Source organism: Natator depressus, chromosome 6, assembly GCF_965152275.1.
Source record: "Natator depressus isolate rNatDep1 chromosome 6, rNatDep2.hap1, whole genome shotgun sequence".
Classification (NCBI taxonomy): Eukaryota; Metazoa; Chordata; order Testudines; family Cheloniidae; genus Natator; species Natator depressus.
The window spans coordinates 9,515,375-9,755,718 of NC_134239.1; the positions used below are offsets into that span (position 1 = coordinate 9,515,375).

General features: G+C 49.1%; 1 protein-coding gene and 1 long non-coding RNA gene across 2 annotated transcripts; one reads left to right on the forward strand and one right to left on the reverse strand.

The window, feature by feature from the left end:
• Positions 1-28,823: 28,823 nt before the first annotated feature.
• On the reverse strand, positions 28,824-215,216 carry LOC141988580 (uncharacterized). The gene is made up of 27 exons (XM_074954423.1): positions 215,111-215,216; positions 214,414-214,614; positions 213,025-213,189; positions 202,546-202,707; positions 161,744-161,774; positions 161,124-161,150; positions 148,535-148,555; positions 147,694-147,714; positions 146,876-146,896; positions 146,036-146,057; positions 129,068-129,096; positions 128,451-128,471; positions 127,827-127,853; positions 127,224-127,244; positions 126,608-126,628; positions 107,457-107,483; positions 93,524-93,550; positions 92,900-92,926; positions 92,276-92,302; positions 91,649-91,675; positions 91,032-91,052; positions 71,881-71,907; positions 57,893-57,922; positions 55,728-55,760; positions 39,394-39,453; positions 29,347-29,421; positions 28,824-29,046 (listed from the first exon to the last, which is right to left on the reverse strand). The coding sequence occupies exons 6-27, from the start codon at positions 161,133-161,135 to the stop codon at positions 28,825-28,827; spliced, it is 819 nt and encodes a 272-aa protein (XP_074810524.1). The 5' UTR covers positions 161,136-161,150; positions 161,744-161,774; positions 202,546-202,707; positions 213,025-213,189; positions 214,414-214,614; positions 215,111-215,216; the 3' UTR covers position 28,824.
• LOC141988617 (uncharacterized) lies at positions 210,649-211,479 on the forward strand. The gene is made up of 2 exons (XR_012639788.1): positions 210,649-210,780; positions 211,405-211,479. It is a non-coding gene; the product is annotated as an uncharacterized LOC141988617 (long non-coding RNA).
• Positions 215,217-240,344: the final 25,128 nt, after the last annotated feature.

The window sequence follows — 240,344 nt, forward strand, 5'->3', positions numbered from 1 at the left end:
TGTTCTTCTATGTGTCTGACAATTTTATTCTTTACTATTGTTTCAACTAATTTGCCCAGTACTGACATTAGACTTACTTGTCTGTAATTGCCAGGATCACCTCTGGAGCCCTTTTTAAATATTGGCATAACATTAGCTATCTATAGCCAGGGCCAGCTCTAGGCACCAGCTAAGGAAGCAGGTGCCTGGGGCGGCCAATCTGAAGGGGAGGCACTCTGGCCCCTTTTTTTTCTTCTTTCCCTCGGCGGCACTTCGGCGGCAGCTTCTTCGGCAGCACTTCAGCGGCAGCTTCTTGATTTTTTTCTCTGCTACCCCGCTTGAGACGGCAAAAAAGGTAGAGCCGGCCCTGTCTGTAGCTATGTAGATATTGATGTTGTCCATAGTACAGGAATCTTGGCATTTACCTGTGAAAGCAGTATGGTAGCATGCCTTCGTTTCCCTTTTCATATAGCACATTAGTTTGGAATGTCTTTTCTCCTGTGCAAAGTGCCAAGCCTGTTTACAGTCATTAACTGTGAAACATCAGTATTACAAAGCCTTTTAACATAAAGTGTGTTCTTATGTATCACTCTTAACATGTTCAAGGGATTTTCCAAAAGATTAGGCACATTGTACATTTTTACAGTTCTTGGTAATAGCAACACATTCGTTACAAAAATTACCATTAGCAATAACAACAAATTCATTGCAAGTGTCCATCTACAATCATGTTTGTTATTCCACACCTTTGGCTCAATACCAGTGGGGTTTTGGCATTTTTGGGTTATCCTGTAGTTTCCCTTTGCTAAATTAAAGTCTCTCTTTCCTCCTTGTCCTGAGAAATCAAACCCTGATTTCTCTTGCTTAACAGAATTCACTGGCTGACTGGGTGTGCTTTCTCCGCTAATATCTATTAGCAAGTGTCATAAATATAAAGGGAAGGGAAAACACCTTTAAAATCCCTCCTGGCCAGAGGAAAAACCCTTTCACCTGTAAAGGGTTAAGAAGCTAGGATAACCTCGCTGGCACCTGACCACAATGACGAATGAGGAGATGAAGGATTCATGCAAGGTTCATGCACTTGGCAACATTCAGGGCACACCCTGAGTGTTGTGTAGGAGCAGTGCACACACGGCCCCTCCCAAGGGCATGAGCCTTGGAATCTCGCCTGAAGGACATGAACTGTGGGAAGCCTCCCAGGACTGGGCTCAAGGCCCGAAAGCAAGGAATGCGGTAGATAGAAATTGGTAAATAAGTATATTAAACAAAGCCAGTGTATTCCTTTTATCTGTTGGAGTATGTAATGCGCGGGGGGGGGGGGGGCAGAATAAAAGGAGTGTGTGGAAAAGCTGACAGGCAGACCAGCCGTTGGCAGACCAGCTCGCTTGCTTGCTAAAAGTTTTGTCTGTCTTGTATTTGAACCACAACAGCTGGCACCCAATGTGGGGCCCTCAGCACTCACCTCGCCCGGCAAGGGTTTCAGACGCGTCACTCATCCGCTGCGCGGATCCCGGTGAGTATTTTTCATCGTGGTAAGTATGGGAAGCTCCCTCTCTGCTTTGCAAGTGCAACACCGCAATAAGCTACAGTATTTGCTGCGTAAGGCTCAGCATGATTGCCCCACTCGAGAACTCACTCTCCTGCTACAGGAGGTGAATGCCCAATGCCCGTGGTACCCTGATGCCGGGACCCTTAAGCTAGCGGACTGGGAGCGGTTGGGCCAGACATGGCACAAAGAGCCTCGGGCGCCCGTGCAGGCTTTACATGCCTGGCACCTCTGCCGCAACGCGATACAGCGTGTCGCCTCAGAAGGGCCCTCTCCCGCGCCAATAGAGGGGCTGCCGATCGCACCACTCCCGTCCGCTCCTGCAGCCATCCCTTCTCCTGGCGACGCGATACAGCGTGTCGCCTTGGAAAGGCCCTCCCTCACGCCAATAGAGAGGCTGCTGATCTCGCCACTCCCGTCCGCTCCTGCAGCCATCCCTCCTCCTGGCGACGCAATACAGCGTGTCGCCTCGGAAAGGCCCTCTCCCGCGCCAATAGAGGGGCTGCCGGTCTCGCCACCCCCGTCCGCTCCTGCAGCCATCCCCCCTCCTGCTTTGCCCCCAGGGCCTCTGTTACTGCCGCCTCCCTTGTCTTCCCCTCTGGAGCCAGTGTGTGATCACCGTCCCGCCATGGGGCCCCATGCTCCGGGGCCCCCCGGGGGGTCGTCCGCATCTGCTCAGGGGCTTTCGCTGGTGCAACAAATGGTTCACGCAGCGAAGACTCGCTCAGATATTACAGCAGAGGAGCTGGCTGATCTGGTCTCAGTTTGTCCGGTGACCTGGCAGGACGATGGCCGGGGCAACCAGCTTGCAAACTGGGTCAGCTTGCCTTACTCGGTGATCCGAGAGGTAAAGAAAGCGATTCGTGAGTTCGGCCTGACTAGCACGTATGTACGTGGTCTCCTTGAAGGGCTAGGTACTGGGTACACCCTGGTCCCTGAAGACTGGAAAGCGCTATTGCGCATGATGCTGACGCCCAGTCAGTATGTTATTTGGCTTAGTGAGTATCGGCAGATGGCGGAACGCCAAGCCCAGGTATATAGAGAGCAAGGTATCATTTATGAGCAGTTGGCAGGGGAGGGCCAGTTTGCTACCGTTCAGATGCAGTCTCAACTCCCTCAGGCCATCTTCCCCATTATTTCCACCTGCGCCCAGCATGTCTTCCGGAAGGTCCCGGATTCAGGCAAGCCTACCAAAAGCTTTGCCAGTATCCGTCAGGCTGCATCAGAGTCCTTTATGGATTTTACCAACAGATTGCAGGAGGCTATCCTCCGACAGGTGGATAGCCCTGCAGCAGCTTAGGAGATCCTGCAAAAAATGGCGGTTGAAAATGCGAACGAGGATTGCCTCTGTGCTCTCCAGGCGGCACAAGCCTCTGGAGTTCTAGAGCTGTCGGACATGCTGCGGGCGTGCCAAAACATCGGAACCCAAGCACATAAAGCTGGAGTTCTGGCTGCCGCCCTGCGGAAAAGTGGAAAGGAGGGGAAGCGTTGTTACCGCTGTGGTAAGGAGGGTCACTTTCAGCGGGAGTGCCGCTCATCGACGGTGCCCGCCCGCCCCTCAAAGAAGTGCCCCAAGTGTCGGAAGGGCTATCACTGGGCTAATCAGTGTCGTAGCGGGTCGGGAAACCACACAACGGGTCCCCCCCGAGCCCAGGCCCAAACGGGGGTGTTTCCCACTCAGACAACTGTTCCTCTGCCTTAAAATCCATAGATTCCATGAGGGCGGCGACTGCCGGAAGTGCACGGCTTGATTTGATTATGCAGGAGGACGCTGATTTTCAGTTGCCGGGGGAGGTTTGCGCCATACCTACACAGGTGACAGGACCTCTCCCTGCTGGGTTTGTGGGTCTGGTTCTCCCTCGCTCACACGCTGGGAAACAGGGTTTTTTTGTCATCCCAGGGGTCATTGACGCCGATTACACCGGCGTTATTAAGGTTCAGGTGTGGACCCATCTTCCGCAGTCGCTCCCGCGTGGACAGTCAATTGCACAGCTGATTTTAGTCCCCTATCAGGTGCCAGCCGCAGAGGAACGGACCCGGGGCGGGGGCGGCTTTGGATCGACGTTGTCTCAATTGCTGTCTCACAACACGTCCTCTCCACTTGTTGCTCTAACAATGTCGATCCGCCCCTCGAAACCTCAGTTAAGACTTCTTTTAAATAATTTTCCTTTTACAGGGCTGGTGGACACTGGAGCTGACGTTACAGTGATTCGTGATCAGGACTGGCCGGTCAATTGGCCAACAGTTCCTTCTACAGAGTTGTGGGGGATCGGGGGTAGCAAACCCGGGCGCCAAAGTTTGTCTTGGGTCACGGTCTCTAAACCAGGAGGCCGTGCCCTTGCTACAATCTGCCCTTTTGTGCTCCCTGTCCACCTCAATATTTGGGGCCGTGACTTACTTGTAAAGCTGGATACCACCCTCGATATTAATATACAATGGCCCAAAACCCTCCCCCACCCACCTTGCCATCCGCATTACCATTGGTATGGCAATCCTTAGAGCCCATATGGATTGACCAGTGGCCCCTCCCCCTAGAAAAGCTGAAAGCGCTTCATTCACTTGTATAACAATATTTGCATGCACAGCGCTTGGAGAGCTCCACTAGTCCTTGGAATTAGCTGCTGCTATTTTGGCCTTTCAATTTTTTGCTGTTTGTTCCTTTAATTTGATCGTGGACACACATTATGTTTATCAGGTAATCGATCATTTACCCCTAGCCCTCATTACCCCTCATGTCGAGGCGGACCTCCTTTGCCTGTTTTTGTCCTTACATATCTTCTCACCACTTGTAATTTCCCTTATTTTGTTGCTCATATTCGCAGTCATACCCCTCTGCCTGGGCTGCTCACTGAAGGCAATGCGTGCGCCGATCGCGCATTACGTGGTCAGGTAAATTCCCTTTTTTCTGACCCCATTGAAAGCCATTCCTTTTTTCATCAGTCTGCCTCTGTTTTGGCCCGACAGTTTCACATTCCTGCTGATCATGCACGTTCCATTGTTCGTTCCTGCCCCCACTGTGCCGCTGCTGCCCCTACCTTTTCTTATGCCGTTAACCCCAGAGGTAGCGCAGCGAATCAGCTGTGGCAAATGGATGTCACTCACGTGCCACAACTCCGCCCCTATTCATTTCTTCATGTCTCCATTGATACCTATTCAGGCTTTCTCTGGGCGACCCCACAGCGTGGGGAAGCCACTCCCAAAGTTATTCACCATTTGCTAGCCTGTTTTGCTGTTATGGGTCGCCCGAGCCAGATAAAAACGGATAATGCCCCAGCCTATTGCTCCACAGCCCTCTCCACCTTTTGTGCCCAATGGGACGTCCGTCTCAAACACGGGATCCCTTATAATTCCACAGGCCAAGCTTTTGTTGAACGTGCAAATCGCGTTCAACAAAAAGGTTTTAGCAAAAGGCTAAAAACCTTGCTTGACAAACAATTAAAACAAGGGGAGCTGTGTCTCCGAACCTTAGGAGACATTCAGCAACAATTGCATGTCCTTTTGTTTACTTTAAATAATTTAACACTGAATACAGATCAGCAGACCCCCGCGGATCGGCATTTTCATAAGTCCGAGGTACTGGAAAGACTGCGTGTCTATTACCGTCAGCTGCCCGATCCGCAATGGTTGGGCCCAGTACCTTTAATTACTTGGGGTCGGGGATATGCCGCTGTGTTTCTCCCTGCAGGACCGTTGTGGGTTCCGGCCCGGTGTGTGCGACCGGCACTGAAACAGCATGGCGTGGCACCAGGGGCTGTCGAACCCCATACTGGAGTTTCAGCTGACCTTGGAGGAGAATGCGGTGCCTCCCGGGTCGACAATGGCGGGACGGAGATGGAGGAGACGTAGCGTCTCAAGCCAGCCCGTGACATGGGGAGCAGTAAAAGCATTGGTCGCCGCGGCTCAACGAAGACTGACAGCAGATCAACAGCCAGAGACTCCTGAGACTTTGTTTGTGGCAATTCTCGCCCAGATCACTGCTAATTCTGTAATTACGGGCCCGAATGACATATAACCTGTGGGAAAGATTGGCTTCAATAGCAAATGTTACCCACTTTTGTTTATTTGATTTTGTAGCAGCTGAAGAATTGTTAGGTACGTGCCTCATTCCAGTATGTCATCACCCTGAGGAAATAGGGAATGAAACAATGCTCGCTGCTTACGCGAACCTCTCTTCCCAGTACTCTAGCATGGCTAATTGGGGCCCGGCCAACTACACTTTACATTTTGGGGCTTATTTTTTGCTGTTGCTGTGTACAATGTATTCCCTCTTGTTAAGGCTTTGTCGAGACCCGCTCTGGCAGGCTCCACGAGTTATGACCTTGTCTGTCTGGGAGTTAATTGGCTTGCAAAAGCAAATTGATGGCTACCATGAGTTGGCCGAGCACAAATAAACAAAAAAGGAGGGGATGAAGGATTCATGCAAGGTTCATGCACTTGGCAACATTCAGGGCACACCCTGAGTGTTGTGTAGGAGCAGTGCACACACGGCCCCTCCCAAGGGCATGAGCCTTGGAATCTCGCCTGAAGGACATGAACTGTGGGAAGCCTCCCAGGACTGGGCTCAAGGCCCGAAAGCAAGGAATGCGGTAGATAGAAATTGGTAAATAAGTATATTAAACAAAGCCAGTGTATTCCTTTTATCTGTTGGAGTATGTAATGCGCAGGAGCGGGGGCAGAATAAAAGGAGAGTGTGGAAAAGCTGACAGGCAGACCAGCCGTTGGCAGACCAGCTCGCTTGCTTGCTAAAAGTTTTGTCTGTCTTGTATTTGAACCACAACAAGGAGACAAGATACTTTCAAAGCTGGATGGGGGGAGAAACAAAGTGTCTGTGTCTGTCTGTGTGATGCTTTTGCCGGGGACAGAACAGGAATGGAGTCTTAGAACTTAGTAAGTAATCTAGCTAGATATGCGTTAGATTATGATTTCTTTAAATGGCTGAGAACATAAGCTGTGCTGAATGGAATGGATATTCCTGTTTTGTGTCTTTTTGTATCTTAAGGTTTTGCCTAGAGGGATTCTCTATGTTTTGAATCTAATTACCCTGTAAGGTATTTACCATCCTGATTTTACAGAGGTGATTCTTTTTACTTTTTCTTCTATTAAAATTCTTCTTTTAAGAAACTGAATGCTTTTTCATTGTTCTTAAGATCCAAGGGTTTGGGTCTGTGTTCACCTATGCAAATTGGTGAGGATTTTTATCAAACCTTCCCCAGGAAGGGGGGTGCAAGGTTTTGGTGAGGATTTTGGGGGGGAAGATGTTTCCAAACGGGCTCTTTCCTGATAAAATAAAACTGGTTAGACATTTGGTGGTGGCAGCAAAAGTCCAAGGGCAAAAGGTAAAATAGTTTGTACCTTGGGGAGTTTTTAACCTAAGCTGGTAAAAGTAAGCTTAGGAGGTTTTCACGAAGGTCCCCACATCTGTACCCTAGAGTTTAGAGTGGGGAAGGAACCTTGACAGATGCGATTAATGGCCCTGAAAACTACCATCAACACGAGTCCACTCGTCAACTTGCCCACTCCGAACTGGTTAGTGATCTATCGGTAGCTATCTGGAGTAGAGAGCTTCCAGACTGCAATTGCCATACGCTTCTCCACCATCTGGACAGCTCTCAGTCTTGTGTCCTTGCGCCGCAGGGTGGGGGCGAGCTCAGCACACAGTCTCATGAAAGTTCGTATCCTCATATGAAAGTTCTGCAGCCACTGCTCATCATTCCAGACCTGCATGATGATGTGATCCCGCCACTCAGTGCTTGTTTCCCTAGCCCAAAAGTGGCGTTACATGGTGGTCAGCATATCTGTGAATGCCACAAGGAATCTCGTGTCATCTGTACTACACGTTTTGACATCATCGTCAGACTCCTCATCCTCACTTTGTAGTTTAAGGAATAACTGTATTGCCATTCGTGACGTGCTGGTGAGACCCATTAACGTATTCCTCAACAGTTCGGGATCCGTTCCCGCAGACCGGGAAGACAGAGCGCACAGTACAAAAACTGTTAAAAGATGGCACCAAATGCAGAAGGATGCGAATGGACTGCTGGGATGCAAAGAGATGAATGACGGGGCATTGGGACTGGACCCAGGATGACCCGCGCCCCCCTCCTCCTTCCCACAAGCCTCAGCAGCAGAAGGGGAAGAGGTGCTTTGTGGGATAGCTGCCCAGAGTGCACCTCTCTGAATGCCGCTGCAAGTGTCGCAAGTGTGGCCATGCCGTTGCACTGGCAGCCGACAGTGTGAACACGCAGCAGTGCTCTGCCTACTGCTGTCTCTGAGGGGCGCTTTTACTCCCGGCGCTTTACATCTGCTAGTGTAGACAAGGACTCAGGCAGCTGGCCTTGCTGGATCCAGAGATTTGAGTGATTCGGGGTGGCTCTGATGTAATAGAAACAACAGACGAACCTCTGGTAATAAATGCCCTTGTGTTAGCATGCTACTGCTCCTGCTGCTGCGATCCCATGTGCCCCACCCCTCACGGATGTGGAAAATAAAAACAATACACCAAAGTGAAAAAGGCTTTTGATGCCCATGTGAAAGGCAGCCAGAATATTATATATGAAAGGACCAAATTTAATAAGAGGTGCCAGGAACAAGGAACACAGCTGAGACTCCTATTACTGCAGGTCATAGTCTTGCTGAACATTGCAAATAAGGACCATTTAGAAAATAGAACTAATAAGAGACAGGATCGTTGTTGCCATAAGAGGCACCAGTTTACCAGCCCAACTTCAGTTCAACCCTGATCTCACACAGGCAAATGTGAGACAGCAAGAAACCATATAAAAATATTGTTGCCGGCACCCAGTGCCCAGAGGCAAAATAACAGCAGGGGTTCGTTACCCGGTGTGCGTCACCCAATAATCACAACGGGGTGGAGAAGCAGAAAAGTTCATTTGCAGCTGCAAACAAGGTACAGGGAGAATAGAATCTCAAATCCTGCACACAGAGCAGGTCATTACACACACTTTTATATTCCTTAATGCTACTGCACTACACATTAGCCAATCAAAACTTTGCACAAATACTCTGCCTTCCTTATATGGGTTACAACAATGTTTATTTCCTGCAACCTCTAACAACCATTCCTAGCAACTTAAACAACCAGCACATCCTGTCTGGCCTTGTAGCTGTCTCTCCTGTTATCTTTAACTTGGCGTCAGCAAACCTTACACTATGAGGCATTATCTGCGGCTGCAACATTGTTTTAAGAGCAAAAGAGCTTACTCAAACCAGCCAGGCCTGAATTCTATTAAGGGGGGTTGAGAAGAAGCCCTTAGGCCTTCAGCAGGGAGACCTCCTTGACCCTTATGGCCTTCCATCCCCTCAGCTTAACTAGTGTCCATGCCCTGGGGTCTCCAACAATTCCCTCCTTTGAGAATACTCATTTCTATTGTTTGAGTCTTCTCATCTTTATTTGCTCTCTAGCGGGCTATGCATAAAATTAAAATTTTCAAAACTATGCAAAATAAGCATTTTTACACAGGACCACATACAACACAGTAAACATAACATGATTAATACAGGAAAAAAAAACTTAAATAATAGGCTAAACAACCCACTTTGTCATGGGGAAAGGCCCCAACCAGAAAATAGAGAGCCTAGCCAATCCTCCCCAGTTTGCTGATGAATCCCTTTACCAGCTGCTTTAGGCGTTGTAAATCAGCTTCTATGGATGGCCCTGCATCTGTTATATTAAAGCAACACATGCCTGCAAACTCCTGGCATAGGTGACCATGGCGTAGAAGCAAATAGTCCACAGCCAGCCTGTTCTGTAGCATACCCTGAGGTACTTCCCCTAACTCATGTGAGAGTTGGGCCAGGACAGTTGAGGTTAAGTTAATGGCCTTTGCCACCATGCAGGCAAGGTGCTCTACTGCGTGATAATTATGCACCACAAGCCCAGGGATACCAACTAAAGAAAAGGCCAGAGCTGCTGTCTCAGTCTCTGAGAATAAGGTTCTCTGAGAATGACGTTGCGTTCACTGCACTCTGGGCCAGTGCCAGCCAGGTATTTACGGGTACAATGCCTGAAACAGCAGTACCGGTTAGGCACATGGCCAAGAGGGGGAATAAAATATACCCTCCCATCTATTTTCCTGCCTTCCCGGCGGGTTGCCATTTAAATAGTAATTTTAGTCCAAGATCCTCAGTGGAGGGGGCTGAATGCACGGTCCACCTTTCAGCCGGGGGTTGACACCGCTTTCAGCCGGGTATAATGAATCCAATTCTTGTGTCCCTTAACCTTTGCTGCCGTGTGGGAGACCAGCAGGACGGTATAGGGTCCCTTCCACTTTTCCTGGAGGGGCTCGTCTTTCCAGGTACGTACGAGCACTGAATCACCAGGCTGCAGGGAATGGATGGGCGAATCCAAGGGTAGAGGCTGGGAATCCTTAGTATACCTGTGAAGAGACAAAAGAACAGCAGACAGGGAACACATATACTGAAATAGAAACCCATTCCCCAGTTCCCACTCTCCCCCTGACACAACCGGTGTACCATTCATAGGCCATGCCCTTCCAAACATAATTTCAAAGGGACTGAGCCCTAATCTACCCTTTGGGAGAGCACGGATGCGGAGCAGAACTAGGGGCAGGGCATCAGGCCACCGTAGGGAGGCCTCCTGGCATACTTTCGAGAGATGTCGCTTAAGGGTCTGATTGGTCCGCTCCACTACCCCACTGGCTTGCGGTCTCCAGGGAATCTGTAAGGCGTCTGCGATGCTTTGGACAATTTTTGACGTGAAGTGTGTTCCATTGTCAGATTCCATCCACGGGGGAGTCCAAAGCGAGGAATAATCTCCTTAACAAATGAGAGCCACTGTCCTGGCAGTGCAATTGCAACATGGAAAGGCTTCCGGCCACCCGCTGAATCTATCCACTATAACAAGGAGATACTTGAACACTTGGGTCCGGGGAAACTCAGTAAAGTCCATTTGCCACACCCGTCCGGGGCCTGGAGTGGGTTCAAGGGCCGCTGGTGGTACTGGGTGTCCTGGTCGGGGGTTATTCTTTTGACAGACTAGGCATTCTGCCTGTACCTGGGCAGCCAGGGGTCTGAGTCTGGAGGTTATAAAGTACTTTCCCATTAGTTGGATAAGTGCCTCCCTGCCAGCATGAGTGGTTTGATGTAATTTCTGTAATACTGGCAGAATTAGGCCCTTTGGTAAGAGGACTTTCCCTTCCGGGGAATGAAGCCATCCCTCCTTTTCCTGGAGACCAAGTTTGTCAGCTAGCTGTTTCTCCTCCCCAGAATACTGAGGGGTCGGGAGCTCCCCCACTGATGGGATAAGGGCATGCATAGAGGTGTTCTCAGTCTGAGGGGATGTCAGGGTGGCAACATGGTTCGCCTCTCTATCTGCCCTGGCATTACCCCTGGTCACATCTTGATCGTCCCTCTGATGGGCCTTACAGTGTACCACCGCCACTTCCAAAGGGAGTTGCACGGCCTCTAGGAGCCGGAGAATTTGGGGCCCGTACTTGACTGGGGAGCCTTGGGCTGTCAGCGTTCTCCTCTGCTTCCACAGGCCAGCAGGAGCATGCGGCACACCAAAAGCATATTTGGAATCAGTGAAAATATTGACCCGTTTTCCTTTGGACAGTTCGAGTGCACAGGTCAGGGCCACTAGCTCAGCCAACTGGGCAGAGGTCCCAGTGGGCAAACTTTCAGCTTCCACGGTGTCATGGAGGGTCACAATGGCATAACCTGCCCTTCTTTGCCCATTTATCACCATGCTGCTACCATCAGTGTACCACTCATAATCTGCATTTGGGAGGGGCACATCCTTCAAGTCTGGGCGGCTAGAATATTGGGCATCTATGATCTCCAAACAGTCATGTTCCTGTTTCTCAGCTTCTGGTAAGAGGGTGGCAGGGTTAAGGCTGGATGGACAAGGCTGCAGCGTGACCTCAAGGTTCTCTAAGAGCTTTGCTTGGTATCTTGCCATATGCGCTTGTGTGAGCCAGAGGCCGCCCTTAACATCCAGTAAAGCGCGTACCATGTGTGGTGTAAAAACCTGTATTTTTCCCCCTAGTGTCAGTTTCTCTGCTTCTGCCAGGGTCAGGGCGGTGGCTGCCACTGCCTGCAGGCACGCTGGCCAGCCCTTGGCTGCTTGGTCCAGTTGTTTAGAAAAATATGCCACCGGACGTTTCCATGCTCCTAGCAGCTGTGTGAGTACTCCCAGGGCCACCCCCTTTCATTCATGTACATACAACTGAAATGGCTTGGAGAGATCTGGCAGACCTAGAGCCGGGGCTTCCATCAGCTTTCTTTTCAGGATTTTAAATGCCCTGTCAGCCTCTGGGGTCCAATGAAAGGGGTCATGGTCTGCTCCTTTTACACAAAAAGAAAAGGAGTACTTGTGGCACCTTAGAGATTAACCAATTTATTTGAGCATGAGCTTTCGTGAGCTACAGCTCACTTCATCGGATGCATCCGATGAAGTGAGCTGTAGCTCACGAAAGCTCATGCTCAAATAAATTGGTTAGTCTCTAAGGTGCCACAAGTACTCCTTTTCTTTTTGCGAATAAAGACTAACACGGCTGTTACTCTGAAACCTGTCCTTTTACACAGTCGTACAGGGGTCTAGCCCATAGTCCAAACTCTGGAATCCATATCCTACAGAGGCCTGCCATCCCCAGAAATGCTCTGAGCCGCTTGCGATTACTCAGGATAGGAACTTGGCATATGGCTTCCTTCCTCTCATTTGAAAGCTGGCGTTCCCCCTGCCGTATGTAGAACCCGAGGTACTGTACCTGCGGGAGAGCAATCTGAGCCTTACTTCGTGCTACCCGATATCCTCGGAGTCCCACAAAATTCAGGAGACTCACGGTGGCTTTAAGGCAGGGAGTTAAGCCCACAGTGGCAATTAACAGATCATCTACGTATTGCAAAAGGAGGGCTTCCTCATTATCCCACTCCTCTAGGTCTCTGGCCAGAGCCTGACCAAAGAGGGTGGGGGCATTGTTAAACCCCTGGGCTAACACTGTCCAGCAAAGTTGTTTTTTAACTCTGTTCTGGTCCTCCCATTCGAAGGAGAAAATCTCCTGTGCTGAGGTGTCAACTGGGATGGCAAAAAAAGCGTCTTTTAAATCAAGAACTGAAAAATGGGTATACTGTCCCCCTATAGAAGCCAATAGGGTATACGGGTTAGGGACAAGAGGGTGCAGAGTCTTAACCTGTTCATTAACTGCCCTTAGGTCTTGTACCAGCCGGTACGTGCCATCAGGTTTCTGTATGGGTAAAATGGGAGTGTTCCAGGCTGACTGACATTCCCGGAGAATACCGTACGTTAGAAATCGACCTATGGTTTCCTGTAACCCCTCTCTGGCTTCCTTCTTGATTGGATATTGCTTTACTCGCACCGGGCCTTTCCCGGGTATGAGCTGGACATGAATGGGGGTTTGGTGAGTAGCTTTTCCTGGGATCCCTGATGCCCACACAAGGGGATACACTTGAACTTCCCACTGGTCCCATTCTGGGGCTTGCATAGCCGAGGGTTCAACTGCAAGGGTCATAATCCATGCATTTTCAGGGGGTAAGGTAAGGGTTATTTCATCTTGAGTAAAATGCAGGGTGGCACCTAGGCGACAAAGCAGGTCCCGTCCCAGCAATTGTGTTGGGCATTCAGGGAGGTATACCAGCTTGTGGGATATGGTTCTGTTTCCCAAAGCACATTCTGCTGGGGCATACACTAGGCACTTGGTATCTTTGCCTGTGGCTCCTGTCACAGTGAGGGAGTCTGCTACTGGCAACTGAAGGGGTTGATTTACAGCAGTTCGCACCGCTCCAGAGTCCACTAAAAAATCTGTTTCTTCATTTCCCACCCGCATTTTTACTCGGGGTTCCGGGGGTAGGATGATCCGTCTCCCCTGACACCCCTATTCCTGTTCTTCTATCGCCATCATAGAGGTACCCCCCCCTTTCCTTCTTGTTTGGGCACTCATTCTTCCAATGTCCCTCTTGCCGACACAGGGCACACTGATTGCGCCCCAGTCGTCTCTCCCACAGGCCTGGACATCCGCGTCCACGGCCCCTTCCTTTTCGTTCACTTCCCTTCATGCCTGCCTGCACCGCCGCTACCATCAATCTCACTTGCTTCTTCTCCTTCTCCACTTCTCTTAAACTATACACTCGATTTGCTGCTTCTAAAATCTGTGCCATGGTCATACCCATCAAATCCTCCTTTTTCTGTAGCTTTCTCTTAATGTTGGGGGCTGCCCTGCTTGTAAATACTCCTTTAATAATTGCCTCAGTTTGCGGATCATTAGGATCTGCATTGGTGTACTGTCGGATCGTGTCTCGAATGCGCTGTAAAAAGGCTCCAGGGCTTTCCTTTGGATCCTGCACTACCTCATATGGTTTAGTCCAATTATTCTGTCTGACAGCTGCGTGACGGAGTCCATACAGTAGCAGCTCCTTATAGGAGGTGAGGTGGGTCATAGCCTGATTGTCATTTGGGTCCCACCTAGGATCCTTTATAGGAACCTGATCATCTGGGGTCGGGATATTGTTACGGTCCTGGTCATATCGCCTCTTTGCTTCCTCCCTTGCTTTAGCTATGACCTGTTTTCGTTCAACCTCAGTCAATAATGTTCGCAGAAGGACATTACAGTCATCCCAGTCTGGCTTGTAACTGCTAAGATATCCCTCAAAAACCAATACAAACTTGCTGGGGTTGATAGAAAATTCTCCAGCCTGTGCTTTGAAAGCGGCCAGGTCCATAGGATTAAAAGGTGCATGAGTATAGACCTGCATGGTTAGGGCTGGTCTACCCTCAGCTGCATTCCAAGCAATTTTAGTCTCGGTAAGTAACGGGTATAATCCAGCAGATGGAGCCCGAACCTCACTATGAGCTTCACTAGGAATCTTACTCTGAGCCTCGCTCTATGTGGGTGTAGGGGCCGAAGTAGCCTCACTCTGTGTGGGTGTAGGGGCCGAAGGAGACACTGGATCTGCCATTACATTTGGGGTGGGGGTCTGGGGACTGACATTAATTGCTACCGGGCCAATCGGGGTTAGATTACAGCATTGTAAAATATCAGTACGAGACCACAAAGTCATAAACAAGTAAGCATACGAATGCTCATTCCACTTCCCTGTTCGCTGACAGAACAGGAGTAACTGGAGGATTGTATTATGATTTAGTGATCCTCCGGGAGGCCACTGTTCCTGGTCCTCTAATTGGTACTGAGGCCAGTCAACCGTACAAAATCGCTTCAATTTACCCTTAGTCATTGGATCTGATCCAAATACCTTCCAATTTACTAAAATGCACTCTAGGGGTGTGCACCGTACCCTACCTCCTGTGCTCTGTCCCTGTCCCGTACCTACAGGGTAACTCTGGGCATCCCCAGGTTCCAACAGAGCATATAATCCGGATTTCAAAAGGTTCCTACCTTATCCAAGGGACCAGTTCCTCACCATTGCCCACAGCTGCTTCTCCACTATGTGAGTGCGCTGCACCGTCGTGCCCTCCGGGGTCGATCAAATCGCGTCTCCTCCGAGGCCCCCAATGAACTCACCGGTGCACACTGGGTGTCGGTTGTTGCTGCAATCCTCGACCACCAGAAGGGATCCGGGCAAGGCTAAATTGCAGCCTCGTGTCTTACATGCTAGCAGCATAGGGGAGAGTGCATCAGGCAATATTAACACAGTAAAGAGAAAAGACACAATTGTGAAAGTATCATTTGGATCAAATTTACAATGTGAGAACAGTGCATAACTAGAGACTGGGAGACCAAAGAACTTTAATAGGAGGGAACTTGGAAAAGCAGTGGTAGATGTGGCAAGATACCAAGCCACAACTGGCAACAAAAGAGAGACCATGTAGGAGATGCCACAAAATAGGGTATTTTACAAGAGCAGATCACCAAGAGCACTGGAAACACTCCAAGATGGAATGTAATCATCAGATGACAATGAGTCCATACTTCTTGGGACTATATCCTGAGTAGAACAGACAACACCTTGGTACACAAATATGAATCTCAATGGTCAAAACCTTAAATTGAAAATTGAGACGGGGGAAGCAGTCTCTGCAATTCCAAAAGGAAGACTGTGATTGATCCCGGGATGGAGATCTAAAAGGCCAAACAAGATTCTTTGTGGGGCTAGTAACACTGCATTGCATGTTTGTGGCCAGTTCCTTGGGAAACTGGAGAAAAGACGGGAAACTCTTCAGCAAATGATAGATGTAACACTAGAACGGACAGCTCTCCTAAGAGGGTTGCTAGCAATACAAGGACTTCACCTAGCAGACAAGCAGCAATGCATTAATGGCAGAAAGCAAACTAAAAAGGAACTGCATCTGTCAGGACTCGGAGACTGTAGCTAAGCTAGTCTCCGGGCAACCCATGAGTACAGCTGGCCTGTAGCAGGCTGCAGGGGACAGCAGACTGGCTCTTAAGCCAGCAGCAGCTCACTGGCTGTGCAATACTCACGCCCACCACTGTGACTGCTCCTCTGTTGCCGTGTTCCTACTGCCCCTGCCTTGCCTCAGCCCTGTCCCTGTGTGAGTCCTGACCTTGCTGCTACCCCGCTTGTGATTCTGACTCTGGTCTCAGGTTCTTGCCTCCGGCTCTGACTTTTGGCTCTGGTATGCAGAGCCTAACCTCCAGCTTGACTCTTGGCTCTAGCTTCAGACTATTGCTTCTGGCTCTGACTGCTAGGCCTGACACCTGCTCTGGCCACTAGGCCAGACTTCCCTAGTCCTGTTTGCCTGACACAACTTCACTGGTCTAGGAAAGCTGTCAGAGGAGTACAAAATAAAACTGGTGCCATCAGAGACTCCCTTTGTTCTCGCAGCCCCACACCCCATCCCCATCCCTATGCCCTTGCTGAGGCAAATCCAAAGAAGAATTATAGAAAATGAAAGAGAGGGAGGTTATTTCTTTGTTGTTCCTCTCCGGACGGCGAGAGAGACCAGGCAGCTGAAACATCTCTTGAAAATATACCTGAATGATCCATCTAAGTTTACAAAAATTGTAAGTAAGGGCAAGGAAATGCATTAGATTATCTTTTATTTTAGCTTGTGAATTTTCCCTGTGCTAGAAGGTTGTTTTATTCCTGTTTTTTGTAACTTTGAAGCTAAGCCTAGAGGGGAAGATTCCCTCCCCACTCTGAACTCTGGGGTACAGATGTGAGGACCTGCATGAAAGACCCCCTAAGCTTATTTCTAACAGCTTAGGTTAAAACTTCCCCAAGGTACAATTTCTTTCCTTGTCCTTGGATGGTATTGCTGCCACCACCAAGTGATTTACCCAAAAATTCAGGAAAAGGGTCACTTGGGGTCCCTATTCCACCAAAATATTCCCCCAAGCCCCTTCACCTCCTTTCTTGGGGAGGCTTGAGTATAATGTGAATACCGACCAGACCTCTTGTCTCTAGGACACTGAAAATAGATCAGGTTCTTAAAGGAAGAACTTTGTTTAAAGAAAAAGTAAAAGAATCCCACCTGCAAAATCAGGATGGAAGGTAACTTTAGAGGATAATAAAAAGATTTAAAACACAGAGGATTTCCGTCTAGGCTTAGCTTCAAAGTTCGTGGAGAAGGTGTAAACCCCTCCCATTGCTGCTTCACCAACTGTAATGGCCCCCTAACTTCGTATCCATAAACGAGTTCAAAGGGTGAAAAGCCCAAACTGGGATGTGGTACAGCCCTGTAGGCAAAGAGCAACTGCTGCAACACTAGGTCCCAATCATTGGTGTGCTCGTTCACGAAGTTACATATCATGGCCCCCATTAAACTTTTCCAGTAAGCCATTTGTTTGATGGTGGTAAGGGGTGGCAACCAAGTGGTTCACCCCATGAGCTTCCCAAAGACATTTCATTGTCCCTGCCAGGAAATTAGTTCCCGAATCCGTAAGGATGTCTAAGGGCCAACCTACCCTGGCAAAAATGTCTGTTAATGCTTGGCTCACGCTTTTAGCCCTGGTGTTGCTTAGAGCTACTCCTTCCGGCCATTGGATGGCAAAATCCATGAAAGTCAGTGTGACGTTGCACCCCATAATGCTTTATAGAAATATACTTATGAGTGTAAATATGACATAACTCGAATGTGTTTTATGTTAGATATGTCATGTAACATACCTCTGCAAAGGTTATGATCTACTCGATATATTCATCTTATTTGTATGCATGTATCCTTTTTGTATTTGAAGTTATGAATATTGGCTATGAACTTATTTTATTTTAAGTAGCCTCAGTGAAGGAGTTGGTCAGCTTCTGGAGAAAAGACTATTTTCATTAAGTGCCCAATCAAGAAACACTTAAGCTAACAATGAATTTTGAGAGACGCCAATCCACATCTGAGCTTTCCTGGGAATGTGGTGTCTGCCTGTAAGGAACTTAGTCATGCATGGACATGTGACTTGCGCATGTGACTCCAAAACTCCATCTTGGAGATGGATTCTGCATAGGAGAGGGGAAGGGGTTTCCACCCACAAGAGAGAGACTATATAAGCCCGTGGGGAAACCCCTCCATTTTGTCTTCAGCTTTCTCAAGAGATAGCCTCTCCACCCCAAAGGATGCCTGAAAGAAACTGGAACAAAGGACAGATAGTAACTACAGGGGTGTGAGTGATTGCTGGACCCAGACTCGAAGGAGGTTAGTCTGTCAAAGAAGCTTATTCGAACATCTCTGAGGGTGAGATTTGCCTGCATTTAGTTTCTTGCTGTATTAGGTTTAGACTTGCATGTTTTATTTTATTTTGCTTGGTAATTCACTTTGTTTTGTCTGTTATTACTTGGAACCATTTAAATCCTACTTTTTGTATTTAATAAAATCACTTTTTACTTATTAATTAACCCAGAGTATGTATTAATACCTGGGGGGGGGGGCGAACAGCTGTGCATATCTCTCTATCAGTGTTATAGAGGGTGAACAATTGATGAGTTTACCCTGTATAAGCTTTATACAGGGTAAAACGGATTTATTTGGGGTTTGGACCCCATTGGGAACTGGGTATCTGGGTGTTGGAGACAGGAGCACTTCTTAAGCTGTTTTCAGTGAAGCCTGCAGTTTTTAGGGGACGTGGTTCAGACCTGGGTCTGTGTTTGTAGCAGGCTGGCATGTCTGGCACAACCAGGCAAGGAATTGAAGTCCCAAGCTGGCAGAGAAAACAAGCTCAGAGGTAGTCCCAGCACATCAAGTGGCAGTTCCCAAGGGGGTTTCTGTGACCCAACCTGTCACAGTCAGTATGTACAGCTTTAACTCTGGGTGTCTTCTTAGGGAAAGGACCCAGAATATCCACCGCTACTCACTGAAATGGCACCTCAATGATGGGGAGTGGCTGGAGAGGGGCCTTGACCTGGTCTTGGAGCTTTCCCACCCTCTGGCACACCTCACAAGATCAGATATAGGTAGAAACATCCTTGCCCATTCCCTCCCAGTGGAATGACTTCCCCAAACGGTCTTTGGTCCTGTTCACCCCAGCATGGCCACCAGGATGATCGTGGGCTAAGCGCAAGAGCTTTACCCGGTACTTAGTTGGAACTACCAACTGTCTCTGAGGATGCCAGTCCTCCTTGTGCCCACCAGAAAGAGTTTCCTTGTGTAAAAGTCCTCCTGCTATAACAAACCTGGATCGATTAGAAGAGCTGAGAGGCGGTGGGTTGCTCCGTGCCGCCGTCCAAGCTCTCTGGAGGCTCTCATCTGCTTCCTGCTCGGCCTGGAACTGCTCCCTTGATGCTGGAGGCATTAGTTCCTCGCTGGGTTGTGGACTCTGGCTTGATCTTTCTGGAAGCAGTGCAAGTGATGGGAGTGTCTCCGCTGACTGTGAACCGCTCTCCGCTGGTGCACTGGGTTGTGTTTCAGGCTCCGGTTGAGCCTCTTGTGCCGGTTTAGCTACTGCTGCAAGTGCAGGTTCTGTGGCATCCTCTGGTGCTGGCTCCCCTGACTCAGATGGGATTGCAAGCACGGGCTCTGGTGCTGACTGCTCCGCCAGTTCCTATCCTTGGCTGGTTCTGGCTGGGTCCCAGGAACTGGATCTCCAACCGCTGTCGTAGACTCTGGTCTGAGGTCTTGTTCCACCAGCTCTGGCTGGGTCCCTGGGCTGTGGTATCTGAGGACACAGACTGGGCCCTTGTAGAAGGCTCAGGAATGGGGTTAGGTGTGGAGGTCTGCTTAGCCTGGCTGTGGGTGACCATCCCCACCCTTCTGGTTAGCTTCACATGGTTGGCTAAGTCTTCTCGCCGCAGCATGGGAATGAGATAATTGTCATAGACTGCAGAAGTCCATATTCCTGACCAGCCCTTGCACTGGACAGGCCACTTGGCTGTAGGCAGGTTAAAAGAGTTTGCTTTAAAGGGTTGCACCTTCACTTGGGATTGGTGGATAGCTGACACCTGAGCTCCAGTGTCTCTCCACGCAGTAATTTTCCGCCCGCCCACACTCACCATTTCCCTTTGCTCGGGGGGTATTTGTGAGGCATCCAGGCCTGAAGGCTCCTGGTGGGACTCTGGGGTGCTGAGTTGCAGTCAGCTGGTGCTCTTGGGGCAGTTGGCCTTCACATGCCCCAGCTCATGACATTTGAAGCATTGCCCAGCTGACTTGTCACTAGGGCGAGGTGGGTGGTTGGAGAGTGGAATGGTGGGCCGAGAGGGCATCTGGGGTCTCCCTTGCTGTGTGGAGGGCTCCTCCTTGCAAGGTGGGGCCTTGGGCTGACCCCGATGGTGGGGTGTTATCTTGGGTGGCCCCTTCTGGTATCCCCCGATACTAGCTTTCTTCTTTTCCGCCACCTCCACCCATTTGGCTCTGATCTCCCCTGCCTCGATTATGGTTTGGGGCTTCCCATCTAAAATGTAACTTTCCTTTTCTTCAGGAACACCCTCTAAGAACGGCTTCATTTGCATTTGGAGAGACAGATCTTTTAGAGTTTTAACATTTGCTCCTGATATCCAGGCATCCCAATTTTTTACAATGTGGTAGGTGTGTTGGTTAAAGGCCACGACTGGTTTCCACCTTAGGGCTCTGAACCACCAACAGGCATGCTCGGGGGTTAGCGCCCTCCTAATCCTGGCCTTTTGTTTAAAAAGTCCCTACTCGTTCACGTGTCCTTTAGGCATTTCAGCTGCTACCTTTGCTAAGGGTCCACTGAGTTGTTGCCTCAGCTCCACCATATACTGGTCTGTAGGGATGTTGTACCCAAGGCAGGCCCTTTCAAAATTTTCTAAGAAGGCCCCTGTATCATTGCCTACTTTGTAGGTGGGGAATTTCTTGGAATGGGGCACGGTACCTGGAGTAGGGCTGTTAGGGCTATCTGCTTGACCCAGCTTAGCCCTTTCCAGCTCTAAGTGCCTCTTCTGTCTCCATTTCCAAGCACTTCGCCTCCCGCTCCACCTCTGTGCATGCCGTCTGTAGGAAGAAATTCCTGTCTTCCGCAGTTAGAGCTCGGCCTGGGTTAAAGGCGTCCCTCCAGCTCGCTACCAGGCCCCCACTTGGGGAAGGGCTGCCATCACCCTCCTGGGCAATCTGCTGTCTCTCAACCTCCTCCAGCATTTCTGCCATGTGGTTGGATGTCTGTGCCTGATCTGGGGCTGTCTTCTCCTTGGCATGTTGCTGTGGGAAGACTAGTTGCTCTAGGGTTTTTGTTCCTGACCGCAACCTCATGTACTGGCTGGTGAATCTTGCCCATATGCTCAGGGTTTAGCTGATCGCCATATTTGGGGTCGGGAAGGAATTTTCCTCCAGGGCAGATTGGAGGAGGCCCTGGAGGTTTTTCGCCTTCCTCTGTAGCATGGGGCATGGGTCACTTGCTGGAGGATTCTCTGCTCCTTGAAGTCTTTAAACCACAATTTGAGGACTTCAGTAGCTCAGACATAGGTGAGGTTTTTCGCAGGAGTGGGTGGGTGAGATTCTGTGGCCTGTGTTGTGCAGGAGGTCGGACTAGATGATCATAATGGTCCCTTCTGACCTTAGTATCTATGAATCTATACTGGGCTGCTTCCTGCCCTACTCTAGCCTAGCTATCCCATTGCCACAGAAACTAGAGAGAAAAAAATAAACTGCTTGCTGGACTCCCTGGCTTTGCAGGCTGAACCCTTTGAGTGCCTGTTCCCCCTCAGGCAGAAAAGAAAAGAAAAGAAAACTCCCAAAACTTCCAAGCAGCCAAAAGGAAAAATGTGTCCTTTTAAAATCCTGAGATCTGTGCTTCTGGTTCAAAATGATGCCCCTGCTCTGCCACCATGTCAAGGCTGATTCACCACTTTGGCACTTCGAGTGCAGAAGGTGGGGGCCCGCAAGGACTCTAAAAATTAATCCTTGCCACTCCAGCCTTTTATTAAACTCCCAAGGTTACAGATCCCCCTGACCCTGGGTTGGTAAATGCTGCCACCACCCAAGTGCAGAACCTCTTTGAGAGCCCAGGAAGGTGCACTGGGGAATTCCTTCCTGTGGGGCACCCCCAAACTCTTTCACCCCTCCTCCGGGGAAGAGCTGAGAAAAAGAAAAGAAATCAGCTGTTGCCACCAGCTAACTGAAAAAACATATGCATAGACCTTTTAAGACACAAAAATCCAATCAGGTTCTTTAAAAAGGTAAATTTTATTTTAAAAAAAAGAAAGAAAGGAAACACATCTGGAAAATCAGGCTATTGTTAGATTTTGCAGAGCAACTGAAAAGGGTTAAACACCAGGAATGGCTCCCTGGGGTCCAGCTTAAAGTTACACAAGGAAACAAAAATACCTGAGCTTAGCACAGAGAACTCCTGAAATCCAAAATAAAGGAATAAACCTAATCGCGTCTATCTAAACATTCCCTGTCTAAATGAATTATTCTAAGTATGGAAGATAATTTTTCATACCTGGCACAAACTTTACAACATACCTGCTGCTCCCTGTCCCTCCAGCTGAGAGAGCAACAACACAGACAAAGGGGAAGGTTTTTTTCCAATTGTAAAAGTTTCTAGCCTTCCCATTGGCTCTTTTGGCCAGGTGCCATATCACTTCCTTTTACCTAAGCATTTCAGTGAGACTTCTTAACCCTTTACAGGTAAGGCAAGTAGAGAACAGCTACTAAGAAGGATTTTTATAGCAAACTGACTGGCTGAGTGTCCATAGAAGTGAGCTTCCTCCTCCCCTCATTTACCACAGTATGACATCAATGAGACGAAATTCCACAAAGACAAGGGCCAAGTGCTGCACTTAGGAAGGAAAAATCAAATATAGGGCTACAAACTAGGGAATAACTGGCTAGGGGGTCATACATCTGGAAAGGATCTGGGGGGGTCCAGTGGATCACAAACTGAGTATGAGTAAAGAGTGTGATGCAGTTGCAAAAAAACCCTGATGTCATTCTGGGTCGTACTAACACGAGAGTCGTATGTAAGATATGGGAGGTAATTGTCCTGCTCTACTTGGCAGTGGGGAGGCCTCAGCTGGGAGTATTGTGTCCCATTCTGGGTGCCCCACTTTAAGAAAAGTGGACAAATTGGAGAGAGTCCAAAGGCAAGCAACAAAAATTATCAGAGGTTCAGAAAATCTGACCTATGAGGAGAGGTTGAAAGAACCTAGAGACAAGGAGGCTGAGGTGGGACCTGATAACAGTCTTCATATATGTGCTAGGTTGTTGTAAAGAGGATGGAGATGGAACAGTCTCCATGGGCAGCACAAGAAGGCATCGGCTTAGCTTGAAGATGGGAGATTTAGGTTGAATGTTAAGAAAGATTTCCTAGCTCCAAGGCTCTTCCCTCCACCCATTCTCACCCTCTCCGGACCGGTTGTCAACAGGCACCCACTGACCCCTGCATCCTCCGAGAGTCCATCCCCGATCCACTGGACACGCACAGAACTACCAGGTATGCTGCCCCATAGAGACGCTATGCAGAAGCTGAAATGATTTTACTTAATAGCACAGCACAGAGCTACAGCTGTAGTGAAAGCAAGTCTATGGCCATGTCTACACTACAAAATTAAGTCAACCTAAGTTATCAACGTAAAGCTGCCACAGTAGTTACATCACTTGTGCATGGCTAGTGTCGGTGTCAGTGGTGCACATCCTCACCTGCAGCGCTTGAATCGGTTGTAGTGTCAGTGCAGAGCATTGTGGGACGGCTCCCAACAGCCAGTAACAGTCAACATAAGCAGTGCATTGTCTGCATTGACACTGTATTCACCTAACTACATTGACTTTGACTCTATGCCTCTCACGGAGGTGGAGTTATTAAGTCGGCACAGCAGCGCAGTTACATGGGCAGCAGCAAAATGGAAGGGTATACACTTCCAGAGTTATGTCGACGTGAGTGGCCTTGTGTCACTGTAACTCTCAGAAAGCAGAGACTCAAAAGCTCAGGCAAGTAGTGAGCCAGGGTCATGGAAACTGAACGGTTACACATGTGAGCCCTGTGGCCTGAACCCTACAAGAGAAGGGGGTAACTGAGCAGCCGCTCTGATGGCATCTACTGGAGAGCAAGGGCAGTCAATTGAACATGTCCGTACTTCATTTGCATATTAACCATAAATTGTTTGGGGGTATAATTGGACTAAGGCTTGTACTTGGGGCCCGTATTTTTGAGCCAACCCTTTTGTGAATCCACCTGGGCCGAACTTGGACAATAACCGGGCGTGAGGTCACCCTGATGACACTAAAGTTTCCCAAAGTGGAGTGAGAGGCCCTGAACAGAGCTTGAGGGCAAGGAGAGAGAGACTTCACTTTCATGGTGGTGGACATGCACTTTTGGTGGTGGACAAGCGGCTGGTACTTAAAGCCACCGGTGTCTTAATGTCTTAAAGAGCTGAGCTAAGAGCTGGAATTGCCTGGGGTAGGCAGAACTCACCAGTGGGGCCAGTTGTCCAGCCTGGGATGAGCAGATGTTAAAGCCCAGTGTCAGTCTGGGTAACTGAGCAGCAGCAGAGCAAAGCAGCAGCTGGATCTATCCATAGGCCGCAGAGTCTGGGGAGGAGCAGTCACTTGAGAGCAGTTGCATGTACTACAGTGGGAGCAGAGGAATTCACAGTAGCCATCTACAGCAGCCTAGTGAGTCCACCTGCTCCAAGCTGCTGGAACCACTATTGCTGAGCAGGCTCCAGCACCCTCGAGCTGCCTACAGACCAAGGACCCTGGTTTTCTGGACTCCTAGAACCACAAACTGAGAATGAGGAAGTTCGGGAGCCACAAGCTGAGGATGGGGCTCAGAACAAACTGCATTCAGAGACCCATTTGTTAGGGACTTTGACTGATGCACCCTGAGGTACGTGGTGGTGAAAGGTGTTAAACTGCAAATATACGTTCCAGTTTAACCCAGACTTTCCCTTTTTTTTCCTGCCCCCTACAAAGTTCATTTATTCAATCCTCTGCGCTTCTGAGTGGGTACAGATTTGCCTGGCAAAGGTGCCCAACATGGTTACAGGTGTGATGGGTTGTCAGTCTGGGAGTTGTGGAAACCGCTTTGCCCCATAACCACTCAGCTGGGCTGGTCTATCTCACGCTGCTCTTCTGATGATTCAGCCAGCCTCTCCAGGCCCTGTTATCACTCAACAGAACAACAGGTGGTGCTGGACACCCAACTGAAGTACCTGAGTGCTTTACCTAAGCCACTCAAGGACAGACAGAAGACAACAGCCAATTTCCCAGCTCTCCAGCCTTGCACCCTTGCTGTAAGCCCAGTATTATACCGTCTTGCACTGCACAGGGTTCTGTACAATGCAAGCTCTTTAATATAGTTCGCTTTCCCCTCAATGTGCACAACAAGCCTGTGTTAAAGAATCTGAGATTTTTCTAGACACTTCACTCAAAACACTTTGGTTAATATAAAACAAGTTTATTAACGATAGAAAAAGACTTTAAGTGGTTATAAATGATAGCAAGCAGATCAAAGCAGATTACCTATCAAATAAACAAAACCACAAACTAAGCCTCATATACTAGATAGATAGGATTAGAATTGCCAGTTTCTCACCCTGACTGATGATACAAGCAGGCTTGCAGATTCTTAAGGCACAGACTGCAATTGCAGTGCAGCCGAGGGTCCCCTCCTCTGTTCCAAGTCCTTTGTCTTTCAGAGCTTTTTCAGGTGCTGAGTTGTTGGGGGCAGTGAAGACAAATCATGATGTCACGCCCCACCTTATATAGTCTCTTCATGTGGCAGGCACCCTTTGTTCCAAGCTGAGTTCCCAGGCCAGTTTGTGGAAAGTACAGGTACCAAAATGGAGTTCAGTATTGTGGGGTCTGGTCACATGCCCTGGCTGAGTCCTAGCAGCCATTACTTACAGGCTGGCTGAAATATTTACAGGAAGGGTAAGATCTTGCATCAATACTGTCTAGCTTCTTCATTGTTGTGCCTGAAATGCTAGTTGTGGGGGTTATCCAGAGTAAGCACATTTGAAATATAGATAGTCAATATTCATAAATCCAGATACAAAAATGATACATACACACAAATATGATAATCATATTCAGCAATCATAACTTTTCCAATGACACCTCACATGACACACCTTGTACAAAATGCATAATAATCATCTCATAATCATCTCATAATCATACCACTATGATGAATATGGGGTGCAGTGTCACAACAGGTTCCCAGACAACTGGGGGCTAGCAAGGGAGCTAAAGCCAAAAGTAAAGAAATTGTAGATAATCCCCCTTGTTGCCGCTGATGCTGCTGGCAGAAGGGTGGCACCTAAACAGCAAAAGTGTAACGTGCTTCCTGGAGTCTAAACTTATCAGGCTAAAGTAGGTTCTCTCACCTAAACCAAGCTCCTTGCATTGCCAACCAACACGGCTGGGTCCCCTCTTAACAAACTGCTGCCCTTTTGCTCTGGTGGCAAAATCAGGATGACACCGCCCTCACCATGATTTATTCTCCAGCGAGATGTGTGACGTGGCATTTCATATGCTTTATGAAAATATGCTTATGGTGTAAATATGTCATAACTTAGATATGCTACATGCAAGATGCCTCATGTACCATATCATTGGAAAAGTTATGATTTACTGAATATAATTATCATATTTGTATGCACGTATCATTTCTGTATCTGGAGTTAGGAAGGTGGACTGTAGATTTATATTACCAAGGTGCTCATGCTGGGTGGAGCCTACTAATGGCCCTTCAGGTACAACAATGAAAAAGCCTGACGATGCTGATGGCCCATCAGCAAGAGACAATGAACTATAAAAGAGCTTAATCGTCTTGTGAACATGTGGGTCAGCCTGAAGAGTGGCTGTAGGGGCCCTACAGAGACATGTGACCATGTCTCCAGATACTGGAACCCATCTTGAATTCTGTACTTTTCCACAAGAAGCTTTGTGTGTGTGTCAAACTAGGAAACAAAAAACTCCCACCTTATGCAAATCCTATTTAAGGGTGGGGAGTGAGGTAATCCAGGTCATCAGTTCTCCCTGGCTACCCCATCCAGGTTGACTGCTGGAAACAACTAAGACTGAATGGGGGGAAGGGACTGGACCCAGGCTGGAAGAGTGTCTGGCCTGTGAAGAAGATTATTAGAACCACATTAGGGCGAGAACGTACATGTAACTAGTTCCTTTAATGTATCTAGCTTAGATTGCGTGCTTTGCATTATTTTCTCAGTAACCTGCTTTTGTTCTGTTTGCTTCCTCTTTGACCACTTAAAATACACCTTTTCATAGTTATTCAGTTAATAAACTTATTTCTGGTTTATAATATAACCTAGTTTATATAATTTCTAACCTCTGCAGCTAGGTGTGGCCTTGCCTGTGAGCTTTGCTGGAGGAGTCTGGAGAGCCTGACTTCGCAGCACCAGGGAAAGGGGGATCCAGGCTGGCAGAGAAGGGGGGCTCAGTGATGTCTAAGCACCTCAGGTCCTGACCCATCACAAGCAGATTCAAAGACACCAGAAAGCACTGAAAAAATTGTGTCAGTTTTGCCGACTACTTTATTCTGGGAACAAATGAACAGCTGAAATTCCAAAGAATCCACATAGACATTTTCAAAATGGAACATTCCAATGATTCCAATTTGAATTGGTGTTTCATTTTGAAATTTACTCCCACATTTTAAAAAGAAAAATTGAAGGAAATATTGCATATTTTAAAAAAACCTGCTTAAAATTGAAAAAATATTACATTTCCGGTCGAACAAAAAGTTTCATTTGACCCTAAATGGCATGTTTTCAACTCTTTGATCTGCTAATTTTTCAGAACTGCCAGAGAACAAGAAAAAACCCTGGTACACCCAGCTCGAATTAGCTCTGACGTGCTTGTTGACTGATGTCTGTCTTGAGCCTTTCCTTCCTAGCTGTATGCCAGGCATTAAATTAACCCCATATGTTCATACAGAAAACATCCCAATAGCCCAGCCAGCAGACAATAATCATAAATTATTACAGAGCAGCTCCAAAGCCATCAAACCATGGTAAAAAATAATCTGACAACTGTTTCATTGACAAGCAATAGTGCCCTCAGGCTTGGGTCAGGGAGATTCTTTCTTATGCCTGTGAAAAGCCACCCAAAATTGACCAAGTTACCAAGCTTTCAAAATTGCATTTTGCACGTGCTCAGCAGAGAACTGTTAGAATGTTCTCTGAAGAATCTGGCTGCATTGATTGTGCTCCATCCCATCGCAGTGCCTGGTGCGGACGGGCCACCTCCCCGGAGTGAAGGAGCATGGCCCCCCAGACCAGGGCTGCTAGTGGCCGTGCTGAAGAGGAGAGCCGGGAGACTCTGTCCTGGGCTGTCAGTACTCCTGAGGGAAGAAGGCTGGAGGCCACGCACTGCACAATGAGGAGAACACAATCTCAGGCAGCTGAGGACTGACTCCTTGGGAAAACACCAGTAGGTGATCATGGGATTAAAACTTTATCTTCCTGCACACGCACAAGGGGGCAGCATTAAGGTTGTGTGGATAACCTTGATACTGCCACTGCCTGTTTTTGAAGCGCTTTGATTTGCAATTGTCACATGCCTTCAGCGCGGGAGGAAGGCAGAGCGGGAACAAATGGCTGGAAGTTAAAGACAGATGAATCCAATAAGAAATGAAGCATCAATTTTTCACGGTGCAGGAGAATAACTTTTGGGACTAACTCCCAAAGACACACAGATTCTCTGTGCCTGGATTGGCCTCCCTGGAAGGTATTTTAGTCACAATCACCTAGCAGGGGCTCACAGTGTGACTACTGTGCCGACGGTGAAGCCCTTTCTTTGTGGGCAGCTGCAGCTCACATGGGTTCCTGCTGCCGGATGTCACCACCCATCTCCCCGCCCCTATACACCCCAGCAGTAGTGCCCACCCCACTCCCACCCCAACTGCCGCTTCTGAGCTCTGCGGGCACGGCAACGGAATACCAGACCCCACAGACGCAGCCCTCGCTCCTATCTGCCCCACTTAGGAAAAGGGAAACCAACGGCCCCTTCTGTAGGTCTCCAGGAAGGTCTCGGCCTCCCGAGTCAGCTCTTCCTCTAGCGCCCTCAGTCGGGTCTCCTTCTCCTGCCCCGTCATCTCTTTTTGGCACTGCCCCAGCAACGACCTGCGCTGCTCCGCTAACTGCTCCGCCATTGCACTCGGTGTCACCATCAGACAGTCGTTCATTCGCTGGGACAGGCCATCCTGCATTGAGGGGCAGAGGACGGAGAGAGGAGAGGGGCCCAAGTCTGTTAGAAGGGGTGGGTTTGCAACCCTGTCTCACCAATGGACCCTCTGGCTACAGCCCAGCAACTCCCACTAACCCCTGTGACTGAGATCGGGACCCCCATTGTGCCTGGGTTGGAGTCTCCCATCTCTGCAGCCACCCTGGGAGCCGGAGATATGAGCTCCCCTCTCCTGCCCCAAAGCCCACTGCCTGTGGGGCTGGCTGGGATGGTTCCTAGGGGTCCCTTGGCTGGGGGCATCTCCGCACCCTGGACTCACCTTCTCCTTCAGAAAGGCTGCGTGGTCTGTGCGGGCGCTGGCCCTGACTCTCTGGTTGTGGAGGTTGATTTCCATCTGTTCAGGTAGGACAAGGCCAGGGTGAGCAACAATTTATGGGGCCCTGTCTCCACCTAGTGCTGTTAGCCCGTGTGGCAGCCGCTTGGGGCTTTTGGTGCCACTGGTCTCCAGTTTGTCCTTCACGGCAGCCCAGCCTTGGCTCCGTTCCCCGCCCCAACCTGCACTTTGCGCTTGCTGCACTTTCCTGCAGCCAAGGATAGCGCGTCACCGATGCCAGCTCTCGTGTGTCTGGTGGTATTTGGGGGATTTTATCTGTCTCCAGGAGGCAGGTGGTTTGGATGGGACTCTCAGCTCTCTTTTTGGTGGGGGGAGGGAATTGTTCTGTGCTGGGTTAAATCTTGTTGTGGGGGAGCAATTGTTGGCCTGAGACTTGATCAACCCCCTCAAATTAAACCAACCTGGGGTGAAACTCAGGGGTCTCACCACTTAAAAAAGAAAGTTCTGGTGCTGATCAAGCACCCCCCTCCTCGGGAAGGTCTCTCACCAGAATTATAACCACCGGTTTGTACATTTCAGACACCCAGGGTCTGGGAAATTAGTGAGGATACAGAAGGAGACTCAACAAATGGTAAAATAAGCTCTGAGCAGTGTTTTTATGCTGAGCATCTGCACAAACAGAGAAGGTCACAACTAATTTACCATTTGGGCATGAAAGATAAAATGTAGAAAACTTGGTCAGGAAGGACGCAGAGGTGCCAGAGTGTAATTGGTTAACATTTCTGTTATTTAGGGGTGTGGGATAGTGTGACAGGTTTAGTAAATTTGAAGGAGGGAGCTAATTTTACCTATATAATGTAAATGACAATGTTCTTTGGGAATCAGTCTGGAGTGCAGAACATCAAGCTGCAAAACACCATACCCCCTGCATGATCGTGACATGTACGGATGCCCGGAACCCCCCGATGAGTGGATCCTGACTGGCCATTGGGTGAAATTTGTCTGTATATTGGGAGTGTTCAGCATTCAAGATTTTCTCGATATATGTATTCTGTGTACGTTGCTAATAAATAAATGTTTAGAGCACAGCTGCGTAAGGCTCTTTCACTGGGGAAAGGTTCTGTAGACCCTTAGAGCCTTGAGCCCGGAGGGAAATGGCGGGTACTTAAATTGACCAGGTTTCTTCCTGAGCCCCATCGGTAAGGATTGGGTTGCCAGAAGCTGGGAATGAACGGCAGGCGATGGATCACTTGATGATTGCCTGTTCTGTTCATTCCCTCTGGGGCACCTGGCATTGGCTGTTGTCGGAAGACAGGGTACTGGGCTACACGGACCTTTGGTCTGACCAAGTAGGGCCTTTCTTTTGCACTTATGGCTCTTACAGTAGGGAACCAACAGTAGGGAAAGGATGAGGGTGCCTTAATTGACTGGGTCACACCTTGAGCCCTAGGTAGGGTATAGGTGGGGTGCCCTAAATTGACCAGGTAACTCAATGACTCGGCTGGAGCATCTACACTAATGTGTAACCCCAGCTTAGGACTGGTTGAACCGTGGATTCCAGCCTGGGGCTCCAGCATATACACTGCATTATGCAGGCCTGAGTGCAACCGCCCGTATCCCAGACTTCCTAGCCCCCTCCCCAGCTGCAGCTGCCCGTTCCCCTTTTGTTGGAGGCACAGCCTGGGAAAACTGGACTGTTCACCAAACTTGACTGGACAGAGGAGAAAGAAAGTTGGTTTGCGGGATACTTTGGTCAGCCTCCCAGAGCACGAGTCCAGCAGGACTGCATCTACACTGCAAAGCAACAGGGCTTGAGCCCTAGACCTCCACTGGATCGATCGCTACCCTGTCGATACAGCCCATAGTGAAGACATGCCCTTAACATACACTTTAACATCTTTCTCTAAAGCCTTTTCTTCTTTCGTTGGTGGTGGCTTAATCAGAGCTCTAGAAAGAGTTTCTGCTGCTATGCATGTGTAACCCTTCTGCCCATCAGAGTTGGCAGCAACAAGGGCCGGGTTCAGTATCTAGGGGTTACTTCTCAATAACACAACGCAAAACCGGCTCGAGCCCCCACCCAGTGACCTGGGACAATTACACACCACCCACCCTGGGTGCCTCTAAGAGGCAAAACTTTGCCTCTCGCAAGCACAAATTCTGAGTGTAGCAAAAAACCTTTTAATAAAGGAGGGAAACAATGCGGCATTAGCTTGGGGAAACAGCACCAACAGGATGCATAAACATACATCATGAGCAAAGAAGTCCAGCAACCCAAAAGTCCCATTAATGTGCCTGTCCTCTCCCCTCACCTCACTCACAGCTGCTGTCCTGTGGACCATGTATTCATGAGTTCAGAAGTGCATACACAGAGTTCTCCTCCCAGCCTGGATGGAAGGGGTGGAGAATAAGGAGACACCTTACACCAGGGGTCTCAAACTCAATTTACCTTAGGGCCAGTGCCAATTCTAAAGTCCTCCCAGTGGGCCAATAATTTCACTCATGCCGCCCAGAACCCACCCCCCAAAAACTCTGCCCCCCCAAAACTCCGCCTCCCACCTGCCTAAGGCTCTGGGATGGAGTATGGGTGGGGGAGGAGGTCTGGGGGAGGAGATTGGGGTGCAGGCTCTGGGAGGGAGTTTGGGTGCAGAAGAGGTGAGAGGTTGGATTCTGGGAGGGAGTTTGGGTGCGGAAGGGGTTCTGGGGTGCAGGCTCTGGGATGGAGTTTGGGGGGTGAGGTGTGTGTGGGGAGGGGGTGCAGGCTGCGGGAGAGAATTTAGGGGCTGGGGGTGTGGGAATGGGGTGCAGGCTCTGGGAGGGAGTTTGGGGACAGGAGGGGGTATGTGGGGAGGGGGTGGTGGTGTAGGCTCTGGGAGGGGGTCGGGAGTGAGGCGCTTACCTGGGTCTCCAAGGCGGGGTGGGTTGGGGGCCTCCGCACGCTTCTGACCCCAGGCACTGCCCCCCTCAGAGTCCCATTGGCCGCAGGGCCGCTCGGAGCAGGGCAGCGCGGAGGCACAGCCCTGCCCCTGGGCTGCAGGGAGGGGCCGGCAGCCACTGGAGTGAGCAGGCAGATGCCGCTCAGATCCGCTGCACTGCTGGGGCCCCTGAGGGGGGAAGCGCCCGGGGGTGGCAGGTGCGGCCAAGGGAGAGACCCGGCCCCAAAACTGCTGGAGCCCCGTGGGCCGCATTGGGTAAGCTCGCGGGCCACAGATGCCTGCAGGGCAGGAGTTTGAGACCCCTGCCTTATACACTCCACTGCCTGGGCACTCACTCGCTGCACCAATGCCTGGTTGACAGATCTCCCTGCCAGTCTCCTTGCTGGCCACACCAAGATGTCTTCCAGGCCCTGCCTTTATCATAGCTCTCAGTGATGTCAGCTGATAGTGGGGGAGCCTCACTGTTCATGCACAGTGGGAAGTCTCTTGCATCAGAGATACTGTCCCAAAGCAGGTCTAATACTTAGATGTAAGCATCAGTGGTTGCCACACCGCAGCATGTAACAAGACTCCCAATTAAGTCTGAATTAGATCTGTTATTACACAGTGGGGAGAAAGCTGGTCAAACAGTGTCTGGGGCCTTTGGACAGAGCACCCACCAGGAACAAGTACCTATCCCCACACTCTCTGAACTCACTGGGCTTTGGAACCCACGTCCCATGCCTAATGAGTGCTGTTCAGTTGAGGGTGAGTATCTCAATTGGAAAATGTCAAATACAGTTCTGAAGTCAATCATTCATACAACCAATATGATGACCCTTCATTACCCCTGCCCCAATAACAAGGAGACTGAGGATCCAACACCAGCCAAAAGAGACCATTTAGGCCAGCAATCGCACCATGCTGAGCACCTAGGCAGGGTGGGTGTCACTCCAATACAGTGACAAGGGTCAAACAAGCTCTCAAGAAATAAAACAAAACGACCTCCTCCTCCTCCTTCAAATCCCTCCTCAAAACTCTCCTTTGCTGCAATGCCTAAAAACCCCTGTTTGTACAGCGCCTAGCACAATGGAGTCCTGGTCCATGACTGGGGTGCCTAGGTACTACCATAATACACCTAATATGATTCTTCCCAGAGGGACCTAGGGTTGTGAGGCAGCTCCTTACCACCTGCCCTTAGTGTGAGGAAGCTTTTTCTATGCCTGTAGTGGGTCAGCTCCCCAGCTTGGCCAAGGGTAACACAAGCCCTCCCCTCACGGCCTTACAGGCCCCGCTGTCACTCTACAGGTTAGCGATAGGCACATTCCAACCCTTGATCCCTTGAGTGTCTCCCTGGCATGTCCAGCCTCTGGTCACTGGACATTCTCAGTATGCACAGATCTGCTGCTTCCAAAGAAATAGGAAACCCCAGCTACCAGTTACACCTCAGATCACCGCTCTCCTCAGCTCACAGCACTTAGAGATGTTCAGAGTGAGATCCAATATCAGTTCATTTACCAAAGACCAGAGATTCAAGTAGTAGCAAGTAGAAGTATTGGCAACAAATGCTTACATATCAAATAAAATCCTCACATGCATTCTAGAATCTAGACTTAATTAACAAGCTGCTCTCATGTCTAATAAAGAATTGCTCGCCCCAAATCATTCCAGTGCTTTTCTGTGACCTTATTTCATGAGACAAACATGCTGTCACTTTATTCCTTGGTAAAGGACCCAGGGTGTCCCTGGGCACCCCTAGGTCTATCCGAACAATCCTATGGCTTTATGCATAAACAGGACACCCCCTTCCTGACTGGTTCTTCCTGTAGATTTCCTGTCTTGTAGATTTTAAAATTTTTTCATCAGCAATTGGCTCAGAATGCTAACAGGCACACAGGGTGAGGTATACAATGCAACATACACAAAGAACCAGACAGGGAGAGAGGTGTCTGTTACCTCTTACCTGGGAGGTACAGTGCTGAGGATTGTTACCTCTGGCTACCTGCCTGAATCCCAAATCCTTAAGAACATAATTTTCAGTACAGATACGTAACTCCCTAAATATTCTCTGTACATACATTTTGCAGTGATCATGATGGCTAATGGACTACGGGCTCTCAGGAGAGACCTCACATGCCACCCTTTGGTATTATGCAGAGATCTGATCCAGAGGATCCCTGTAAAACCCTCTGCACCCCCTGTGCCCTCTGTCGTTTGGCACCAAAAGGTCCCTGGGTTTGTTAGTCTCTAAGGTGCCACAAGTACTCCTCGTTCTCCATACTTAGGGCACTGTTTCTTCATGTGTTCAAGGGATGTGAGAAAGAAACACAATTTTGGGCCGTCCCTTGGGGCTGGGGTCTGATAATTAGGGTCACTGGGAGGTTCTGACCCACAGCCTGTCTCCAGACCCTGGTATCAGCGCTGCTTTCAGCCCAATCCCAACCCTACATGCAACTTTGACCACCGTGCCACACATTACCATTTATCTTGGCCTGTTTAATGAGCTCTTGGTCTACCTCCAGGAGCTCAGAGCTGATAACATTAACTAGCACCCCCTCTGGTACCACTGAAGTCTCTGACTCGAGGGTCGGTATGTTAACCTGGATGGATCAGGGATTGTATTTGGATTCGCCATACTTAGGGCATTGTTTCTTCATGTGTTCAAGGGATGTGTATAAGAAACATTATTTGGGGCCGTCCCTTTGGCCTGGGGTCTGATAATTAGTATTACCAGGAGGTGACTGGTACTGGGCTGCTGGGTGCTTAGTCCCCCCACCTCCTCTTTCCAAGGAACAAACCGGGGGACCCCTTTCCATGCCAGGCTTTTGCCCTTCCCTTTCGGACCAGTGCACTATAAATGGTCTCTCTTGCATGTATCAGTCAGTGGCATTGGCTGCTTTTGCACAGTTTGTTGGACAAGTCCAAGAGTGGACTTCTCAAGTTTTTTGAGGTTTCTAAACTTTAGGTGAGATGCCTCTGCAATAATTTGAAACCTTTTAAACACAGGTCCCTTAGACCACGTGTCTCTGTCTACCAGAAGCAAAGGACGACACCATCTCCTCTAAGGCAGCCTGGCTTTGCTGCCTGCGAACAGTGAGAGATGAAGGCCTTTTTGGAAGAGGGCAATTCTTTCTGAGATTCTGTTTGTCTCACGACAGAGGTTCAGTTACAAAAATCATTGCAAAAAATTCAACGCATTAATCCTAGAAACAGTGTGAGGTCACCTGAACAGGCAGGGCAGGACGAAGGAGACATGGGGATGGGGTGAGGAGCGAGGGGGAAATTGCATCTCTCGATATTGAAATAAGAGTTCTCCCACTATTCCTGCCTCATTTTCCAACCCTGCTTTGGATGTTATGTTGAACATTGTACATAATGCAAGACAAAAATACAAGTTAATCATATAATTATTGAGGACAGTGCAACTCCTGAATCCCCTCCTCCCCTGCTGCATCCGTGGCCTATGAGAGCTGTGGAGTCAGCACTCAGGACAGGGGCAGAGCGCAGAGATCCCCTGTCTCCCGCCCCCAGGGACTGCAAGGACGTGCCGGCGGCTTCTGGGAGCGGCGCGGGGCCAGGGCAGGGCAGCCTGCCTTAGCCCCACTTCGCCACAGGACTTTTAGCACCTAAAATCTCCCAGTTTGGCTTCAGTAGCCTCCGGGAGATAGAACCTGATTCCAGGAGACCCGGCAGCCCCTACTAGTGGCACCAGCCTCTTCCTACTGGGGGGCTGAGATACGCCTCAGCCCTTCCTCACCCCGGGGCCCCACCCTCTACTCCTCCTCTTCCCCCAAGGGCCCGCCCTCTGGCCCGGGAAGGCGCAGCCGGGCCGTGGGAAGGGCCGCTCAGGGAGCTCGGGCTGCTGTGGAAAGCCTTGGACCCTCCACCTGCCCTGGGTGGCAGGGGCAGAGACATGGGCTGGGGGCTGCTCTCAGGCCCCCTAACCCCACACCCAGGGCAGGTGGAGGGTCCAGGGCACCCCTCAGTGGCCCCGGCTCCCTGGGCAGCTCTAACCACAGCCCAGCTCTGACTTCTGTCCTGGCCTGGGGCCCCAGGGGGAAGAGGAGGAGCGAGGAGTGGGGCCACTGTTCTGGTGCTGGTGCCCCACCCCACACTTCTACACAGGGGCCAGGGCTCATGCTGGGGAACCCAAATTGGCCAGGGGCTTGGGCCTGGGCCTGGGCTCTGTTTGAATCCACCACTGTCCCCATCAAATTTACCTCCCTTCCCTTCTCCCCGACTCTGCCCCTCCCGTCCCATTATTCCCTCCTCTCCATCCTGGCTTCCCCATCCCTCCTCCTATTCCCTCCTCCCCCTCCTATGCTCCCTCCCCGACTCTATCCTCTTCTCCCACTCCCTGTGCAAACACTGATTAAAATCCAACAAGGGCGTCTCCCTTCACCCCTCCCCAGTCTGTCTTGTGGGCACCAAGTCCTTGGTGGGGTGGGGGTGCTGGAAGGAGGAGGAGCCTGGGCTCTGGCAAGGCAGGGGAAAGCACCGTGGGGAAAGGGTCTGTCTATCACAAAAGCAGGCTTCCCCGGGTGGGAAGCTAGACCGGAACGGTCAAGGCGACGGCCAGTGACTCCATGTCAAGGCTGTTACAGCGCCTGAGGAGTTCACACTTGTTCCTTGGTTGGTGAAATGTAAGGATCGAGCTCACAACCAGTTCGGTGCCTGCCCTGCTTCTGAACAGCCTGCCCTGAGGCTAGCATGACAAACCGCATGACAAGCTCTTTCCTCATGTGGTGCTTTCATGGGAGGCGGGCGGGGGGAGGCCTGGGCTACTGGGACCAGGGGATGGGTTGGGAAGGGGAGGGCAGCCCAGCCCAGCCGTTTCTGCCTCCCCCCCCGCTCCCTCCCCGCCGCACACAGAGCGGCTCCGGCAGCTCCCAGGCCTTCCCTGTGCAGCGTGTGGTGCTGCTGCTGCTTTGGCGCGGGCAGGGCCCCGTGTGGGGGATTTTGGCCCTGCCGACATTTCCCTGAGGGACACCGGGGAGAGACGGGGGAGGGTGATTCTGGACACTTCCCAACTCAGCTGTATCTGAAGGGAATTCCACAGGGCAGAGGAAAGGGCCCTTCGTTAGTTCAAGGCAGGGCCACTGTTGAATATCCCAGGCTGTTGCAAACTCAGGTGTGAGAGCGTATCTGATTGTTTTGATCATTTAACAACTCTCTTCTCTTTCATTTCTTTTCTTTTTTAATAAATCTTTAGCTTTAGATACTAGAGGATTGGCTGGCAGTGTGGTATTTTGGGTAAAATCCAAACTAATATTAATATGGCTGGCCCTTTGGGATCAGAAGAATATTTTATATAGTGAACAGAGCTGTAAATAACTCCTCACTTTACTGGACCTAGGTGCTGACTGGGAGCCAGAGAACTGGACTGCAATAAATGGGGCTGTGTGATTTCTTTTTTGCTTCTTGATAACCAGTGGGGGGCGGGGTAGGGGGAATCAGGAGCACAATTTGTAACTGGTCGGTGAATCTAACTGCAGTGTTAACCACCAGGTTTGAGAGAATCTGCTCTCCTTTTTCTGCCTGCCCTGACCTTGGCATTTCAGTGTGGGCTTTACTGGGCACCACGGGTCACAACATCCACTTTGTACCAGTCTGTCTGTCTCCAATTTTTCCTTATTTCCTACAGAATTTTATATTATAGGCTGAGGAGGACTTTTACCTGCTTTAGACAATTTAGGTCCAGGATACACTTCTCTACACAACCTGCTCCACTCGGGTTGCTTGCATGATACATCACCACTGTGCTGTCCATTAGAAAATGTACCCTGTGGTCTTTGATCTCAGGCAGGAATGGGTTCAAGGCCCAGATGATGGCTAATTCATTTATGTTCAGTTTTTATTCCCATTCCTTCCACCCACACCCAGATCCAGGCTCATCTTCACAATCTTCTGGGATGGCGAGGAGCCCAACTGTCCAGCTCCACGGGCACCTCAGCACCACACTCACCAAGAGTGTGTTTGACGTCCTCTGTGCCGTGGCCATAGTGGAAGTATGTCCTTTCACTTTCCATGTCCAGGCTCCTGTCCTTTCACTTTCCTTCCACAGGAGGACTCGGGTGCCAAAACAGGTCCTTTATAGCCCTGCACGGATCCCAGACCTCCTGCTTTGGACAGATCCAAGGGTTTGGCTTTGAAAGCCTTCTTCAAGAGAAAGGCTTGATGCTAGCTCTGTCTGTGTTTCCAGGCCCAGGCTGTGCAGGATCGGGCAAGCGGCCTTTGCCAAGAGAGGGCAGACAGAGAGCCTGTGGATCAGATTTCAGGAACATAGAAGGGCACGAGGAACACCTCTTGGGGCCCTGGGCACGGCATTATGCCTAGCATAGAGGTGAAGCTGCTCCAGGAAGAGAACTGTGCTACAGTGCAGACAAATTAATGAAATCTACAATAATAAACTAGCCAATATTAAGACCAACAGAGTTTGTACAAGGATACTCTACAACAGGCTTGGTGTGAGATGAAGCCTGGCACTGAAGATCCTGCTGTCACACCTAACCATGGCAGAGAAGGAACTGAGGGGCTCAAGGACAGCAGATTCTTCATTTCACCTTGACTCAGAGTTTGCTTGTGGCATCCAGCCAGCTAAAGGTCCCAATCCTTTGCATTGCCCAAGGCCTCATTTCCCCCGTCTCAGCGTGCACAGCCCACCTCAAAGCACTTTCTCTGCACAGTGACTGACCCCAGCTGGCCCTGGGAATGGCCATAAAGGAGGCCAGAGTCAGCACAACTACAGTTACTGGGAGGGGAAGGTTCCTCCCATTTGAGGTCACACACAGGATCTGGTTTGTCCCTGGTGAGATGACCCGGATTGTTATGGATAGAAAAGGTTGTTTGTTTACTGCTTTGTTCAAGGATAGAGTTAAAATAGCATGGTAGACCCCGACCTCTCATTTCTGTCCTTTCCTGGTTAGGATTACACTGAAAAGAAACCCATGGGAATTGTCTGGAAATTGTGCACTGCGTGGATTTCCCCACGATCAATGAGTATACATTGTCATTTCATGGGGAAAGGTGAATCAGAGAGTTACAGCGCTGTGAACTACTTCAGCTCCAGGCTCTCATTCTAGTCTCTTGTTAACCCCAGTTTATAGGAATGCACACTAACCTCTTCCAAACTTTCCTTCTCCTCTTTATTTATATTCTCTTGCTCCGGAGCTTCTCTGATCTGTGAGAATGAAAGAGATGCACATGATTCAATTATTAGAGCAGTGAGGATAAGCCTTCATGTGAGTATGTGTGAGTTGCTGAGGAGAGCGGTATCTGCCATCAAAATATAATCAGAGCTGCTCCACTCTCAGTTCTTGTGGCAGGAGGATTTTCAAAGGAGGGGCGACAGGCCATGCAGCTCAGGCCTTGTGTGGGGAGGCTGGGTCCCGTAGGGGGCAGGTCAGATTCTCAGACGCTGGGATGGGTGGGGAAACAGCACTGAAAATGCTTCTGAAAACCTGCCCCTCCGGATGCTGGGCCACGACCTCAGGGCTGAGAATTGTCAGAGGTGAGAGGGAAGAAGTGCAGGATACAAACAGTCATGTGACCCCTCACAGCTTATGGGATCTCTGAGAAGGTCCATGTCGGGTCGCTAGGGACTAGTGGGGGAGACACAGAAGAAGATGGAAACAGGGAAATCCCACATAATTTGGGTTTCAAGGGACTGGGAGGCAGTTGCAGGTGCCAGACACCCTGAAGGAATTCCTGAGCACCAAGACAGAGGAGTATTTCATGGGATGCAGGGGAGCCAGTGGAGAAATCTCAAGGGCCATCGGCCACTTCCTGAGGCAGTTACCCAGTGATTCCATGGCAGGACCTGACGTCTCTCACCGCTACACTGATTTACTTCATTTTTTATATTGGGCCAATAGAAACTTTTCTTTAGCCTGTCATGGACCCTCTGTTCCCAGGTGACCAGCAAAACGACAATCGTGGTAGTAACATTAACTCTGCATGCTGCTGTGAGGGCACAACCAACTGTTTGTAAGACTCCCCAGGACTTCTGCTTTTTCCAACTGGGGATCCCCTGTAAATCCTTCCCTCGTCTATAAAAAGCGTCCCCCTGTTCTCTCTCTCTGGGGCACAACTGTGGCTGGCCTCCCTTCTGCTTTCCAGTGAGGGGTCGCACTTTCCTCTGCAGCAAACTCCATTTGGCTTTTCCTTGCACTGAGAGCTCTCTCAGGTAAGAGGCGCGACTCCCCCTCCCGCTCCCCTGGAGACACATCGCTACTTTCTGGTGATAAGGGTGCAGGGGTCTCTTCTCCCCTCTCAGCTGCCTCTCCCTGCTCTGCGTTTATCTCTGGGAACTTTGGAACATATTCCCTCTTGCCATGGGTCACAATGCTCACAGCTCTGGGAAGTAATATTATGGCCTTTCCCACCAATACATCAGCTGGTAAATTCACAAGAATCCGGACATTTAAGGTATCCCCTAAACCTTCCCCTCTAATTCAATGCAGGCTAAAGGAACCTTGGTTCTATATTTTCCCAAGGCCAGGAGTGTTACCTCTTCCCCTAGGATTACATCACCCTCCTTAACCACAGCCCTCCTGATTAGAGAAATCCCTGCTCCAGTGTCTCTCCACCCCAGTACATGTTACCATTTCCCTTGGCCTGTTTCATAAACTCTTTGTGTCCCTCCAGGAGGTCAGAGCTGACAAAATTAACTGGATTTTTCTCTGGCACCAGTGAAGGCTCTGATTTGACTATATTTACTATATTACTATACATGTTACTATATTAACATGGATGGATCAGGAATTGTACTGGCACTTCTTATACTTATTACACTGTTTCTTCATGTGAACAAGGGATGCACATAAGAAACATTATTTTGGGCCGTCCCTTTTGGCTGGGGTTAATTAGGGTTATCAGGAGGTGACTGGTCCTGGGGTGGTGGGTGCTTAGTCCCCCCCGTCCTTCCCCAGGAACCAACTGGGGGGCCCCTTTCACGCCAGGCTTTTGCTGTTCCCTTTGGGACCTGCACACTGTAGATGGTCTCACTTGCATGTATAAATCAGTGGCAGCAGCTGCCTTTTCCACAGTTTCTGGGACTTTTCCCACATCACTGCCCTCAGCTCACCAGAGCAGACATCAGAGAACTGCTCCTGAGCAATTCGATCTACCAACTGATCATAAGGCCCCTTTCCTTTTGATCCATTTTCTCAAGTGGTCCCCCAGTTTATGAACATATTCCCTGTGACTTATCAAGTTTTTTGAGGTTTCTAAACTTTAGATGAGATGCTTCTGGAATAATTTGAAACCTTTTAAGCACAGGTCCCTTAGACCAGGTGTCTCTGTCTACCAGAAGCAAAGGACACCACCATCTCCTCCAAGGCAGCCTGGCTTCACTCTCTTTGCAAACAGTGAGAGATGACGGCCATTTTGGAACTGGGCAGTTCTTTGTGAGATTCTATGCTCATCTCACAGACAGACTTTCAGTCATGTAAATAATCGCAGCAACCGCCATCCTCCCCCCCCCCCCCGGCCCAATATATTTATCCTAGCAATGGTATGAGGTCAACTCAACAGCCAGGGCAGGACAGAGAAGACATGGGGGTGTCGGGGGAGCGGGGGATTGAGGAGTAAATTGCATCACTCAGAATTCAAATAATAGTTTCCCACTCGAAGTTTCCAACTCTCCTTTGGCTGTAATGTTGAACATTGTATATAATTAAAGACAAAAATACAAGTTAACCATATAATCTCTATTGATGACACTGCAACTACTGAATCCCCTCTCCTCCGGCTGTATCCCCACTCCTCCTCCGGTATCACCTCAGTCCCTGACGGACAGTGACTCCCCCTGCTGTATCAGAGCGCCCCCGCCGCATCTCACAGGCTCCCCTCCCACTCAACAAATGTAGAATTTATACTTTTTCATCTCACTCCCTTTCCGTTTGATTGTGTTTGTTCTCATCAGGCCATCTCCTCTGTCTGAGTTTCCCTTTCCCCATTCATTCATCATCAGACTATGCCATTAGTGCAGTGGATATTGGCAGATAGGAAGTTATAACACTCATGTTTACACAGCAGTGGGCTGCTTTCGAAATCAACTGAACTGCTCAGCTATGGAGGGAAAATCAGTTGAGATGAGGTGTATATTAAGGAAGCAGGTTTCATGCAGAGTGAGAGACTGGCCTCCCAGCTCTGTGCTATGGACCATCACAGCACTGTCAGTATTAGTTCCCTGCGTCCTTTGGATCTTGAACCTTCACATTGATGGGACCTCGTGATTTTTTCAAAAGGGGCTTAATAGAAAGAAGCAAGAGAGAAGGAGAGACAGCAAAGGCCATTTCCCTCCTGTGCCCGCCCAAGCGCGCGCACACACACTCTCTCTCTCCTCTCTCCCTCTCTCTCAGGCTCTGCTGCTTTCATCTGTTCTGCACACCCTGGCTATGCATTGCCAGACTTTACCGTGTCTGGGTTGTGCTCTGCGTACCACCCTGGACTCTTTTCATGGGTTTTTAACACTTGGCTTTGGGCTCCTTTTCACACCCTGGTAATGTAATTTACTCAGAATTAGCTATGTCCCCTCAGCCATAACGCCACAGACACAACGTTTTTACTCTGGGAAGTGCCTTGGTTGCTGAACTAAACATCTTATCCATGCTCACTAAACCAGACACCTAATGAGACTGTGACCATGTGACGTTCGTAATGATATGAAGATTGTAATTGCGACCAATGGAGATGTGGCCCTTCCTAATAGTAATAAAGACCTCTATACCTTGCCTCACCATATAATATTGACAGATTGTAATACTCCCTTTTTGGTTTATGTCCTTCCCTCCACTCTCATTTTTGGACCGTGCACTTTAGGTCTGATGGCCATTCTGAATGAATTTTATATTTTTATGGGGAACATTAGGACTGCTTGTGTGCGTGTGTCTCTCACATCGAGAGCCATTGTAAAGGTTAGAAGAAAAAAGGCTTTTTACACATTTTAAATGAGATTGGGGAAGAGGAATACAGTGGTAAGCTGGAAATATGTTAACAGGTCTTTTTAGACAAAAATTGTGTTTATGCATTTAGGTTTAGTTTCAACTAATGACTGAAAAATTATTATGTTTTTTTGAATATTAAATATTTAGTAACAGAATGTGATTGTAGAGAAAATAAAGCGGGGGTGGGGCGGCGGGGAGTTAAACAAGAACAAAGCGAGAGAGGCTGTAGAACAGCTGAGAAAACAAAAGCCTTTCAGCCTGTTACAGACAGAGAGAGAATAAACTCAGAGAGGCTGCAGAGAAAGTTTTAAAACACCTGGAAAGGAAGGAGGAAAGGAAGCAAGAGGGTATCTTGATGTCCTATTCCTGCACTTGTACATATTAACGGAAAGGAAAAGGTTGTGGCAGATGCACTGTCCAAGCAAGAGCGTCGTGAGCCGAGTAAAAAGGGAAAGGACACGTCTTCTTCTGCCCCAGGTGTGGCTAGGACAGAAACAGGGCTGCAAAGTGTCATAATGAAGAAAATCCTTCCTTCGTGCAGTGGTTCCCAGCCACGGCTCACCTTGAGCTCCCGGGGCTCTTCCCCCGGCTCCCGGCTGGCAGCTGCCGGAGGGAAGGGGAGGGGCAGAGGAGCCGACCCATTGCTCACACAGGCAGGGATGGGGGGAGAAAGGGAGATTGAGCTCTGATTGGTTGCTCCACCCCCAGAGGAGGAGGGGCAGTGAGGCAGATAGCCAATCAGAAGGTGACTTTCCTCACCTTGCTCTCACATGTACCTTTTCTAAAAATTCTGCAGCACACCTGTTCGGGCCTGACGGCACACCAGGGTGACATGGCACACGAGTTGGGAAACGCTGCCTTAGTGTGTGAAAAGTGAACGACCAGTTCGGAGGAGTTGAGGAACTGCCAAAATGAACCAGGCAGAGAAACTGGATTAATCTAAACTAGGGCCGTCAAACACTTAAAAAAATTGTGATTATTCATCATATTAAAAAATGTAGCCACGATTAATCAGTTTTAATCACATTGTAAAACAATAATAGAATACCGTTTAAATATTTCTGGATGTTGGCGGGAAGTGTGTGTGTGTTGGGGGAGTGTGTGTGACAGAGTGTGTAAGAGAGACTGTGAGTGTGAGAGAGACTGTGTGTGGGGGAGTGTGTGATGGGGACAGACTGTTTCTGTGTTGGGGGAGTGTGACGGAGCCAGTATGTGTGATGGGGAGTGTGAGAGAGGGACTCTGTGTGCGTTGGGGACTGTGTGAGACAGTGTGTGTGTTGGGGGAGTGAGGGTGTCAGCGAACTGTCTCTGAGCAGAGCACTCACCAGCCTGAACGCTTGTTCCGACAGTAGCAGCTGCTGGCAGCTCCCATCCCGGACCCAGAGGTAGCTGCACAGACAGGCTCCCCCTGTTCCCCGACCCCAGCTCAGCGGTGACCAGGTACATGGGAGGGGCTGAAGCCGGGAACAGCAGGGCTGAATTCCAGAGCCCCGAGCCCGGTGCTCCCCGGGGGCAGAAGCCCTGAGCCCAAGGTCAGAGTTGGGGGGACACAAGGGTGTTGTCCCCCCAAAAAGACTACAGTGCAAAAGCAGGGCAGTCCCAGGGCAGCTCCACACCCCTGCCCTTCCACTCCAGCCCCCTGGCTAGGTCGGAGGTAGGAAGCTAGAGCTGGGCAGTGCGGAACAGCTGCTGCTCTGGCTGGTGCCATGGAGCAGGCAGCCATGGAGTTCCCTCATCTTCTGCTGAGGCTCGAGCAGGGGGCTGAATCTGCTTCTCAGCTCCCAGTTCCCTTTGCTCATACAGCCAGTAAGAGCCAGCTGGGTGGGGGGACACAGCTCCGTGGCTGGCAGAGCCCTCAAGGAACAGAGATGGCAGGGGAGCCCTCTGGGCACACAGCCTCTAGCTCCCCCTTTCCTGCGCCCTGAGCTACCCTGTCCCAGCACCCTGAGCAACCCCCTCTCTGCACCCTGAGCTACGCCCCTGCCCACACAAAGTCCCTGGTTACCCCTCTCCCCCCGCACCCTGAGCTGTCTGCAAACTTTTGGAGCTGAGTCCCCGCCCCCTCCCCTTGAGGTATAATTTTTTGGTAGCGCCCCCACACACAACCCAGGCAGGCGGTTGGCCTGCTGAGATGAGTCAGAGGGTGGAGGTGGTTGTCCGTCCCCAGTCACCACCCTACGGAGCTTGCTTGAGCCCCGCTGGCCCCTACCCACCCAAAATAGAAGTCAAACTACACCTATGCCTGATCCCCCCCGGCTGCATTCCCCCTCCCCGACTGGGACTTCACCCCCCTAACATATCCCCACTATCCTCTGGTGGGCATTCCCTCCCCAATGTATCCCTCCCGTCACATTATTGACTTGAACTGGTAACATATAGAACATGGTTGCAACTAAGATCCTGTAGTGGCACCAAATCTTATACAAAGGGGGTCAAATAAGTTGTCTAAAATAAGGTTATGGTTTGCTGGTTATGATTATGCTGTCTATACGTGTGTATCATTTTTGTACTTAAAGTTATGAACATTGGCTCTATACTGTCTGTATTTCAAACTTATCCTATGCTTCTGGGTGACACCCCAGACAAGTTGGTGTCAGCTCTGCCTAGCCTGCTTGATGGCCATTAAGGACCATCAGCGATACAGCTGACCCATTGAGAGAAGGCAGACACACCTTGTGACTCAGCAAAGTATGCAGGGACTTGGCCATGTGACTCCAAACTCCATTTTGCTGTAATTTTCCACAGTAAGAACAAAGAGGTGTTCTTACCCCTGGAAAAGACGATAAAAGGCTGATGCCTCTTCTCCTTCTTGTCTTCAGTCCTACTCCATACCTCTGGAGGGACTTTGCTACACTGAAGCTTTGAACCAAGGACTGAAAGATGCATCCCAGCTGTGGATGTTCTCCAGAGACTTGATTTGAACCTGCAGTTTATTCCATCACTGCTGCAAGCCTGAACCAAGAACTTTGCCTTCACTGTATGTAATCGATTCCATTTAACCAATTCTTGCTCTCATCTATATCTTTTTCCTTTTGTGAATAAACTTTTAGATTTTAGATTCTAAAGGATTGGCAACAGCGTGATTTGTGGGTAAGATCTGATTTGTATATTGACCTGGGTTTGGGGCTTGGTCCTCTGGGAGCGAGAGAACCTCTTTTCTTTTACTGGGGTATTGATTTTCATAACCATTCGTCCACATAACGACTGGCACTGGTGGTGATACTGGGAAACTGGAGTGTCTAAGGGAATTGCTTGTGCGACTTGTGGTTAGCCAGTGGGGTAAAACCAAAGTCCTCTCTGTCTGGCTGGTTTGGTTTGCCTTAGAGGTGGAAAAACCCCAGCCTTGGACTGTAACTGCCCTGCTTGAAGCAATTTGTCCTGAATTGGCACTCTCAGTTGGGTCCTGCCAGAACCAGCATCGTTACACCCCCACTGGCCATTATAAACAATGCATTACTTCACCATGTCAGGGTGAGCAGGGCCCTGTCTCTCCTCAGTGGTCCCCTGCCCCTCATGCAAAGAGCCCATGGGCACCCACTCTGGCTACTAATCCATGGTTATTGGTGCAGGCTCTCAGTCAACAGATGTATCTGTCTCTGTCCCTCACCAGGAGGCCCCAGAGCCTCTTCCTAATACTTCAGCGTGTGCTTCCAATCTAGGGACTCCTACTTCTCGCCTGGGCCTGCAGGCAGCTGCCCCCACGCAGCTCTCAACAGATACACCCCTTTCTAGGGGTTCCCTGTACACTAACTGCTGAGTGACATGGACAAACACAGTCATCAACTCAGCCTGACCAACCAGTGGAAGGGCAAGGAATTTTGTATGCCCCTGTGATGTTATTGATTAAAAGTTAGTCTTCAGGGAATGTTTGTCTTTGTTGCTACCTCTGCTATAGAATTGCAACCAATCTTATCCAAAGTATGTCATGTACCGTTTCACTGGAAAAGTTATGATTTGCTGAATATGATTACCCTCCCTGTAGGCCTGAAGTATTGTTGTAGCTGAAGTTATGAATATTGACTATGCACCTGTATTTCAAATGTGTTTACTCCTGTGGTAACACCCACAAGGTAGTTTACATCCAGTCTAGCCAGCACATTGTGAGTGGACCATTTAAGCAGATAGTCCATTAAGAAACACAATGGGCCATAGAAGCAGCTTATCCCCACCTGATAGACTTTCCTGTGGACGTTTTAGCGAGAATAAGGGTAATGGCTTCTGCTATGACTCATGGAAGCATGCAGGGTCATGTGGCCAGCTTATGTGACTCTGAACTCCATCTTGTGCCTGTACTTTCCCACAAACTAAGGCTGAGAGCACCGCCATATGAGGGAAAGTAGAAAAGGCCCTGGAAGCATCTCCATTTTGCTTCTTTCCTGCTCTGACCTTGTGACTACGGACTTATAATAAAAGGAGTGTGACAACCAATGGATTGAGGACCTTCCAAGCTTTTGGAAGTCATAAAAGCCAGCAGTTTATTCCATTGCTGCTTCAAACCTGATAACAGAACTTTACAATGAGTGTATGTGTGATGGGATGTACACACCCCACACCATGCAACAAGGGTTAACGGATTATTTTGGTATCAGCCAGCCCCGCCCTGCCACACCCACATCAAATGTTCCATCTGCTGGAGGAATTAAAAGGCAGGGAATTTGCTCATTTGGGTGGCAGAGCTGGAGGTGAGCAGACCTGTAGCTCAGAGCCCCAGCCGTGCAGCAAGAAGCCTTAAAGCTCTGACACCGCTGCCCAAAGGGGCCCTGACTGAGGGAAGGGAGGACCTACCCCAGAGAGGGAAGTATCCTGTGGACCCTGGTGGAAACCCCCTCTTATTAGTGTGGTTTGGGTTTCCCCACCAGGGGAAAGCCTTGGACTAAGCTGACCTGAGGCAGTTGGATGAGAGGAAGAGGCCCAGGGAGGACAGCTTTAAGCAGCCTTGGTTGCCAGGCTACAGGTAGCCCAAAAGGCCCTGGGTCAGAGCCTGGTGGAGTAGGAGGGCCTGGGATCCCCTCCCCACAGCCCCCTTGGCACTCAGGGATTGCAGCTGTGACCACTAGGCCACTGTCCCCAAGTGAGGACTGTTACAGCATGTATTGGATTCCTTTCACCATTTTAAATCTCTCCTTATTCTTTTCTCTCATAAATAAACCTTTAGATGTTAGATACTACAGGATTGGCAACAGTGTGATTATTGAGTAAGATCTGAATTATACATTGACCTGGGCACGTGGGTGGTCCTTGGGGATCAGAAGAACCCTTTTTTTGATGAAACTGGTTTTAAATAACTACTCATCATAAAGCTGGTGTCTGGGTGGTGAAACAAGGACTGGAATACCCAAGGAGGCTGCATTTCTGACTTCTTGTTAGCCCGTGTGGTGAGACCGAAGTTTACTTATGTTACTGTTTTGGAATATCTTACAGAAGAATAACCACCAGTTCGTGGTGAGTCTGTCCCATTTCTCAGCAGTTTGTCCAGAAGCTGGTATTCTCAGTTGTGACCCACTGAGGCTCTCTGACAGCCCCTCAATAAGGGAGAAACAAACAGAGAGGGGAAAGGGGAGCCCAGCTGTGATATTCTGGGTAAACATAAAGCCTATGGGGATAGGTCTCTTTGAAGGGAACACAATGGTTACTATCGGCATCCCCATTATGAGAGAGGAAGGACACCTCCGAAACAGTGGGGCCACGGTCCAGATAATAACTCAAAGAGCAATTTTCCCAGAGAGCGCACAAGAGGTGGCTGATGTACCAAACCCCCACACTGAGGGGAACTCAGCACAGCAATAAAACAATGTTTGGGAACCAGGCTTCTTGGATCAGCAGGGCCACATGAAGAGACTACTCCAGGGCAGCCCTCTCTTCTCAAGACCTAAGTTGGTGTAAGCCTTCTTTTCCCTTGTCAATGCTCAGCAACACTCCCCCAGGTGACTGGCAAGTCACAGCTGCCCAAACTGCTGAGCCCTCATCCTGTGAGTAAATGAAATAACATCTCCAGGCACAGACAAGGCCTCACTGGGAAAACAAAACCTGATCCGATGCCCAGTGGGGACGTCAGGAGACATAGAATGGAATTGCCTTTCCTGGGTACAGGCCAGGATCACCCAGACAACCTGCACCTCCAGAAGAGGAAAGAGAGGCAAGGTGACGAGGATACAGCTGGGATCCTAGTATTCCCCCTGTTGAACGTGTAGGAAGATTCCGTCTACACTAACCTGGGGGAGTTCACCCAATCAGGCCTCCCTTCCCATCAGCAAGAAACCAGATCTGCAGTCCCAGCCCTGAGAACGGCCTAAGCGAAGGGAAACAGACTGCCAGGAATGGGACACGTTTCCTTCAGTACCAGATAGGAACGGATCACAGAAGCCCTTGATGACCAGTGTTGCCCTCATGAGGAGGAGAGGGGGTGGGAAATCACAGAATAACTACATCATCTCTCTCCAACTCCCACGCTTCCAACACTCCCACCCCCTCAAACTCTCTCTCATGACCCCATCACACCCCTCTAAACACAAGCACTCCCCACCATGCCACCCATCCTCAGACCCCCTTTCCCCCAATCAAGAACAAAGGTGCTCCATTCCCCTCCCTTCCCACTCCCGTCCCCCTTACATCCCTCAAACACGGACTCCTCTCCCACTGATGCCCCATGTGCTCCCTCCACCCTCCATGCCCTCACACACACGATCCCCTCCCCAGTACAAATATCCTCCCCTCCCCCTTCACCTCCCTTCACACACAGGCTTCCCTCCCACTTCTACCTGTCTTTCTGTCCCTCCTCCCCTGCTGTAGCCCCACCCGCTCCCCCTGTTCACCACTCACTAGTCATTGAACAATACTCTTCCTCTCTCCAGCCTCACAGAAATGTAAGGCAAGAACTTAACTGGGGCAAGACATGCGTATATGGACAATCCAGGCGCTAGCGAAGTCTGTACTAGGACAGAAATAGCAGTGTCGGAAAAAATACCGATCATCTGGATAATGCCTCCTCCTCCTCCCCCGTCCTCCCTCTCACACACGTCGCCCCCCCCCCCTTCCATCTGTTCTGCAGGCCCTGGCTGTGCATTCCAGACCTTACCGTGTTCTGGTTGTGCTAAGTGCAACCTGGACTGTGAATTTATTGGGTTTAGCTACATCTACACTTAAACCAGCAGAGGCACCGTTGTAATGCTTCAGTGTAGACACTCACTACAGGGGCTCTCCTGTCACTGTGGTTAATCCACCTCTCTGAGAGGCAGTCGGGGGTGTGTCGGTTTAACGACATCACCGAGGGGTGAGGATTTTTCATGCCCCTGATCTATGTAACAGGCTCAACTTTATTGTTTAGAATAGATCTGGCCTAAAACTTGACTTTGGGATCATTTCTACATCCTGGTCATGTAGTTCAGTGGTTCTCAACGAGCGGCACCTCAACCAGAGGTCTTCCACGGGGTACAACAACTCCTCTGGATATTTGCCTCGTCTTACAACAGGCTACATAAGAAGCACTAGCAAAGTCAGTACAAATTAAAATTTCATACAGACAATGACTTCTTTATACTGCTCTATATCCTATTCACTGAAATGTAAGTACAATATTTATATTCCAATCAATTTATTTTATAATTATTGGTAACAATGAGAAAGTCAACAATTTGTCAGTAATCGTGTGCTCTGACACTTTTGTATGTTTGTCTGATTGTGTAAGCAAGTAGGTTTTAAGTGCAGTAAACCTGGAGGTACGCAAGACAAATCAGACTCCTGAAAGGGGTATAGTAGTCTGGCAAGGTTGAGAGCCACTGCTGTAGTCTACTCGGAATTATTGCTATGTCCCCTCAGGCTTAATTCCACAATAAGGGGTGTGTGTTTGTTTGCCCGTCTGTCTGGGAATTGTCCGGTTGAATTAAAAAATCTCATATATGGTCACTAAACCAGAAACCTAAAGAGAATATGACCCTGTGACATTCCTAATGATTGGAAAATTGGTTCTTGTCACCGATGCAGATGTGGCTCTAATCATTGGACTGCCTTTTGTATTAATTGCATGTAGTGATGTGTAGTCCGTACCTGATTGTGTAAATCTTGTATATACATTTAGCTGGGGATACAGGGGTGATGGCCGCCCTCTTCCCTGCGGAAGGAAATGGGCAGGGGTAAAATCTGATAGGGAGCCATGACAAATGCAAACTGTAGTGTGCCTAGGCCAGACAGCAGGAAGGAGAGTGACCCCAGATAAAACCTGACAAAGCTGATAAGGGGGGAGGGATTGGTCCCCCTTTCAGGGAATATGGGCATTGAGTGGACACTCAAAGGAAGTGATGGCGTATTTAAAACCAGCTTCCGACACAGTGCCAGAGAACTTCTGTTTTTCCCAATTGGGGATCCCCTATAAATCCTTCCTCCTTCTGTCAAGAGCCTCCCCCTGTTCTCTTTCTCTGGGGCATTACTGTGGCTGGCGTCCCTTCTGCTTTCCAGTGACGGGTCGCACTTTGCTCTGCAGGAAATTCCATTTGGCTTTTGCTTGCACGGAGAGCTCTCTCAGGTAAGGGGAGTGACTCCTCATCCCCCTCCCCTGGAAACATATCGCTACTTTTTGCTGATAAGGGTGAAGGGGTCTCTTCTCCCCTCTTACGTGCCTCTCCCTCCTCTGGGTTTATCTCTGGGAGCTCTGAGACATATTCCCTCTTGCCATGGGTCATAATACTCACAGCTTTGGACAGTGATATTATGGCATTTCCCACTAATACATCAGCTGGTCAATTCTTCAGAGCCCCCACATTTAAGGTATGCCCCAAAACCTTCCCCTGAAATTCAAGGCAGGCTAAAGAAGTCGTGTTTCTAAATTGCCCAACGCTAGGAGTGTTACCTTCTCCCCTGGGATTATATCACCCTCTTTAATCACATCCCTCCTGACTAGAGAAATCCATGCTCCAGTGTCTCTCCATCCCAGCACTTGTTACCATTTACCTTGGCCTGTTTAATAAACTCTTTGTTTCCCTCTAGCTGACAAAATTAACTAGCACCCCTCCCACACCACTGAAATCTCTGACTCAAGGGTAGCTACATTCACCTGGACGGATCATAGAAGCATAGAATCATAGAATCATAGAATATCAGGGTTGGAAGGGACCTCAGGAGGTCATCTAGTCCAACCCCCTGCTCCAAGCAGGACCAATCCCCAATTAAATCATCCCAGCCAGGGCTTTGTCAAGCCTGACCTGAAAAACTTCTAAGGAAGGAGATTCTACCACCTCCCTAGGTAACCCCTTCCAGTGTTTCACCACCCTCTTGGTGAAAAAGTTTTTCCTAATATCCAACCTAAACCTCCCCCACTGCAACTTGAGACCATTACTCCTTGTCCTGTCCTCTTCTACTACTGAGAATAGTCTAGAACCATCCTCTCTGGAACCACCTTTCAGGTAGTTGAAAGTAGCTATCAAATCCCCCCTCATTCTTCTCTTCCGCAGACTTAACAATCCCAGTTCCCTCAGCCTCTCCTCATAAGTCATGTGTTCCAGACCCCTAATCATTTTTGTTGCCCTTCGCTGGACTCTCTCCAATTTATCCACATCCTTCTTGTAGTGTGGGGCCCAAAACTGGACACAGTACTCCAGATGAGGCCTCACCAATGTCGAATAGAGGGGAACGATCACGTCCCTCGATCTGCTCGCTATGCCCCTACTTATACATCCCAAAATGCCATTGGCCTTCTTGGCAACAAGGGCACACTGCTGACTTATATCCAGCTTCTCGTCCACTGTCACCCCTAGGTCCTTTTCCGCAGAACTGCTGCCTAGCCATTCGGTCCCTAGTCTGTAGCGGTGCATTGGGTTCTTCCGTCCTAAGTGCAGGACCCTGCACTTATCCTTATTGAACCGCATCAGATTTCTTTTGGCCCAATCCTCCAATTTGTCTAGGTCCCTCTGTATCCTATCCCTACCCTCCAGCGTATCTACCACTCCTCCTAGTCTAGTATCATCCGCAAATTTGCTGAGGGTGCAATCCACACCATCCTCCAGATCATTTATGAAGATATTGAACAAAACCGGCCCCAGGACCGACCCCTGGGGCACTCCACTTGACACCGGCTGCCAACTAGACATGGAGCCATTGATCACTACTCGTTGAGCCCGACAATCTAGCCAACTTTCTACCCACCTTATAGTGCATTCATCCAGCCCATACTTCTTTAACTTGCTGACAAGAATACTGTGGGAGACCGTGTCAAAAGCTTTGCTAAAGTCAAGAAACAATACATCCACTGCTTTCCCTTCATCCACAGAACCAGTAATCTCATCATAGAAGGCGATTAGATTAGTCAGGCATGACCTTCCCTTGGTGAATCCATGCTGACTGTTCCTGATCACTTTCCTCTCATGTAAGTACTTCAGGATTGATTCTTTGAGGACCTGCTCCATGATTTTTCTGGGGACTGAGGTGAGGCTGACTGGCCTGTAGTTCCCAGGATCCTCCTTCTTCCCTTTTTTAAAGATTGGCACTACATTAGCCTTTTTCCAGTCATCTGGGACTTCCCCCGTTCACCACGAGTTTTCAAAGATAATGGCCAATGGCTCTGCAATCACAGCCGCCAATTCCTTTAGCACTCTCGGATGCAACTCGTCCGGCCCCATGGACTTGTGCACGTTCAGCTTTTCTAAATAGTCCCTAACCACCTCCTTCTCCACAGAGGGCTGGCCATCTACTCCCCATGCTCTGATGCCCAGCGCAGCAGTCTGGGAGCTGACCTTGTTCGTGAAGACAGAGGCAAAAAAAGCATTGAGTACATTAGCTTTTTCCACATCCTCTGTCACTAGGTTGCCTCCCTCATTCAGTAAGGGGCCCACACTTTCCTTGGCTTTCTTCTTGTTGCCAACATACCTGAAGAAACCCTTCTTGTTACTCTTGACATCTCTTGCTAGCTGCAGCTCCAGGTGCGATTTGGCCCTCCTGATTTCATTCCTACATGCCCGAGCAATATTTTTATACTCTTCCCTGGTCATATGTCCAACCTTCCACTTCTTGTAAGCTTCTTTTTTATGTTTAAGATCCGCTAGGATTTCACCGTTAAGCCAAGCTGGTCGCCTGCCATATTTACTATTCTTTCGACTCATCGGGATGGTTTGTCCCTGTAACCTCAACAGGGCTTCCTTGAAATACAGCCAGCTCTCCTGGAGTCCTTTCCCCTTCATGTTAGTCCCCCAGGGGATCCTACCCATTCGTTCCCTGAGGGAGTCGAAGTCTGCTTTCCTGAAGTCCAGGGTCCGTATCCTGCTGCTTACCTTTCTTCCCTGCGTCAGGATCCTGAACTCAACCAACTCATGGTCACTGCCCCCCAGATTCCCATCCACTTTTGCTTCCCCCACTAATTCTTCCCGGTTTGTGAGCTGCAGGTCAAGAAAAGCTCCCCCCCTAGTTGGCTCCTCTAGCACTTGCACCAGGAAGTTGTCCCCTACGCTTTCCAAAAACTTCCTGGATTGTCTATGCACCGCTGTATTGCTCTCCCAGCAGATATCAGGAAAATTAAAGTCACCCATGAGAACCAGGGCGTGCGATCTAATAGCTTCTGCGAGTTGCCGGAAGAAAGACTCATCCACCTCATCCCCCTGGTCCGGTGGTCTATAGCAGACTCCCACCACTACATCACTCTTGTTGCTCACACTTCTAAACTGAATCCATAGACACTCAGGTTTTTCTGCAGTTTCGTACCGGAGCTCTGAGCAGTCATACTGCTCCCTTACATACAGTGCTACTCCCCCACCTTTTCTGCCCTGCCTGTCCTTCCTGAACAGTTTATAACCATCCATGACAGTACTCCAGTCATGTGAGTTATCCCACCAAGTCTCTGTTATTCCAATCACATCATAATTCCTTGACATCACCAGGACCTCCAGTTCTCCCTGCTTGTTTCCAAGGCTTTGTGCATTCATATATAAGCACTTGAGATAACCTGCTGATCGCCCCTCATTCTAAGTGTTAGGCAGGAGCCCTCCCCTCACAGACGTTCCTGCCTGTGTTTCCTCCCGGTATCCCGCTTTCCCACTTACCTCAGGGACTCGCCATACCTAGGATATTGTTTCTTCATGTGTTCACAGGATGCATGTAAGAAACACTCTTTTGGGCTGTCCCTTGGGCTTGGGCCTGATAATTAGGGTTACCAGGAGGTGACTGGTACTGGGGTGGTGGGTGCTTCGTCCCCCACCCTTTCCCAGGAACAAACTGGGCCCCCCCTTTCATGCCAGGCTTTTGCCCTCCCCTTTGGGACCTGCACACTATAAATGGTCTCGCTTGCATGTGTAAGTCAGCAGCATCCGCTGCCTTTTCCACAGTTTCTCAGCTTATGCCCAAATAAACCTGTTAGTCTTTAAGATGCCACCGGACTCCTCGTTGTTTTTTTTAGGAGGTAGAGAGGGGAGCCAGCCTGGGGCTGGAGGCAATGAGCAGGGCCCCAGCGTGTACCCGGCCCTCTCCTAATTCTGCCTGTGCATCCCCCTGCTAACGACACACTCCCAGTCCAGGTCCAGCTACTTACCATTGTTATGGCAGTGTCAAGTCCTGATGTTTCCTACAAGGCAAAAGAAGGGACACAGGACACAATCATACCCACAGTAACAACTGAAACAACACAGCAGCCTCCAAATGCACCCCCTCATCTCTATTCATTGTAATTGTTCTCCCCAGTCTCCCCATGAGCCTTCCCTCTATTCCCTCCTCCCCCTCCCCATGCCCCCTCCTCCACCCTAATCCTTCCTCGCCCTTCCCGTGTCCCCTCCCCTCCCTCTATTCCCTCCTGCCCCATCCCAGGCTACACTTCCTTCTATTCCCTGCTCCCACTCCCTGTGCCCCCCACCTGTATTCCCTCCTCCCCACTCTATGCTTCCTCCTCCCCTTCTGTTTCCTCTTTCCTTTCCCTGTGTCCCCTCCCTTCCCTGTAATCCCTCTTCCACAGGCAGCTCTGGGGAATGGTTGGTGGGATGCTTATAGAGGAGATCCCCTCTGCTCAGATGACGAGTAAGGACAGAGAGACAGGAAGGTCCATACGGGAGCCAGCCTGAGGCTAGAGGCAATGAGCAGGGCCCCAGCGTGTACCAGGCCTTCTCCTAATTCTGCCTTCGCATCCCCCTGCTAATGACACAATCCCAGCCCAGGGTACCCCCTAAACCTTCCCTTCTAATTCAATGCGGAGTAAAGGAACCGTTGCTCTAAATTTGCCCAAGGCCAAGAGTTTTACCTCCTCCCCTGGGATTACATCACCCTCCTTAATCACATCCCTCCTGACTAGGGAAATCCGTGCTCCAGGGCCTCTCCACCCCAGCACACGTTACCATTTACCTTGGCCTGTTTAATCAACTCTTTGTGTTCCTGCAGGAGGTCAGAGCTGACAAAATTGACGAGATCCCCCTCTGGCTACATTGACTGGACGGATCAGGGATTGTATTTGGACTCACCATACTTAGGGCATTGTTTCTTCATGCGTTCAAGGGAGGCACATAAGAACCACTAGTTTGGGAGGTCCCTTTGGGCCGGGGTCCAATAATGAGGGTTCCTAGTGGGGGGCTGTGATATGCCTTAGCCCCTCCTCACCATGGGGCCCCACCTTCTACTCCTCCTCTTCCCCCAAGCCCCTGCCCCCAGCCCCGGAAGGCGCAGCTGAGCCGTGGGAAGGGCCACTCAGGGAGCTTGGGCTGCTGTGGGAAGCCCTGGACCCTCCACCTGCCCTGGGTGGCATGACCTGGAGGGCAAGGACATGGGCTGCTCTTGGGCCTCCTGGCCCCCCACCCAGGGCAGCTGGATGGTCCGGGGCACCCCACAGCAGCCGGGGCTCCCTGGGCAGCTCTTACCACAGCCCAGCTCTGACTTCTGTCCTGGCCTGGGGCCCCAGGGGGAAGAGGAGGAGCGAGGAGTGGGGCCACTCATCTGGTGCTGGTGCCCCACCCCACACTTCTACACAGGTGCCAGGGCTCCTGCAGGGGCCCCCAAATTGGCCAGAGGCCTGGGCCTGTGGCCTGTGGACCCGTGCGTGAATCCACCACTGTCCCCATCAAATTGACCTCCATTCCCTTCTCCCCCATCCTTCCCTTCCCCTCCCATTATTCCCTCCTCCCCCTTCTGGCTTCCCCACCTCTCCCCATATCACCTCCTCCCTACTTCTATGCCCCCTCCCCACCCTCTGTCCCCTTCTCCCACTCCCTGTGCAAACACTGATAGCATTACAATACAACAAGTGCGTCTCCCTTCACCCCTCCCCAGGCTGTTTTGTGGGCACCAAGTCCAGGTGGGGTGGGGGTGCTGGAAGGTGGAGGGGTCTGGGCTCTGGCAGGGCAGGGGAAAGCACCACGGGCAAAGAGTCTTTCTGAGACTGTAACAATGTGTTTAGTACCAGGGCTGTAAGCTCCTACGAGGCTGACTGCAGCCCAAGTTTCTCCAGCTGGGGGTCACGACCCCCAGTCCTACCACGGTTATCAGTGGGAGCGGGGTGCCAGCTGGCTGATCTGAGGAAGGGTCAATGGCATGGTTATAGGGGAGATCCCCTCTGCTGGGGTGATGAGTAGGAACAGAGACAGGAAGGTAGATACGGGAGCCAGCCTGGGGCTGGAGGCAATGAGCAGGGCCCCAGCGTGTACTGGGCCCTCTCCTAAATCTGCCTGCGCACCCCCCTGCTCATGACACAATCCCAGCCCAGGCCCAGCTATGTACCTCTGATGTCCCTTGAGATGATGCTTCTCCCTACAAGGCAAAAGAAGAGACAAAGGACACAGTTATACCCACAGTAACAACAGCAGCCTCTGGATCACCTCCTGCTTCTATTCATTGCACCCCTTCATAGAATATCAGCATTGGAAGGGACCTCAGGAGACCATTTAGTCCAACCCCCTGTTCAAAGCAGGACCAATCCCCAATTTTTACCCCAGATCGCTAAATGGCCCCCTCAAGGATTGAACTCTCAACCCTGAGTTTAGCGGTCCAATGCTCAAACCACTGAGCTATCCCTCCCCCTTCTCCCCAGCATCCCCATCGACCCTCACTCCATTCCCTCCACCCTCTCCGGATGTACCTTCAGTTCCTGTATCCCTCCCGCCCCCTCCGTGATGCCTCCTCTCCCTCTATTTCTTCAGACCTAACCTCATACTCTCTTTTGTAGTTAATAAACTTGCTTTTGTTTCATTCTAACCCAGTGAGCTTTGCCTGCAGTGCTTGAGGAGAATCTCTAGTTGGTTACCACAAGTGTGATTGTTCTCTTCACATTCAGGGTGAGACGGACCGGGTATTAAACCCATATACTGGCCAGAACAGACCAGGGCAGGACAGTACTGCTCTTGGGTCCCAGGCTGGGAAGCTGGTGGTTAGAGAGCCTGCATGTAACTGCAGCTGGGTGTGTCCCCACCGATATGAATGCTGGTGAAAGTGCAGCCTGGAGGGCTTTGCAGCTTGTCACAGCAGTACAGTGTGAGCGGGAGCCCAGGCTGGTGGGTCAAGGGGCTCAGTGGTACCCCAGTTCCAGGGGGCACCCTGAGGGGAACCCGCCACAGTCCCCTCTTAGTCTTCTCTTCTCTAGACAAAACAAACCCATTTTTTTCAATCTTCCCTCATAGGTCATGTTTTCTAGACATTTAATCATTTTTGTTGCTCTTCTCTGGACCTTCTCCAATTTCTCCACATCTTTCCTGAAATGTGCCATTCAGAACTGGACACAATACTCCAGTTAAAGCCTAATCAGGGTGGAGTAGAGCGGAAGAATTACTTCTTGTGTCTTGCCTACAACACTCCTGCTAATCTATCCCAGAATTATGTTTACTTTTTTTTGCAACTGTGTTACACTGTTTTAATGATAACAATAAGGAAATAAAAAGATTTCAGAGTCCGTTCAAAACTGTCTCTTGGTCTGGATTTGGCCCACAATCCACCTATTGACTACCCCTGCCCTACACGCTCTCGACTCATCCAAGCCATGCCTCCTGACTCCCCTGTTAGTTTTTGCAGTGTACTGTCCCACGCTGCCTCCCTGCTGCTGTCGTCTTCCTCTCTCACAGGGAAAGGCTCCGGCAGTGGGGAAAGCCTCTGGCACAGGGCGGGGGGAGCAGGGAAAAGCTCTGGCAGCTCTTCGCTGCCGCAGTCTTTCCACGACACAGAACTCGGGTTATGAGCCCACGCTGAAGCCTGTGCCAGCATTGTCCACACTGATAGTGCTACCCGTGCTGGCTAGATTAGAGCTAGCATGGGTGTGCTAATCCATGCTACAAATACACTTTAACTTGCAGCCTCCTGACACGTTCTTTCTTTTTCTCCAGCTTGGGGCATTGCCCTGCTTCCCTGCAGAGAGGTGTGGGGAAGTCATTCTCTTTGCAAGTTAGCTTCAGTCATTGAGGCTTCCATTCGAATGTGGTGATTCTAGCCCAGACACTCCTAGTGGTGCTATGTCTGGAATACCTAGCCCTGATCTCCCATGTCCCAGGGAGAAAATCAGTTCTTTTCCCCAACAGGCAGTGATATCCCAAGGATTGGCACAGACTCAAACAGATAGTTCATAAAAATAGTACAGAAAATTACCACTTCCATCACCCTCATCAATCACACACTCCCCTCCCCATAACCCCCCCCCCCACACACACACACACATGTGCTCCCCTACTCCTCACCCCCTCACAACACAGTCAGGACCCCCTCACCGCTACCTCTCTCTCCACACAAACTCTTCATCCCCCCATCCTCCCTCTGACATCTCCCTTCCCCTTACCTTCTCTAAAACAACCAATTCTACCTCCGCAGATCCGAGTGGAAGAATTTAAGTCTAAATTATTTAAATCACCAATTTTCATCACGTATTAAATAACTAATTTTAACTTTGCTTTGCCTTTCTACTTTCTTTTTTCCCCCTAAAGAAAGATTGGTTCTCATTGGCTGGTAACAATTAACACATGTTGACTTGCATGTAAATATAGCCTCCACCCTAAATTTGGTATTTCTTTTTCATAAACCAGGAAGATACACTATATCGACACACATTTGTTTAACCTATAATATAGCTTAATTTACATTTAATAAAGCTTAATTTACATTTATCCAGATTCTTAATTTTTACATTTTGTATATGTTAGTTAATATTTTTTTACTTGTGATTTGTGTCAAGCTCTACTTGGATTGAAATTAAAATTCAAGTAAAAATGCACAAAAGCAGCATTTTAATGTTTTATTCCTTAAATCAAACTACCTTAAATGTACTGGATACAGAAGAAAAAATATCTAAGTATATCAAAGCCAGGGCTTTTGAATGTAAAATTACCTGATCTATTAAACAAAGGCAGTATTATCTGTAATTAGGAATTGAATTGATGTTTCTGGTCACCGCAGCCTTAAAAATTTTAGAACTAGTAGATCTCATCCTCTCAAACCACTTTTACTCAAAGATTGGAAGAAGAAGAAGAAGAAGAAGAAGACAAGCTTTTCCAACTTCCTATTGGTCTTTCAACTTTAAATAAACTAATCATTGAAGTGAACTAACGCGGCTCATATAGCCACCTCCACGAGGGGCGCAGCTCCCTGCGCTCCTGTACTATTTACACTGGAGCTTTACAGCCCTGAACCTTGCTGCGCTCAGGGGGTGTTTTTTCACATGTGGGTTTGAGACCCCTGAATTAGGGTAAATATTGGATTCTCTGTAACTTGAAGTCTTTTAAACAGTGCTGCAAAGTGTCATAATGAAGAAAATCCATCCTTAGTGCAGTGGTTCCCAACCTTTTCTATGCCACAGCACACCCCAAGCTCCCGAGGCTCTTCCCCCTGCCCCTGGCCAGCAGCCGGGAGGGAAGGGGAGATGCAGAAGAGCTGATCCATTGTTCACACAGGAAAGGAGGGGGCCAGAAAGGGAGATTGAGCGCTGATTGGTTGCTCCACACCCGGAGGAGGTGGGGCAGTGAGGCAGATGACCAATCAAAATGTGGCTTTCCTCACCTTGCTCTCACATGTACCTTTTCTAAAAATTCTGCAGCACTCCTCTTCCAGCCTGGTGGCACACGAGTTGGGAAACACTGCCGGAGTGTATGAAAAGCTAAGGAGCAGTTCGGAGGAGTTGAGGAACTGCCAAAATGGCTCTGTAAATCCATGACAAAAATCTCTCCCCCTGCAGCTTCCCCTCAGCCCGCTGGTCATTCCCTCTTCCTGCCATGTGCCCACACTCCCCCCGCGGGGTGCTGTTGTGAGAACAGGGCCCACACATCTACCCCAAGATGAGTTTAACTCTAAGCAAAAGAACGAGACAGAGAAACTTGATTAGTCCAAACTAGGGCTGTCAAACAATTAAAATAATCAATTGTGATTAATCATGATATTAAAAATAGTCACAATTAATCACAGTTTTAATCGCATTGTTAAAGAATAATAGAATACCGTTTATTTAAATCCTCTTGGATGTTGGAGGGAAGTGTGTGTGTATGAGAAAAGGACTGTGTGTGTTGGTGGAGTGTGTGTTGAGGGAACGTGTGATGGGGAGTGTGTGTGAGAGAGGGACTGTGTGTGTGTTGGGGGAGTGAGTGTGTCAGCGTGCTGTCTCTGTGAGCAGAGCACTCACCAGCCTGAACGCTTGTTCAGACAGCGGCACCCATCCCTGACCCAGAGGCAGCTGCAGAGACAGGCTCCCCCTGTTCCCCGACCACAGCTCAGAGGCGACCAGGTACACGGGAGGGGGACACCCTGACATCAGCACCCTCCCCCCCGCTCTGTGCAGCAGACAGGAGGCAGACTCCCAATCCGGAGCAGCTGGGGCAGCTCCATGGGAGACAGAGGGGAGGCAGTGGGAGCAGCAGTGGAGCAGAGCGATGGGAGGAAGAGATCAGTGAAACCCGCCCCCCACCCAAAAATAAGAAAAAGAAGAGCAGAGGGGAGGAACAGATGGAGGATCCTGCACAGCGGCGCCGGAACGGGGGGGCAGGCGGCCATGGCCCCATCACTTGCAAACGTCAGAGGGCTGTGCCCTGGCAATATTTCCTGGACATAAGGGCAAGTGATGGGGAGGAATGCATGGAGAAGAGCGAGTTGGGGGTGGGGTTTTGGGGGGAAGAGGGGATGTGGGGGCGGGGCCCCAGGGGAACCCACACCTCCAGAAGAGGAAGGAGAGGCGGGCGGAGGAGGATGCAGCCGGGATCCTAGTTTTCCCACTGCCAGATCCCGCTGTCTAATGTGAAGAAAGGTGCCATCTACACTAACCTGGGGGAGTTCACCCAAACAGGCCTCCCTTCCCACCAGCAAGAAACTAGATCTGGATTTCCAGACCAGACAACAGCCGAGCAGAAGGGAAATAGATTGCCAGGAATAGGACACGCTTACTTCAGTACCAGATAGAAACAGATCTGAGAAGCCCTTTGACAACAACCAGTGTTTGTGTGTGTGTGTGTGTGTCGGGGGATGGGGCAGGGGAATCACAGAATATCTACAATATCTCACTCTTGCACACACAAAGGCTTCCAACAAAACTCCCCTCCCAACCTCTCCCTCATGCATGGTCCCATCCCCCATCACACCCCTCTAAAACACAAGCACTCCCCATCCCGCCAGCCATCCTTGTGTCCTCGTCCCCCCATCAAGAACAAATGTGCTTCATTCCCCAAATCCCCTCCCCTACACATCCCTCAAACACACACACGCCCCTCCCATTCACACCCCATGTGCTCCCTGCCCTCTGCATGCCTTCACACCAAGGATCCCCTCCCCCTCACAAACATCTTCCCCTACCCCTTCATCTCCTTCAACACACATGCTCCCCTCTCACTTCTCCCTGTCCTTTTACCCCCCCTCCCCACTGCTGGCGTTGCCTCCCCCTGCTGTGTCCCGCCTCCCCCTGCTGCAGCCCCACTCGCTCCCCCTGCTCAGCTCTCACCCCCAGTCCAGCCGAACAGAAAGGTGAAGGAAGAACTTAACTGGGGTAAGACATGAATACATGGAAAATCCAGGCGTTAGCCATGTCTGTACGAAGACAGGAATAGCAGTGTCGGAAAAAATACGGATTATCTGGATAATGCCTCCTCCTCCTCTCCCCTCCCTCACACACATGTCGTCCCCCCTCTTCCCTCCCCCTCAGGCCTTGCTGCTTCCATCTATTCTGCAGGCCCTGCCTGGGCATTTCCAGACCTTACCATCTTTTGGTTGTGCTAAGGGCAACCTAGACTGTGAATGGGCTGGGGTTAGCCATGGTTACACTTAAACCACTCTAGGGGCACAGCTGCCGTGGTGCAGCTACAGGACGGTAGCACTTCAGTGCAGCCACTCACGACAGGCGTTCTCCCCCTGGAGTTAATCCACCTACCCGAGAGGCGGTATGCAGGGTGACAGAAGAATTCTTCCATCAGCCTAGCGCTGTCCACACCAGGGGTTAGGCTGGTTTGACTCCGTCACGCAGGGGTGTGGATTTTTCATGCCCCTCAGCCAGGGGGCGGAGAAGAGCAAGCAGTGGGGGCGGGGGCTCAGGGGAAGTGGCAGAGTGAGGGCAGGAGCTCGGGAAGAAGGGGAGGAGCAGGGGGCAGGACATTGTTTGGGTGCTGGTGCCCCCCCCCATCTAGGGAGCTTCTCACGCTTCTGCCCTGAGCTACGTAACAGGCTCAACTTAACTTTTTAGAAGAGAACTGGCCGACCACTTGGATTTGGGATCATTTCTACATCCTGGTACTATAGTTTACTCTAAATTACTGCTATGTCCCCTCAGCCTTAACTCCACAGTAAGGTTTTTGTCTGGGAATGGCCCTGCTTCAATTAAAAATCTCATACAGGGTCACTAAACCAAAAACCTAAAGTGAATGTGACCGTGTGATGTTCTTAATGATTTGAAAATTGGTACTTCTGACCCATGCAGATGTGGCCCTTACTAATCACTGGATGCTTTTGTACTAATTGCATGTAGTGATTGCGCTTGGTTCAAGAAAAAAGCCGTGAACAACAGGCCCCTCTCTATATCGCATTCGTTAACCTCCGAAAGGCCTTCAACACGCTTGGCAGGAACGGCATCTATAAGATCCTGTTGAAAATTGGCTGTGCAGAAAAGGGGCTCTCCCTATTCAAAGAGTTCCACTTGGGAATGAAGGCAACTATCCAGTTTGAAAATGAAACATCATCCGAGTTTACTGTTGATACTGGCATGAAGCAGGCTGCATCTTGGCACCCACTGGCTTTGGCATCTTCTTCTCGAGTCTTCTTAAGTACGACTTGGAAATGATCCATCTGGTGTACTAACTGACTCAAGGATGAACGGCAGCTTGTTTAACATCAGATGATTTCAGAGCAGAAGGCATGTCACCCAGATTACTATTCAGGATCTGCTTTTTGCAGATGACACTGCATTCGTCTCTAATTCACCTGATGAATTGCAGATCATGATGAACAAGTTTTCTGATGCGTGCAACAAGTTCGGCCTGGTAATCAGTATCAAGAAAACAGTTGTCATATCACAAGGTACCAACATCCCATCTAAAAGCTATGTCAGTAGTGAAGCTCTGGATAACGTGGACCCCTTCTGCTATCATGGCTCAATTCTTACCAGCTCACATAACCTTGAGAGGAGACTTGATGCTGTCATTGGCAAAGCTTCGGTCACCTTCGTGACACCTGTCACGTGTTTGGAACAACAAGCTGCTAAACCCAGAGGCACCGACTTTCTAATGTGCTGGGGGCGGGGGGTGCTTGACTCCGCTCTGCCCCAGGCTCTACCCCACTCCACCCCTTCCCCCAAGGCCCCACCCAGGTCCTGCCTCTTCCTCCTCCCACTCCGCCCCTGCCCTGACTCTTCCTGCCCCCACCCCACCTCTTCCTGCCCTCTCCCACAAGCGCACACCGCTTTCACTCATCCCCCTTCCCCCGCCAGCGCCTCCTCCCTGCTGCCGAACAGCTGATCACCAGCTGGGGGACGGGGGAGGTGCTGATCAGGAGGGCTGCCAGCAGGTAGGAGGTGCTGGGGCGAGGGGGAAGAGCTGATTAAGGTGGGGGGCTGACAGTGGACGCTGAGCACCCACCATTTTTTTTCCTGTGGGTGCTCCAGCCCTGGAGCACCTATACAGTCGGCACCTGTGGCTAACCCCAAACACGCAGGGATCTGTTTATCAGCCTTGTGTCCTTAGTACCCTCCTTTACGGCTGTGAAAGCCGGGTCACATCCTCCAAGCAGGAGTGGAGATTGAACAGTTCCCACCTCCGCTGTCTTAGAAAAATCCTTGGAGTCACTTGAGACCAAGGGATCACCAGTAACGAGACCCTTGAGAGAACCAGCCTACAGTCTATGCAGACGATGATGGACGCTCGCAGGCTTCACTGTCTGGGACACATGACGCGCATGCCCCAAGATCGTCTGCCGAAGGCCGTGCTCTGTGGCCAACGTAAGAACTGCCCATGACACAAAGAAAGGCCAATGCTCCAATCCAGTGACAAGGGTCAAACAAGCTCTCAAGAAATAAAACAAAAGCACCTCATCCTCCTCCTTCAAATCCCTCCTCAAAACTCTCCTTTGCTGCAATGCCTAAAAACCCCTGTTTGTACAGTGCCTAGCACAATGGAGTACTGCTGCATGACTGGGGTGCCAAGGTACTACCATAATACACCTAATATGATTCTTCCCAGACGGATCTAGGGTTGTGAGGCAGCTCCTTACTACCTGCCCTTAGTGTGAGGAAGCTTTTTCTATGCCTGTAGTGGGTCAGCTCCCCAGCATGGACAAGGGTAACACAAGCCCTCCCCTCATGGACTCACAGGCCCCGCTGTCACTCTACAGGTTAGCGATAGGCACATTCCAACCCTTGATCCCTTGAGTGTCTCCCTGGCGTCTCCTGTCTCTGATCACTGGACACTCTCAGTTTGCACAGATCTGCTGCTTCCAAAGAAATAGTGAACCCCAGCTACCAGTTACACCTCAGATCACCGCTCTACTCAGCTCACAGCACTTAGAGATGTTCATAGTGAGATCCAGTATCCGTTCATTTACCAAAGCCCAGAGATTCAAGTAGTAGCAAGTAGAAGTATTGGCGACAAATGCTTACATATCAAATAAAATCATCACAGGCATTCTAGAATCTAGACTTAATTAACAAGCTGCTCTCATGTCTAATAAAGAATTGCTCGCCCCAAATCATTCCAACGCTTTTCAGCCAGGCAATCTGTGACCTTATTTCATGAGACAAACATGCTGTCACTTTGTTCCTTGGTAAAGGACCCAGCGTGTCCCTGGGCACCCCTAGGTCTATCCGAACAATCCTATGGCTTTATGCATAAACAGGACACCCCCTTCCTGACTGGTTCTTCCTGTAGATTTCCTGTCTTGTAGATTTTAAAATTTTTTCATCAGCAATTGGCTCAGAATGCTAACAGGCACACAGGGTGAGGTATACAATGCAACATACACAAATAAGCAGACAGGGAGATAGGTGTCTGTTACCTCTTACCTGGGAGGCACAGTACTGAGGATTTTTACCTCTGGCTACCTGCCTGAACCCCAAATCCTTAAGAACATAATTTTCAGTATAGATACGTAACTCCCTAAATATTCTCTGTACATACATTTTGCAGTGATCATATGGCTAATGGACTACTGGCTCTCAGGAGAGACCTCACATGCCACCCTTTGGTATTCTGCAGAGATCTGATCCAGACGATCCCTGTAAAACCCTTTGCACCCCCTGTGCCCTCTGCCATTTGACACCAAAAGGTCCCTGGGTCACAGCTCACCCCCTACATTGATCCATATGAGTCAGCTCAGACCCTCTTGCCTGTAGAGTGTATCTGCCACTACCTTTTCAATGCCCTTAATATGGATTATTTCTGTACCATATTCTTGAAGCTCTCTACTGCAACGTAGCAGTCTGGAGTTGGTACCTTTTGTTCTGGAAAGTGGTCCATTAGAACCCTGAATTTTTGGCTGAACAGGGTTTTTTTAGCTGCTGGACTGCCCACACAATCATATAACAGTCTTTTTCTATGACAGAGTAATTTTATTCACTGGGTATCAGTTTTTTATTTAAAAAAGCAACAGCATGTTTCTTATTGATTTCACCGGCTTGCGTTAGCAAGGCCCCTAGACCTGTGTTACCGGCATCAGTGAACAGTGCATGCATCGGATGGTAGTGGGTTTTAGCCCAGGAAAGTTTATCCTCAAATAAATTTGTTCGTCTCTAAGGTGCCACAAGTACTCCTCGTTCTTCATACTTAGGGCACTGTTTCTTCATGTGTTCAAAGGATGTGAGAAAGAAACACCAATTTGGGCCATTCCTTGGGGCTGGGGTCTGATAATTAGGGTCACTGGGAGGTTCTGACCCACAGCCTGTCTCCAGACCCTGGTATCAGCGCTGCTTTCAGCCCAATCCCAACCCTACATGCAACTTTGACCACCGTGCCACACATTACCATTTATCTTGGCCTGTTTAATGAGCTCTTGGTCTCCCTCCAGGAGGTCAGAGCTGATAGCATTAACTAGCACCCCCTCTGGTACCACTGAAGTCTCTGACTCGAGGGTAGGTACGTTAACCTGGACAGATCAGGGATTGGATTTGGATTTGCCATACTTAGGACATTGTTTCTTCATGTGTTCAAGGCATGTGTATAAGAAACACTATTTTGGGCCGTCCCTTTGGCCTGGGGTCTGATAATTAGTGTTAGCAGGAGGTGACTGGTACTGGGCTGCTGGGTGCTTATTCCCCTCCTCCTCTTTCCAAGGAACAAACCGTGGGACCCCTTTCCATGCCAGGCTTTTGCCCTTCCCTTTCGGACCAGCGCACTATAAATGGTCTCTCTTGCATGTATCAGTCAGTGGCATTGGCTGCTTTTCCACAGTTTGTTGGACTGGAGAGTGGAGTGGAGTCCACTCCACTCTCCACCTGCCCTGGGTGGCAGGGGCAGAGACATGGGCTGGGGGCTGCTCTCAGGCCCCCTGGCCCCCCACCCAGGGCAGGTGAAGGGTCCAGGGCACCCCACAGTGGCCCCGGCTCCCTGGGTGGCTCTAACCACAGCCCAGCTCTGACTTCTGTCCTGGCCTGGGGCCCCAGGGGGAAGAGGAGGAGCAAGGAGTGGGGCCACTCTTTTGGTGCTGGTGCCCCACCCCACACTTCTACACAGGGGCCAGGGCTCCTGCCGGGGAACCCAAATTGGCCAGGGGCTTGGGCCTGGGCCTGGGCCTGGGCCCTGTGTGAATCCACCACTGTCCCCATCAAATTTACCTCCATTCCCTTCTCCCCCACCCTGCCACTCCCTTTCCCTCCCATTATTCCCTCCTCTCCATCCTGGCTTCCCCAACCCTCCTCCTATAACCTCCTCCCCCTTCCTATGCTCCCTCCCCGCCTCTATCCTCTTCTCCCACTCCCTGTGCAAACACTGATTAAAATCCAACAAGGGCATCTCCCTTCACCCCTCCCCAGTCTGTCTTGTGGGCACCAAGTCCTTGGTGGGGTGGGGGTGCTGGAAGGTGGAGAGGCCTGGGCTCTGGCAAGGCAGGGGAAAGCACCCCGGGCAAAGGGTCTGTCTATCACAAAAGCAGGCTTGCCCGGGTGGCAAGCTAGACCCGAACGTCCAAGGCGACGGCCAGTGACTCCATGTCAAGGCTGTTACAGCGCCTGAGGAGTTCACACTTGTGACTTGGTTGGTGAAATGGAAGGATCGAGCTCACAACCAGTTCGGTGCCTGCCCTGCTTCTGAACAGCCTGCCCTGCGGCGAGCATGACAAACCGCATGACAAGCTCTTTCCTCAAGTGGTGCTTTCATGGGAGGCGGGGGGGGCCTGGGCTACTGGGACCAGGGGATGGGTTGGGAAGGGGGGGGCAGCCCAGCCCAGCCGTTTCTGCCTCCCCCTGCCCTCCCCCGCCGCACACAGAGCGGCTCCGGCAGCTCCCAGGCCTTCCCTGCGCAGCGTGTGGTGCTGCTGCTGCTTTGGCGCGGGCCGGGCCCCGTGTGGGGGATTTTGGCCCTGCCGACATTTCCCTGAGGGACACCGGGGAGAGACGGGGGAGGGTGATTCTGGACACTTCCCAACTCAGCTGTATCTGAAGGGAATTCCACAGGGCAGAGGAAAGGGGCCTTCGTTAGTTCAAGGCAGGGCCACTGTTGAATATCCCAGGCTGTTGCAAACTGAGGGGTGAGAGCGTCTCACAGGAAAGGTCCCAGGGATCCTTTATCAGTAAGCTATGAATAGGTGTGATCTGTCTGTATTTGAAGGGCCATCAGCTGTACAATGGATCCACTGAAAGAAGCCAGGGGCTACACCTTATGAGTCAGCAAGACATGTAGGGACATGCCTAGGGACAGAACCCTCAGGCTTTTCCATGCCATGTGCTGTGAGCCTGTGTTTAGGACAAAGGAAGTACAAGCCCCATGGCAAAAAGAATATAAAAGTTAGCTACATCTTCTCCATTTTGTCTTCAGTCCTGCTTCTTACCTCTGGAGTAACTTCTCCACAAACGAAGCTCTGAACAAAGGACTGAATGACCCACCCGAGCTGTGGATGTGTCCAGAGGGACTTCTGAGCCAGTAAACTCACCAAGACTGCCAAGAACTGGCTGCTGGGTGCTTAGTCCCCTCCTCCTCTTTCCCAGGAACAAACCGGGGGCCCCTTTCCATGCCAGGCTTTTGCCCTTCCCTTTGGGACCTGTGCACTATAAATGGTCTCTCTCCCATATGTCAGTCAGTGGCATCGGGTGCCCTTTCCAGTTTGTTTGACTTTTCCCACACCGCTGCCCTCACCTTGTCAGAGCAGACATTAAAGAACTCCTCACCAATTCGATCTACAAACGGATCATAAGTTTCTGCCCCTTTCCTTATGATCCATTTTCTCAAATCAAATAACCCCCCATTTTATGAACATATTCCCTGTGATTTATCCATTTTTTTGAGGTTTCTAAACTTTAGGTGAGATGCCTCTGGAATAATTTGAATTCTTTTAAACACAGATCCCTTCAACCATGTGTCTTTGTCTACCAGAGGCCAACGTCTCCATTAATGAAGCTTAGCTTCGCTCTCATCGGGAACCATGGGAGATGATGGCCATTTGGGAAGAGGGCAATTCTTTGTGAGATTCTATGCTCGTCTCACAGATAAACTTTCAGTTATAAAAATAATGGCAACCCCCCCCCCCCACATATTAATCCTAGAAATGGCATGAAGCCAACTGAATAGGCAGGGCAGGAGGGAGGACACACGGTGGTGTGAGGGAAGGAGTGAGGGGGAAATTGTATCACTCAAAATTCAAATAATAGTTTTCCCATTATTCCACCCTAAGTTTCCAGCCTTGCTTTGGACCTTATGTTAAATATTGTATGTAATTAAAGAAAAAAATACTTGTGGCAGGGCCCAGTACGTGTGATTTTTGAACTGCCGACATTTCCCTGAGGAACACAGGTGAGAGAAGGGGAAGGGTGATTCTCAGCACTTTGCAACTCAGCTACATCTGAAGGGAATTCCACAGGGCAGAGGAAAGGCACCTTCCTTAGCTCAAGGCAGGGCCCACTGTTGAATAGCCCAGGCTGTTGCAAACTGAGATGTGAGAACTTCTCACAGAAAAGGTCCCAGGGATCCCTTATAATTTAGAATGGAAAGTGTTTGAAGCGCAAACCTAGAGACTCTCCTGCAATGCAAAACAGGTTCTTGCACTCACACACACTCCCCCCCCCCCCCCCCCGCGATACACTTGGGGTCGTGTTGCTGTCTGGAAAAGAGCTTTACAAATGTATTTCCTGCTGTTCTACCCTGGCTGCCAACTAAGCCTTTTTACACAAAGAGAAAAGGGGAAACAGGCACTGAGAGGATGAAAACAAGAAAAAACCTGATTCCTTCCCCGCTCCCTCCAGCTTCCCTCCCCCCACCACATCTATTCCCTGGGATCCCTCGTCCCCGCCCTCCAGTCCCCGCCCCCACACTCCACCCTTTGCAGTTTCTGCAGGGAGTGGCTAAGGGTTGAGAGGCTGCAGAGGGGCATTTGGGGTGGGGGAGCAGTGCTAATGAGGGGGGGGATTTCTCAAGCTCCTGCTCCCATCAGTAACTGCCCAGGGTCGCTGAGCAGAGCAGCCGAGGGGCCTGTCCCCACCCTTCCCCAGCAGCCAGAGCAGCCTCCCCTTGCAGCCAGGTCAGAGTCCAGCTCCATGTGCCCCTCCCCTCTGCACATACGGCCAGCTGGGCTGGGGGACATGAATGTGACTCCAATCCTGAGCCCTCTGCACCTGCTGCTCCCATTAACCTGAGCGGATGTTTTGCTGCTGCGGCTGTTTGGGGAGGGAGTTAAACTGTGTGTTGGGAGGAGACAAATACCCCTCTGTGTCCCTGACAGGCATGGGAGGGTCCCTGTGCCCGTCACTGAGCCTGACCCTCCTCGGCCCCAGGGGAAGAGGGGACAGTGGGAGATTGGGGAGGAGAGGCAGAGGGAATAATCCCCTTTCCATGTCCCACAAATCACCCACCCCAGAAATATGTCCCCCCATAAGCCTCAATGCCCTGTAGGTCCCTTGTGGGAGTGCGGGGGCATGTGTGATGACTGTGGGAATTTATGAACTATCTGTATCAAGCCTCTTGGCACTGAAAATTCATTTCCTCCCTAGGCCACGGGAGATCAGGGCTAGGTATTCAAGACATAGCACCACTAGAACTGTCTGGGCTGGAATCTACCCATATCGATGGAGAATCTGGAAAAGGCAACAGGAGTGGTCAGTGACTGGACATCAACCCTTAGAGCAAGTGACTTACACTTTCCGGAAGTCTCCTCGGTGAAGGCTATGGAGGAGAATAAAGAGAGAAGGTGTCAGGTGTCGGTGTGGAGATGAGCAGGATGCACAGACAGGCAGGGCACTGGGACTGGGAGACACGGGGACAGAGGCAGCAGGGATGGAGGGCAGGGCAGCAGGGCACAATGAACCCTGGCTTCCCCCTCTCTCACACTAACCCCGGGACTTTCAGATTTTGTGCTTCAGGAGATAATCGATTGTTACCTGTTTTGGAAAAGGCTGCCTGCTGGCCCTGCACATTCTGAGTGGGAGCCTTGTGCCCTGATGGGGTAGAAAAACTCTCCCACAGGTGTCTGGCTTGGCTGGACTCACTGCAGGGAGCTACAGAGAGAGACAGGGATCGCTGGTGCCGAAGGGCCAGTTTCCAAGTTGTGGCGGCCTGGGCCTGCCCCTGTGGAACTGTGTGAGTCCTTGGGGACCTGGACACTGATGGGGTCACTCCCAAGGGTCTGGCTAAAGGCCAGGCCGAGACCAGACACTGTGAATACGGGACAGGGTGTTGGAGGGTGAAGGGGGCTGGGCTCTGGTGCGGCCAGGGGGCGAAGGGCCGATAAGAGCGGCTGACAAGGTTAGTTCCAGGCAAGCTCTGCCCAGAGTCTTAGGTGGAAGCAGGAGATCAGCAAGGCAGCGTGGGACAGAGTCTGGAGAGCAGCTGGCAGACAAAAGACAGAGCCAGCCCTGGGGATCAGTGCGGGAGGGGATCCCTGCTGGCTGCTCTGGGGAAGGGTCAGTGGGAGGGTTATAGGGGAGACCCCCTCTGGTGGGGTGATGAATAAGAGAGACAGGAGGTAGATAGGGGAGCCAGCCTGGAGTCGCAAGGTTATTTTAGGGGGATGCGGTTTTGCCACCCTCACTTCTGCGCTGCTGCCTTCAGAGCTGGGCGGCCAGAGCGCGGCGGCTGCTGACTCAGGGCCCGGCTCTGCAGGCAGCAGCGCAGACGGAAGGGCGGCAACACCAGACCAGGCCACCCTGACTTCTGGGCTGCTGCTGGGGGTGGCTCTGCCTTCAGAGCTGGGCTCCCGGCCAGCAGCTGCCTCTCTCCACTCGCCCAGCTCTGAAGGCAGGGCCGCCACCAGCAGCAGCGCTGAGGGAAGGGTGGCAATACCACAACCCCCACCACAACCCCTTCTGGGGTCAGGAACCCTGATAATTACACCACCAGGAAATTTCAGATTGAAATGTCTGACATTATGACATTTACGATTCGTAAAACCCTAGGACCGTGAAAGTGACAAAAATGGATGGTGAATTTGGTAGGGCCCTACATATAGTGGTTCTCCCAACAAGGCAAAAGAAGGGACACAGGACACAATCACACACACAGTAACAACTGCAACAGCAGCTTCCAAACCACCTCCTGCCTCTATTCATTGCACCCCTTCTCCCCAGCCTCCGCATCCATCCTCCCTCCATTCCCTCCACCCTCTCCCGCTGCACCCTTCCATTCCGGTATCCCTCCTGCCCCCTCCATGACGCCTCCTCTCCCTCTATTTCTTCAGACCTAACTCATGCCCCCTCCCATCCTTCTATTTGCTCTGCCCCCAATACATCTCTCTTCCCTCTCTGTAGCCTCTCTCCACCCTCTAGTCCATTCTACCCGTCACTTCCCTCAGTTCCCTCGTGTCACCTCCCATCCCTCTATGGCCTCATCTATCTACCCCTTAACCTTCCCCTCCCTCTATTCCCTCCTCCTGAGCCACATGTCCCTCCCATTCCTATCTTACCCCCTCACTCCCACTCTGCTACTTCCCTGCACTCTATTCCCTCTGCCCTCTCCCTGTGCCCCCTCCCTTACCTCTATTCCCTCCCGCCCCTCCCTTCCCCCTCCCCTCCCTCCTCTCCCTTCCCATCTTCTCTCCCCTCCCTCTGCTCCCTCTATTCCAGGGGTACGCAAACTGAGGGTTGGACCGTGTGATGTTCCTAATGATTGGAAAACTGGTCGTTCTGACCCATGCAGATGTGGCCCTTACTAATCACTGGATGCTTTTGTACTAATTGCATGTAGTGATTGCGCTTGGTTCAAGAAAAAAGCCGTGAACAACAGGCCTCTCTCTATATCGCATTCGTTAACCTCCGAAAGGCCTTCAACACGCTTGGCAGGAACGGCACTGATAAGATCCTGTTGAAAATTGGCTGTGCACAAAAGGGGCTCTCCCTATTCAAAGAGTTCCACTTGGGAATGAAGGCAACTATCCAGTATGAAAATCAAACATCATCTGAGTTTACTGTTGATACTGGCATGCAGCAGGCTGCATCTTGGCACCCACTGGCTTTGGCATCTTCTTCTCGAGTCTTCTTAAGTACGACTTGGAAATGATCCATCTGGTGTACTAACTGACTCAAAGATGGACGGCAGCTTGTTTAACATCAGAGGATTACAGAGCAGAAGGCATGTCTCCCAGATTACTATTCAGGATCTGCTTTTTGCAGATGACACTGCATTAGTCTCTAAGTCACCTGATGAATTGCAGATCATGATGAACAAGTTTTCTGATGCGTGCAACAAGTTCGGCCTGGTAATCAGTATCAAGAAAACCGTTGTCATATCACAAGGTACCAACATCCCACCTAAAATCTCTGTCAGTAATGAAGCTCTGGATAATGTGGACCCCTTCTGCTATCATGGGTCAATTCTTACCAGCTCACATAACCTTGATAGGAGACTTGATGCTGTCATTGGCAAAGCTTCGGTCACCTTCGTGACACCTGTCACGTGTTTGGAACAACAAGCTGCTAAACCCAGAGGCACCGACTTTCTAATGTGCCGGGGGGGTGCTTGACTCCGCTCTGCCCCAGGCTCCACCCCACTCCACCCCTTCCCCCAAGGCCCCACCCAGGTCCTGCCTCTTCCTCCCCCCACTCCGCCCCCGCCCTGCCTCTTCTTGCCCCCACCCCACCTCTTCCCGCCCTCTCCCACAAGCGCACACCGCTTTCACTCATCCTCCTTCCCCCGCCAGCGCCTCCTCCCTGCTGCCGAACAGCTGATCACCAGCATGCAGGAGGCGCTGGGGGGCGGGGGAGGTGCTGATCAGCAGGGCTGCCAGCAGGCAGGAGGTGCTGGGGCAAGGGGGAAGAGCTGATTAGGGTGTGGGGCTGACAGTGGATGCTGAGCACCCACCATTTTGTTTCTGTGGGTGCTCCAGCCCTGGAGCACGTACACAGTCGGCGCCTGTGGCTAACCCTGAACACACAGGGATCTGTTTATCAGCCTTGTGTCCTTAGTACCCTCCTTTACGGCTGTGAAAGCCGGGTCACATCCTCCAAGCAGGAGTGGAGATTGAACAGTTCCCACCTCCGCTGTCTTAGAAAAATCCTTGGAGTCACTTGAGACCAAGGGATCACCAGTAACGAGACCCTTGAGAGAACCAGCCTACAGTCTATGCAGACCATGCTGGACGCTCGCAGGCTCACTGTCTGGGACAAATGACGCGCGTGCCCCAAGATCGTCTGCTGAAGGCCGTGCTCTGTGGCCAGTGTAAGAACTGCCCGTGACGCAAAGAAAGGCCAATGCTCCAATCCAGTGACAAGGGTCAAACAAGCTCTCAAGAAATAAAACAAAACCACCTCATCCTCCTTCTTCAAATCAATCCTCAAAACTCTCCTTTGCTGCAATGCCTAAAAACCCCTGTTTGTACAGTGCCTAGCACAATGGAGTCCTGGTCCATGACTGGGGCGCCAAGGTACTACCATAATACACCTAATATGATTCTTCCCAGAGGGACCTAGGGTTGTGAGGTAGCTCCTTACCACCTGCCCTTAGTGTGAGGAAGCTTTTTCTATGCCTGTAGTGGGTCAGCTCCCCAGCTTGGCCAAGGGTTACACAAGCCCTCCCCTCACGGCCTCACAGGCCCTGCTGTCACTCTAGAGGTTAGCGATAGGCACATTCCAAACCTTGATCCCTTGAGTGTCTCCCTGGCGTGTCCAGTCTCTGATCACTGGACACTCTCAGTTTGCACAGATCTGCTGCTTCCAAAGAAATAGTGAACCCCAGCTACCAATTACACCTCAATTACCGCTCTCCTCAGCTCACAGGACTTAGAGATGTTCATAGTGAGATCCAGTATCCGTTCATTTACCAAGGCCCAGAGATTCAAGTAGTAGCAAGTAGAAGTATTGGCGACAAATGCTTACATATCAAATAAAAACATCACAGGCATTGTAGAATCTAGACTTAATTAACAAGCTGCTCTCATGTCCAATAAAGAATTGCTCGCCCCAAATCATTCCAGTGCTTTTCAGCCAGGCAATCTGTGACCTTATCTCATGAGACAAACCTGCTGTCACTTTATTCCTTAGTAAAGGACCCAGGGTGTCCCAGGGCACCCCTAGGTCTATCCGAACAATCCTATGGCTTTATGCATAAACAGGACACCCCCCTCCTGACTGGTTCTTCCTGTAGATTTCCTGTCTTGTAGATTTTAAAATTTCTTCATCAGAGACTGGCTCAGAATGCTAACAGGCACACAGGGTGAGGTATACAATGCAACATACACAAATAAGCAGACAGGGAGATAGGTGTCTGTTACCTCTTACCCGGGAGGTACAGTGCTGAGGATTGTTACCTCTGGCTACTTGCCTGAATCCCAAATCCTTAAGAACATAATTTTCAGTATAGATATGTAACTCCCTTAATATTCTCTGTACATACATTTTGCAGTGCTCATGATGGCTAATGGACTACGGGCTCTCAGGAGAGACCTCACATGCCACCCTTTGGTATTCTGCAGAGATCTGATCCAGACGATCCCTGTAAAACCCTCTGCACCCCCTGTGCCCTCTGCCGTTTGGCACCAAAAGGTCCCTGGGTCACAGCTAACCCCCTACATTGATCCATATGAGTCAGCTCAGACCCTCTTGCCTTTAGAGTGTATCTGCCACTACCTTTTCTTTGCCCTTAATATGGACTATTTCTGTATCATATTCTTGAAGATCTCTACTGCAATGTAGCAGTCTGGAGTTGGTACCTTTACTTCTGGAGAGTGGTCTGTCAGAACCCTGAATTTTTGGCTGAACAGGGAAGGCCTTAGCTGCTGGACTGCCCACACAATCACATAACAGTCTTTTTCTATGACAGAGTAATTTTATTCACTGGGTGTCAGTTTTTTCTTTAAAAAAGCAACAGGATGTTTCCTATAGCTTTCACCAGCCACTCAGCTGCAAACCAGCTGAGCAGCGAACAACCCAAATAAATTTGTTCTTCTCTAAGGTACCACAAGTACTCCTCGTTCTTCATACTTAGGGCACTGTTTCTTCATGTGTTCAAGGGATGTGAGTAAGAAACACAATTTTGGGCCGTCCCTTGGGGCTGGGGTCTGATAATTGGGGTCACTGGGAGGTTCTGACCCACAGCCTCTGACTCGAGGGTAGGTATGTTAATCTGGACGGATCAGGGATTGTATTTGGATTCGCCATATTTAGGGCATTGTTTCTTCATGTGTTCAAGGGATGTGTATTTGAAACACTATTTGGGGCCGTCCCTTTGGCCTGGGGTCTGATAATTAGTGTTACCAGGAGGTGACTGGTACTCGGCTGCTGGGTGCTTAGTCCCCCCACCTCCTCTTTCCAAGGAACAAACCGGGGGACCCCTTTCCATGCCAGGCTTTTGCCCTTCCCTTTCGGACGAGCGCACTACAAATGATCTCTCTTGCATGTATCAGTCAGTGGCATTGGCTGCTTTTCCACAGTTTGTTGGACAAGTCCAAGAGTGGACTTCTCAAGTTTTTTGAGGTTTCTAATCTTTAGGTGAGATGCCTCTGCAATAATTTGAAACCTTTTAAACACAGGTCTCTTAGACCAGGTGTCTCTGTCTACCAGAAGCAAAGGACCACACCATCTTCTCGAAGGCAGCCTGGCTTTGTTGCCTGTGAACAGTGAGAGATGAAGTCCTTTTTGGAAGAGGGCAATTCTTTCTGAGATTCTATGCTTGTCTCACAACAGAGGTTCAGTTACAAAAATCATTGCAAAAAATGCAACACATTAATCCTAGAAACAGTGTGAGGTCACCTGAACAGGCAGGGGAGGACGAAGGAGACATGGGGATGGGGTGAGGAGTGAGGGGAAAATTGCATCTCTCGATATTGAAATAAGAGTTCTCCCACTATTCTGTCCTAATTTTCCAACCCTCCTTTGGATGTTATGTTGAACATCGTACATAATGCAAGACAAAAATACAAGTTAATCATATAATTGTTGAGGACACTGCAACTCCTGAATCCCCTCCTCCCCTGCTGCATCCCTGGCCAAAGGCAGCTGTGGAGTCGGCACTCAGGACAGTGGCAGAGCGCAGAGACCCCCTGTGTCCCACCCCCAGGGACTGCAAGATCGTACCAGGGGCTTCTGGGAGCGGCGCGGGGCCAGGGCAGGTAGGCAGCCTCCCTTAGCCCCACTGCGCCGCAGGACTTTTAGCACCTAAAATCTCCCAGTTTGGCTTCAGTAGCCTCCGGGAGATAGAGCCTGATTCCAGGAGACCCAGCAGCCCCTACTAGTGGCACCAGCCTCTTCCTACTGGGGGGCTGAGATATGCCTCAGCCCTTCCTCACCGCGGGGCCCCACCCTGTACTCCTCCTGTTCCCCCAAGGCCCTGCCCACTGGCCCCGGAAGGCGCAGCTGGGCCGTGGGAAGGGCCGCTCAGGGAGCTCGGGCTGCTGTGGGAAGCCCTGAACCATCCACCTGCTCTGGGTGGCAGGGGCAGAGACATGGGCTGGGGGAAGGTCCAAGGCACCCCACAGTGGCCCTGGCTTCCTGGGGAGCTCTAACCACAGCCCAGCTCTGACTTCTGTCCTGGCCTGGGGCCCCAAGGGGAAGAGGAGGAGCGAGGAGTGGGGCCACTGTTCTGGTGCTGGTGCCCCACCCTGCACTTCTACACAGGTGCCAGGGCTCGTGCTGGGGAACCCAAATTGGCCAGGGGCTTGGGCCTGGGCCCTGTGTGAATCCACCACTGTCCCCATCCAATTTACCTCCCTTCCCTTCTCCCCGACCCTGCCCCTCCCTTCCTCTCCCATTATTCCCTCCTCTCCATCCTATGCTCCCTCCCCACCTCTATCCTCTTCTCCCACTCCCTGTGCAAACACTGATTAAAATCCAACAAGGGCGTCTCCCTTTACCCCTCCCCAGTCTGTCTTGTGGGCACCAGGTCCTTGGTGGGGTGGGGGTGCTGGAAGGTGGAGAGGCCTGGGCTCTGGCAAGGCAGGGGAAAGCACCGTGGGGAAAGGGTCTGTCTATCACAAAAGCAGGCTTCCCCGGGTGGCAAGCTAGACCGGAACGTCCAAGGCGACGGCCAGTGACTCCATGTCAAGGCTGTTACAGCGCCTGAGGAGTTCACACTTGGGACTTGGTTGGTGCAATGTAAGGATCGAGCTCACAACCAGTTCGGTGCCTGCCCTGCTTCTGAACAGCCTGCCCTGCGGCGAGCATGACAAACCGCATGACAAGCTCTTTCCTCAAGTGGTGCTTTCATGGGAGGCGGGCGGGGGGAGGCCTGGGATACTGGGACCAGGGGAAGGGTTGGGAAGGGGAGGGCAGCCCAGCCCAGCCGTTTCTGCCTCCCCCTGCCCCCCCCGCCGTACACAGAGCGGCTCCGGCAGCTCCCAGGCCTTCCCTGCGCAGCGTGTGGTGCTGCTGCTGCTTTGGCGCGGGCAGGGCCCCGTGTGGGGGATTTTGGCCCTGCCGACATTTCCCTGAGGGACACCGGGGAGAGACGGGGGAGGGTGATTCTGGACACTTCGCAACTCAGCTGTATCTGAAGGGAATTCCACAGGGCAGAGGAAAGGGGCCTTCGTTAGTTCAAGGCAGGGCCACTGTTGAATATCCAAGGCTGTTGCAAACTGAGGTGTGAGAGCGTCTGACAGGAAAGGTCCCAGGGATCCTTTATAAGTAAGCTATGAATAGGTGCCATCGATCTGTATTTGAAGGGCCATCAGCTGTACAATGGATCCACTGACAGAAGCCAGGGGCTACACCTTATGAGTCAGCAAGACATGTAGGGACATGCCTAGGGACAGAACCCTCAGGCTTTTCCATGCCATGTGCTGTGAGCTTTTTCATCTCACTCCCTTTTTTCATTTGATTGTGTTTGTTCTCATCAGGCCATCTCCTCTGTCTGAGTTTCCCTTTCCCCATTCATTCATCATCAGACTATGCCATTAGTAGAGTGGATATTGGCAGATAGGAAGTTATAACACTCATGTTTTACACAGCAGTGGGCTGCTTTCCAAATCAACTAGGTTTAGTTTTAACTAATGACTGAAAAATTATTATGTTTTTCTGAATATTAAATATTTAGTAACAGAATGTGATTGTAGAGAAAATAAAGCGGGGGTGGGGCGGCGGGGAGTTAAACAAGAACAAAGCGAGAGAGGCTGTAGAACAGCTGAGAAAACAAAAGCCTTTCAGCCTGTTACAGACAGAGAGAGAATAAACTCAGAGAGGCTGCAGAGAAAGTTTTAAAACACCTGGAAAGGAAGGAGGAAAGGAAGCAAGAGGGTATCTTGATGTCCTATTCCTGCACTTGTACATATTAACGGAAAGGAAAAGGTTGTGGCAGATGCACTGTCCAAGCAAGAGCGTCGTGAGCCGAGTAAAAAGGGAAAGGACACGTCTTCTTCTGCCCCAGGTGTGGCTAGGACAGAAACAGGGCTGCAAAGTGTCATAATGAAGAAAATCCTTCCTTCGTGCAGTGGTTCCCAGCCACGGCTCACCTTGAGCTCCCGGGGCTCTTCCCCCGGCTCCCGGCTGGCAGCTGCCGGAGGGAAGGGGAGGGGCAGAGGAGCCGACCCATTGCTCACACAGGCAGGGATGGGGGGAGAAAGGGAGATTGAGCTCTGATTGGTTGCTCCACCCCCAGAGGAGGAGGGGCAGTGAGGCAGATAGCCAATCAGAAGGTGACTTTCCTCACCTTGCTCTCACATGTACCTTTTCTAAAAATTCTGCAGCACACCTGTTCGGGCCTGACGGCACACCAGGGTGACATGGCACACGAGTTGGGAAACGCTGCCTTAGTGTGTGAAAAGTGAACGACCAGTTCGGAGGAGTTGAGGAACTGCCAAAATGAACCAGACAGAGACACTGGATTAATCTAAACTAGGGCCGTCAAACACTTAAAAAAATTAATTGCGATTAATCATGATATTAAAAAATGTAGTTGCGATTAATCACAGTTTTAATCACATTGTTAAACAATAACAGAATACCATTTATTTAAATATTTCTGGATGTTGGTGGGAAGTGTGTGTGTGTTGGGGGAGTGTGTGTGACAGAGTGTGTAAGAGAGACTGTGAGTGTGAGAGAGACTGTGTGTGGGGGAGTGTGTGACGGGGAGAGACTGTTTCTGTGTTGGGGGAGTGTGACGGAGCCAGTATGTGTGATGGGGAGTGTGAGAGAGGGACTCTGTGTGCGTTGGGGACTGTGTGAGACAGTGTGTGTGTTGGGGGAGTGAGGGTGTCAGCGAACTGTCTCTGAGCAGAGCACTCACCAGCCTGAACGCTTGTTCCGACAGTAGCAGCTGCTGGCAGCTCCCATCCCGGACCCAGAGGTAGCTGCACAGACAGGCTCCCCCTGTTCCCTGACCCCAGCTCAGTGGTGACCCGGTACATGGGAGGGGCTGAAGCCGGGAACAGCAGGGCTGAATTCCAGAGCCCCAAGCCCGGTGCTCCCCCGGGGGCAGAAGCCCTGAGCCGTGGGCAGAGTTGGCTGGCAGAGCCCTCAAGGAACAGAGACCGCAGGGAGCCCTCTGGGCAAACTGCCCCTAGCTCCCCCCTTCCCTGAGCCCTGAGCTACCCTGTCCCGGCACCCTGTGCAACCCCCTCCCTGCACCCTGAGCTACGCCCCTGCCCACACAAAGTCCCTGGTTACCCCTCTCCCCCTGCACCCTGAGCTGCCTGCAAACTTTTGGAGCTGAGCCCCCGCCCCCTCCCCTTGAGTTATACTTTTTTGGTAGCGCCCCCACACAGAACCCAGGCAGGCGGGTGGCCTGATGAAGTGAGTCAGGGGGTGGAGGTGGTTGTGCCTCCCCAGGCCCCACCCTACGGAGCTGGCTTGAGCCCCACTGGCCCCTGCCCACCCAATATAGAAGTCAAACTACACCTATGCCTGATCCCCCTTGGCTGCATTCCCCCTCCTCGACTGGGAATTCACCCACCTAACATATCCCCGCTACCCTCTGGTGGGCATTCCCTCCCCTGATGTATCCCCCCGTCACATTATTGGCTTGAACTGGTAACATATAGAACATGGTTGCAACTAAGGTCCTGTAGTGGCACCAAATCTTGTATAAAGGGGGTCAAATCAGGTGTCTAAAACAAGCTTATGGTTTGCTGGTTACGATTATGCTGTCTATACGTGTGGATCATTTTTGTAGTTAAAGTTATGAATATTGGCTCTACGCTGTCTGTATTTCAAACTTGTGCTATGCTTCTGGGTGACACCCCAGACAAGTTGGTGTCAGCTCCGCCTAGCCTGCTTGATGGCCCATTAAGGACCATCAGCGATACAGCTGACCCACTGAGAGAAGGCAGATACACCTTGTGACTCAGCAAAGTATGCAGGGACTTGCCCATGTGACTCCAAACTCCATTTTGCTGTAATTTTCCACAGTAAGAACAAAGAGGTGTTCTTACCCCTGAAAAAGACGATAAAAGGCTGATGCCTCATCTCCATCTTGTCTTCAATCCTGCTTCATTCTCTAGAGGGACTTTGCTACAGTGAAGCTTTGAACCAAGGACTGAAAGACGCATCCCAGCTGTGGATGTTCTCCAGAGACTTGATTTGAACCTGCAGTTTATTCTATCACTGCTGCAAGCCTGAACCAAGAACTTTGCCTTTACTGTATGTAATTGATTCCATTTAACCAATTCTTGCCCTCATCTATATCTTTTTCCTTTTATGAATAAACCTTTAGATTTTAGATTCTAAAGGATTGGCAACAGCGTGATTTGTGGGTAAGATCTGATTTGTATATTGACCTGGGTCTGGGGCTTGGTCCTTTGGGATCAGGAGAACCTCTTTTCTTTTACTGGGGTATTGGTTTTCATAACCATTCGTCCACATAACGACTGGCACTGGTGGTGATACTGGGAAACTGGAGTGTCTAAGGGAATTGCTTGTGTGACTTGCGGTTAGCCAGTGGAGTAAAACCAAAGTCCTCTCTGTCTCGCTGGTTTGGTTTGCCTTAGAGGTGGAAAAACCCCAGCCTTGGGCTGTAACTACCCTGCTTGAAGCAATTTGTCCTGAATTGGCACTCTCAGTTGGGTCCTGCCAGAACCAGAATCGTTACACCCCCACTGGCCATTATAAACAATGCATTACTTCACCATGTCAGGGAGAGCAGGGCCCTGTCTCTCCTCAGTGGTCCCCTGCTCCTCAAGCAAAGAGCCCATGGACACCCACTCTGGCTACTAATCCATGGTTATTGGTGCAGGCTCTCAGTCAACAGATGTATCTGTCTCTGTCCCTCACCAGGAGGCCGCAGCGCCTCTTCCTAATCCGTCAGCCTGTGCTTCCAACCTAGGGACTCTTACTTCTCTCCTGGGCCTGCAGGCAACTGCCCCCACGCAGATCTCAGCAGATACACCCCTTTCTAGGGATTCCCTGTACACTAACTGCTGAGTGACATGGACAAACACAATCATCAACTCAGCCTGACCAACCAGTGGAAGGGCAAGGAATTTTGTATGCCCCTGTGATGTTATTGATTAAAAGTCAGTCTTCAGGGAATGTATGTCTTTGTTGCTACCTCTGCTATAGAATTGCAACCGATCTTATACAAAGTATGTCATGTACCATTTCACTGGAAAAGTTATGATTTGCTGAATATGATTACCCTCCCTGTAGGCCTGAAGTATTGTTGTAGCTGAAGTTATGAATATTGACTATGCACCTGTATTTCAAATGTGTTTACTCCTGTGGTAACACCCACAAGGTAGTTTACATCCAGTCTAGCCAGCACATTGTGGGTGGACCATTTAAGCAGATAGTCCATTAAGAAACACAATGGGCCATAGAAGCAGCTTATCCCCACCTGATAGACTTTCCTGTGGACGTTTTAGCGAGAATAAGGGTAATGGCTTCTGCTATGACTCACGGAAGCATGCAGGGGCATGTGGCTAGCTTATGTGACTCTGAACTCCATCTTGTGCCTGTACTTTCCCACAAACTAACGCTGAGAGCACCGCCACATGAGGGAAAGTAGAAAAGGCCCTGGAAGCATCTCCATTTTGCTTCTTTCCTGCTCTGACCTTGTGACTACGGACTTATAATAAAAGGAGCGTTACAACCAATGGATTGAGGACCTTCCAAGCTTTTGGAAGTCATAAAAGCCAGCAGTTTATTCCATTGCTGCTTCAAACCTGATAACAGAACTTTACAGTGAGTGTATGTGTGATGGGATGTACACACCCCACTCTGTGCAACAAGGGTTAAGAGATTATTTTGATATCAGCCAGCCCCACCCTGCCACCCCCACAGCAAATGTTCCATCTGCTGGAGGAATTAAAAGGCAGGAATTCGCTCATTTGGGTGGCAGAGCTGGAGGTGAGCAGACCTGTAGCTCAGAGCTCCAGCCATGGAACAAGAAGCCTTAAAGCTCTGACACCGCTGCCCAAAGGGGCCCTGACTGAGGGAAGGGAGGACCTACCCCAGAGAGGGAAGTATCCTGTGGACCCTGGTGGAAACCCCCTCTTATTAGTGTGGTTTGGGTTTCCCCACCAGGGGAAAGCCTTGGACTAAGCTGACCTTAGACAGTTGGATGAGAGGAAGAGGCCCAGGGAGGACAGCAGCCTGGTTGCCAGGCTATTGGTAGCCCAAAGGGCCCTGGGTCAGAGCCTGGTGGAGTGGGAGGGTCTGGGATCCCCTCCCCACAGCCCCCTTGGCACTCAGGGATTGCAGCTGTGACCACTAGGCCACAGTCCCAAGTGAGGACTGTTTCAGCATGTATTGGATTCCTTTCACCATTTTAAATCTCTCCTTATTCTTTTCAGAACGGTGTGATTATTGGGTAAGATCTGTGTTATATATTGACCTGGGCACACGGCTGGTCCTTGGGGATGAGAAGAACCCTTTGTTTGATTAAACTACTTTTAAATAACTACTCATCATAAAGACAGGTTTCAGAGTAGCCACAAGTACTCCTTTTCTTTTTACTCATCATAAAGCTGGTGTCTGGGTGGTGAAACAAGGACTGGAATACCCAAGGAGGCTGCATTTCTGACTTCTTGTTAGCCCGTGTGGTGAGACCGAAGTTTACTTATGTTACCGCTTTACAATATCTTACAGAAGAATAACCACCAGTTCGTGGTGAGTCTGTCCCATTTCTCAGCAGTTTGTCCAGAAGCTGGTATTCTCAGTTGTGACCCACTGAGGCTCTATGACAGCCCCTCAATAAGGGAGAAACAAACAGAGAGGGGAAAGGGGAGCCCAGCTGTGATATTCTGGGTAAACATAAAGCCTATGGGGATAGGTCTCTTTGAAGGGAACACAATGGTTACTATCGGCATCCCCATTATGAGAGAGGAAGGACACCTCCGAAACAGTGGGGCCACGGTCCAGATAATAACTCAAAGAGCAATTTTCCCAGAGAGTGCACAAGAGGTGGCTGATGTACCAAACCCCCACACTGAGGGGAACTAAGCACAGCAATAAAACAATGTTTTGCGAACCAGGCTTCTTGGGTCAGCAGGGCCACATGAAGAGACTACTCCAGGGCAGCCCTCTCTTCTCAAGACCTAAGCTGGTGTGAGCCTTCTTTTCCCTTGTCAGTGCTCAGCAACACTCCCCCAGGTGACTGGCAAGTCACAGCTGCCCAAACTGCTGAGCCCTCGTCCTGTGAGTAAATGAAATAACATCTCCAGGCACGGACAAGGCCTCACTGGGAAAACAAAACCTGATCCTACGCCCAGTGGGGACGTCAGGAGACATAGAACGGAATTGTCTTCCCTGGGTACAGGCCAGGATCACCCAGCCAACCCGCACCTCCAGAAGAGGAAAGAGAGGCAAGGTGATGAGGATACAGCTGGGATCCTAGTCTTCCCCCTGTCGAACGTGTAGGAAGATTCCGTCTACACTAACCTGGGGGAGTTCACCCAATCAGGCCTCCCTTCCCATCAGCAAGAAACCAGATCTGCAGTCCCAGCCCTGAGAACGGCCTAAGCGAAGGGAAATAGACTGCCAGGAATGGGACACGTTTCCTTCAGTACCAGATAGGAACGGATCACAAAAGCCCTTGATGACCAGTGTTGCCCTCATGAGGAGAAGAGGAGGTGGGAAATCACAGAATAACTACATCATCTCTCTCCAACTCCCACGCTTCCAACACTCCCACCCCCACAAACTCTCGCTCATGACCCCATCACACCCCTCTAAACACAAGCACTCCCCACCATGCCACCCATCCTCAGACCCCCTTTCCCCCAATCAAGAACAAAGGTGCTCCATACCCCTCCCTTCCCACGCCCCTCCCCCTCACAACCCTCAAACACAGACTCCTCTCCCACTGATGCCCCATGTGCTCCCTCCACCCTCCATGCCCTCACACACACGATCCCCTCCCCAGTACAAATATCCTCCCCTCCCCCTTCACCTCCCTTCACACACAGGCTTCCCTCCCACTTCTACCTGTCTTTCTGTCCCTCCTCCCCTGCTGTAGCCCCACCCGCTCCCCCTGTTCACCACTCACTAGTCATTGAACAATACTCTTCCTCTCTCCAGCCTCACAGAAATGTAAGGCAAGAACTTAACTGGGGCAAGACATGCGTATATGGCCAATCCAGGCGTTAGCGATGTCTGTACTAGGACAGGAATAGCCGTGCAAGAAAAAATACCGATCATCTGGATAATGCCTCCTACTCCTCCTCCCCCGTCCTCCCTCTCACACACGTCGCCCCCCCCGCCTTCCCTCCCTTCCATCCGTTCTGCAGGCCCTGGCTGTGCATTCCAGACCTTACCGTGTTTTGGTTGTGCTAAGTGCAACCTGGACTATGAATTTATTGGGTTTAGCTACGTCTACACTTAAACCAGCAGCGGCACCGTTGTAGTGCTTCAGTGTAGTCACTCACTACAGGTTTCAGAGTAACAGCCGTGTTAGTCTGTATTCGCAAAAAGAAAAGGAGTACTTGTGGCACCTTAGAGACTAACCAATTTATTTGAGCATAAGCTTTCGTGATTTACAGCTCACTCCATCGGATGCATACTGTGGAAACTGCAGAAGACATTATATACACAGAGACCATGAAACAATACCTCCTCCCACCCCACTCTCCTGCTGGTAATAGCTTATCTAAAGTGATCATCAAGTTGGGCCATTTCCAGCACAAATCCAGGGAGAAACAAACAGAGAGGGTTTGTGTGTGGGGGGGGGCAGAGGGTGAGAAAACCTGGATTTGTGCTGGAAATGGCCCAACTTGATGATCACTTTAGATAAGCTATTACCAGCAGGAGAGTGGGGTGGGAGGACGTATTGTTTCATGGTCTCTTTGCATATAATGTCTTCTGCAGTTTCCACAGTATGCATCCGATGAAGTGAGCTGTAGCTCACAAAAGCTCATGCTCAAATAAATTGGTTAGTCTCTAAGGTGCCACAAGTCCTCTTTTTCTTTTTACTCACTACAGGGGTTCTCTTGTCACTGTGGTTTATCCACCTCTCTGAGAGGCAGTCGGGGGTGTGTCGGTTTAACGACATCACCGAGGGGTGAGGATTTTTCATGCCCCTGATCTATGTAACAGGCTCAACTTTATTGTTTAGAATAGATCTGGCCTAAAACTTGACTTTGGGATCATTTCTACATCCTGGTCATGTAGTTCAGTGGTTCTCAACCAGTGGTACGTGTACTCCTAGGGAACCAGAGGTCTTCCACGGGGTACAACAACTCCTCTGGATATTTGCCTCGTCTTACAAAAGGCTACATAAGAAGCACTAGCAAAGTCAGTACAAATTAAAATTTCATACAGACAATGACTTCTTTATACTGCTCTATATCCTATTCACTGAAATGTAAGTACAATATTTATATTCCAATCAATTTATTTTATAATTATTGGTAACAATGAGAAAGTCAACAATTTGTCAGTAATCGTGTGCTCTGACACTTTTGTATGTTTGTCTGATTGTGTAAGCAAGTAGGTTTTAAGTGCAGTAAACCTGGAGGTACGCAAGACAAATCAGACTCCTGAAAGGGGTATAGTAGTCTGGCAAGGTTGAGAGCCACTGCTGTAGTCTACTCGGAATTATTGCTATGTCCCCTCAGGCTTAATTCCACAATAAGGGGTGTGTGTTTGTTTGCCCGTCTGTCTGGGAATTGTCCGGTTGAATTAAAAAATCTCATATATGGTCACTAAACCAGAAACCTAAAGAGAATATGACCCTGTGACATTCCTAATGATTGGAAAATTGGTTCTTGTCACCGATGCAGATGTGGCCCTTACTAAACATTGGATTGCTTTTTGTATTAATTGCATGTAGTGATGTGTACTCCGTACCTGATTGTGTAAGTCTTGTATATACATTTAGCTGGGGATACAGGGGTGATGGCCGCCCTCTTCCCTGAAGAGGGAAATGGGCCGGGGTAAAATCTGATAGGGAGCCATCACAAATGCAAATTGTAGTGTGCCTAGGCCAGACAGCAGGAAGGAGAGTGACCCCAGATAAAACCTGGCAAAGCTGATAAGGGGGGAGGGATTGGTCCCCCTTTCAGGGAATATGGGCATTGAGTGGACACTCAAAGGAAGGGATGGCGTATTTAAAACTAGCTTCCGACACAGTGCCAGAGAACTTGTTTTTCCCAATTGGGGATCCCCTGTAACTCCTTCCTTCTTCTGTCAAAAGCCTCCCCCTGTTCTCTTTCTCTAGGGCATTACTGGGGCTGGCCTCCCTTCTGCTTTCCAGTGAGGGGTCGCACTTTGCTCAGCAGGAAATTCCATTTGGCTTTTGCTTCCACCGAGAGCTCTCTCAGGTAAAGGGAGTGACTCCTCATCCCCCTCCCCTGGAAACATATCGCTACTTTTGGGTGATAAGGGTGAAGGGGTCTCTTCTCCCCGCTTAGCTGCCTCTCCCTCCTCTGGGTTTATCTCTGGGAGCTGTGGGACATATTCCCTCTTGCCATGGCTCATAATACTCATAGCTTTGGATAGCGATATTATGGCATTTCCCACTAATACATGAGCTGGTCAATTCTTAAGAGCCCCCACATTTAAGGTACCCCCCCAAAACCTTCCCCTGAAATTCAAGGCAGGCTAAAGAAATCGTGTTTCTAAATTGTCCAACGCCAGGAGTGTTACCTTCTCCCCTGGGATTATATCACCCTCCTTAATCACATCCCTCCTGACTAGAGAAATACATGCTCAAGTGTCTCTCCATCCCAGCACAGGTTACCATTTACCTTGGCCTGTTTAATCAACTCTGCGCCTGTTTAATCAACTCTGTGTGTGGGGGCGCTACCAAAAACTGAAGTCTCTGACTCGAGGGAGCTACATTCACCTGGACGGATCAGGGACTGTATTTGGACTCACTGTACTTAGGATATTGTTTCTTCATGTGTTCACAGGATGCATGTAAGAAACACTCTTTTGGGCTGTCCCTTGGGGCTCGGGCCTGATAATTAAGGATACCAGGAGGTGACTGGTATTGGGGTGGTGGGTGCAAGAACAAACTGGGCCCGCTCTTCAATGCTAGGCTTTTGCCCTCCCCTTTGGGACCTGCACACTATCAATGGTCTCGCTTGTGTGTGTCAGTCAGCAGCATCTGCTGCCTTTTCCAGTTTCTGAAACTCTGTCCCCAGACCTACGAGGCCCCTTCCTTTGAGTGTCCTTCTCGGCACTTCTGAAAATCCTGCCAGGTGCAGAAATACCTTTGAACATCTGGCCTTTAGAATCATAGAAGATCAGGGTTGGAAGGGACCTCAGGAGGTCATCGAGTCCAACTTCCTGCTCAAAGCAGGACCAACCCCAACTAAATCATCCCAGCCAGGGCTCTGTCAAGCTAGGCCTCAAAAACCTCCAAGGATGGAGATTCCACCCCCTCCCTAGGTAACCCCTTCCAGTGCTTCACCACCCTCCTAGGGAAATAGCTTTTCCTACTATCCAACCTTGACCTCCCCCACTGCAACTTGAGACCATTGCTCCTTGTTCTGTTCTGTCCTTTAGTCTGTGTGTCCCTCAGTGCCCACTCTGTACAATGGCTATAACAGCCCTGCTCTACCTCATTGAGGGGCTGTGAAGAGAAATAGTTTAGACCCTGTGAAGCGCTAATATACTGTGGGGATGGGGCCACATACATATCACAGGTAGAGTGGGAACCTCACAGTACCACTGCTGCTATTCCTCCCCTTGGTTTTGGATCCTTCTTTTCACCTGAGCCCTCAAATCTCCCTCTGTTCTGACTGTAACCTTGGCTCAAAGGGCTTGGCTGTATTTCTTCTGAGTCCCCTGTGTTGTCCCTTCAACACTCCCCCGCCCCCCGACCTCCCTCCCTCCCACAACCCTTGCAGAGGGATTCCTGTTTTACAGGCTCATCTAAGGACATCCAGGTCCTTCATTTTATTACCAGCTCCTTCTCATCTTAATCACCCTGCCTCTGCTGTAAACCCAACACTGGCTCCCTGCCCCAGGGGCACAAGCTGGAAGCAGCACCTCTCCTCCCCACAATCCACACTCCACACGAATGCTGGGCTGCAGTTAAGAGCTCCACCTGAGAGAACACCTCCTGCACAAAAGTCAGAAGCGGGGGAGACAGCAGGAGCTCTCCCCACCCCCCAATGGCACCCTTGGGGTTAGAGAGACAGGAGGTAGATAGTCACCCTGACTGAATTGGCCTTCTGAGCACTGGTTCTCCACTTGTAAGGTAACTCCCTTCTCTTCATGTACCAGTATATTTATGCCTGTATCTGTAATTTTCACTCCATGCATCTGAAGAAGTGGGTCTGTTACCCACGAAAACTTATGCCCAAATAAACCTGTTAGTCTTTAAGATGCCACTGGACTCCTCGTTGGTTTTTTTAGGAGGTAGAGAGGGGAGCCAGCCTGGGTCTGGAGGCAATGAGCAGGGCCCCAGTGTGTACCCGGCCCTCTCCTAATTCTGCTTGTGAATCCCCCTGATAATGACACACTCCCAGCCCAGGTCCAGCTACTTACCACGACAAATAATGCTGTTCCCTACAAGGCAAAAAAGGGACACAGGACACAATCACACGCACAGTAACAACTGAAACAACACAGCAGCCTCCAAATGCACCCCCCCCATCTCTATTCATTGTAATTGTTCTCCCCAGTCTCCCCAAGAGCCTTCCCTCTATTCCCTGATCCCCCTCCCCATGCCGCCTCCTCCACCCTAATCCTTCCGCTGCCTTCCCGTGTCCCCTCCCGTCCCTCTATTCCCTCCTGCCCCGTCCCAGACCCCGCCTCCTTCTATTCCCTGCTCCCCCTCCCAGTGCCCCCCACCTGTATTCCCTCCTCCCCACTCTATGCTTCCTCCTCGCTTCTGTTTCCTCTTCCCTTTCCCTGTCTCCCTTCTCTTTCCCGTATTCCCTCTTCCACAGGCAGCTCTGGGGATTGGTTGGTAGGAGGGTTATAGGGGAGATTCTCTCTGCTGGGGTGACGAGTAAGTAAAGAGAGACAGGAAGGTCGATACGGGAGCCAGCCTGGGGCTGGAGGCAATGAGCAGAGCCCCAGTGTGTACCCGGCCCTCTCCTAATTCTGCCTTCGCATCCCCCTGCTAATGACACAATACCAGCCCAGATCCAACTTCTTACCGCTGCCACGGCAAGTACTGATATTACCTACAAGGCAAAAGAAAGGACACAGGACATAATCACACACACAGTAACAACTGAAAGAACACAGCAGCCTCCAAATGCACCCACCCCGCATCTCTGTTCATTGTAATCGTTCTCCCCAGTCACCCCATGAGCCTTCCCTCTATTCCCTCCTCCCCCTCCCCATGGCCCCTCCTCCACCCTAAGCCCTGTTCCCCCTTCCCGTGTCAGTTCCATGCCCTCTATTCCCTCCTGCCCCGTCCCAGGCCCCACCTCCTTCTATTCCCTGCTCCCCCTCCCTGTGCCCCCCACCTGTATTCCCTCCTCCCCACTCTATGCTTCCTCCTCTCCTTCTGTTTCCTTTTCCCTTTGCCTGTCTCCCCTCCCTTCCCTATAATCCCTCTTCCACAGGCAGCTCTGGGGAATGGTTGGTGGGATGGTTATAGAGGAGATCCCCTCTGCTGGGGTGACGAGTAAGGACACAGAGACAGGAAGGAAGATATGGGAGGCAGCCTGGGGCTGGAGGCAATGAGCAGGGCCCCAGCGTGTACCCAGCCCTCTCCTAATTCTGCCTTCGCATCCCCCTGCTAATGACACAATCCCAGCCCAGGCCCAGCTACTTACCGGTGATATGGCAAAAACTAATCTTGCCTACAACGCAAAAGAAGGGACACAGGACACAATCACACCCACAGTAACAACTGAAACAACACAGCAGCCTCCAAATGCTCCCCCAGCCATCTCTATTCATTGTAATCGTTCTCCCCAGTCACCCCATGAGCCTTCCCTCTATTCCCTCCTCCCCCTCCCCATGCCCCCTCCTCCACCCTAAGCCCTATTCCCCCTTCCCGTGTCAGTTCCCCGCCCTCTATTCCCTCCTGCCCCATCCCAGGCCCCACCTCCTTCTATTCCCTGCTCCCCCTCCATGCCCCAAACCTGTATTCCCTCCTCCCCACTCTATGCTTCCTCCTCTCCTTCTGTTTCCTCTTCCCTTTCCCTGTGTCCCTTCTCTTCCCTGTAATCCCTCTTCCACAGGCAGCTCTGGGGAATGGTTGGTGGGAGGGTTATAGGGGAGATTCCCTCTGCTGGGGTGAGGAGTAAGTACAGAGAGACAGGAAGGTCGATACGGGAGCCAGCCTGGGGCACGAGGGAATGAGCAGGGCCCCAGTGTGTACCCGGCCCTCTCCTAATTCTGCCTTCGCATCCCCCTGCTAATGACACAATCCCAGCCCAGATCCAGCTTCTTACCGCTGTCATGGCAAGTACTGATATTACCTACAAGGCAAAAGAAGGGACACAGGACACAATCACACCCACAGTAACAACTGAAACAACACAGCAGCCTCCAAATGCAGCCCCCCATCTCTATTCATTGTAATCGTTCTCCCCAGTCTCCCCATCAGCCTTCCCTCTATTCCCTCCTCCCCCTCCCCATGCCCCCTCCTGCACCCTAATCCTTCCTCCCCCTTCCCGTGTCCCCTCCCCTCCCTCTATTCCCACCTGCCCCATCCCAGGCCCCACCTCCTTCTATTCCCTGCTCCCCCTCCCTGTGCCCCCCAGCTGTATTCCCTCCTCCCCACTCTATGCTTCCTCCTCTCTTTCTCTTTCCTCTTCTCTTTCCCTGTGTCCCTTCTCTTCCCCGTATTCCCTCTTCCACAGGCAGCTCTGGGGAATGGTTGGTGGGATTGTTATAGAGGAGTTCCCCTCTGCTGGGGTGACGAGTAAGGACACAGAGACAGGAAGGTCGATATGGGAGCTAGCCTGGGGCTGGAGGCAATGAGCAGGTCCCCAGCGTGTACCCGGCCCTCTCCTAATTCTGCCTTCGCATCCCCCTGCTAATGACACAATCCGAACCCAGATCCAGCTACTTACCGCTGCCACCTCAAGTACTGATATTACCTGCAAGGCAAAAGAAGGGACACAGGACACAATCACACCCACAGTAACAACTGAAACAACACAGCAGCCTCCAAATGCAGCCCCCCATCTCTATTCATTGTAATCGTTCTCCCCAGTCTCCCCATCAGCCTTCCCTCTATTCTCTCCTCCCCCTCCCCATGCCCCCTCCTGCACCCTAATCCTTCCTCCCCCTTCCCGTGTCCCCTCCCCTCCCTCTATTCCCACCTGCCCCGTCCCAGGCCCCACCTCCTTCTATTCCCTGCTCCCCCTCCCTGTGCCCCCCACCTGTATTCCCTCCTCCCCACTCTATGCTTCCTCCTCTCCTTCTGTTTCCTCTTCCCTTTCCCTGTGTCCCTTCTCTTCCCTGTAATCCCGGCCAATGGGAGCCACGGGCAATGGGAGCCATGGAGCTCGTGCGTGTGGCGGGCGCAGCCCATGGAGAGTCTGGAGACACTCCTGCTAATCTATCCCAGAATTATGTTTACTTTTTTTTGCAACGGTGTTACACTGTTTTAATGATAATAATAAGGAAATAAAAAGATTTCAGAGTCCATTCAAAACTGTCTCTTGGTCTGGATTTGGCCCACAGTCGACCTATTGACTACCCCTGCCCTACACGCTCTCTACTCGTCCAAGCCATGCCTCCTGACTCCCCTGTTAGTTTTTGCAGTATACTGTCCCGCTGCCTCCCTGCTGCTGTCATCTTCCTCTCTCACAGGGAATGGCTCCGGCAGTGGGGAAAGCCTCTGGCACAGTTTGGGGGAGCAGGGAAAAGCTCTGGCAGCTCTTCGCCGCCGCAGTCTTTCAACGACAGAGAACTCGGGTTATGAGCCCACGCTGAAGCCTGTGCCAGCATTGTCCACACTGATAGTGCTACCAATGCTGGCTAGATTAGAGCTAGCATGGGTGTGTTAATCCATGCTACAAATGCACTTTAACTTGCAGCCTCCTGACACGTTCTTTCTTTTTCTCCAGCTTGGGGCATTGCCCTGCTTCCCTGCAGAGAGGTGTGGGGAAGTCATTCTCTTTGCGAGTTAGCTTCAGTCATTGAGGCTTCCATTCGAATGTGGTGGTTCTAGCCCAGACAGTCCTAGTGGTGCTATGTCTGGAATACCTAGCCCTGATCTCCCATGTCCCACGGAGAAAATCAATTCTTTTCCCCAACAGGCAGTGATAATGAGAGGGTTGGCACAGACTCATACAGATAGTTCATAAAAATATTACAGAAAATTGCCACTTCCATCACCCTCATCCATCACACACTCCCTGCCCCATCACCTCCTCTACACACACACATGTGTTCCCCTACTCCTCACCCCCTCACCACACAGTCAGGTCCCCCTCACCGCTACATCTCTCTCCACACAAACTCTTCATCCCCCCATCCTCCCTCTGACACCTCCCCTTCCCCTTCCCCTCTCTAAAACAACGAATTCTACCTCCCCAGATCAGAGTGGAAGAATTTAAGTCTAAGCTATTTAAATCACCAATTTTAATCTCGTATTAAACAACTAATTTTAACCTTGCTTTGCCTTTCTACTTTCCTTTTTTCCCCCTCAAGAAAGGTTGGTTATCATTGGTTGGTAACAATTAAAACATGTTGACTTGCATGTCAATATAGCCTCCACCCTAAGTTTGGTACTTCTTTTTCATAAACTAGGAACATACACTATATCTACACAGATTTCTTTAACCTATAATATAGCTTAATTTACTTTTATCCAGATTCTTAATTTTTACATTTTGTATATGTTAGAAAATGGTAATTTTTTATGGACTATATTAGTATTTTTTTACTTGTGATTTGTGTCAAGCTCTACTTGGATTGAAATTAAAATTCAAGTAAAAATGCACAAAAGCAGCATTTTAATTTTTTATTAGTTCAATCCAACTACCTTAAATGTACTGGATACATAAGAAAAAATATCTAAGTACATCAAACCCTGGGCTTTTGAATGTAAAATTACCTGATTTATTAAACAAAGGCAGTATTATCTCTAATTAGGAATTGAATTGATGTTTCTGGTCACCGCAGCCTTCAACATTTTAGAACCAGTAGATCTCATCCTCTCAAACCATTTTTATTCAAAGATTGGAAGAAGAAGAAGAGGAAGACAAGCTTTTCCAACTTCCTATCGGTCTTTCAACTTTAAATAAACTACTCATTGAAGTGAACTAACATGGCTCATGTAGTCACGGTGGAGTGCTGGGGGAGAGCTCTCCCAGCGCTCTAAAAACACCACCTCCACGTGGGCCGCGGCTCCTTGCGCTGCTGTACTGTTTACACTGGAGCTTGACAGCGCTGAACCTTGCTGCGCTCAGGGGGTGTTTTTTCACGTGCGTTTGAGACCCCTGAACTAGGGTAAATATTGGATTCTCTGTACCTTGAAGTCTTTTAAACAGTGCTGCAAAGTGTCATAATGAAGAAAATCCATCCTTAGCGCAGTGGTTCCCATCCTTTTCTGTGCCACGGCTCACCTCGAGCTCCCAGGGCTCTTCCCCCTTCCCCTGGCCAGCAGCCGGGAGGGAAGAGGAGATGCAGAAGAGGTGATCCATTGTTCACACAGGAAAGGAGGGGGGCAGAAAGGGAGATTGAGCTCTGATTGGTTGCTCCACCCCCGCAGGAGGTAGGGCAGTGAGACAGATGACCAATCAAAATGTGGCTTTCTTCATCTTGCTCTCACATGTACCTTTTCTAAAAATTCTGCGGCACACCTGTTCGGGCCTGATGGCACACTAGCTGGGAAACACTGCCGGAGGGTATGAAAAGCTAAGGAGCAGTACAGAGGAGTTGAGGAACTGATTAGGGGACTGGAACACTTGACTTATGAGGAGAGGCTGAGGGATCTGGGATTGTTTAGTCTACGTAAGAGAAGAATGAGGGGGGATTTGATAGCTGGTTTCAACTACCTGAAAGGGGGTTCCAAAGAGGATGGATCTAGACTGTTCTCAGTGGTAGCAGATGACAGAACGAGGAGAAATGGTCTCAAGTTGCAGTGCGGAAGGTTTAGGTTGGATATTAGGAAAAACTTTTTCACTAGGAGGGTGGTGAAACACTGGAATGCGTTACCTAGGGAGGTGGTGGAATCTCCTTCCTTAGAAGTTTTTAAGGTCAGGCTTGACAAAACCCTGGCTGGGATGATTTAGTTGGGGATTGGTCCTGCTTTGAGCAGGGGGTTGGACTAGATGACCTCCTGAGGTCCCTTCCAACCCTGATATTCTATGATTCTATGATTCTAACTGCCAAAATGGCTCTGTAAATCCATGACAAAAATCTCTCCCACTGCAGCTTCCCCTCAGCCCTGCTGGTCATTCCCTCTTCCTGCCGTGTGCCCACACTCTCCCTGCGGGGTGCTGTTGTGATAACGGGGCCTACACAGCTACCCTAATATGAGTGGTTTCAGAGAAGCAGCCGTGTTAGTCTGTAGTCACAAAAAGAAAAGGAGGACTTGTGGCACCTTAGAGACTAAACAATTTATTTGAGCATAAGCTTTCGTGAGCTACAGCTCACTTCATCGGATGCATTAATCATGATATTAAAAATAGTCGCAATTAATCACAGTTTTAATGGCATTGTTAAAGAATAATAGAATACCATTTATTTAAATATTTTTGGATGTTGGAGGGAAGTGTGTGTGTATGAGAGAGGGACTGTGTGTGTTGGTGGAGTGTGTGTTGAGGGAACGTGTGATGGGGAGTGTGTGTGAGAGAGGGACAGTGTGTGTGTTGGGGGAGTGAGTGTGTCAGCGTGCTGTCTCTGTGAGCAGAGCACTCACCAGCCTGAACGCTTGTTCAGACAGCAGCACCCAGACCTGACCCAGAGGCAGCTGCAGAGACAGGCTCCCCCTGTTCCCCGACCACAGCTCAGAGGAGACCAGGTACACGGGAGGGGGACACCCTGACATCAGCACCCTCCCCCCGGCTCTGTGCAGCAGACAGGAGGCAGAGTCCCAGTCCGGAGCAGCTGGGGCAGCTTCATGGGGGACAGCGGGGAGGCAGCGGGAGCAGCAGTGGAGCAGAGCGATGGGAGGAAGAGAAGAGTGAAACCCCCCCCCCAAAATAACAGAAAGAAGAGCAGGGGGAGGAACAGATGAAGGCTCCTGCACAGTGGCACCGGAACAGGGGGGGCCAGGTGGCCATGGCCCCATCACTTGCAAAAGTCAGAGGGCTGTGCCCTGGCAATATTTCCTGGACATAAGGGCAAGTGATGGGGAGGAATGCATGGAGAGGAGCGAGTTGGGGGTGGGGTTTGGGGGGGAAGAGGTGATGTGGGGGCGGGGCCCCATGGGAACCCACACCTCCAGAAGAGGAAGGAGAGGCGGGCGAAGGAGAATGCAGCCGGGATCCTAGTTTTCCCACTGCCAGATCCCGCTGTCTAATGTGAAGAAAGGTGCCATCTACACTAACCTGGGGGAGTTCACCCAAACAGGCCTCCCTTCCCACCAGCAAGAAACTAGATCTGGATTTCCAGACCAGACAACAGCCGAGCAGAAGGGAAATAGATTGCCAGGAATGGGACACACTTACTTCAGTACCAGATAGAAACAGATCTGAGAAGCCCTTTGACAACGACCAGTGTTTCGTGTGTGTGTGTGTGTGTGTGTGTGTGTCGGGGGATGGGGCAGGGGAATCACAGAATATCTACAACATCTCTCTCTTGCACACACAAAGGCTTCCAACAAAGCTCCCTGCCCAACCTCTCCCTCATGCATGGTCCCATCCCCCATCATACCCCTCTAAAACACAAGCACTCCCCATCCCGCCAGCCATCCTTGTGTCCTCTTCCCCCCATCAAGAACAAATGTGCTTCATTCCCCAAATCCCCTCCCCTACACATCCCTCAAACACACACACGCCCCTCCCATTCACACCCCATGTGCTCCCTGCCCTCTGCATGCCTTCACACCAAGGATCCCCTCCCCCTCACAAACATCTTCCCCTCCCCCTTCATCTCCTTCAACACACATGCTCCCCTCTCACTTCTACCGTCCTTTTACCCCCCCTCCCCACTGCTGGCGTTGCCTCCCCCTGCTGTGTCCCGCCTCCCCCTGCTGCAGCCCCACTCGCTCCCCCTGCTCAGCACTCACCCCCAGTCCAGCTGAACAGAAAGGTGAAGGAAGAACTTAACTGGGGTAAGACGTGAATACATAGAAAATCCAGGCGTTAGCCATGTCTGTACGAAGACAGGAATAGCAGTGTCGGAAAAAATACGGATTATCTGGATAATGCCTCCTCCTCCTCTCCCCTCCCTCACACACATGTCGTCCCCCCTCTTCCCTCCCCCTCAGGCCTTGCTGCTTCCATCTATTCTGCAGGCCCTGGCTGGGCATTTCCAGACCTTACCGTCTTTTGGTTGTGCTCAGGGCAACCTGGACTGTGAATGGGCTGGGTTCAGCCATGGTTACACTTAAACCACTCGAGAGGCACAGCTGCCGTGGTGCAGCTACAGGACGGTAGCACTTCAGTGCAGCCACTCACGACAGGCGTTCTCCCCCTGGAGTTAATCCACCTACCCGAGAGGCGGTATGCAGGGTGACAGAAGAATTCTTCCATCAGCCTAGCGCTGTCCACACCAGGGGTTAGGCTGGTTTGACTCCGTCACGCAGGGGTGTGGATTTTTCATGCCCCTCAGCCAGGGGGCGGAGAAGAGCAAGCAGTGGGGGCGGGGGCTCAGGGGAAGTGGCAGAGTGAGGGCAGGAGCTCGGGAAGAAGGGGAGGAGCAGGGGGCAGGACATTGTTTGGGTGCTGGTGCCCCCCCCCCCATCTAGGGAGCTTCTCACGCTTCTGCCCTGAGCTACGTAACAGGCTCAACTTAACTTTTTAGAAGAGAACTGGCCGACCACTTGGATTTGGGATCATTTCTACATCCTGGTACTATAGTTTACTCTAAATTACTGCTATGTCCCCTCAGCCTTAACTCCACAGTAAGGTTTTTGTCTGGGAATGGCCCTGCTTCAATTAAAAATCTCATACAGGGTCACTAAACCAAAAACCTAAAGTGAATGTGACCGTGTGATGTTCTTAATGATTTGAAAATTGGTACTTCTGACCCATGCAGATGTGGCCCTTACTAATCACTGGATGCTTTTGTACTAATTGCATGTAGTGATTGCGCTTGGTTCAAGAAAAAAGCCGTGAACAACAGGCCCCTCTCTATATCGCATTCGTTAACCTCCGAAAGGCCTTCAACACGCTTGGCAGGAACGGCATCTATAAGATCCTGTTGAAAATTGGCTGTGCAGAAAAGGGGCTCTCCCTATTCAAAGAGTTCCACTTGGGAATGAAGGCAACTATCCAGTTTGAAAATGAAACATCATCCGAGTTTACTGTTGATACTGGCATGAAGCAGGCTGCATCTTGGCACCCACTGGCTTTGGCATCTTCTTCTCGAGTCTTCTTAAGTACGACTTGGAAATGATCCATCTGGTGTACTAACTGACTCAAGGATGAACGGCAGCTTGTTTAACATCAGATGATTTCAGAGCAGAAGGCATGTCACCCAGATTACTATTCAGGATCTGCTTTTTGCAGATGACACTGCATTCGTCTCTAATTCACCTGATGAATTGCAGATCATGATGAACAAGTTTTCTGATGCGTGCAACAAGTTCGGCCTGGTAATCAGTATCAAGAAAACAGTTGTCATATCACAAGGTACCAACATCCCATCTAAAAGCTATGTCAGTAGTGAAGCTCTGGATAACGTGGACCCCTTCTGCTATCATGGCTCAATTCTTACCAGCTCACATAACCTTGAGAGGAGACTTGATGCTGTCATTGGCAAAGCTTCGGTCACCTTCGTGACACCTGTCACGTGTTTGGAACAACAAGCTGCTAAACCCAGAGGCACCGACTTTCTAATGTGCTGGGGGCGGGGGGTGCTTGACTCCGCTCTGCCCCAGGCTCTACCCCACTCCACCCCTTCCCCCAAGGCCCCACCCAGGTCCTGCCTCTTCCTCCTCCCACTCCGCCCCTGCCCTGACTCTTCCTGCCCCCACCCCACCTCTTCCTGCCCTCTCCCACAAGCGCACACCGCTTTCACTCATCCCCCTTCCCCCGCCAGCGCCTCCTCCCTGCTGCCGAACAGCTGATCACCAGCTGGGGGACGGGGGAGGTGCTGATCAGGAGGGCTGCCAGCAGGTAGGAGGTGCTGGGGCGAGGGGGAAGAGCTGATTAAGGTGGGGGGCTGACAGTGGACGCTGAGCACCCACCATTTTTTTTCCTGTGGGTGCTCCAGCCCTGGAGCACCTATACAGTCGGCACCTGTGGCTAACCCCAAACACGCAGGGATCTGTTTATCAGCCTTGTGTCCTTAGTACCCTCCTTTACGGCTGTGAAAGCCGGGTCACATCCTCCAAGCAGGAGTGGAGATTGAACAGTTCCCACCTCCGCTGTCTTAGAAAAATCCTTGGAGTCACTTGAGACCAAGGGATCACCAGTAACGAGACCCTTGAGAGAACCAGCCTACAGTCTATGCAGACGATGATGGACGCTCGCAGGCTTCACTGTCTGGGACACATGACGCGCATGCCCCAAGATCGTCTGCCGAAGGCCGTGCTCTGTGGCCAACGTAAGAACTGCCCATGACACAAAGAAAGGCCAATGCTCCAATCCAGTGACAAGGGTCAAACAAGCTCTCAAGAAATAAAACAAAAGCACCTCATCCTCCTCCTTCAAATCCCTCCTCAAAACTCTCCTTTGCTGCAATGCCTAAAAACCCCTGTTTGTACAGTGCCTAGCACAATGGAGTACTGCTGCATGACTGGGGTGCCAAGGTACTACCATAATACACCTAATATGATTCTTCCCAGACGGATCTAGGGTTGTGAGGCAGCTCCTTACTACCTGCCCTTAGTGTGAGGAAGCTTTTTCTATGCCTGTAGTGGGTCAGCTCCCCAGCATGGACAAGGGTAACACAAGCCCTCCCCTCATGGACTCACAGGCCCCGCTGTCACTCTACAGGTTAGCGATAGGCACATTCCAACCCTTGATCCCTTGAGTGTCTCCCTGGCGTCTCCTGTCTCTGATCACTGGACACTCTCAGTTTGCACAGATCTGCTGCTTCCAAAGAAATAGTGAACCCCAGCTACCAGTTACACCTCAGATCACCGCTCTACTCAGCTCACAGCACTTAGAGATGTTCATAGTGAGATCCAGTATCCGTTCATTTACCAAAGCCCAGAGATTCAAGTAGTAGCAAGTAGAAGTATTGGCGACAAATGCTTACATATCAAATAAAATCATCACAGGCATTCTAGAATCTAGACTTAATTAACAAGCTGCTCTCATGTCTAATAAAGAATTGCTCGCCCCAAATCATTCCAACGCTTTTCAGCCAGGCAATCTGTGACCTTATTTCATCAGACAAACATGCTGTCACTTTGTTCCTTGGTAAAGGACCCAGCGTGTCCCTGGGCACCCCTAGGTCTATCCGAACAATCCTATGGCTTTATGCATAAACAGGACACCCCCTTCCTGACTGGTTCTTCCTGTAGATTTCCTGTCTTGTAGATTTTAAAATTTTTTCATCAGCAATTGGCTCAGAATGCTAACAGGCACACAGGGTGAGGTATACAATGCAACATACACAAATAAGCAGACAGGGAGATAGGTGTCTGTTACCTCTTACCTGGGAGGCACAGTACTGAGGATTTTTACCTCTGGCTACCTGCCTGAACCCCAAATCCTTAAGAACATAATTTTCAGTATAGATACGTAACTCCCTAAATATTCTCTGTACATACATTTTGCAGTGATCATATGGCTAATGGACTACTGGCTCTCAGGAGAGACCTCACATGCCACCCTTTGGTATTCTGCAGAGATCTGATCCAGACGATCCCTGTAAAACCCTTTGCACCCCCTGTGCCCTCTGCCATTTGACACCAAAAGGTCCCTGGGTCACAGCTCACCCCCTACATTGATCCATATGAGTCAGCTCAGACCCTCTTGCCTGTAGAGTGTATCTGCCACTACCTTTTCAATGCCCTTAATATGGATTATTTCTGTACCATATTCTTGAAGCTCTCTACTGCAACGTAGCAGTCTGGAGTTGGTACCTTTTGTTCTGGAAAGTGGTCCATTAGAACCCTGAATTTTTGGCTGAACAGGGTTTTTTTAGCTGCTGGACTGCCCACACAATCATATAACAGTCTTTTTCTATGACAGAGTAATTTTATTCACTGGGTATCAGTTTTTTATTTAAAAAAGCAACAGCATGTTTCTTATTGATTTCACCGGCTTGCGTTAGCAAGGCCCCTAGACCTGTGTTACCGGCATCAGTGAACAGTGCATGCATCGGATGGTAGTGGGTTTTAGCCCAGGAAAGTTTATCCTCAAATAAATTTGTTCGTCTCTAAGGTGCCACAAGTACTCCTCGTTCTTCATACTTAGGGCACTGTTTCTTCATGTGTTCAAAGGATGTGAGAAAGAAACACCAATTTGGGCCATTCCTTGGGGCTGGGGTCTGATAATTAGGGTCACTGGGAGGTTCTGACCCACAGCCTGTCTCCAGACCCTGGTATCAGCGCTGCTTTCAGCCCAATCCCAACCCTACATGCAACTTTGACCACCGTGCCACATATTACCATTTATCTTGGCCTGTTTAATGAGCTCTTGGTCTCCCTCCAGGAGGTCAGAGCTGATAGCATTAACTAGCACCCCCTCTGGTACCACTGAAGTCTCTGACTCGAGGGTAGGTACGTTAACCTGGACAGATCAGGGATTGGATTTGGATTTGCCATACTTAGGACATTGTTTCTTCATGTGTTCAAGGCATGTGTATAAGAAACACTATTTTGGGCCGTCCCTTTGGCCTGGGGTCTGATAATTAGTGTTAGCAGGAGGTGACTGGTACTGGGCTGCTGGGTGCTTATTCCCCTCCTCCTCTTTCCAAGGAACAAACCGTGGGACCCCTTTCCATGCCAGGCTTTTGCCCTTCCCTTTCGGACCAGCGCACTATAAATGGTCTCTCTTGCATGTATCAGTCAGTGGCATTGGCTGCTTTTCCACAGTTTGTTGGACTGGAGAGTGGAGTGGAGTCCACTCCACTCTCCACCTGCCCTGGGTGGCAGGGGCAGAGACATGGGCTGGGGGCTGCTCTCAGGCCCCCTGGCCCCCCACCCAGGGCAGGTGAAGGGTCCAGGGCACCCCACAGTGGCCCCGGCTCCCTGGGTGGCTCTAACCACAGCCCAGCTCTGACTTCTGTCCTGGCCTGGGGCCCCAGGGGGAAGAGGAGGAGCAAGGAGTGGGGCCACTCTTTTGGTGCTGGTGCCCCACCCCACACTTCTACACAGGGGCCAGGGCTCCTGCCGGGGAACCCAAATTGGCCAGGGGCTTGGGCCTGGGCCTGGGCCTGGGCCCTGTGTGAATCCACCACTGTCCCCATCAAATTTACCTCCATTCCCTTCTCCCCCACCCTGCCACTCCCTTTCCCTCCCATTATTCCCTCCTCTCCATCCTGGCTTCCCCAACCCTCCTCCTATAACCTCCTCCCCCTTCCTATGCTCCCTCCCCGCCTCTATCCTCTTCTCCCACTCCCTGTGCAAACACTGATTAAAATCCAACAAGGGCATCTCCCTTCACCCCTCCCCAGTCTGTCTTGTGGGCACCAAGTCCTTGGTGGGGTGGGGGTGCTGGAAGGTGGAGAGGCCTGGGCTCTGGCAAGGCAGGGGAAAGCACCCCGGGCAAAGGGTCTGTCTATCACAAAAGCAGGCTTGCCCGGGTGGCAAGCTAGACCCGAACGTCCAAGGCGACGGCCAGTGACTCCATGTCAAGGCTGTTACAGCGCCTGAGGAGTTCACACTTGTGACTTGGTTGGTGAAATGGAAGGATCGAGCTCACAACCAGTTCGGTGCCTGCCCTGCTTCTGAACAGCCTGCCCTGCGGCGAGCATGACAAACCGCATGACAAGCTCTTTCCTCAAGTGGTGCTTTCATGGGAGGCGGGGGGGGGCCTGGGCTACTGGGACCAGGGGATGGGTTGGGAAGGGGGGGGCAGCCCAGCCCAGCCGTTTCTGCCTCCCCCTGCCCTCCCCCGCCGCACACAGAGCGGCTCCGGCAGCTCCCAGGCCTTCCCTGCGCAGCGTGTGGTGCTGCTGCTGCTTTGGCGCGGGCCGGGCCCCGTGTGGGGGATTTTGGCCCTGCCGACATTTCCCTGAGGGACACCGGGGAGAGACGGGGGAGGGTGATTCTGGACACTTCCCAACTCAGCTGTATCTGAAGGGAATTCCACAGGGCAGAGGAAAGGGGCCTTCGTTAGTTCAAGGCAGGGCCACTGTTGAATATCCCAGGCTGTTGCAAACTGAGGGGTGAGAGCGTCTCACAGGAAAGGTCCCAGGGATCCTTTATCAGTAAGCTATGAATAGGTGTGATCTGTCTGTATTTGAAGGGCCATCAGCTGTACAATGGATCCACTGAAAGAAGCCAGGGGCTACACCTTATGAGTCAGCAAGACATGTAGGGACATGCCTAGGGACAGAACCCTCAGGCTTTTCCATGCCATGTGCTGTGAGCCTGTGTTTAGGACAAAGGAAGTACAAGCCCCATGGCAAAAAGAATATAAAAGTTAGCTACATCTTCTCCATTTTGTCTTCAGTCCTGCTTCTTACCTCTGGAGTAACTTCTCCACAAACGAAGCTCTGAACAAAGGACTGAATGACCCACCCGAGCTGTGGATGTGTCCAGAGGGACTTCTGAGCCAGTAAACTCACCAAGACTGCCAAGAACTGGCTGCTGGGTGCTTAGTCCCCTCCTCCTCTTTCCCAGGAACAAACCGGGGGCCCCTTTCCATGCCAGGCTTTTGCCCTTCCCTTTGGGACCTGTGCACTATAAATGGTCTCTCTCCCATATGTCAGTCAGTGGCATCGGGTGCCCTTTCCAGTTTGTTTGACTTTTCCCACACCGCTGCCCTCACCTTGTCAGAGCAGACATTAAAGAACTCCTCACCAATTCGATCTACAAACGGATCATAAGTTTCTGCCCCTTTCCTTATGATCCATTTTCTCAAATCAAATAACCCCCCATTTTATGAACATATTCCCTGTGATTTATCCATTTTTTTGAGGTTTCTAAACTTTAGGTGAGATGCCTCTGGAATAATTTGAATTCTTTTAAACACAGATCCCTTCAACCATGTGTCTTTGTCTACCAGAGGCCAACGTCTCCATTAATGAAGCTTAGCTTCGCTCTCATCGGGAACCATGGGAGATGATGGCCATTTGGGAAGAGGGCAATTCTTTGTGAGATTCTATGCTCGTCTCACAGATAAACTTTCAGTTATAAAAATAATGGCAACCCCCCCCCCCACATATTAATCCTAGAAATGGCATGAAGCCAACTGAATAGGCAGGGCAGGAGGGAGGACACACGGTGGTGTGAGGGAAGGAGTGAGGGGGAAATTGTATCACTCAAAATTCAAATAATAGTTTTCCCATTATTCCACCCTAAGTTTCCAGCCTTGCTTTGGACCTTATGTTAAATATTGTATGTAATTAAAGAAAAAAATACTTGTGGCAGGGCCCAGTACGTGTGATTTTTGAACTGCCGACATTTCCCTGAGGAACACAGGTGAGAGAAGGGGAAGGGTGATTCTCAGCACTTTGCAACTCAGCTACATCTGAAGGGAATTCCACAGGGCAGAGGAAAGGCACCTTCCTTAGCTCAAGGCAGGGCCCACTGTTGAATAGCCCAGGCTGTTGCAAACTGAGATGTGAGAACTTCTCACAGAAAAGGTCCCAGGGATCCCTTATAATTTAGAATGGAAAGTGTTTGAAGCGCAAACCTAGAGACTCTCCTGCAATGCAAAACAGGTTCTTGCACTCACACACACTCCCCCCCCCCTCCCCCCCCGCGATACACTTGGGGTCGTGTTGCTGTCTGGAAAAGAGCTTTACAAATGTATTTCCTGCTGTTCTACCCTGGCTGCCAACTAAGCCTTTTTACACAAAGAGAAAAGGGGAAACAGGCACTGAGAGGATGAAAACAAGAAAAAACCTGATTCCTTCCCCGCTCCCTCCAGCTTCCCTCCCCCCACCACATCTATTCCCTGGGATCCCTCGTCCCCGCCCTCCAGTCCCCGCCCCCACACTCCACCCTTTGCAGTTTCTGCAGGGAGTGGCTAAGGGTTGAGAGGCTGCAGAGGGGCATTTGGGGTGGGGGAGCAGTGCTAATGAGGGGGGGGATTTCTCAAGCTCCTGCTCCCATCAGTAACTGCCCAGGGTCGCTGAGCAGAGCAGCCGAGGGGCCTGTCCCCACCCTTCCCCAGCAGCCAGAGCAGCCTCCCCTTGCAGCCAGGTCAGAGTCCAGCTCCATGTGCCCCTCCCCTCTGCACATACGGCCAGCTGGGCTGGGGGACATGAATGTGACTCCAATCCTGAGCCCTCTGCACCTGCTGCTCCCATTAACCTGAGCGGATGTTTTGCTGCTGCGGCTGTTTGGGGAGGGAGTTAAACTGTGTGTTGGGAGGAGACAAATACCCCTCTGTGTCCCTGACAGGCATGGGAGGGTCCCTGTGCCCGTCACTGAGCCTGACCCTCCTCGGCCCCAGGGGAAGAGGGGACAGTGGGAGATTGGGGAGGAGAGGCAGAGGGAATAATCCCCTTTCCATGTCCCACAAATCACCCACCCCAGAAATATGTCCCCCCATAAGCCTCAATGCCCTGTAGGTCCCTTGTGGGAGTGCGGGGGCATGTGTGATGACTGTGGGAATTTATGAACTATCTGTATCAAGCCTCTTGGCACTGAAAATTCATTTCCTCCCTAGGCCACGGGAGATCAGGGCTAGGTATTCAAGACATAGCACCACTAGAACTGTCTGGGCTGGAATCTACCCATATCGATGGAGAATCTGGAAAAGGCAACAGGAGTGGTCAGTGACTGGACATCAACCCTTAGAGCAAGTGACTTACACTTTCCGGAAGTCTCCTCGGTGAAGGCTATGGAGGAGAATAAAGAGAGAAGGTGTCAGGTGTCGGTGTGGAGATGAGCAGGATGCACAGACAGGCAGGGCACTGGGACTGGGAGACACGGGGACAGAGGCAGCAGGGATGGAGGGCAGGGCAGCAGGGCACAATGAACCCTGGCTTCCCCCTCTCTCACACTAACCCCGGGACTTTCAGATTTTGTGCTTCAGGAGATAATCGATTGTTACCTGTTTTGGAAAAGGCTGCCTGCTGGCCCTGCACATTCTGAGTGGGAGCCTTGTGCCCTGATGGGGTAGAAAAACTCTCCCACAGGTGTCTGGCTTGGCTGGACTCACTGCAGGGAGCTACAGAGAGAGACAGGGATCGCTGGTGCCGAAGGGCCAGTTTCCAAGTTGTGGCGGCCTGGGCCTGCCCCTGTGGAACTGTGTGAGTCCTTGGGGACCTGGACACTGATGGGGTCACTCCCAAGGGTCTGGCTAAAGGCCAGGCCGAGACCAGACACTGTGAATACGGGACAGGGTGTTGGAGGGTGAAGGGGGCTGGGCTCTGGTGCGGCCAGGGGGCGAAGGGCCGATAAGAGCGGCTGACAAGGTTAGTTCCAGGCAAGCTCTGCCCAGAGTCTTAGGTGGAAGCAGGAGATCAGCAAGGCAGCGTGGGACAGAGTCTGGAGAGCAGCTGGCAGACAAAAGACAGAGCCAGCCCTGGGGATCAGTGCGGGAGGGGATCCCTGCTGGCTGCTCTGGGGAAGGGTCAGTGGGAGGGTTATAGGGGAGACCCCCTCTGGTGGGGTGATGAATAAGAGAGACAGGAGGTAGATAGGGGAGCCAGCCTGGAGTCGCAAGGTTATTTTAGGGGGATGCGGTTTTGCCACCCTCACTTCTGCGCTGCTGCCTTCAGAGCTGGGCGGCCAGAGCGCGGCGGCTGCTGACTCAGGGCCCGGCTCTGCAGGCAGCAGCGCAGACGGAAGGGCGGCAACACCAGACCAGGCCACCCTGACTTCTGGGCTGCTGCTGGGGGTGGCTCTGCCTTCAGAGCTGGGCTCCCGGCCAGCAGCTGCCTCTCTCCACTCGCCCAGCTCTGAAGGCAGGGCCGCCACCAGCAGCAGCGCTGAGGGAAGGGTGGCAATACCACAACCCCCACCACAACCCCTTCTGGGGTCAGGAACCCTGATAATTACACCACCAGGAAATTTCAGATTGAAATGTCTGACATTATGACATTTACGATTCGTAAAACCCTAGGACCGTGAAAGTGACAAAAATGGATGGTGAATTTGGTAGGGCCCTACATATAGTGGTTCTCCCAACAAGGCAAAAGAAGGGACACAGGACACAATCACACACACAGTAACAACTGCAACAGCAGCTTCCAAACCACCTCCTGCCTCTATTCATTGCACCCCTTCTCCCCAGCCTCCGCATCCATCCTCCCTCCATTCCCTCCACCCTCTCCCGCTGCACCCTTCCATTCCGGTATCCCTCCTGCCCCCTCCATGACGCCTCCTCTCCCTCTATTTCTTCAGACCTAACTCATGCCCCCTCCCATCCTTCTATTTGCTCTGCCCCCAATACATCTCTCTTCCCTCTCTGTAGCCTCTCTCCACCCTCTAGTCCATTCTACCCGTCACTTCCCTCAGTTCCCTCGTGTCACCTCCCATCCCTCTATGGCCTCATCTATCTACCCCTTAACCTTCCCCTCCCTCTATTCCCTCCTCCTGAGCCACATGTCCCTCCCATTCCTATCTTACCCCCTCACTCCCACTCTGCTACTTCCCTGCACTCTATTCCCTCTGCCCTCTCCCTGTGCCCCCTCCCTTACCTCTATTCCCTCCCGCCCCTCCCTTCCCCCTCCCCTCCCTCCTCTCCCTTCCCATCTTCTCTCCCCTCCCTCTGCTCCCTCTATTCCAGGGGTACGCAAACTGAGGGTTGGACCGTGTGATGTTCCTAATGATTGGAAAACTGGTCGTTCTGACCCATGCAGATGTGGCCCTTACTAATCACTGGATGCTTTTGTACTAATTGCATGTAGTGATTGCGCTTGGTTCAAGAAAAAAGCCGTGAACAACAGGCCTCTCTCTATATCGCATTCGTTAACCTCCGAAAGGCCTTCAACACGCTTGGCAGGAACAGCACTGATAAGATCCTGTTGAAAATTGGCTGTGCACAAAAGGGGCTCTCCCTATTCAAAGAGTTCCACTTGGGAATGAAGGCAACTATCCAGTATGAAAATCAAACATCATCTGAGTTTACTGTTGATACTGGCATGCAGCAGGCTGCATCTTGGCACCCACTGGCTTTGGCATCTTCTTCTCGAGTCTTCTTAAGTACGACTTGGAAATGATCCATCTGGTGTACTAACTGACTCAAAGATGGACGGCAGCTTGTTTAACATCAGAGGATTACAGAGCAGAAGGCATGTCTCCCAGATTACTATTCAGGATCTGCTTTTTGCAGATGACACTGCATTAGTCTCTAAGTCACCTGATGAATTGCAGATCATGATGAACAAGTTTTCTGATGCGTGCAACAAGTTCGGCCTGGTAATCAGTATCAAGAAAACCGTTGTCATATCACAAGGTACCAACATCCCACCTAAAATCTCTGTCAGTAATGAAGCTCTGGATAATGTGGACCCCTTCTGCTATCATGGGTCAATTCTTACCAGCTCACATAACCTTGATAGGAGACTTGATGCTGTCATTGGCAAAGCTTCGGTCACCTTCGTGACACCTGTCACGTGTTTGGAACAACAAGCTGCTAAACCCAGAGGCACCGACTTTCTAATGTGCCGGGGGGGTGCTTGACTCCGCTCTGCCCCAGGCTCCACCCCACTCCACCCCTTCCCCCAAGGCCCCACCCAGGTCCTGCCTCTTCCTCCCCCCACTCCGCCCCCGCCCTGCCTCTTCTTGCCCCCACCCCACCTCTTCCCGCCCTCTCCCACAAGCGCACACCGCTTTCACTCATCCCCCTTCCCCCGCCAGCGCCTCCTCCCTGCTGCCGAACAGCTGATCACCAGCATGCAGGAGGCGCTGGGGGGCGGGGGAGGTGCTGATCAGCAGGGCTGCCAGCAGGCAGGAGGTGCTGGGGCAAGGGGGAAGAGCTGATTAGGGTGTGGGGCTGACAGTGGATGCTGAGCACCCACCATTTTGTTTCTGTGGGTGCTCCAGCCCTGGAGCACGTACACAGTCGGCGCCTGTGGCTAACCCTGAACACACAGGGATCTGTTTATCAGCCTTGTGTCCTTAGTACCCTCCTTTACGGCTGTGAAAGCCGGGTCACATCCTCCAAGCAGGAGTGGAGATTGAACAGTTCCCACCTCCGCTGTCTTAGAAAAATCCTTGGAGTCACTTGAGACCAAGGGATCACCAGTAACGAGACCCTTGAGAGAACCAGCCTACAGTCTATGCAGACCATGCTGGACGCTCGCAGGCTCACTGTCTGGGACAAATGACGCGCGTGCCCCAAGATCGTCTGCTGAAGGCCGTGCTCTGTGGCCAGTGTAAGAACTGCCCGTGACGCAAAGAAAGGCCAATGCTCCAATCCAGTGACAAGGGTCAAACAAGCTCTCAAGAAATAAAACAAAACCACCTCATCCTCCTTCTTCAAATCAATCCTCAAAACTCTCCTTTGCTGCAATGCCTAAAAACCCCTGTTTGTACAGTGCCTAGCACAATGGAGTCCTGGTCCATGACTGGGGCGCCAAGGTACTACCATAATACACCTAATATGATTCTTCCCAGAGGGACCTAGGGTTGTGAGGTAGCTCCTTACCACCTGCCCTTAGTGTGAGGAAGCTTTTTCTATGCCTGTAGTGGGTCAGCTCCCCAGCTTGGCCAAGGGTTACACAAGCCCTCCCCTCACGGCCTCACAGGCCCTGCTGTCACTCTACAGGTTAGCGATAGGCACATTCCAACCCTTGATCCCTTGAGTGTCTCCCTGGCGTGTCCAGTCTCTGATCACTGGACACTCTCAGTTTGCACAGATCTGCTGCTTCCAAAGAAATAGTGAACCCCAGCTACCAATTACACCTCAATTACCGCTCTCCTCAGCTCACAGGACTTAGAGATGTTCATAGTGAGATCCAGTATCCGTTCATTTACCAAGGCCCAGAGATTCAAGTAGTAGCAAGTAGAAGTATTGGCGACAAATGCTTACATATCAAATAAAAACATCACAGGCATTGTAGAATCTAGACTTAATTAACAAGCTGCTCTCATGTCCAATAAAGAATTGCTCGCCCCAAATCATTCCAGTGCTTTTCAGCCAGGCAATCTGTGACCTTATCTCATGAGACAAACCTGCTGTCACTTTATTCCTTAGTAAAGGACCCAGGGTGTCCCAGGGCACCCCTAGGTCTATCCGAACAATCCTATGGCTTTATGCATAAACAGGACACCCCCCTCCTGACTGGTTCTTCCTGTAGATTTCCTGTCTTGTAGATTTTAAAATTTCTTCATCAGAGACTGGCTCAGAATGCTAACAGGCACACAGGGTGAGGTATACAATGCAACATACACAAATAAGCAGACAGGGAGATAGGTGTCTGTTACCTCTTACCCGGGAGGTACAGTGCTGAGGATTGTTACCTCTGGCTACTTGCCTGAATCCCAAATCCTTAAGAACATAATTTTCAGTATAGATATGTAACTCCCTTAATATTCTCTGTACATACATTTTGCAGTGCTCATGATGGCTAATGGACTACGGGCTCTCAGGAGAGACCTCACATGCCACCCTTTGGTATTCTGCAGAGATCTGATCCAGACGATCCCTGTAAAACCCTCTGCACCCCCTGTGCCCTCTGCCGTTTGGCACCAAAAGGTCCCTGGGTCACAGCTAACCCCCTACATTGATCCATATGAGTCAGCTCAGACCCTCTTGCCTTTAGAGTGTATCTGCCACTACCTTTTCTTTGCCCTTAATATGGACTATTTCTGTATCATATTCTTGAAGATCTCTACTGCAATGTAGCAGTCTGGAGTTGGTACCTTTACTTCTGGAGAGTGGTCTGTCAGAACCCTGAATTTTTGGCTGAACAGGGAAGGCCTTAGCTGCTGGACTGCCCACACAATCACATAACAGTCTTTTTCTATGACAGAGTAATTTTATTCACTGGGTGTCAGTTTTTTCTTTAAAAAAGCAACAGGATGTTTCCTATAGCTTTCACCAGCCACTCAGCTGCAAACCAGCTGAGCAGCGAACAACCCAAATAAATTTGTTCTTCTCTAAGGTACCACAAGTACTCCTCGTTCTTCATACTTAGGGCACTGTTTCTTCATGTGTTCAAGGGATGTGAGTAAGAAACACAATTTTGGGCCGTCCCTTGGGGCTGGGGTCTGATAATTGGGGTCACTGGGAGGTTCTGACCCACAGCCTCTGACTCGAGGGTAGGTATGTTAATCTGGACGGATCAGGGATTGTATTTGGATTCGCCATATTTAGGGCATTGTTTCTTCATGTGTTCAAGGGATGTGTATTTGAAACACTATTTGGGGCCGTCCCTTTGGCCTGGGGTCTGATAATTAGTGTTACCAGGAGGTGACTGGTACTCGGCTGCTGGGTGCTTAGTCCCCCCACCTCCTCTTTCCAAGGAACAAACCGGGGGACCCCTTTCCATGCCAGGCTTTTGCCCTTCCCTTTCGGACGAGCGCACTACAAATGGTCTCTCTTGCATGTATCAGTCAGTGGCATTGGCTGCTTTTCCACAGTTTGTTGGACAAGTCCAAGAGTGGACTTCTCAAGTTTTTTGAGGTTTCTAATCTTTAGGTGAGATGCCTCTGCAATAATTTGAAACCTTTTAAACACAGGTCTCTTAGACCAGGTGTCTCTGTCTACCAGAAGCAAAGGACCACACCATCTTCTCGAAGGCAGCCTGGCTTTGTTGCCTGTGAACAGTGAGAGATGAAGGCCTTTTTGGAAGAGGGCAATTCTTTCTGAGATTCTATGCTTGTCTCACAACAGAGGTTCAGTTACAAAAATCATTGCAAAAAATGCAACACATTAATCCTAGAAACAGTGTGAGGTCACCTGAACAGGCAGGGGAGGACGAAGGAGACATGGGGATGGGGTGAGGAGTGAGGGGAAAATTGCATCTCTCGATATTGAAATAAGAGTTCTCCCACTATTCTGTCCTAATTTTCCAACCCTCCTTTGGATGTTATGTTGAACATCGTACATAATGCAAGACAAAAATACAAGTTAATCATATAATTGTTGAGGACACTGCAACTCCTGAATCCCCTCCTCCCCTGCTGCATCCCTGGCCAAAGGCAGCTGTGGAGTCGGCACTCAGGACAGTGGCAGAGCGCAGAGACCCCCTGTGTCCCACCCCCAGGGACTGCAAGATCGTACCAGGGGCTTCTGGGAGCGGCGCGGGGCCAGGGCAGGTAGGCAGCCTCCCTTAGCCCCACTGCGCCGCAGGACTTTTAGCACCTAAAATCTCCCAGTTTGGCTTCAGTAGCCTCCGGGAGATAGAGCCTGATTCCAGGAGACCCAGCAGCCCCTACTAGTGGCACCAGCCTCTTCCTACTGGGGGGCTGAGATATGCCTCAGCCCTTCCTCACCGCGGGGCCCCACCCTGTACTCCTCCTGTTCCCCCAAGGCCCTGCCCACTGGCCCCGGAAGGCGCAGCTGGGCCGTGGGAAGGGCCGCTCAGGGAGCTCGGGCTGCTGTGGGAAGCCCTGAACCATCCACCTGCTCTGGGTGGCAGGGGCAGAGACATGGGCTGGGGGAAGGTCCAAGGCACCCCACAGTGGCCCTGGCTTCCTGGGGAGCTCTAACCACAGCCCAGCTCTGACTTCTGTCCTGGCCTGGGGCCCCAAGGGGAAGAGGAGGAGCGAGGAGTGGGGCCACTGTTCTGGTGCTGGTGCCCCACCCTGCACTTCTACACAGGTGCCAGGGCTCGTGCTGGGGAACCCAAATTGGCCAGGGGCTTGGGCCTGGGCCCTGTGTGAATCCACCACTGTCCCCATCCAATTTACCTCCCTTCCCTTCTCCCCGACCCTGCCCCTCCCTTCCTCTCCCATTATTCCCTCCTCTCCATCCTATGCTCCCTCCCCACCTCTATCCTCTTCTCCCACTCCCTGTGCAAACACTGATTAAAATCCAACAAGGGCGTCTCCCTTTACCCCTCCCCAGTCTGTCTTGTGGGCACCAGGTCCTTGGTGGGGTGGGGGTGCTGGAAGGTGGAGAGGCCTGGGCTCTGGCAAGGCAGGGGAAAGCACCGTGGGGAAAGGGTCTGTCTATCACAAAAGCAGGCTTCCCCGGGTGGGAAGCTAGACCGGAACGTCCAAGGCGACGGCCAGTGACTCCATGTCAAGGCTGTTACAGCGCCTGAGGAGTTCACACTTGGGACTTGGTTGGTGCAATGTAAGGATCGAGCTCACAACCAGTTCGGTGCCTGCCCCGCTTCTGAACAGCCTGCCCTGCGGCGAGCATGACAAACCGCATGACAAGCTCTTTCCTCAAGTGGTGCTTTCATGGGAGGCGGGCGGGGGGAGGCCTGGGATACTGGGACCAGGGGAAGGGTTGGGAAGGGGAGGGCAGCCCAGCCCAGCCGTTTCTGCCTCCCCCTGCCCCCCCCGCCGTACACAGAGCGGCTCCGGCAGCTCCCAGGCCTTCCCTGCGCAGCGTGTGGTGCTGCTGCTGCTTTGGCGCGGGCAGGGCCCCGTGTGGGGGATTTTGGCCCTGCCGACATTTCCCTGAGGGACACCGGGGAGAGACGGGGGAGGGTGATTCTGGACACTTCGCAACTCAGCTGTATCTGAAGGGAATTCCACAGGGCAGAGGAAAGGGGCCTTCGTTAGTTCAAGGCAGGGCCACTGTTGAATATCCAAGGCTGTTGCAAACTGAGGTGTGAGAGCGTCTGACAGGAAAGGTCCCAGGGATCCTTTATAAGTAAGCTATGAATAGGTGCCATCGATCTGTATTTGAAGGGCCATCAGCTGTACAATGGATCCACTGACAGAAGCCAGGGGCTACACCTTATGAGTCAGCAAGACATGTAGGGATATGCCTAGGGACAGAACCCTCAGGCTTTTCCATGCCATGTGCTGTGAGCTTTTTCATCTCACTCCCTTTTTTCATTTGATTGTGTTTGTTCTCATCAGGCCATCTCCTCTGTCTGAGTTTCCCTTTCCCCATTCATTCATCATCAGACTATGCCATTAGTAGAGTGGATATTGGCAGATAGGAAGTTATAACACTCATGTTTTACACAGCAGTGGGCTGCTTTCCAAATCAACTAGGTTTAGTTTTAACTAATGACTGAAAAATTATTATGTTTTTCTGAATATTAAATATTTAGTAACAGAATGTGATTGTAGAGAAAATAAAGCGGGGGTGGGGCGGCGGGGAGTTAAACAAGAACAAAGCGAGAGAGGCTGTAGAACAGCTGAGAAAACAAAAGCCTTTCAGCCTGTTACAGACAGAGAGAGAATAAACTCAGAGAGGCTGCAGAGAAAGTTTTAAAACACCTGGAAAGGAAGGAGGAAAGGAAGCAAGAGGGTATCTTGATGTCCTATTCCTGCACTTGTACATATTAACGGAAAGGAAAAGGTTGTGGCAGATGCACTGTCCAAGCAAGAGCGTCGTGAGCCGAGTAAAAAGGGAAAGGACACGTCTTCTTCTGCCCCAGGTGTGGCTAGGACAGAAACAGGGCTGCAAAGTGTCATAATGAAGAAAATCCTTCCTTCGTGCAGTGGTTCCCAGCCACGGCTCACCTTGAGCTCCCGGGGCTCTTCCCCCCGCCCCCGGCTGGCAGCTGCCGGAGGGAAGGGGAGGGGCAGAGGAGCCGACCCATTGCTCACACAGGCAGGGATGGGGGGAGAAAGGGAGATTGAGCTCTGATTGGTTGCTCCACCCCCAGAGGAGGAGAGGCAGTGAGGCAGATAGCCAATCAGAAGGTGACTATCCTCATCTTGCTCTCACATGTACCTTTTCTAAAAATTCTGCAGCACACCTGTTCGGGCCTGACGGCACACCAGGGTGACATGGCACACGAGTTGGGAAACGCTGCCTTAGTGTGTGAAAAGTGAACGACCAGTTCGGAGGAGTTGAGGAACTGCCAAAATGAACCAGACAGAGACACTGGATTAATCTAAACTAGGGCCGTCAAACACTTAAAAAAATTAATTGCGATTAATCATGATATTAAAAAATGTAGTTGCGATTAATCACAGTTTTAATCACATTGTTAAACAATAACAGAATACCATTTATTTAAATATTTCTGGATGTTGGTGGGAAGTGTGTGTGTGTTGGGGGAGTGTGTGTGACAGAGTGTGTAAGAGAGACTGTGAGTGTGAGAGAGACTGTGTGTGGGGGAGTGTGGGACGGGGAGAGACTGTTTCTGTGTTGGGGGAGTGTGACGGAGCCAGTATGTGTGATGGGGAGTGTGAGAGAGGGACTCTGTGTGCGTTGGGGACTGTGTGAGACAGTGTGTGTGTTGGGGGAGTGAGGGTGTCAGCGAACTGTCTCTGAGCAGAGCACTCACCAGCCTGAACGCTTGTTCCGACAGTAGCAGCTGCTGGCAGCTCCCATCCCGGACCCAGAGGTAGCTGCACAGACAGGCTCCCCCTGTTCCCTGACCCCAGCTCAGTGGTGACCCGGTACATGGGAGGGGCTGAAGCCGGGAACAGCAGGGCTGAATTCCAGAGCCCCGAGCCCGGTGCTCCCCCGGGGACAGAAGCCCTGAGCCATGGGCAGAGTTGGCTGGCAGAGCCCTCAAGGAACAGAGACCGCAGGGAGCCCTCTGGGCAAACTGCCCCTAGCTCCCCCCTTCCCTGAGCCCTGAGCTACCCTGTCCCGGCACCCTGTGCAACCCCCTCCCTGCACCCTGAGCTACGCCCCTGCCCACACAAAGTCCCTGGTTACCCCTCTCCCCCTGCACCCTGAGCTGCCTGCAAACTTTTGGAGCTGAGCCCCCGCCCCCTCCCCTTGAGTTATACTTTTTTGGTAGCGCCCCCACACAGAACCCAGGCAGGCGGGTGGCCTGATGAAGTGAGTCAGGGGGTGGAGGTGGTTGTGCCTCCCCAGGCCCCACCCTACGGAGCTGGCTTGAGCCCCACTGGCCCCTGCCCACCCAATATAGAAGTCAAACTACACCTATGCCTGATCCCCCCTGGCTGCATTCCCCCTCCTCGACTGGGAATTCACCCACCTAACATATCCCCGCTACCCTCTGGTGGGCATTCCCTCCCCTGATGTATCCCCCCGTCACATTATTGGCTTGAACTGGTAACATATAGAACATGGTTGCAACTAAGGTCCTGTAGTGGCACCAAATCTTGTATAAAGGGGGTCAAATCAGGTGTCTAAAACAAGCTTATGGTTTGCTGGTTACGATTATGCTGTCTATACGTGTGGATCATTTTTGTAGTTAAAGTTATGAATATTGGCTCTACGCTGTCTGTATTTCAAACTTGTGCTATGCTTCTGGGTGACACCCCAGACAAGTTGGTGTCAGCTCCGCCTAGCCTGCTTGATGGCCCATTAAGGACCATCAGCGATACAGCTGACCCACTGAGAGAAGGCAGATACACCTTGTGACTCAGCAAAGTATGCAGGGACTTGCCCATGTGACTCCAAACTCCATTTTGCTGGAATTTTCCACAGTAAGAACAAAGAGGTGTTCTTACCCCTGAAAAAGACGATAAAAGGCTGATGCCTCATCTCCATCTTGTCTTCAATCCTGCTTCATTCTCTAGAGGGACTTTGCTACACTGAAGCTTTGAACCAAGGACTGAAAGACGCATCCCAGCTGTGGATGTTCTCCAGAGACTTGATTTGAACCTGCAGTTTATTCTATCACTGCTGCAAGCCTGAACCAAGAACTTTGCCTTTACTGTATGTAATTGATTCCATTTAACCAATTCTTGCCCTCATCTATATCTTTTTCCTTTTATGAATAAACCTTTAGATTTTAGATTCTAAAGGATTGGCAACAGCGTGATTTGTGGGTAAGATCTGATTTGTATATTGACCTGGGTCTGGGGCTTGGTCCTTTGGGATCAGGAGAACCTCTTTTCTTTTACTGGGGTATTGGTTTTCATAACCATTCGTCCACATAACGACTGGCACTGGTGGTGATACTGGGAAACTGGAGTGTCTAAGGGAATTGCTTGTGTGACTTGCGGTTAGCCAGTGGAGTAAAACCAAAGTCCTCTCTGTCTCGCTGGTTTGGTTTGCCTTAGAGGTGGAAAAACCCCAGCCTTGGGCTGTAACTACCCTGCTTGAAGCAATTTGTCCTGAATTGGCACTCTCAGTTGGGTCCTGCCAGAACCAGAATTGTTACACCCCCACTGGCCATTATAAACAATGCATTACTTCACCATGTCAGGGAGAGCAGGGCCCTGTCTCTCCTCAGTGGTCCCCTGCTCCTCAAGCAAAGAGCCCATGGACACCCACTCTGGCTACTAATCCATGGTTATTGGTGCAGGCTCTCAGTCAACAGATGTATCTGTCTCTGTCCCTCACCAGGAGGCCGCAGCGCCTCTTCCTAATCCGTCAGCCTGTGCTTCCAACCTAGGGACTCTTACTTCTCTCCTGGGCCTGCAGGCAACTGCCCCCACGCAGATCTCAGCAGACACACCCCTTTCTAGGGATTCCCTGTACACTAACTGCTGAGTGACATGGACAAACACAATCATCAACTCAGCCTGACCAACCAGTGGAAGGGCAAGGAATTTTGTATGCCCCTGTGATGTTATTGATTAAAAGTCAGTCTTCAGGGAATGTATGTCTTTGTTGCTACCTCTGCTATAGAATTGCAACCGATCTTATACAAAGTATGTCATGTACCATTTCACTGGAAAAGTTATGATTTGCTGAATATGATTACCCTCCCTGTAGGCCTGAAGTATTGTTGTAGCTGAAGTTATGAATATTGACTATGCACCTGTATTTCAAATGTGTTTACTCCTGTGGTAACACCCACAAGGTAGTTTACATCCAGTCTAGCCAGCACATTGTGGGTGGACCATTTAAGCAGATAGTCCATTAAGAAACACAATGGGCCATAGAAGCAGCTTATCCCCACCTGATAGACTTTCCTGTGGACGTTTTAGCGAGAATAAGGGTAATGGCTTCTGCTATGACTCACGGAAGCATGCAGGGGCATGTGGCTAGCTTATGTGACTCTGAACTCCATCTTGTGCCTGTACTTTCCCACAAACTAAGTCTGAGAGCACCGCCACATGAGGGAAAGTAGAAAAGGCCCTGGAAGCATCTCCATTTTGCTTCTTTCCTGCTCTGACCTTGTGACTACGGACTTATAATAAAAGGAGCGTTACAACCAATGGATTGAGGACCTTCCAAGCTTTTGGAAGTCATAAAAGCCAGCAGTTTATTCCATTGCTGCTTCAAACCTGATAACAGAACTTTACAGTGAGTGTATGTGTGATGGGATGTACACACCCCACTCTGTGCAACAAGGGTTAAGAGATTATTTTGATATCAGCCAGCCCCACCCTGCCACCCCCACAGCAAATGTTCCATCTGCTGGAGGAATTAAAAGGCAGGAATTCGCTCATTTGGGTGGCAGAGCTGGAGGTGAGCAGACCTGTAGCTCAGAGCTCCAGCCATGGAACAAGAAGCCTTAAAGCTCTGACACCGCTGCCCAAAGGGGCCCTGACTGAGGGAAGGGAGGACCTACCCCAGAGAGGGAAGTATCCTGTGGACCCTGGGGGAAACCCCCTCTTATTAGTGTGGTTTGGGTTTCCCCACCAGGGGAAAGCCTTGGACTAAGCTGACCTGAGACAGTTGGATGAGAGGAAGAGGCCCAGGGAGGACAGCAGCCTGGTTGCCAGGCTATTGGTAGCCCAAAGGGCCCTGGGTCAGAGCCTGGTGGAGTGGGAGGGTCTGGGATCCCCTCCCCACAGCCCCCTTGGCACTCAGGGATTGCAGCTGTGACCACTAGGCCACAGTCCCAAGTGAGGACTGTTTCAGCATGTATTGGATTCCTTTCACCATTTTAAATCTCTCCTTATTCTTTTCAGAACGGTGTGATTATTGGGTAAGATCTGTGTTATATATTGACCTGGGCACACGGCTGGTCCTTGGGGATGAGAAGAACCCTTTGTTTGATTAAACTACTTTTAAATAACTACTCATCATAAAGACAGGTTTCAGAGTAGCCACAAGTACTCCTTTTCTTTTTACTCATCATAAAGCTGGTGTCTGGGTGGTGAAACAAGGACTGGAATACCCAAGGAGGCTGCATTTCTGACTTCTTGTTAGCCCGTGTGGTGAGACCGAAGTTTACTTATGTTACCGCTTTACAATATCTTACAGAAGAATAACCACCAGTTCGTGGTGAGTCTGTCCCATTTCTCAGCAGTTTGTCCAGAAGCTGGTATTCTCAGTTGTGACCCACTGAGGCTCTATGACAGCCCCTCAATAAGGGAGAAACAAACAGAGAGGGGAAAGGGGAGCCCAGCTGTGATATTCTGGGTAAACATAAAGCCTATGGGGATAGGTCTCTTTGAAGGGAACACAATGGTTACTATCGGCATCCCCATTATGAGAGAGGAAGGACACCTCCGAAACAGTGGGGCCACGGTCCAGATAATAACTCAAAGAGCAATTTTCCCAGAGAGTGCACAAGAGGTGGCTGATGTACCAAACCCCCACACTGAGGGGAACTAAGCACAGCAATAAAACAATGTTTTGCGAACCAGGCTTCTTGGGTCAGGAGGGCCACATGAAGAGACTACTCCAGGGCAGCCCTCTCTTCTCAAGACCTAAGCTGGTGTGAGCCTTCTTTTCCCTTGTCAGTGCTCAGCAACACTCCCCCAGGTGGCTGGCAAGTCACAGCTGCCCAAACTGCTGAGCCCTCGTCCTGTGAGTAAATGAAATAACATCTCCAGGCACGGACAAGGCCTCACTGGGAAAACAAAACCTGATCCTACGCCCAGTGGGGACGTCAGGAGACATAGAACGGAATTGTCTTCCCTGGGTACAGGCCAGGATCACCCAGCCAACCCGCACCTCCAGAAGAGGAAAGAGAGGCAAGGTGATGAGGATACAGCTGGGATCCTAGTCTTCCCCCTGTCGAACGTGTAGGAAGATTCCGTCTACACTAACCTGGGGGAGTTCACCCAATCAGGCCTCCCTTCCCATCAGCAAGAAACCAGATCTGCAGTCCCAGCCCTGAGAACGGCCTAAGCGAAGGGAAATAGACTGCCAGGAATGGGACACGTTTCCTTCAGTACCAGATAGGAACGGATCACAGAAGCCCTTGATGACCAGTGTTGCCCTCATGAGGAGAAGAGGAGGTGGGAAATCACAGAATAACTACATCATCTCTCTCCAACTCCCACGCTTCCAACACTCCCACCCCCACAAACTCTCGCTCATGACCCCATCACACCCCTCTAAACACAAGCACTCCCCACCATGCCACCCATCCTCAGACCCCCTTTCCCCCAATCAAGAACAAAGGTGCTCCATACCCCTCCCTTCCCACGCCCCTCCCCCTCACAACCCTCAAACACAGACTCCTCTCCCACTGATGCCCCATGTGCTCCCTCCACCCTCCATGCCCTCACACACACGATCCCCTCCCCAGTACAAATATCCTCCCCTCCCCCTTCACCTCCCTTCACACACAGGCTTCCCTCCCACTTCTACCTGTCTTTCTGTCCCTCCTCCCCTGCTGTAGCCCCACCCGCTCCCCCTGTTCACCACTCACTAGTCATTGAACAATACTCTTCCTCTCTCCAGCCTCACAGAAATGTAAGGCAAGAACTTAACTGGGGCAAGACATGCGTATATGGCCAATCCAGGCGTTAGCGATGTCTGTACTAGGACAGGAATAGCCGTGCAAGAAAAAATACCGATCATCTGGATAATGCCTCCTACTCCTCCTCCCCCGTCCTCCCTCTCACACACGTCGCCCCCCCCGCCTTCCCTCCCTTCCATCCGTTCTGCAGGCCCTGGCTGTGCATTCCAGACCTTACCGTGTTTTGGTTGTGCTAAGTGCAACCTGGACTATGAATTTATTGGGTTTAGCTACGTCTACACTTAAACCAGCAGCGGCACCGTTGTAGTGCTTCAGTGTAGTCACTCACTACAGGTTTCAGAGTAACAGCCGTGTTAGTCTGTATTCGCAAAAAGAAAAAGAGTACTTGTGGCACCTTAGAGACTAACCAATTTATTTGAGCATGAGCTTTCGTGAGCTACAGCTCACTCCATCGGATGCATACTGTGGAAACTGCAGAAGACATTATATACACAGAGACCATGAAACAATACCTCCTCCCACCCCACTCTCCTGCTGGTAATAGCTTATCTAAAGTGATCATCAAGTTGGGCCATTTCCAGCACAAATCCAGGGAGAAACAAACAGAGAGGGTTTGTGTGTGGGGGGGGGCAGAGGGTGAGAAAACCTGGATTTGTGCTGGAAATGGCCCAACTTGATGATCACTTTAGATAAGCTATTACCAGCAGGAGAGTGGGGTGGGAGGACGTATTGTTTCATGGTCTCTGTGCATATAATGTCTTCTGCAGTTTCCACAGTATGCATCCGATGAAGTGAGCTGTAGCTCACAAAAGCTCATGCTCAAATAAATTGGTTAGTCTCTAAGGTGCCACAAGTCCTCTTTTTCTTTTTACTCACTACAGGGGTTCTCTTGTCACTGTGGTTAATCCACCTCTCTGAGAGGCAGTCGGGGGTGTGTCGGTTTAACGACATCACCGAGGGGTGAGGATTTTTCATGCCCCTGATCTATGTAACAGGCTCAACTTTATTGTTTAGAATAGATCTGGCCTAAAACTTGACTTTGGGATCATTTCTACATCCTGGTCATGTAGTTCAGTGGTTCTCAACCAGTGGTACGTGTACTCCTGGGGAACCAGAGGTCTTCCACGGGGTACAACAACTCCTCTGGATATTTGCCTCGTCTTACAACAGGCTACATAAGAAGCACTAGCAAAGTCAGTACAAATTAAAATTTCATACAGACAATGACTTCTTTATACTGCTCTATATCCTATTCACTGAAATGTAAGTACAATATTTATATTCCAATCAATTTATTTTATAATTATTGGTAACAATGAGAAAGTCAACAATTTGTCAGTAATCGTGTGCTCTGACACTTTTGTATGTTTGTCTGATTGTGTAAGCAAGTAGGTTTTAAGTGCAGTAAACCTGGAGGTACGCAAGACAAATCAGACTCCTGAAAGGGGTATAGTAGTCTGGCAAGGTTGAGAGCCACTGCTGTAGTCTACTCGGAATTATTGCTATGTCCCCTCAGGCTTAATTCCACAATAAGGGGTGTGTGTTTGTTTGCCCGTCTGTCTGGGAATTGTCCGGTTGAATTAAAAAATCTCATATATGGTCACTAAACCAGAAACCTAAAGAGAATATGACCCTGTGACATTCCTAATGATTGGAAAATTGGTTCTTGTCACCGATGCAGATGTGGCCCTTACTAAACATTGGATTGCTTTTTGTATTAATTGCATGTAGTGATGTGTACTCCATACCTGATTGTGTAAGTCTTGTATATACATTTAGCTGGGGATACAGGGGTGATGGCCGCCCTCTTCCCTGAAGAGGGAAATGGGCCGGGGTAAAATCTGATAGGGAGCCATCACAAATGCAAATTGTAGTGTGCCTAGGCCAGACAGCAGGAAGGAGAGTGACCCCAGATAAAACCTGGCAAAGCTGATAAGGGGGGAGGGATTGGTCCCCCTTTCAGGGAATATGGGCATTGAGTGGACACTCAAAGGAAGGGATGGCGTATTTAAAACTAGCTTCCGACACAGTGCCAGAGAACTTGTTTTTCCCAATTGGGGATCCCCTGTAACTCCTTCCTTCTTCTGTCAAAAGCCTCCCCCTGTTCTCTTTCTCTAGGGCATTACTGGGGCTGGCCTCCCTTCTGCTTTCCAGTGAGGGGTCGCACTTTGCTCAGCAGGAAATTCCATTTGGCTTTTGCTTGCACGGAGAGCTCTCTCAGGTAAAGGGAGTGACTCCTCATCCCCCTCCCCTGGAAACATATCGCTACTTTTGGGTGATAAGGGTGAAGGGGTCTCTTCTCCCCGCTTAGCTGCCTCTCCCTCCTCTGGGTTTATCTCTGGGAGCTGTGGGACATATTCCCTCTTGCCATGGCTCATAATACTCATAGCTTTGGATAGCGATATTATGGCATTTCCCACTAATACATGAGCTGGTCAATTCTTAAGAGCCCCCACATTTAAGGTACCCCCCCAAAACCTTCCCCTGAAATTCAAGGCAGGCTAAAGAAATCGTGTTTCTAAATTGTCCAACGCCAGGAGTGTTACCTTCTCCCCTGGGATTATATCACCCTCCTTAATCACATCCCTCCTGACTAGAGAAATACATGCTCAAGTGTCTCTCCATCCCAGCACAGGTTACCATTTACCTTGGCCTGTTTAATCAACTCTGCGCCTGTTTAATCAACTCTGTGTGTGGGGGCGCTACCAAAAACTGAAGTCTCTGACTCGAGGGAGCTACATTCACCTGGACGGATCAGGGACTGTATTTGGACTCACTGTACTTAGGATATTGTTTCTTCATGTGTTCACAGGATGCATGTAAGAAACACTCTTTTGGGCTGTCCCTTGGGGCTCGGGCCTGATAATTAAGGATACCAGGAGGTGACTGGTATTGGGGTGGTGGGTGCAAGAACAAACTGGGCCCGCTCTTCAATGCTAGGCTTTTGCCCTCCCCTTTGGGACCTGCACACTATCAATGGTCTCGCTTGTGTGTGTCAGTCAGCAGCATCTGCTGCCTTTTCCAGTTTCTGAAACTCTGTCCCCAGACCTACGAGGCCCCTTCCTTTGAGTGTCCTTCTCGGCACTTCTGAAAATCCTGCCAGGTGCAGAAATACCTTTGAACATCTGGCCTTTAGAATCATAGAAGATCAGGGTTGGAAGGGACCTCAGGAGGTCATCGAGTCCAACTTCCTGCTCAAAGCAGGACCAACCCCAACTAAATCATCCCAGCCAGGGCTCTGTCAAGCTAGGCCTCAAAAACCTCCAAGGATGGAGATTCCACCCCCTCCCTAGGTAACCCCTTCCAGTGCTTCACCACCCTCCTAGGGAAATAGCTTTTCCTACTATCCAACCTTGACCTCCCCCACTGCAACTTGAGACCATTGCTCCTTGTTCTGTTCTGTCCTTTAGTCTGTGTGTCCCTCAGTGCCCACTCTGTACAATGGCTATAACAGCCCTGCTCTACCTCATTGAGGGGCTGTGAAGAGAAATAGTTTAGACCCTGTGAAGCGCTAATATACTGTGGGGATGGGGCCACATACATATCACAGGTAGAGTGGGAACCTCACAGTACCACTGCTGCTATTCCTCCCCTTGGTTTTGGATCCTTCTTTTCACCTGAGCCCTCAAATCTCCCTCTGTTCTGACTGTAACCTTGGCTCAAAGGGCTTGGCTGTATTTCTTCTGAGTCCCCTGTGTTGTCCCTTCAACACTCCCCCGCCCCCCGACCTCCCTCCCTCCCACAACCCTTGCAGAGGGATTCCTGTTTTACAGGCTCATCTAAGGACATCCAGGTCCTTCATTTTATTACCAGCTCCTTCTCATCTTAATCACCCTGCCTCTGCTGTAAACCCAACACTGGCTCCCTGCCCCAGGGGCACAAGCTGGAAGCAGCACCTCTCCTCCCCACAATCCACACTCCACACGAATGCTGGGCTGCAGTTAAGAGCTCCACCTGAGAGAACACCTCCTGCACAAAAGTCAGAAGCGGGGGAGACAGCAGGAGCTCTCCCCACCCCCCAATGGCACCCTTGGGGTTAGAGAGACAGGAGGTAGATAGTCACCCTGACTGAATTGGCCTTCTGAGCACTGGTTCTCCACTTGTAAGGTAACTCCCTTCTCTTCATGTACCAGTATATTTATGCCTGTATCTGTAATTTTCACTCCATGCATCTGAAGAAGTGGGTCTGTTACCCACGAAAACTTATGCCCAAATAAACCTGTTAGTCTTTAAGATGCCACTGGACTCCTCGTTGGTTTTTTTAGGAGGTAGAGAGGGGAGCCAGCCTGGGTCTGGAGGCAATGAGCAGGGCCCCAGTGTGTACCCGGCCCTCTCCTAATTCTGCTTGTGAATCCCCCTGATAATGACACACTCCCAGCCCAGGTCCAGCTACTTACCACGACAAATAATGCTGTTCCCTACAAGGCAAAAAAGGGACACAGGACACAATCACACGCACAGTAACAACTGAAACAACACAGCAGCCTCCAAATGCACCCCCCCCATCTCTATTCATTGTAATTGTTCTCCCCAGTCTCCCCAAAAGCCTTCCCTCTATTCCCTGATCCCCCTCCCCATGCCGCCTCCTCCACCCTAATCCTTCCGCTGCCTTCCCGTGTCCCCTCCCGTCCCTCTATTCCCTCCTGCCCCGTCCCAGACCCCGCCTCCTTCTATTCCCTGCTCCCCCTCCCAGTGCCCCCGACCTGTATTCCCTCCTCCCCACTCTATGCTTCCTCCTCGCTTCTGTTTCCTCTTCCCTTTCCCTGTCTCCCCTCCCTTCCCTGTAATCCCTCTTCCACAGGCAGCTCTGGGGAATGGTTGGTGGGATGGTTATAGAGGAGATCCCCTCTGCTGGGGTGACGAGTAAGGACACAGAGACAGGAAGGTCGATACGGGAGCCAGCCTGGGCTGGAGGCAATGAGCAGGGCCCCAGCATGTACCCGGCCTTCTCCTAATTCTACCTGTGAATCCCCCTGCTAATGACACACTCCCAGCCTAGGTCCAGGTACTTACCAGGACAAATAATGCTGTTCCCTACAAGGCAAAAAAGGGACACAGGACACAATGACACGCACAGTAACAACTGAAACAACACAGCAGCCTCCAAATGCACCCCCCCATCTCTATTCATTGTAATCGTTCTCCCCAGTCTCCCCATGAGTCTTCCCTCTATTCCCTCCTCCCCCTCCCCATGCCGCCTCCTCCACCCTAATCCTTCCGCTGCCTTCCCGTGTCCCCTCCCCTCCCTCTATTCCCTCCTGCCCCGTCCCAGACCCCACCTCCTTCTATTCCCTGCTCCCCCTCCCTGTGCCCCCCACCTGTATTCCCTCCTCCCCACTCTATGTTTCCTCCTCTCTTTCTGTTTCCTCTTCCCTTTCCCTGTGTCCCTTCTCTTCCCCGTATTCCCTCTTCCACAGGCAGCTCTGGGGAATGGTTGGTGGGAGGGTTATAGGGGAGATTCCCTCTGCTGGGGTGACGAGTAAGTACAGAGAGACAGGAATGTCGATACGGGAGCCAGCAATGAGCAGGGCCCTGATGTGTACCTGGCCCTCTCCTAATTCTGCCTTCGCATCCCCCTGCTAATTACACAATCCCAGCCCAGATCCAGCTTCTTACCGCTGCCATGGCAAGTACTGATATTACCTACAAGGCAAAAGAAGGGACACAGGACACAATCACACCCACAGTAACAACTGAAACAACACAGCAGCCTCCAAATGCACCCCCCCATCTCTATTCATTGTAATTGTTCTCCCCAGTCTCCCCATGAGCCTTCCCTCTATTCCCTCCTCCCCCTCCCCATGCCCCCTCCTCCACCCTAAGCCCTATTCCCCCTTCCCGTGTCAGTTCCCCGCCCTCTATTCCCTCCTGCCCTGTCCCGGGCCCCGCCTCCTTCTATTCCCTCCTCCCCCTCCCTGTGCCCCCCACCTGTATTCCCTCCTCCCCACTCTATGCTTCCTCCTCTCCTTCTGTTTCCTCTTCCCTTTACCTGTCTCCCCTCCCTTCCCTATAATCCCTCTTCCACAGGCAGCTCTGGGGAATGGTTCATGGGATGGTTATAGAGGAGATCCCCTCTGCTGGGGTGACGAGTAAGGACACAGAGACAGGAAGGAAGATATGGGAGCCAGCCTGGGGCTGGAGGCAGTGAGCAGGGCCCCAGTGTGTACCCGGCCCTCTCCTAATTCTGCCTGTGAATCCCCCTGATCATGACACATTCCCAGCCCAGGTCCAGCTACTTACCACGACAAATGATGCTGTTCCCTACAAGGCAAAAAAGGGACACAGGACACAATCACACGCACAGTAACAACTGAAACAACACAGCAGCCTCCAAATGCACCCCCCCATCTCTATTCGTTGTCATCGTTCTCCCCAGTCTCCCCATGAGCCTTCCCTCTATTCCCTCCTGCCCCTCCCCATGCCCCCTCCTCCACCCTAATCCTTCCGGTGCCTTCCCGTGTCCCCTCCCCTCCTTCTATTCCCTCCTGCCCCGTCCCAGACCCCGCCTCCTTCTATTTCCTGCTCCCCCTCCCTGTGCCCCCGACCTGTATTCCCTCCTCCCCACTCTATGCTTCCTCCTCTCCTTCTGTTTCCTCTTCCCTTTCCCTGTGTCCCTTCTCTTCCCCGTATTCCCTCTTCCACAGGCAGCTCTGGGGAATGGTTGGTGGGAGGGTTATAGCGGAGATTCCCTCTGCTGGGGTGAGGAGTAAGTACAGAGAGACAGCAATGTCGATACGGGAGCCAGCCTGGGGCACGAGGGAATGAGCAGGGCCCTGATGTGTACCTGGCCCTCTCCTAATTCTGCCTTCGCATCCCCCTGCTAATGACACAATCCCAGCCCAGATCCAGCTTCTTACCGCTGCCACGGCAAGTACTGATATTACCTACAAGGCAAAAGAAGGGACACAGGACACAATCACACCCACAGTAACAACTGAAACAACACAGCAGCCTCCAAATGCAGCCCCCCATCTCTATTCATTGTAATCGTTCTCCCCAGTCTCCCCATCAGCCTTCCCTCTATTCCCTCCTCCCCCTCCCCATGCCCCCTCCTGCACCCTAATCCTTCCTCCCCCTTCCCGTGTCCCCTCCCCTCCCTCTATTCCCACCTGCCCCGTCCCAGGCCCCACCTCCTTCTATTCCCTGCTCCCCCTCCCTGTGCCCCCCACCTGTATTCCCTCCTCCCCACTCTATGCTTCCTCCTCTCCTTCTGTTTCCTCTTCCCTTTCCCTGTGTCCCTTCTCTTCCCTGTAATCCCGGCCAATGGGAGCCACGGGCAATGGGAGCCATGGAGCTCGCGCGTGTGGCGGGCGCAGCCCATGGAGAGTCTGGAGACACTCCTGCTAATCTATCCCAGAATTATGTTTACTTTTTTTTGCAACGGTGTTACACTGTTTTAATGATAATAATAAGGAAATAAAAAGATTTCAGAGTCCATTCAAAACTGTCTCTGGGTCTGGATTTGGCCCACAGTCGACCTATTGACTACCCCTGCCCTACACGCTCTCTACTCGTCCAAGCCATGCCTCCTGACTCCCCTGTTAGTTTTTGCAGTATACTGTCCCGCTGCCTCCCTGCTGCTGTCGTCTTCCTCTCTCACAGGGAATGGCTCCGGCAGTGGGGAAAGCCTCTGGCACAGTTTGGGGGAGCAGGGAAAAGCTCTGGCAGCTCTTTGCCGCCGCAGTCTTTCAACGACAGAGAACTCGGGTTATGAGCCCACGCTGAAGCCTGTGCCAGCATTGTCCACACTGATAGTGCTACCAATGCTGGCTAGATTAGAGCTAGCATGGGTGTGTTAATCCATGCTACAAATGCACTTTAACTTGCAGCCTCCTGACACGTTCTTTCTTTTTCTCCAGCTTGGGGCATTGCCCTGCTTCCCTGCAGAGAGGTGTGGGGAAGTCATTCTCTTTGCGAGTTAGCTTCAGTCATTGAGGCTTCCATTCGAATGTGGTGATTCTAGCCCCGACAGTCCTAGTGGTGCTATGTCTGGAATACCTAGCCCTGATCTCCCATGTCCCACGGAGAAAATCAATTCTTTTCCCCAACAGGCAGTGATAACGAGAGGGTTGGCACAGACTCATACAGATAGTTCATAAAAATAGTACAGAAAATTGCCACTTCCATCACCCTCATCCATCACACACTCCCCGCCCCATCACCTCCTCCACACACACACACGTGTTCCCCTACTCCTCACCCCCTCACCACACAGTCAGGTCCCCCTCACCGCTACATCTCTCTCCACACAAACTCTTCATCCCCCCATCCTCCCTCTGACACCTCCCCTTCCCCTTCCCCTCTCTAAAACAACCAATTCTACCTCCCCAGATCTGAGTGGAAGAATTTAAGTCTAAGCTATTCAAAACACCAATTTTAATCTCGTATTAAATAACTAATTTTAAACTTGCTTTGCCTTTCTACTTTCCTTTTTTCCCCCTCAAGAAAGGTTGGTTATCATTGGCTGGTAACAATTAAAACATGTTGACTTGCATGTAAATATAGCCTCCACCCTAAGTTTGGTACTTCTTTTTCATAAACCAGGAACATACACTATATCTACACACATTTCTTTAACCTATAATATAGCTTAATTTACTTTTATCCAGATTCTTAATTTTTACATTTTATATATGTTAGAAAATGGTGATTTTTTTATGGACTATATTAGTATTTTTTTACTTGTGATTTGTGTCAAGCTCTACTTGGATTGAAATTAAAATTCAAGTAAAAATGCACAAAAGCAGCATTTTAATTTTTTATTAGTTCAATCAAACTACCTTAAATGTACTGGATACATAAGAAAAAATATCTAAGTATATCAAACCCTGGGCTTTTGAATGTAAAATTACCTGATTTATTAAACAAAGGCAGTATTATCTGTAATTAGGAATTGAATTGATGTTTCTGGTCACTGCAGCCTTCAACATTTTAGAACCAGTAGATCTCATCCTCTCAAACCATTTTTATTCAAAGATTGGAAGAAGAAGAAGAGGAAGACAAGCTTTTCCAACTTCCTATCGGTCTTTCAACTTTAAATAAACTACTCATTGAAGTGAACTAACATGGCTTGTGTAGTCGCGGTGGAGTGCTGGGGGAGAGCTCTCCCAGCGCTCTAAAAACACCACCTCCATGTCGGGCGCAGCTCCCTGCGCTGCTGTACTGTTTACACTGGAGCTTGACAGCGCTGAACCTTGCTGCGCTCAGGGGGTGTTTTTTCACGTGTGTTTGAGACCCCTGAACTAGGGTAAATATTGGATTCTCTGTACCTTGAAGTCTTTTAAACAGTGCTGCAAAGTGTCATAATGAAGAAAATCCATCCTTAGCGCAGTGGTTCCCAACCTTTTCTGTGCCACGGCTCACCTCGAGCTCCCAGGGCTCTTCCCCCTTCCCCTGGCCAGCAGCCGGGAGGGAAGAGGAGATGCAGAAGAGGTGATCCATTGTTCACACAGGAAAGGAGGGGGGCAGAAAGGGAGATTGAGCTCTGATTGGTTGCTCCACCCCCGGAGGAGGTGGGGCAGTGAGGCAGATGACCAATCAAAATGTGGCTTTCTTCATCTTGCTCTCACATGTACCTTTTCTAAAAATTCTGCGGCACACCTGTTCGGGCCTGATGGCACACTAGCTGGGAAACACTGCCGGAGGGTATGAAAAGCTAAGGAGCAGTACAGAGGAGTTGAGGAACTGATTAGGGGACTGGAACACTTGACTTATGAGGAGAGGCTGAGGGATCTGGGATTGTTTAGTCTGCGTAAGAGAAGAATGAGGGGGGATTTGATAGCTGCTTTCAACTACCTGAAAGTGGGTTCCAAAGAGGATGGATCTAGACTGTTCTCAGTGATAGCAGATGACAGAACAAGGAGAAATGGTCTCAAGTTGCAGTGGGGGAGGTTTAGGTTGGTTATTAGGAAAAACTTTTTCACTAGGAGGGTGGTGAAACACTGGAATGCGTTACCTAGGGAGGTGGTGGAATCTCCTTCCTTAGAAGTTTTTAAGGTCAGGCTTGACAAAACCCTGGCTGGGATGATTTAGTTGGGGATTGGTCCTGCTTTGAGCAGGGGGTTGGACTAGATGACCTCCTGAGGTCCCTTCCAACCCTGATATTCTATGATTCTATGATTCTAACTGCCAAAATGGCTCTGTAAATCCATGACAAAAATCTCTCCCGCTGCAGCTTCCCCTCAGCCCTGCTGGTCATTCCCTCTTCCTGCCGTGTGCCCACACTCCCCCTGCGGGTTGCTGTTGTGATAACAGGGCCTACACATCTACCCTAAGATGAGTTTAACTCTAAGCTAAAGAACCAGACAGAGAAACTCGATTAGTCCAAACTAGGGCTGTCAAACAATTAAAATAATTAATTGTGATTAATCATGATATTAAAAATAGTCGCAATTAATCACAGTTTTAATCGCATTGTTAAACAATAATAGAATACCGTTTATTTAAATATTTTTGGATGTTGGAGGGAAGTGTGTGTGTATGAGAGAGGGACTGTGTGTGTTGGTGGAGTGTGTGTTGAGGGAACGTGTGATGGGGAGTGTGTGTGAGAGAGGGACTGTGTGTGTGTTGGGGGACTGCGTGAGACAGTGTGTGTGTTGGGGGAGTGTGTCAGCGTACTGTCTCTGTGAGCAGAGCGCTCACCAGCCTGAACGCTTGTTCAGACAGCAGCACCCAGACCTGACCCAGAGGCAGCTGCCGAGACAGGCTCCCCCTGTTCCCCGACCACAGCTCAGAGGCGACCAGGTACATGGGAGGGGGACGCCCTGACATCAGCACCCTCCCCCGCGCTCTGTGCAGCAGACAGGAGGCAGACTCCCAGTCTGGAGCAGCTGGGGCAGCTCCATGGGGGACAGAGGGGAGGCAGCGGGAGCAACAGTGGAGCAGAGCGATGGGAGGAAGAGAACAGTGAAACCCCGCCCCAAAAAATAACAGAAAGAAGAGCAGGGGGAGGAACAGACGGAGGCTCCTGCACAGTGGCACCGGAACAGGGGGGGCCAGGTGGCCATGGCCCCATCACTTGCAAAAGTCAGAGGGCTGTGCCCTGGCAATATTTCCTGGACAAAAGGGCAAGTGATGGGGAGGAATGCATGGAGAGGAGCGAGTTGGGGGTGGGGTTTTGGGGGGAAGAGGTGATGTGGGGGCGGGGCCCCAGGGGAACCCACACCTCCAGAAGAAGAAGGAGAGGCGGGCGGAGGAGGATGCAGCCGGGATCCTAGTTTTCCCACTGCCAGATCCCCCTGTCTAATGTGAAGAAAGGTGCCATCTACACTAACCTGGGGGAGTTCACCCAAACAGGCCTCCCTTCCCACCAGCAAGAAACTAGATCTGGATTTCCAGACCAGACAACAGCCGAGCAGAAGGGAAATAGATTGCCAGGAATGGGACACGCTTACTTCAGTACCAGATAGAAACAGATCTGAGAAGCCCTTTGACAACGACCAGTGTTTCGTGTGTGTGTGTGTGTCGGGGATGGGGCAGGGGAATCACAGAATATCTACAACATCTCTCTCTTGCACACACAAAGGCTTCCAACAAAGCTCCCTGCCCAACCTCTCCCTCATGCATGGTCCCATCCCCCATCACACCCCTCTAAAACACAAGCACTCCCCATCCTGCCAGCCATCCTTGTGTCCTCTTCCCCCCATCAAGAACAAATGTGCTTCATTCCCCCAATCCCCTCCCCTACACATCCCTCAAACACACACACGCCCCTCCCATTCACACCCCATGTGCTCCCTGCCCTCTGCCTGCCTTCACACAAAGGATCCCCTCCCCCTCACAAACATCTTCCCCTCCCCCTTCATCTCCTTCAACACACATGATCCCCTCTCACTTCTCCCTGTCCTTTTACCCCCCCTCCCCACTGCTGGCGTTGCCTCCCCCTGCTGTAGCCCCACTCGCTCCCCCTGCTCAGCACTCACCCCCAGTCCAGCCGAACAGAAATGTGAAGGAAGAACTTAACTGGGGTAAGACATGAATATATGGAAAATCCAGGCATGAGCCATGTCTGTACTAAGACAGGAATAGCAGTGTCGGAAAAAATATGGATCATCTGGATAATGCCTCCTCCTCCTCTCCCCTCCCTAACACAGATGTCATCCCCCCTCTTCCCTCCCCCTCAGGCCTTGCTGCTTCCGTCTATTCTGCAGGCCCTGGCTGGGCATTTCCAGACCTTACCGTCTTTTGGTTGTGCTAAGGGCAACCTGGACTGTGAATGGACTGGGGTTAGCCATGGTTACACTTACACCACTCGAGTGGCACAGCTGCCGTGGTGCAGCTACAGGACGGTAGCACTTCAGTGCAGCCACTCACGACAGGCGTTCTCCCCCTGGAGTTAATCCACCTGCCCGAGAGGCGGTATGCAGGGTGACAGAAGAATTCTTCCATCAGCCTAGCGCTGTCCACACCAGGGGTTAGGCTGGTTTGACTACGACACGCAGGGGTGTGGATTTTTCATGCCCCTCAGCCAGGGGGCGGAGAGGAGCAAGCAGTGGGGTGGGGCCTCAGGGGAAGTGGCAGAGTGAGGCCAGGACCTCGGGAAGAAGGGAAGGAGCAGGGGGTAGGACATTGTTTGGGTGCTGGTGCCCCCCTGTCTAGGGAGCTTCTCACGCTCCTGCCCTGAGCTACGTAACAGGTGCGACTTATCTTTTTAGAGGAGAACTTGACGACCATTTGGATTTGGGATCATTTCTACATCCTGGTACTATAGTTTACTCTAAATTACTGCTATGTCCCCTCAGCCTTAACTCCACAGTAAGGTTTTTGTCTGGGAATTGCCCTGCTTCAATTAAAAATCTCATACAGGGTCACTAAACCAAAAACCTAAAGTGAATGTGACCGTGTGATGTTCTTAATGATTTGAAAATTGGTACTTCTGACCCATGCAGATGTGGCCCTTACTAATCATTGGATGCTTTTGTACTAATTGCATGTAGTGATTGCGCTTGTTTCAAGAAAAAAGCTGTGAACAACAGGCCCCTCTCTATATCGCATTCGTTAAACTACAAAAGGCCTTCAACACGGTTGGCAGGAATGGCATCTATAAGATCCTGTTGAAAATTGGCTGTCCACAAAAGGGGCTCTCCCTATTCAAAGAGTTCCACTTGGGAATGAAGGCAACTATCCAGTTTGAAAATGAAACATCATCCGAGTTTACTATTGATACTGGCATGAAGCAGGCTGCATCTTAGCACCCACTGGCTTTGGCATCTTCTTCTCGAGTCTTCTTAAGTACGACTTGGAAATGATCCATCTGGTGCACTAACTGACTCAAGGATGGACGGCAGCTTGTTTAACATCAGATGATGACAGAGCAGAAGGCATGTCACCCAGCTTACTATTCAGGATCTGCTTTTTGCAGATGACACTGCATTAGTCTCTAATTCACTTGATGAATTGCAGAACATGATGAACAAATTTTCTATGTAACTGACACTCCGGACAAGAGGTGCAGTACCGCCAGACATCTTCATGTACTCCTGACCAGAAGAACCTCTGCAGGATCTGTGCCTGGGTTTTCTCTATCCCTAGGTGTCCTCCAAACAGGTAACTGTGGGCGAGACTGAACATGGTTTTTTGATGTTTTCATGGTGCCAGAAGTTGTTGTATCTCTTGCTCCTGCATTTTCACCACGCGGTACAGGAGATCTTTCTTCACTATAAAGTAAGGTCCGGGACCCCGGACCTTCCCATCAACGGGTATCCCATCGATCTCGGCCACCTCTTTCCTGGTGTTATCATATCTGGGGTCCTCCGCCTGGTCCCGCCCAAAAGTCTCTCTCCCGGGACTAACCTGCCCAAGCTCCCAGGGGCCGGCTTCTGCTTCTTCCAACAGCTCGCCGACGTCATGGCTGGGCGCAGCTTCTGGCTCACCTTCTGTGGTGGAAGTTTCTCTGTTGGCTGCTCGCGTCCATCTGCCAACTAGGGAGGTCTTCTGGCCCTGGGTCAGGATCCGGGTTCCCAAGGCCTTCGCAGCCTTCCTCTCTTTTTTTGTCTTCCGGGTCTTTCGGGGGGCTGAGAACAGATCCTGAGAAATCTCAGCGAACATCAGGGTTTGACATTCCCCCAGTGACGAGTCGCTGTCCTCAGGATCCCCACCTCCCTCCAGCCTCTCCAGGGGGAGTAAATTATCAAATCCTGGATAGTCCCTCCCTATGACTATAGGATATGGGAGTTTAGGAACTACGCCCACGGTCACCTCAATGGGATTTCCCTGAACCTCTATCTCCACCGGGATGGTGGGGTAATGGCTCACGGCCCCATGCACGCATGTCACTGCTACACATTTGGCTTGTAGCAGCTGACTACTTTTTACCAGCTTACCCGATATGAGGGTGATAGCACTCCCAGAGTCCACAAGCGCTGTAGTCTCTGCTCCATTTATCTTCACTGGCCTGGTATAATTATGCGGAGCTAATGTGACCCCCGCGAGGTGGATAAGGGAGCATGGGACCTCCCAATCCCCCAAGTTACATTGCATAGGCTCCTCGGTGCTGGGACACTGTGCTGCTATGTGTCCCCACTCTCCACATGCATAACATCTATAATTGCTTTTAATCACTCCCCTATCCCGGGGGTTAGGGGGTTTAGTCCCAGGGTTCTCCCCACTCAGGCCAATCCCTTCCTTCTGGGGTCCCCGCTGGTTTTCGGGCCCCCCGCTTCTTCCACCTAGGACTCCCCGGGGGTTTGGCTGCCCAAACTTCCAGGGTTGGGGTCGGGTGCTTGCTTTGAAAGGGGCCTTCCTTGGGTAGTCGGGTCAGTTCCCTGGCTGTCATCCGTCTTTCTACCAGTGTGATCATCTCGTCGTACGTGGACGGATCGTTCTGGCCTACCCATTTGCGGAGATCTGGCGGCAGTCCCCGCATGTAATGGTCTATGACCAGAGTCTCCAAAATCTCCTCCAGCCTGCACACCTTGGGCTGTAACCACTTCCACACGAGGTGTATGAGGTCGAATAGCTGGGACTTTGGGGTTTTGTTCTCCTGGTTTTTCCACTCATGGAACCTCTGGGCCCTTACCGCTGCCGTTACCCCGATCGTGCTAGGATCTCTGCCTTCAGACGGGTATAGTCAGTGGCATCTGTGGCAGGCAAGTCAAAGTAGGCCTTCTGGGCCTCTCCACACAAAAAAGGGGCAAGAATGCTGGCCCACTGCTCCTGGGGCCATGCCTCACGCTGAGCAGTCCTTTCGAATGAGAGGAGATATGCCTCTACGTCGTCTTCTGACGTCATCTTTGGCAGACAACCAGTGGCCCTCACGGTTCGCGTCCCATCAGACCCCCGGGCCTGGGTGGTGAGGATCTTCAGCTGGTCCACCACCTCTCTCAAGAGGGCACGCTCGTGGGTCACCTGGCTCATCAATAATTGATTGGTTTCCTGCTGTAGCCGCATAGACTCCTGTTGTGCCATTGCCTGAACCCGGGTGGCCTCCTGCTGGGCTGCCGTGGCTTGTACCAGAGCTCTTACCACCTCCTCCATTGTGGTACAAAGCAAACAAACAAACCAAAACAAAACAAAAAAAATCCAAAACCCCAGTGCACTTCTTTTTTAAAAAAAACTTCTTTCTTCCGCCACGCTGTGAACGAAGTCCCACTCCTGACACCAGTTGTGACAAAGCTCTGTCCTTGCCTCCGTGGGTCCCGCCTTTCCTGGTGGATTTTGCTAGCCTCAGAGGCTCACTGTAACCCTGCACGTAACCCTTCTCTCTCTAGAGACAAGGGTCACAGTCTACTGAGCCATTTTCATCATTTTCATTAAGCCAGCGAGGGAGGTGAGGAGAATTTATCCTTCCTTGCACAGTCTCTGTTGTCTCCCAGTCTCAGTGATTAATCAGGGGGCAAAGGTGGGGGGGGAGGAGCCCGGGCCCACCCTCTACTCCGGGCTTCAGCCCAGGGACCCTAATAATATCAGCTATGGTAGCTGATCTTTTAGAAACATGACATGTACAATTCCCTGGGCTACTTCCCTGACAGCAGCCCTCACTTCCTCAAGCTCCACTTCACCCTTACCTCAGGGCCTCCTTCTTTGTGCCTGATATGGTATGTACTACTCAGCCTCTCCAACAGCACAACTTCCTCCCATAGCTCCTGACATGCACACCCACCTGACTAACTGGGAGGCTTTTAACAAGTTTCAGCCAGCCCCTGATTGGCTTCAGGTGTCCCAATCAACCTAGCCTACTCCCTGCCTTCTGGAAAGTTCTTAATTGGCCCCAGGTGTCTTAATTGACCTGGAGCAGCTGCCATTTCACTTATCCTGGTATCAGGGATTTCTTTAGCCTGGAGTTAATATATCTATCTCCCACTACTTTTCTATAGCCATCTGGCCTTGCCCTGTCACAGTACCAACATCCCACCTAAAAGCTATGTCAGTAATGAAGCTCTGGATAACGTGGATCCCTTCTGCTATCAGGGCTCAATTCTTACCAACTCACATAACCTTGATAGGAGACTTGTTGCGGTCATTGGCAAAGCTTCTGTCACCTTCGTGACACCTGTCACGTGTTTGGAACAACAAGCTGCTAAACCCAGAGGCACCGACTTTCTAATGTGCCGAGGGGATGCTCGACCCCCGCTCCGCCCCAGGCTCCACCCCACTCCACCCCTTCCCCCAAGGTCCCAGCCAGGTCCTGCCTCTTCCTCCCCCCACTCCGCCCCCACCCTGCCTCTTCCTGCCCCCACCCCACCTCTTCCCGCCCTCTCCCACAAGCGCACACCACTTTCACTCATCCCCCTTCCCCTGCCAGTGCCTCCTCTCTGCTGCCGAACAGCTGATCACCAGCACGCAGGAGGTGCTGGGGGGCGGGGGAGGTGCTGATCAGCAGGGCTGCCAGCAGGTAGGAGGTGCCTGGGCGAGGGGGAAGAGCTGATTAGGGTGGGGGGCTGACAGTGGATGCTGAGCACCCACCATTTTGTTTCTGTGGGTGCTCCAGCCCTGGAGCACGTACACAGTCAGCGCCTGTGGCTAACCCTGAACACACAGGGGTCTGTTTATCAGCCTTGTGTCCTTAGTACTCTCCTTTACGGCTGTGAAAGCTGGGTCACATCCTCCAAGCAGGAGTGGAGATTGAACAGTTCCCACCTCCGCTGTCTTAGAAAAATCCATGGAGTCACTTGAGACCAAGGGATCATCAGTAACGAGATCCTTGAGGGAACCAGCCTATAATCTATGCAGACTATGCTGGACGCTCGCAGGCTTCACTGTCTGGGACACATGACGCACGTGCCCCAAGATCGTCTGCCGAAGGCCGTGCTCTGTGGCCAATGTAAGAACTGCCCGTGACGCAAAGAAAGGCCAATGCTCCAATCCAGTGACAAGGGTCAAACAAGCTCTCAAGAAATAAAACAAAACCACCTCATCTCCTCCTTCAAATCCCTCCTCAAAACTCTCCTTTGCTGCAATGCCTAAAAACCCGTTTGTACAGTGCCTAGCACAAGGGAGTGCTGCTCCATGACTGGGGCGCCAAGGTACTACCATAATACACCTAATATGATTCTTCCCAGAGGGACCTAGGGTTGTGAGGCAGCTCCTTACCACCTGCCCTTAGTGTGAGGAAGCTTTTTCTATGCCTGTAGTGGATCAGATCCCCAGCTTGGCCAAGGGTAACACAAGCCCTCCCCTCACGGCCTCACAGGCCCCGCTGTCACTCTACAGGTTAGCGATAGGCACATTCCAACTCTTGATCCCTTGAGTGTCTCCCTGGCGTGTCCACTCTCTGATCGCTGGACACTCTCAGTATACAAAGATCTGCTGCTTCCAAAGAAATAGTGAACCCCAGCTACCAATTACACCTCAGATCACCGCTCTCCTCAGCTCACAGCACTTAGAGATGTTCATAGTGAGATCCAGTATCCGTTCATTTACCAAAGCCCAGAGATTCAAGTCGTACCAAGTAGAAGTATTGGCAACAAATGCTTATATATCAAATAAAATCATCACATGCATTCTAGAATCTAGACTTAATTAACAAGCTGCTCTCATGTCTAATAAAGAATTGCTCGCCCCAAATCATTCCAACGCTTTTCAGCCAGGCAATCTGTGACCTTATTTCATGAGACAAACATGCTGTCACTTTATTCCTTGGTAAAGGACCCAGGGTGCCCCTGGGCACCCCTAGGTTTATCCGAACAATCCTATGGCTTTATGCATAAACAGGACACCCCCCTCCTGATGGGTTCTTCCTGTAGATTTCCTGTCTTGTAGATTTTAAAATTCTTCATCAGGAATTGGCTCAGAATGCTAACAGGCACACAGAGTGAGGTATACAAAGCAACATACACAAATAATCAGACAGAGAGATAGGTGTAAGAAGCTTACAAGAAGTGGAAGATTGGACAAATGACCGGGGATGAGGATAAAAATATTGCTCGGCTTGCAGGAGTGAAATCAGGAAGGCCAAATCACACCTGGAGTGGCAGCTAGCAAGAGATGTTAAGAGGAACAAGAAGGGTTTCTTCAGGTATGTGAGCAACAAGAAGAAAGTCAAGGAAAGTGTGGGCCCCTTACTGAATGAGGGAGGCAACCTAGTGACAGAGGATGTGGAAAAAGCTAATGTACTCAATGCTTTTTTTGCCTCTGTCTTCACGAACAAGGTCAGCTCCCAGACTACTGCACTGGGCAGCACAGCATGGGGAGAAGGTGACCAGCCCTCTGTGGAGAAAGAAGAGGTTCGGGACTATTTAGAAAAGCTGGACGAGCACAAGTCCATGGCGCCGGATGCGTTGCATCCGAGAGTGCTAAAGGAGTTGGCGGATGCGATTGCAGAGCCATTGGCCATTATCTTTGAAAACTCATGGTGATCAGGGGAGGTTCCAGATGACTGGAAAAAAGCTAATGTAATGCCCATCTTTAAAAAAGGGAAGAAGGAGGATCCTGGGAACTACAGGCCAGTCAGCCTCACCTCAGTCCCTGGAAAAATCATGGAGCAGGTCCTCAAGGAATCAATTCTGAAGCACTTAGAGGAGAGGAAAGTGATCAGGAACAGTTAGCATGGATTCACCAAGGGCAAGTCATGCCTGACTAATCTAATTGCCTTCTATGATGAGATAACTGACTCTGTGGATGAAGGGAAAGCAGTGGACGTGTTGTTCCTTGACTTTAGCAAAGCTTTTGACACGGTCTCCCACAGTATTCTTGCCAGCAAGTTCAAGAAGTATGGGCTGGATGAATGGACTATAAGGTGGATAGAAAGTTGGCTAGATTGTTGGGCTCAACGGGTAGTGATCAATGGCTCCATGTCTAGTTGGCAGCCGGTATCAAGTGGAGTGCCCCAGGGGTCGGTCCTGGGGCCGGTTTTATTCAATATCTTCATTAATGATCTGGAGGATGGTGTGGATTGCACCCTCAGCAAGTTTGCAGATGACACGAAACTGGGAGGAGAGGTAGATACGCTGGAGGGTAGGGATAGGATACAGAGGGACCTAGACAAATTGGAGGATTGGGCCAAAGGAAATCTGATGAGGTTCAACAAGGACAAGTGCAGAGTCCTGCACTTAGGACAGAAGAATCCAATGCACCGCTACAGACTAGGGACCGAATGGCTAGGCAGCAGTTCTGCAGAAAAGGACCTAGGGGTTACAGTGGACAAGAAGTTGGATAGGAGTCAACAGTGTGTCCTTGTTGCCAAGAAGGCCAATGGCATTTTGGGATGTATAAGTAGGGGCATTGCCAGCAGATCGAGGGACGTGATCGTTCCCCTCTATTCGACATTGGTGAGGCCTCATCTGGAGTACTGTGTCCAGTTTTGGGCCCCACACTACAAGAAAGATGTGCAAAAATTGGAAAATGTCCAGCGGAGGACAACAAAAATGATTTGGGGACTGGAACACATGAGTTATGAGGAGAGGCTGAGGGAACTGGGATTGTTTAGTCTACGGAAGAGAAGAATGAGGGGGGATTTGATAGCTGCTTTCAACTACCTGAAAGGGGGTTCCAAGGAGGATGACCCTAGACTGTTCTCAGTGGTAGCAGATGACAGAACAAGGAGTAATGGTCTCAAGTTGCAGTGGGGGAGGTTTAGGTTGGCTATTAGGAAAAACTTTTTCACTAGGAGGGTGGTGAAACACTGGAATGTGTTACCTAGGGAGGTGGTGGAATCTCCTTCCTTAGAAGTTTTTAAGGTCAGGCTTGACAAAGCCCTGGCTGGGATGATTTGATTGGGGATTGGTCCTGCTTTGAGCAGGGGGTTGGACTAGATGACCTCCTGAGGTCCCTTCCAACCCTGATATTCTATGATTCTATGATTCTATGTGTCTGTTACCTCTTATCTGGGAGGTACAGTCCTGAGGATTGTTACCTCTGGCTACTTGCCTGAATCCCAAATCCTTAAGAACATAATTTTCAGTATAGATACGTAACTCCCTAAATATTCTCTGTACATACATTTTGCAGTGATCATGATGGCTAATGGACTACGGGCTCTCAGGAGAGACCTCACATGCCACCCTTTGGTATTATGCAGAGATCTGATCCAGAGGATCCCTGTAAAACCCTTTGCACCCCCGTGCCCTCTGCCGTTTGGCACCAAAAGGTCCCTGGGTCACAGCTAACCCCCTACATTGATCCATATGAGTCAGCTCTGACCCTCTTGCCTTTAGACTGTATCTGCCACTACCTTTTCCTTGCTCTTAATATGGACTATTTCTGTATCATATTCTTGAAGATCTCTACTGCAATGTAGCAGTCTGGAGTTGGTACCTTTTGTTCTGGAGAGTGGTCTGTTAGAACCCTGAATTTCTGGCTGAACAGGGAAGGCCTTAGCTTCCGGACAGCCCGAACAATCACATAACAGTCTTTTTCTATGACAGAGAAATTTTATTCACTGGGTATCAGTTTTTTATTTAAAAAAGCAACAGGATATTTCTTATTGCTTTCAACAGCTTGCGTTAGCAAGACCCCTAGACCTGTGTTACCGGCATCAGTGAACAGTGCATGCATCGGATGAAGAGGGTTTTAGCCCAGGAAAGTTTATCCCCAAATAAATTTGTTCGTCTCTAAGGTGCCACAAGTACTCCTCGTTCTTCATACTTAGGGCGCAGTTTCTTCATGTGTTCAAGGGATGTGAGTAAGAAACACCATTTTGGGCCATCCCTTGGGGCTGGGGTCTGATAATTAGGGTCACTGGGAGGTTCTGACCCACAGCCTGCCTCCAGACCCCAGTATCAGCGCTGCTTTCAGCCCAATCCCAACCCTACATGCAACTTTGACCACCGTGCCACACATTACCATTTATCTTGGCCTGTTGAATGAGCTCTTGGTCTACCTCCAGGAGCTCAGAGCTGATAACATTAACTAGCACCCCCTCTGGTACCACTGAAGTCTCTGACTCGAGGGTAGGTACGTTAACCTGGACGGATCAGGGATTGGATTTGGATTTGCCATACTTAGGGCATTGTTTCTTCATGTGTTCAAGGGATGTGTATATGAAACACTATTTTGGGCCGTCCCTTTGGCCTGGGGTCTGATAATTAGTGTAACCAGGAGGTGACTGGTACTGGGCTGCTGGGTGCTTATTCCCCTCCTCCTCTTTCCAAGGAACAAACCGGGGGATGCCTTTCTATGCCAGGCTTTTGCCCTTCCCTTTCGGACCAGCGCACTGCAAATGGTCTCTCTTGCATGTATCAGTCAGTGGCATTGGCTGCTTTTCCACTGTTTGTTGGACAAGTCCAAGAGTGGACTTCTCAAGTTTTTTGAGGTTTCTAAACTTTAGGTGAGATGCATCTGCAATAATTTGAAACCGTTTAAACACAGGTCCCTTAGACCAGGTGTCTCTGTCTACCAGAAGCAAAGGGCCACACCATCTCCTCTAAGGCAGCCTGGTTTGCTGCCTGCGAATAGTGAGAGATGAAGGCCTTTTTGGAAGAGGGCAATTCTTTCTGAGATTCTATGCTTGTCTCACGACAGAGGTTCGGTTATAAAAATCATTGCAAAAAATGCAACACATTAATCCTAGAAACAGGATAAGGTCACCTGAACAAGTAGGGCAGGACGAAGGAGACATGGGGATGGGGTGAGGATTGAGGGGAAAATTGCATCTCTCGATATTGAAATGAGAGTTCTCCCATTATTCCAGCCTAATTTTCCAACCCTCCTTTGGATGTTATGTTGAACATCGTACATAATGCAAGACAAAAATACAAGTTAATCACATAATTATTGAGGACACTGCAACTCCTGAATCCCCTCCTCCCCTGCTGCATTCGTGGGCAATGGGAGCTGTGGAGTCGGTACTCAGGACAGGGGCAGAGCGCAGAGACTCCCTGTCTCCCGCCCCCAGGGACTGCAAGGACGTGCCAGCGGCTTCTGGGAGCAGCTAGGAGCCAGGGCAGGTAGGCAGCCTGCCTTAGCCCCACTGCGCCGCAGGAATTTTAGCACTCCGGGAGATAGAGCCTGATTCCAGGAGACCCAGCAGCCCCTACTAGTGGCACCAGCCTCTTCCCTGTCCTACCATAGTGATGCCCTTTCCCCCTCCCACCCCTCTATCTCCTCCTCCCCATCCCTCTGTAAACAATGAAAGCATTAAGATCCAACAGGTGCATCTCTCTTCACCCCTCCCCAGCCTGCAGGTGCATTGTGGGGTGGGGGTGCTGGAGGGGCCTGGGCTCTGGCAGGGCAGGGGAAGCACAGCGGGTGAAGGTTCATTCAGTGACGCTGACACTGTGTTTAGTACCAGGGTGTCAGCTCCCACCAGTCTCACTGCAGCCCAGGGCTTCTCCAGCTGGGGGTGACAACGACCCGCAGTCCTGCCATGGTGATTAGTGGGAGCAGGGTCCCGGCTGGCTGCTCTGGGGAAGGGTCAATGGGATGGTTATAGGGGAGATCCCCTCTGTTGGGGTGATGAATTGGGACAGAGAGACAGGAAGGTAGATAGGGGAGGCAGCCTGGGGCTGGAGGCAATGAGCAGGGCCCCAGCGTGTACCCGGCCCTCTCCTAATTCTGCCTTCGCATCCCCCCACTAATGACACAATCCCAGCCCAGGCCCAGATACATACACAGAACTGCCTCCTCACCTCCTACAAGGAAAAAGAAGGGACACAGGACACAGTTATGCACACAGTAATAACACAGCAGCCTCTGGATCACCCCCTGGCTCTATTCATTGCACCCCTTATCCCCAGCCTCCCCATCGCCCCTCCCTCTATCCGCTCTTCCCCAAATAACTTCCCCGCTCTCTATTGCTCCTCCTCCCCGTGCCTCCCACCTGTATTCCCTCCTCCCCCTCCATGCTTCCTCCTCTCCTTCTGTTTCGTCTTCCCTTTCCCTGTGTCCCCTCCCTTCCCTGTATTCCCTCTTCTACCTGCCCTTTCCCCCTCCCATCCCTCTATCTCCTCCTCCCCGTCCCTCTGTAAACATTGAAAGCATTAAGATCCAACAGGTGCGTCTCTCTTCACCCCTCCCCAGCCTGCAGGTGCATTGTGGGATGGGGCTGCTGGAGGGGCCTGGTTTCTGGCAGGGCAGGGGAAGCACAGCGGGTGAAGGTTCGTTCAGCGACACTGACAATGTGTTTAGTACCAGGGTGTCAGCTCCCACCAGTCTCACTGCAGCCCAGGGCTTCTCCAGCTGGGAGTGACAATGACCCGCAGTCCTGCCATGGTGATCAGTGGGAGCAGGGTCCCGGCTGGCTGCTCTGGGGAAGGGTCAATGGGAGGGTTACAGGGGAGATCCCCTCTGCTGGGGTGATGAATTGGGACAGAGAGACAGGAAGGTAGATAGGGGAGGCAGCCTGGGGCTGGAGGCAGTGAGCAGGGCTCCAGTGTATACCCGGCCCCTCCTAATTCTGCCTTCGCATCCCCCCACTAATGACACAATCCCAGCCCAGGCCCAGATACGTACCCGTGACAGCCTAAACACCATCTACAAGGAAAAAGAAGGGACACAGGACACAGTTATGCACACAGTAACAACACAGTAGCCTCCGGATCACCCCCTGGCTCTATTCATTGCACCCCTTATCCCCAGCCTCCGCATCGCCCCTCCCTCTATCCGCTATTCCCCAAATAACTTCCCCGCTCTCTATTGCTCCCCCTCCCCGTGCCCCCCACCTGTATTCCCTCCTCTCCCTCTATGCTTCCTCCTCTTCTTCTTTTTCCTCTTCCCTTTCCCTGTGTCCCCTCCCTTCCCTGTATTCCCTCTTCTACCTGCCCTTTCCCCCTCCCATCCCTCTATCTCGTCCCCCTCCCTCTGTAAACATTGAAAGCATTAAAATCCAACAGGTGCATCTCTCTTCACCCCTCCCCAGTCTGCAGGTCCATGGTGGGGTGGGGGTGCTGGAGGGGCCTGGGCTCTGGCAGGGCAGGGGAAGCCCAGCGGGTAAAGGTTCGTTCAGGGACACTGACACTGTGTTTAGTACCAGGGTGTCAGCTCCCACCAGTCTCACTGCAGCCCAGGGCTTCTCCAGCTGGGGGTGACAACGACCCGCAGTCCTGCCATGGTGATTAGTGGGAGCAGGGTCCCGGCTGGCTGCTCTGGGGAAGGGTCAATGGGATGGTTATAGGGGAGATCCCCTCTGTTGGGGTGATGAATTGGGACAGAGAGACAGGAAGGTAGATAGGGGAGGCAGCCTGGGGCTGGAGGCAATGAGCAGGGCCCCAGCGTGTACCCGGCCCTCTCCTAATTCTGCCTTCGCATCCCCCCACTAATGACACAATCCCAGCCCAGGCCCAGATACATACACAGAACTGCCTCCTCACCTCCTACAAGGAAAAAGAAGGGACACAGGACACAGTTATGCACACAGTAATAACACAGCAGCCTCTGGATCACCCCCTGGCTCTATTCATTGCACCCCTTATCCCCAGCCTCCCCATCGCCCCTCCCTCTATCCGCTCTTCCCCAAATAACTTCCCCGCTCTCTATTGCTCCTCCTCCCCGTGCCTCCCACCTGTATTCCCTCCTCACCCTCTATGCTTCCTCCTCTCCTTCTGTTTCCACCTTCCCTGTATTCCCTCTTCTACATGCCCTTTCCCCCTCCCATCCCTCTATCTGCTCCCCCCCGTCCCTCTGTAAACATTGAAAGCATTAAAATCCAACAGGTGCATCTCTCTTCACCCCTCCCCAGCCTGCAGGTGCATTGTGGGATGGGGCTGCTGGAGGGGTCTGGTTTCTGGCAGGGCAGGGGAAGCACAGCGGGTGAAGGTTCGTTCAGCGACACTGACACTGTGTTTAGTACCAGGGTGTCAGCTCCCACCAGTCTCACTGCAGCCCAGGGCTTCTCCAGCTGGGGGTGACAACGACCTGCAGTCCTGCCACGGTGATCAGTGGGAGCAGGGTCCCGGCTGGCTGCTCTGGGGAAGGGTCAATGGGAGGGTTACAGGGGAGATCCCCTCTGTTGGAGTGATGAATTGGGACAGAGAGACAGGAAGGTAGATAGGGGAGGCAGCCTGGGGCTGGCGGCAGTGAGCAGGGCCCCAGTGTGTACCCAGCCCCTCCTAATTCTGCCCTCGCATCCCCCCGCTAATGACACAATCCCAGTCCAGGCCCAGATACGTACCCGTGAGAGCCTAGACACCATCTACAAGGGAAAAGAAGGGACACAGGACACAGTTATGCGCACAGTAACAACGCAGTAGGCTCCAGATCACCCCCTGGCTCTATTCATTGCACCCCTTATCCCCAGCCGCCCCATTGCCCCTCCCTCTATCCGCTATTCACCAAATAACTTCCCCGCTCTCTATTGCTCCCCCTCCCCGTGCCCCACACCTGTATTCCCTCCTCCCCCTCCATGCTTCCTCCTCTCCTTCTGTTTCCTCTTCCCTTTCCCACTGTCCCCTCCCTTCCCTGTATTCCCTCTTCTACCTGCCCTTTCCCCCTCCCATCCCTCTATCTTCTCCTCCCCGTCCCTCTGTAAACATTGAAAGCATTAAAATCCAACAGGTGCATCTCTCTTCACTCCTCCCCAGCCTGCAGGTGCATTGTGGGATGGGGCTGCTGGAGGGGCCTGGTTTCTGGCAGGGCAGGGGAAGCACAGCGGGTGAAGGTTCGTTCAGCGATGCTGACACTGTGTTTAGTACCAGGGTGTCAGCTCCCACCAGTGTCACTGCAGCCCAGGGCTTCTCCAGCTGGGGGTGACAACGACCCGCAGTCCTGCCACGGTGATCAGTGCGAGCGGGGTCCTGGCTGGCTGCTCTGGGGAAGGGTCAATGGGATGGTTATAGGGGAGATCCCCTCTGCTGGGGTGATGAATTGGGACAGAGAGACAGGAAGGTAGATAGGGGAGGCAGCCTGGGGCTGGAGGCAGTGAGCAGGGCCCCAGTGTGTACCCGGCCCCTCCTAATTCTGCCTTTGTATCCCCCCGCTAATGACACAATCCCAGCCCAGGCCCAGATACGTACCCGTGAGAGCCTAGACACCATCTACAAGGAAAAAGAAGGGACACAGGACACAGTTATGTGCACAGTCACAACACAGCAGCCTCTGGATCACCCCCTGGCTCTATTCATTGCACCTCTTAACCCCAGCCTCCCCATCACCCCTCCCTCTATCCGCTCTTCCCTAAATAACTTCCCCGCTCTCTATTGCTCCCCCTCCCCGTGTCCCCCACCTGTATTCCCTCCTCCCCCTCTATGCTTCCTCCTCTCCTCTGTTTCCTCTTCCCTTTCCCTCTGTCCCCTCCCTTCCCTGTATTCCCTCTTCGATGTAAGCAGAGTCAGGATAAGCTCCACCCTCACATCTGGTGGTGAGGTGTGGCAAGTTGTAGAAAAGAACTTCAGGGGCTGATCTCATTTGCATAGGCACACCCACCCTGCCTAGCATGAGGCCATAGCTGCCCAAATATTCACTTTGGCTGCTGTGGCATCCCCAGTGTCTCTGTTATTGGGGCAGGAAGAATAAATTGTTATTACCCTGACTATGGGAACTGTGCTTGGAACTGTACTTGGCCTTTTGTTATGATGGAGGGACTCACCATCAACTAAGCAGCACTCGCTAGGCAAGGGACATGGGTTCCAAAACTTTGTGAATTGAGAGAGGTTGGGGACAAGTTTTAATGCTTGGTGGTATGGGCCCCCTGGTGAGGGCCTTACATGCTAATTGCACTTTCTCCTCTCTCCACTGTGGAATATCAGAGCTAAGTTTGATTTCATTAGAAGTCTAGTTACAGGCTGCTGAGTTCACTTTGGGCTAATAGTGCACCAGCACTGAGGCTCCCCTACTACAAGCTGAATTCACCTAAGAGCTGAAATCACTGAGTGTTGTGTTAAGTAGCGGGGGAGCCTGAAGGTATATTGTGGAGCAGTTTGTGGGACGGCTGGAGTGCCTTGTGGACAGGCTGGTGGAGCAGTTTGTAGGACGGCGGGAGCTGATGGTGGGATGCGCAGCAGTTCGTGGGACGGCAGGAGCTGCTTGTGGGATGCGGAGCTGAGCGAAGCAGTTTGTGGGGCGGCTGGTGGAGTGGAGTGGAGCAGAGCGGAGCGAAAGCCTATGGAGCTGTGGGGCGGTCAGCTTCAGATCATGTAAGGTGCCTCTTACCTCCGCCCCCATCTCCACCCAGGTTGGGAGGTAAAGCTCTGTAGTTAAACTTTTGAACTCTGGGGCTGCCCTGACCAGGGACAGAGACTTTTGGGTCATTGGACTTTTGGGACTTTGGGTCATTGGGCGTTGCTGGACTCAAGAACCAAAGGGAAAGGGCATGCCCCAATTTGCTTGGGGTGGGTTTTTTGCTCATGGGTTGTGTTATGAATCCTGTTGGTGGTGTTTCCCCAACATAATGCCACATTGTTTCTCTCTGTTATTAAAAGGCTTTTTTCTACACTCAGACTAGGTGCCTGGGAGAGGGGAAGTATTGCCTCTTGGAGGCGCCCAGCGGGGGTGGTATATATTTGTCCCAGGTCACTGGGTGGGGGCTCGAGCCGGTTTGCATTGTGTTATTGGAATGGATCCCCTAGATATTGAACCCGGCCCTTGTTGCTGCCAACTCTGATGGGCAGAAGGGTTACATCTACATGCCCTTTCCCCCTCCCATCCCTCTATCTCCTCATCCCCGTCCCTCTGCAAACATTGACAGCATTAAAATCCAGCAAGTGTGTCTCTCTTCACCCCTCCCCAGCCTGTCCTGCAGGTGGCAGGTCATAAGAACATAAGAACGGCCATACTGGGTGAGACCAAAGGTCCATCAAGCCCAGTATCCTCTCCTCTGACAGTGGCCAATGGGAGGTGCCCCAAAGGCAATGAACAGACAGGTTACCATCAAGTGATCCATGCCCTGTCACCCAATCCCAGCTTCTGGCAAACAGAGGCTAGGGACACCATTCCTGCCCATCCTGTCTAATAGCCATTGATGGACCTATCTTCCATGAATCTATCTAGCTCCCTTTTGAATCCCGTTGTAGTATTGGCCTTCACAACACCCTCTGGCAAGGAGTTCCAGAGGTTGACAGTGCATTGAGTGAAAAAATACTTTCTTGTGTTTGTTTTAAACCTGCTACCTATTAATTTCATTTGGGTGGCCCCTTGTTCTTGTATTATGAGAGGAGTAAATAACACTTCCTTATTTACTTTCTCTATACCACTCATGATTTGATAGACCTCTATCATATCCCCCCTTAGTCGCCTCTTTTCCAAGCTGAAAAGTCCCAGTCTTATTAATCTCTCCTCATACGGAAGCCGTTCTATACCCCTGATCATTTTTGTTGCCCTTTTTCTGAAGCTTTTCCAATTCCAATATATCTTTTCTGAGAAGGGGCGACGACGTCTGTACGCAGTATTCAAGGTGTGGGTGTACCATGGATTTATATAGAGGCAATATGATATTTTCAGTTTTATCTCTTTCTTGATGATTCCCAACGTTCTGTTCGCTTTTTTAACTGCTGCTGCACACTGAGTGGATGATTTCAGAGAACTATCCACAATGACTCCAAGATCTCTTTCTTGAGTGGTAACAGCTAATTTAGACCCCATCATTGTATATGTAGAGTTAGGATTATGTTTTCCAATGTGTATTACTTTGCATTTATCAACATTAAATTTCATCTGCCATTTTGTTGCCCAGTCACCCAGTTTTTTGAGATCCTTTTGTCGCTCTTCGCAGTCTGCCTGGGATTTAACTCTCTTGAGTAGTTTTGTATCATCTGCAAATTTTGCCACCTCACTGTTTACCCCTTTTTCCAGATCGTTTATGAACATGTTAAATAGGACTGGGCCAAGTACAGATCCCTAGGGGACACCACTATTTACCTCTCTCCATTCTGAAAACTGACCATTCATTCCTACCCTTTGTTTCAGATCTTTTAACAAGTTACCAATCCATAAGAGAACCTTCCCTCTTATCCCATGACTGCTTATTTTGCTTGAGAGTCTTTGGTGAGGGACCTTGTCAAAGACTTTCTGAAAATCTAAATACACTGTATCCACTGGATAGCCTTTGTCCGCGTGCTTGTTGTCCCCCTCAAAGAATTCTAGTAGATTGGTGAGGAATGATTTTCCTTTACAAAACCATGTTGAGTATTTCCCAACAAATTATGTTCATCTATGTGTCTGACAATTTTGTTCTTTACGATAGTTTCAACCAATTTGCCCAGTACTGAAGTGAGGTCCACTGAGGGCAAGCAAGTTCCCCAGCAGCCCGGCACCGAAGAGCAGCAAGCTGGGCAGTGCCCACTGGCTGCCCTCGATGGTGCAGTTGATCCAGCAGCAGTAGCCATCAGCTTCTATGGGAGGCTGCAGGGAGAGCCTGGCTCGGCGTGTGGACCTCAGGGAAGGAGGGATGGCGAGAGCGGGAGCATGGTTCTGCCTTAGTGCTGCCTGGAGGGCATGGAGAGGGCTCCACGGAGGTGTGGCAGCTCTGCATGGCATCGCCCACTCCCCACCTGGCTGGGCAGAGGCTCCCGCCCCAGGCCCGCCCACACTCACCCCCATTCTGGCAGCCCAGGCCTGCCAGCTAATGGCACTCGGACAGCGCCCCCTGACCACGTCACCCACCCCTACGGCCGGCCCTGATTGTTATGATCTGAGCAGGAATTGCTGAAGAGAGCAACGTCATCTACGTAAGCTCTAGCAAAGTCCTGTGACCCCACTAACAACTGGTTAACAAGCCTCTGAAATGTGGCTCCTGCATTAATTAACTCAAACGGCAACACTTCAAATTCATAAAGTCCCGAATCAGGTATGAAGGTGGATTTTTTTCTGTGCTTCCCTTTCTAAGGGGATTTTCCAATATCCCTTTGTGTGAGGGAAACCCGCAGTCAGACCAGGGCTGCTCACTCAGCTGCTGTGACTCACCCTCCAACCCTGACCCAGCCCTCAGCCCTCAGGTATTTCACTGACCCCGCCTGAGCTGCAAGTTAGTCTGTGCAACAGCATCACCTGGCGACAAACCCTCCTGCTGCCTCGCAATGTTGCCGCCTTGTTCCAGCCCACTCCAGCCTTGTCCGTGCCCTACTCTGGCCTTGCTCCAGCCCTGCTACTGACCCACTCCATCCCTGCATCTTCCTGCTTACCCCCAGAACCCCGGAATGACTCCAGTCCAGCTTTGACTTTTGGCCTGCGGCTGGACTCTGACTACGCTACTGATTTGGCTTCTCCTTGGACTCTGACCTCAGTTCTGACCCACAGTCTGTCCCCAGACCCCCGTTTCAGCTCTGCTCTCAGCCCGATCCTGACTACCACTCCAACCACCAGGCCTGACTGCCTGGAACCAGAGCCTGACACTTTGTTCAATCCAAGGTGCTTAGAAACTTTGCCCTGGCTAAAGTGTCTAGCACACCATCAATTCTAGGCACAGGGTATGTATCCAGAGCCGTGACAGTGTTAAGTTTTCTGTAACCAACACAAATCCTTATGGCTCCATCTTTCTTGGGATCCATAACAACTGGAGAAGCCCAGGGACAATTTGACTCTTTAATCCCTTGGGCAGCACGCTTGCCATCTCCTTATGAACTTGCTGCTGCATTTCATCCGTTGCCTGGTATGCTCTGCTGGGTGCAGCTTGTGATCCCCCAGTGTAAAACTTAGGGACCATCTTGTGAGTCAGGCCTGGGATGCCAGACAATACCTGCCAGTGACTTTGCAGCAGAGCTATAACCTCTGTCTTTTCAGTTCGGGTGAACTCTTCACACACCTCAGTGCTCCCTGGTGAGATATCACAATGGGATTCAGGCATCAGATCAGTAAGAGGGGCTGTCTTACAGTCCTCTGCACACCATAGCATCTTGATCATGGCTTCACTATTGTGATACACTTTTAACCTGTTTATAACAGCATGAACCCTCTCTACCACCGCAGAAGGTCCCTCCCATCAGTTCTGCATGTTGTACTTTTCCCCATGGAGTAACACTAGCAGCAGATCACCTGCATCAAATGATCACTCACAAGTACAGAAGAACCCCATTTATCTGATTTAATTGGGACTGGGCCAGAAGGGATCATCAAAATTACTGATAATCCGGAGAATGGGAAAGTGCGAGGCTGCAGCGTCGTCTCGTGGCCACAGGAGAGATTGCCCACATCTGCACCTGTGTGCGCTGGTTGTCTGGTTAACACTGGTCCTGCCAAACTGAAGTTTCCACTTCATGCATCTGACGAAGTGGGTTCCAGCCCACGAAAGCTAATGCCCAAATAAATTTGTTAGTCTTTAAGGTGCCACAGGACTCCTTGTGGTTCTTATTCCAGGCACTGGCTTTCTTGGTTGCATATGCACTCAGCCTAGATTTTAGGGTCCCACTGAACCACTCAACTAAATCATTGGTTTCTGGGTGGTAGGGGCAGATTTCAGCTGTTTTACCCCACACGTCCGCCATAATCACTCAATAGCTGGGACATGAAATTTGACCCCTGTTCTGATCAGTCTCATTTGGAAAGCCCACCCTGCTGAACATGGAGAAGAGCGCCTTAGAAACGCTTTCAGTTTCCCCGTTAGACAGAGCAATTGCCTCTGGATACCTGGTGGCACAATCCACCCCCACCAATACAAATCTTCTTCCTCTCTGAGTTGACCTAGGTAAGGGCCCCATGATACCTAGAGCGACCCTGAAAATGCTGCTTTGATCACCAGGAAAGGAAAGGAGACTTGTGGAGACTTGTGGAGCTCTACAGGCTTTTTCGGCTTTTCACACAGGTCACACGTCCTGCACGTTTCGCATATTAGGCCAATAAACATTTTTCTTTAGCCTGTCAAACATCCTCTCTCTTCCCAGGTGGCCAACAAAAAGGACAATCGTGGTGGTAACATAACTCTGCATGCTGCTGTGAGGGCACAATCAACTGTTTGCAGGAGTCCCCAGGATTTCTATTTTTTCCAACCAGGGATCCTGTGTAAAGCCTTCCCCCTTCTATAAAAAGCCTCCCCCACGCCCGTTCTCTCTCTCTGGGGCATTACTGTGGCTGGTCTCCCTTCTGCTTTCCGTGAGTGGTCCACACTTTGCTCTGCAGCAAACTCCATTTCGCTTTTACTTCCACTCAGAGCTCTCATAGGTAAGGGAAGCGACTCCTCATCCCCCTCCCCTGGAGACACATCCCTATTTTCTCCCCTCTCAGCTGCCTCTCCCTACTCTGCATTTCTCTGGGAACTTTGGGACATATTCCCTCTTGCCATGGGTCACAATATCCACAACTGTGGGCAGTGATATTATGGCATTTCACACCAATGCATCAGCTAGTAAATTTCTAAGAATCCCAACATTTAAGGTACCCCCTAAACCTTCCCTTCTAATTCAATGCAGGGTAAAGGAACCGTGGTTCTAAATTTTCTCAAGGCCAAGAGTTTTACCTCCTCCCCTGGGATTACATCACCCTCCTTAATCACATCCCTCCTGACTAGGGAAATCCCTGCTCCAGGGCCTCTCCACCCCAGCACACGTTACCATTTACCTTGGCCTGTTTAATCAACTCTTTGTGTTCCTGCAGAAGGTCAGAGCTGACAAAATTAACTAGATCCCCCTCTGGCTACATTGACTGGATGGATCAGGGATTGTATTTGGACTCACCATCCTTAGGGCATTGTTTCTTCATGCGTTCAAGGGATGCAAGAAACACTAGTTTGGGCCGTCCCTTTGGCCTGGGGTCTGATAATGAGGGTTACCAGGAGGTGACTGGTACTGGGCTGCTGGGTGCTTAGTCCCCCCTCCTTTTTTCCAGGAAAAATTGGGGGCCCCCTATCACGCCAGGCTTTTGCCCTTCCCTTTCAGACCAGCGCACTATAAATGGTCTTGTTGGCCTGTATCAGTCAGCAGCATCATCTGCCTTCTCCACAGTTACTGGGATTTTCCCACACCGATGCCCTCACCTCATCAGAGCAGACTTCAGAGAACTGCTTCTGAGCAACTGGATCTACCAACTGATTGTAAGTTTCTGCCCCTTTCCTTTTGATCCATTTTCTCAAAAATAATCCCCCATTTTATGAACAGATTCCCTGTGACTTATTAAGTTTTTTGAGGTTTCTAAACTTTAGGTGAGATGCCTCTGCAATAATTTGAAATCTTTTAAACACAGGTCCCTTAGGCCAGGTGTCTCTGTCTACCGGAAGCAAAGGACCACACCATCTCCTCGCAGGCAGCCTGGCTTCACTCTCTGCAAACAGTGAAAGATGAAGGCCTTTTTGGAAGAGGGCAATTCTTTCTGAGATTCTATGCTTGTCTCACGACAGAGGTTCAGTTATAAAAATCATTGCAAAAAATGCAACACATTAATCCTAGAAATAGTATGAGGTCACCTTAACAGGCAGGGCAGGGCGAAGGAGACATGGGGATGGAGTGAGGAGAAAATTGCATCTCTCGATATTGAAATAAGAGTTCTCCCACTATTCCGGCCTAATTTTCCAACCCTGCTTTGGATGTTATGTTAAACATCGTATATAATTCAAGACAAAAATACAAGTTAACCATATAATTATTGAGGACACTGCAACTCCTGAATCCCCTCTTACCCTGCTGCATCCCTGGCCAATGGGAGCTGTGGAGTTGGCACTCAGGGCAGGGGCAGAGACCCCCTGTCTCCCGTTCCCAGGGACTGCAAGGACGTGCTGGTGGCTGGCTGGGAGCGGAGCGGGGCCAGGGCAGGTAGGCAGCCTGCCTTAGCCCCACTGTGCCGCAGGACTTTTAGCACCTAAAATCTTCCAGTTTGGCTTCAGTAGCCTCCGGGAGACAGAGCCCGATTCCAGGAGAACCAGCAGCCCCTATGAGTGGCACCAGCCTCTTCCTAGTGGGGGGGCTGAGATACACCTGAGCCCCTCCTCACCACGGGGCCCCACCCTCTACTCCTCCTGTTCCCCCAAGGTCCCACCCGCTGGCCCTGGAAGGCACGGCTGGGCTGTGGGAAGGGCCTCTCAGGGAACTCGGGTTGCTGTGGGAAGCTCTGGACCCTCCACCTGCCCTGGGTGGCAGGGGAAGAGACATGGGCTGGGGGCTGCTCTCAGGCCCCCTGGCCCCCCACCCAGGCCAGGTGGAGGGTCCAGGGCACCCCACAGTGGTCCCGGCTCCCTGGGCAGCTCTAACCACAGCCCAGCTCTGACTTCTGTCCTGGCCTGGGGCCCCAGGGGGAAGAGGAGGAGCAAGGAGTGGGGCCACTGCTCTGGTGCTGGTGCCCCACCCCACACTTCTACACAGGTGCCAGGGCTCCTGCCGAGGAACCCAAATTGGACAGGGGCTTGGGCCTGGGCCTGGGCCCTGTTTGAATCCACCACTCTCCCCATCAAATTTACCTCCATTCCCTTCTCCCTGCCCCTCCCCTCCCATTACTTCCTCCTCTCCATCCTGGCTTCCCCATCCCTCCTCCTATTCCCTCCTCCCCCTCCTATGCTCCCTCCCCGCCTCTATCCTCTTCTCCCACTCCCTGTGCAAACACTGATTAAAATCCAACAAAGGCGTCTCCCTTCACCCCTCCCCAGTCTGTCTTGTGGGCACCAAGTCCTTGGTGGGGTGGGGGTGCTGGAAGGAGGAGGGGCCTGGGCTCTGGCAAGGCAGGGGAAAGCATCGTGGGGAAAGGGTCTGTCTATCACAAAAGCAGGCTTGCCCGGGTGGCAAGCTAGACCGGAACATCCAAGGCGACGGCCAGTGACTCCATGTCAAGGCTGTTACAGCGCCTGAGGAGTTCACACTTGGGACTTGGTTGGTGAAATGGAAGGATCGAGCTCACAACCAGTTCGGTGCCTGCCCTGCTTCTGAGCAGTCTGCCCTGAGGCTAGCACGACAAACCGCATGACAAGCTCTTTCCTCACGTGGTGCTTTCATGGGAGGCGGGGGGAGGCCTGGGCTACTGGCACCAGGGGATGGGTTGGGAAGGGGGGGGAAGCCGAGCCCAGCTGTTTCTGCCTCCCCCCCACATCCCCCGCCGCACACAGAGCGGCCCCGGCAGCTCCCAGGCCTTCCCTGTGCCGCGTGTGGTGCTGCTGCTGCTTTGGCGCGGGCAGGGCCCCGTGTGGGGGATTTTGGCCCTGCCGACATTTCCCTGAGGGACACCGGGGAGAGACGTGGGAGGGTGATTCTGGACACTTCCCAACTCAGCTGTATCTGAAGGGAATTCCACAGGGCAGAGGAAAGGGGCCTTCATTAGTTCAAGGCAGGGCCACTGTTGAATATCCCAGGCTGTTGCAAACTGAGGGGTGAGAGCGTCTGACAGGAAAGGTCCCAGGGATCCTTTATAAGTAAGCTATGAATAGGTGTGATCGATCTGTATTTGAAGGGCCATCAGCTGTACAATGGATCCACTGACAGAAGCCAGGGGCTCCACCTTATGAGTCAGCAAGACATGTAGGGACATGCCTAGGGACAGAACCCTCAGGCTTTTCCATGCCATGTGCTGTGAGCCTGTGTTTAGGACAAAGGAACTACAAGCCCCATGGCAAAAAGAATATAAAAGTTAGCTACATCTTCTCCATTTTGTCTTCAGTCCTGCTTCTTCCCTCTGGAGTAACTTCTCCACAAACGAAGCTCTGAACAAAGGACTGAATGTCCCATCCCAGCTGTGGATGTGTCCAGAAGGACTTTGAAGCCACTGAACTCACCAAGACTGCTAAGAACCTGAATATGGACTCTGAAGTCTCTGTATGTATCTGATTGTTTTAACCATTTAACAACTCTCTTCTCTTTCATTTCTTTTCTTTTCTAATAAATCTTTAGCTTTAGATACTAGAGGATTGGCTGGCAGTGTGCTATTTTGGGTAAAATCCAAACTAATATTAATCTGGTAATGTGGCTGGCCCTTTGGGATCAGAAGAATATTTTATATAGTGAGCAGAGCTGTAAATAACTCCTCACTTTATTGGACCTAGGTGCTGATTGGGAGCCAGAGAACAGGATTCAATAAAGGGGCTCTGTGATTTCTTTTTTGCTTCTTGATAACCAGTGGGGGGGATCAGAAGCACAATTTGTAACTGATGGGTGAATCTAACTGCAGTGTTAACCACCAGGTTTGAGAGAATCTGCTCTCCTTTTTCAGTCTGCCCTGACCTTGGCATTTCAGTGTAGGCTTTACTGGGCACCTGCATCCGATGAAGTGAGCTGCAGCACATGAAAGCTTGTGCTCAAATAAATTTGAGCATCTCTAAGGTGCCACAAGTCCTCCTTTTCTTTTTGCAAATACAGACTAACACGGCTGCTACTCTGAAACCTGTAATTATTACACAGTTATCTGCCTCAGCATCTATCAGGGTGGGCAAACTACGGCCTGGTGGCCGCATCCGGTCTATCAGACCTTTTAATCCGGCCCTCGAGCTCCTACTGGGGAGTGGGATCGGGGCCTTGCCCTGCTCGGCATGTGCCGTGGCTCCTGGAAGCAGTGGCATGTCCATCCTCCAGCTCCTACGCATAGGGGCAGCCAGGGGGCTCTGCACACTGCCCCCACTGCAAGTGCCGGCTCTGCAGCTCCCATTGGCTGGGAACTGCGGGCAATGGGAGCTGCAGAAGTGGCACCTGCGGACGGGGCAGCACGCAGAACCACCTGGCCAGCGCTGCATCTCCACATAGGAGCCAGAGGTCGGACATGCCACTGCTTCCGGGAGCTGCTTGAGATAAGCTCTGCCCAGACCTGACCCCAACCAGGGATCCCTTGAAATCCTTCCCTTTTCTGTAGAAAGCCTCCCCCTCTTCTCTCTCTCTTTGGGGCACTACTGTGGCTGGCCTCCCTTGTGCTTTCCAGTGAGGGGTCACACTTTGCTCTGCAGCAAACTCCATTTGGCTTTTACTTCCACTGAGGGCTCTCATAGGTAAGAGAAGTGACTCCTCATCTCCCTCCTCTGGAGACACATCCCTACTTTCTCCCCTCTCAGCTGCCTCTCCCTACTCTGCATTTATCTCTGGGAACTTTGAGACATATTCCCTCTTGCCATGGGTCACAATATCCACAGCTGTGGTCAATGATATTATGGCATTTCACACCAATGCATCAGCTGGTAAATTTCTAAGAATCCCAACATTTAAGGTACCCCCTAAACCTTCCCTTCTAATTCAATGCAGGGTAAAGGAACCGTGGTTCTAAATTTTCTCAAGGCCAGGAGTTTTACCTCCTCCCCTGGGATGATATCACCCTCCTTAATCACATCCCTCCTGACTAGGGAAATCCCTGCTCCAGGGCCTCTCCAACCCATCACAGGTTACCATTTACCTTGGACTGTTTAATAAACTCTTTGTGTTCCTGCAGGAGGTCAGAGCTGAAAAAATTAACTAGATCCCCCTCTGGCAACACTGAAGTCTCTGACTCGAGGGTAGCTACATTAACCTCGACGGATCAGGAATTGACTGGACAGATCACCATACTTAGGACACTGTTTCTTCATGCGTTCAAGGGATGCACATAAGAAACACTATTCGGGGCCATCCCTTTGGGCTGGGGTTCGATAACGAGGGTTACCAGGAGGTGACTGGTACTGGGCTGGTGGGAGCTTATTCCCCCCTCCTTTTTCCCAGGAATAAATCGGGGGCCTCCTTTTATGCCAGGCTTTTGCCCTTCCCTTTGGGACCAGCGCACTATAAATGGTCTTGTTGGCCTGTATCAGTCAGTGGCCTCATCTGCCTTTTCCACAGTTACTGGGATTTTCCCACACTGCTGCCCTCACCTCACCAGAGCAGACACCAAAGAACTGCTTCTGAGCAATTGGATCTACCAACTGATCGTACGTTTCTGCCCCTTTCCTTTTGATCCATTTTCTCAAAAATAATCCCCCATTTTATGAACAGATTCCCTGTGACTTATCAAGTTTTTTTGAAGTTTCAAACGTTAGGTGAGATGCTTCTGGAATAATTTTAAACCTTTTTAAACACAGGTCCCTTATAACAAGTGTCTCTGTCTACCAGAAGCAAAGGATGACACCATCTCCTCTAAGGCAGCCTGGCTTTGCTCTCTGTGAACAGTGGGAGATGAAGGCCTTTTTAGAAGAGGGCAATTCTTTCTGAGATTCTATTCTTGTCTCACAGACAGAGGTTTCAGTTATAAAAATCATTGCCAAAAATGCAACATATTAATCCTAGAAACAGTATGAGGTCACCTTAACAGGCAGGGCAGGATGAAGGAGACATGGGGATGGGGTGTGGATTGAGGGGAAAATTGCATCTCTCGATATTGAAATAATAGTTTACCCACTATTCCAGCCTTGCTTTGGATGTTATGTTGGGCTCTGGCAAGGCAGGGGAAAGCACCGTGAGCAAAGGGTCTTTCTGAGACTCTGACAGTCTGTTTAGTACCAGGGATGTAAGCTCCTACGAGGCTCACTGCAGCCCAGGGCTTCTCCTGTTGGGGGTCATGACCCCCAGTCCTACCATGGTAATCAGTGGGAAAGGGGTCCCAGCTGGCTGGTCTGGGGAAGGGTCAACAGGATGGTTATAGGGGAGATCCCCTCTGGTGGAGTGATAAGTAGGGACAGAGACAGGAGGTAGATAGGGGAGCCAGGCTGGGTCTGGAGGCAATGAGCAGGGCCCCAGCGTGTACCCGGACTCTCCTAATTCTGCCTGTGCATCCCCCTGCCAAGGACACAATCCCAGCCCAGGCCCAGATACGTACCCATGGATCCATATTTGATCGCACGTCCTACAAGGCAAAGGAAGGGACACAGGACACAGTTATATGCCCCGTAACAACTGCAACAACACAACAGCCTCTGGATCACCCCCTGCCTCCATTCATTGCACCCCTTCTCTCCAGCCTCCGCATCGACGCTCCCTCTATCCGCTCTTCCCCAAATAACTTCCCCACCTTCAATTTCCTCCTGTCCCTCTCTGTGACCTCTTCTATTCCTCCTTCTGCCCTCTCCCGCTGCCCCCTCAAGACACAATTATACCCACAGTAACAACTGCAAAACAGCGGCCTCCGGACCATCCCCTGCCTTGATTCATTGCACCCTTCTTCAGAGCTTCCCCATCAAACCTCCCTTTATTCCCTTCTCCCCCTGCCCCACCCTGTGCCCCTCCCTCCTTCTATTCCTTCTCCCTGTTTCGTCCACTCCCTCCTGTCTCTTCTCTCCCCGTGTTCTCTCCCCTCCTCTCCCTCCCCCTCCCTGTGTCCCCTCCCCTCGTCCCCTCTCTCCCCATCTCTTTTCTCCCTGTCCTGCTTCCAGTTTCCCTCTCTGCTCTGTTTGAGATAAAATCAAAACAGTGAAGTCCTGGATTAGTGTCTTCAGTTACCTGGACAGTTGGTGGAGAGGCGCTGGCCGTCCTAGGAGGGAACAGAGACGAGAGGGGAGGGTGTTACTCTTTGCCCATTTCTCTGTTCATTGACCTCTGAACACCTCTGGAGTTAGGTCTGTACCAGCTGGTGCAGTCACTGCCCACCCAGACAGCCAGAGCCTGGGGCACTGGACAGACTCACAGCCCCCCATATCCTGCTGGAATCGCCCACACCCAGCTGGGCTGGCATGTGTCAGCCATTGGACACAGCCCCCGTGTACTCCCCCAGCCCTGCTGCCATCTCGCACTTCCCACAGGGCTGCAGAGGGGCAGCAGAGACTGCCCAGTGACTCCTCCTTCCGGGGGGCCCAAGGGGCACTCACGTGGTGGGAGGGAAGGCAGGAGACCAGCTCCCTGCCCCCTCTCAGTGCCCCCTGGCTGGTGCCCAACTGCCATGGAGCCACCAGCTCCACCAGTGCCCTGCCCTAGAGCTGAAGAGGGGACAGACTGTGGCCAGGCTGGGGGGACAGGGGCAGAAGTGTGTGTGTGTGGAGGGGGGGTTACGGGAAGCCTAGTGGCGGCTGCCCTGGGCTCAGTGCCTGCAGGGCTGAGCTGAGGTCCTGGAGGGGCTTGGCCAGGCCTAGGCTCTCTTGGCCCCACAGCCTCCCCGAGCACAGGCAGAGCTGGTGATTTCTGGCTCCCCTCAGCAGCTGAGAGGCAGGGACCTTGCCGCTTTCCCGTCCCCTCCCTGGTGGGTGGGTCAGGGTGGTGGTTGCAGGAGCTGATGTGCCTGAGGCTGAGGAATTTGGATCCACAGCTCATTCTGCTCCCACCTTCCCCTTCTACCCCCCTTCCCTTCCCTGTTGCCCCCCTCAGCTGAGCAGGGAGGGAGGCCCCAGCTCCTCCAGCCCAGTCATGGCTCAGCCCAAGTGTGGAGGGAGGAGGCAGAGAGACTCCCCCATATAACAGGGAGAGAGAATAGGGCAGAGCCCCTGTGGGTGCAGACTGAGGGTGAAGGTGGGGTCTGGGCAGCACAGGGCACCCCAGGGGTGTGTGTGTGGATGGGGAGCAGGGAGGGGAAGATCGGTGGAGACCCAAGGGGCACAGGGAGCTGGGAGTGAAGATGACTTGCCAGGGGTGTGGAGGGGCAGAGACCCAGGCCATCATTAAAAAGGCTGATTAAATGATTCATGGATCTTACAAGCATGTTGCAGCCGTGAGCAGTAGGTGCTACAGAGGGTCATAAGCAACCCATTGCCTGTTGGACTGGGTAACAAACTATAACAGTAGATAAACATTTATTAAAACATCATTTGTTATCCCCTATTAGGCAAGTGTAGAAATGGAACCTTACTACAAAGGGTGACCATTCTGGGAGACCAGACATCTCTGCACCCTCGCCACCAAACACCTAAAACTGTCTGATTGGAACAGGAGACAGCAGCTCGGAACGTGCCATCCAGAATCATCCTGTATGTTACACACGGCTTTGGCTGGGCTGAGCTGAAATTTGCTTTTCCTGTTTCCACCCACACTCTGGCCCTCAGGAGTCCTTTTTCTCACGTTCTTATGGCACTGAACAGCCATCAAAGCCTAGTCTCCCCTTCACCTCTTCAGTTACTGGGCAAGCTCACAAACCCACAGCACAGCAGAGTAAGATACTTGAGGCCTTTACTGAAATTAAGGGCCCTATTTTTGTGTGTTCAGTGCCCAAAATTGGGACCAAATTTTCAAACTCCAGCCCAGATCCTCCAAGGTATTTAGGTTCCTAACTCCCACTGAACTCAATGAAAGTTCGAAGTCCAAATACCTTGGAGGATCTGGGCCTCAGCTTCCAAAATGCACCCAGCATTTTGAGCCCATTGGAAAATCTGGCCCCATATTTTTGTTCCTACGTGGGTGCTGAGATTTTGAAAATGTGGCTCTAACCGTGTGTAAGTTATAGACTAAAGTGTGTCACTCACTCACTCACAGTAACTGTCATTATCAGCATCTCAGCCCATGTCTACACTACCCCCAGTTCATTTGTCCAGGCTGTGGTCTTCATCAATCTCAGCGATAAGAAATTCTTAGACCAGATGTTAACAGCCATAATATACAATTCGTTCACACTTAGGATCTGATCCAAAGCCCATTTAAATCCCCTAGATCAATTCATGTCCAGGTAACGTATCTACAGTAAGGTTTGAAAATATGTAAATTAAAACTCAGTATTGCCAACCTCCAAAATGATGAGATTGATTTAAAAAGAACCCAAAACGGATTGTTTTCATCTCTTGATTTTTATTTGCTGTCTGGTGGTTGAGCCTGTAGGGGCCATGCTTCTCTCTGTAATCACAAAGACTCAGTACAAATTCCAGGAGCTGGGGCTTGATGAAAAAACACCATATATCAAGTGACTCAAGATAAAAATGGCAAAAGTTGGCAAAACTGCATATTAACAAACAGGTTTTAAAAGCTGATCATTTTCTGACTGTAGTTATGGCCCCAAGACACTGGGCTGAGGGAACACAAATAACCCGAGGGCTCTGAATATGGCAAATAGCATTTTACCAGATGAGCTCTTTAGGTCTGTATCCTAACCAGCACTTTGGCCCAGATCCTCAAAGGTATTTAGGCTCCTAACTTCCATTGATTTCACTCAGGCTGAGTCTACACACAGAGTTGCATCACTTTAACTAAAGTTGTTTTAAACCCAATTAAGTTAAACCAGTGCAAACCCCTGTGAAGACACATTTAATTTGCTGTAATCCTGGTTTATCTTGATTTGGCTAAAGTCAACTCCATACCAACTTGGGTAACTGCATAGAAGATGTGCAGGCCTTTAATAGCACATGGCAGATTGTAGTGGGGGTAGGGGGGAGCGACTGGTTTCATGTCCTGAAAAGGGGCTCAGCTCTCAAGTGTTTGTGAAACAAACAGCTCTGCCCACTGTACCCACAATGCCCAGTGCAATACAATGAGGGGTGTATCCACCTGAATCGACCATCATCACAGACTATACTGTGCAAACAAGACGTGCCTGGAAGTGAAAACTGCTGTCAGTGTGGGAATGCTAAGGTTTGAATCCCCCAGCTGTTGCATTTGAATTCTCTGTTAACATTGCCCCGTGGTTGTGTTTTTGCTTTTCACTTCTATGGTTTTAGAAAATGAGGCAGGATGAGGAACGAAATGGTGCCATTACATTCCAGTATTTACGGGCCTGCGCCACTCATACAAACCCGGAACTGCCATTAAAACAGAAACTGTCTCCATGCATCACATCATTTAAAATGGAGACTCAGCCACTAGCATCATTTCTCCTCCCCCCCCGGTCCCCACCTCCCCGCAAAACTGGTTATGAGATTTCTGGGCTTTTCCATGTCAAATGCACTAATCTCCTATTACCGTTTTTGAATTGAACAAGTGCAGCTGAACTCATGACGAGGTTCTCAGTGCAGCACAAGATCCCTTTAAATTGAGTGACTACTTTCATTTAAGTATGATTGTGAGAGAAGTTATTGGCGTGGACCAGAGAATCACCCAGTTCGGAGGAACAGGGCACAGAGCTGCAGTCTTTATATAGGCAAAACTCCTGTCTAAATTGGTGGAACTTTTAGCTGCGTCTGGGTTGGGCTCAAGGAAAGGAAAACTTAATAAACTTTGTCACCTTTGTTTATTACTGTTTCCCCAAAACTAGTTGTGCATTAAAGCCCTGTGCCAGGGTCATGGGCCCCTTTAAGATGGAAGGGGGGACTGGTCAGCTGCTGCCCAACTGGGCTTAAGGGAAGGCACCTGGGCCTTAAAAAGGGAGATACAGTGAGGTGGCGGGGGGAGGTGAGAGAAGAGAGCTGCTGGAAAGGCTCAGGAATGAATGAAGGAAGGAAGGAAGGAAGGAAGCAGCTGGTGAAGCTGCTGGAGGAGCGGTGGCCTGAGACTCCAGGAAACACAAGCCCAAGGAGGGGACATGGGTAACCCCCTGACCTCGAGGGCAGAGACTGAGCAGCGCCTGGGAAGGGCTGATAACGCTGCCTGGGAGAGAGGCTGGGAGCCAGCCAAACCTCAGGGAGCGGGGGCTGTGCCCAGGGCCAGACTGGGGTGGAAGAGACTTTACTTTGGGTTTATTGTACATTAACAAACCAGTCCCCAGAAAGGGGGTTTGTTACTGGACATAATCCTCTGTGGATTATTCCTGGGAACCTTTGAAAGGGAAATTGAGGCAGGGAACCCACAGTGCCACCCTGGGACAACAGGGAGTGCTACAGGGCAGGCACGACAATTTCAAGCCCCAGTTTAGCAGAGCACTCAAGCATGTGCTTAACTCTGAGAACATAAATAATCTCATTGACTTGAATAAGACACTGTGTGTGTGTGTCTCTGTGTGTGTGTGTGTTTACAGTTAAGGGCATGTTTACGTGTTTTGCTGAATCAGGGCCAAATTTTGGCTTTAAAATGTTGCACTTTGGCTTTAAAAGTGGCCGCAGATTTTGAGAACTGGCAGCTCAGTTTCACGTTTGGAGCAGAATTTGGTGACACTTAGTCGGTCGTTCTCAGTGTAACTGGTTTGGTCACAGAGTTGCAGACACCGTTGCCAAGTCATCCAGAAGCTCTCCTGGAGCTCTGTCTCTTCCCAGGACCTTCTTGTGATCTCACTCCACTCTCACAGCCAGATCACTGCTAAGCACACAGAGCCTTCTCCCAGCCCCAGCCTCTGGGCTTTACACTTGGGAACCCCCAAACCCAAATCTGCCCACCAAGCACCACATGGCCTGAAGGTGAGCCTGGGCCTCTACCCTCCTTTGTGCTGCTGCTTTGCAACTGGAAGCAAGCACTGAGCTGTCTCTGGCAGAGAAAGGGAAGTGGTTTCAGCCAAACAATTCCCTTAGCAAGGGGTCCGGGTGCTAACACACTAACTGCGCCTTTGCTGTCACACTGCTATAAAACATGGGTGTTGGCTGGTATTGTCAGGGAGTGAAGGGAGTTAGATACTCACCTCCCACTTGGCGACAGGTTTCAGAGAGGGAGCCGTGTTAGTCTGTATCAGCAACAAAATCGAGGAGTCCTTGTGGCACCTTAGAGACTAACACATTTATTTGGGCGTAAGCTTTCGTGAAGTGGGTTCTAGCCCAAGAAAGCTTGTGCCCAAATAAATGTGTTAGTCTCTAAGGTGCCACAAGGACTCCTCGGTTTTCTTCACCTCCCACTGACTCCCTTTGAAAACCCCAGATGTTATGGAGAATAATTGATCCCCATCTTTTTTATAGCAGCCCTTAACATATTTGAAGATTGTTATTAGGTCCCTCCCCCAAGTCTTCTTTTCTAAAGACTAAACAGGCCCAGGTTTTAATGTTTTCTCATAGTTCCGATTTTCTTAATCTCTTGACATTCTTGTGGCTCTTCTCTGAACTCTCTCCAGTCTGTGCCCATGTCTCTCCTAAAATGTGGCGCTGGAACCAGACACAATGCTCGATCTGATGCCTCACTAGTGCTGAGCACAGTAGGACAGTTACCGCCTGGGTCTTACACACAACACTCCTGTTAATGCACCCCAGAGTGATATTAGCCTTTTTCACAACAGCATCCCATTGTTAACTCGTGTTCAGTTTGTGATCCACTGTAACCCCCAGATCCTTTTCAGCAGTTTTACCGCCTAGCCAGTTATTCCCAAGTTATATTTGTGCATTTGATTTTTGCTTCCTAAGTGAAATACTTTGCACTCATCTTTATTGAATTTCATCTTGTTGATTTCAGACCAATTCTCTAATATATCAAGGTCACTTTATTTCTAATCCTGTCCTCCAAAGTGCTTGCAACCTCTCCCCGCTTGGTGTCATCTGCACATTTTACAATCATACTCCCCACTCCATTATCCAGTAATTAATGAAAATATTGAATAGCACTGGACATAGGACAGACCCCAGTGGGACCCTACTAGATACTTCCTCCTAGTTTGACAGTGAATCATTGATAACTAGCCTTTGAGTATGGTCTTTCAACAAGTTGTGCCTCCACTTTATAATAATTTAATCTAGACCACATTTCCCTGGCTTCTTTATGAGACTGGCATGTGAAAAAGGTTTACTAAAAATCAGTCTAAACAACAACTACTGCTTCACTCTGTCCACTAGCCCAGTAACCCTGCCATGGTAGGAAATTAGGTTGGGCGGGGATGATTTGTTCTTGACAAAACCATGCTGGCTATCTCTTAGAACCCCCTGTTGTCCTCTAGGTCAGTGGTTCTCAACCAGGGGTACTTGTAGCCCTGGGGGTACAAAGAGGTCTTCCAGGGAGTACATCAGCTCAGCTGGATATTTGCCTAGTTTTACAACAGGCTACATGAAAAAGCACTATCGAAGTCATACAAATTAAAATTACAGACAATGACTTTTTTATACTGCTCTATATACTATACACCGAACTGTAAGTACAATTCCAGTCCCCTCAACTCTCCCAGGCTGCAACCCTGATACTTCTGTCTCAGTTTCCTCCAACTGTTTAGCAGGTCCAGACAGGGTAAAAGACCTCTCGATCAGCTACAAGCCATCAAGGGAAGAGAGGGGAACGCGCCCCCACCCCTCTATGGTTTACTTGGGACTTATTAAACTCAGTGTAAAAACCGGTTTGGGGTGTTATTTCTTGTTGTTTCTGTGAAGGGATGCCTTCAGTTTCAGAGTAAAAGAACAGCAGAGTGTTCATTACATAGTTTACTACTTAGGCTAGTCAATAGTGAAGTGAAATTCTTTGTTTTAGAATTGAAATGAGTTCTATGTTACAGGTTAAGGTAAAGGGCAAATGTAGAGTCTGTAGGAGTTACCTGCAGTCCAGCTTTAGAAAACTTTGACAGGAAATACATTCTTCATAAATGATCTGGAGGATGGTGTGGATTGCACCCTCAGCTAGTTTGCAGATGACACTAAACTGGGAGGAGAGGTAGATACGCTGGAGGGTAGAGATAGGATACAGAGGGACCGAGACAAATTGGAGGATTGGGCCAAAAGAAATCTGATGAGATTCAACAAGGACAAGTGCAGAGTCCTGCACTTAGGACGGAAGAATCTAATGCACCGCTACAGACTAGGAAACGAATGGCTAGGCAGCAGTTCTGCAGAAAAGGACCTAGGGGTTACAGTGGACGAGAAGCTGGATAGGAGTCAACAGTGTGTGCTTGTTGCCAAGAAGGCCAATGGCATTTTGGGATGTATAAGTAGGGGCATTGCCAGCAGATCGAGGGACGTGATCGTTCCCCTCTATTCGACATTGGTGAGGCCTCATCTGGAGTACTGTGTCCAGTTTTGGGCCCCACACTACAAGAAGGATGTACAAAAATTGGAAAATGTCCAGCGGAGGACAACAAAAATGATTTGGGGACTGGAACACATGAGTTATGAGGAGAGGCTGAGGGAACTGGGATTGTTTAGTCTGCAGAAGAGAAGAATGAGGGGGGATTTGATAGCTGCTTTCAACTACCTGAAAGGGGGTTCCAAAGAGGATGGATCTAGACTGTTCTCAGTGGTAGCAGATGACAGAACAAGGAGTAATGGTCTCAAGTTGCAGTGGGGAAGGTTTAGGTTGGATATTAGGAAAAACTTTTTCACTAGGAGAGTGGTGAAACACTGGAATGCATTACCTAGGGAGGTGGTGGAATCTCCTTCCTTAGAAGTTTTTAAGGTCAGGCTTGACAAAGCCCTGGCTGGGATGATTTAATTGGGGATTGGTCCTGCTTTGAGCAGGGGGTTGGACTAGATGATCTCCTGAGGTCCCTTCCAACCCTGATATTCTATGATTCTATGAACATGGAGGAAGTTTAGTACAGGTGAGAAATAGCGAGATGATCGCTGACCATTGTAACCCATGAGGTTTTGTGAGTGAGGTGTTTGATGTAGAAACAGAGCCCAAAAAAAAAAAAAAAGGCTAAACTGGGGAAAGGAATAGCTGTCAAATGTCTGCTCGAGGCTTATAATTCACTGGGAAAGAAATTGAATAAGAAATTAGAGTTACTCAGGAAAGCCCAGCAAACTTTGTATGAGGGAGGAAAGGTTATTCAGGATTTAACAAATCAGCTACATGCCCTGGAGGTTTTTCGCCTTTCTCTGTAGCATGGGGCACGGGTCACTTGCTGGAGGATTCTCTGCTCCTTGAAGTCTTTAAACCACGATTTGAGTACTTCAATAGCTCAGACATAGGTGAGAGGTTTTGCGCAGGAGTGGGTGGGTGAAATTCTGTGGCCTGTATTGTGCGGGGGGTCGGACTGGATGATCATAATGGTCCCTTCTGACCTTAGTACCTCTGAATCTATTTATGGGCAGTTTTTTTTAATTAGTTAGGTAGTTTGCATTAACACAGATGTTTTTTGGCTTGCTTTTGGATTTAAAGCCATTAGCAGCTTACAGATTTTGTTTTAAAAGGGACACAATTAATTTTTACCAGCGTTTTGATTACTTTTTATTGTTAATTTTTGCTTTTAAAACACACAGCAATTTGGAAAAGAAAACACAACCTACTGTGGCTCCCTTTGGAGCCCTAATAGGATTTTAATTAAGTAGCATGGTATGTTGTTGCATTTTTTTATAATATATATTGGGGAAAATGCACATTTTTTCATAGTTTAATTTCTTTGACATTAGCCATATTAATTTTTACATAAGGTGTAACTGGGGTTTTTTTTGTGATTACAGAGTTTTCATGTACCCTTATTAAAGTGACAGTTTGATTACACAGAGCCATCTTAAGGCTCAGTGTGGGGCATTGTTGTTGTTTTTTATTTTAGTTTTTATTTGCTATTTTGTTACCAAAAAAATATTTAGAATTTTTTTTTTATTTTTTTGGTTTTGATTGCCCTGCTGCAGCCATGATTTTGGTTTTTATTTAAAAACAGTTTAAATTCTGTAAAGCATTGAGTTACCCCTTGACAAGGTTCCTTCCTCACTCTGAACTCTAGGGTACAGATATGGGGACCTGCATGAAAACCTCCTAAGCTTACTTTTACCAGCTTAGGTTAAAACTTCCCCAAGGTACAAATTAATTTTACCCTTTGCCCTTGGAATTTCCACTGCCACCACCAAACTTTAACTGGGTTTACTGGGAAACGTAGTTTGGACACGTCTTTCCCCCCAAAATCCTCCCAACCCTTGCACTCCACTTCCTGGGGAAGGTTTGGTAAAAATCTTCACCAATTTGCATAGGTGACCACAGACCCAAACCCTTGGATCTTAGAACAATGAAAAAGCATTCAGTTTTCTTACAAGAAGACTTTTAATAGAAGTAAAGGAATCACCTCTGTAAAATCAGGATGGTAGATACCTTACAGGGTAATTAGATTCAAAACATAGAGAATCCCTCTAGGCAAAACCTTAAGTTACAAAAAAGACACACAGACAAGAATAGTCATTCTATTCAGCACAGTTCTCTTCTCAACCATTTAAAGAAATCATAATCTAACACATACCTAGCTAGATTACTTACTAAAAGTTCTATGACTCCATTCCTGTTCTGAACCCGGCAAAAGCAGCATACAGACAGACACAGACCCTTTGTTTTTCTCCCTCCTCCCAGCTTTTGAAAGTATCTTGTCTCCTCATTGGTCATTTTGGTCAGGTGCCAGCGAGGTTACCTTTAGCCTCTTAACCTTTACAGGTGAGAGGAGATTTCCTCTAGCCAGGAGGGATTTTAAAGGGGTTTACCCTTCCCTTTATATTTATGACACGCCCCCCAAATCTCAGCTAGGGTGAAACGCTGCCTGGGATTTCTTCCTGGAGCTCTAGGAAAACAGAGTTAATAAGACACACGCACCTCTAAATATACTACCAAGTACATAAAGACTAACAATATTTTCCACATCTCAAGGACGATTTTAACCAGTTGATTCTGGGGAACTTTCATGGGAGAGTGCATCAGCCACTTTGTTAGAAGCTCCTGAGATGTGTTGGATGTCGAAATCAAAATCTTGGAGAGCTAAACTCCACCAAATAAGTTTTTTGTTATTTCCCATGGCCGTATGAAGCCACTGTAGCACAGCATGGTCGGTTTGCAGGTGGAAACGCTGTCCCCAAACATATGGGCGTAACTTTTCCAGAGCATAGACAATGGCGTAACATTCTTTTTCACTAACTGACCAGTTGCTTTCCCGCTCAGACAGTTTTTGCTGAGAAACACTACAGGGTGGAATTCTTGATCAGGTCCTTTCTGCATTAAAACTGCTCCCACACCACGCTCGGACGCATCTGTGGTTACTAGGAACCGTTTGTCAAAGTCTGGGGCCCTTAGTACAGGGTCAGACATGAGTGTCGCTTTAAGCTGGTTAAAGGCCTTCTGACACTTTTCGGTCCACTGAACGGCATTTGGCTGTTTCTTTTTGGTTAGGTCTGTCAGTAGGGCAGCGATTTGGCTGTATTGTGGTACAAATCGTCTGTAATAACCGGCCAAGCCAAAGAAGGATTGAACCTGTTTCTTTGACTTTGGGACAGGCCACTTTTGGATAGCATCCACTTTGGCCTGTAGGGGGCTGATAGTTCCTTGGCCCACCTGGTGTCCAAGGTAAGTCACTCTGTTTAGGCCTATTTGACACTTCTTAGTCTTAACAGTTAGTCCTGCCTCCCTTATGCGCTCAAGGACTTTTTGTAGATGTTCCAGGTGTTCTGCCCAGGAATCTGAAAATATGGCCACATCATCAAGGTAGGCAACTGCATAGTCTCCTAATCCCACTAGGAGACCATCTACAAGTCTTTGGAAGGTGGCAGGTGCATTTCACAGCCCGAAAGGGAGTACATTAAATTCATACAGCCCGAGATGTGTGGTGAAGGCTGACCTTTCCTTGGCGGATTCATCTAGCGGTACTTGCCAGTACCCCTTGGTTAAGTCCAAGGTAGAGATGAACTGGGCCCATCCCAGTTTCTCTAAGAGTTCATCTGTGCGTGGCATTGGATAGTTGTCTGGGCGAGTTACAGCATTTAGCTTATGGTAGTCCATGCAAAAACGTATCTCCCCATCTGGTTTGGGAACTAGAACCACTGGAGATGCCCATGCACTTCCAGAGGGGCAGATTACACCCATCTGTAACATATCCTGGATCTCCCGTTCTATAGCCGTTTTAGCTTGAGAAGACATCCGGTAAGGTTGGACTTTAATTGGGTGAGCATTACCTGTGTCAATGGAGTGGTATGGCCGTTCAGTCAGTCTTGGGGTGGCGGAGAACGTTGGCGCGTAGCTAGTGCACAGCTCCTTGATCTGCTGTCACTGCATATGCCCATGGGTCATGGAGAGGTTCACCTCTTCCACACCACCAGCACTTTTCCCTTCGTAGTAGACACTTTCAGGCCACTCAGCGTCCTCTCCTCCCTGGGCTGTAAACTGACAAACCTTTAATTCTCTGGAATAAAAGGGCTTTAGAGAATTAATATGGTACACCTTAGGCTTTCGGTTGGAGGTGGGGAATGCAATGAGATAATTAACAGCTCCCAGGCTCTCCTGGACCGTGAATGGCCCTTCCCACGATGCTTCCATTTTATGGGCCTGGAGCGCCTTTAAGACCATGACCTGGTCCCCTACTTTGAAGGAACGCTCTCTGGCATGTTTATCATACCAGGCTTTTTGCTCTTTTTGAACATCCTGTAAGTTTTCTTTAGCAAGGGCTAAAGAGGTTCAGAGGGTGTTTTGTAGGTTGGTTACAAAGTCCAGAATGTTAGTTCCTGGAGAAGGTGTAAATCCCTCCCATTGCTGCTTCACCAACTGTAATGGCCCCTTAACCTCACAGCCATATACAAGTTCAAATGGTGAAAACCCTAAACAGGGATGTGGTACAGCTCTGTAGGCAAAGAGCAAGTGCTGCAACACTAGGTCCCAATCATTGGAGTGCTCATTTACGAATTTACGTATCATGGCCCCCAAAGTTCCATTAAACTTCTCCACCATGCCATTTGTTTGATGGTGGTAAGGAGTGGCAACCAAGTGATTCACCCCATGAGCTTCCCAGAGGTTTTCCATAGTTCCTGCCAGGAAATTAGTCCCTGCATCTGTGAGGATGTCGGAGGGCCAACCTACCCTGGCAAAAATGTCTGCTAGTGCCTGGCACACACTTTTAGCCTTGGTGTTGCTTAGAGCTACTGCTTCCGGCCATCGGGTGGCAAAATCCATGAAAGTCAGTATGTACTGCTTTCCTCTGGGTGTCTTTTTCGGAAAAGGACCCAGAATATCCACAGCTACTCGCTGAAATGGAACTTCAATGATGGGGAGTGGCTGGAGAGGGGCTTTGACCTGGTCTTGGGGTTTTCCCACTCTTTGGCATACTTCACAAGACTGGACATAGGTAGAAACATCCTTGCCCATTCCCTCCCAGTGGAATGACCCCCCAAACGGTCTTTGGTCCTGTTCACCCCAGCATGGCCACTAGGGTGATCGTGGGCTAAGCTCAAGAGCTTGGCCCGATATTTAGTTGGAACTACCAGCTGTCTCTGAGGATGCCAGTCTTCCTGGTGTCCACCAGAAAGATTTTCCTTGTATAAAAGTCCTCTTTCTACAACAAACCTGGATCGATTAGAAGAGCTGAGAGGCAGTGGGTTGCTCCGTGCCGCCGTCCAAGCTCTCTGGAGGCTTTCATCTGCTTCCTGTTCGGTCTGGAACTGTTCCCTTGATGCTGGAGACATCAGTTCCTCATTGGATTGTGGACCTATGCTTGGTCCCTCTGGAAGCGATGTAGGGGATGGGGCTGTTTCCGTTGACTGTGAACCGCTCTCCGCTGGGACACTATGTTGGGGTTCAGGCTCTGGCTGAGCCTCTTGTGTAGGGTTATGGGCTGCTGCCGGTTCAGGTTCGGTGGGGCCCTCTGGTGTTGAGGTTGCAAGTACTGGATTCAGTGCTGGCAATGGGTCCTGTGCTGGTTGTTCCGCTGGTTCCAGTTCTGGGACTGGTTCCATCTGGGTCTCTGGGACTGGATCCATACTGCGGTTGCAGACATTGGCCTGGGGTCCGGGTCCATCACCTCTGACCGGGTCCTGATAGAAGTTTCTGGAACGGAGCTAGGCCTCACGGCTTGTTTAACCTGGCTGCGGGTGACCATTCCCAGCCTCTTGGCCTGCTTCACATGATTGGCCAAGTCTTCCCCCAACAGCATGGGGATGGGATAATCATCATAGACTGCAAAAGTCCACGTTCCTGACCAGCCCTGGTACTGGACAGGCAACTTGGCTGTAGGCAAATCGAAAGAGTTGGACTTGAAGGGTTGAATCGTCACTTGGATCTCTGGGTTGATTAAATTGGGGTCCACTAAGGAAGCATGGATAGCTGACACTTGTGCTCCAGTGTCCCTCCACGTGGTGACCTTCTTCCCGCCCACACTCACAGTTTCCCTCCGCTCCAAGGGTATCTGGGAGGTATCTGGGCCTGCGGATCTTTGGTGTGATTCCGGTGCAATGAACTGTAATCTGTTGGGGTTCTTGGGGCAGTTGGCCTTTACATGCCCCAGCTCGTTACATTTAAAACATCATCCAGCTGACGGGTCACTGGGGCGAGGAGGGTTGCTGGAGAAGGGGGTGGTGGGACGATAAGGTGTCTGGAGGGTTCTTTGGGAGGTAGATGGGGCCTTGGGCGGCCCCCGGTAATAGGATGTGGTCTGGGGTTGTCCCTTCTGGTCTCCGCTCCAACTGCAACCAGTTTTCTTCTTCTCTGCCACCTCCACCCATCTGGCTCCAATCTCTCCTGCCTCGATTACAGTTTTGGGCTTCCCATCTAGGATGTATCTTTCTATTTCCTCAGGAACACCCTCTAAGAATTGTTCCATTTGCATTAGGAAGGGCAAATTTACTGGAGATTCAACACTTGCTCCTGATATCCAGGCATCCCAATGTTTCACAATGTGGTAGGCATGTCGGGTAAATGACACGTCTGGTTTCCACCTTAGGGCTCTGAACCTCTGACGAGAATGCTGGGGTGTTATCCCCATTCTGAGTCTCGCCTTGGATTTAAACAGTTCATACTTGTTCATGTGTTCTTTAGGCATTTCAGCCACCACCTCAGCTAAGGGTCCACTGAGCTGCGGCCTCAGCTCTACCATGTATTGGTCGGTAGAGATGCTTTACCCAAGGCAGGCCCTTTCGAAGTTTTCTAAGAAGGCCTCCGTATCATCGCCTGCCTTGTAGGTGGGGAACTTTCTGGGATGGGAAGTAGTACCTGGAGAAGGATTGCTAGGGTTTGTTGGTATATTCTGCTGAGCCTTTACCTTCTCCATCTCCAGTTCATGCTTCCTCTCTTTTTCCTTCTCCTCCTTCACATGCTTCCTCTCTTTTTCCTTCTCCTCCTCCACATGCTTCCTTGCCTCCATTTCCCTTCTGTGGGCAGCCCATCTACCTCCCAAAGAACCCTCCAGACACCTTATCGTCCCACCACCCCCTTCTCCAGCCGCATGAGTTCTATCTGTCTTTCATGTTCCTTTTGTTTTTCCTCAGCCTGAAATCTGGCTAATTCCAGCTTTTGTTGAGCCATGGATTCTGTCATCCTAACCTCTCTGTTTTTAACTAACTTTACACCCGAGGTTTAGAAATAAACAAACAAAACTTGGCTTTAAAATTTTGCTGTGCTGGAATAGGATACCTATTCTCTGATAGTGATTGTCAGCCTACAGAAAAAGACAATTCCCTTTGTCTCTGCTCTGGCCCCAAATCAAAGCAAAAAACCTCCAACTACTTGGAAACCTGCTTACCAGCAGCCCAAAGGAAAAAAAATTCCTTTTCAAACCTGTGCTCCTTGTTAAAAAAAAATCAAAATCCTAAAAAAAAAAAAAAAAACCCTTGCCACTTTTGTCTCCAGGCAAATGGGTAGAACACCCCCCCCCCATTTACTTTTAGGGGGGAAAAACGCTGTGGTTTGCAAAAACTGTGAATTTCCCTGCAGGAGTTAATTACTCTGCCTCCAGGCAAAGAAAACCTGCAATTCACAAAGATAATCCCCTTTTGTCTCTGCTCTGGCCCCAAAGCAGAGAAAAAACTAGCTGCTTTCAGTTGGACCTCCTTTCCAGCAGCCCCAAAGGAAAAAAAAAATATTTCCTTTTTAAAATCTGTTTTTCTGGTTCAAAAAATCTCAAATTGATCTCAAAAGGATTTCAGGTTAATCCCACCTCTGCCACCATGTCAAGGTTCCTTCCCCACTCTGAACTCTAGGGTACAGATGTGGGGACCTGCATGAAAACCTCCTAAGCTTACTTTTACCAGCTTAGGTTAAAACTTCCCCAAGGTACAAATTAATTTTACCCTTTGCCCTTGGAATTTCCACTGCCACCACCAAACTTTAACTGGGTTTACTGGGAAACGTAGTTTGGACACGTCTTTCCCCCCAAAATCCTCCCAAACCTTGCACCCCACTTCCTGGGGAAGGTTTGGTAAAAATCTTCACCAATTTGCATAGGTGACCACAGACCCAAACCCTTGGATCTTAGGGCAATGAAAAAGCATTCAGTTTTCTTACAAGAAGACTTTTAATAGAAGTAAAGGAATCACCTCTGTAAAATCAGGATGGTAGATACCTTACAGGGTAATTAGATTCAAAACATAGAGAATCCCTCTAGGCAAAACCTTAAGTTACAAAAAAGACACACAGACAAGAACAGTCATTCTATTCAGCACAGTTCTCTTCTCAGCCATTTAAAGAAATCATAATCTAACACATACCTAGCTAGATTACTTACTAAAAGTTCTAAGACTCCATTCCTGTTCTGAACCCAGCAAAAGCAGCATACAGACAGACACAGACCCTTTGTTTTTCTCCCTCCTCCCAGCTTTTGAAAGTATCTTGTCTCCTCATTGGTCATTTTGGTCAGGTGCCAGCGAGGTTACCTTTAGCTTCTTAACCCTTTACAGGTGAGAGGATTTTTCCTCTGGCCAGGAGGGATTTTAAAGGGGTTTACCCTTCCCTTTATATTTATGACACCCCTTAAGGGTTAAATGCTAAGTACCAAAGCCAAACAACACTTTAGTTATCTGTGTTTGGCAAAAAACATTTTTTGGTTTTGCAACTTTGAATGAAAGATTCAAATGGATTTTAGTGGTATTATTTAAAAACAAAACCATTTTATTTTAAACTTACAGAACAAGAGTTTTACAAACCAGGAGTGTTGCTTTAGGTTTTAAACATTTTACATATTTACACATTATATTTATATATACATATTTTTAAAAATATTTTACACTGCTTTAATTTTTACACAACGGTACATAGATTACATTTATATACATTTGGGGGCAGTTAAGTTTTAATAGAAACCCCTTCTGTTTTTTTAGCAAATTTGACTAAATTGTTTATAGTCAAATGATTTAAATTAGATTGTTTTTTAGTTTGGCTTATTTACAGACTTTTTTTTTTGAAAAGGGCCCCCCCCCTTTTTTTAAAATGGGTACAAAGAAACCAAGAATTATTTTAAAAAAATATTTTTATAATATTTAATTACTTAGGTTTTTTTTAGCTTTTGCAGTTTTTTTAAAAATTTGCTTATTTTTTAAAATGACGCTTTTATTCATTTAGATTTTACTATTTTAAGTATTGTTTTAGGGATTTGAAATTTTTATGCCTGGACTTACTGCTTTTTTTATTTTTGCCACTATGCCCTGAGAGCTTTTAATTTGTTTTTTACTTTTTTTATATTTGTTGCTTGCCTGCTTGTCTGGGCCTGATTTTTCTTTTTTTGCTGAACCGTTTTTTTTTATGGGCACAGGCTTTGTTTTATTACCAATTTAGCAAGGGGTGGGGGCTTTTTTGGTTTTATTTTTTAAAAAATATTACTTACAAAAACACTACACAGCCAAACTCCGATATTTTTTAGAGTTTGGTTTAACAGAGCAAGATTTGTTTAAAAGGAATGATTTTTTGCATACACGGCAGCTTTTTATAGTTTTGCCTGAGTATTGTCCTTAGGGGACTTTTTTTGCCTGAACATTGTATTTTAAGATGTTTGGTTGGTTTTTTCAATTACTTTAATTAAGATTTTATGTTTGCCCATGCCAGTGTCGGGGATTACAATTTTTCTTTTTTTAATTTTGTTGCCCATGCCAGTGCCAGGACTTATGATTTTAACTCACTCTGGGCCAGAGTGAGAAACGCTAAGTTTTCCTTTGTATTGCTTGGCCTTTTACCACCGAGGGTTTATACGCCAAATATAAAAACCCCAGGGGCAGAGTGAGAAACCCTACTTTTTTTTTAATGCTTAGTTTTGCTAGGGCTGAGGATGTAAGCAGTGATGAGCTGCCAAAATCTTAACAATGGGTTCCCTCCTCACCCCACAAGGGGGTCGTTGACCCCCCCCGCCCCCCCCCCGGGACTCCTGCCCCATCCAACCCCCCCACGTTCCTTGACAGCAGTATTTTATAGCGAGCAAAAAGACATTGTAAATTAAACCTTGCTACATTTTATAACCAAAACAATTTACATTAAGCCCTAGGCCTTTCACATTTTTTAAATTTACTTAACATAGACAGAATACAGGAGTCTGTCTCTTACTAACTAAACCTTAAAACAAAGAACTAAAAAGGGCCCAATTTATAACGCATATGGAAACAGAATTCCATAGTCCCCGAGGGTCATTTCTTTCTGCTATTTAAAAAGGGTGGCTGGCAGGATGAAATCAAATCATATATTAATTCTTATAGTACAATTATAAAATCCTGCTCCTACAAGAGGAGTGGTCAGTACTTTGCAAAAAAATAAAATAAAATAAAAGCCGGAGTTAGAGAAAAGTTTAGAACAAAGTAGGTACCAGGTACAAGCAGCAGGAGAGGAAGTAAGTTGTTTGCAGGAGCGAGTGGCTGCCATCTTAAGATTGCTGGACGGCTATAAATCAGACCGAGATCGGCTGCTGGAAAGAATCAGAGAGCTGGAAAGTGTTTGTGATTTGTTAGAGAGAGATAAGGCGTACACAGCACGGGCTACAGAACTTGAAAGAAAAAGCAAGCACAGAGGAACAAATGGAGACACAGATTTTGGAAAAGATAGGAGATGTGTTAGAGGAGGACAAAGAATCAGTTCCCATCCCTATGGGTATGGTGGAACCGACGGAGATAGAGAAACCTGCGGGGCCAATTACTAGAAGTAGGGTGAGAGAGTTAGTTCAGGCTGATACAGTACCTTTAGGAGCAGAGTTGGAGATCGAGTCTCAGGAGTCAAAACAGAAAGTTAGCAGCACTGCTGCTACCAGCAGTCTGCAGATAGAAAAAGGAAGTCCCAGGGTGGTGTCACAGATGGAGTTGAGTGTCATCCCTGAGTAGCGACTAGTGATGTAAAGGATGAGACGAGCAGAGCAAAGGTGAAGGAGATATCCTCTCCTCTGTTAGTGTCCGCTCCAATAGTGAAGAGGGAGTGCCTTTAGAGACTGTGATTGTTCAGGGACTAGAAGATGCAGTGTCACAAGTGACACAAGTAGCTAGTGCCTGTGATGTAGTAATCTCTAGGTTACAACAGAGAGAGATACAACAGCCAAGGGATGCAATTCCTGCTCCTCCACCCAATGTTACATTGGCACCATATAGATCAGGAGACCCAACCCCTTTGGGTGGACACTTATTGGCATTTGGGCGATCATGAACATTGCCTAGGTCCCTAGAATTTCGTGGACCCTCTACACCCCCTTGGTATATGCTGGTATCACCTGGTGTACTGGTAGAACACTCTACTACACCAGATCTTAATGGACTGAGATATGTCCTGCGTCAGTGTGGAGATGCCTTGAGTGTAGGATGTAGACATTTTATGGAAAGTTATCCTGCTCATCCAGGATTATCTCCAGAGGAAAGTTCTAATAGCTCTTATGAGGAAAATGCGGATTTGGGTAAGAGAAGTCAAAACATTGAAACTATAGATACAAACTCAGATAGAAGCCCAGATCCTGATCCGGGGAGGAGATCCTCAGATTCTGATTTTGATTGCCCAAGAGCAGTTGTTACAGATATTAAGACCCTAGATCTGGTAGCTAAGCAAGTGGGAATGATTGAGAATTCTTCGGTTGCAATGCATGCACAACGTGTACAAGAAACAGCAAAAGTGTTTGGCTTACCAAGGGAAGATTGGGTTAAAATCTTACAACTCACAGTGAATCGAGCATTATGGAGTACTTTGCCACCTGAGTTTAGGGTAGGAGAGAGATCTTTTCAAGATACAGTAGCCCTATTGGAACATAATCAGCATCCAGGGCAAGCTGGAGTGGCCATCCTTTCTAACCTAAGCAAAGACTTAATGAGTCCCCACATCAATTTCACCTATGGTTAAGTGCAGCATGGCAGAGTCACATGAAAGAGGAAACAGATGAGCCACCATACATTAGTTTGCTGGTCAATAACTCTCTTCCCCATCTGCAGGAAAAGGTTATTGTGCATATAAATGATAACACTTCTTTGAGGAGGCATTAGCCTTATTGACCAAGGCATATTCTCAGGGAGGCCCTAAAATAGGTTGGAGTGGAGCCCCTGTTGCAATATTTCAGGAACCATAAACTAATCCCACTGTGAGGATTGAGGGACCCCCAGGGTTAGGTCGAGGTGTTCTTAGATTCCCTTGTTCTGTCATCTGCTACCACTGAGAACAGTCTAGATCCATCCTCTTTGGAACCCCCTTTCAGGTAGTTGAAAGCAGCAATCAAATCCCCCCTCATTCTTATCTTTTGCAGACTAAATAATCCCAGTTCCCTTAGCCTCTCCTCATAAATCATGTGCTCCAGCCCCCTAACCATTTTTGCTCCCCTCCGCTGGACGCTTTCCAATTTTTCCACATTCTTCTTTTAGTGTGGGGCCCAAATCTGGACACAGAACTCCAGATGAGGCCTCACCAATGTCGAATAGAGGGGGATGATCATGTCCCTCGATCTGCTGGCAATGCTCCTACTTGTTATGAATTACACCTGATAGGTCACGCACAAGAACTGCTGCCAATTATACCTGATAGGTCACGCACAGTTCGAGTCGAGGCTGAGGCACACGAACAAAATCCACAACTGCAGAGTTCCCAAAGATACTAAGTTTATTACGCTCGAGCATGGTGCCCTCCTGCTAGTCAGGAAGGGACCCCGAATGCAGGTTATACAAAGATTATATACATTTTAGCAAAGCATGTTGCCCTCGTGCATCGGAAACCTTAGCCAATAGACAAACGTTTTTCTTATCTCCCACCTATCCCTGCTAGGTACATTCCCCGTGCTTAAACTGTTACTTCAACTCCCCACCATGGCCCTGAAGCAATGCATCAGTAACTTTTCTTATCAGGATGGGAGGCCCACATCAAAAGGCCAGGAGGCAGGGAGTTAGGAACAGACAAAGAACAGAAACCGGGAATCGAGACAGGCTGGAGACAGGGGTGGGGTTTTCACAGGAATGCAGTCTCTTAGAAACACTCCTCCTAGTACATGATGAACTTGCTTTTAGACAATGGTCGGCCCCAAACCAAAATGGAGTCACATATGCTAACTTTTCCTTAACATACTTATACAGTCCAAAATGCCGTTAGCCTTCTTGGCAACAAGGGCACACTATTGACTCATATTCAGCTTCTCATCCACTGTAACCCTAGGTCCTTTTCTGCAGAACTTCTGCCTAGCCACTCGGTCTCTAGTCTGTAGCAGTGCATGGGATTCTTCCATCCTAAGTGCAGGACTCTGCACTTGTCCTTGTTGAACCTCATCAGATTTCTTTTGACCCAATCCTCCAATTTGTCTAGGTCCCTCTGTATCCTATCCCTACCCTCCAGCGTATCTACCACTCCTCCCAGTTTAGTGTCATCTGCAAACTTGCTGAGGGTGCAATCTATGCCATCCTCCAGATCATTAATGAAGATATTGAACAAAACCGGCCCCAGGACCGACCCTTGGGGCGCTCTGCTTGATACCGGCTCCCAACTAGACATGGAGCCATTGATCACTACATACTGAGCCCAACGGTCTAGCCAGCTTTCTATTCACCTTATAGTGCATTCATCCAGGCCATACTTCTTTAACTTGCTGGCAAGAATACTGTGGGAGACCGTATCAAAAGCTTTGCTAAAGTGAAAGAATAACATGTCCACTGCTTTCCCCTCATCCAGAGAGCCAGTTATCTCTTCATAGAAGGTAATTAGGTTAGTCAGGCATGACTTGCCCTTGGTGAATCCATGCTGACTGTTCCTGATCACTTTCCTCTCCTCTAAGTGCTTCAGAATTGATTCCTTGAGGAACTGCTCCATGATTTTTCCAGGGACTGAGGTGAGGCTGACTGGCCTGTAGTTCTCCGAATCCTCCTTCTTCCCTTTTTTAAAGATGGGCACTACATTAGGCCTTTTCCAGTCATCCGGGACCTCCCCCGATCTCCATGAGTTTTCAAAGATAATGGACAATGGCTCTGCAATCACATCTGCAACTCCTTTAGCACCCTTGGTTGCAGTGCATCCGGCCCCATGGACTTGTGCTTGTCCAGGTTTTCTAAGTAGTCCTGAACCACTTCTGTCTCCACAGAGGGCTGGTCACCTCCTCCCCATATTGTGCTGCCCAGTGCAGTAGTCTGGGAGCTGACCTTGTTTGTGAAGACAGAGGCAAAAAAAGCATTGAGTACATTAGCTTTTTCCACATCCTCTGTCACTAGGTTGCCTCCCTCATTCAGTAAGGGGCCCACACTTTGCTTGACGTTCTTCTTGTTGTTAACATACCTGAAGAAACCCTTCTTGTTACTCTTAACATCTCTTGCTAGCTGCAACTCCAAGTGTGATTTGGCCCTCCTGATTTCACTCCTGCATGCCTGAGCAATATTTTTATACTCCTCCCTGGTCATTTGTCCAATCTTCCACTTCTTGTAAGCTTCTTTTTTTGTGCTGAAGATCAGCAAGGATTTCACTGTTAAGCCACGCTGGTCGCCTGCCATATTTACTAATCTTTCTACGCTTCGGGATGGTTTGTTCCTGCAACCTCAATAAGGATTCTTTAAAATACAGCCAGCTCTCCTGGACTCCTTTCCCCTTCATGTTATTCTCCCAGGGGATTCTGCCAATCAGTTCCCTGAGGGAGTCAAAGTCTGCTTTTATGAAGTCCAGGTTCCATATTCTGCTGCTCTCCTTTCTTCCTTGTGTCAGGATCCTGAACTCGACCATCTCATGGTCACTACCTCCCAGGTTCCCATCCACTTCTGCTTCCCCTACTAATTCTTCCCGGTTTGTGAGCAGCAGGGGAAGAGGGGCATGGCCCCTAGTTGGTTACTCCAGCACTTGCACCAGGAAATTGTTCCCTACACTTTCCAAAAACTTCCTGGATTGTCTGTGCACCTCTGCCCTTAGTTTCCCAAGGCTTTATATAGTTTCTCCTTGTGGGTCTAAACCCCTCCCTCCACCTGTGCAGAGTTACAGCTACAAAATGGAGTTTCGGAGTCACATGGGCAAGTCACATGTCCATGCATGACTCAGAACTGTACAGGCCAAGCCACATAGCCAGGAAAGCTCAGATGTGGATTGGCGTCTATCAAGGTCTATACGTGTTTCTTGATTGGGCACTTAACTTGCACATTCCTTTCTCAAGAAGCTGACCAAATGCCTTACTAAGGCTACTTAAAATCAAAGAAGTACACAGCCAATACTCATAACTTCAAATAAAACAATGACACATGAATACAAATAGGATGAATATATTCAGTAGATCATAACCTTTACAGAGATATGTTATATGGCATATGTGGTATAAAACATATTCCAGTTATGTCATATATATATTCATAAGTATATTCCCATAAAGTGTTGTGGGGTGCAACGTCACAGTGCCCACTCCAGAAACATGCCAGGGTCCAGAATACCATCTTTAGTATACCCTTCCTCCATCCCGACTGAGGGAAAATGGCATTGAAATTGTCCCCTCAGATGCTTAACCACCTACATCCGTACCTACATGACAGGGTTCATTGTTGCAAACCACCCCGTCAAAGGGGGGGCATGTAGCCTATAGGATTAGCCTGCTTGCTTGCGTATATGTATCTTTTCTTATAGTTTAAGTATTTGGTTAATTGTAATAGGTTTATAGATTTATATTAAAGTAAATTTGGGTGTAACACAAGGGACCTACAGGCCATATCCTGTACGTTGAGCTAAGGCAAAGTTAGCATATCTAGGTTTGGGACCTTTCACCCAGATAGAAAAGTCAACACACACATGTCTGAGACCTTTCACCTAGGTCAGGGATCGGCAACCTTCGGCACGCAGCCCATCAGGGTAAGCCCCTGGTGGGCTGGGCTGGTTTGTTTATCTGCAGCCTCCACAGGTTCAGCTGATCGCGGCTCCCACTGGCCGCGGTTCTCTGTTCCAGGCCAATGGGGGCTGCGGGAAGCGGCGCGGGCTGAGGAATGTTGGCGGCAGCCAGGGTGAAGCGTTGGGAGGTAGGCGGAGGAGTGGGGATACGGCGTGCTCAGGAGGGGAGGGAGGAGGAAGTGGCGAGAAGGGGGTGGGGGAGCTTGGCTGCCAGTGGATGAAGAGCACCCACTAATTTTCCCCGTGGTTGCTCCAGCCCCAGAGCACCCACGGAATTGGCGCCTATGATTATAACAACACCCCCTGTGTCTGACTTAATGGCTGGATGGGCTGGGACTCCTGAAACCTTTCGCTGTTGTAACATGCTTGAGAATCACTGGCCTAGAAAGAGTAGAACAGCTTTGAATTTCATCCATTAGAGATTAGGTAGCCAAGTAAAGTGGCCCTGTGTCTCTGGGCAGGAGGGGAATCCAAGCCTACCAAAAGGGACCATGTCGATTGGCTCCCAAGGACCAAGCAGATGGCTTATATATGGGGGCCACCTGCAATGTCAAGTGGGAGACAGGGCGATGGCAAGGGGGCAGGGCACGGGGATCGCTGGGTCCTGGTTTGCTTAGTACCCATATTGGAGGAGCAGGGCAACAACCAGCTACATTGGAGTCAGAGGTTCTGTCCTGGGTCTGCACTAGAAAATGGCTGGGACTAGCTGAGATAGCTCATGGGCATTGTCTGTATTAAAGCAGGCAGCCTTCCATCCACTATAGCGAACTGAGCTCATCTGTCAGAGAGGATTCAAAATGAGACTGAAGGCTTTGTGGGAATAGGATGGATCCCAGCCAAATCCTATCTCTCTGAGTTTTAGCCACTTGTGCAGATCACAGATTTCAAGGCCAGAAGGACCACCAGATTGTGTTGTCTGACCTCCCATATATCACAGGCCTTCAGCACCACCCCAGCACCCGCATAGTAAACCCATCAACTGAATTTAGACCAAAGTATTTCAGTCCTGAGGAGACTGAACTGTTGTGAGAATTGTCAGGAGAGACTGAGGTGCACCGATGCCCGAGGCCCCAGCAATGGCAGGGAATTGACTAGGTGAGAGCTGCTCAGATGATACTGACAAGTCACGCACGCCCCATACTGCAGAGGAAGATGAAACCCCAAAGGCCACCGCAAGTCTGACTTGGGGGGAAATTTCCTCCCTGACCCCACACATGGCGATCACCTCAAGCACCTGGTTGGGCACCCAAAATCACTTGTCTCTTTTGGAGTCTGGTGGCACCTTAAAGACTAACAGATTTATTTGGGTATAAGCTTTTGTGGAGCTAACTGCATTCTTGTAGCATCCTACAGATCTCTCTCTGCCAGCCTCCCTTCCCACAGGGAGGGAACTCCAGACTACCTGTCTCCTGTCTCCTTTCTCCAGCTGCACTGAACTTCTGCCTTTTAACTCCTCTGTATGTATAAGTAGATGCATAGCGAGCAGATCGAGAGACGTGATCGTTCCCCTCTATTCAACATTGGTGAGGCCTCATCTGGAGTACTGCGTCCAGTTTTGGGCCCCACACTACAAGAAGGATGTGGATAAATTGGAGAGAGTCCAGCGAAGGGTAACAAAAATGATTAGGGGTCTGGAACACATGACTTATGAGGAGAGGCTGAGGGAACTGGGATTGTTTAGTCTGCAGAAGAGAAGAATGAGGGGGGGATTTGATAGCTGCTTTCAACTACCTGAGAGGTGGTTCCAGAGAGGATGGTTCTAGACTATTCTCAGTGGTAGAAGAGGACAGGACAAGGAGTAATGGTCTCAAGTTGCAGTGGGGGAGGTTTAGATTGGATATTAGGAAAAACTTTTTCACTAGGAGGGTGGTGAAACACTGGAATGCGTTACCTAGGGAGGAGGTAGAATCTCCTTCCTTAGAAGTTTTTAAGGTCAGGCTTGACAAAGCCCTGGCTGGGATGATTTAATTGGGGATTGGTCCTGCTCTGAGCAGGGGGTTGGACTAGATGACCTCCTGAGGTCCCTTCCAACCCTGATATTCTATGATTCTATGATTCTCTCTGCATCTGACACCCTGCAGGAATAACAAAATGGGTCAACCCTTGTCTGAATTGGGGGTTATAAATCCCAAACAGCCCCCCAAATTACCAGTCTCTTTTGAAACAAGGTTCAGACTTCTAACAGGGAGGGGAGATAGGCATCGGAAAAGCTCACCTAGGGACAAGAGTGGTTCTCCAACAGATGCAGTGGAGATGAAATGTCTCTTTCTGAAAGATTAGCTCTAGCCATGTTCATTTCTGGGGTGTGCATTTTAAAAAGGGTGTTAAAAAAATAAAAAAGGGAGCAGAGAAGAGCCACAAAAGTTTTTCAAGGACTGGAGAAAATACCTTGCAATGAGAGACTTAAAGAGACCAATCTATTTACCTTATCGAAGACAACATGAAGTGACTTGATTAAAGAGTATACATACTGTCATGAGGAGAAAATACCAGGTACTAAAGGGTTATTTAATCTAGTAGAGAACAGCATAACAAGAAACAATAAATGAAAGTGAAAGCCAAACAAATTCAAATGAGAAATAAGGCATCTGATTTTAACAGTGAGAGTTAAAAATTAGGTCATGTCTACACTACGAAATTAGGTCGAATTTATAGAAGTCGGTTTTGTAGAAAGTGTTTTTATACAGTCGATTGTGTGTGTCCCCACACAAATGCTCTAAGAGCATGTAGTTGGCGGAGTGCGTCCACAGTACCGAGGCAACCGTCAACTTCCAGAGCATTGCACTGTGGGTAGCTATCCCACAGTTCCTGCAGTCTCCGCCGCCCATTTGAATTCTGGGTAGAAACCCAATGCCTGATGGGGCAAAAACATTATTGCGGGTGGTTCTGGGTACATATCGTCAGGCCCCCCCTTCCCTCCCTCCCTCCCTCCATGAAAGCAACGGCAGACAATCGTTTTGTGCCTTTTTTCCTGGGTTACCCGTGCAGATGCCATTCCACGGCAAGCATGGAGCCCGCTCAGCTCACCGTCACCATGTCTCCTGGGTGCTGGCAGATGCGGTACTGCATTGCTACACAGGAACAGTTTATTGTCTTTTGGCAGCAGGCAGTGCAGTATGACTGGTAGCCATCATCACCGTACTCCAGGGTGCTCTTTTAGCCGACCTCGGTGAGGTCGGTCAGGGGCACCTGGGCAAACATGGGAGTGACTCAGCCAGGTCATTTCCCTTTTAAGTTTCATCTCATGGCTATTCAGTCCTGCCAGCAGTCGTACTGCACCGTCTTCTAACGAGCAGCCAGGAGACGACAATGGCCAGCAGTCATACTGCACCGTCTTCTGCCGAGCACCCAGTAGATGACGATGGCCAACAGTCGTACTGAACCGTCTGCTGCTAGCAAGATGTATAAAGATAGATGAAGTGGATCAAAACAAGAAATAGACCAGATTTGTTTTGTATTCATTTTCTCCTCCCTCCCTCCATGAAATCAACGGCCTGCTAAACCCAGGGTTTTGAGTTCTATCCTTGAGGGGGCCATTCTGTTTCTCCTTGATGGAAAGCCACCCCCTTTGTTGATTTTAATTCCCTGTAAGCCATGGTGTCAGTTGCCCCTCCCTCCGTCAGAGCAACAGCAGACAATCGTTTCATGCCTTTTTTCAGCGCAGATGCCATAGCACTGGGAACATGGAGCCCGCTCAGATCACCGTGGCAATTATGAGCACTAAAAACACCGCGCGTGTTAGCCAGCAGGATATGCACAACCATAACCTGCAAGAAAAGCAAAACCAGGCAAGGAGGAGGCAACTGCAGCGCAGTGACAAGCGTGATGAGGACATGGACATAGACTTCTCACAAAGTACGGGCCCCTGCAATGTGCACATCATGGTGTCAATTGGGCAGGTTCATGGCATGGAATGCCGATTCTGGGCCCGGGAAACAAGCACAGAGTGGTGGGACCGCATAGTGTTGCAGGTCTGGGACGATTCCCAGTGGTTGTGAAACTTTCGCATGCATAAGGGCACTTTCATGGAACTTTGTGATTTGCTTTCCCCTGCCCTGAAGCGCAAGAATACCAAGATGAGAGCAGCCCTCACAGTTGAGAAGTGAGTGGTGATAGCCCTGTGGAAGCTTGCAACGCCAGACAGTCAGTCGGGAATTAATTTGGAGTGTGCAAATCTACTGTGGGGGCTGCTGTGATGCAAGTAGCCAACGCAATCACTGGGCTGCTGACATCAAGGGTAGTGACCCTGGGAAATGTGCAGGTCATAGTGGATGGCTTTGCCGCAATGGGATTCCCTAACTGTGGTGGGGCGATAGATGGAACCCATATCCTTAATTTGGCACCAGAGCACCAAGGCAGAGAGTACATAAACCAAAAGGGGTACTTTTCAATGGTGCTGCAAGCACTGGTGGATCACAAGGGACACTTCACCAACATCAATGTGGGATGGCCAGGAACGGTACATGACGCTCGCATCTTCAGGAACTCTGGTCTGTTTCAAAAGCTGCAAGAAGGGACTTACTTTCCAGACCAGAAAATAACTGTTGGGGATGTTGAAATGCCTACAGTTATCCCTGGGGACCCAGCCTACCCCTTAATGCCATGGCTCATGAAGCCATACACAGGCACCCTGGACAGTAGACAGGAGCTGTTCAACTACAGGCTGAGCAAGTGCAGAGTGGTGTTAGAATGTGCATTTGGGCGTTTAAAAGCGCACTGGCGCAGTTTACTGACTAGGTTAGACCTCAGCGAAACCAATATTCCCATTGTTATTACTGCTTGCTGTGCGCTCCACAATATCTGTGAGAGTAATGGGGAGATGTTTATGGCAGGGTGGGAGGTTGAGGCAAATCGCCTGGCCACTGATTACACACAGCCAGACGCCAGGGCAGTTAGAAGAGCACAGGAGGGAGCGGTGTGCATCAGAGAAGCTTTGAAAACCAGTTTCAGGAATGCCCAGGCTACGGTGTGAAAGTTCTGTTTGTTTCTCCTTGATGGAACCACCCCCTCAGGTTCACTCTACTTTCCTGTAAGCTAAGCATCCTCCCCTCCCCCCTTCGATCACCACTTGCAGAGGCAATAAAGTCATTGTTGCTTCACATTCATGCATATCGTGGAACCCACTGTCCCGAGAATCTGTCAGTTAAGGAGTTGGGGAAATTCTAACAAACATTTGTCCAGTCCATGTGTGGGTTACCCACAAGTCCTTTATCCTGGTGCAGATGTCCCCAACACCAAGGATGCCTGGGACTTGCTGGCAGATGAAAGCTCCTTGGGCCAGTTCCCCAGACAAGGTCTTTCCCAGGGAGCAGGTAGGAGGTGCAGCCCTGCCCTTCTCAGCAGAGAGAGAGACAGAGAGCTTATTTCAGGACTTGTCCATCAGAAGCAAACTCTCCCCTGCCAGAGCATATCAACAGGAACTGAAGCCCAAACAGCTCAGCTTTTCCTTCTGTCCCCAGCATCCCACTAGAACCCTCCCTGCCCCCATAAGCAGATTGCCCTGGTCTTACCTCTTTCCCCCTATCTCAGAACATGGAGCTGCTTGGATCCCATCACAGTGTGATTGTCCCATGTGTCTCTCCACTTTGGAGACTGATGCCCCTGCAGGGTCTGATGTGATGCTGTTTTCCACTCAGATTGGGCTGAGAGCAGGGGCAGAATAGCTAGGGGCTTGTTCCCAATTTCATTGCCTGTTTGGACCCATGAGACATTGACAGTCTCCTCCTCCCCCAGCGCTGGGGGCACCTGGAATTGGGTCTCTCACTCTCAAGTGTCGAGGCTCAGGCATGCTCTGTGGGGAAGGGTGTGGGCTGCAGAAATGAGGAGCAGCCTCCCAAGGGAAGGCCTGGAACCCTGGAGTGTCCCAGGATATTCCCAGTGAGACTGGGAGAAAGTGTTTCCCAGAGACCTGGGCGGGGAACATCCTGCAAGAGGCAGCGCAGACCCCAAAGGCAGAGTTGGAACCCGACTGCGAATGAGCTAGTGGCCCTAAGAGAACATGAGAGGGGGACCAGGGCATGTCCAAAAACCCCAGAGCAGGGGACAGCTGAGCCCAGAAAGAGCCCGCACACCTGCTGTGTGAGCAGGGAAGGAGGATTCAAGAGGCAGAGAGACCTGAAACTGAGAGTCAAACTGTTTCAAAGTAGAGAGCATGGGAAGAGCTTCAGGGGAAAGCAGGAGCTCAAAACACATGGGGGGACCCACAGAAGAGAGACAGCCCATCCCTGTGCTGAGTGCAGGAAAAGATTCAGCCAGCCTCCATGTCTCACTAGACACCAGAGAATTCACTTAGGGAAGAGACCCCAACACTGTCATGAGTGTTGAAAAACATTCAATCACCTGTCACATCTCACTAGATACCAAAGAATTCACATGGGAGAGAGACCCTATTGCTGTGCTGAGTGTGGCAAAGGATTCAAGCAGACCACCCATTTCGCTATGCACCAGAAAATCCCCATAGGTGAGAGACCCCACTGTTGTCCTGAGTGCGGGAAAAGTTTCATTCATCTACAGCATCTCACTACACACCAGAGAGTCCACTCGGGTGAGCGACCCCCCATTCTTGCACTCAGTGTGGGAAGCGCTCTATTGACTTACCAGCTCTTACTAAACACCAGAGAGTCCACTTTGGGGAGAGACCCCATCCCTGTGCTCACTGTAGGAAAAGATTCAGACAACTCTAATGCTAGTCCTCATTCGTGACTCACCCTAAACCCATCCCGTGACCCCTAAAACACTGATCTAGACTATTCCTGAGAGGTGTCTGTCTAACCTGTTCTCAAAAACCTCCAGAGATGGAGCTTCCACAATCTTCCTAGTTTAACTTCTGTAAAGTATCACCTACCTTTCTCCCCCACAGCATCCAGGGTACATATCTCACTACCAGCATGGACAGGATTTCATACTGCACCAGGCATCAGCCCACAATCTGCTCACATCCCCCATCTTTGTTTCAAGTACTAGATAGGCCAATTCAACATGTTCTGTTTCCTTTGGCTCTTAGTTACTAAAAGTTAATGTCCGGGCATTGGGCTTCCATTGTCTCTTCCAGGTAACTGCAGTCTTATATGGCCAGTCCTGGATAGTTCAATCATACCAGTTGATAAGCCTGCATGACCAAATCCACTGGGTAACAGGACAAAGTCAGTGAGTAAACTGAGTACTACTTTTTCATTAAACTAATCCAGAAATGTCCAAATTTTCCCACTAACCAGGTACCAGGTCAGTCACTGGATTTGTAAAGATGGTTTGTTTGGGAGCATTAGCCCAAGAGTCACCTATATATCCCCTTGTGGACGTTATGGGCTGCATCTGGGACAGAGGAGATGACTGGAGTTAGGACTTCTGCAGTAGGCCCGAATTTTTCCCATGCTTTTAACCCACTGTGGCTCCTGTCCTCCCCACCCCAACCCCCGCCCCTCAGATTCCATGGATGCAGTTTAATGTTTTATTTCTTTTGGGTTTTTCTTCTTTGCCCAATTTTTTCAGTATGCAAAGTTTATAGCTAATAAAGTACCTTCGTCCGCCTGAGTGACCAAAATGCTGTGATGCCCTGTGTCATAAATATAAAGGGAAGGGTAACCACCTTTCTGTATACAGTACTATAAAATCCCTCCTGGCCAGAGGCAAAACCCTTTCACCTGTAAAGGGTTAAGAAGTTAAGGTAACCTTGCTGGCACCTGACCCAAAATGACCAATGAGGGGACAAATACTTTCAAATCTGGAGGGGGTGGGGACAAAGGGTTTTGTCTGTCTGTGTGATGCTTTTGCCCAGAACAGATCAGGAATGCAAGCCTTACAACTCCTGTAAAGTTAGTAAGTAATCTAGCTCAAAAATGCATTAGATTTTTTTTTGTTTAATGGCTTGTAAAATAAGCTGTGCTGGAGGGAATGTGTATTCCTGTTTTTGTGTCTTTTTGTAACTTAAGGTTTAGCCTAGAGGAATTCTCTATGTTTTGAATCTGATTACCCTGAAAGGTATTTACTGTCCTGATTTTACAGAGGTGATTCTTTTACCTTTTCTTTAATTAAAATTCTTCTTTTAAGAACCTGATTGATTTTTCATTGTTCTTAAGATCCAAGCGTTTGGGTCTGTGTTCACCTGTACCAACTGGTGAGGATTATTATCAAGCCTCCCCAGGAAAGCGGGTCTAGGGCTTGGAGGGGATATTTTTGGGGAAGAGGTCTCCAAGTGGGCTCTTTCCCTGTTCTTTGTTTAAAACACTTGGTGGTGGCAGCATACTGTTCACGGACAAGGCAAAGTTTGTACCTTGGGGAAGTTTTTAACCTAAGCTGGTAAGAATAAGCTTAGGGGGTCTTTCATGCAGGTCCCTACATCTGTACCCTAGAGTTCAGAGTGGGGAAGGAACCTTGACACACTGTAATATCTGTGTATCTGGCCCCTTACATGAAATCAGGCCCACTTCTCCTGTTTCAGTCAAGGTGCACTCTACTTTGGCCTAATGAGGAGGGTAGGACTGCCCTTGGGAATGATAAATGAGAGACAACTCAAGGGAAAAAAGTTCAGAACCCAGGCCTGGTCTAAACTACAAAGTTAGTCTAACATAAGTTGTTTCAGAGTAACAGCCGTGTTAGTCTGTATTTGCAAAAAGAAAAGGAGTACTTGTGGCACCTTAGAGACTAACCAATTTATTTGAGCATGAGCTTTCGTGAGCTACAGCTCACTTCATCGGATGCATACTGTGGAAGCTGCAGAAGACATTATATACACACAGAGACCGTGAAACAATACCTCCTCCCACCCCACTCTCCTGCTGGTAATAGCTTATCTAAAGTGATCATCAAGTTGGGCCATTTCCAGCACAAATCCAGGTTTTCTCACCCCCCCACCCCCATACACACACAAACTCACTCTCCTGCTGGTAATAGCTCATCCAAAGTAACCACTCTCCCTATAATGTGCATGATAATCAAGGTGGACCATTTCCTGCACAAATCCAGGTTCTCTCACCCCCTCACCCCCCTCCAAAAACCACACACACAAACTCACTCTCCTGCTGGTAATAGCCTATCCGAAGTGACCACTCTCCTTACAACGTGCATGAAAATCAAGGTGGGCCATTTCCAGCACAAATCCAGGTTTTCTCACCCCCCCACCCCCATACACACACAAACTCACTCTCTGCTGGTAATAGCTCATCCAAAGTAACCACTCTCCCTATAATGTGCATGATAATCAAGGTGGGCCATTTCCAGCACAAATGCACATTGTGGGGAGAGTGGTCAGTTTGGATGAGCTATTGCCAGCAGGAGAGTGAGTTTGTGTGTGTGTTTGGGGGGGGGGTGGTGAGAAAACCTGGATTTGTGCTGGAAATGGCCCACCTTGATTATCATGCACATTATAGGGAGAGTGGTTACTTTGGATGAGCTATTACCAGCAGGAGAGTGAGTTTGTGTGTGTATGGGGGTGGGGGGGTGGCCCACCTTGATTATCATGCACATTGTAGGGAGAGTGGTCACTTTGGATAGGCTATTACCAGCAGGAGAGTGAGTTTGTGTGTGTGGTTTTTGGAGGGGGGTGAGGGGGTGAGAGAACCTGGATTTGTGCAGGAAATGGCCCACCTTGATTGTCATGCACATTGTGGGGAGAGTGGTTACTTTGGATGAGCTATTGCCAGCAGGAGAGTGAGTTTGTGTGTGTGTATGGGGGTGGGGGGGGGTGAGAAAACCTGGATTTGTGCTGGAAATGGCCCAACTTGATGATCACTTTAGATAAGCTATTACCAGCAGGAGAGTGGGGTGGGAGGAGGTATTGTTTCATGGTCTCTGTGTGTATATAATGTCTTCTGCAGCTTCCACAGTATGCATCCGATGAAGTGAGCTGTAGCTCACGAAAGCTCATGCTCAAACAAATTGGTTAGTCTCTAAGGTGCCACAAGTACTCCTTTTCTTTTAACATAAGTTGCTTTGCCTTGAATGATTTGTGTCTACATTCAAATTTGTCTGCAGCTGACATAAGCGCTCAGTTATTGCAACGCAGTGAAACCACCTCCCTGAATGGCGTGGAGTCACAGTTGACCTACTGAGGTTGATGCAGTGTGAGTTTAGACACTGCATGACCTGTGTTGATCCTCATAATCCTCCAGCAGCTTTCCCACAATGCCCCATTCCCTGCAACAGTGACTATTCAGGTCACAGTTGTAAACTCCACTCTCCGGGGGCTATGGAGACTGGAAGCTCCACCCTCCCCCCCATTTTTAAATGTTTTTCCTGATTGCCCACCTTGGCGAGTACACCTAGCAGAGCTCCCGTGTTGTGTGCAACCAGGGCCGCCAACAAGGGGGAGCAAAGGGGGCAGTTGCCCTGAGGCCAGGCAATTTAAAAGGGCCCGGGGCTCCCAGCTGCCACTCCTGCTACCGCCCGTCCGAGGCCGCACCCCTTCCGGGCACCCAGAGCTGCCTCCCACCTTTGCCCTGGGCCCAGCAAAGTCTGTCGGCCACCCTGTGTGCAACTGCCCAACCAAATATGCTGGCTCCAAACACTAGGGTGTCTGTTTTCTGGAGCAGACAGGGGGTCGTGCATCTCTTTGGCCTCGGGGGAGAAGAGGCTGTGCAAGTGCAGCTACGGATCAGTGTAACCCTGACAGACCCCGGTCGTCATCGAACCTGGGCCCTCTGGAGCTTAGTGCATGAGCTTCTACTGCATGAAGCCATGTGGCCCTTAGCGAAGGCTGTAGAGCCAACTCATTAATCTCTCTCTAAGTGGTCTCAGTGCCACTGCATGGGACAGAACACCACACCCAGGAGGTGTGTGGGTTACACCAGCAGTTGGAGAAGGCATGTGACAGGGGTCAGAAGCAGTGCTGCATGAAAGCAAAAGAACCACTCCATGCATGTCCCAAGGTCAGGGAGGCCAACAATTGATCTGGTGCTAGGGCTATAGCACTTTTACAGAGAGCTGCACGTCCCTCAGCCCGCGCCGCTTCCACCAGCTCCCATTGGCCTGGAGCAGCGAACCACGGCCACTGGGAGCCGCGATCGGCTGAACCTGCGGACGCGGCAGGTAAACAAACCAGCCCGCCCCGCCAGGGGCTTTCCCTGCACAAGTGGCAGAACAAGTTTGGGAACCACTGCCTTAGACACATCAGCTAACTGCACAGATTAACTCCCTAGGCTTTTGACAGCCTCAGCACAGAGTTTAAAAAGTCCCTCTTGACACCAAGTAGGATTCCTGTGATTTTAGGCCCTTTTCACCAAAAAGTCACAGAAATCCAAGTTTCTTTGTTCCAAAAGGGCCACACACAGACCACAGGTCAGCTTCTCCTTAGATCTTCCTCCCTTTCCTAATAAGGCAGCTCTCAGTCTGATCCTGTAATAAGCTGTCATAAATATAAAGGGAAGGGTAAACCCCTTTAAAATCCCTCCTGGCTAGAGGAAAAATCCTCTCACCTGTAAAGGGTTAAGAAGCTAAAGGTAACCTCGCTGGCACCTGACCAAAATGACCAATGAGGAGACAAGATACTTTCAAAAGCTGGGAGGAGGGAGAAAAACAAAGGGTCTGTGTCTGTCTGTATGCTGCTTTTGCCGGGGACAAAACAGGAATGGAGTCTTAGAACTTTTAGTAAGTAATCTAGCTAGGTATCTGTTAGATTATGGTTTCTTTAAATGGCTGAGAAAAGAACTGTGCTGAATAGAATGACTATTCCTGTCTGTGTGTCTTTTTTGTAACTTAAGGTTTTGCCTAGAGGGATTCTCTATGTTTTGAATCTAATTACCCTGTAAGGTATCTACCATCCTGATTTTACAGAGGTGATTCCTTTACTTCTATTAAAAGTCTTCTTGTAAGAAAACTGAATGCTTTTTCATTGTTCTAAGATCCAAGGGTTTGGGTCTGTGGTCACCTATGCAAATTGGTGAGGATTTTTACCAAACCTTCCCCCGGAAGTGGGGTGCAAGGTTTGGGAGGATTTTGGGGGGAAAGATGTGTCCAAACTACGTTTCCCAGTAAACCCAGTTAAAGTTTGGTGGTGGCAGTGGAAATTCCAAGGGCAAAGGGTAAAATTAATTTGTACCTTGGGGAAGTTTTAACCTAAGCTGGTAAAAGTAAGCTTAGGAGGTTTTCATGCAGGTCCCCACATCTGTACGCTAGAGTTCAGAGTGGGGAAGGAACCTTGACATAAGCGTACACAGGGTTTATTAATTAAATAAAAATGAAGCCAGAGATATTTGAATAGTGCTAAGAATACTCAAGACACCAACAGGCAAAGACATGAACTTAGGTCATTATCTTATAAAACTTCTGTCCAATGTAACAAAGACTTATAAATTCAGCTTCTGGGGCTTATCCCAGCTGTGGAATCTAGAGGTCCTTTACCTGGAAGACAAAGGCCTTGACACTTATGGTCCAGTCTGGTAAAAAGAACCTTGTTTCCTTCCCCTTGGCAGCTTTTAACCCAAAACCCGGCCATGTGACCATTCTGCCCCCAGGGCTCACAGATGGTAAGGGGGTGATGGATGGGTCCATGAGGCAATTCTTCAGTGAAGTCATCCTGTGTGGCATATCTGGGTGGGAGTTTCCCCTTCTCCATTGTTCTGTAAGATGGTTTGTACCTGTTGTGATGAGAATTGAGGACTTGCCTATGGACACATTGCTTTTTAATGGGTATTAATTGATCGCTCTCTCCCCTAAGGAGTGTAGACATTTCTATGGGTGAAACTCAGCAATGATTAATGGGTCTTGTTTTGAGGGGCTCTGTCCCAGTCAGGTGAGAGATATGTACCACAAAATGTACAGTTACTTCTCCTAACATAAGAAAAAACAGAGATTTGCCTGAGGATTGCAGTCATCTGTTCACCCGCATTTAGGAAAGTCCAAACACTACGTACTTTACTGCAATTCTAACAATTTAATAATGTTCTACCAGCATAGAATCATAGAATCATAGAATATCAGGGTTGGAAGGGACCCCAGAAGGTCATGTAGTCCAACCCCCTGCTCAAAGCAGGACCAATTCCCAGTTAAATCATCCCAGCCAGGGCTTTGTCAAGCCTGACCTTAAAAACCTCTAAGGAAGGAGATTCTACCACCTTCCTAGGTAACGCATTCCAGTGTTTCACCACCCTCTTAGTGAAAAAGTTTTTCCTAATATCCAATCTAAACCTCCCCCATTGCAACTTGAGACCATTACTCCTCGTTCTGTCATCTGCTACCATTGAGAACAGTCTAGAGCCATCCTCTTTGGAACCCCCTTTCAGGTAGTTGAAAGCAGCTATCAAATCCCCCCTCATTCTTCTCTTCTGCAGACTAAACAATCCCAGCTCCCTCAGCCTCTCCTCATAAGTCATGTGCTCTAGACCCCTAATCATTTTTGTTGCCCTTCACTGGACTCTCTCCAATTTATCCACATCCTTCTTGTAGTGTGGGGCCCAAAACTGGACACAGTACTCCAGATGAGGCCTCACCAGTGTCGAATAGAGGGGAACGATCACGTCCCTCGATCTGCTCACTATGCCCCTACTTATACATCCCAAAATGCCATTGGCCTTCTTGGCAACAAGGGCACACTGTTGACTCATATCCAGCTTCTCGTCCACTGTCACCCCTAGGTCCTTTTCTGCAGAACTGTTGCCTAGCCATTCGGTCCCTAGTCTGTAGCGGTGCATTGGATTCTTCCATCCTAAGTGCAGGACCCTGCACTTATCCTTATTGAACCTCATCAGATTTCTTTTGGCCCAATCCTCCAATTTGTCTAGGTCCTTCTGTATCCTATCCCTCCCCTCCAGCGTATCTACCACTCCTCCCAGTTTAGTATCATCCGCAAATTTGCTGAGAGTGCAATCCACACCATCCTCCAGATCATTTATGAAGATATTGAACAAAACCGGCCCCAGGACCGACCCCTGGGGCACACCACTTGACACCGGCTGCCAACTAGACATGGAGCCATTGATCACTACCCGTTGAGCCCGACAATCTAGCCAGCTTTCTACCCACCTTATAGTGCATTCATCCAGCCCATACTTCCTTAACTTGCTGACAAGAATACTGTGGGAGACCGTGTCAAAAGCTTTGCTAAAGTCAAGAAACAATACATCCACTGCTTTCCCTTCATCCACAGAACCAGTAATCTCATCATAAAAGGCGATTAGATTAGTCAGGCATGACCTTCCCTTGGTGAACCCATGCTGACTGTTCCTGATCACTTTCCTCTCATGTAAGTGCTTCAGGATTGATTCTTTGAGGACCTGCTCCATGATTTTTCCAGGGACTGAGGTGAGGCTGACTGGCCTGTAGTTCCCAGGATCCTCCTTCTTCCCTTTTTTAAAGATTGGCACTACATTAGCCTTTTTCCAGTCATCCGGGACTTCCCCCGTTCGCCACGAGTTTTCAAAGATAATGGCCAAGGGCTCTGCAATCACAGCCGCCAATTCCTTCAGCACTCTCGGATGCAACTCGTCCGGCCCCATGGACTTGTGCACGTCCAGCTTTTCTAAATAGTCCCTAACCACCTCTATCTCCACAGAGGGCTGGCCATCTCTTCCCCATTCTGTGATGCCCAGCGCAGCAGTCTGGGAGCTGACCTTGTTAGTGAAAACAGAGGCAAAAAAAGCATTGAGTACATTAGCTTTTTCCACATCCTCTGTCACTAGGTTGCCTCCCTCATTCAGTAAGGGGCCCACACTTTCCTTTCCTTTTCCTAAAGCCTGACAGACTCTTAGTTGATACATAGACCTAGAGTTTGCTTAAGGCTCTGGCATCACAGTGCACATGCATTTTTCCTTACAATGTTTACATTTAAAGATGGCGCCCAGCCCAAGAAGACACCGATATTGCCTGATCATTGTTCTGCTCATGGGAGAAGAGGTAGTGCTACAACAGACAAAGTTAGAGTTGGAATCTCCTTTTTTTCCACTTACAACACAGAATACAAAGCGCACAGTGCTCACTCTGTATTTATCTTTGATTACAAATATTTGTGCTGTAAAAAACAAAAGAAATAGTATTTCTCAATTCACCTCATACAAGTACTGTAATGGAATCTTTTTATCATGACAGTTGAATTTACAAATATAGAATTATGTACAAAAAAACCTGCATTCAAAAATAAAACAGTATAAAACTTTAGAGCCTACAAGTCCACTCACTCCTACTACTTCTTACGCCAATCGCTCCAACAAACAAGTTTCTTTACATTTGCAGGAAAGTTAGAACAGGCGTTTGCATAGCACTGTTGTTGCCGGCGTCGCAAGATATTTACGTGCCAGAGGTGCTAAAGATTCATATGTCCCTTCATGCTTCAGCCGTCATTCCAGAGGACATCTGTCCATGCTGATGATGGGTTCTGCTCGATAACAATCCAAAGCAGTGCAGACCGATGCATGTTCACTTTTATCATCTAAGTCAGATGCCACCAGCAAAAGATTGATTTTCTTTTTTGGTGGTTTGGGTTCTGTAGTTTCTGCATTGGAGTGCTGCTCTTTTAAGACTTCTGAAAGCATGCTCCACACCTCATCCCTCAGATTTTGAAAGGCACTTCAGATTCTTAAACCTTGGGTCGAGTACTGTAGCTATCTTTAGAAATCTCACATTGGTACCTTTTTTGCGTTTTGTCAAATCTGCAGTGAAACTGTTCTTAAAATGAACAACATGTGCTGGATCATCATTCGAGACTGCTATAACATGAAATATATGGCAGAATGAGTGTAGAACAGAGCGGAGCAGGAGACATACTATTCTCCCCCATGGAGTTCAGTCAAAATTTAATTAATGCATTATTTTTTTAACAAGCGTCATCAACATCGAAGCATGTCCTCTGGAATGGTGGCTGAAGCATGAAGGGGCAAATGAATGTTTAAGCATGTCTGGCACGTACATACCTTGCAATGCCGGTTACAAAAGTGCCATGCGAACGCCTGTTCTCACTTTCAGGTGCAATTGTAAGGTAGAAGCCGGCAGCATTATCTCCTGTAAATATAAACAAACTTCTTTGTCTTAGAGATTGGCTGAACAAGAAGTAGGACTGAGTGGACTTGTAGGGTCTAAAGTTTTACATTATTTTGTTTTTGATTGCAGTTATGTAACAAAAAAAATCTACATTTATAAGTTGCACTTTCACAATAAAGAGTTTGCATTACGGTACTTGCATGAGGTGAATTGAAAAATACTCTTTATCCAGTTTATAATTTTTACAGTGCAAATATTTGTAATAAAAATAATAATATAAAGTGAGCACTGTACATTTTGTATTCTGTGTTGTAATTTAAATAAATATCTTTGAAAATGCAGAAAAACATCCAAAAATATTTAATGAATTTCAATTGGTATTCTATTGTTTAACAGTGCGATTAAAACAGCAGGGGTAACTAGTGGTGTTCCCCAAGGATCAGTCTTAGGACCAATCCTATTCAACTTATTCATAAATGATCTGGAGAAAGGGGTAAACAGTGAGGTGGCAAAATTTGCAGACGATACTAAACGGCTCAAGATAGTTAAGACCAAAGCAGACTGTGAAGAGCTTCAAAAAGATCTCACAAAACTAAGTGATTGGGCAACAAAATGGCAAATGAAATGTAATGTGGATAAATGTAAAGTAATGCACATTGGAAAAAAATAACCCCAACTATACATACAATATGATGGGAGCTAATTTAGCTGTAACAAATCAGGAGAAAGATCTTGGAGTCATCGTGGATAGTTCTCTGAAGACGTCCACGGAGTGTGCAGTGGCAGTCAAAAAAAGCAAATGGGATGCTAGGAATCATTAAAAAAGGGATAGAGAATAAGACGGAGAATATTTATTGCCCTTATAAAAATCCATGGTACGCCCACATCTTGAATACGGCGTACAGATGTGGTCCCCTCATCTCAAAAAAAATATACTGGCATTAGAAAAGGTTCAGAAAAGGGCAACTAAAATGATTAGGGGTTTGGAACGGGTCCCATATGAGGAGAGATTAAAGAGGCTAGGACTTTTCAGCTTGGAAAAGAGGAGACTAAGGGGGGATATAATAGAGGTACATAAAATCATGAGTGGTGTGGAGAAAGTGAATAAGGAAAAGTTATTTACTTGTTCCCATAATATAAGAACTAGGGGTCACCAAATGAAATTAATGGGTAGCAGGTTTAAAACAAATAAAAGGAAGTTCTTCACACAGCGCTCTGTCAATCTGGGGAACTCCTTGCCTGAGGAGGTTGTGAAGGCTAGGACTATAACAGGGTTTAAAAGAGAACTGGATAAATTCAGAGAGGCTAAGTCCATTAATGGCTATTAGCCAGGATGGGTAAGGAATGGTCTCCCTAGCCTCTGTTTGTCAGAGGGTGGAGATGGATGGCAGGAGAGAGATCACTTGATCATTACCTGTTAGGTTCACTCCCTCTGGGGCACCTGGCATTGGCCACTGTCGGTAGACAGGATACTGGGCTGGATGGACCTTTGGTCTGACCCAGTATGGCCATCCTTATGTTCTTCTTATGTTCTTAACAGTGATTAATCGCAATTATTTTTGATTCGAATTCATTTGATTTGAGTTAATCATTTGAGTTAACTGCAATTAACTGAAAGCCCTAATAAAAAGAAAGTAACACAAGTAGCAGCTCTTTACTGGCCTAGGGGATGAAATTATGTTGATTGAGTATGTACCTTGTCATGGGCATACCTATTAGCGTACCCGTAATCAGTTGGATGGGGCACTGATCCTGTGCCTTGCTGACAATAAACGTGACCAAGCCTTCACCAGTGAACCAAGTCTGAGGTTTTTCTTTATGCTTGACATCGAGGTCTGCTAATTCAGACAACTACCATCTCTGCTGGTGCAGAATACACAGGAGCTCTGAAAATAGCAGGACAAGCAGCATTAGCAACACAGGGATCTTCAGAGATGAAGTACGTCAGCCCCCCAAAACCACAAATAAGCTTCATCCTTAATTACAGCTGGGCAAAGTTGCAAAAGAGACACTCCTGTCCGATTAACAATTGTTTATTCAAGTGATAAAATAAGAAACAAGAGGGGGAAAAATGTTAATAACTTTTTCTTACTTTTTGTATTTTGCTTATGGCCTGAACAGGTAGATCCCAAGAGCAGGGAATGGGGTAATTCTGCTTCGTAGGGATCATCTCCCTTCCCTTAATCCTACAGGTTCTTCCTTGAGTGTTCCTCGGAATGATTCTGCTGGAGGTTGTTCCATAGGTGTCTCCAATTTTACCCAATGAGGGAACCTCCTTTTATCTTACACTTTATGCATGTGCATGAAGGCGTCAGTCCTTTTTTCTTTATTTGTACTTCCACATACCAGGAATATTGGGGTTCCCTGTTTTTCATAGGTTATTTTAGTTCCTCTTGTTCTTATTAGCATTTATGTACAACATGTACCCTGCGGTCAGGACAGACATTTTAATGATGTTACAATAAGGTGTCTCATGATCTTAAACAAAACACTGTGGCTGCTTTTCCACAACATCACCTATTGTCACATCTTTATAGTAGTCTTGTGATCTTTACTGGCATAGGGTTATTCTTCGGTCACTTACTTATGTCAAGCATTCTTAAACTATGGCCTAATATGGCTAAGCTGGAATTTTACAGGTCTCAGCCTGTAGGCCTTACATTTCAGCCCTGCTTTACTTAAATACCTAATGCATACTTATTACTCCTAACAACTTAGCAATCTTATACTTCTATGATCCTACAACTTAAATCTATTTAGCATAAACTGATTGACGTAGCATATGACGTAGCATATGAGTTAATCATAACACCACACAGCACACAAATAAATGGATTAAAATGACATAATTGGCTCCACTTTTATGAAAATTTCCCCATTTTTGACCAGCCCTAGTTAGCCTCATTGTTATGGAGCCTCCCTCTGCCCCCTCCTGCCCAACAGTTGTGCTGTGACCAGTCGCACTCACAGGTCTCTATGGGAGACATTCCATGAAGGATTTGCAGCCCTTAATCTTTAACTCAAATCAACATGCATACACAAGAGCTCAAGTATAAGGCAAATTCTGCTGTTGAAATAGCACTAAACTCTAGCAAGATACGTGCAAAGGAGAACTAACAGGCTGGAGAGTGGTTACCAGTTGAGTTCCTCAAGGATCTGCCTTGGGACAATCTCATTTAAATTCATTAGTGATGCGGATTGTTTCTCATTCACTACACAAATCTTCTCCAAAGGTGAATATGGGCATGAATTACTATTAAAGTAAAGCAAATGAGTACATATTACAGAGTGATTTGTTTTACACTAAATCAAGGAAAGCCGTGTCCTTTACTAGAAAGCAGAAAAGAAGTTCTATGCAAACTGGCACTAACTGATGCCCGCAGAGCTAGTCTCACCAGAGAGATGAAAGGTTCAATGAGGCATTAAGACTAAACTCCCCTCTCAGAGCTTATCTCTGAAGGTCTAGCTGAGGCACATTGCCACACTGTGAGAAATGTTCACAGCTTTTACCCATGCTGCTCCTGGTCTGGAGAAAGAAAGGAGGATCTCCAGTCTCATATGCCAGGTTGCCAGCACTGCTCTGCCACCAGTGCTTGGTTCACATCTGTCAAGGCTCCTTCCCCACTCTGAACTCTAGGGTACAGATGTGGGGACCTGCATGAAAGACCCCCTAAGCTTTTTCTTACCAGCTTAGGTTAAAAACTTCCCCAAGGTACAAACTTTGCCTTGTCCTTGAACCGTATGCTGCCACCTCCAAGCGTGTTAAACAAAGAACAGGGAAAGAGCCCACTTGGAGACATCTTCCCCCCCAAAATATCCCCCCAAGCCCTACACCCCCTTTCCTGGGGAAGGCTTGATAAAAATCCTCACCAATTTGTACAGGTGAACACAGACCCAAAAGCTTGGCTCTTAAGAACAATGAAAAATCAATCAGGTTCTTAAAAGAAGAATTTTAATTAAAGAAAAGGTAAAAGAATCACCTCTGTAAAATCAGGACGGTAAATACCTTACACGGTAATCAGATTCAAAACATAGAGAATCCCTCTAGGCAAAACCTTAAGTTACAAAAAGACACAAAAACAGGAATGTACATTCCATCCAGCACAGCTTATTTTACCAGCCATTAAACAAAAGAAAATCTAATGCATTTCTAGCTAGATTACTTACTAACTTAAGGAATTATGAGCTGCATTCCTGATCTGTTCTGGGCAAAAGCATCACACAGACAGACAGACCCTTTGTTTCCCCCCCTCCAGCTTTGAAAGTATCTTGTCTCCTCATTAGTCATTTTGGTCAGGTGCCAGCGAGGTTATCTTAGCTTCTTAACCCTTTACAGGTGAAAGGGTTTTGCCTCTGGCCAGGAGGGATTTTATAGCACTGTATACTGAAAGGTGGTTATCCTTCCCTTTACTTTTATGACAATATCGAAGACTGTGCTTCCTATGGAGCTGGGGGAGAAAGTGCTTTTTGCCCACGTGAGCACTTTCAGTGCCAGGTTAGGTAACCCCTGGGAATCAGTTAGAACGAGAAGCTGACTTTTCAACTCAGGGAGGCAGTGACATTCAGGGACAGGGCGGCTGACAGACTTGGCCAGGCCCTGGGCAAGGTGGTGTGGGGGACGGCTCCGGGCCCCTGCAAGAAGGCAGGGCCTCGGGCGGAAGGGGCAGGGCTGGGGCTAGCCTCCCCCAGCCAGCCCTTCAGGGTCACCTGGGGCTCTGGTGGGGATTTTAAGGGTTTGGGTGTTTTAAAGGGCTCCACTGCCAGGAGCCCTGGGCCCTTTTAAATGGCTGCCCCCTCATTCAACCCTGTCAGCAGCCCTGTTCGTGGAGCTCTCATTACTCACCAGGTGTGTGAACCATGATGTGTTTGAAAAAAGCCTCTAAGTAAAATGAGGATTTCTGTGTCCCCATCTGGCAGTGGGGGAATGGGAAAGGGTAGAGACCCATATTCTGTGGAATGCAGCCATAGGGGGAGAAGCTTTCACCAGCTTGCGTTAGCAAGGCCCCTAGACCTGTGTTACCGGCATCAGTGAACAGTGCATGCATTGGATGAAGTGGGTTTTCGCCCAGGAAAGTTTATGCCCAAATAAATTTGTTAGTCTCTAAGGTGCCACAAGTACTCCTCGTTCTTCAGACTTGGGGCACTGTTTCTTCATGTGTTCAAGGGATGTGAGTAAGAAACACAATTTTGGGCCGTCCCTTGGGGCTGGGGTCTGATAATTAGGGTCACTGAGAGATTCTGACCCACAGCCTGCCTCCAGACCTGGTATCAGCGCTGCTTTCAGCCCAATCCCAACCCTACATGCAACTTTGACCACCGCGCCACACATTACCATTTATCTTGGCCTGTTGAATGAGCTCTTGATCTACCTCCAGGAGGTCAGAGCTGATAACATTAACTAGCACCCCCTCTGGTACCACTGAAGTCTCTGACTCGAGGGTCGGTACGTTAACCTGGATGGATCAGGGATTGTATTTGGATTCGCCATACTTAGGGCATTGTTTCTTCATGTGTTCAAGGAATGTGTATAAGAAACACTATTTTGAGTCTTACATACAACATTCCTGTTAATGCACCCCAGAGTGATATTAGCCTTTTTCGCAACAGCATCCCATTGTTAACTTGTACCCAGTTTGTGATCCACTGTAACCCCCAGATCATTTTCAGCAGTTTTACCACCTAGCCAGTTATTCCCAAGTTATATCTGTGCATTTGATTTTTGCTTCCTAAGTGAAATACTTTGCACTCATCTTTATTGAATTTCATCTTGTTGATTTCAGACCAATTCTCCAATATATCAGGGTCACTTGATTTCTAATCCTGTCCTCCAAAGTGCTTGCAACCCCTGCCCGCTTGGTGTCATCTGCACTTTTTATAATCACACTCCATTATCCAGTAATTAATGAAAATATTGAATAGCACTGGACGTAGGACAGACCCCAGTGGGACCCCACTAGTTTCCTCCTAGTTTGACCGCTAGTTTTTGAGTATGGTCTTTCAACCAGTTGTGCACCCACTTTATAGTAATTTAATCTAGACCACATTTCCCTGGCTTCTTTATGAGACTGGCATGTGGCACTGTCAAAAGGTTTACTAAAAATCAAACTAAACAACAACTACTGCTTCACCCTGTCCACTAGCCCAGTAACCCTGACAAAGAAGGAAATTAGGTTGGGTGGGGATGATTTGTTCTTGACAAAACCATGCTGGCTATTTCTTATAACCGTGTTGTCCTGCCTCTTCCCCTGAAAAGACCATTCCTCAGCCTCACCGAACTTACCCTTAGTATTCTTTTAGGGTAAATAATAATGCTGATGCATAAATATCCTTCTCTCTCAGATTTGATTGACTATCCAGTGTAGTTAAATACATTGCTATCTCTTGTTTCTGCTACTATCTGACATCAATTCGTATTTTAAAACACCATACACAGGGAGATGAACTTTTCAAAGTAACCCCCATAAATCTCACCTTTCTCTTCAAACACCTCACAGGGCTGCAGATCCAAGAGCAGGAACTGTTGCAAGAAGGGCAGATACAGTCTGTGCAGAGCTTTATACAGCAGAGGGTGTTTCTTCACCCAGCCAATGTCAACTGGTCTATCCCGTGATGTTTTCAAAGTAACAGTTGATCTGATTGCAGGGTCTTACTGGGAAATGACTCTTTAGTGGCTCAGTCCAAGCCAGAGGGAGGAGTCCAACACCCAGGATGCTGCTGGGGAGGACAGGGAGGGCCCTGCTCTGGGAGTGTCTCTTTATCCCAACTCTCAGGGGTTGGCCACTCCTAGCTCTGAGTAGCTCTGCTTTTGAACAGTCGTCAGTTACTGTAGCTGTGGACAAGCCTGACTGTCCTGTTACTCAACAGTAGAACAGATAAGAAAGGAGACTGATTTAGAGGAAAACACGTCTGCCACTTTCAGGTGCAAACTCCCAGCCCACTAGAGAAGCCCCAACTCCATGAAACTTCATGGCCAATTGGAGCGAGTGGGACAAGAATTCCAAAGTGCAGCTGCCCGGGGATTTCCAGTGGGATCCTCACTTTACTTTGCTATCTATTCTCTCATGGGTGAACTTCAAACCTGCTCTGTTCTTTCTAGGCTAGTCAGAGATTCTTACCCATGTTACCACAGACAGAGGTTTCAGGAGCCCCAGCTCATCTAGACATTAAGTCAGAGACAGGGGGCGTTGTTACAGTGTGGGGAAGGGGGACACCTGCACCACCTGTTTCCCTTTGGTCTCTCAGCCCTTTCTTAAATAGCAGAGTATTCAAGTCATTCTGAACTATATTTGCTGCCCGGCCACAAACAGTGGCTGTACAGTCTCCCAATGGGGGGGAAGGAATGGATCACAATCACCACCAAAATCTAGGCCTGCCACATAACTTCCTGCGCTGAGAGAACCTTCCCCCATCTCTTAGGGTGGGATGGAAGGTCTAGTAGCTAAGGCCCTAGCCTGGGAGCCCTGTGGTTCTGTTCCTTGCTCTGACATGCTTAGGTAAGACAGTTAATCTACCCTGTGTCTCTACTCCCCTGCTGTAGATCAGGGATAGTACTGCCCTACCTCACCGAGGTGCTGCAGGGAGAAACTCTATTATTACAGAATGTGCTAAAGACCACTGGGGTCCAGAGACATGATTTATGCTGATGGTGGGAGCTTCTAACCGCCTTCTGTTAAGACTGAATGGAAGGAATAATTAAATGCCCCTTTGTGAACCGGTGCTGGAAACAATAGGAGCCAATTTACTGGCCACATGGCCAGGCTAATCAGAAACTAAATCAGATGGGCTGAGGGAATTCCATGGGACTGAATGTCAAACGCAGGAGATGGGGCAGTTATTGGTTGGGTGTATGTGGGTGTGAGAGAGAGAGTCAGAAGCAGTCAGAAAGCAAGCCGTGCCTCTCTGGCTGACTCTTGGCTTTCTTGTAGCGAGTCCCTGAGAGGAAGCTTTTTGGGAGAGTGCTGACTGAGAAGTTTCAGAGTAACAGCCGTGTTAGTCTGTATTCGCAAAAAGAAAAGGAGGACTTGTGGCACCTTAGAGACTAACCAATTTATTTGAGCATGAGCTTTCGTGAGCTACAGCTCACTGCATCCGATGAAGTGAGCTGTAGCTCACGAAAGCTCATGCTCAAATAAATTGGTTAGTCTCTAAGGTGCCACAAGTCCTCCTTTTCTTTCTGACTGAGAAGGTGGCCTTGGAATTGTGAGCAAGGGACCTGCCTCCTGGTGTGTGACCCTGGGGTGTTCTGAGAACCAGGACTTGGTCACCGTGTGCCTCTGCAGCACCTGGCACAATGGGGCCCAAATCTCAGTCGGGGTCTGTGCGGCACCTGGCACAATGGGGCACCAATTTCAGTGTGGGGGGGTGTCTCTCGGAGCTACCGTAGAATAAAGGATAAATAACTAGGTCAAAATACCTCCTGCTTCTGGGAACAACCACAGTTCCTATTCCGCAACCTACTGAGTGGCTGGATGCCATTAACAGCCCCCTGAGGAACATCCATGGGCAGGTAAAGTGTGTGGGGCAAATAAACAAACCCAGAGAGCTTTTAAAACTTCACCCTAACAAAATCAATTTAGGAACATTTTTAACTCTCAAGCTGTGGGGAGGAAGCCAGAGCAGGAAGAGAGGCCCATGCCTCGCTCCTAGCCCAGAGAGAAGAGCAAACCAGGAAGGAGGTTTGCGGGCAGCCGTGTATATTTGCTGTTGAGAGTAACAGCTGCGAAGCAGCACGTATCAAAACCTCAGTCTGTTTGCAGACAAATAACCATTCGCCCCCTTCACTCCCTGGGTGAGCAAATCTCTCACAGGGGGGTGGGCAGGGCTATGACCCCTTCCCCTGCGCACTGGCTCCCACTCAATGTGGGGGTAGCACACGGGGAAGCAATCCACACTGTCCTAATGAATGGCTCAGAGTGTGCAACCCCAGTGCTCATGGGACAGCTTGTGGGGGGGGTGGAAATGTGTTGGGAATATACACTGGACAGAGACCTAGGGCTGGGAATGGGCAGCACATTGGGCATGAGTTTGCAACGTGCGATAACCCTTAAAGAACACGGGTGCAGCGTTGGGCTATGTACGCAAAGACAGGGCTTTCCAAACTGTTGCTTGGGGTGGATCTCATCGTAACAGAACGCTGGATCAGGGATTCTCAATCTCTCTCTACACCACGACCCCCCTGCCATTTAGCAACTTAACCCTTGTGAGTTCCTGGGCTAGACCGTGCCTCAGACTACGTGCCCCCGGTGAGCTGTGTGAGGGAGTAAGAACTCTCTTGACTCCTCTTGCTGGGCCACCTAGAACTTGGTTCTGAGTTTGTGGGCGTAAGGGAGCTCCTTGTCCATTTACTCCCATGTCTGGAGCATGTTGCTGGGGAGTGGATGGGGAAGAGGAAGGAAGGGGTGGAGCCTTGGTTCCTCCTCCCCTACCTGCTGGCCAGGTAAGTGAGCCTGAACCAGCACAGTGTGTGTGTGTGCGCGCATGCAGGGGAGGATCCAGGGAAGAAGCTCCAGCATTACAAGGGGGAAGCCAGGGACGCATTGTGACTCAGAGGGGTGTTTGTGAGGCACTGCACTTTCTGGGGCTGCTCCTCAAGGGTTCAGTCACGGCTTTGTCCCAGGCAAGGGGCACCACATGGTTGCACTGTTCCAGGAGCAGCCCAGGAACTCTACTATGACTCAGAATCGCCCTCTATTTCCCACTTTCCCCCTGCTCTGAGTGTTGGGGGGGAGGGATGCACCTTGCATGTGTTCTGTGCTTGGCCCAACGTACTTCCCCCAGCACACTGGGAGAGCTCTGCTGCCTTGTGCACTGGGGCATAGAGCCAAGCCTCCGTCCTCTCCATGCCCCATCCCAGCTCTTTCCTGCTCCGAGGAGGGTGCCCTTGCAGGCTAGAGGCAGGAGACACTGATCAGTAATAAGGGCTGGGGAGCCCATGGAAATGTAAGCAGCAGTCAGGAGAGGTAAGAGTTGAACTCCTGGCTTCCTGTGCAGGGTCACAGGCTGCCTGAATGGGCCAAATTTTTTCTGCAAAACAGGTACTTGGGAGGTCTGTCCATGAGACTCGGGTAGGGTCCAGATCGAAGGGATTCCCTTCTCTTCCCGCATTTCAAAGGGATGTTTGGGCCGAAGCTGACTAAGCTGGCTCTGAATCTGTAGACTGGCCCCAGAACGTTATTGTGGGTTCAGATCATTCTACATATCTACTGCTCTGTTTCTAGTTAGCGGCTCTTGGGGCAGGACAGTTCCTTGTGCAGTTCGTCAGCAGGTTAATGATACGTGAGTGCGAAGCAGGGTCAGCTCTGGTTCAGTGGAGATGCTGATGTAAATAGAAACTTGTGTGTAAGAGCTTCCTGTAACAGAAAGTCCCTCGTGACATTATTTGCTGGGTTGTGCTGACTTAATGTTGTCGGAATGAGCACAGGGAGAAGTCAGGCTGAATGGGAAACTGAGGGGAGGCGGAGGGTCCAGTGGGCAGGAAAACTCTATGAAATGGCTCTATCTCCAGAAGCCCTGTTCCGTCCTTGACTCTGTGGCCTAGTGGCGAGGATGCTAACCTGAGGCTTCTCTTCCTGCCTTTGCCACAGACCTGCCGTGTGATCTTGGGCAAGTCGTTCCTGCTCTCAAGTGCGGGGTCCACAGTGGTCATTAGCACCTTGCAGCATAACAGAATTTATCCCTGCAACACCCGTGTGAGGTAGGGAAGTATAACCCCTCACCGTCTTGCCTAAGCACGTCAGTGGCAGAGCAAGGAATGGAACCACAGATTAGTGCTTTAGCTACTAGACCATCCATCCCCCATAAGAAAGAGGAGGAAGGCTCTCTCAGCTGAGGAAGTTATGTGGCAGGCCTGGATTTTTTGGGGCTGATTATGAACCATTCCTTGGAAGACAGCCACTGTTACTCAGGGGGCATCAAATATAGTTCAGAATGACTTAAATATTTTGCTGTTTAAGAAAGGTCTGAGAGAGCAAAGAGAAACAGGAGATACAGGTGGTCCTCCAACATTATAACAACACCCCCTGCCTCTGACTTAATGGCTAGAGGGGCTGGGGCTCCTGAAACCTTTCTCTGTTGTAACATGGTCAGAATCACTAGCCTAGAAAGAGTAGAACAGCTTTGAATTTCATCCATTAGAGATTAGGTAGCCAAGTAAAGTGGCCCTGTGTCTCTGGGTAGGAGGGGAGTCCAAGCCTACCAAAAGGGACATGGTGATTGGCTCCCAGTGACCAAGCAGATCGCTGATATATGGGGGGTACCTGCAATGTCAAGTGGGAGACAGGGCGATGGCAAGGGGGCAGGGCATGGGGATCGCTGGGTCCTGGTTTTCATAGGACCCATATTGGAGGAGCAGGGCAACAACCAGCTACATTGAGGAAAGAGGTTCTGTCCTGGGTCTGCACTAGAAAATGGCTGGGACTAGCTGGGATAGCTCATGTGCATTCTCTGTTTTAAAGCAGGCAGCCTTCAAATCATTATAGCGAACGGAGCTCATCTGTCAGAGGATTCAAATTGAAACTGAAGGCTGAAGGCTTTGTGGGAACAGGAAGGGTCCCAGCCAAATCCTATAATCCCTCTGAGTTTTAGCCACTTGTGCAGATCACAGACTTCAAGGCCAGAAGGACCACCAGATCGTGTCATCTGACATCCCATATATCACAAGCCATCAGCACCACCCCAGCACCCGCACAGTAAACCCAGCAACTGAATTTAGACCATAGTATTTCAGTCCTGAGGAGACTGAACTGTTGTGAGAATTGTCAGGAGAGACGGCAGTGAACCGAGGCCCCAGCAATGGCAGGGAATTGACTAGGTGAGAGCTGCTCAGATGACACTGACAAGTGACCCACGCCCCACACTGCAGAGGAAGGTGAAACCCCCAAGGCCACTGCAAGTCTGACCCCACACATGGCGATCACCCCAAGCATGTGAGTCAGAAGCAGCCAGCCAAGCACCTGGTTGGGCACCCAAAATCACTAGTCTCTTTTGGAGTCCGGTGGCACCTTAAAGACAAACAGATTTATTTGGGCACAAGCTTTCGTGGGTAAAAAAACCCATGTGGCACAAGCTCTAAGGCTTGTGGCATAGAGTGTTCTGTGACAGTGGCCGTCAGCATAGTCTGGATGGTGTGTAGATTGTAATTGGCATGGAAACCACTCCATTACAATCGTAATGGACAAGCCTTAGAGTTCTATGGATTTTTTTACCTTCAGTCCTTTTGGTATGACGTTCATCTGTTTGCATTTGGAAAGGAAGATGATGTCTGTCTGTATCTGTATGAGATTTTTCATGAAGTTGATAGATTTCCACTCCATATGGCTAAATTCAGTGCCTTGCGTAATGACAGGTTTCAGAGTAGCAGCCGTGTTAGTCTGTATTCGCAAAAAGAATACATTGATGACATCTTTATCATCTGGACCCATGGAAAAGAAGCCCTTGAGGAATTCCACCATGATTTCAACAATTTCCATCCCACCATCAACCTCAGCCTGGACCAGTCCACACAGAAGAGATCTGGACACTACGGTGCTAATAAGCAATGGTCACATAAACACCACCCTATACCGGAAACCTACTGACCGCTATTCCTACCTACATGCCTCCAGCTTTCATTCAGACCACACCACACGATCCATTGTCTACAGCCAAGCTCTACGATACAACCGCATTTGCTCCAACCCCTCAGACAGAGACAAACACCTACGAGACCTCTATCAAGCATTCTTACAACTTCAATACTCACCTGCTGAAGTGAAGAAACAGATTGACAGAGCCAGAAGAGTACCCAGAAGTCACCTACTACAGGACAGGCCCAACAAAGAAAATAACAGAACGCCACTAGCCATCACCTTCAGCCCCCAACTAAAACTTCTCCAACGCATCATCAAGGATATCCTGAAGGACGACCCATCACTCTCACAGATCTTGGAAGACAGGCCAGTCCTTGCTTACAGACAGCCCCCCAACCTGAAGCAAATACTCACCAGCAACCACACACCACACAACAGAACCACTAACCCAGGAACCTATCCTTGCAACAAAGCCCGTTGCCAACTGTGCCCACATATCTATTCAGGGGACACCATCATAGGGCCTAATCACATCAGCCACACCATCAGAGGCTCGTTCACCTGCACATCTACCAATGTGATATATGCCATCATGTGCCAGCAATGCCCCTCTGCCATGTACATTGGTCAAACTGGACAATCTCTACGTAAAAGAATAAATGGACACAAATCAGACATCAAGAATAATAACATTCAAAAACCAGTTGGAGAACAGTTCAATCTCTCTGGTCACTCGCTTACAGACCTAAAAGTGGGAATACATCAACAAAAAAACTTCAAAAACAGACTCCAACGAGAGAATGCTGAATTGGAATTAATTTGCAAACTGGATACAATTAACTTTGGCTTGAATAGAGACTGGGAGTGGATGGGTCATTATACAAAGTAAAACTATTTCCCCATGTTTATCCCCCACCTCCACCCCACACTGTTCCTCAGACTTGTCAACTGCTGGAAATGGCCCACCTTGATTATCACTACAAAAGGTCCCCCCCAACCCCCGCTCTCCTGTTGGTAATAGCTCACCTTAAGTGATCATTCTGGTTACAGTGTGTATGGTAACACCCATTGTTTCATGTTCTCTATGTATATAAATCTCCCAGTATTTTCCACTGAATGCATCCGATGAAGTGAGCTGTAGCTCATGAAAGCTTATGCTCAAATAAATTTGTTAGTCTCTAAGGTGCCACAAGTACTCCTTTTCTTTTTGAAGAATGATTGCAGGTCCTGTGAATTATGTCAAAAAAGGGAAAGTCATGTAGGACCCCAGAAAGTTCCTCTCTGCCCATTGCCTGTAATACAAGACGCATTTTATAGGATAGCAATGGATATTGAAGGCCCTATGCCATGGCCTACCCAGAGGGGGGAAGATATATACTGGGGGTATTGGATTTTGCTATTAGGTACCCTGAAGTAGTTGCTCTAACTAACAGAGGCTGATTCTGTGGCAAGAGCCCTTTTCACTATTTTTAGCTGAGTGGGTTTCCCTAAAGAGATTTTATCTGACTGTGGGTCAAATTTCATGTCTCAGATATTCAGTGAGTTATGGAGGCTGTGTGGGGTGCCCTATATCATCCAGAGACAAACAGACTGGTGGAGAGATTTAATGGGACATTGAAATCAATGATGGGACTGTATGCCCAGAGATGAGCCTAAGTCTGAGCCCAATACTGTTGAGCCCAAGACTGGGTTGAATTGTTACCTTATTACAATGAATTGTTACCTTATTTGCTATTCACAAGAGTCTACAGGGTTTGCCCCATTTGATCTTCTATACAGAAGGAAAGTGCCATAGATCTTATCTGAGGCTCCTGGGAAGGAGATACTGGGGCAGAAGAGGAGCCTGTAACTGAATAAGTACAAAGGTTCAGCAAAAGTTAAAGGACAGGATGGAAATAGTTCAGACTAACCTCAGGGACAGTCAGTCCAAATGAAAGGTGTGGTATGACCAACATACCTGAAAACACACTTAGAACTGGGGGACTTGGTGTTAGTATTAAGCCCTGTGAGAAAATACAAAATGCAAAATTCTTGGGAAGGCCCTTTTGAGGTGATAGAAAGGGTAAATGAAGATCAATATCTTGTTTAAAGGCTTCATGGTAATCCTGTCCCACAGGGCGTGAATGTAAAGAGACTTAAAGCTTATGACAACAAGAAAGCCATGGTAAACATGATCTGCTGTGCAATTGTGGAAAGCGTGGTCCGCCACCTCATTGATTTGATGGCTGAATGCCAAACTGAGTCATCTCTGGAAAGCATCGATATCTGCAGAGAATTAACACCAGCTGAAAAGGCAGAGGTGTTATCTGCACTGCAAGCACACAGACAAGTGTTTTCTAGCAAGCCAGGGAAAACTCACCTGCTGACAGCTAAAATCATTACCGTAGTACCACAGCCGTCTCCCAGCAGGGCCTACCATACCACTGCAGAGGTACAAGCGTAAATTCACACAGATACAAAGCATGCTGGGCCTCGGAGCGATTAAGGGGTCTGACAGCTCTCGGGTGACACCCGAGGTCTTGGTCCCTAAGAAAAACAACACTGGAAGGTTTTGTGTTGATCATAAAAAGCTCAGGGCTGTCACAGTGCCAGATGCTTATCCCATGCCTGGGATGGATACTATGCTGGATACCTTGAGCAAAGCTAAATATCTCAGCTCTTTTGACATAGTTAAGGGATGCTGGCAAATTCCTTTAGATGAGGATGCACTGACATGGGACTATAGGAGTTCGGAATGTTACCATTTGGGTTAATTAATGCAGGAGCTACTTTTCAGTGGCTGGTCAACCAGGTGTTAAATATATTACAGGACTTTGAAAGGGCCTACGTTGCCGATATAATGGTGTTCAGCAACATTTGGTATGATCGCACAAAACACTTGGGAATTGTGTTGTCAAAGCTCAAAGAGGCAGAGACATTATAGTCATGGCCTTCACAACCTCCTCTGACAAAGAGTTTCATAGATTCATAGATATTAAGGTCAGAAGGGACCATTATGATCATCTAGTCTGACCTCCTGCACAACGCAGGCCACAGAATCTCACCCACCCACTCCTGCGAAAAACCTCTCACCTATGTCTGAGCTATTGAAGTCCTCAAATCATGGTTTAAAGACTTCAAGGAGCAGAGAATCCTCCAGCAAGTGACCCGTGCCCCATGCTACAGAGGAAGGCGAAAAACCTCCAGGGCCTCTTCCAATCTGCCCTGGAGGAAAATTCCTTCCCGACCCCAAATATGGTGATCAGCTAAACCCTGAGCATATGGGCAAGATTCACCAGCCAGATACTACAGAAAATTCTTTCCTGCGTAACTCAGATCCCACCCCATCTAACATCCCATCACAGGCCATTAGGCCTATTTACCATGAATATTTAAAGATCAATTAATTACCAAAATCATGTTATCCCATCATACCATCTCCTCCATAAACTTATCGAGTTTAATCTTAAAGCCAGATAGATCTTTTGCCCCCACTGCTTCCCTTGGAAGGCTATTCCAAAACTTCACTCCTCTGATGGTTAGAAACCTTCGTCTAATTTCAAGTCTAAACTTCCCGATGGACAGTTTATATCCATTTGTTCTTGTGTCCACATTGGTACTGAACTTAAATAATTCCTCTCCCTCTCCGGTATTTATCCCTCTGATATATTTATAGAGCGCAATCATATCTCCCCTCAACCTTCTTTTAGTTAGGCTAAACAAGCCAAGCTCCTTGAGTCTCCTTTCATAAGATAAGTTTTCCATTCCTCGGATCATCCTAGTAGCCCTTCTCTGTACCTGTTCCAGTTTGAATTCATCCTTCTTAAACATAGGAGACCAGAACTACACACAGTATTCCAGGTGAGGTCTCACCAGTGCCTTGTATAACGGTACTAAAACCTCCTTATCTCTACTGGAAATACCTCTCCTGATGCATCCCAAGACCACACTAGCTTTTTTCACGGCCATATCACATTGGTGGCTCATAGTCATCCTATGATCAACCAATACTCCAAGGTCCTTCTCCTCCTCTGTTACTTCTAATTGATGCGTCCCCAGTTTATAACTAAAATTCTTGTTATTAATCCCTAAATGCATAACCTTACACTTCTCACTATTAAATTTCATCCTATTACTATTACTCCAGCTTACAAGGTCATCCAGATCCTCCTGTAGGATATCCCGGTCCTTCTCTAAATTGGCAATACCTCCCAGCTTTGTATCATCCGCAAACTTTATTAGCACACTCCCACTTTTTGTGCTGAGGTCAGTAATAAAAAGATTAAATAAGATTGGTCCCAAAACTGATCCTTGAGGAACTCCACTGGTAACCTCCCTCCAACCTGACAGTTCACCTTTCAGTAGGACCCGTTGCAGTCTCGCCTTTCACCAATTCCTTATCCACCTTTCAATTTTCATATTGATCCCCATCTTTTCCAATTTAACTAATAATTCCCCATGTGGCACCGCATCAAACGCCTTACTGAAATCTACGTAAATTAGATCCACTGCGTTTCCTTTGTCTAAAAAATCTGTTACTTTCTCAAAGAAGGAGATCAGGTTGGTTTGGCACGATCTACCTTTTGTAAAACCATGTTGTATTTTGTCCCATTTACCATTGACCTCAATGTCCTTAACTACTTTCTCCTTCAAAATTTTTTCCAAGACCTTGCATACTACAGATGTCAAACTAACAGGCCTGTAGTTACCCAGATCACTTTTTTTTCCCTTTCTCAAAAATAGGAACTATGTTAGTAATTCTCCAATCATATGGTACAGCCCCTGAGTTTACAGATTCATTAAAAATTCTTGCTAATGGGCTTGCAATTTTGGGTGCCAATTCCTTTAATATTCTTGGATGAAGATTACCTGGGCCCCCCGATTTAGTCCCATTAAGCTATTTGAGTTTTGCTTCTACCTCAGATATGGTAATATCTACCTCCATATCCTCATTCCCATTTGTCATGCTACCATTATCCCTAAGATCCTCTTTAGCCTTATTAAAGACTCAGGCAAAGTATTTGTTTAGATATTGGGCCATACCTAGATTATCCTTGACCTCCACTCCATCCTCAGTGTTTAGCGGTCCCACTTCTTCTTTCTTTGTTTTCTTATTTATATAGCTATAGAACCTATTTCTTTTAATTCCCTTTGCAAGGTCCAACTCTACTTGATTTTTAGCCTGTCTCACTTTATCCCTACATGTTCTGACCTCAGTAAGGTAGCTTTCCTTGCTGATCCCTCCCATCTTCCACTCCCTGTATGCTTTCTGCTTTTTCTTAATCATCCAGCTGGTCTACAACTCCTGCCGATTAATTTTTTCCCCTTTCTTGGGATGCAGGCTTCCGATAGCTTCTGCAGCTTTGATTTAAAGTAATCCCAGGCCTTCTCTGCCTTTAGATCCATAAGTTCTTCAGTCCAATCCACTTCCCTAACTGATTTCCTTAATTTTTGAAAGTCAGTCCTTCTGAAATCAAAAACCCTAGTTGCAGATTTATTTTTGTTAATCCTTCCATTCAGTTTGAACTGAATTAGCTCATGATCACTTGAACCAAGATTATCCCCTACAACCATTTCTTCTGTGAGGTCCTCACTACTCACCAAAACCAAATCTAAAATGGCATCCCCTCTAGTCGGTTCAGCAATTACTTGATGAAGGAATCCATCAGCTATCGCATCTAGGAAAATCTGAGCCCTATTATTATTACTAGCACTCGTCCTCCAGTCTATATCTGGGAAGTTAAAGTCTCCCATGATCACGCAGTTTCCATTAGTATTTACTTTATTAAAAACATTTAAAAGGGCTCTATCCATATCCAAATTAGATCCCGGCGGTCTATAGCACACCCCAAGCACTATCCCAGGGGAGGCTCTAATAGTTTTCTTCCCCAACGTAATTTTTGCCCAGACGGACTCTGTCTTATCCATTCCATCGCTTCTTATTTCTTTACATTCTACCTCATCATTGATATACAATGCTACTCCACCACCTTTACCTTTATTTCGGTCTTTCCTAAACAGCACATACCCTTCAATAGCTGTAGTCCAGTCATGACTCCTATTCCACCCTGTTTCTGTTATCCCTATAATATCTGTTTTCATTTCCTGCACCAGTAGCTCTAGTTCCTCCATTTTGTTACCTAGGCTCCTCGCATTGGTGTACAAACATCTTAATTTTTGCTCTTTGGCCTCGCTCACATTCTGTACCCTATTAGGCACGGTCATTCTACAGCCAGTATAACCTATTAGACTGGTATCCACACTGCCCTTCCTCCTTATAGCCATTCTCCTACCCATGGCTGAATCCTTTCTTACTTCGTTTTCTTCCCTCTCAATGCTAAAATCCGGAGTGGAGATTACCTGGACATCTCCCAACCATCTCCCCCAAATTCCTAGTTTAAAGCTCTCTTAATCAGTTGTGCCAGCCTCCATCCTAGAAGTCTATTTCCTTCCCTACTCAGATGAAGTCCATCCCGAGAAAACTGTCCTCTGTCCATGAATGCCTCCCAGTGGCCATACATCCCAAAGCCCTCCTTATAGCACCACTGCCTGAGCCATCTGTTGATAGTCATAATCTTGTCACACCTTTGCTGCCCTTCTCTAGGAACAGGCAGTTTGACTGTGTGTTGTGTCAAGAAATACTTCCTTTTGTTTGTTTTAAAGCTGCTGCCTATTCATTTCATTTGGTGACCCCTGGTTCTTGTGTTATGAGGAGTAAATAACACTTGATGATTTATTTTCCCCACACCAGTCATGATTGTATAGACCTCAATCATATCCCCCCCTTAGTCGTCTCTTTTCCAAGCTGAAATGTCCCAGTCTTATTAACCTCTCCTCATATGGAAGCTATTCAGTGTGTGATCCACTATCACTCCCAGATCCATTTCAGCATTACCACCACCTAGCCAGTTATTCCCCATTTTCTAGTTGTGCATTTGATTTTTCCTTCCTAAATGACGGACACTGAACTTCTCTTTATTGAATTTCATCTTATTGAATTCAGCTCAATTCTCCAAGTTGTCAAAGTCATTCTGAAGTCTAATCCTGTCTTCCAAAGTGCTTGCAAGTCCTACCAGCTTGGTGTCATCTGCAAATTTTATGAGCATACTCTCCACTCCATTATCCAAGTCATTCATGAAAAATATTGAATAATACTGGTCCCAGGATGGACATCTGTGGGACACCATGACACAGGCTCTCCCAGCTTGACACTGAACCATTGATATGTACTCTTTGAGTAAGGTTTGTCACCCAGTTGTGAGCCCTTTGTAGTAATATCACCTAAACCACATTTCTCTAGTTTGCTTATGAGAATGTCTTGTGGGACTCTGTCAACAGCCTTACTAAAATCAAGATAGCACATAAACTGCTTCTCCTCATCCACTAGGTAAATAACAAAGAAGGGATTTGGGTAGGCATGGCATGATTTGTTCCTGACAAATCCATACTATTTCTTATAATCCTATTATCCTCCAGGTACTTACAAACTGATTACTAATTTGTTCCACTATCTTAACAGGTATCAAATTTAGACAAACTGGTCTATAATCCCCTGGGTCCTCTTTGTTCCCCTTTTTAAAGATAGGTTCTGTGTTTGCTCTTCTCCTGTCTTCTGAGACTTCACTTGTCCTCCAGGAGTTCTCAGAGATAATTGTGAAGGGTCCAAGATTCCTTCAGCTCATTCCTTAGGTACCCTATGATGGATTTCATCACACCCTGCTTTAATACATCAAATTTATCTAATAACGATTGTCGTGTAACAGAATAAACATGATTTTGGGGTGCCATTCCCCACCTGTTAGAAAAATGCACCAATCCCCTCTTTCATGATAGATTTTTTTTTTAACAGCCACACCTAAATGTTCTTGGAAAGAGTTTACACAAATGAAACTGATCAATTTGGATCTGAAACCCCCAGCTCTTTGTAGAGATGCTGGCCCCCTCTAATAATTGGGTGTCTCTGAGGCTTTCATTTGATAAGAGGGCCAGGACATTACCAGCAAAACACAGGTTATTATCCTGGTTGTTTAAATCATTTAAATCTTTCCTTTCCCCTCCAGTAATTTTACCATGCAAAATAGTCTTTAAGGGCATAGCAACGCCCCCTTCCCCATTTCTAATGATTGTCACAACCGGCCTTTGAGTACCGATCCCCATGACCTCTGCATTACTTTGCAAAATGTTGATGTTATTTAAGAAATCTGCAGAGTTTAATTCTTCCCAAAGTCTCCCTTGAGACAAGAAAGGATGGTTTAACCCTGGAGCATCTAACTGTAGCCTATTTGGGTATTAAACTCAGCAAGTTTTGAATTGCATCGTGAATGACTCTGATCACCTGAGTGAAAGACATCACACTGTCTAAATTAGCAACATGAAAATCTTGTGATTCTCCCTGGAGGGTACCCAGGGTTGTGAGGCACCTCACCACCACCTGCCCTTAGCATGAGGCAGCCTTGCCGTGGCTGCTGTGGATCATCTCACTGAATCCACCAGCCTCTAGCAACACAAGCATGGCTTTCCAGGCCTCTGCAGGCCTCACTGTCTCTGTACAGTTAGCAGGAGACCCACACCAACCCCCAAGTCCTCAGAGCATTCCCTGGAGTGTCCACTGAACCCTCACAGAATTACCAGGCCCACTGTTCCCAAATGAACAGAACACACCAGCTTGTACGATTCAGTGCAGGATCAGCACCTTGCTTCTCACCACAGCGCTTAGATTAACAGGAATAAGTTGATTAGCAAAGATTCAAGATTCACACAGTAGTGAGAAAGAATAATGGAAAAAACAAAATCATACCACACTTTCTAGAGACTAAAAACTTACCTTTGGATGAGGTAAAACTTCTTTAGACAGGAGGTAACTTTCATCAGCATTGTCAGACAAGCCTGGCTGAGACCCCTTTTTTATGAAGCAAAAGTGTTGTTTTTTTATTTCCTCAGTGAAGGGTGCCTAGGTGTCTTCTCTGCCCCCCAAATACAGCCAAACAAACCTTTGAAGATCAGGTTCTTCCTCCTCCTGTTTCTCTTTCTCTCTCTCTGTTAGTTCCATCCTCTCTCTGCAGTTCACACAATCCTTAATTTGCATTCATTCCAAACGGGCGATAAGAAGCCCACTGTGAATGGAACAATGCTCAATTTACATGTGAACCGATAGATGAATAAATATTTCTTGACTGACAGAAAATCTGTTTTTCACCTTTGTCGGTGATGAGAACCCACAGACTTATTTTCAGTATATACACATACCTCTTTACATGGTATTTGTACATACATTTTATAATTATTTTGATTACCAGAGTGACACAGGCTCTTATTCAAGACCTCATATGACACTCTGGTGAACTAGGCTGTACACTCCAGCTCCCTGGGATGCCCATTGGCATTAAGAGGTCCTCGGGTCACAACCCATCAACCTTAAATGCTCATTTGTATCTTATCCACACGTTCCAGATACACCTGTGGAAACTCTTCAGGTTCATCAGGAATGGCACTTCCATTCCTTCAGAATCTGGACTAGGGGGGTCAACAACCATTTCTTGTGATTCAGGGTTACGTTTATCTGCACCTATTTCCTGAAGTTCTGGTTAGGTGGATCGATTTTGCTTTGTTGTCTGGGGGAATCTTCTCAGCATACCCGTCTTAATGTGATTTTAGTCTTTCTTAAAAGTGTTTTGGGTTTTTTTAAGTTTCTTTGATAATCTTCCCCAGTATTTCAGATCTCTCCCACCTTTTTTTCTCACCCCTCCCACATTATGTTTGCAGGATTCATGTGTAGTCAATGCTGCACTTCACTATTCACAGCTTTAACCAACCTTACAAGCAATTCCTTAGTCTCTGTTATCTTTTAAGGCCTCCAGCTCACTTGGAGAACCTAGTTTTTGAAACACTTCAGAAATCCAGAGTTTTACTCTCTCTCTCTCTATTGCACACCTAAGAGATGTAGAAGTCCTGACAAGCTCTTTACAACCATCACCAGGAGATCTTTGCTGGTCAGCTACAACACCACAGCCAGGGGTTCCAACTGGGCTCCTCAGGCTTATGTCCAATGAAGGCCCTGGAAGTATTAGGCTGTTCAAAATCAGGATTATCGACTTCACTGTTGTGTGGGTGCTGCTTACCCCCTGCCTGTCTGCCCCTGAAAACTGGGGCTGCTTTGAAGTGATTTTCTGGGGTTCCTGAATTTCTTAAAGCAGGAATTCTCTTTGCCCTTTTTAAAGCTGGTTCCTGTGAGCTATCTTTTTTTTGATGCTGGAGTGTGTCTTGGTTGCCAGAACAAACGACCTATATTTTAGTATTGTCTGTGTTAAATATAAAGTTTTGTATCATATAAAGCAACTTTGTTTTCTACTTGAAGGACGGGGATATGTAATTAGCAAACAGTCTGTGAAAGAACATGCCTAAACCTTTTTAGGATCCATCAAAAATTTTACTAGTTTAGAATCAATTCCTAGGTTTTTATTAACTATATTAAAATGCCAGAGACCTGTACTGACATACAGGCCAACAGGTCTTGAGCCCAGCACCTTAACTGTTGGGCTACTCTTTCACACAGCCAGAATCTGGCTCTTTTACAGTCTGCTAATCAAGTAAAGATATAACTTCGCAAATTTCAGCACTAATGTTTCTTTAATATGTAAATGCATAGCAGTGCTGTCAATACTATATTGCCACATTCTTTTACACTAAAAGAGGGAATAATTATCTTTTTGCAACTTTGTACATGCATGGTCATATTTATTGCAAATTAATTCTGAGTGAGAGACAAAACCAAACTGCTTAGCACTAGAAGAAAAAAACAAAAACAAAATAAAACAAAAACCAAGGGGGAGGTGCAGCAGGGGACAATGACAGTGGGGCAGAAGCATCCTTGTCTAACTATTTCTTATCTCTGCAGAAAACAGGTTTCTAATTACACACCCTGGTAGGTCAAGTGAAAGACAAAGTCACTTTATGTGACACAAAACTTCATATTTTAACACATATAATACTAAAATCCTGGGCATTACTACTGCCAACCAATTTTAATACACTTTAAGCCTTGCATATATTTAAATTAAAAACAAACTTTAAAATAAAAGGGGCCCACAATAAGAACTAAATTTTAAATTTAAAGCTATCCTGTTACTGACATCTCTTTAGTAACTAATACACAATATGCTTATAAAACATGCTAACATAGGTTTTTCATTTTCTTTATTTAAAAGGGGTGGTATACTTTAATTTTTAAAACTTTATTGTAATTCTCATTTTATTTAATTAGTTCTTTGTTAAAAACAATTTCTATAGAAAAAGGATATTGGAAGAATTGCTCACACAATCCCATAAACCTACAAAAATCTCATTTTTATCTCAGTCCTTTAAACCTTTAAAAAGTCATGACTTGACTTTTTTTTTTTTAAATGGAACAGATGTGTAGATATTGGGTTTTGTATATGGACATTCCCTTGTATTTGTCTAAAGTACAGAGATAACCAGAAATCAATGACTTGTGTCTTTTAAAATTACAAATGGGGATATTGTTGTTCCCCAGGAACCTATTTCTTTACGAATTACAAACTAGAGCTGTCTAAACTATTTTTTACAGTAGATTTGGCACACTATGCAATTTGTTTGGGTAAAACTTTTCTAAACTTGAAGTGTGACAAAAGTCTGTCTCTCTGTTTACTTGATGATTACCTGTTCTGTTCATTCTCTCAGAAGCACCTGGCATTGGCCACTGTCGGAAGACAGGATACTGGGCTAGATGGACGTTTGGTCTGACCCAGTATGACCGTTGTTATGTTCTGCTGGAAAATGATAATTGTTTAATTATGGAAATGAAGTAAACTTAGCAATGTCCCATTCTTGGCATCTGTTTAGGTTGTAATATATAGATTCAATGTAAAAACATGCTTACGTTATCTTTAAAAGGTTGGGATGGTATAGTTTTAAATGCTATTTCAATTCCCATTTTAATCCTATGATTAAAAAATGCTTTTGATGATGAAGCTGCAAAATCCGGCAATTTTACAAAAAAGGAGGGGGGGGAGATGTGGAGGGACATGTTTGCTAAGCTAACAGTGTCGGAGGGGACAGTCTTTATCTGTCTGCTTCCTGTAGCCACAAAACTACAACTTGTCTCGTTAAATTTTTTTTAATTGTAAAAATCCTCTGTAAGTGATGGGAGGGGGGGTATTTTTTGACCTCCAAAATCTTCACACTTTACAAATGATATCCTGCAAACAGGTGTTAATTTAAAGCCTATTAGAGGCCTCCTTACAGCTTAAGCCAATTAGGTGCTAACTGCCAATAAAGAATAAAGGTTTTGATGAATTACATTATTTTTAATCAATGGAATAAGGGAAACTGGAATAAAGGTTAGCCATGTGTAACATCACTCTACCAATTTTTAAAGCTATTTGCTAACAAAATGTTTAGAAAGAGGAAATCTGATTCCTGGCACAGAATTAAAAATAAAGAAGGCAAATTGCTAAATTGACATAGGTTTTGTAAGAAGCCTGATAATCAAAAGGAGCATACTAGTCAGTTTCTTTGATATTTTAGCTCTAATTTACCCTTTCATATGCCACAGTGAATAAAGTGCTGTGTTCAGTGTGACTCAGGAAAATATGGGGTAATTAAATACCAATGGATAAATCCATGAAGTGCTGTTTAGAGTGACTGAGGAAAATGCTATGTTAATATTCTGTGAAATGTGATTCCCCGAGAGGCCGCTTAATTAACAAATACTTTCTGATTGGTTTAGCCAAGGAGGTCTGATTTGTGGCAAGCTCCCAGGGCAGAGTTTCTGCCATTTAGCCAGTAATAGCCTTGCAGGGTGAGACGCTTTTCTCTTCTCTCTGCCTTTTTTTTCTTGCTGTTTTAAAACTTCCTTGGTTATCTTCGAAAGGTGGCTCTGTCCCCTGTCCTATGTAGTGGCTCTATAGCTCTAGGCCACGTCTACACTACCCACCGGATCGGCGGGTAGTGATCGATCTATCGGGGATCGATTTATCTCGTCTAGTGTAGACACGATAAATCGATCCCGGACCGCTCTGCCGTCGACTCCGGAACTCCACCACTGCAAGAGGCGGAAGCGGAGTCGACAGGGGAGCAGTGGCTGTCGATCCCGCGCCGCAAGGATGAGAAGTAAGGCCTGGTCTACACTGAGGGGGGGATCAATCTAAGATACGCAACTTCAGCTACAAGAATAGCGTAGCTGAAGTCGACGTATCTTAGGTCAACTTAGAATCACTTACTTCGCGTCCTCGCATCTTAGGTCAACTTAGAATCACTTACTTCGCGTCCTCGCGGCGCGGGATCGACGGCCACTGCTCCCCCATCGACTCCGCTTCAGCCTCTTGCAGTGGTGGAGTTCCGGAGTCGACGGCAGAGCAATCGGGGATCAATTTATAGCGTCTACACTAGACGAGATAAATCGATCCCCGACAGATCGATCCCCAATAGATTGATCATTACCCGCCGATCCAGCGGGCAGTGTAGACTTGGCCTAAGTGATTCTAAGTCAATCTAAGATACGTCGACTTCAGCTACAGTATTCTCGTAGCTGAAGTTGCGTATCTTAGATCGATCCTCCCCCCCCAGTGTAGACCAGGCCCTAGTTTCTCTCTCACACTCTAATACTTTGTGACCTGTGTGCAATAGTCTAATAAACTTTTAGACTTGTAGCAACTGCATAAAGTTATTTTTTTCTAAAAATTCCTGCTTATCTACAGTTATTCATATTTTTCCTGAATTCTTCTGTCATTAAACTTTGTACAATTATTTAATGACTATTTAGAAATGCACTAACTCCATAAAAAGCATATTTTCCATTAAAAATGCATAATTCTAGATATATCTTAACAGTTTTGTCCATGGTTATTAAGATTTTGTAGTTATTAAATTACTTTATTTAGAAAGGACTAATTGCATTAAATGTCACTTTCTCAAAAAATGCATTTTAACACTATTCTTCTGTCATTAGGACTTGGTTCACCTGTTTATTAGACTTTATTTAGAATTGCACTAAAAAGTGTAACAAGCATAATTTCTGCAAAAAAATGAGGGAAAGGCATGAAAGCTACATTTATTCATTTAGTTCTAATGCTTCCGATAAGGATAAATTAAATCAAAAACATTTTAAAACTTTTTTTTTTCAAAATGTCTGACAGCACCAAATATGTACCCGTCCAAAAATGAGACCCAAGGATGTGACATAAAGGAAAAAGGGGACAAGAAGGGAGACAGGTAGATCAGAGGAAGGTAAGGGCACTAGAAGAAATGCTGGCCCCTACCAATACCTACTCCTTAAGAGTACTGCTAGGAGGATTCAATTTTCTTAGACCACACATTTATAAATATGCGAAATAACTCACCCATTGGGGAAACTGCTAAAGAAAAAGACAAAATGGGAACGGGGAAAAGAGCAGAACTCCGCTCTAACCCTGCTAAAGCAGAAGGCTCTCACAGTCACAGCCCTGGGTTTCCCTGATGAATCACAGCCTTTTGTTATTTGTTTGGCGGCTAATAACATGGCCTTGGCTGCCACACTGTTACCGAACAACGAAGAGGGAAAGCTAGGGCCAGCAGCAGATGAATCCAGGAAATTACAAGGAGCAGAAATAAATTGTGTACGTTAGTGTCTACCAGCCGTCTGGGCAGTAGAATCTCTTACAAGAACGGCCCCTATTACTATCCAAAGCACCCACACTCCTCTCCACTCCTCCCACATATTATCAGGGAGATTGATGGGAGGTAAAGTCTCAAACACCCAAATGGCTCAATGGATGCTTACTTTAATTAACAGAGAGGTAACCACAGAAACAGTGTCCAAGCCGGACATGCTAACACATGCCCTAATTGATAAAGGGAACAGACATGAATGTCCAGAGGCCACTCTGGAGCAAAGAATTGCCTTGGCAGAGGCACCCCCACTGGAAGAATTAGATACTGTGGGCCAAGAAAAGCACATCTGGTTTACTGATGGGAGTGCAATGGTAGTAAAAGGGAAAAGATGTGTAAAATATGCTGCCATTAACTTAGAAGAGGAAGTCATTCAGGGACATTTAGACCATGGATCGGCTCAGCATGCCGAACTCCACGCAATTTACCAGGCAATTATTTATTAAGGCAATATGAAAATTCCCCCCAGGCCCGTGTATATTTATGCTGACAGTGATTTTTGTGTGAAGGGGATACAGTTTGGATACACGATTGGTATAGGAATGGGTGGAAAGCAGCAGATGGAAAGGATATTGCCTAGTCAGAGGAATGGAAATGGATTTACCAGTGGGTAACAAAGAACCCTAAACAGTTAAAGGTGCTACATGTAAGGGCACACAGGTTTCAGAGTAGCAGCCGTGTTAGTCTGTATCCACGAAAAGAAAAGGAGGACTTGTGGCACCTGAGAGACTAACCAATTTATTTGAGCATAAGCTTTCGTGAGCTACAGCTCACTTCATCGGATGCTCAAATAAATTTGTTAGTCTCTAAGGTGCCACAAGTACTCCTTTTTTAAGGGCACACAGTAAAGGAATGGGTACGGAGGCCACCTGGAATAATCGGGTAGATACAATAGCCCAACACCATGACATAGCAGTTGTAACCAGAAGTCAGAAAAAAATGTCTGTGCTGACACATATGAGCCAACAGATGGCACTACAGACCTCCCTGACCGAGTTCCAGGAAAAATAGAAAGACAGGAGTTACTTAATGTAGCCCATCAGTTTATGCATGAAGGAGTGGAAGGGACTTCAAGAAGGCTAAAGCAAGTAGCAGATTGGGAGTGTATGGAAGATGATGTTAAAACTTGGGTGCAAAATTGGGTGTGGTGTGCTCAGGACAAGGCTCGTCCTGTGCACTGGCAACCCAGGATGCACCAACGAAGGTTTGGGTTCAAATTGATTTTACTGATAAATTGCTAAGGAGTAAGGAAGGATTCCAGTATTTATTGCTGATAATTGATTCCTTTTCAGGATGGGTGGAGGCATTTCCTACTAAAGATAATAGCACCAGGGTAGTGGCTAAAAAGTTTTTTAATGAGGTAGTATGTAGATATGGCACCCCCGAAATAACAGATTCTGACAATGGGGGAGCCTTTGTAGGAGAAATCTTTACCACAATGATACAAGTCTTGGGAATTAAACAAAAGCTCTGTATACCATACTGGCCTCAGTCCTCAGGCTAAGCAGAGCGCATAAACCGCACTATTAAGGAAGTGCCCCAGAAGGTAGTAAATCACACAAGAAAAGACTGGCTGGATAAATTGCTTCTGATTTTGGCTGCCATCCACAGCAGTAATACCCTAAGAACAAAAATTCAACCCTTCCAAATTTTGTTTGGACATCCAATGTGCCTAATGATTGATCCTAGTTACCTGGTACAGGGTCAAGAAGAGAGCTCTAATATAATCCAGCATGATTATTTTCAATGGCTCAAACAGTTACAAGAAGATAAAACCACCCTCCAGTATAGGGTTAATCAGACCATTGAACATATGAACAACAAAATTCAGAAACAAAGGCCCACAAAGGCAGCCCTGTGGGAAACAGGAGACCAAGTCATGTACCTTAAAATGCGGAAAAGGGGCACACACTGGAATCAAAATGGATAGGCCCTTACTCCATAATGGAATGCCTTAGCCCATTATGGTATACCATATTGAAAAAGATGTAAAACTGAAGTGGGTACATGTTTCACAAATTAAACTGTTTACATAAATAATGATGTTTGAATTCTTTGCAGAAAAGGACATCCTGGAACCTGAGCACAAAGGGCTGCTTAACCGGAGACAGACGCAAGGGCACCAGGAGGCTGCAACACGCCCCTACTGAAATGTCAGAGGAGGGCAGTTTGACGACTCTAAAGATGAGACAGGCACCTATCAATGGGGACAAGATAGTTGTGATTAAAACCAGCATGGAATAACTCCCTGAGAAACTTGATAAAAAAAACAAAATAAAAAATAAAATTAAAAAATTAAAAAAACAAGCACTCGTCAAACAACAATTAATTACAACATAACAGTGCAAAACTCATTGGTCCCAATAAAAAAAAATCACTATATAAACAGGGTGCCTTGCCATGAAACTTTGGGTTTGTCCTTCCAAGGCTTTCCCGGAGCATCGTGTTGCGACGGCCGGAACCCGGCTCCTCTCTACTTGTGATCGACCTAGCTGGCCACTAGATTGATCTGGACGCTGGACTGGTAACTATAACATTGACTGGCGGGACAGAGAGAGTGAGAGTGAGTGAGTGAGTGTGTGTGTGTGTGACTGAATGCATATGCCAATTGTTGTATCTTCAATAAACACAGCATATTGCCTTTTCCCCTGAAAAAGATCCCGTGTGCTTCTTATAAGCATAACACAGGGGACTGGCTAGATGACCTCTTGAGATCCATTCCAGTTCTATGAGTCTATTAAGGGGGAGGGAAAGGGAGAACAGCGATTCCTCAGGGAAGGAGCATAGTACTAGGTCAGAAGCCCATCCTGCTGTCCCTGGTTTTAGGACTTGCAGCAGCAGTTCTTGGGATAGGTGGGCAGGGGGCTCTTCTCTTCCCTCGCTCTGGTTTCTATCTGAGAACCTCCTGGGAGACTGTTGCGTATATGGCCTCAGCACCAGTCTGGGAGCCCTGAGCAGCAGGAAGCTCCGTACACTCTGTATGTGAGGGATCCACCAGCTGACCACAACCACAGTGTGACATTGCTCAGGGTGTGAGGGGGCTTAGTGTAGGACAAGTATAAAATTAAATAATTAGAATTAGCTTGAGTTTGGTTAAGGAAATATGTATGTGTCGTAAAGAAAGGCCCTGACTAGCAAGTAGAAGGAAGACCTTGAACATAATAAGTGATAAGGCCAGAAGGAATAAAGTAGGGAGGATGTCTGGTTCAAAGAATAATTAATGAGATAAGGGAAAGTTTCTAAAAAGAAGGCCTCTGACCTCTAGGGATGACTGCAGATGGTTTCTAAACAAAGAATCTGTTGTAAAATGAGCCAACAGAGCACTTTCCACCCCACATACCAGAGCTAAAGCCTATGTGAACCCAAGTGCAAAGGGAAAACTGTTGGACAGCAAGAAGGAGGGGAGGACAGGCCTCGGAAAGGAAGGCAGTTGCAAATCTTATCTGGATTAAGACTGGAAATGAGGATGAACTGTCTCAAATTGATTTTTAGCTGAAGTCAGTACAGTAATTGGCAATGACATCACTTGTTTGTTAAAAGGTAAAAAAGTAAACTCTTAGTGTGCATAAAAAGTAAACTGCCTGAACACACTGGACCCAGACAATATGGGTCTAAGCACCACTGGGTTTAGCCCATTTGTAAGTATTTTGATCAAATGCTTACAAATGTTTTGTTACTGTTTGGATGTACTAAATTGCTTATTATTTAGGCTTTTTAGGCATGTTTAGAACAATTGTATAAGTATCATTTGGCCTTCGGATTTAATAAAGGAATTAATGGTTAAATTAGTGTATGGTGACTTCCCATATTAATATTAATAATTTCAAATATTATTAACAACTCCAACACCCAGCAATTGCTAATGAAACCTATTCCCCTCAGTAGCCCCCCAACCCCATCCCAGACCCCTTCAGATCCTGCCCCATGGCAGGGCTCAGTGGACAGTTTCTGGGCAGACTTCTGATCTGGCACAAGGCTGAGACCTTCTTTTCAATGCAGATTTCCCCAACATGGAGGAGACATGGTTCTTGGAGGCTGATAAAGGGTTTTCCAGCTGGTTCCTCAGCCGAGACCCATCCCCGGGAACCAGAGGTGAAAGTAAGCCGGTACGCCCCAGGACCGGCTTTCCCAGACAGCAATTTAAAGCCCTGGGGTAGTGACGGCGGGACTGTGGCGGAGATTTAAAGTGCCCCGGAGCTCCAGCCGCTGCTACCGCCCCAGCCCTTTAAATCCCTGCCTTAGCCCTGCTGTTGAAGCCCTAGGGTAGCGGCAGTGGGGCTCTGGCGGGGATTTAAAGGGCCCCGTAGCTCCAGCCGCCACTACAGCCCCGTGGCCCTTTAACTCCCCACCTGAGCCCTGCTGCCCGAGCCCTGGGGTAGGGGTGGGGAGGCTCTGGCGGGGATTTAAAGGGCTGGGGCGGTAACAGCGGCTGGAGCCCCGGGGCCCTTTAAATCCGCGACGGAGCCCAGCCGCTGCTCCCCCAGGGCTCGGGCAGCAGGGCTCAGGTGGGGATTTAAAGGGCTCGGGGCTCTGGCAGCCAGCGGAGCCCCAGGCCCTTTAAACCTCTGCCAGAGCCAGAGCCCCGGGGTAGAGGTGGCAGCCGGGAGCCCCCAGGGCTCCTCAGTGATTTAAAGGGCCCGGGGCTCCGCTGCGGTAGCAGCAGCCAGAGCCCTGGGCCCTTTAAATCACCCCCGAGCCCCAGGGTTCCCAGCTGCCTCTGCAGCTGGTAGCTCAGGGGTGATTTAAAGGGCTCCGGGTTCCCAGCCGCCACTACCGCAGCTGGAGCCCATGCCCTTTAAATCAAGATTTAAAGGGCCCGGGGATTTAAGGCTCTGCCTCTTCCTGTTAAGGCCACGCCTCTTCCGGTTGAGGCCACGCCCCCTGCTCAGGACTCCAACATACCGGTAAGTCCTCTAACTTACTTTCACCCCTGCCGGGAACAGACAATAGGTGCTGCTTTGCTCTCTGGAGCAGGGGATGCCAGAGAGCTCATTTTATGCATTGTCTGTCAGCAGCAGACCCTCCCTCAGCTCCTAGCTCCAGTCTACATGCTGCCTCTGCCCGCAGGCACAAACGCTGCCCCCACAACCCCCATTGGCTGCGGTTACCTGCCAGTGAGAGCTGTGAAGCCGGCACTTGGGGTGGGGGCAGCGCACGGACTGGAGCTAGGAGCTGAGGGAGGGACATGTTGCTGCTTCCAGGGAGCCGCGAGGAGCCAGATAGGGAGCCTGCGTGCCCCACCAACCCCTCCCCTAACACCAGCGGGGGTCCTGGGCCACCCCCTGACACCCACAGCACCCCCAGGCCACCCCCCCCCGAGACCTGTGGGGTCCCACCCCCAAGATTTAGTCAGGGGTATATAGTACAAGTCATGGACAGGTCACAGGCCATGAATTTTTGTTTACTGCCCGTGACCTGTCCATGACTTTTACTAAAAATACCCATGACTAAAAAGTAGCCTTATCCATGGGGCACTGGCCTTCTGCTCTTCCCCCAGCACTGGGGCCTCTTGGAATTGGGGATTTTCCTCTCAAGTGATGGGGCCCAGCTCTGCTTTGAGGTGAGGGTTGTGGGGTTTCCTCATGCTCATTCCACTGCTGGGAATATCAGTGGTTTCCCTTTGCAAGCAGCACCAAAACTAACAACTGGATTCTCTTCCCCACCCAGCAAGTGCCAGGACCCTGAGCAGAGCTGAGGAGCCGCCGCCTGAGAAGGGCTGGGAAGCCTGGAGCTGCCCAGGCCTTGAGAGTGTTTCCCAGAGATCTGAGTAGGGAAAATCTCACAAGAGGCAGCACAGACCACAAAAGCAGAGGGAGAAACTGGATGGGACTGAGCTACCGACCCCAAAGAGACAGGAGAGGGAATCCAGAGCACATCCAAAGCTCCCTACACAGGGGACAGCTGTGGGCAAAAAGAGCCCATACACCTGCTGTCTACGCAGCGAAGGATTTGAGGGGCAGAGAGACCTGAAAAACCACAAGAGGAGGGTTCCCAGGATAGGGAAACAGGATAAATGTAGAGGGTGGGGCAAGCTCCAGAGGATAGCAATTGCTCAGTGCACATGGGGGGACGCACAGAAAGGAGAGAGCCCGTTCCTGTGCTGAATGCAGGAAAATATTCTATTATCCATCAAATCTCACTAGACACCAGAGCAAGCACTTGGGAGAGAAACTCTATGGCTGTGTTGACTCCAGGAAAGGATTAAATTGGCCATCAAATCTTGCTAGACATCAGCACATTCACTTAGAGGAGAGGGTGAAGCCCCATCATTGCACTGAGTGTGGGAAAAGTTTCAGGTGTGTACAACATCTCACCGTCCACCAAAGAAATCACACTGGGGAGAAACCTCACTGCTGTGCTGAATGCGGGAAAAGATTAACCCAATTATCAGGCCTTATCACGCCGCAGAGAATCCACTCAGGAGAGAAACTCTGTCCCTGCACTGAGTTCTGGAAGCATTTTATTCACTCATCAGCTCTTACTAGACATGAAAGAACCCACAGGGGAGAGAGAGACCTGACCCTCATGTCTGATGTGGGGAAACTTCTGCCAACTCTCCCTTCACCCTTCTCCCCAAAGCCTGTACATAGGAGGGGGACCCTGCACCTGCCCTGAAATGCTCCCACCTGCTCATTGACCAGACAGAAATTCAGGTGCTAAGTTTGGTAAGGTGATTTGTGTAGCCCTGGGGATAGGAGCATTAACCAACAAGCCACCTAAATATCCCGTTGTGGGTGTTACAGGTTGGGACTGGGAGAGAGGAGATGACTGGAATCTGGGCTGCTGTGTACGAGGCCCTGGTTTCTCCCAGGCTGTTCACTTGCTGTCTCCCACTCACCCCAGACCCCACGGACACAGTATATTTTTTTATTTCCTCTAGTTTTCCTTCTTTACCCAATTTCTCCCAAATGCAAAGTATATTTCCAAAAAAGATCGAAAAGTATATTCCTGCTTCTGAGTAACCAAAAGGCTGTGAGGGCCCCTCTGTGCCCCTCACTGCACTGATCAAAGCAGACGGCTTTGTTATAACTGCTCTTTTCTCTCAATAACTTGACTCTGTGTCCCTAGAAGAGGAAGTGAAATGCCAATACTAACAACACTGAGATATTCCCGGTCTCAGCCCTGACAGGTAGTGGCAGGACATGGGGGAAGTTCTGTCTGGGTCCTGTCATTCTGCTTCATGGCCTGATACTCATGTACAAAAGGTTTTATGTACAAAAGGTTCTGGTTTGGGGGATTTTATAGAGGACTGTAACCAGGATTGGGCAAGCAGGGCAGTTGCCCCAGGCGCAAAGTTGTGGGGGCAAAAAAATGGGGCAGTATAGGAGGGACATGTGGGGTCACATGCCCCCTGCCCAGATTTCTGCCTTCAATTTAGCACGACTGATTAGAAGCCGGTGGGAGCCACCCAGCCCTCTTGGGCCCCTGGCTCTCCGTACTGTGGGAGCTGAGGCACTGGCTGGCTGCCTGGCAGTCCTCCCTGCCCTGTGCCCCGAACCGGGCCGCCTCTGTATGACCAGGTGCTCCCCAGGCAGGGTGGGTAGCACAGTTCTGAGCTGCGCCCCGATGCACTCTTGCCTCTCCCACAACGAAACTTGGCGCCGGCCAGCAACACCTCTGGAACTGGCCCCAGCCTGTGAAGCCAGGCTGCCATGACTCCCTGAGGCGCTTGCTGTGGGGCATGCCAGAGTTTGAAAATCTGTGTGCTAAATGGATTATGATCAAATTTACAGATAGGCAAAATAAGAAAATTGCAGGTTGAGAACTTATTATAGTCAAAATCCAGTGATTTATTTTTGAATTAAGATGTTCCAAAGGACTTGCAAATGAACAGTAAAAAAACGGGCATAATTTGTTGACTTAAGGATGTTTACTTTGTAGATTTTGACATGTGATGTTGACAATTTATGTATGAATGGTTGTAAAAGCTTTAACTTTTTGAATCTCTATGTCTATTATCATTAAGTAATTGTCTAACCTCCCCCTTTCCCATAATTTCCCGCAACTAAGAAAATTCAAATCAATAAAAAATATTTTTAAAATGCTTAAAATAAACATTGATATCTGTTGAAATTATTTTTAAAAAGTGAATTCTGCCAGACCTACCTATAGGTTACAATTAGTTGACCTTGTCTTCAGTGTTGCCATGAGAGTTGTATAGCAGCAATAAACAGCTTGGTATATTTTACTTTTCAAGAAACTTGGAGAACTCTTCATCCATGCTTGAATATTTCCACTTCCCTTCCTTTTTTAATTCCAAAATGCCATCACAGACACACCAGCTCTCAGTTCGATCATGCCTGAGGAAACATACACAATGATTTCCAGTGTTGTATATCATCCTAATAACTTAGTACCTTTAATGACAGCACCTTTGCTTTAAAAAGACACTAATGTTGATGCAAATAACATTGATGTCCCAATCAATATTTGAAACATTATTTTAAATAGTGTCATTTTCAAGTTATATGGAAAAGAACTAAAGAAAGGGCAGATGAAATGTTTATATGAATAGTCAGTGAACTTATTTGAACACAGTTCATTATTTTAATATAACACTCCAGATGCATTTTGTTTTCCTTCAACTTGTACCATGCACAGAAATCTCTGATGGAAACAGCTGAAGGTCACATTTTAGAATTTTTCTATGGTTGGACTTAACCTCCACTGTAATGAATAAGATGCATGGTTCACCATTAGTGAGATGACATTTACTCAATTGATATATGTTGCACTTGTTCACTTTGAGTCTGAAATTGCAAAATAAGCAAAAAAGTTGCTAGTTATTACAATAAAAATATTTTAATTAATTAAGCAATTCTTACTTTCGTTGTTAGTGCCGATCACTGGTGACACCTATATTTACTCATTCCTATGCGTTTGAATTATAAGACCCTCTTTTGTACACAAGGGAATTTTCTTTATGAATTACTGCAGAGAATTCCTATATAATTTAGCGCTGAGTCTGCCTCTCCATAAAATGTTTTCATGGTCTTTAGTCCTGATACAGCTAACTACTGCACCAAACATCCACTGGAGGGGGAACGTTAATAAAGGTGCATGTGCAGATGGGTTGGAAAAGGGCTTCAGAGATGCATAGCTATTAAGACCAGAAGGAACCAGCCAACCATCTATATCACCTCCGTAACACAGGCCATGAAATTTCTATGAATTACTCCTGTATGGAGCCCAATAACTTGTGTTTGGCTAAACCATCTTCCAGAAAGGTGTCCAGACAGAATTTGAAGACATCAGGAGCTGGAGAATCTACCACTTCCCTTGCGAGTTTCTCCCACTAGTAAATCACCCTCACGGTGGAAAATTTGTCCTTATTTCCTAATTCAATTTGTCTTTCTTCAGCTTTCAGCCATCGGGTCTTGATGTGCCTTCATAAGAGGAGCATTTCAGGGGTGTGAAAGTAGGTTTTCAGGCACAGACCGTGGACGCAAAAGTTTATTAGCCAAGAACGTGCAAGTCTACTTCATACGGGAGCCATTTCCATGACATGCCCCCTCCGCATACAGGGCTGTATTTATGTCCCAAGCCCAGGTCCAACTGCCATAACTGCCACTTTGGAATCTCCCATTCTCCTCCCTCCCTCCCCCACCACAACACAGGGCTGCTTTTACTCCCCCTCCCCCAAGAGAGCCAGGCCTGCAGGCTGCTCTGTGATGGGGAAGGGTCAGGAAACCACTTCTGGGGAAGAAGAGACTGAGACGTTCCCCTTGCAGGAGCCCCTGGGACTGAGCTGTCCCTGCACAAAGGCACTGAACGCACCAAGGCAGGGACTCCTCACTCCCCTCCCAGCACTGAGGGGTCACAAAACAGCAGCTTCGACTGGGAGGGCGGGGCGGAGGGAGAAATGTGTCCGATTTCCCCTCCCCACCCAAGCTGCTCCGAGGATCACTGGCCACCTGTTCCAGTGTAGACAGCACAGCTCCACCACAGACTGAGGGGATTAAAGTGTCCCAGGCCAGGCTGGTCAGGGTGGCTAATCCCCCTCGCCATCTGAGGCTGCACTTATGGGGTGGAGAAGATGACTGGCCAACTGCCATAACTGCTAGTTTGGAAGGTCCCACTCTCCTGGAGGAGTTGGGTAGGGATTGCCCAGACACAATCTCAAAATTTGTCACTTTGGTAAAAATCCCCCTTTCTTAAAGAGAACAGGAAAAATGAAAAGGGTCTGATTGTTCAGAAACCCAAACCCACCAAAATTAAAGAGGTGAAATTTCAGCCTTTGGCATCCTTCGACTGAAGTACTCAATGGTTTTTTTGCCTTGGTCTTCACAGAAAAGGTCAGCTCCCACACTGCTGTCCTGGGCAACACAGTATGGAGAGGAGGTGAGCAGCCCTCAGTGGTGAAAGAACAGGCTGAGGACTATTTAGAAAAGCTGGACATGCACAAGTCCATGGGGCTGACTGCACTGCATCCGAGGGTGCTGAGGGAATTGGCTGATGTGATTGCAGAGCCATTGGCCATTATCTTTGAAAACTCATGGCTATCGGGGGAGGTCCTGGACGATTGGAAAAAGGCAAATATAGTGCTCATCTTTAAAAAAAAGGGAAGAAGGAGAACCCGGGGAACTACAGACCGGTCAGCCTTACCTCAGTCCCTGGAAAAATCATGGAGCAGGTCCTTAAGGAAACCATTTTGAAGCACTTGGAGGAGAGGAAGGTGATCAGGAACAGTCAACATGCATTCACCAAAGGCAAGTCATGCCTGATCAACCTGATTGCCTTCTATGATGAGATAACTGGCTCTGTGGATATGGGGAAAGCAGTGGACATGATATATCTTGACAAGTTCGCAGATGACACTAAACTGGGGGGAGAAGTAGATACGCTGGAGGGCAGGGATAGGGTCCAGAGTGACCTAGAGAAATTGGAGGACTGCGCCAAAAGAAATCTGATGAGGTTCAACAAGCACAAGTGCAGAGTCCTGTATTTAGAACAAAAGAATCCCATGCACCGCTACAGGCTGGGGACCGACTGGCTAAGCAGCAGTTTTGCAGAAAAGGACCTGGGGATTACAGTGGATGAGAAGCTGGATATAAGTCAGCAGAGTGCCCTTGTTGCCAAGAAGGCTAACGGCATATTGGGCTGCATTAGTAGGAGCATTGCCAGCAGATCAAGGGAAGTGATTATTCCCCTCTATTCGGAACTGTTGAGGCCACATCTGGAGTATTGTGTCCAGTTTTGGGCCCCCCACTACAGAAATGATGTGGACAAATTGGAGAGAGTCCAGTGGAGGGCAACGAAAATGATCAGGGGGCTGGGGCACATGACTTATGAGGAGAGGCTGAGGGAACTGGGCTTGTTTAGTCTGCAGAAGAGAAGCGTGAGGGGGGATTTGATAGCAGCCTTCAACTACCTGAAAGGGGCGGGGGGTTCCAGAGAGGATGGAGCTCGACTGTTCTCAGTGGTGGCAGATGACAGAACAAGGAGCGATGGTCTCAAGTTGCAGTGGGGGAGGTCTAGGTTGGATATTAGGAAACACTATTTCACTAGGAAGGTGGTGAAGCACTGGAATGGGTTACCTAGGGAGGTGGTGGAATCTCCATCCTTAGTGGTTTTTAAAACCCGGCTTGACAAAGCCCTGGCTGGGATGATTTAGTTGGGGTTGGTCCTGCTTTGAGCAGGGGATTGGACTAGCTGACCTCCTGAGGTCTCTTCCAACCCTAATAGTCTCTGATTCTATTCCCCCCACCCCCATCCCCACAGTGAAATGGTTCATCCCCTCAGCTGGGAGATTTTATCCTGAGTCTGGGGATAAGTTTCCAACTCCCTCCTCCCCTACCCCAGCACAGGTGAGAATGGTCCTTCCTCAGCCCAGAGTGGCAGTTGTGCAGTGGGGTGGGGTTGTGCAGTTTGAAAGTAGAGGGGGAATTGCCCAGAGAAGGACAGTCTGGGCCTCTATTGGCTCCATCCCAGAATCCAAACCCAAGATGCCCTTTGCCCTTCATTGCAGCATTAACCCCTGGGAGCAGCAGCTGCAGGGTGCAAGAGGGGAAAATGGGCTCAGGAGGATCAAACAGCTCCTGAATTTCTAAGGTTCCCAGTGAATGTTTCCTGAGGGGCCACAAACAGGCTGCCCTGGCCTCAGCCCCTGAGAGGTCACTGCCCCCCTATATCCTATGGGGCTGATCACACTTCACAGGGATCTAGGAGATCACCCCCATTTCTCTTCCTGCCCATTTTCACCATTTATGGCCAGGCAGCCCTACCCCATCTTGGTGGAGGGGCACCCCAGCTGAAGCTCCAGGGGCAGAGGGCACTGTGACTGCAGCTCAGGTTCCTAATAAATGATTCTGTCT

Coding starts and splice junctions, on each gene's coding strand:
- LOC141988580 (XM_074954423.1), bottom strand. Junction 107,484..126,607: donor GAACAGCATTATTTGTCGTG/GTAAGTAGCTGG, acceptor TCTCCTCCATAG/CCTTCACCGAGGAGACTTCC. Junction 92,927..93,523: donor CAGTACTTGAGGTGGCAGCG/GTAAGTAGCTGG, acceptor TTTGCCTTGTAG/GTAATATCAGTACTTGCCAT.